The sequence below is a fragment of the Mercenaria mercenaria genome, chromosome 6, assembly GCF_021730395.1.
Source record: "Mercenaria mercenaria strain notata chromosome 6, MADL_Memer_1, whole genome shotgun sequence".
NCBI lineage: Eukaryota > Metazoa > Mollusca > Bivalvia > Venerida > Veneridae > Mercenaria > Mercenaria mercenaria.
Genome location: NC_069366.1, coordinates 51629104 through 51914853, shown reverse-complemented (window position 1 = coordinate 51914853; position 285750 = coordinate 51629104). Strand labels below are relative to the sequence as shown.

The following is a 285750-nucleotide window of genomic DNA, read 5'->3' as shown; positions in this document are numbered from 1 at the left end:
CGGGTTCTGTTGGCTTTTCTGGTCGTGATGTTCACGTGCTTCTGCCAGCTCAGATCTTAAGTAAGTGTGACTCCTAGGTATTTGCTGCTGGCCTGCAGGACTTGGCCGTGTAGAGTGTATGTGGTGTTGATTGGGCCAGTCCTCACCAGTAAGGCACTGGTTCCATCCGGGATACACTCACAAACTGGTCACCGAACGAAATAAAGGTACAAACTAAAACATAAATAATTTTGTCTGTGCCGATGTAAAATGTATAAGAAAAGTTTCCACAGTAAGAAACTGTACAATAGCTAAATGATCTGTTGGCTTTTTATTAATTATTACATACCGAACATTTACAGTTTTGACCATTCAAGAAGATAATATATATAGAATTTTGAACTGGAACAATTTCCTTAGTGCTAAGGCTACGGTTTCCACAACACAGGAAAGCAAATTTTGCAGAGTTCACTTTGGCATCGATGGTTCTTAGTTCAGTGTTATGTATGGCATACGAAATAGCAGGATTTGTTTTCCGAGTCATATACAGTACGTCATTCCAGTCAGGATTTAATTCCATAGACTAATCTTGTTCCCAGTTTTTGAGAGAGGGCATAGATGAGAAGAGAAGAGAAGATTTATTTTGAGCCGGCAAGACAATTACAAGTAACATAAGCATGAGCTTTTTTAACCGACTATATAACAAGTGTAGGTTAACAAAAGTAAATAAGCTACCAATAAGAAATGATAATTTATAACATAAAATCAATGAGAAACATGCTAATCCTACCAACTTTGGTTTAAAACTGCTTAAAAGAAGAATTAGTTACAAGGTGACCAGGAATATTGGCAAAGGTGCCATGGTTAAAAATATCTTAAAAAATCAGAATATCACTCAAATCAGCTTTGAAATGATCTGATTAGCATCTTTTTCATAGAGTAATTCAATAATCATTCATGGAAGGGTAAATAATAATTACAGATTTATATGTTATGGTTAAAAGGTATTTAAGTTATAAACACAGTTTTATAAGCTCTATCAACAGATAGATAAAACAGACTTTTCAACAGATAGGCAGGGTTGCTTAGCATAAAAGTACTTCGCATTCAAAGCAAATAGAAATCATAATGTAGGTGTTTGAAGATATACAATAATATCACCTGTGAAAAGTCTGGTTTTACTTTTTATTGAAGTAAGATCGTTTATACAGAAAAGCAAAATTTAAAGAGACCAAGCACAGAGCCCTGGGGAACCACAGATGGGACGAATATCTGAAACGCAGTAATCTACTTTTAAGTGTGGTCCTTAAAGAATGATCTTATCGGCCGTGATGCCAGAATTGTAAATTGTTTTATTGTGATCAACCTTAACAAATGCCTACTTAAACCTGTAACAATGTCAGAAATGAGATTGTATACCACTTTCAGGATTGAACCACTTATTCCGCCTTTATATCTGAGGATTGTAAATCAAATCAAATCATTGTGATAAACCTTTCCTAATGATTTACTAAAATCTGTAACAGTAACATCAATTTGTTGACTTAAAATTAGTTTAAACCTCCGTTGTTAGACTTTTGTTCTGATGTATCTTCTTTTATTGTATTTTATTGTACTTCTAAGGTTGTTAAGAGTATATTTAGACTGGAAACTATGCCGATACTGACTTAACAGGTCATTTTTTCCATAGTGTGTCATTCCATTTTTGGTTTGTAGGCTATATATAGGTTAGTAAAATAGCTTCTAGGTACTTAATATTGTCTTGTACCTCAGATCTTTGAACGCATGCACCAAGACAGAAAATAGAAGAGTAAAGGATAGAAACTCTGTTTTAGAACTTTATTCAGAAATAACACGAGGAATTTATTTTCTCAAAATCATTGTGCTATATAGATTTTTATGCCCCCGAAGGGAGGCATATTAGTTTTCAACTGGCCGTCCGTTAGTTCGTTACAACGTTAACTTTTTGCATGAAGGCACTTTACTCGCGAACCACTGCACCCAGGACCTTCAAACTTCACATGCTGATAGTATTTATCGAGTACACGACCCCTACTGACTTTGGGGTCACCAGGTCAAAGGTCAAGGTCACCAGGTCAAAGGTCAAGGCGCTGCGGGGGCATTTGTCACCATTAGTGACAGCTTTTGTTGAATTTATAGTTACTTAGTAAGGGAATAGGGGTTAAAATAATACGTATAATAACATTGTGTAAGTCTATTAGATCAACCAAGAAGGTGAACCAAACACTTGGATGCCTTGAAGAAAGTTACATGTGATTATTGAACCTCTGAACCTCTGTGTCGTTATATATAATTGAGCCGTGCCATGAGAAAACCAACATTGTGGCTTTGCGACCAGCATGGATCCAGACTAGCCTGCGCATCCGCGCAGTCTGGTCAGGATCCATGCTGTTCGCTTTCAAAGCCTATTGCAGTTAGAGAAACCGTTAGGGAACACCATGGATCCTGACCAGACTGCGTGGATGCACAGGCTGGTCTGGATCCATGCTGGTCGCAAACCCACTATGTTGGTTTTCTCATGGCGCGGCTCATATTTACTGATGGTGCACATTTCATTACTTCTTACGAACAGATTTCATCCAACTAAGTCTGTTGTTATTTTGCTTGATTTCGGTTTTTGCCTCCCTAAAAATCTCTTACAGATTTATATTAACTTTCTTAACAGTAGTGGGCGGTTGTAAAACGCTCCCCGTACTTGGACTCAGTTCTGTTATATTATCTGGTCCTTTGAGATCATAGGGTTCATTAAAATGTATCTGTATAAAAGTATTCAACTGCATGTGACATATACGGTGGAAAGTATGTTTAAATATGGCTACATAACAAGCATCCTTACTGTAATTTGTTCTCCATTTCTGATTCATGAAGAGAAACTATGTTTTACTTCCGGAGACAGAGTCAGACCTGCTGTTAAATATTTGTACTACGATTATGTACAAAATCGTTACCTTGACAATTCGGATCAATTACGTATGATCTAATCTAATAATCGTAATAATCTCGGGTACTAGTAATAACTCTTTTCTTCTCATATTTAGAAAATAATGTCAAGAATGTTACATACATTTATACAGTGTAAAGTTAGACCCCACCATTGTGGCATACTCGTTGCTTAATCTTTAGCATTTTTCTCGAACACTTTGGAAAACCATGCAAAATAGAGGTAACTACTAGAGAAGGTATATATACGGTGGCACAGAGGTGACATGCACTACTCATTTTTTTTAATTGCACTTATCTTTTTTTATGTCGTTCCAACGAGATACTAACTCGAGGGAACGACTAAGTATGTCGTGATAACGAGTTATTAAGTCGTGGGAACGACATAAAAAAGTGCAATTTAAAGAAAAAAGTATTGCATTGAAAAAAAAGAGTAGCGCAATAAAAAAAGGGTAGTGCAATAAAAAAAAGAATAGTGCAATAAAAATAAGCGTAGTGCATGCTAGCTATGTCGAGGGAACGACTTACTAACTCATGGGAACGAGTTAGCTATGTCATGGGAACGACTTGCAATCTCGTTCCCACGACATAGCTAACTCGTTACCACGACATAGCTATCTCGTTCCCACGAGTTAGTCAGCCAATCAAATTGTTTGTTATATTTATTATACCTGTGATCATCATGGACGACCGAGGAACAAACTTGGACACTGTGTGGTCCCAGATATGGCTGGTCAGTTTCGCCTTCTGAGTCAATCTGCATTAACTCGAGCGGGCTGGACTCCCTATTGAGTGGTAGAAGCGCTTCTGTCGGGGATCCTTTGGTATGCCAATTACACTATATGTGGGCCAGTATCCGGCTGGTTTTTGTCGCCTTCAGATTCAATTTGCCCGAACTTGACCTGGTGGGGGTTGGACCCCAAGTCGGTTGGTATGAACCATTCCGTAAGGGCTTGCTTTGGTATTCCGACGGTAGAGGCCCCATATACCCTCTGACACTGCATGTATGCCAATCTCCGGCTGGTTTGTATCGCCTTTAATGTCAATCCACCCGTACACGACCTAATGTGAGTTGGAGTGGGTTGGGCCCCCAGTCAGTTGGTATGAGTCGTTCCGTCGGGAATACTCTAGTATGGTGACGGAAGAGGCCTGAAATGTCACCTATACGTACGCCCATCTCCGGCTGATTGTTGTCACCTTATATTATATTGTCCAGGTCCATTTTCGGACATCACGTTCTGTCCTCCGCCGCCGGCAATCACGAGTATTTCCGATGGAATGATTAACACCAGCCGGCGAATGGTCCCACCCTCTACAATCGCAGATTGACTGAAGGTGACAAAACAGCCGGACACGAGTCCACATATATTGTCCGGGGCCTTTCGGACCTCTGTTGCCGGTATGCCAGAGCATTCCTGACGGACATTTTATACCACCCGACTGGGGTTCGACCCACTCCAACCCCTACTAGGTCGGGTTCGGGTTGACTGACTCTAAAGGTGACAAAACCAGCCAGGTATGATCAACATACAGAGTTATGAGTCGTTATGTGTCTAAACCGTCGGCATACCAGAGTATTCCTAACGAAAAGACACATACCACGAGTCTTGGGGTGCAACACACACCAACTCAATCTCTATCCGGAGTTGCGTTCCTTTACAATTCACATACACGTACTTGTGGGAGCGTAGCGGGAACGATTCCCATGGATAGAAATTGACTACAACCTCATTAGGTCGAGTTCGGACGGAATGATTCCGAATGCGGCAAAAACCACCCAGATCTTGGTCCACAGACAGTGTCCGTGTTTGGTCCCAAGCAGTCGATATACAAGACTATTACCCAAGGAATGACTGATACCACCAGATGGGGGCGGGGTTTGACCCACTCTAAACATCTCCAGACCGAGTTCGGGCGGATTGACTTTGGATGAGACAAAGACCAACCGGAGATGGGCCAGTATCAGGGTTGACTTACTCGTAGGAACGAGATAGCTATGTCGTGGTAACGAGTTAGCTATGTCGTGGGAACGACTTACTATGTCGTGGGAACGAGAAAGCAAGTCGTTCCCATGACATAGCTAACTCGTTCCCACGAGTTAGTAAGTCGTTCCCTCGACATAGCTAGCATGCACTACCCTTTTTTTTATTGCACTATTCTTTTTTTTATTACACTATTTTTTTATTGCGCTACTTGTTTTTAAATGCAAAACTTTTTTTTAAAATTGCACTCAATGTTTACTTTATCAAAATCATGCTAAATTCTTTTTACGAAATTCTTGTTTTTGAGCAGAATGTCTAAGTAGTGTGTAAAACCTGTTACATAGATTAAAAAACGCAACTAAAATGATCATATACATTTTTAATTAACTGTAAAATGAGCGAAAAATATACTGGGATCTCCGACTTCGTTTTCGCTGTATTGTTTTAAATTTTCCCCTAAATCTTTTTTCACGCGCAGATTTAGTGCATCAAAATTTCACAAAAAAAGAATAAGTCAATCACAAAAAAAAATCAACAACTTAAATTTCATTTGAAGCGTATAGAAATCTTGTAAGCCATTTTCAAATTTCGTACCGAATTTTATACCCATATACATGTTACACACAAAAAAAGAAATGATACTTCTTATTCAAAATTTTACTGCTCGTTGATTTAAAAAAAAAATCTGAAAATGTTCTTGAAATGTTTTGGAATAAAATAAGATTACAAAATTTTTCCGAGGTCATTTTCACGCTACGGTGCTATGAAAATTTGGAAGTATAAGCACAATTAAAACCTAACGTTTTTTTTTCCCGCGTTCTTCAAGCAAGTTCACGTTTACTCTGTTTGTAAGATTTAATTGAAGACTTTATTTAACGGCTTGTTTATTAAACAAACACTGCAAAATTGATAAATAAACACATGAGCCAATATGTTACAAGGCACTGACACTGTTCTCTACATAAAGTACATCTCCTCGGATAAAGCTGTAATAACGGGCCATGCCTCTGACTGGGTTGACATGCACACCATAAGAATAAATAAAATCAGACCAGAAACGTTTGGTCATCCGGGCTCTGTCGTTATAGCACCAGGCAGACTGTCTTGGTAAATTCTCAGAAATCACCACCAACTTACTACCGCTATGCAGAACCCTTTCCACATAAGCAATGTCGTGTCTTACCAGTATTATCGGGTCAAATGAAGGTTCACACAAATCTCCCGCACAGTTATGTCAATGGAAAGCTCTGGAATAAAGTGAGCTGTGCCCCATACAATTTTGGAGTGGTTAGGAAGAGCAATTGCAGCTCCACCTTTGCCATGTCAGAAAACAGAAACTAGTTGGATCTAAATTAAGGTTCAAAAGGTTCCGGGCGAAACACCATGTTTGCATTCTTTTAATAAAAGAGAACGCCCAACAAGGAAAACATTGAGGGACATAATTTTACAGAACTCAACCAAATATAAATACCTTTATGTCGTTACACTATATAAAGTTTTATTTTACGCAAAAAATAATTTCTATACTATTTTTACATTTCATATAATAGAAAAGCACACCAAATGAAAACAACTTTGTACGTTTCAAACCAAGACGGAAGGAATCGACAAAGTTCAAATTTTAAAGAACTTTTAATGCGTTTAACATATTTCACAAAACTTTTGACGTTTCAGGTTTCATTGAAACTCATTATAATTTATAAATAAGTATTAATAATAGACCGTATTTTATGGCTCACTGGTCAGTAAATCTATATGTATGCAGTTCAAAAATGAAGACAACAAGGCAGTCTGAACGACAGCTAAATCCCCCGCCACTGCTATGGATAGTGAAAGGGTAAACCTTTGATTTTAGCTGTGACCTTGACCTTGAACTGACATGGCTGACTCATGAATTCTGCACAACGTCTTGATGAGGTGATCATTTGACCCAAGTTTCATGAAAATCCTTCAAGGGGTTTAGGACATACAGAGCTGAAACCTTTGACCTTCAGTTGTGACCTTGACCTCGAGTTGACATGGCTGACTCATGAGTTCTTCATGAGGTGATCATTTGACCCAAGTTTGATGAAAATCCTTCAAGGGGTTTAGGAGATACAGAGTGGACACCAAAATGGAAGGCTCAAACCTTCTACCCTTAGTTGCGACCTTGACCTTGAGCTGGCATGGTTGACTCATAATTTCTGCACATCGTTCTGATGAGGTAATCATTTGACCCAAGTTTTATAAAATTCCTTCAAGGGGTTTAGGAGATATAGAGCAGACATGAAATGGAAGGCTCAAACCTTTGACCTTCAGTTGTGACCTTGACCTTGAGCCGACATGGCTGACTCATAAGTTCTGTACATCGCCTTGATGAGGTGATCGTTTGACCCAAGTCTGATGAAAATCCTTCAAGGGGTTTAGGAGATATAGAGCGGACACAAAATGGAAGGCTCAAACCTTTGACCCCAAGTTGTGACCTTGACCTTGAGCCGGCATGACTGACTCATGGGTTCTGCACATCGTCTTGATGAGGTGATCATTTGACCCAAGTTTTATAAAATTCCTTCAAGGGGTTTAAGAGATATAGAGCGGACACAAAATGGAAGGCTCAAACATTTGACCCAAAGTTGTGACCTTGACCTTGAGCTGGCATGGCTGACTCATGGGTTCTGCACATCGTCTTGATGAGGTGAGCATTTGACCCAAGTTTTATAAAATTCCTTCAAGGGGTTTAGGAGATATAGAGCGGACACAAAATGGCAGGCTCAAACCTTTGACCTTGAGTTGTGACCTTGACCTTGAACCGACAAGGCTGACTCATGGGTTCTGCACATCGTCTTGATGAGGTGATCATTTGACCCAAGTTTGATGAAAATCCTTCAAGGGGTTTAGGAGATATGGAGCGGACACGAAAGTGTTACGGACGGAAGGACGGACGGACGGAAGGACGGACGGAAGGACGGAAGGACGGACGCAGACCATTCCTATAATCCCTCCGCCACGGCGGGGGATTAACAAAGAGTAACTTTACTGAATTACTTTTTAGCAAATTACATAGAAAAGATTGCAAAAACACTGATAAATGCTTCGAAAAGAAGCATTTTAGCTTTAAAATGACCACAGTCACTCAAAATTAGAAACAAGTCCCATCTTTTAAGCTGGATATTTTTCCAATTTTTAAAAGTGGAAAGATGTCCAACTTTTAAAGCTGGAAAAATTTCCAACTCCTAAAATTGGAAAAAAATCCAATTGGATTTTATTTTTTTTAACCATTTTAAACTGTCTAAAAATATCGTTATTCACTATTTATGTTTTATGGTGTTCATTGATCCTGTTTATAAGCGTTTTCAATAATTCTGAATTTATTCTGAAAATGTCCAATAGGATTTTTGCAGCTTTTAAAATGGGCTTTTTTTTATTTACGATGGAATGGGTTTCAAACCCAGACAACACAAAAGTAACACAGATATGCCTTTGTTATTAAAAATTTATTGTTTTCCGCCCGGAAAAAAATCCAGCACGCCAAAATATGGGGAAAAAGTCCGATTGGACTTTTCAAAAATTCCAATCGGACGCTATATATCCGATTACTGGATACATTGTTTTAATCGTCATTTTTGTACATAAGGAAATTAAAGATAATACAAAACTATATTATTTATTGCTCCTTTGCCCCTAAACTATCTTTCAAGCTAAAACAGAAGTTTCTAAGTCAGTTAGAAATGGAAGTGAAGTTTGCCAAAATCCTGGTTTTGCAAAGATATCCTGGTGGTTGTACACTATTTTCTGAATCGATAGGCATACGAGGCTAATTCAGAGGGGAAAAAAGCAAGAAACCTTCGATAGAAAACCAGTAAACAACCGTACAGAAATACTCCGCTAAATAACTTTCTTACTAGAAACATTAAAAACATTCATTCTTCCCATCGTTCATGCCACAAACATTCTAGAATATTTATCATAATAAAAGTCATTTCAACAGTTACTGGCAAGTTTTCTTGAACACTATTTACCACAGGTCACAGAGTATCTAAACTTCTGTTGAGACAGTTGGACCTTTGGTCTTCGAAGTATGTCCTTAGTTACATTATGTCTTACCACACACACAAAAATGGTAGATGCTAATATGATCCACTCGTTGAACCTACAACTGTCCCTTAATTCCTGTTAAAAATAAAATTTACATCAAGTTCATATGCATGGATTGTCAAAAAGAAATATTATGTGGACTTAAGTGGTTGCAGTTTCATCTGACCACCCAGTCAGCAAACCGCGTACACAGCGAAGTGTCATGTCCTAGTTGTTCTTTTAAACTGACATCCTGCACTGTCCTAAAAGGACTTAACTTCATTAAAAACCCATTTTTTCATTCGTAAATGAATAAAAATTGATAAAAGATGAAAAAGACCCACACAAATGAATGTAGTTATAACATTTTATTAGCTCATCTGATTTTTTGAAAAAAAATGATGAGTTATTGTCATCACTTGAGCGGTTGTCGGCGTCGGCGTCGGCGTCGGCGTTGCCTGGTTAAGTTTTATGTTTAGGTCACCTTTTCTCCTAAACTATCAAAGCTATTGCTTTGAAACTTGGAATACTTGTTCACCATCATAAGCTGACCCTGTATAGCAAGAAACATAACTCCATCTTGCTTTTTGCAAGATTTATGGCCCCTTTTGTACTTAGAAAATATCAGATTTCTTGGTTAAGTTTTATGTTTAGGTCAACTTTTCTCCTAAACTATCAAAGCTATTGCTTTGAAACTTGGAATACTTGTTCACCATCATAAGCAGACCCTGTACATCAAGAAACATAACTCCATCTTGCTTTTTGCAAGATTTATGGCCCCTTTTGGACTTAGAAAATCAGTTTTCTTGGTTAAGTTTTATGTTTAGGTCAGCTTTTATCCTAAACTATCAAAGCTATTGCTTTAAAACTTGCAACACTTGTTCACCATCATAAGTTGACCCTGTACAGCAAGAAACATAACTCCATCCTGCTTTTTGCAAGATTTATGGCCCCTTTTGGACTTAGAAAATATCAGATTTCTTGGTTAAGTTTTATGTTTAGGTCAACTTTTTCTCTTAAACTATCAAAGCTTTTGCTTTGAAACTTGCAACACTTGTTGACCATCATAAGCTGACCCTGTACAGCATGCAACATAACTCCATCCTGCTTTTTGCAATAATTATTGCCCTTTTTGGACTTAGAAAATAATTTTCTTGGTTGAGTATTATGTTTAAGTCAACTTTTCTCATAAACTATCAAAGCTATTGCTTTAAAACTTGCAGCAGTTTTTCACCATCATAAGTGGACACTGAACATCAAGAAACATAACTCTAACCTGCTTTTTGCAAGAATGATGGCCCTTTTTAGACTTAGAAAATCATGGGTAGGACAATATTTCTATTACACAAAAAAAATCAGATGAGCGTCAGCACCCGCAAGGCGGTGCTCTTGTTTTATCGTCATTTACCGATTGTACCAAATATAAATGTATTCAGATCCGTTTTGCACAATGCACATGTAACATGATAGGAAGTTATTTTAAAACGCCATGAAATATTAGGTAGCAGGGTACACTTAGATGCGAAATTTTGGGCACGGACGGTCTTACATGTAGCGAGTCACAATATTGCACTTCCCTTATGAGCAGAATCAGGATGGCCATTTTATAAATTGTGTGCATGTTTTGTGCTTTTAATTAATGGCAAGATCAGGATTCTCATACAAGAATAAGGAAAGTTATCAAAACGAAAGGTTTACACCATCCATGAAAAATAGCATGCCAAAATCATCAATTTTGCACTGTTTGAACAGCCTGCAATGATCCCGCTGCAAAAACAATGCCCAATTTTATTGCATTTCTCAATCTAATAGTCCTTACTGAACGTCAGGATATAAACGGAATGGGGGCCCATCCAGCTCGTTTTTTCACAAAATAGCGAAAATGTGCCTGAGTATCAATCAACAAGCACAGAACCCTTCCGTGATTTGAAATTTTTCGCGAAAAGGTGTCTCATTGATCATACAAAGCTACCAGCAGTTAGTTTTCCAACTGACATCAGAATTTTACATGTATCGGCTGTAAAAATTTTCTAAAGAATTAATAATCATTATCTCTCACTTTAATTTACAGACATCCAAAATCACGAAGTTCTATTTATAACAATATTGACGGGGGCCAAAATTCGAAGTGTACCCTGCTACCTTACGTGGTATGTGGTAAATGGAGCGCATATATTTATTCTCACGTATTATGTGATACTTTTCATACACCTGAAAGGACTATCTTAATTGTTAAGAGAATAAGGAAAATTTAGCATATTAAATAATGTTTTATACTACAAGAAAAGACATATTGTATGCAGCTGTTTTCTTCTTAGTGGTTGGTGGTGGAATGCTTATTTTTTCCTGGAACCAAGAACAGTCAAGATTACTACCAGGTTAGTATTTTTTTGAATTAGTCATAATAAATCATATTGTACAATATATATGACACTCCGCCTTGTTAGCCCAGTACGAAGGGGGAGAAAATGCGACTTTAAGGTAGTTCTATACATTTGAAACAAATGTTATTCTACAATGTTGAATTTCATCAAACCATAGCTATTCAAAACATCATTGTATCCAAAGGAAATTGAGGCAATGTTAAATATATCTAAGGTCGTTTGCGCGATTTTTTTCTTAGATCGATTTGAAAATATTGCAACATGACAATCACCTATTGTAATATATAAACCCAAAGAGACTCTCTGAATTAAAGCTGTTTCCTTGGTCGTAGTTATGCCAATATATGTACTTTTCAGACTTTTCTGTCGTATGTTGAACAATATCATAATAAAGGGACTGCTGATTAACCTTTACACAAAGCTAACACTGTTATGACATTGGCTGGCCAACAGAATCAGATTATCGAGATTTCACATAAAACACAGGGTTTTGTAGATATGACCTAATCATGCTATTGGTTCAGTTCGCTACGTTATGGCTGTTTTACTTTTATTTTTAAAGTTACTATTTAAATTACAGTGGAATTATTGTAACTTTACAATCTAAACATAGAAGGAGATACTGCTATCATACAGATTTCTATACACCGGCGAGTATATTTTTTTCAGATATGGTTGCTGCCAGCAGTATTCTGATTGCCTTAATTCTGATAGACATTTACAGACTGAAACCAGCATGGTCTCATTCATTCAAAAGCTTAATATTGCAGTACATTTTCCTGAGAATCATATTAGTGTGTGGATTTGTACTAAAGAAAAGTTTTTATAAGATGTCCAAGAAGTGTGAGGAGCAACAAGAAAATCTTCTGAAGGAAATCTTAGCACTAAACAAGGATACACTTTTTTCAAGGGATCACGGTCTGGAAAATGTAAACTCTGTGAATACGTTTAGAGAAACTATGCCACTTACGACATACGATGATTACCGGAAATATGCTGAAATGATAAAAGAAGATGGTACAGAAAATATTTTGTTTCCTGGAAAACCGTACTTCCTAGCACTGACTTCCGGCACAACTTCCGGAAAAAGTAAATTATTTCCAAAAAATCCTAAAGCACAAAAGAAGGCGGCACCATGGACGATATTAATGCTTTACAACATGGTATATTTAACTGGAAATAACTTCCTGAAAAAATGGTTGTATGTTACAGTTTTACCAAAGCTAATTGCCACCAAATCCGGGGTAGAATTGGGACCAATTGCAGCCATTACCTACAAAATAAACTTTCCATTTTCAGCAATACCAAATCTGTCCGTACAAACCGAATACGAAGCTATGTACATTCATTTAGCATTTAGTCTTGCAGAAGATGATGTGTCCTGTTTTTCAACAATGGTGTCAACAACAGCATTATCCTTGCTCACAATAATGGAGAAGAAGAGCTCGCTCTGCAATGACATAGAAAAAGGGACACTTTCGGAAAACCTTGACATTCCTGTTGTTGAAAGAAATCGATTAAATAGTCTGTTGAAACCTAATCCAGCGCGAGCTGCATTCTTGAGAAAAGAATTTGCTGAGGGATTTAACGGTATTGTGTCTAGGATATGGCCAACATGTCCGTGTATCTTGGCAATTAAGACCGGAGTGTTTGAAACACCGGTAGGTGGAAAATTAATACATTTTAGTGATGATTCATTGTAGCGATGCTCAGAAACGCAGACAACTTTTTTTGTCATGAAATTTAATTTTCAGACCGTAAATGATATATACATGACACCAGTATGTCATTATTTATATAACACATAATTCAGAAATGTCTGCGCATCATTATTCTCCTCATAAACATTTTGTTGTTCTAGCAATGTCGATGACCCGTTCTATTTTTTGGATCTCATTTGAATGGAATGGAGAGTATCAAATATTTAGAGCTTATATCAACGAGAATAGAGAATACACTAGCAAAACTCTTTTTGTAGATATTGTACGGAATATGACAGCAAATACAATTGAAGTATGTCTATTTTACATCTAATAAGATGTATTTACATCTAATAAGATGTATAACATATTTAAGACTCATGGGACGCAACCAAGCGAAACAGTTGTAGACTCGGTTAAATTGAGTCTATCCGTGAGAGGTAATGAAATATTCTACAACAACATGCCATCCTAGCACGACTTATTAACGGATCTGTATTATACAGACTCCATGACCCAGAAAATCCCGAATACATTATAACACTGAGTCCAAATACTGAGGGTCCTTCCGCCACATGCTATCCATAAGTTGATCCGTAAGAAGCATAGCAACAAGCAAACTAATGGCGAGCCCGGTTTGCTTATTTCAAAACTATTGTGAACTGACTCGATCAAACCGAAGTGTTATTTCCTTTAACACCAGATTTATTTTCCTTATTTGGTTTGCAATGAAATGATCATTGTTGTTAATATTTTTGTTTAAATGTATACGTTTTAGTGTATATGATATGTTAATTCCTGTGCTTTTCAGCCAGAACCTACATGCGTTCTTACCCTTTAATTCAATCAGACACTTGACTGAAATACTGTTGAAAAACGGCGTTAAACCCAAAACAAACAAAAAAAATTACCACAGTATACTCAATCCTCTTGCCGTATCTTTAGAATGAATTTTTCTTACTTGTTAATATTATATGTGAGAGTTCCTGTCTATTTTTCTCCGGCATGCATAGAACTATTTTGAAACTACATGTCTTTATTATCGATAACGATTCAGTTTCTGTGACCTCTATTCGCAGGATTATATTTTGTTTAGTTTTTTTTTCAGGCAAAACTTGTGATGAAGAAATTCTCGGGCGAACTACCCTTTACTACTTTAGTTCATATTGGAACTGAAACGATGTATGGTATGAACATTGACCCTATGAAAGAACCAGATGTCAACTACGTGGCCTTGCTTCCAATTAACTTCTTTGAGTTTCTTCCAGTTGAAGAATATGGAGAGAGATCACCATCAGTTTTGCTCGCACATCAGGTTAGATTCATAGTTTTATAAATGATAAATTCTGTTGTTCTGGAAACATCACTTATATTTCTTGGTAACTAATGTTGACACAGGGTCATCGCAATCTGACTAGAATACTCAAGAAAGAACACAAAATTGCACCTACCACAATCGACAGTCTTCAAATCTGATACATTGTACACTTTACGAGAGCAATCAGACATTTTCTGAGATTTTCAGAGATTTGCATCCATCACCGAAGCCATTCGCTGACATCACAACAATAACAACAATTACAGCTGAAATATAGGGGTAACCACGCCTTTAAGCCAATGAAAATGCAAGAATCTTATGGGAGAGTTCTGTATAAGCTGGTGATAGGGAGCCTCAATGATTTACACTTCCTTTCCTTTTATGACTAGACTGGATCGAACCGAGTCTGCATTTGTTTTCCTTGGCCTTGTTTATACTTCCAAAGGGTTGTGTTGTAAACTTATTTTATTTGTTAACACATGAACATATGTTTCGAACTGTTTTGATTGAAATGGGTGGACAGCAAACATTACAAGAATTACAAAATCATACAGCTTTTAGCAATTTTTCGACGGTCAACATTTGGGACCTTTATAAACTAAGTTAATTATTGAACCTGTGATGTATGAAAGAAAATATATAAATAGTTAACTGGTGGTACATTGTTTTAAAGGTGAGAGTCGGACAAATGTACGAGGTGGTGATTACTACATTTGATGGGTTGTATCGGTATAGAACGGAAGATGTCGTCAAGATAACCGGCTTCTATGGTACAACACCAGTATACCAGTTTATGCACAGGTAAATGTCGCATAGATAACCGGTTTCTCTGGTACATCACCAATATACAACTGTATGTAGTAGATAACAGTGTTCTCTGATACAAAGCCGGATGTGCTAGTACAACACCGGTATACCAAGTGATGCACATGTAAAGATGCCGTCTAAGTAGGTAATTTCTGTGGTAGTGGTACAACACTGGTTTAAAACTTTATATCCTGGTGTAAATGTCGCCTTAGTAACATGCTTTAGTAATATGATTTCACATCGGCTTAAAACACAAGCAAGGTATATGTGTGACCCTGCTAACAAATTTCTTTGACTCCAGAAAATAAGTTATTGTATAGGTAAAGTGTTCAAGCATCTTTTGTCTGTGGTCCGGCTCATGTATAAAAGTTTAATTTTAGTAAAGAAAGACATCGGTAAGGACGCCGGTTTGTGTGGTACAACAACGTTCATCAAATTTTATTGAAGATGCCGGTAACAATTGAATTACAAATACCACTGGAGGGTTTAAGTATAGTCATGTCCAATTTAATTTACCTTTAGGTATTTACTGAAAATGTAGAAAATCCTCAACAAATGTATTTTATTTGACTGCATGTATGAATTAATTGTGTATATAAAGTTACAGTCATTACAAAAGATTTTATAAAATGTCTTGCAGAGACAGTCGTTATTTTTAAAGTAGGTTTTTGTTGCTGTTAGGACATATTTAGATACTGTCTACCTACGAGTGGTATTTAAACGTAATGCATAGTACTGTTAATTCACAAACTTTATAGATTTATGCATAAATAAACCCTGTTTATGTAGGTATTGTTCATATTTTAGATATAAAGTTTTTTAGTTTAGTATGCCTTTAAACCTGTTAATGGTACATCGATCCCTAAAATGTTCCAAAGTTACAAGACAGTGTAAGTAAAAGTAGCCCTTTACACATATTTAATGGTAATAGACGGCATGATATGTAAAACACGAACAAGCTCATGTAAAGTTACTTAAAAAGCAAGTCTAATGAATCACACACGCATATACTAAGTGCCTTTGTAGAAGACAATAAATCAAGAGAAACGCCATTAAGGACCAAAAGGAAATGTGCCAGAAGGCAGATATCAAAACAGCCCAATCTAGCTGTCTATCACTGAACCTTCCATTGTTCCGTCGGATACAACCAGAGGGAAAAGGGTAATGTCAAATTGTAAAAGGGTTAAATTGAAATATGCAATTTGTCTAAACTGTTGGGTCACAATTTCTTCTTATAAAACGTTTTACAAATTTACCAGATACATTAATTTTGGAAAATTGTCATAATCAAAATTCTTACAAATTTATAGATGACATTCCCTTAAAACCTAGTTTAAGACTAAATCTTAATTACGATAGTAAACTCTAGAAAACTGGTAGCTCTGCTGAGATTTAGTTTATCTGAAAATTCATTGGCAAACTAAGAAATATATAACCAGTAAGATGCTACTCGGGTGCATCCCTGTTTATTTTAAACGTATTTATGTATGGTCGATTGTAAAACAAATTTACCTTTTTTTTTTTAATTACTCTTGGTGATATCCATCAGTAAGAGTCTTCTAATGTTGAGCGCTAACAATGGAGCTCTGGTACCATTTTTCATGTCTTAGTGTGGCGCGGCCAGGGAGCGATTCCAAGACTCCCACACTCAAGGCGAGCGTTCTACCAGTAGGCAACCGAAAAGTTGTCCGTGTAGTTATTAAAACGATGGAAAGTACGAGATCAGAACTTATCAAAACTTTTCAATTCTTGAATTGGTATCAGAAAGTACGTAATTCGTGTCATTTATATCTTTCAGAGCTGGTGATATTCTCTCAGCAAACTTAGAAAAGGTTCCTGAATTTCTCCTTCACGACGCAGTTCATGCTGCTACTGCTATATGGAAGAAAAATGTTGTAGCGTTTACCAGCTGTGAAAGTGTGCATGTTCAGCTTGCTGGAGGTAAAACCTGAAAAACAAATCAAAGTATTAAACCTGTTTATACATTACGATTTTTAAAAGGAAAATCGCTCTTTTTCTGTAATTGGGTGTCTTTCGTTATATAACATGTTCACAACATTATTACTGTGGTAGTATAATAGTCTTAAAATTGTTAATTTTGTTTAATTGTGATATGCATTCTAAATCATGTCAATAGAATCCCATCTGTTGCAGTTATCTTTAAGTCTACCTGTATTTACCCGAAAACGTACGCGGGGCAAGAATAGATATTTGGCAAACTGTCCCAGAAATAAATCTAGGCTGTTAAACCGCCGTCTGGATATAAAATAAATTAATGACTCTAATATCTTATTCAGAGCGAAACTAATTCCAAAATTGACGATTCAGTTTTCCCAGTCTGTTTTGTTTTCTCAACTCTAAGTTTAATGTAATATATTTCTGAAACAAGAAAATCGTCAACTGACTTTGGCTGTTGGAATAACCAACATCCTAATGACCGATAAAAGTCAGCATAAATGCACGTTTTTTTCACATAGCGACTTAATCGATGTAAACAACAGCAGTCAATCGAGCGTTGTATTCTCTGTAAAGCTGGCATTTTTGTTAAAAAAGAATTATACATTGTACAGTTTCGTCTAATGAAAGACACTTGCACTGTAAATAAAATCCAACAAAGAAAACTGTAGACATAAAAATCATCTATTTAATGACTGAGTCTGTATATTTTTAGCGTCTGATACCTACCCCAGATACGTTGTGTTTATTGAATTGAAAGATGCAAAGCGATTAGATGAGCATGAGATAGAAGTAGTAAGTATATTTGGCCATTTGTAAGTGTTTTAAAAAAATATTTAAAGTATAGTAATGATTGACACAATCTTTTTCATGATGGGCAGTTCAATGCCATGTCTGCAGAATTTGAATTTCAACCAAAAACTGATATAGAAATATACACCAGGGACCATCATCTATATATACAGAAATGCTAAGACTCTTTTTACATATTACATCTTTTCATGAATGAAATCCTCATGTTTGCAAGTTATTTAAAGTCTATCTTACTCTAAATTCATTTCTGTGTTAGACACAATGCTATCTCTTTATTATGTAATGCCGTTGTCAAAAATCACATTCATAACCATAAAAATATTTGTATCTAAAGCATTTGTTTGTTTTGACAATAGTCCATGTTCTATCAAGCTCAGGAAACAACAAAACATTGTAATAATTAGCACTGAAAACGCTTGAAAGTTCTGTCTTCACTTGCTGAATAGGCTTATATCGGTTTATATCGAGACAAGAGGGATGAAAGATCAAGCGTATGGTTCAATCAAGAATTGGTTATGAACCTATGCTGTCTTTTAAAGTCATCAACGTAATTCTATCCTTGCTGAAAATATGGATATCTACTTTGGTTAAATAGAGTATTGAGAGAAATAAAACGCTGACAAGCAATTTAAAACCAGACTTGATTTGATTCTGTTCATGACATGTTATAGAACGTGCAACCCAGGTTATTGTTGTAGTTTTTCCTAATGTACAGCTCTCAATATGATTTTGCGTAATAAGTTATGACTAAAAACTTAACTTTTACACTGCTAAATTTCTAAAATGAACTGGTTAATCATTCATTTTGGGCAATACCATTTATTAGTCGAAGGGGTGTTCACTGAAAATTTACTGACTGAATAGCACGGATGTGCAGGCTGATCTTGGTCTGCACTGGTCGCATCGGCAGAATCACTTGCCACCAGCAGGCTAAAGGTTAACGCCCAACGAGATTCTAGCATTTTCATTTGTTAAAAGGTGGTCACATGGTGGGTTAGGCTAGAAATAAATGGTTAGTAAAACAAATAAGTTATTTGCTTTGTTAGTGTCCAGTCACGAAACCTCCATTTATTATACTTACTGACCCAACATATTTCTGACGAGAGTCACTAAAAACACAGTAATTATTGATGTTCAATTTATCTTCCTTATAAGAGCTTAACCAAATCATATTACGAAGAAAAGTTGTTATGACCACATTCTAACAGTATGCACCGAAGCTTATAAGTGTAAGTTTTTGAAATATCGTTTTAGGTCGATAAGGAACTGTGTGAAAGACATACTGTATATGCGGCAATGCGCAAGAACAACAAACTGCAGCCAGTTCAAATAATTCAGATGAAAACGGGCGCATTCGACACAGTGAAGGAAATGGTGTTGGCTTCTAACCCTGATGCATTTTGCATGCAATTTAAACTACCAAGAATCATGAGAAGGAATGACATTTTGAAAGCCATGTTGGACATGGAAATATAAAGGACAACGTTATACATTAAGACTGTGAAAATTCGCGTTTTAAAATTTAGTGATTTGAACCAGCAGCAGTATTTACCTTTTTGTCCCCCGCCTTTTTCGAAGAAAACAAGGGGACATAGAAATAGGCTGCGTCCTTCCGTCCGTCCTTCTGTCACACTTCATGGCCGGTCCATAACTCTGCCATTCATCAAGGGATTTTGAAATTACTTGGCACAAATGTTTCCCATAAGAGACGACGTGTCATTTGCAAGACCCAGACCCCTAGCTTTAAGGTCAAGGTCACACTTAGAGGTTAAATGTTAACGTAGTCTGTTTCTCGTCCGGTCAATAACTCTACCATTCAGCAAGGGATTTTAGAATTACTTGGTACAAATGTTCCCTATAATGAGTTGATTTGTCATGAGCAAGACCCAGACCCCTAGCCCTAAGGTCAATGTCATCTTTGAGATAGAACATTTTTGGCATTTTTATTTTTTTTGTCTGGTCTGTAACTGTTTTTTGTATTTGTGTATATTCATAACGTGGCATAAGTATTCACCATTACAAGACATTGTGTCATGTGCTAAGGTCAAGGTCACAGGCACCTGAGTTAGCTTTCTTTTTTGTTTGTATATGAGATTACTTCCCTTTTATATGATAAAGTACAGTGCATGTGTTTTTATATCAGTTTTCCCACTATTTTAAAAATGAAATTATGTTTTAAGTAAGATTATTGATATTGATAGATGTAAAAAGCAGTAAACAATTTGTACACTTGTAGAATGCAAACCCAGGCACACGTTATAAGTTAATGGTATATATAGGTACATCCAGCATTACTATGGTTGCAGCATATTAGGTTGATATGTAGTGCAGCACTGTATCAATTTTCTAGTGTGTAACTGTTATTTTTGTATCATATAAGCCATGCCATGCATTTAATTTGTTTATTAATTACCTCCCTTTAATATGATAAAATATTTCGTTACATTTTTTTCCTTACACATTTAGAAATAGAATAAATCTTTAAAATACAAATATTAGCATTTCAAAGCATTCACCAATTATAGATTTCCAGACACTTTTTCAAACTTCATAATGTCTACATGAATTATATGATATATAGTTATGACTTATGTACATTGTTAGTATGTTGCCCTATTTATTAGAATATGTTGTATTAACATGCAATAATTTGTGTGAAAAATGTCCTTAATCGGGGGACGTTGGTAACTCTGATACAAATTCTTGTTAATACAAAAAGAAGGGTTGATATGAGCCGTGCCATGAGAAAACCAACATAGTGGGTTTCCGACCAGCATGGATCCAGACCAGCCTGCGCATCCGCGCAGTCTGGTCAGGATCCATGCTGTTCGCTTTTAAAGCCTATTGCAATTAGAAAAATCGTTAGCGAACAGCATGGATCCTGACCAGACTGCGCGGATGCGCAGGCTGGTCTGGATCCATACTGGTCGCAAACCCACTATGTTGATTTTCTCACGGCACGGCTCATATGTATCCGGTGTTTAGGTTCTTTTCGCGCCATTTAGAAAAATATCTATTCCAAAAGAGCTTAATATAATGCATATCCTATGTACAAAATACATTATGTTTTTTCTTTTATCATCCACCTTAATATTAAAGCTATTTCTGACTTTAAAACGAATGCAGACAATAACTAATATCCGGACATCTTTATTTTCATTAAAAACATTAAATCATGAATAATGTATTCAAATTGACATGTTTTTACGACGAAAACCGTGTTTTTTACATGTATTAAATTCAAAACATTTAAAGTGATACTTGTCACCTCAGATGGAAATCAAGGACACTTTACAAATCACAGTTCTTTACTGACCGAGATCTACTTTCAGTTTACTTTAAACGGGTCGTCAGATACCCGTATTTGACTATGTCATACAACTATATGAAAAAAATATCATATTAAGTTGCCAAAGAGATTTTGTAAAATGACTGGTTAGCGTAACGCAGTAGGTTAAACAGACAGGTTTCTGGTGGTTATAGAATACTTTAGAATCCTACGCTAAAGTTTGTTGTCCAACATTTAATTTTCTAACAATTTAAACTTGATTAGCTCTCTATTCTATTTTCAAACTCTAATTTATGAGGAGTTTTATCTGCTTCAATTTTGTTAGGACATTCCCTCTTCTCCACTATGCAGAATGCATAGTTCTTTTCAATTACAGCTGTAACTGTACATCACTGAAAACACATTTGTGGTGAGCAAACTGTTTGATTGTTCGGTAAAATTTTCTGCAGAAATCATGTTTTTCTCGAGAAAGATGTGCACACAGAAAAATACTCGTATGTAAAAACAAAAAATATGAGACGGATTCGAAGCATGGACCGACATATGAGCTACGCCATGAGAAAACCAACATAGTGGCTTTACGACCAGCAAGGATCCAGACCAGCCTGCGCATCCCCGCAGTCTGGTCAGGATCCATGCTGTTCGCTAATGGTTTCTCTAACTGCAATATGCTTTGAAAGCGAACAGCTTGGATGCGCAGGCTGGTCTGGATCTATGCTGGTCGCAAAGCCACTATGTTGGTTTTGTCATGGCGCGGCTCATATCTTGTGTGTGTGTTTTATATTTTTTCCCTGCATACTTATCGTCTTAGCATTTACATTAGGCAGTTTTAACTATTGTATTTATATTATACTTCAGTGTGTCATTTATAGTGTAACAAAACCACCCTATCGACAGGAATGGTCTATGTTTTAAATGAAGTCACGGCTCAAAACACAGTGACCTACTATCTTATATAACATGATATATTCAGTTGCAACTCCTCAGGTACTAGTAATATATTTTGAAAAGATGGGATATATATATCGTTATCTTGCCGCAAAAAACTAGATAACTGGGTTTATGAAAAATGTTAATGAAAGACAAAAATGGCCTTCTTTTTGTTTCTGAGTTTAGCTGTAATTAACATTATAGTATATATTTTACTTCTAATTATATCTCAAATATGGTATGATTTTGCCTAAGATTGAATTTGTATTTTTAAAAAGTTATTTAGAAAAATAGCAATATTGAATGTAATACTTTTGCTTCAATACGTTTACTTTAATATCAGTCTAAAATAGATACAGTTCAACTGCATTTTACTCATAATTTGCCCATATAACTCTTTAGAATTTTTTGTTGATATTCATTGTGTGAGGGTAATGTCATTCTAATTTTTAAGCTTCTTCCAAATGTTTTTAATGATTGAAATAGGTGATTCAAACAAGTTTTGCATACAATGAGGTAGTACTTTAGTGAAATTGTCATTTTTATTCATTTTGCCTGATAATATCGCATCCTTTCTTGATGTAACATTCAAGGTAGCATAGACGACAGGGGGAGGTGTGGGGGAGGGGGGAGGGGGCGTAAACCGGTGTATGGTGCGCACCTAGCCTTGCATAATGATTCAAAGTCAAAGGTAAATGTAAAAAAAAAGTTATAGAAGGCTAAGGAATGAGAATGATTTATCCGAATCCACTATTATAATTCAGATATACAGATGAATGTCTTTAGTATTTATGGAAAGCCATAACTGTCTTCTGATATTGATAAGCACTTTATGCTGCACCCATATCAGCATATAAAGTCTTATGCGTGTACATAAATGTGCTTACACTGTATACGGGGTGCTTTCATCAGTAGATGCGGTGTTTTGACTTAATTATATGCAGTCAATTTGTATGTATTTGATTGTATTTCATTTGATTGAGCTGTATATTTATCTGTAGGTGCGGTTGTTTCAACTTTTATGTGGTGCTTTTAACTTTTTATTCGTCACCTTTACTTGTATATGCTGTAATTTTTGACTTTGTGTTAAAGGTTACAAAGAAATGTATATTTATGATGTGGCAGAGGCATACATTTCTGTTGTGTTTCATCGGTAAAACGTACCCACATTAAAAGATTTAGTTATTCAGATATGAATTTCTCATATTTGTTTGATGGTATTATTATCATTATGTAATGGTTTTTATGAAAATATGCATTCTAATTAAAATCATCTACGTATAAAAATAATCTAACTACGATTTTCACATAACCTATTAAGAATGTAAAAGCTCTGTAAGTACTGTTGTCATATTTTTACATTTAACTTTTTTGAAGAATTTATATCTTGTTTTGCAATTTTTACAGAATCATGAAGAACAGAAAGAATTTAATCAGGATAATTTTACAGGGCATGCTCATCAGTATTTTAATCCTATTAATGAAAAGAAGTCAATTTCTGGGAAAAGCTCAGTTATCTGGTGTTTGCACTCATGTTACGATATGTTATACTCTGGTAACAATGTCACAATCTGGTTACTATATAGGTGAATGACCAAAAGGTCAGATACGCTAAATTACTATAGGACTGTTTGTGATAAATTCGAAATATATTTTTCAGAAAGTTTACTTATAAGCTGAAAGCAATATGCAGAAACTCATTCAATCAAAAGTTATTATCTGGCAAATTATGAAGGCGCGAGAATATTTATTTTTCTAAATTAATCTCAATATACGATATAGCCTGTCGAAAAAGTCATATTTGCCAAAATCTCAAAACAAACTTTGATATATCTGAAAAATTGGCTTAAAAGTCTAAATAATTTTGGGACACTTCCAAATACATTGACACAATACCAGTGACAAATAGTTTGAAGCATATGTATATTCTGCTAAATAAAACTCTAGCCAGCATACAAAACACATTTTTTGTCTTTTATACATACATACTGATGGAACATTTATCTGTATATCAGTTAAGGCATTACAGCAAAGTGCTCGATTTGACTGGGGGACTTTGATTTATTTGCTGAGTAGATATTTAGTATTTAGTATTTTAAAGTGGTCCTTGTCTGAGACATATCGGAATGTTTTATTCACTGGTTCCTACTACTAAACCATCGAGAACTATCCAGGTCTTACTGTATATGTATTTCTATACCGAATACAATTCATGAAATGTTTTAATCCTCCTGAGTTAACTTTAAACAAAATTTCATTTATTATCCGGAGTTGTACTAATACTCACTGTTGCATGAAAAAGGACGAAGGTACACGTATAGCCATGTCATATAGTATTTTAAATAGAACGTATGAATGCGCAATGAGATAAACAGATATAATCTGTTGAAACTGTTTGTAAATTGGAAATAAACTCTCACGGTGCTGGATAATTATGTATTTTTGATCAAAATAATATGTTCTAACTTTAGTAAAATATATCCACAATACCTTACCTGGTTTAGAGTGTTAACAAAAATTAAGCTGTAATCATGTTCTATTCAGTGAGAAATAAAGTTTTGTACATAGCTCTTCTCTTCTTAGTTATTAGTGGCGGAAGATTAATTCATTGCTTGAAACAAGAAGAGTCGAGACTACTGTCTGGTAAGTATTTATATGTATGTAAATTATGTTAATAATGACAGCCCGCCTGGTTAGCTTCGTACGGGGGATTCAAAGGCAACTAATATGTGGTTCCCGAGTTTGTTCCCCAGCTCTCAATTTTTGTGGTAGTTTTAATATATAATGAACAGTGCTATGATTAATGGGAAAATAGCAGCTTGTTCGTCAAGACGAAAGTCTTGAACAATATATGAGCCGCGCCATGAGAAAACCAACATAGTGGCTTTGTGCCCAGCATGGATCCAGACCAGCCTGCGCATCCGCCAGGATCCATTCTGTTCGCTTTCACAGCCTATTGCAATTAGAGAAACCGTTAGCGAACAGCATGGATCCTGACAAGAATGCGTGGATGCGCAGGCTGGTCTGGATCCATGCTGGTCGCAAAGCCACTATGTTGGTTTTCCCATGGCACGGCTCATATAGAAATCAAACTAAGAGTGTCTAGTCGCCAGGAAGAGGCGGAAAATAATGTAACTGACTACATTGACAATGATCCATGGTGCCAGTTTGTGTTTCACCATGTTAAAAGTCGCAATTCATTCATGCTAGACTAATACAGATACAGGATAAATTGCTTGGTAGCACGTACTTCGATATATTTTTCCAGAATTGTCGTGACCAAGCTGATGTAACATGTGGTCTATTCGCAATATGGAAAGAAGATGCATGAGTTGTTTCTAAAAATAACTTTATAGGATCTCTTTTTCAGTTATAACTATTCAAGTCATTGACCATGCAATGGTTTTAGTACTTACACTCAGTGCTGTTTTCTGTTTGTTTTGTTGTTGTTTTTTTCTTTCTTTTTCTTTTTTTTATCTTGGAGTCCATTCATGGTATCTGAATAATACAAGTTCAAAGCCGATACTCGGCGGCACAGGGAGTGATGTACATTTCATTACCTCTTATTAACAGACACTACCGGCTAGTCTGCTATCACTTTATTGCTTTATATTCTATGATCGCACAGGAATTTCTTGTAGATTTTGTTTACTATCACAATAGCTCGCGGCGGCAGTAAAATGTCTCTCCGACTCAGTTTTGTACATTTTCTGGTTAATATTGAATTTGGAATTCATTCAATATACTGTAAACCAGCATTTGTTAGGGGACGTAATGGGTGTTGCATTTTCCGCTTAAACACACTTAATCCAGCGGAGTCGGTTGTTATTTTGCTTAGCTGCGTTTAAATTTTCCGAAGGTCTTCGGGGATGTACAATCACAGTTTTTTTACAAGACTCTTTTAACGTTTTGCATTTCTTTAAATGTATTGGTAAAAATTATTTTCCCTTTCTATATAAAAAGTTAATTTTTTAATAACAAAAAGTTTTATTTGTCGGACAAATATGCCCTATAGAAAATTTTTTTGCTTATGGGAATTTTAAAACTTTTCAGACATGGTCGTTGCAGCAGCTTGTTATCGAATGATTCTGTAGACATTTTTAGCTAAAACAGCCCCTCTCAACATTTAAAGTTTAATATTGCTTCATTTACTTAAGGCCACTATTTTGTTTGGGTAGTACTGAAAACAGGTTTGTAAGGTGTGTAAAAAGTGTAAAGACAACAGGAAACATTCTTAAAAAAAATCTTACCAAAAAAAGGGTAAATTTTTCGGGGGACACGGTTAGAAAAATTTTAAACTCTGTCAAAAATTTAGAAAACCCATCCCGCTTACTCATAGGTAATTCCCGGAAATTGTGAAGTGGTAAAAAGAGGAAGGTACAGAAAATATACTTTTTCCCCGGAAAAGCTTACTTTGGCCCTTATTCCCGGGGTACAATTTCCCGGTAAAAGCAAGGTTTTTCCAAAAAACCCTAAACGGGGAAATAAAGAAATGACAGGCTTAAACATTGCTTACATTCTACGTGTGCCAAAAAATAACTTTTTAACAAAATGGTTTTATGTAAAAACTTTTACCAACCTAATTGCCCCCCAATCGGGATAGAATCTGGCCGGTTCAGCTTTTACAAAAAAAATCAAACTTTCCCTTTTTTGCTGCCCCAAATTTTTCCTACAAGGGAAATACGGGGCCCCTTTTTTCATTCTTTTTGCATTTAGTCTTGCGAAGTGAGTGTCCTTTTTTTTAACCATGGTTTCAAAAACGCATTATTTTTACTACAATACGGAGAAGGAGGGGTTTGTTTGAAATGCATTGAAAGGAAGACTTCAAAAAGTTTGGACTTTCCCTGCGTTGAAAAAAAATCGATAAATAATTGTTTAAAAGTAACCCAAAGACGCGCGCTTTTTAAAGGAAAAGATTTTAAGGGATTTAAGAGTTTTGTATCTAGATTGGCCGCTTTGTCCGTTTTCTTCTGGCATTAAAGCAGGGTGTTTGAAACACCGGAGGTACAGGGTTACCGTTATAAAAACTCGTTTTATTAACATTAAAATTTTTTTCCTATATTGCCAAAAACTGATTACATTTTTAAACTTGTTGAAAAAGGAAATAAAAGCTTATATCCTTAAATTGGAACATTGGCCGATTTTTATTGGCTGTGTCGAGGGGGAAATCTTATAGAATTCTCTTTAAACGAAAATCTGTGAAAAATTTTAAGTTTGTTTTTTTATTTATTTTTTAAACACCAACATCTTTGAAATATAAAAAAGAGTAAATAAAAATTTTTATTATTAAAGTTATATTGTAAAGAATTTATATGAATGTAACAAAAATTTCGTACTTTACTTTGATAGTAATTAATGTAACGTTTGTCTCTTACTTGATAAAGTAGGGTAAATGATGAAATTTGTTTTGGATCTTTGTAAATATAAATACTTTCATATTTAAATAATCAATAATGAATTTTTATTTCCCACTTGAATCCTTGTTTTTCTTTCGGGTTTTTCTATTTAATTATGCTTTTTTTTAAAAATTTGGGCCCTTTAAAATTTCTAATTGTTCGTTTTTTTGTTTTTAAATTTATTTTTTTTAAAGAAAAAAAGTTGAAAAAATGAAATAATCTGTAGTTTTTCCCTTTTTTTTTAAAAAGGTTTTTTCTAAAAAGGGAATACTATTATGAGTAAGTTTTAATTTAAATGCAGTTTTGAAAAAAAAATGTTCCGCGCAATTTTTCTCCATAATTGATGTATGTTTCAGGCAAAATTGAAAAGGGAAAAAATATTTGGGGCGATTTCCCCATTGTACTTTACTTCAGTTGGAACTGAACGATTATGGTATGCATTGATCCTATGGCCGAACCCAGATGTCAATTTTGTGGCCCTTTCAACCACAAAAATTTTTGAGTTTTTTCCAGTTAAAAAATTTAAAGAAAATCCCATCAACATTACTCGCCATCGGTCAGCGTACCTTTTATAATTTTGTTATTAAATTTAATAGTTATCCAAAATATATTTTGATACGTAATACCCGCAGCAAATATTCATAACGTAGGATCCTTTTAAAAAGGTGTCAATCACTTTTAAAGCAACATTTAAAGAATTTTTTATTTTTGATCAATTCTCTTAAAAATTTTTAAATGAAAAAAACCCCCATTCAGAGATAGATCCCTTTTTAAATGTTGTTATTTTTTTTTATGAAATTTTATTTTTACCCCCTTTTGTAGAAGTATAAAAAGGTAAAATATTTCTTTAAATATATTTCTAGTTTTACTTTTGGTTTGTTGTATTGGATTTTTCAACAATCAATAAAAAGAAAATTTTTAAAAAATTTTTCGTAGCTTCCAAATTCATTGTTAAATGAGCAAAAAGAAAGTGTAAAATTTCTAACAACCCATTAAACTTGATCAAATTTGATTAACCAAAATTTAAACCCATCTTTTATAGAATTTTAAACATTTCATGGTTGTTTTCACTTTTAGTAGTTATCTAAGCACTGGAAATTTAAGAATTATTTTTTATATACTAAAAAAAAAATACGTTGTGATTATTTCAAGGTGGAAGTGGGACAAAAAGTACGAGATGGTGTTTTCGACATTTGATGGGTTTTTTATGGGATAGAAGGGAAGATGTGTAAAGATAAGGTTTCTGTGGTACAACCCCAGTTCCCAATTATGTACGGTAAAAATGCCCTTGATTCTATAGTACAATATCTATCCAAATTATATACACTGGGAAAATATCATCTGTAAAAATCGCTTCTATGGTAAAATACTAATATCCAATTTTGCTGTGGTAAAGATGTCATCTAGAAAAAATTGCTTTCCATGGAACCCTTGATATCAATTTAAAACTGTTTGTCAGGTGCTGGGCTGTGAAAAAAAAAAACAAGAATAGGTTCATGGCATATAAGGGTATTTATATATTTTTTAAAAGAACTGAGAATTGTCGCCCAGATAATCACTGTAAAAAAGTGTGTAAGGCCCTATGCAAATTGTATAAATGAACTTTTCCTGATCTATAATATTTATATTCACGAGGATTTGTAGATGTTTTTTTTCTGTATGGAATTTTCAGAGCTGGCGATTTTTAACAGCAAACATGGAAAAATACCTGAATTTCTCTTCACGATGCAGTTTTGGCCGCTGCTACGGAAGGAGGCATTAAAGATTTTCCAGCTGTGAAAGCGTGCATGTGCATCTGCTGGGGGTTTTAAAACCTTTGTTTTTTAAATATTAAAATGCAATGAGATGAAAATTAAAAATGCATATAGCCCTTCCGCCTTAGTTTTGCTTTTTTCTTCGGTAAGATTTCATACATTATTATTCTTTTGTATATATTGTGATATTAAAAAAGGTTTTTTTTTTCTTTCAATGCTGATGCCGTTTTTTTTGTGTGTTTTTCTTCTATACCTCTGAAAAATAGTTTACCTTATTAACGGTGGACTAATGGCTCTAGTAAAAGTATTGAATGCTCAAACGGTTTGAATTAAATGTAGTTTTTGTTAGTTTTTTTGAGCCATGACCCCCCAAATTTTTAAATGTCGCTTCGCTCTTCATGAATATTTTCGCGCCCGTACCAGTTCAATATTTTGTGTTCTTAAATTTGAGGATGAAAAAGACATAGATGAACACGGGGAAAAATTTGGGTAAGTACTTTTTTTAGGTTTTTTTAAAACGGTCACGGGCCCAATTGTTTATGTTGGAAGACATGGGGCTTGTGGTTTCACAATAAAATTTTTTAAAGACTTAATAGAAATACAGAAGACCTATGGGGGTTTTAACGCATGTTTTTTGTTTTTTAAACGTCTGCGGTCCCGGGGTTTGGTTTTGGTTCCGAGCCGTGGGATTTAAGTTTTTTATACAGGGGAAATGAACATGCCTAACGCATTCTCCCAAAAAAGCGAAAAAAGCCAAAAAAATAAAATTTCTTTTCCCCAACGTCATTAAAATTTTGGCGCGGGATATTGAGTTTTTTTTTTTACGTTGAGTCTTTTCCCATTTTTTATCCGTTTAGGGGCCTTTAATACGCTTTCGTTTCCACGGAACCTTTTTTAAAAAAGGGTGTTTTTAAACAGACGTAGCGCGAGAATCTCTTGTTAACAACTTTTTCTTCTTGTTAAAACCCCCCAAAAAACCGGCAAGAACAGAAGTTTTTTTTTCTAGAATATGTTTTCAAAAATCGTTTACTTTGACAAACACCACAAAATATATATTTGTCCAATTTTTTAAACGGGGTGTTTTCCTTTGAATTCGTTTTTAAAAAAAGGGGGTGTATGTTTTTTTTAAAAAAACGCCGTTTTCTTAAATTAAAGACCAAACGACAAAACTTTGAAAATCAATAAAGCGGACGTTTCCCCAAATCCTGATGAAATATGGGGTTTCCCAAATTTTTTAAATGGTTAGTGTGTGAGTAGCGGTCTTGTTTTGGAGTTATAAATGTATATAAGTTTTGTAAAATATTACGAATTTTGAATGCTGATTGATAACGGTTAAATAATAGCTAAAATAAGTTTTTTTTTAGTATTTTAATATGATCAAGTAATTTGGCTTTATTTAAACGCGAAGGGGAAACGTGAAAAACTTTCGTTTCCGGATCCTTTTTATTCCCCCTCAAACGTTCTTGAAAAACAAAATTTTGTGGGGTATGCTTTTAAAATTTTTTTAGGTTTATAAGGGAAATGTGTGAAAGCATACTGTATACGCGGCAAGCGCAAAAACAATAAAATTCAAAAAGTTCAAATGATTCAGATGAAAACAGGCGCATTCGACAAAATAAAAGGGAAAAAATGTTTTCTTAAAACCCCGACGCTTTTGCATGCAGTCAAATTTACAAAAATTGAGAAGGAAAGATATTTTTTGGCATGTTAGATAGGAATTATAAAGGACGATATGTAAATTAACGTTACAAAAAAAAAGGTTCAATTTTTGTTGTGTTAAAATTGACCTCAAAGTGTATTAAAAGTAGTGGACCGTAATGGCAATTTGGGAAATTTCCGTTTCAATTTGTATTTTGCTTTGGCGTCGGATTCTTCGGAATACCTGGCTTTCTATCATCGAAGGTCCCAATTCGCATCTACATAGAATGCCTAAAACCCCAACGGAAGTTTTCCCATTTCGTTACGTTAAAAACCACCTTAAATTTGGATGTATTTGGAAGGAGTATTAAAGATTCTTTCATGGTTTTGGTTTCAGATGGGAATATCCGGGCCCCGAGGGTAAAAGTTTTTGGGGGTAAAGAGGTTCCTACCGAGTTTCCCCCTAAACAGTTCCCGAGAGCCGGGGGTATTCCCTCTTTCACCTTAACCGTGCAGAATCTTTTTTTGAACGATTCAAGTAAAAAAATGAAAATTTAAAAAACAGTCGAACGGCTTTCTTTTTAGAACTATTTCTTATAGAGTGTTTTTAAACAAGCGCGGGGGAAAAAACCAAGTCCCTAAAAAGGAAAGACTCAGACGTTTCAAAACAAAATAACAAGTTTAGTTTTCCGGGGTTTTTTTTTAAACAGTTGCGCGAACGTTATGAATTTTTTGCCGGGAGGGGTAAAAAACTTGGAACCAATAGGAAAAACTGTCAAGGTTTGAATTTTTTCCGTTTTTTTTAAAAAAAATTTAAAATTTCTACATAAATCTTTAATATATGTAGTTCGTTGAGTTCATTTACATACGAGAGCATCTTACCCCCGGGGTTTTAAGATGGATTTTTCCAGCACCGGTAAAAATACCCGGGTCCCCCGTCTGGTATGCAAAAATAATGGTGTTTGTTTTGTTTTGCCAAGAAAGAAAAATATTTTAGCGTTATTAGATTAAAAAGTTAATTGTATTACTCACTAGATTTTTTCTTACCCATACGTTAGGGAGACGTTTTTAAATGGTATCAGGACGTCTTCATCTAAAATTCAAATTTAAAAAAATTTTAATGAAAAAGGTTTAAAACTTGTATCGATTACGATGAAATGCGTATACTCTTTACACTCTTTAATTCAAAAATTCAGAAAGGGTTGTTTTCCTTATTTGGATATTTACGCATTAAACCTGAATCGGAAATGTGACATATATAATTTGACACATCTACTTTTTCAGGTATGTACCCAAAAGATGGGGTTTATATGTCATTTTATTACATAATTACATTTACGCTTTTATCGTTACGGAGGGCCGTGACCTTAAAAACCATAGAAAAATACCCTTGCGCATTTTTTGTAGATGTGATAGCGTTTTCCCGTTATGTTTAGAAATTTTCGCCGACTGTTTTAAAAAGTGGAAAAAACCAAAAAACTAACAAAATTTAAAAAGAATCGTTTTTAATGCGTTTGTTTAATTTTCTGCCAGATTGTAAAACATTGTTTCATGTACGAGGGGTTTCTAAATGTTTTCGCTTCTGTAATACATAAAAAAAGCCTTGTAAAAATTTAAAATTTTGGAACCCCGTTTTGACGTTCGCAGCGTATTTGTCAGTACCCGTTTGTTACTCTATAAAAAAAAAAAATATAGCTATTATCATTTTTTAAGTTTAAAAAAAATTTTTTGTACGTGTATCTGTAGCTATGCGGGTCGTTAAAACAAACCTAAGTCGCGGGGTTTAAGACAAGTAAAGTAAAACAAAAGTTTCACAAATGTACTGTTTGCATTCACTTGCCCTGTATAGAAAATTTCCTCTAATTTAGAGCCGGCCGAGAAAACCCAAAATAGTGATTTGCGACCAGCATGGATCCGACCGGTCCGTGTTTGCTAACGGTTTTTCTAGTTGAATAGGCGTTGAAAGCGAAAAAGCATGGTTTGACCCGACTCCGCGGATGCGCAGGCTGGTTTGGGCCATGCTTTCGCAAATGCACTATGTTGGGTTTTTCAAGGGGGTATAGTTGTTTTATGATAATTAATAATTGATAGTTTTTTAAAAAAGCTTAAATCATTTTGTCCAAAATCTTTTTGCAATGAAAGAATATTATTGTATCAAAAAAAATTTTACTATCATTTTTTTCCTATATTTTCATTGCCTAAAAAGGTGGTTTGTGGTTTACCTTAATAAATTTTTGTGAAAGGTCGGTGTTTTTCATGCCCTTTTACGCAAAAATATTGGGCCGAAAAAAATCAGTTATGAGTTTGTTAGTGATCCTCCCCAGAATTTCTGCGTAGTTGATAATATAGGGACCAGGAAAGCCCCGCACCCCAACAACTTTTCAAAGGCGTACATATTTCCGTAAAAAGGGCAGTAAAAAACCCCATTTAAATTTATAGTGATGTGCCGACATTTATATTTTTTTTAACAATGGGGGATAAAAGAAAAAAACTTTAGAGCGCATGTCGTCGATCCCGGAAATTTCCCTTGCAAAGTGTTTGTTCTTTCTTGGAAATACTCCCGCAAAAATTACCTGAAGTCCCCCTGGACGTGTATAAAAGGTACAGGGTTTTAGGCCATTTTTTGAAAAACCTGAAAATGATAAAAAATTTCCATTTTCAACACATTGCCCGTTTCTCGTCGGGGACAGAAGCTAAATGCTAAAAAAATCTGATTTAATCTTTTTTTAAAAACCCCAAAAGATGATCTTTTGTGCCAAATCTGGCCCAAAATGCTCCCGGGGCAGAAAGCAGATAAAAATTACAACTTCCAACTACTGTCTAAATGCTGTAACTTTTAAAAGGTTTGCAGATGTAATACTGCTGTTGCTGCTAAAAATGCCAACATTAAAAGTAGTAAATTGTTTACTGCTATAATATTCCAGCAGAAAAAGCGTACTCTGTCGTTTTGCTTTGACGTTATAGATTTAAGCGTTTTTCTGGTGTTACGCCTACTGAAACTTCAGCCCGTAAAATCTAAGTAATTTCACCGAACTTTTAAGTGTAAAATTTTTTAAATTATCGACACGTGAAGGGAAAAAAATTGGCCCCCTAACCCTCATGCATTTAGCATGCAATATAAATTACCAGGAATTATGGAAGGAAAGAATTTTTTAAAGATATCTTAGACATGGAAAATTTAAAAAACAAAGGGTTTTACATTAGACTGTAAACATTCGAATTGTAAAATTTTAAATGATTTGACCCGCCAGATATCCTATTGGTGGATATGTATCCCGGGGTTTTGGGTCTTTTTTGTGCCCTTTTAATAAATATCCTTTCAACCAATAAAAGCATATACTTTGTACAAAATATATGAATATTTTTCTTTTTTACCAACTAAAATTAAAGTATTCTGATTTTAAACGCAATTACCTAGACGGTTTTATTTTAGAGTTTTATTCCCACACCCGGACATTTTTACACAATGCAAAAAAATTTAACATGAATAATGTAATCATTTACATGTCTTTTGACAAAAAAAAACCTGTTTAACCTTTGCCTGCTGGCGGCAGTGGTTTTGCCCCTTTTCGACCAGGCAGACCAAGATCGCCTGCCATCCGTGCGTTGATCTGGTCTGCACTGTTCGCTATTCGTCAGTAAATTTTTAGGAAAAAACCCCTTTGAGTAAAAAGTGGTACTGTCCAAAATTTAAAGATGGACTGTCCCTTTTGAATATGCGGGTTAAGGGTTTTTTAAAATTGAAATTTACAGTGATATTTGTCGCCCGATACGGATAAAGCTTATGCAAATCATAGTTCGTTAATGACCCGGGTTTACCCTTTTGTTTATTTTAAAAAGTGGTATCCGGATTGACCATGTCTACATTATGAAAAAATATATTTTTTAAGTAGACAAGAGTTTTGTTAAGATGGCCCGCGCAATTTTAGAGCGGACGATTTCTGTTTGAATTACGGTAAAGTTTGTTATTCAACTTTTGTTTTTATAAAATTAAATTTGTTGTATTTTTTTTTAAATCTTCAATTTACAAGCTTTACTACTTTTTTTTTTAAAATGTTAAGCCGGGGCAGAAATTGTGCAAAATGCATGTTCTTTTCAATTACAATTGTTCTTGTAATAAACCCAATACTTCGAGGCGATCTAAGTTTGATTTTTCGGCAATTATCGCGAAAAGCATGTTTTTTTTTTCGAGAATGTTATGCACGGAAAAAATACACGTAACAGAAACCTTCGAGCGGATTCGAACCCCGGCCCACTTTTTTTGTGTTGTGTTTAGTGTTACATGGGTACATATGTCTAACTTTTGACAACTGTTTTATCTTACTTAAATATTGCATTTTTTTAAAAAAGAAACCCCTATCGGCAGGAAAATTTTTTATTTTAAATGCAGTTAGGCTTTAAAACACAATTAACCACTTTATAAACATGTATTTCGTTGAACTCCTAAGGAATCGTTTTTTGCCCAAAAACAAAATAAAATGAATTTTTTTTGGAAAAAAAAAAGTTGCCTAGTTTAATGAATTAACATATGTACATGTAATATTTTACTTTTAATTTTATCTCAAATATGGGGTATTTTGCCCAAGATTTAATTTGTAACAATGTATTTAAAATGTTATTTAGGAAAAATTTCAATATTGATTAAAGTTTTTTCCACCACAACCCCCCCCCCCCCATCCCTCCGACCACCACCACTCTTACAAGCATGTCGAGTTTCTTGATAGTTACTGCTGATGGGCAGTATTCGTATATTAAAGGCAGATTTGCCCCGACTGTGATTTAAACAAGAGTATTCATCTAGATCTAGAGAGATTCTTCAGGCCAGACATTACATCTCCTTTAAGTTCTTACAGAAAAACAAGGTTCACAATTACGTATCTTAAACGTATATCCATATATTTTATGGGTTTGTATGCATGAACAGTATCTTGATAATTATTACTACTGAGTAAATAGTCGAGCATTATTAGAACATTTAAGGCAGACATACATTTAACATTTGGCTTTGCTGAATTCAATATAAGAATATTTGGATTCTTCATGCCAGATTCTATCTACATTTAGAAAAGTACAGACGTAACCAGGGTAAGCATTTATTTTGCTTTGTAGCGTTTTCTTATAGATTTAAGTTTTTGGGCTTTTTAATTACAAATCAAAATGACTTTTTCTATATTGCCTTGACAGCTCACTGGGTTAAACATATATCAAACAACTAGAGATCGAGAGCACTTTGACCTTTAGGTCACTAACCTATTTTGATATATTGCTGTACTGACTAACATTTTATCCCGCCAAGACTGGTTATTAAATATATCGAGGTCACTGACTTTAGTCTAACAGTACAAGTATTTTGAAATTGATAAATGTACCGATAACAGTTTTCATCCTAAAGAAATATAAGCTGACTACTAAACCATATCTCCACCACTAAAACTGTGATGATATGGAAAGGAGCTGTCGGCACTTCCGGATCCGTGGTGTTGCTATCAAATTTTTCAAAAAATTGTAATGATTTACATTTTGTTTTACACTTTAACTGATAGAGCTTATTTCGGAGATCAGAGAATTTAGCGTCAAGTAAAAACATTTCGGTATAGGCTGACCGCAACTTTGTTAATTGTGATGTTGTTAAGACCTTTTCTCTTGACTCGGACGTTTACATATTTTGATATATGTTCACATTCCAACTACATTTCGATGCATATACACATTATATGAACATTATCACGAATGCAGATGGTCTCAGTGTAAGTGATGCTTAATTCACAAGCAAACATCAGAGTTTATAATCAAAACCTCCCTTAAAAGAAATATGCCAGTGTTTTTCATAAACACAGAATATTGTCCACCATTTTCTATAGTTAATTTTTCTTCAAAAAGGGTGTCATTATACATATCTAAACTGCCGAACGTCATGTGCATGGAATCATTTTATTACATAGAGACAGTATGCAGGCAACATTATAAAGAATAATTTTTCGACCACGACTTCACTTAACTCAGATATGACTGAAATTCAGTTTTTATTTATACATGTACTTTCCTTTTCAAATATTTCTTTGGGCTTGTGTATACATATGGTCTTTTTCAACATTAAATAATTTCCATCAATTAAAATGTAAAACAAATGTCAATTTTACTTACCTGTTTCGATGTTTCAAAGTTTATTTATTTAGTCATGGCATATTACATGCATGACCGGTGATAGCTGCACCACGGAAATGCCGATAGCTCCTTTCCTTATCACCACTTTTGGAGCTAGGGTTTAGTAGCGGAGCATATATGCGTTTAAAAATGACATTACGCAGAGAAAATATAGAATAACAATTTTGATGATTTGACCAATATATAAGAGCACGTGAAATCAAATCTACAAGAAGATATTTTAGAGGCATTGAGAACAAAACCATTATTTATCAACTGCTTATTTGGCTGTGCAACGATTTTTAACGGAACTCTGCTATAGAATAAAAGTGATTGAAATTACCAGCACGCACCCTTTTTTGCGCCCCTTAGAATTGTCTGAAGATCGAAAGATCCCTAATGATAGGAATAATAAAAACATTGAGTCTATGTACAGATGACTGTTTACAAATTAGAAAACTGATATTGTGCACTTCAATCAATGGGGTGCACCAAGCAAATTATTAGTAGGCTCTATTTAATTTACAATGTAGTTTTGTTCGTGAGAGGTAATGGTATGTGCCCTTGGCAGTGGCTCGAACGAATCTTTATTATTCAGAATTTATTGAATTGACAACAGCTTAATACATGGAATGGAGAGCGAGACATACCTAAATACCGAGTAATCTATATATTATTCTCTGTGAGTGAAAAAGTGGCAGGAAGCTGGGATTTCGTAATTTTAAGTACGTCCCGGGGACTCATAGATTTCCATATGTATCTATTAAGTTGCAGTTTTATTCTGTAGTGTGGCAGTAATGTACGTGCTTAAAATTGGAAGTATCAATATAGAACTTTGTGGTGACATTTTGTACAAATAGGCATGCTAACGTATCTTAGAATCAAAGTGACATATTTTCCTTATTCTCATTCTCGGCAAATACAATGTCTGTTTAAATACAATGTATGCCACGTATTCATGTTATCAAAACCTAATGATGCAAAAACCTGCAAAACAAAGTGTCGGCAAAATACGATGTTTTAGGAGAACCAAGCAATGGGGTGCACCAAGCAAATTACTAAAATTACAAAATACACCCAATAATGATTTCTGCTCTGTTTTAAGCAACATGCAAAAATAAATTGATTTCTTTTAAAATGTCATTTCAATACACAGAAATGATGTCAATGTTCTTTGAATAAATCGACCGGGGGTGGGGGAATGCTCCTCACCACCAAAGGATACATCGAGGTCACTACTAGTATACAAATCAATTTTATCACAGTTTACAGTGAATAACATTGTCAATTATATTCCATATCTAACATAGCCTTCAAAATGTCACTCCTTCTCATGATTCTTGGTAATTTATATTGCATGCTAAATACATTTGGGTTTGAAGCTAACATCATTTTCTTGACTGAGTCGAATGCGCCCGTTTTCATCTGAATTATTTGAACTGATCGTAGTTTTTTGTTCTTGCGCATTGTCGCATATACAGTATGTCTTTCACACAATTCCTTATCAACCTATAATACAATAATACAATGGTGAAAATATCTAGTTGCCAGAATGTGGTCACAGCAACTAGATATTTCATGCAACATGTCCAGTGTGTTGTCACAGCATATAAAAGAGCTAGTAACATATTTACACTATCCATAGCTTTATCAGATCATGTGGTTTGAGTTGCGAATTTTTACGCAGAACGACTGGACGAAATCACCATGTTAAATAACAGGTAGAGATTGCCTAAATCTAGATATGTGTCATTCCGCCAACTCGCTCTACACTCAAACAGCTTTGGTACAACTTGATCTGATAAAGATTGTTTTGCAACATCGGGATCCCTTATACCAAAATGAATATTACTTAGAATTAGGTAAAATTATTCTAACGAACATGAACTTAAACTTGAACATAACGACTTTACAAGAAGAAACGTTAACATCTGACTTCTGTAAGATAAATCACAACCTGATGGCATCATCAATTCGACCCTGAGTACCTATAAGCATATCTGTAAACACATTTATACAGTTCCATATGTTGTTAATTTCTTATTCAATTTGAAATTATACTTCTTATGCTGCAAACATGGTAACAACATCTGTCTAACACTGAAAATAATTAATATAACGGTATTATTTTAATTTTGATTTTAACTGATAGAAATATACTTACTAGTTCTATCTCTTGTTCATTTAATTTCTTTGCATCTCTCAATTCAATGAACACAACGTATCCAGAGCTAGTATCGGACGCTAAAATGTAAAGATTTGTTCATACAGATCTTAGTTCATCTTTAAACTGATGATAACATAAATTTTTTAATAAAATTCTATAATATTTTAGTATCTACTGTTTTTCCTAAATAACTGCTCCTTTAGATTGTATACTTTGAATTATCTTTACTTCGTGAATATTTCGCGTAAACTTTTCTGATATAAAAGAATGCTGTAAAAGTTGACACTGTTTTACACAAAATAAAGTACAAGTTTTGTAATGTAGATTTTTATGCCCCCGAAGGTGGGCATATTAAAATCGCAGTGTCCGTGCGTGCGTCCGTCCGTCCGTGAGTGCGTGCGTCAGTGTAAATTATTGTCCGGCTTTAACTCTGCCATCTATAAAGGGATTTTGAAATAACTTGGCATAAATGTTCACCATTATGAAACGACGTGTCAAGCACAAGATCCAGAACCCTAGCTCCAAGGTCAAGGTCACAAAGTTTAAAAAAATATCTGTTTCATGTCCGGTCCATAACTCTGCTATCCATGAAGGGGTTTTAAAATAACTTGGCACAAATGTTCCCCATAATGAGACAACGTGTCATGCGCAAGACCCAGAGTCCTAGCTCCAATATCAAGGTCACACTTAGAGGTCAAATGTTAACAGGGTTTGTTTTGTGGCCGGTCCATAACTCTGCCATCCATGAAGGGATTTTAAAATAACTTGACATATATGTTTACAAAATGAGACGATCTGTCATGCGCAACCCCCAGACCCCTAGCTCCAAGGTCAATGTCAGACTTAGAAGTCAAAGGTTAATAGGGTCTTTCGTGTCCGGTTCCTAACTCTGTCATTCATCAATGGATTTTGAAATTACTTGGCATAAATGTTCCCCATGAGACAAACGACGTGTCATGAGCAAGATCCAGACCCCTAGCTCTAAGGCCAGGTCACACTTAGAGGTTAAAGGTTAACATGGTCTGCCAGTTTTTTATCCGGTCCATAACTCTGCCATCGACGAAGGGATTTTAAAATTACTTGGCATAAATGCTCCGGGGCATTGGACTACGGGAGCATTTGTCACTGATAGTGACAACTCATATGTTTATAACAAGTATTGTAACGTTAAAAGCACAACATTTTATAACTTTCCGACAAAAGAAGAACGTTGCTACATTTTCTTCAACAAGTTTACCTCTAGCAAGCTGAACATGCACACTTTCACAGCTGGTAAACTCTACAATACTTTTCTTCCATGTTGCAGCTGCAGCATAAATTGCATCATGGAGGAGAAATTCGGGCACTTTTTCCATGTTGGCTGATAGAATATCACCAGCTCTGAAGAGTTTAGATGCATTATTAAACCCATTCAGGAAAAATAAATATTATTAAACATTTTGTCCAATTAATCAATATGGATATACTTTGGGAGCTTAGATCGCAACAGGCAAAATGTTCCATTGATCCTTTTCGTGGGAGGTGAATCGAAAGTTTCATGTCCACTAGCACCAGCTTAGGCGGAATTCTATTATCAAAGAACATTGATATTTGAATAGCGATTTGAAAGGACGACATCTTACATTAGCATCAACGTATGCATGCATATACACGTACTTGCTTTGTTCATCAGAATGACATTTGTAAACGTGTATACAGTTGTTCTGTTATCTACACTAGTCTACATCTTTATCTTGATGATATTTTCCGTGCACAAATTGATATATACACTTGTGTTGTACCACATAAGCCGTTTACCTTGATGGCATTTACCTGTACATGAACTGGTACTGGTGAGGTACCTGTGCACCCGGTTATCTTGGCGACATTTACCTGTGCATAAACTGGTATACTGGTGTTGTACCATAGAAACCGTTTATCTTGACGACATCTTCCGTTCTATACCGATACAACCCATCAAATGTAGTAATGACTATCTCGTACATTTGTCCAACTTTCACCTTTCAAAAGATATAAAACTAAAGACTTTTGTATGTTTTTAATAATCAAACAACTTACGAAGTTATAAAGTGTTGACCATTGAACAATAATTGAAAGTTGAGCAATTTATGATTCTATATTCCCTTTTCAATGTGCTTTTTATCCATTTAAAAACAAACATGCTTTTAAACGTTCAAAAGATCTTTCGGAAACAGAATTAAAAGGTTGAAGGTCAGTAATTCAAATCCTTCTTTGTTTCATATAAAAAACGACAACTTCAGGTCGTATTTACGTATCTTTATAGAACATCACTTTTTCCTACACCTATTTTGCGTGAAAGTTCTATCATATATTAACGAAAAAATGAAAAGAAAATAGGGGGTTGAATAGTTCCTAGTGAAATGCCAGTCAGTTGTGGTCTGCTACCCTGAGATGTCACATATTTGCCCTTGTCCGCATAATAAACCCCTACTTTCGGTTTCGATTTGCAAAACTTGCCATTTGGGGTGTATAAACATGAAAACCGTCTTGTTTCATGCAGAATGTATTCTAGCAGTGAAAACGTGTGATTAAAACACTCGTTCTACATGAATTTGCGCAAAAAAAGGGAAAATTATGATCTATTTACTTTGGACATTTTCAATACACCACTGAAGTACATTTTCGACCGAATTACTGACCTTATTCCTATAACAAACTTCGGGTGAGTCTGTTCATGAGAGGTGATGAAATGTGCAATACACACCACGACCTAGTAAAAGTAGCATTGAATAGACTGCATGTATTTTACAATATTTTATATGATGCATGGTATACGGTGTTGTCCTGCGCAATAGGTGTACCATATTTAGAGCAAATGAAACACATTGCCAAGAAAACTTAGCTATTTTTTTACAGTTATATAAAAATGTTTTTAATTTAATTTAATTTAACCTGGTGCGCGAGCAATGTTGATGGTAATTTCTCTCCAAATTCCTCAATCGGAAGAAACTCAAAGAAGATTAAGGGTAATATAGGCACGTAGTTGACATCTGGTTCTGCCATGGGATCAATGTTCATACCATAGATCGTTTCAGTTCCATTATGCATTAAAGAAGCAATGTGAAGTTCACCTAGGTATTTTTCCTTAACAATTTTTGCCTGAAATATAAGCATTTAATTTACTAAATCAGTGAATCGGTAGACCTGTGAAAGAGCGTGACATTAATTGTTGTACCAGCTAGTACATGTTATATGTCGTTCCAGAGTTGTCTTTTTAATCCCTTCAGGGGCAATACCTGTCATATAATTAGGGTAAGTGAAAAACAGTGAGAATCAACCTTGCAAAGAATGTTCCTGATGAATATAACATACAGAACAGCATTTTAGCCTAAACTATCACCTGCAAAGTTATGGCTCTTGTTGGAGAAAAACTCGTTTCTAATTAACCAAAGCATTAACACTGGGCTTAATATGTAGACTTTGACTAACATTTTATATCGATTTCTATGTCAGCTGAAACTTATAGACTACGACAGCAACATCAGATACTAAAATACCAAAAACAAAGACAGAATATGGATAACTACATTTCAAACATGTAGCCTTTCAAAAACTTACATCTGAATATGTATAATAGAATACCATATAAAAATACATGAGCCGCGCCATGAGAAAACCAACATAGTGGGTTTGCAACCAGCATGGATCCAGACCAGCCTGCGCATCCGCGCAGTCTGGTCAGGATCCATGCTGTTCGCTTTCAAAGCCTATTGGAATTAGAGAAACTGTTAGCGAACAGCATGGATCCTGACCAGACTGCGCGGATGCGCAGGCTGGTCTGGATCCATGCTGGTCGCAAAGCCACTATGTTGGTTTTCCCATGGCACGGCTCACATACACAATTATAGTAAATAGAAAACAAGGACAAAACAATATAACAAAATTGTGAGACATCGCCTATGGTCTGCAGACAGGACAGTGTGTATAAAGTTATACACGCTAGAACCATCCCTTACACAAGTTATGATAACAGAGTATACTTACCGGTGTTTCAAACACGCCAGTCTTGAGGGCCAGAAGACACGGACAGGTCGGCCATATTCTAGACACAATACCCCTAAATCCTTTAGCAAATTCTTTTCTCAAGAAGGCAGCACGCTTTGGATTAGGTTTCAGCAGCCTATTTAATCGATTTCTTTCAAGAACAGAAACGTCCAAATTTTCTGAAAGTGCCCCATTTTCTATGTCATTGCAGAGCGAGCTCCAATTCTTCTCCATTACTGTGAACAAGGATAATGCTGTTGTTGACACCATTGTTGAAAAACAGCACACGTCATCTTCTGCAAGACTAAATGCTAAGTGAATGTACAAAGCTTCGTACTCAGTTTGTACGGAAAGATTTGGTACTGCTGAAAATGGAAAGTTGAATTTGTATGTAACGGCTGCAATGGGTCCAGATTCTATTCCGGAATTTGTGACAATTAGCTTTGGAACAATTTTAACATACAGCCACTTCTTTAGGAGTTGATTTCCAGTAGCATATACCATGTTGTATATCATTGCAAGAATCCATGGCATCGCCTTATTCCGCGCTTTTTGGCTTTTCGGAAATACTTTGCTTTTACCGGAAGTTGTACCGGAAGTAAGCGCCAGGAAGTAAGCTTTTCCGGGAAAAAGTATGTTTTCTGCACCATCTTCTTTTATCATTTCAGCATATTTCCGGTAGTTATCGTAAGATGTGAGCGTCATAGTTTCCCTAAAATTTTGTACAGAGTTAACATTTTCCAGACTGTGATCCCTTGCAAAAAGTGTATCCTTGTTTTGTGCTAAGATTTCTTTCAGAATACTTTCTTGTTGTTCTTCACATTTCTTGCATTTCTTATCAAAACGTTTCTTCAGTGTATACCCACACACTAATAAGGTTCTCATGAATATGTACTGCAAAATTAAACTGCTTAATGTGTGGGATGGCGCTGGTTTCAGTCTGTAAATGTCTATCAGAATTAAGGCAATCGCAATGCTGCTGGCGACGACTATATCTGAAAAACATATATGGCGGTAATGTATCAAGCTTCTCCAAAGGCCACTGGTGTCCCATTTTACAATTAGATTGTAACATAGCAACAGCTTTACAGCAAACAAACATTTATAAATGAATGGCACATCTTTTCCATTAAAACATATCTTCAGACAAAATGAAAATGATTATGATTAATAGGTCTATAGTACGTATCAATTACATTAGACTTTAGAAAAGTAAATATCTCAGAGATATAATGACATATGTTTGACTATAAGCAAAACTAAGAGATTCAGTGCATTATTATGGAAATGTGACTACAAATGTACTAAGTTTTAACATAAAGTAATATACGGCTGGAAGTAATTAGTAATGATATATTTAAGAAATAATATTTCCAAAATAGTAATTGTAATTTGCTCTTGAATAAAATCATTATTTTGAGTTCAGATGGGAATGAACAATATCACGATGGTGCAGCTTAACGACAATGATTTATTCAAGAGCAAATCACTGTCTGAGATATATTATTTCGATTCTAACACGTTATAAAGGATTATCATATATATCCTTTACGGCATCCTCTAAATAGTTCTGTAAAGTTTTCTTTTCCAGCGTGCTACTGTGACGTTTGACGCTATATGATGTAAAACTTTTGCATAATAACGCACAAGTCTTAGACTTCTTTGTTTAAGAGGACAATAAATCAAACCGTGTTAGAATTATTATTACATCTACTCTTATCTCAAGTAAACTTCTAATTGCTGCTTTTACTTGTAAACAATTTTGCCCTTTAAGGTTCGGTCGATATGGAGATATATCGACTTCACTAATCTGCAATTATTGTATAATACAAGCGATTGTGTCATCAACAGCGTTGTTTATGCGATTACTTCATCTGTTTCTTACGCCTAGTCATTCTTAGGTGCTTCAATAATACACGTTGAAAAGTACGTATAAGTGTGATTAGAAATGACTTTTTTCAATTTGTAATAACTGAATGTAAAAATTAGAAGAAAGATCGGTTCATTCAGTTTTGTGCAGTGTCGATAAATTAAAGCACATCCAGTCTGTAGAAACAAAAAATCATATTTTAATGTTCATAATATGACCAAACTTCAAGATTAAAGAAAGATCATGTGTAGCCGAAATCTGGTGTTCAGTGCCTTCAAATGGCATTTGTCTAGAGGACAATTTTTAAGATTTGTGTAGGTATCAAAAGTAGTGGTTTATTTATCCAAATATCTTATATACATATATTTATCTATAGTTTTAGGATTAAAATCATCTAATTCAGATAATTTAAGTGATAAAGGTTGTATTCAAGTTTTGTTTGTTATGAAATTAATGTTATCATTCAACGTTATTTCAGTTATGTGGTAGGTTAATGAACTTTAGTGTTTCGGGACTCTGCAGCAGTACAAATTCAGTTCACCACAGGTATAGCTACATACTTACACATATGTATCAAAGATCGAATGATTCCATGCATATTGTTTCTGTCAATTCGTCACGTATGGCATTAGCCCTGTTACAGGGAGCAAACTCGCAAGCTATATTGATATTTTTTTTTTACTTTCCCCACGAAGCTAACCGGGCGGACTGCCATCTTATTTGATATATCATCGGTCCATAGTTTGTGTTGTGAGCTCCGTGGTCGAATTGTCATGGTCACAGACGTCTGTCATTGCTGTTGGTTCGAAACCTCACTTATAGTGTAGAATACTTTCATGTGTGGAGGCTATCCAGTTGGTTTACGGATGGTCGGAAGTTCAATCCGTGTGACACCCGTGCATGCAATAATGCTCGAAGTGTCTTCCTCCGCCATCAAAAGTTTCAAAGTCGTCTTATGACCTATAATCGCGTCTGTGTGACGTTAAACCCGACAAAGAATTGAAACATGTCTTACATGCCCAGTCTACAGTTTAATACGTTTGCTTATCTAAAGAAATTTTATTTCTGGTTACCTATCGTATATATATTTCTTATCAATACTAACCTGGCAGAAATCCCGAGTCTTCTTGTTTCCAGCAATAAATAAATCGTCCGCCACCGATTACTAAGAAGAATACAGATGTGTACAGTAGCTTGCTTCTGGTTATATGATACATGATTAAGTACAGCTTAATTACAAGATTTCTTATTTTATATTTCGTATCACATATACTAAAAACGTAATCCTTTTAGCAGGATCAAAGTTAGCACAAAGATACAAAAATATTGTTTAAACTTATTCAGCAACTTTGAGTATATTTATCCAAAACGAACTTTATAGTGTATGTCCCGTTTGTACGAGCTGCGTATTCATCCGCCCAATGTCTCGTAATACATGTACAATAGATTAGATTATACATGTTTTATGACATGATATTATGATCTCTCCTAAGTTCAGTAAGGTTCGTTTTATATGACGTACTCGTTCTTTCGCATGGTAAAGCAACTTTGGCGAACATCGCAAGTGCTACTACGGATTTTCCCCACCCCTTAATTTGTTTCTTTCACGGGACTCACATTCAAGCAAGTATGCGTACAATGCAATCGCGCTTTCAACAGCCAGTTAGTGTTGCTCGGCCATTCGGCACGGTTGACAGTGTTAAACTGCTAACTTGCTGGCGGTGGTAAGCTTTTAAGTAAAATCCAGTCTGAAAGACAGCTATATCGGATGGACGGAGACCATTCATATAACCCCCACCACTCGTGTCGTGGGATTAATAAACATATCCGTGCAAAACTTGGTGTCAAGCTCGATTCAAAATTGATCACAGCGCCATTTATCTTTCCATGTCAACTTATCTCTGTTGTTTCATCTCTGTAATTTTAAAAGGTATTTGTTCAAACTTCTGAAGTTGTGCAGAGATCCGTGCTTGGCTCTCCCTTGCATATGTAAAACGGTTTGTCTATATATTGTATGTTTGCCTATGACGCTGTCAAATAATGTACATGTCACTTTTTCTGTCAAATAATTAAAACTCCTTCAAAATGACTGTAAAACAGTAAAAAAGAAGTGGGATTTGGGCTAGGATTTCAATCCCTCCACCTCTACAAATGACAGGTATCCATGTCTCAAGAAAGAAACATCCTTATTCCCTCAAAATACTTCTTTAAAAATACTCCTGTTGAATAGGTTACGCAGGCAAAATGCTTTGAGCAGATATTTCAAACAATCTCTTTTTGGGACGCACAAATAAATTTATACGTCACCCTTTTTTACCCAAGCAGATCAAATACATGTACCAGTAGAAGCCGTCAAAACAACAAGGGCAAAGATGCAATAAAAACAGCTACACCTTAAAAAACAAAAGCGTATAACAGTGTATATATGTATTTGTAAACGTTGGAGGTGGTTAATCAGAGTTTCGTCAACTAATGGTTTAACCAACTGATCATTTACACTTATTTGTGTTCATCGAGTTCTTAATTAATACATGTCAGATTTTGGCTTGAAGTATTTTTAAACTTTGATTTTCCTATCCTGGTTGCCCAACCAAGATAGCTTTATTTTAGCATGAATATAAAGTTAATTAACACAATTACGGAATGATATGAATATTAGCATTATTGTAATAAAGTTGTCAAAGATTTGCACTAATAATTTTTAAGTATATGTTTTGCAAAAAAAAAATCATTAGAAATGCAAGTTTATAAACTTATTATTATCTCCCTTTGTCTATATTGGTTGCGCAACCAAGATACACCGAAAATAAATTAATTCCAAAGTTGCATGTTGTTTTAAAATCTGCCTTTTGTTTTAGATAGTTGAAATATTCCACTATATATTTTATTATATGCAAATGTAAAACTAGAAACTATATTGAAATCAAAAGAAATAATCCACTTTTTAAACACTTTTGTATTAAACGGAGATAATTGCAAGCTTTCATAAAAAGTAATAAACTAGACATTTCTAATATAAATCTTACTGTATGTACAGTAATGGGTCATTTTTTTTCTTAAATATCACACAGACACTTGGGGTTCGGACCCCCACCCACCCCCACTCTCCTCCGCCCTTGGTTAAGTTTAGCCAATAGTTTTTAACATTTTACCATGTATTGAGCTTAGATGACGATCATAAAACGCATTTTGTAACATTTCAGCGTGTTTTTAAAAAATGTATTTTTTACCATCAATGCTCTCAGTACTACAAGATATGAAACATCGCACAGACAGTATGGAAACAATAGCCAATTAAACTTTTAAATAAATCCCTACCAATGAATAGGTGGTATCATTCGAAGTGTGTGTTACCATTCTGTCAAATGACACCGGTCCTGACAAATATCATTTGTATTCTGACGAGAAATCAATAAATACTATAAATCAATTAATCTAAATTTTATGGAACACTTCCTTGCGAATTGATCCCTGCTTTGTACAGCGCATATCGTTACCGGGTACCAAAATTAATACCGTTACGACTACATTATACCGGATTATCGCTTCATCAAGTGTTACACGAGGTTTGTTTACATAGCGGAAAAACTGGTTTGCTTGCACCTTGGACAGGTATTTCTATCGGAGCACTCCAGAGTAAGTAAAAACGTATTTTTAAAAGTTGTCAATTATGTTAAGTGCTAGCCAAGGTTTATTTTACTCGGCTGCAATAAATGGCCACAATATTATTTTAACTGGACAAGGTGGGACGGGGAAATCATACGTCCTGTCTAAGTTTGCAGAAGATATAGCCAATAAAGAAAAGGTAATTTCCATTACATGCAGTACAGGCATTGCTGCAGCACAAAGTCATAACTGAGAAACACCCATTTTAATTTGAAACCAAGGGAGATAATTTGATATAATCAGTCCATAGTTATCTACCCTGGTAGTCTAAGTCCAACTTATGACAATAATGAAATTTCAAATGAGTCCTATAAATACTTACTGAGATAAATTCATTTTTTTAACCAGGGGAGGTAATCACACAGAGTACATGCCTTTACAACAATATATTAGAAAAGTAAGTAAAATAGAAATTTCTTATCATGGAAGACATAACTAACGTTTCAAACCAATCTCATTAGAAGCTGCTAGGTATATTCATTTACATACAAAAATAAAGGGGGGGGGGGGGGGGGAATTTATCATAAATTCAGTCAATATGCATCTTTACTGATTGTCCAAGTCCATCTGATATCATAAATGAAATTTCAGATCAGTATTTTCATTAGTTACGGAGAAATATACGTTTTAATTTGAAATAAGGGAAGGTAATTTGACATAAAATCAGTCCATAGTTATCTACCCTGATTGTCTGAGTCCAACTAATGACAATAATAATATTTCAAATGAGTCCTATAAGAACTTACTGATATAAATCCGTTTTGATTAAAATCAGAAGAGGTAATCATATACAAAATAACTCCAGAACCTATGATTTGATTTGACAGATTTATCATGGACTCCAAAAATTATTGTTGTTAGAGATATTTTGCAAGTTTATATCAAATAAAACCATTAATGAAGTCTCTATAGAGATAGAAAGGCCAAAATGGCAACTTTTGCACCTTTATAAGGGCCATAACTCTGAAACCCATTGTGGGATCTGGCCAGTTTTCGAAAAGAATCGAGATATTATGCCAATACAAGTTGTGTGCATGTTTGATTAATGTTGATCTCAAAATGTGGTCTCTATCATGTTCACAAGCAAACAATAGCAAATTTTGGCCCATTAAGGGACCATAACTCTGAAACCCATGATGTGATCTGACCAGTTTTCAAAAGGGACCTAGATATTATGCCAATTACAAATTGTGTGCAAGTTTATTAAAGTTTATTGCAAACCGTGGTCTCTATCGTGTTAATAGCCAAAAATTGCAAATTCTGGCACTTTAAGAGGCCATAACCCTTGAACCCATGATGGGATCTGGCCAGTTTTCGAAGGAATCGAGCTATTAAGTCGATACAGATTTTGTACAAGTTTGATTAAAGTTGATTTCAAAATGTTGTCTCGATCGAGTTCTCAAGCAAAAAACAGCTAAGCTTATTCTGGCCCTTTAAGGGGGCATAACTCTGGAACCCATGATAGGATCTGGCCGGTTTTCGAAAGGAATCGAGATACTATATCCATACAAGTTGAGTGCAAGTTTGATAAAAATCAAATACAAAATGTGGTCTCCATCGTGTTCACAAAGAAATTGTGGACGGACGACGGACGGACGGACGGACGAACGACAATCACAAAAGCACTATGTGACAGGTGAGCTAAAAGCGGGATCAGTTTCAGTTATGTTTCTTTCACAATATACACCATCCTCAGGAAGTGTCATAAAAATAGTGGCTTAATATGCTTTGATGACGCAAAGGGGATTTCATACTGATCAGGGTGTTCGGCAAGGTTCATGCTTGGGCCAAAATGTTCAGTGCATATACATCTCTTTATGGAAGATGATACTACAATATACATGTCACTTATATTAAACAATAAAGACACTTAAAAATTAACCGAATTACTTAAAACTTACAACTGCACAATGTATACTTGCATATGCAATATAATCCCTTCAAATGTTTTAAGTTGTAAAGTATACCCTGGCACTACCGTCTAAAATCATATATAATTTTGCTGCCAAACTAACATGTTAACGCCTCTGAAAAGGGTTAAACGGTACGACAGGACAGGTATCTCCATATATACATAAACCTCAAGGCCTGTGTGCAATCCACGTTTTATATTCATGCAACAAAAAAGTACAGCTTAATTGCACAAATATGAAGCAATATATATTTTATAACTAGGAGAACGATTAAGATTTTTAACACATTATAAAGTACTTACCAAGATATGCAATTACCTGCTTTCCACGTTTTCTGCCCGTTTATCGTCGTACACAAAATTGGACTATCGGCGACAGTAAGTAGTGATAATCTGGTTTGACATAGTCGTAAGCGTATTAATTTTGGTACCCGGTTTATGACATGCGCTAAACAAAGCGGGGGTCCAGCGCAAGCAAGTGTTCCCATTGGGCGCTTTTGTTTGTAACAAACTCAGTTCGGTTTCAAACCGGTTTGCCAAACTTTCGATTTGTTTTGTAAAACTGGTTTTGATCTCGAAAAGGTTTGTGTAATTTGTTTTCAAAAACCGCTAACCGGTTTGTCAAACCGACCAAACTGCCCCCGGAGGCGGTTTGTTCGGTTTGTTGTATCCGAAATTTATTGCAGTTCGAGAAAAAATGACGGACCGTGTGGACCAAAATGGAAACGGGTAAAGAAAAAAATTAAGAATTGGTTCATTTCTGGTTCATTACCCGTGGTAATCTTTAGCCGAATTCATTTGTCAATAATTACTTCTAAAAACATTCTCTTTGATTGGCATACATCGTTTTCATCAGTTTCTCTAACCATCGAAATATTCCATTCATTTCGTTCCAAGATTATTCGACCTCCAACAGTCCAAAATCCAATTACTGTTATAGAATAAAGTTTTAATTTATAGATAATGTGTCTGTTTCTGAAGGATAACATACATATGCAATATTTTGTATTTAAATAAATGTCTCTGTTGCTAAGCAAGGGATCACTTCTTGTAGTGTAAAGAAACACACTTACTTTTGTAAGAATTCTAGGTTCAAGTCCTAGCAAGAAGCCCTATGCACATTGACATAACTTTATATGCACATAAACATCATTAGTATATAAATACATATGCAAAGCAGTTCTCTAGCCTGACTAAAAGATGCAGTTTTAAATTTTAAGAGCAAAATGAGTATTTTTTTTATTTTCATGCATACAACTATTCATATCAATGAACATTTCATTTTCCAACTAAATTTTCATTTTTTTTTATCCCTGACAAGATATTAATTGAAAATAAATTGACTGACAGCTCTAGGACCTGTTAACTTATGCAGAAAAATGGCCGAAAAACACTGCAAAGTCATAAATACTTGTGGGAGACTAATTTTCATGGATTTCATAGTTGTGTAATTAATTTCTAACAAGCCGAATAATACCATCGTTTTTATCTTCAAAAGTTGAATTCCATAAATTCGTGTCCCCATGAAATAGCCATTTCAATATAGACAAAGCAGTTATCAACAACAAAAATAAAATGACTATTAAGTCTGTAAAAAGAGCTGATCCTTGTTGTCAAATGTTGTACAATTTATTACAGTGCTAACTTCGGAAACAAGTTTGCACAAGTTTGTTTCAATTGATAATGCATTGTCTCGTTAGTGCCTTGATGATGGTGACTTTCTCCTTGTAACTCACAGGTTCTGTTGGTTGTTCTGACTGAGCTCCTAGCTTAGCCAGTTTGTCTGCCTCTTCATTGCCTGCAAGTCCACAATGGGATGGAATCCACTGAAGTGCTACTTTGTAGGTTATACTCAGGCTCTGCATTCTCCTGGCTAGCTGCGGAGCTTTATTGTTGATCAGAGCTTCCATGACAGACAGTGCATCTGTGAGAAAGACGACTGGAAGCTTTCTTCTGCCGAGTCTTCAATCATTGAGACGGCCTTCACGAGTGTTTCAGTCTCTGCCTTGTAACTGCTGCAGTGTTTTCCTGTGGCTGCGTGTAGTGTAGAGAAATTTCGATTCACCGAAATACATATAATTATATACATAAGTATCAATTATGTTTAATAATGTATATCCATGGTTTCTGGCCCCCCTTAATACAGTGACATAAAAGTTCAAAGTATTAAGTATTATCTGATCAAGTCATGGGTGTCATTGGATGCCATCCAACTCATTGTTGCCAGATTTTGGATGTACAGTGTGTCATCAGAAAAAATGTCAGAGATTAAATATGTCAACCATTTTTTGAAGAATCTTAATTAATATTTAATTTAAACAAGTTTTTGTGAGGTAAGATACACTCGCTGGCCTAAAATACAACTGGTTACTTAAATCAGTCCAGCACCAGAGTCAGAGTATATGTGCTTTGCTTGAACCTTGAGTAGTATAACATCATCTATTTTTGCACATTAACTATATCACAACTGTCAAACTTTGCTGAGTGTGTCTAAAACAAGGAAACAGCAATGATTTCAATTTAGGAGTTATCCCTGTTACAAAACACTTAATCTCTAATTTTCAGCAAATTGAAATAAAAAAAGTCTGCTGGATAGTGGATACAGTTAAATGATTACATCTCAGTCTTAGTCTTTGTGGCCGGATGGTTAGGGTAGTTGATTTTAAATTATTTGTCCTTCACTGCTGTGTGTTCGAAATCTTGCTCAGGGTGTAGAATTCTTTCATGTGTGGATTTTTAAGTAATCCAGCTGACTTAAAGGACAGTGGCTTAACCTAGCTGCCCGCCCATGCCTCAAATAATGCATTGAAAGTTGATATATGACCTATAATTCTGTCAGTCTGACAATAAACTTAACAAAAACAAACATTTGTATTCACTCAATTGGTCTAATGGCTTATGTTGTTGAGTGCAAAAGGCAGTGACTCAACTGTCTAGGCCATAATTAGCCTTGCTATATACACATGTTAAATAGTGTCGGCACATGAGGAGTAGTAATAGTAGTACATGTTATTTAATATGTTTGGCTCTTAGATACAAAATCTGTCTTTTATCTCCATTTAGAATACATTTAATCACCAGTTTTTCTAGATTCGTCATTTTGTTCATACAAACCGCCTGTTTGTTCAAGAACTCATTTTAACATAAACCAGTTTAAGTTTATCATTATTTTTTATCCAAACCAAAACCTAAAACCCAAACCGGATTTTTGCAAACAAAAGCGCCCATTGTTCGTCCTATGTTTCATATCTTGTAGTACTGAGAGCATTGATGGTAAAAAATACATTTTTTAAAAACACGCTGAAATGTTACAAAATGCGTTTTATGATCGTCATATAAGCTCAATACATGGTAAAATGCTAAAAACTATTGGCTAAACTTAACCAAGGGCGGAGGAGAGTGGGGGTGGGTGGGGGTCCGAACCCCAAGTGTCTGTGAAATATCACACTGGTTAGGCAAAACGACAGTCCTCGCGTTGTTACGTCACACCCAGCGTATCTGAGCGCCAAGGCTCGAGAAAAAATGGCGAATTCCGATCACGATATTCAAGTGAGACACAGTTTTTCCTTTGTATTTTCCATCATATGCACAATTTACTTAAATGACTAGTCTTACGGAATATCCAAACCAGCTCTCCTTTCGCAAAAAAATATTTTATTTTACTGGAAACAGAATAGTTCCGGAGTAAAACGCAACAAAGTTTAGCGAGTGATGTTCCAGTGACGATGAAGCATGTAAAATTGTTCACATTTTGTACTCTGATTTTCAATATCAGCGTTATCCAGCCATGTTCTGGTACCTGAGGACACTGTGAACATCTATAATATTGCTATCGAACTTATTTTTGACAAATGCTGTCTTTATGTCGTTTAAACGCACTTTTTAAAATGCAACGTTAGTGGGTACCGATCGCAATACACCGTTTGTGTTCGAGAACCACTACCGTAAATGGAGTTTTACCAACAATAAGCACCAGTACTTACCGTTTAACGCCAAAGTATGGATTTTCTTTTTATCTTACTACTTCTGTAGACAGGTATTTAATTATACTAACTTTACTTACGCTGGAATTATTTGCATCACGTACTCGATATGGAATTCAGGCGTCAGTGTATGGAAAACATATTGACGTTTCCGGTACCAGTGTAACTTAACGGGGAATAGATACGAGTATGTAATAATAATTATGATTTGAGAACCGGGTTTTGAATTTACGACCCGTGGTTTCCTGTTACCACTTGATCATTGCATCTACTCTTTTCTGCTGTGAGTATATAGGCGAGAACGCTATCTAGATATTTTATGGTACGACAGTTGATCAAGATGCAGAGAAATTCACAGATGGGCATATGAAGTGTCCTACCACGTAATACGCTTTAAATAGTTGTATAACTGCAAACTACACAAATAAACATAATTTAAAGCATTCTTAATTATGAAACTATCTATCATAAACACGTTTTATGTGACGGTCTCTTTATATAATTTCAGATGAGGAATTTCCAATGCGATATATGTGCCAAACAGTTTCTGCATCTGTCCTCTCTGGGGAGACACAAGCGCATTCACGCAGGAGAACGAAAGTTATTTATGTGGCAACGTATGATGGAACATATGCACATCGACAGACATTAATTAGATATTTGAATACACTTGAAGAAAAAAATGATTGGATGTGACCAGTGCGAAAAAAATGTTCTCCCGAAAAGACAGACTTGGTTCATAAAAGACAAAGTAGTTCATAAGTCCAAATCAACCTGTAGTAGATGCTCCAAAAAGGTATTTCATATTGGTGAACACTTGAAAATTTGCGTCGAAGGACGTGTTTCTAATCATTAATGCCAAGTGTGTGACAGAAAGTTCTTGGAAAAAAAGATATCTGCAGAACCATTGCAGGTGTGTATATTCATACGAAGAACAGTTTGAGTGTAACGTGTGCAGCAAAACGTTCCGTGAAAGAGGGTCTTTGTCTCGCCATAATCGACAATGTAAGAATTGAGAAAAGTAAACTTAAGTGAAGTGAATGTATGTCAGTAGACTCCAGTGAATAGTGTTGCGTTATGGACACAGGAAATATATTGACTTTATAGTTCCTCTTTTGTTCATTATTTTTGAATAGTGTGGCATGTCAAACGTTGCTAAATTATATATGTATGTTGTTATTAGTGTATGTTTGTTATTGTTATTCAATGTCTTGTCATTCATATTCTAAAAGTCATTATTGTTATTCTATATGTCGTTATTCTAATTGTATCTTTGATATTGTTATTCAATGTCGTGTCATTCATATTCTAAGTCTTACCATTGTTATTCTATATGTCGTTATTCTTATTGTATATTCGATATTCTTATGGTAAAAGTTATTATTGTTGTTATAATAATAACAAACATCCAATAATAATAACATGCATATATAATTTAGCAACGTTTGACGTGCCATAGACATTATTGATTTATAACTCTTTGAAATTGATTATAGCTTTGAAAACGCACAAATAACAAATAAAAACATATTTTAGAATAGTCGGGCTCATTCTAAACAGCCCCGACTTCAGTCAGTCTTATCTTGCAATTAATTCTTATTTTTGTTTAAGTTAAGGTCAGGGTAACATTTTCATTTCTATCACATACACATGCGTCTTTTTTTAATGAATGTAATCAATAAGTTCTGCAAACGTGCCGAATCGGCAAAATTGTACAGTACAAAACACTTCTTAAAGTATTTAACATTATTCAAATTACGCTGATAACGGACAATTTCTGTCAAATTTCTCGTGGAACGAAATTCTTTTTGACGTAAGTGTTTTTTTCTTTCAGTATGTAATAGTCATGTACACTACCGTTGTCTAACTGATTTAAGGTGATTTTAATTAGCCCTGCCACGGAATGATCCGGTCAAGGGTGGAGCATGTATTCGGTTCTAGTCAAGTGCTCAGGGGATATCAATTTCAGATTGATATTAGATAGCTATTTAAGGCAATACTTCTGTGCTTTTTGATGCCAATATGTGATATTCATGTCATAACTGATAACAGTGCTCACATATTTGATAAATGATTCTACTTTACTTTTATGTTTATTTTGATTCATCAGTGATGAATCCGTGATTAACCATTCCAGTGATTTTTTTAATATTTGATTTTGAAATAAAATTTACAAAAATATGATTTGTATTTCATTGTATTTACTGATAAATGAATTGTAATTTCATACGTGTACAGGTACGTATAGGATCAATAAGCGCCAGAAGTTTCTAAATTCGGAAATGTTAAAATTGCTACACAACTTGGTTCAGTATTTCGAATTCTATATGTTTGCAAAGTTTTGGTTATTCTAATTCACGTGAGGAGAGCAGTTCAATTAAAATCTGTCTGATGATGTTAAGCTGACGCTAATTATGTTTGTATGGGGACATACTACACGCACGCGTACAGACAAAATAAAATCTCAGTTCCAGAAGAAAGTGTGCACTTTTTAAGTTTAAATATTTCAAAAAATTCCCCGACGTTTTTGTTTCATTTTTTCATACACTAGTTCTCAGGTATAACTCAAAATCTAAAATGCACACCAATTTGTTTACGAACTGATTAAAATTTTGGTACCAAACATAAGTTTTCATGAGAATAACCGAGAAAAAATAACAGAAAACTAAGTGCACACTTTCTTTTGGAACTGAGTGTATAAGATCCTTAAGAAGCCCAGAATGCAGCAAAGCAAAATAGTAGCAGGCTCGAATCTGTTCACGAGTAATGAAATTAGCAGGCTCTTTTCACTGACCATATTCTACAGACGTCATCTCAAAACAGATTTACCTGGGCGCTGCATGACATTGGTTCAAGCTCTACTTTTTTCATGATAGCGTAGTATGTAATTGCCTGTGTGTTGACACGTGCCACCTGTAACGCTCGGATACGATGGTCGCAAATCTGTGGTTGGTGGGGTTCTGGGTTTGAGCCCCGGGAGTATATTTGCCCATAATTTCAAACAGAAATACTGTTGAAAAACTGTTGAAAAACTGCAAACAAATTGACACTGTATTTTGAGCCGCCCCCATGAACGAAACTAGTGGTTATATAGCTTAAATGATGTGTGTTAGAAAACCATTAAAACAACAAAAATATAAAGCTATTTCGATACTTTACTTCATTGTAAAACAGATACTTATTTTAAATAGTTCTTAAATTTAAAGTGTGAAATATGTGTATTTTCTCTATCATAATTGAAAACGAGAAAAGGGTAGAGGATGGACTTCACAAAAAATAATCAAAGTGTCACTGGTATTCCTGATCTCATCAGTGGATTAATTTTAGACTCGTCACACTCGTCAAAGTCTCTTCTCATGAGCTGGGTTCCTTTCGGAGGTCCATCTAGATCTCTGTTTACTGTCCCTGGCTTCCTGTGAGGCTTTGTCCTTTTTCGTTTCAAGTTTGATATGTTTGAGTTTTTTATATGGTGACGAATAGTTGAAAGTAGGCCTACTAGGTGTTTTAGTTCTTTCATTAACACATTTTCGTGGAGTTCTTACAAGTGCAAATGCCCTCCGGTTGGGCCTATTCAGCCATAGAGATACTTTCTTCTTTTTTTCGTCATAGTTACTGAAAGTAACAAAAAAGATCATAATTATACTTTAAGAGTGGTAGCATTGGGACGGATAGGTGTAAATATTGTGATACATATAGAGAATAATAAATAGAGAATTCATAAGTTAAACGGTAAGTACTTGTGCTTATTGTTGGTAAAACTCCATTTACGATAGTGGTTCTCGAACACAAACGGTGTATTGCGATCGGTACCCACTAACAAAAATAAGTTCGGTAGCAACATAATAGATGTTCACAGTATCTTCAGGTACCAGAACATGGCTGAATAACGTTGATATTGAAAACCAGAGGACAAAATGTAAACAATTTTACATGTTTCATCGTCACTGAAACATCACTTGCTGAACTTTGTTTCGTTTTACTCCGAAACTATTCTGTTTCCAGTAAAATAAAATATTTCCACGAAAGGAGATATGGTTTGGATATTCCGTAAGACTAGTCATATATGTAAATTGTGCATATGATGGAAAATACAAAGGAAAAACTGTGCCTCACCTGAATATCGTGATCTGAATTCGCCATTTTTTCTCGAGCCTTGGCGCTCAGATACGCTCGGTCTGACGTAACAACGCAAGGACTGTCGTTTTGCCTAACCAGTGTGAATATATTCCTTACAGAATATATGAAAACTGAAAAATGTCAGAAAAATGTTGCTCAAATGTGATTGACCACCTTTATGAATATGCACGTAAATAGAAACAAAGTAAACAAATAGACAACACATTAACGAACAGTGCAGATCAACGGCAAAAAACACCACTGGGGAGTTCAATATGGGTGCCTCATTGATTTTTTCCTATTCCAGTCCCATATCTAGTGTCACATAAATTGTGTAAAGTAATAATTCTAGCGAATGCCCCTTTATCTGTGCAATTGCAAATGAACTCGTTGTAAACGCCACGGAAAGTTATCACACCTGCTAACATGAAAATTCTGCCATTATATACCACCTATCTTTTATAAATTCTAGTCTTTCCTTAGGCCTATAGTAGAGAGGAATGATCTCCCGCCTGAGAACCCCTTCCTCCCAACACTTAAGTAGTTCAGTAGTTTAATATTGAACAGGCATTACCGTAACCATGACCCCTTCATGTTTCTCTACTTTGATAACTAAAACTTTAACCTATTCGTTAGCGGTTTAGAGCCTGTCCTATTTTTCCTTTCTGGTACTTTGAAAACTTTGGGTTATTTGATTTGTACATGCGCAGGAAGTTTCCGCGAAAAACAAAAATATGTAACTTTGACATTTACTTTATATTTGATTATCTGTAGTTTTTGACATGGAAAATGAAGACGAGAAAGCATTAGAGTGTAAGTAGTTGAAGAAGATGTAGCATTCGTCAAAGACTGACTTTGAAATAATAAATTATCAAAGTTCACCAACTTCAGTGTCTTTGTTAACCGATTTGTTTTTAGCGGACAAGATCAAAAGTTTATAATAGTTTTTAAAAGAATGCTGAAACATTTCATGAGCTCTGAACAATGTATTGTCTGGAAGTGGAAGCTCTTGAGGTGACAAGTGTGCAGTTATCTTGTGAAGCCGTGCCATTGGCATTGGTCGAGGCTATCTGCATAACCATCTTGCCGATTGTTTATTTACTCGACGGTCATGTCTGGAAAGTCGTGTTAATTACTTTTGTTATTGATACAACTAAAAATACTGTCTTAAGTTTTCCTGCTTATCGTATAAGTATAAGATACTGGTAGTCCAAATAATTGTACTCGAGAGTTGAATATCGTTATATTATTTTGACTTGTCGATATCCGCCTCCGAGTACAAACCAGAAAAGGTTAAGAATGTGGTAGCACTGTCCTCTTCTTTGCGTAAGTAACACCCAATGGAATCCGTTGGGCGGGAATTATGTTATAATAATGCAACGGATAAAAAAAAAGAAATACATACATAGAAAGCCTGTAATTTTTCCTTTTCAATGATGTATATATTACCGAGATTTCTTGAGAAAAATTCAAACTATGGCAGTTAAAAAAATGCCAAGGTTTAACACGAGTGTACTACATATTGCAAAATGGCCGATCACCGGTAAACACATTACTACACGAAGCGTTTCCATTGGTCACGCCTCCGACCGCCATTACATGAAGACGACTGAAACGTTAGAGGTTTAAATTTTTTACAACAGAAATTCTTGATAAATACGTCCTGTTCTTATGTTTTTTATTTACTATTTATGATTTAAAACAACAGGTAAGCAGTTAGGGCTAAAGAAAAATCGTAACTACTGATAAATCGTAATTTCAATTGACCACAGTCTCCACCACAGTTTTGATTGTTTCTGGTTGAGACCTCTAGGTAGACAACGTAAAATATCAAAGTGTAAAATTGGTCTGCCCGAGGTCTCATTATTTAGACTAAAGATACTGGTTACTTGACAATTTTAGCATGCACCCACCCGCATTATGTTAAATCAATTGAATTATAAACATTATAAAAAAGTAATACCACAGCATTAAGGCATGATAACTAACTATTATTAATGTATGTTTTCTGTGCATTCTTTCGATTTATTTGCAGTTGATAATTAATCAATTAATTTTACTGATAGAATAATGGTATTTGTTGCAGTATTGTTTTAATATCTAATTTAAAAGTCTATTGATTTAATATCTTAAACAATGAACATGATGCTATAATAGCTAGTTGTTTTTATGCCCCCAGCATGTACTGATGCGGGAGGCATATAGTGATTGTCCTGTTCATTCGTTCGTCCGTCCGTACGAGGTTAACCAAATGGGACCATTTCGTCTAGCATCAATACCCCTTACTAGAATGACTTGATACTAATGCAGATGTAACCTGTGACATTCCTCAACTTCAGACATCACCTGACCTCAGTTTGACCTTGACCTCATTTTGGACTTAGGTTGCTTTATATGGGCCATCTGGTTAACCAAATGGGACCTTTTCGTCTAGCATCAATACCCCTTACAAGAATGAATTGATACTAATACAGATGTAAACTGTGACCATTCCTCATCTTCAAACATCACCTGACCTCAGTTTGACCTTGACCTCGTTTTGGACTCGGGGTGCAAAATCTATCAACAAGGTTGCCACTGGGGGCATCAAGCGTTTATTGAACGCAGCTCCATGTTTTTGTAGAGCCCACTTGCGGATGCGAAGACATAGTTGTCCAAATGGCTGTTCGGTGTATGTGCGTACGTCCGTCCGGATTTGTTTGTCCAGACCATAACTTTGACATGGAGCAATCTTGTTTATATTTGGCATGAATGTTACGTCAGTGAGACGGAGTGTCATGCGCAAATCAACATGTAGTCAGTATTGCTGCATTTAACAGAAAATAAATAAATTGACCTAAATCTTTAGGCATGATAAGTTACAGATATTTGACTCACAACTGAAATTCATGTTAAAGTTATACTGGAGTCAGCCCTTTTTTTGTAAATTTGGGGAAGGGTACCAGGTCCCCAAATCATTGTTTGGAAGAATATATTTGCTGAAAAGTTGTTAAAATCAGGACTGAAAATCAAAACTAATTTCATTTTTTTTTTTTTTGCATGGGGAATTTTTGGCCAAGGTGGGGAAAAAAGTATACTTTTTAGATTGGGGAATGGGGTCGAATTTCGGCCCTAAAATCAGCATAAAAAAAGGCCTGGGAGTGTCTGTAAGAGGAAATACAATTGAGGAAGAATAAGTTAGGTATATTCAGTAGTGTCAACACAACCGTTAGAAGGCTCCAACAACAGCACAAAAGATATTATGAATAATTTCAGTAACACTGATCTACAAAGGAAGTTGTTTCTTGTTGGTTTATCAAACTTTATGCAAATACATTACAGCGTGTCCATTATCGTAATTTTTCAGCTTACAAGAAGCAGAGATTTAAAGCCGAACGAAAAGGCAATCTGGAAAATGAAGCTAGGATCTCAAACTACATCGGTGACATCTATGAAAAATATGGTAACCATTCTTTATATGACATTAAGAGTTCTTCACTGTTTCTATATTAACTGTGCACTTTTAACCCTTACCCTGCTAAATTTCTATAACGAACTTGTCCATCTTTCGATTTGGACAGCAGTATTAGGTTAGAGACCACCAATTGTTTTCCCATAGATTTACAGTTACTTACATTGTAACATTATGGTGTGTACGGCCTTCCATACATCGAAACATGTATATCTAATTACAAGTTTTTCAAAAACTATCTTAGTTCTACCAAAATATCGGACGAAAAACATGTGAATAGTGATACTTTATTTAATTAATTTTCGTGTGAATAAAATGACCCGCTGTTTACATCATTGACATGGCGGGAGAAAGGGCATGGTTCACTAATGTACGTAAATGGCACCGAATTTAGCCATATTATACATTACTTATTCTACATTGATACATATGCTGTTCGTAACAAGTAAACACAATGCTTCATATATAAGTAATAAACTTTGAAGAATAATGTGTTGTTGTGTTTACATATTACTCCAAACATGCCCCACTTTCCAAAAAAATGTGAATTTTCCATGAAATTTGAGACTTTATTTATGATTTTCGCCTTGGCGGCATCCTTTACCAGTCTTAATATTTTAACCACTACTTCGTACATGAAAAACCAACAAAAAGTGCAAAAATCATCGCTGGTGAGCAATGCCGCCATATTCAAAAACGAAAAAAACGTCCGTCTCAGAGACACATTTTTATCCGAAATTACACAAGCCTCGGTTTCGGTAAAATGACGTTGAAGTTGACGTCACTTAATTATATATTTGTTTTCATTAATTTGTTTTTCAAGCAACAGCCGTTAGAGCTAGTGTTAAAATCAATAATATCGGACGAAGATTTTTAAGTTTACTAAACGTTTCAACATTTAGTGAAATATCACAAACCTAATGAGTGAATTAGCGAATTGTTTCCCTTTGAAATCAACACGCCATTATCGGTGGATACATGTCTGAAACTGGGTCAGAGAATACATGCAGTTATTGCTCTGAATACACGCGGATATTTAAAGTGCATGGCGGATTTAATAATTGTTATGGTAAGTGTTAATTTTCATTATAAATTTATTCGTAATTGGAGGCAAAACAAAATGGACAGACCGCTTCGTTTGTTGACTTATCGAAGACACAACTTTGCAGCGAAAAATGGCAGTGTTGACATTTCGATTCGACTGTCTGCTGTCAAATAGATCTACTTTTAATATCTTTCCTGTGTATTTGTAAGTTTTCATGATGGCAGAATATACTTGTAGCCAAGACAGTCGGGCATCTACTATGTTAAGTAGGCCTACATTCTGTATGAAACTTTCTATCTATAATTTGTAATGAACTGATGAACAGGAATGGGCTATTCCAGAAAATATCCACCCACCACTGTGGAAGCAGTTTTTTCGGAGAAAATTACCACCCTCCTGGAGACATTTTACCCCCCTCTTCCCCTTCTACACCCCAGTTACCTGGGGAAAAAAAACCCTCCCCTTCCTCCCAATAGGATCCCTCCAAATACCCCCTCCCCTCCTCTCGGGTTATTTCAGAAAATATCCCCCCTCCCCCTTCCACACCCCAGTTACCTCAAATACCCCCCTCCCCTTCCTCCCAATAGGATCCTTCCAAATACACACCCCCCTCCCCTCCTCTCAGGTTGTACCAAAAAAACTGCTTCCACAGGGAGGGGGTGGATATTTTCTGGAATAGCCCAATATTACAAGATATTGTACAGATGTGAACAGTTTAAACTGTCACAGATGTGAACAATTTAATAATTACATGGTCATTATGCACAGTGGAGTCTATGAAAATTGAACATTATAGTACATAACACAGGAAAAGTGGTGTTTTAAATTGTCACTTTTTGTTGTAATTATAGCAACTAAAATAGACTTCCTGAAAATTTCTTAAAAATTCTACATGCAAATTACAATAAAAACTACTTTTTTCATTCTCACTACTGCCATTACAGGTAGACAGCATGCTGGTAGGCTACTAAATAAATGAGAAATTCTTTTTTTTATATTTCCAGGATAACCTCCAGCAGTAAGAAATATAAAGGCTCACTGCAGTTTTGAGTGCTCAACAAGTATTGACCCCATACTATGCTCAGCAAGTAGGGCCCTTGTATTTCTGTGAATCCTCATGCAGGTATAAGATTTTGAAGTTAGTGTTTACATTCATATCAGTGTCAGTATCCTCAAATGGACTTTTTCAATATCAGTTTTAACTATGAAATTCCATATATCACTAAATTAAATTCCATAGTCTTCAAACAAATCATGATTCTACACTCTATGAATAAAAGTTTCAGGCCTGCAGTGCACATTTTACATTGGAATTATAGTGACACCTTTGCAGAAATTTTGTCAAGTAAAATTATCTAAAGGAAGTTATGTTTTGTTAAGACTTGATATTATTAATTTCTATGGGTTTTTTTTTTCACTAAACTTTCTGTAAATCCCTGAAATTGGGTTGAAAATACTGCATTGCTTTATAATAAAGATGCTATATCATAAGCACTGTAAATTGGAATTCAATTATATTTTGATAAATACAAGTTAATGTTAAGCAATATCTATAAGAAAGGATGAAATGTTTGGTCAGTGTTTATTCACTCCATTTTTGATAAGAATTTAATACATTTCTTATAAACTGTTCTTGTTTTTGTATGAAAAGTACACTAATGCTGTTGGAAGAGGAGCAAACAGTGTGGTATCTATGGTCCACCATCACTTCAAGCATCATGGCTATGGAGAAAAGAATGTTTCATTACATATGGACAATTATAGTGGACAACATAAGAAAAGTGTTGTAATAAGGTAAGAATTCCCAATAAATAAAGAAATATTTATTAAGCACACAGAATTTGATGTTGAAATATTTAATTTTACAGTGTGTTCATACACTTCAGTTTGGAAAGTCACTAGTTTCCAGTTTATATATATAATGTGCATAATTTTATCTAAATGAAAAATAATATCTCCACTGATAAACATTGAATTACAATTTGAATATTGCATACTTACACAACATACTGTATTAAGACTTAGGTGTGTATGTAAGAAAATAAACTGTGTAGCTGGCATTTATTTGTTTTAATAAAGTGATGCTATGTTATATTCTAAGGACTCACTATTGCTACTTAGAAGTTTTTGTTTAAGAATTCATTGTTTAAATATACCCGTTATTTTAGCTATGGAATGTGGCTTGTTATGATGGGTCGACATGATGACTTGGAGTACAACCTGATTGAGGCACGGCATACAGAATTCAGTCCTGAACATGTTTAGGTATATTTGGCTTGAGCCTCTTTAATCAATTATGTTTTTATTAATAATCAAGTATTGACAAAACTTGCTGCAGAGATCTTCCTGTAAAGAGGCCACTTACATTAAAATACCACAGTTTCTGTTTATTTTTGTGTTGTTAAAGAGTGTCTAGCTCACTGCAGGCAAGTTAATCAGAAATAACATAATTCTAATAAAGTAACTGTTTTTTCTTAACCAGGTTAAAGAACTATTTGTTAAAATGAGATCAAAATCATGGCCCTTACTTGATGTAGAATATGTGCGATGGTTGAATTTTTTCATGAAAAGAAGTTATTACTGTAATAAAATTTTAAAATGTTATTTAATGTAATTATGTGTGGGATGTCGTTTGGAATGCTGTTGTTCAGGATTGATGAAAAGGTTATGTGTTCTTTGTCTTAAATATTTGATACATTTATCATTACAGAATGTCTTCTGCATGACCTGGTATAGATAGTATTCTTGAAGGATTATAACTTCAACACAGAGACGGAGATTAATATTTTTAGGCAGGGGGTTGGCATGACAGGCAAATTCACCAACCGTATTACCATTCCTGAGCTGGATGCCAGTCGACAGTGGTACCTGTATAATGAAATAGCACCCCTTTGCAGCAACAGCAATGTATGCTCAAAACCAGCAGTGTCAGAGCCATTAAAATTGATAATTCAAGTCATTTAAAACGAAGAATGAATGGAAAAAAGTGTTTAACATTTAAAGTAATACAGAGAAAGAGCTCTGAAATTTTGATTAATTTGAAAGTGTTTTTGATTTTTTGAAGATGTACTAGACCCAAATTCCATATATTTGAAAAAGAACAAATGATACATATAGTTTATGTAAACATTGAATTAACAACTTTATGGTGTCAGCAGTACTATGCATTTGTTAAATATTGACTCACTATATACATGTAAGGCTGAACACAGTATAAATGTGAAATTCCTCAAAAATACCGGAAGATTTTTTAACAATAATTGTAACATATATGGTAGTAATGTACATTTTTTTCATTACGACAGTTGGATTATATAGATCTACGAAAATTTTCTGCTGTATTCAAACTGCATGTAATCATTTCTGTAGGCAGTATCATGTTTATTTTCCCTTTTCATGAACAATTAATTTAACCTGTCTTGAAAGCACAATATATGTATAATTTGTAAAACATACATTGGATTATTGTGGAAACAATTTAGTTTTTGTATGCCTAATTATATATTATTGCCGTTAGTATTATCTAACTCTTTTAATATGATCAAGACATTTAATAAGGCATTTTTCTTAAACTATTACTGTGTGTTAAATGAGATTATGTAGTATTATGTTTACGGAATTAACTGCGTAACCATGGAAACATTTTTCTGTTGTTCTATATTATGTCTTGAAAAAAAAACATTGTTTGAAGAACACTTTTCAGTGGTGCATTTTTTTTTATTTTTACATGTAATGGTAAATGCTGAAAGTGTTCTACAATAACTTAGCAAAAACGTCATTGTTGTCTCATAGAAGCATATACTGCAACTCCATTGTAACCATAGCAACAGAAAAATATTGTATTATTTATGAATAATGATCTTCACAAACAAATTACATATGTTATTTTTCTTAAAGAATGACCTAAATTGGTTTTATTCCATAAAAAACAGACATAGCAAATATTCTCATTTTTATCTCCGTTTCCATGGCAACCATATATTTTTTTGCCTCAAATTATAGGCGTTGCTTAGGGTTATATCTTAGCATATCTGAATGTTAATTATACGTTTTGATGTAATTGTTACAAGAGATTTTCGTGTTTCCATAAAGAAAATCAATCGGTTGCCATGGCAACAGCACAATTTCAAATGAATTAAAATATGAGATTTTGCATTCTGAGTTGTTGATCATTCATTATAATAATATTTCAACAACATTTGATGTTGTGCCATTTTAACCTATAAGTGAACCAAGCCCTTTGTAACATTTTTAAATACACATAAAATGTAGCAAATTTTGTCAAAATGTATAATAAAATACTGTAAATGCAGTGAAAAAATGTCAATTTTGAAAAAATAATTACTTCCTGGGTTTGTTTACATGACTGACCAATCAGAACGCACAGACGTTACCTTATTCCCAGTTATACACTTACCTCATTCCTAGTAAGTTCCCTGTGCTTTTTTGAATTGGTGGTCTCTGAAGGGGTGGCTAACAAAAAGATACTGACTGAATGGCAAACAGTGCAGGTCATGATCAGACTGCACAGATGTGCAGGCTGATCATGATCTGCACTATTTGCAAAGGCAGAATCAATCCGATTATTGTGTCTAGTATGATAAGAGTTAAGGTATTTACTCACAGGTTGCTAGTTATTCATAAAATGATTCTCTTTCCCGTCTGCTGAGTCCAGGCTTTATTCAATGTATGTTATCCGGAAAAATGACTTAACCATTTCTTCTGGTTTGTCAGATGGGATGAACTACCTTAATAGAAACTAACTGATATTGGATACTGTAAAATATGCATTTTCACAAATTCGCAGGGAACTTGTTTTTGTTGATTTTGTATTTGAGTTGGTCGGGATCTGATCATCATCCACAGACTTTAATTCCATTCAAGCAGTAAAATGCCCATTCAGTTTTTGTTCAAAGTTCAAATTCTATCAATTTTTATCAGCAGCAAATAACTGTTTTTGCCAAAACTTATGCACAAAACTCCTTGCCTGCAAAATTAAATTAATTTTCTGACAATTATAATGACCTGAAGGCTGCTCAAGTCAAGCAGTAGCATAACCAGTGGTACTGGTAGCCATTGGAATGGATTAAGTTTAACTCCATTCATGCCAGTCAGATGATGGATAGTATTTGTATCTTATCTTTGGTTTAATTTGAAATATTTTGTTTCAGGAGAATTTGAGACAGCTGTCGAGGAGCATGAAAGAGCCCTCAGACTGAGGGAAGTGCTGGGCAGGAAGATTGATATTGCTGTGGCATTCAGAACACTAGGAGAGTGTTACTGCAAGAAGAAAGACTATGAAAAGGCACACAGTTTACATGAGAAATATCTGTCATTGGCAAGGTATCAGAAATGTTGAATTGGTGAACAGTAGAAGGGATAATAAATTTAGTACAGTGAAACTTACCATTTAAGTTCCATAATAATAATGCTTTTAATTTTATGTCAAAAATATTGAGCAGCTACATGAATCTAAAGTATCTCGAGAGTATGAATAATTTTGTGGTTAGAAAGTACTGCTTTCAATATTGCACATGAATTTGCAGTTAGATTCATAAAGGGAGATAATCTAAAACATTGGATTCCATAATACTTCCTACAGAGTTAATCAGTAGACAAACCTTTGACAATACATGAAAAAACAATTATTGAAAACAGTACAAGAAATAGTTACTAATACTCATAACAAAACTTTTGGCAGCCTAACTTTAAACAAAGACATTTTGACCCTTTAAAATATTTTTAAGGGAAATCATTTGTACTGTGTTATTATTAAATTTATAATCAAAATCTTATGTGGTTACCACCAATTAGTTTGTTGCTTTTTTGTGGGACCATGAAATAATGGATTTCAAAAGTTGAAGTAAAATAGTATTTATATCTGTTGTTCATTGCAATTTAAGGTATTGGACCCATAATAGAGTATCTCCTTTTTGAAGAGTATTCAGTTCCTACCATAAACCTACTTTGACTGCAATTTTCAGGGGGGGTGGGGTGTAGGTTCAAACCCCACTGGGACCAAATATTTTTTTCCCATGTTTTCCTTTTCTTCTAGAAAGTTTTTACTTCTTTCAAGACTAATTATGGATGTATTGTACAAAGCGATTTTTTGCTGTTCATTGTGAATTTACCTCTGAATCAGGAGGGGTAGAGTAAGACATCTTTAAAAACACTGAGTTACGTGCGGTAAAAGTTCTCTCTTTTGCCTTCATTCTTTAGATAACATATTGTGGAAGAAATGCAGGTAGGTTTTACTATTGTCCCAAGGTTATTTTTGAATGAAGTGAGCAAAATTCAAAACAGACCCACAGGATTCTACCTTAATTTTTCAATGTTGCAGTTAGCATTCTGTCTCATAAAATCTGTTTACTTGAGGCACCCTAGAAAAAATTATTTTTACAGTTTTATTTTGTGTTTTATAATTGTTTAACAATAGTTTGATGTTTCTTTTATCAAAATTAACGCTGTAATGAATTCTCTGCAAACGTTTTAGATAGTGCCCATCACACTGAATTTTGTCTTTTCTTGAGCGTGTGGAAATACCATAAAATATACAAAATTTACAAAAAACGGCATGGTAAAAGTTGTTTAAAATTTGCAACACAGTGTGAAACATGGTCAACTTTAAGAATATACCAAGCAAATGCCATTTTTAAACATTACTATTAGGGGTCCAATACCTTAATTCTAAACCTAGAAATGTAGAAAATTGGTGCCTAAAAAAAGTTCACAGTTCACAAATATTAGCTAAAATAAAACCATTGCAAGTTTTACCCAACCTACATCAGACACAAACTCATGAGCAACTACTGTTGTTTTACCATATTTTCAGAGAATGTGACGATTTAGTGGAAGAACAGCGTGCCCTGACAACCATTGGTAACACCTTTCTGGAACAGAGTAATGAGAGGTCATTCAGCATGAAGACGAGGAGGGGAGCCAGTAAGAAAGCAGAAAATGTCTATCTGAAAAGTCTCGAGATATGTGATCAGCTAAAAGCCACCATTGATGAGAAAGAATTTATTGATATGAAGGCTAGAAATTTTTATAACTTAGGTGAGTTTATCAAGAGGTTGAACTCATGACAGCAGAAATTTTTGAAGCATTATCTACTGAAATTTGGTATGCATGTCTATTGAGAATTAATCTGACTGAGGTTTGTTAGTTAAACAAGCTAAGTATCAAACTTACAGAGCTTTGTTAAGGAGCTACATAGGATTCCTGATGATAATTTATAAATGTAACTTTCCTTTTATCAAAAGCTGTAATACTTGAATGATCACACAAAACAATACATATCCAAAAATAGGCAAATCAAGTTACAGGATGTTAAATTGATGTGTGAATTGTTTTAAAATTGCAAACTTTTGGCATGTGAAGAGAGTATGTGTTTTTTTTTTGTTTTTTTTTCAGAAAGTAGCAGAAAACAGGAAAAAAAAGTTTAAAATTTGAAATCATTATACAGTTTCAAAGGTTATGTTCAATCATTACAGGTCTGGTGTATGATGGGTTAGAAGATTCAGACACCAGTAGACAGTACCTAAATAAAGCTTTGTCTTTATGTCAGTAAGTAGTTCAGCTAAAGGAAATAACTTTTCTATAAATGTTATGAGATATATAATTTTATTGATTTTATGGCCATTTATTATAGACTATAGACCACAATAAATTATTGGTAATATCTTGTTAAACAACTGACGTGCCTGTAGAACACTTACAGTAAGGTCAATGTTTGGGATTTCATGTTGGGTAAAGGGGGTCATATTGTACGTTGTAGGTTGTTGTTACTAAATTTATATAAAAAGAAATGTCTGCTTGCATTTATGGTTGGAAAACTATGTTGTGTTTATGTGGTATTTTCCTGTCATTTTTAGCTCAGAACCATGCTTACTATATTTGTAATGTTTTATTTCAGGAAACATTACCTAATAGATATGTTATATGTATGTCAGAAGGCTTTAGGAGATATCTACCTTAAATGCAATAAGTTGGAGGATGCTGGGAAATTTCTAGATGAGGCGTACACAACTGCTAAGAAACTGAAAAATAAAGCATTGGAGACAGATGCTCTTTGGCTCAAAACACAGGTAAGCATTTTGTATGCTTAATTGTCTGTAATGTAAATGTCTTCATTGATAGGGCTATTGCATTGACATGTCATTTAACATTTGCTGGTTGTTTAAATGCACAACCTTGTGCAAATTCAATTTGCCATATTTAATCCAATGATGGTTACTTTACTTCTTGATTAAAAATGTAATTATGCAAGTTTACCAATTATAGGTGTTTTAAAGTGTTGCTTATACATCGTATATTCATATACTGTTTTATGGGTGTTAAACTTGTGGTTTTTGGAAAAATAACAGCTTCATGGGGATGTGAATTCATGGATTTTAAATTGCAAAGATAGAATAAATAAAACATTTTATTTGTCAGGATTTGATTTCATGGATTGATGTAACCACAAAGTCTGTTAAAATTATTCCCCCACAAATATTAATGATTTTATATTACTTTCTTCCTGTTGGAAAGATTTTCCTTTTTAGCTCGACTATTCGAAGAATAGTCTAGCTATTCTACTCACCCTGGCGTCAGCGTCGGCGTCGGCGTCACACTTTGGTTAAGTTTTTGCATGCAAGTACATACAGCTATCATTTAAAGGCATATAGCTTTGAAACTTATTTATTCTTTTTCTAGGTCAATTACCAACCTCACTGGGTCAAGTTCCATAACTCTAACATGTATTTTGAGCAAATTATGCCCCCTTTTGGACTTAGAAAATTCTGGTTAAAGTTTTACATGCAAGTTACTATCTCCAAAACTAATGCAGATATTGAATTGAAACTTCACATGTTCTTCGGGGTTATAAAACTAGTTGATAGCACCAAGTCCCATAACTCTGACCTTCATTTTGGGCAAATTATGCCCCCTTTTGGACTTAGATAATTCTGGTTAAAGTTTTGCGTGCAAGTACATACAGCTATTACTAAAAGGCATATAGATTTGAAACTTATTTTTTCTTTTTCTAGATCAATTACCTACCTCACTGGGTCAAGTCCCATAACTCTGACATGTATTTTGGCCAAATTATGCCCCCTTTTGGACTTAGAAAATTCTGGTTAAAGTTTTGCGTGCAAGTACATACAGCTATTACTAGAAGGCATATAGATTTGAAACTTATATTTTCTTTTTCTAGATCAATTACCTACCTCACTGGGTCAAGTCCCATAACTCTGACATGTATTTTTGGCAAATTATGCCCCCTTTTGGACTTAGAAAATCCTGGTTAAAGTTTTACATGCAAGTAACTATCTCAAAACTACTACAGATATTAAATTGAAACTTCACATGTGTCTTCGGGGTTATAGAACTAGTTGATAGCACCAAGTCCCATAACTCTGACATGTATTTTGGGCAAATTATGCCCCCTTATGGACTTAGAAAATCCTGGTTAAAGTTTTGCGTGCAAGTACATACAGCTATTACCAAAAGGCATATAGCTTTGAAACTTATTTATTCTTTTTCTAGGTCAATTACCAGCCTCACTTGGTCAAGTTCCATAGCTCTTAACATGTATTTTGAGCAAATTATGTCCCCTTTTGGACTTAGAAAATTCTGGTTAAAGTTTTACATGCAAGTTACTATCCCCAAAACTAATGCAGATATTGAATTGAAACTTAACATGTTTCTTCGGGGTTATAAAACTAGTTGATAACATCAAGTCCCATAACTCTGATATCTATTTTGTTCAAATTATGTCCCCCTTTCGAACTTAAAACTCTTTTGATATTTAACATTTTGGGTAATAATTTCCTGCTTCTGTGACAATATTTCGAATAGTCGAGCTTGGCTGTCTTACGGACAGCTCTTGTTACTTGAAGCTCTTTTGTGTTCCTACTTGCTTCAGGTCAGAATGACTTACAAATGTATCATGCATGTTTAACATTAAAATCCAAAGTAGTTCAATGTAAACTGTATAACAGCAAAATTAGCCAAATTTTTCAGTTTTCTTAAGTTGAAATGTATGGATTTATGTTTTATATTTCTGTTTAGTTGCTTCAGATCGATTTTTTTGTGTTAAAGTATGGGTTCTCATTGAATTTTTAGGTTTTTATTAAATTGAAGAAATACCCATCTGCTCGTCATTTGTTAAAGAAGACTGGTAAAGTTTACAAGACTAATGAAGAAGAAATGTCCAAAATACTTGCTTATTACAAGTCAGGTAAGAACTGTTTTAAATGTTCGTTTTAAACAGTACTACTGCTGGGAAGTAAGTATCTTTGAAAAGAATTATCTGATTTTACATTCTTTTGAATACGTATAACTTAATATCATGCATTAAACCGATGGCGGAAATTTTTTTATTGTGGACTAATTTTCACTTTGTTGCACATTTAGGTTTCATAGAAAATATCAAAGTATAGAATATGCAACCTTATTAAAGTTATCTGCATCTCTAAATGTTGGCTGAATCAATTCTGTTTTTCAATATAAGAATTTTTTTTTTTTTTTTTTTGTAATTTCAGTTCTATGTATGGAGAAAACTATGGAATCTATGAGGAAGATAAATAAAGAAGACTTGTTAGGGAGGATACCGCTCTATGATAAACTAGGTGATTGTGCTGTAGACCTGAAGATGTATGATCTAGCTATATCATACTACAATAAAGTGGTTAGTATCCTTGGAACTTTTCCTGTTAGCTTGCCTGCTGAGCTCAATAGGGAGAGCACAGATCTACAGATCACAGGGTTGAGAGTTTGATCCACGGGCAAGGCATATATTCTCTTGTTACATTTTGATGAAAAGGCATTTTGCCTCAGGTCATATCATCCTCCACCTCTGATTCATGTGGAGAAGGTGAAAACAGGTTAAGTACTGGTACGGAATCCAGGAACACTGGTTAGGATAACTGTCCAATATTACATAACTACTGTTGAAAAACAGCACTGAATCCAAAACAAACAAACCTGTTAATAAAGTGGAGCAATGTAAGTGCGACATCAGCAGTTTTAGTTTTTGAAATCCCATTTGACTGTTAACTTTTGGCTTGGTAAATGAAAATAGAAATTGACTTAGAAAGCAAGTCTGGCTGGTCTTGCAGTTCTAGCTTTTGAAATTCATTTAGACAGTTGAAGATGAATAGAATTAGAAAAAATAAAAGCTGTAAATGTAGTTGCAGCTGCTGTCATTGCTGTAAAGAGATATTTCAATTTTGGTTTTTAACCTGGTCCTAAAAGGGTAGTATGTATGGTTGAAACACCTTACTGAAATTTTAGCTGTTTCTATTGTAATGAATTTTATAACATGTCAGTGTTTGTTGCCTTAAACGATTGTTCAACAATTTCTTAACATCTATAAGCATGCATGCACACTCTTCATTTTCTGTTGGCTTTAATATGGCAGTTATATTTTGAAAATTTTGAATACAGGTGAACCTGTCTTAGCAGCTGCTAGCCATAAGTAGCCACTTAATAAATATCATAGATTGACTTTTTTCTTATTTCTTTTTGCCATAAGCAGTTGTATTTAGTGATTTCCTTGACAGGCTGCTCAATACAGGTTTGACTGTAGTTTTGTAAAACAGACAGTTTCATAGTCTTGGTAGGTGCACTAAAGGTAAACAATTGATCAGCGTTCCTGAAAGTCAATATTTATAATTAAAACTTTTTCTGGCTGAGGGAATTTGGACATTAATAAAAGTTTTCTGGCTGAGGTAATTTGGACAATAACAGTATTTATAACTAAAATGTTTTCTGGCTTAGGGAATTTGGACATTTACAATATTTATAATCAAAATGTTTTCAGGCTGAGGGAATTTGGACAAGTTACTTGTTGCCTGAATAGTTCAGTTAAAGAAATTGACAGAATGGTTGAAATCTTATTTTCATTTAATTACGTTACAGCTGACAGCAAGTATTGCAGTTAACAAGGAGAGAAAAGAGTTGATACCAACATACATTTCCCTCGCACAGACGTACAGTGACTGCTTCCAGTACGATAAAGCTATAGTGTATTATAAAAAGGAAATAGAATGCTATGGGGATGATAATCATGAACAGGTATAAACATAATGGGTAAAGACAATATTGACATACAAAATAAATCATATTAATATACCATGGTTTGAGAATTTCCATGTCTACCAGTAACAATTTATATTATATACGGCTCTTTTGTGACTGCATAATATTATCATGAATTTCAGCAAAAAGAGGTTTTAATTTATTTCAAGTATAAGGAATTGAGTTGTGCTGTATATATTTTGAAGAAAAATCATATTCATAAAATACTGTGAAATCATTAATAATCGTGGGCAACTAATTTTCGTGGATTTTGTGGTTGTCAATCCACGAAATTTAGTCCCCACGAACAAGTAAAATTCCCATTCATTTTATGTTCAAGAGTTGAAATCAGCGAATTTATATCCCCATGAAATTGCTGTTTTGACCAAATTAAATGATTTTACGGTATCTAGTTTGAGTATTATATTCTAAGGTAGTATGATCTGTGTTTTATAGTGTTCTTGCTATGGCTGGAGAATATCATCATAAATTTCAGCAGAAAGAGGTTTTTGGTCATTTTAGGTTTAAGTTAGGTTGAGCTGTATTTTGAAGAGAAAAGTCAGATTTACAGTTTAAACTTGCAGATATGTAGGAGCTGGTTAAATATAGCAGCGTATGAGGAGAAGAATGATGTGGATTACAAGAAAGTACAGAACTCGTATGTGAATGCACATAATGCAGCCAAAAAGGCAGGGAATAGGAGGCTTCAGGTACTCTAGTATATAACTTTTAGGTATCAATGTTACTATTGATGTTTTATATATTAAAAGTTTAATGACATTGGGAAAAGTAGGGGCAGTTTAAATGTTGGTTTCGTATGAGAAGATAATTTATGGGGATGAAGAAAATACATAGAAGACCAATGGTTTTGTATGCTGATTTAGAGTCATTCAGGAGTCTTGAGGCTTGTTGGCTTGAGTTTCAGTATGACTTGATTTCACTATGGCATTAATTCTTCCATCTAAGGAAACCATTGAGGTTGATGGTTCAACTTAGTTGCTCTGAGGCTAAAATGATGCTGGGATGAAGATTCAGCTTTTTAGGGTCTTCAGTCCTCCCATTTATGCAGGAAAGTTGTTGTTTAAGCTTGGCTGTAAGTATGGTTTAAAACTCAAAATATACAACTTTTCTTTCACTACAGTGTCGAGCATTGAGTTGTCTGGTAGAACTATTCAAAATCCACAAAGATGAGAAGTCACTGAAGAAAGCAAAGGATCAGTTAGACCATATAAAATCAAAATATAACATTGTGGACATGGAATATGAAGAAGAAAGTCAGGTTACAGAAGATGATGATACAGATTTTGGAGACATTGTGAACACTGAAGATGAAGTGGAAATGTCCGATTTGACAGAATCTGGTAATATGATACTTATTATGTCTCCCCCCCTCTGAGGGAGACATATTGTTTTTGCCCTGTCTGTCCATCCGTACGTCACACTTCATTTCCGAGCAATAACTGGAGAACCATTTGACCAAGAACCTTCAAACTTCATAGGGTTGTAGGGCTGCTGGAGTAGACGACCCCTATTGTTTTTGGGGTCACTCTGTCAAAGGTCAAGGTCACAGGGGCCTGAACATTGAAAACCATTTCCGATCAATAACTAGAGAACCACTTGACCCAGTATGTTGAAATTTCATAGGATGATTGGTCATGAAGAGTAGATGACCCCTATTGTTTTGGGGTCACTCCGTCAAAGGTCAAGATCACAGGGGCCTGAACATTGAAAACCATTTCCGATCAATAACTAGAGAACCACTTGACCCAGAATGTTGAAACTTCATAGGATGATTGTACATGCAAAGTAGATGACCCCTATTGATTTTGGAGTCACTCCGTTAAAGGTCAAGGTCACAGGGGCCTGAACATTGAAAACCATTTCCGGTCAGTAACTTGAGAACCACTCGACCCAGAATGTTGAAACTTAATAGGATGATTGTTCATGCAGAATAAATGACCCCTATTGTTTTTGGGGTCACTCCGTTAAAGGTCATGTCACGGGCCTGAACATTGAAAACCATTTCCGATCAATAACTTCAGAACCTCTTGATCTAGAATGTTGAAACTTCTTAGGATGATTGAACATGCAGAGTAGATGACCCCTATCGATTTTGGGGTCACTCTGTTAAAGGTCAAGGTCACAGGAGCCTGAACATGGAAAACAATTTCCAATCATTAACTTGAGAACCACTTGACCCAGAATGTTGAAACTTCATAGGATGATTGAACATGCAGAGTAGATGATCCCTATTGATTTTGGGGTCAGTCTATTAAAAGTCAATGTCACAGGGGCCTGGTCATGTAAAATCATTTCTGGAGAATAAATTGAGAACCAATTGACCTAGAATGTTGAAACTTAATAGGATGATTGGACATGCGGAGTAGATGACCCCTATTTATTTTGAGGTCACTTGATCAAAGGTCAAGGTCACAGGAGCCTGAACAGTGACTTGAGAACCACTAGGCCAATAGTGTTGAAATTTAGCGGGATGACTGGACATGCCAAGTAGATGATCCCTATTGCAGCTTACCATCAGTGTCTATTTGACTTTCGCTCCTGACCCCTATTGACTTCTTGCCTATAGGACTTTACATTGGGGGAGACGTGCTTTTTTACAAAAGCAATTTCTAGTTTTATTTTGGAGTAAGAAGTAGGACAGGGACAATTACTCAGTTAATTGGATTTGATTCGATTACTTGGTAAACCCGGTTTCAATTTTGCAAAACTGCTAATTGCTCTCAAACAATAAAAATCCTACAATTCCAATAAAATGTATATAACTGCATGTATACAGCACATAGACCCGCAGTATATTTCCGCTTAAACACATCAACATAAGAGTCTCTGATTTACCTGTCGTGATATATTTAAAATAGAATACACCAAAATATGACTTATTAATAATCATACTGCTTGCAAACAATCAAGTCCATAAGTTCTAAATGAAGTTAGCTGCTGGAAGTACCTTGATACGGTCGTCAGGAAATCAAATAGCATTTTCAATATGGCAGCCAGTTAACCGGTTCAATTCGATTTCATACAAACGATTAACCAGTTTCAAAATTTTGAAATCGTTCCAGCCCTAGTAAGAAGACCTAGGGCAAGGAATAGCTGTAACTGGTTTGCATCTTTTCTCTTACATATTTAAAACTATTCATTTGCAGAGTTGCCTGGTTTTTGGAACATGGCCTTTATTCATAGCATTTGACTTGATAAATTTTGTGCATTGTGAACTCAAAAAATAAATTTTTGGGTGGTCTGGGGGCACTTAGATTTGCCCTTGTTAGTCCATCTGTCTGCCAATCCATCCATCCAACTTTGTTTTGTGCATATCTCAAAAAGTGTTTGGCCTAGAGTTATGAAACATTACAGGATTGTTATTCAGCATGTGAAGTTGTGCACCTAATGTTTTAATTGGTGTTTCACACAGCCAGACCAGAGTTATGACCCTTGACTAAGTCAAAAATAGGCATACAGTGACGGGAGTGGGGGCATATGTGTCCTATGAACATACATCTAATTTAACTTTATACTTTATTATTCTACCAAGCATAAGTCATACAATGTTAAGATCATCTTTGTATAACTGAAATTATTAGATACAAAATATTCCACTTCTAAATTTTAATAATCTATTGAAAGATTTGTAATAAAACAGATGTATCATTTCAGAAGAAGATGAGGAGATGGTTGTGAAAACAGTGAGAATGGCAAGGAGGAATGGAAAACGAGTAAAGGAGCAAAAAGTAAGGATATTGATAGGTTGTGTGAAAATCATAGCATAGAATTTTGACATGTGTAATGAAATACTTTCACAACAATAAGTATGTTAACTGTGCTTGTATGTGTAATGTTTATGTGTATACGTAACTTATGCATGAATTATTTAGAAATGTCAAAATGTTACCAAAACGTGCATTTTGATGTCTGTGGTTACCGTACACTGAATATAGAAATTAAAGTTAACCTTAAAGTTTATAGTGCATTGTAATTTCATGTTAAATTTGGGAAGCTACAATTTCATTGACTATTCTTTATTGTAATGGCTATAAAGGTGCATATGCAGTTAATGCTAGATTAAATTTCTGTTCTGTTCTGTTTTATTACCTTCAGAGGAATGATTTTGGAGAGACTCCATTACACCGTGCATGTATCAAGGGGGAATTGCAGAAAGTTAAGCAGTTGATTGCAGAGGTAATCATAGTATCTTTACTTTAATATGAGACTTGTTGTTCCATTTTTCCAGAAACAGTAGATATTGTGATACCATTTATTTTGTACAATGATGGACTGGCTACCTTCATTGATTAGTAAACACAGACCTCCTCGGCCAAGTTGTTAAGGTAGTTTACTTCGAATCACTTAACTGTCACCAGTGTGGTTTTGAAACCTCGCTTGAGTTGTAGAATTCTTCATGTGAGGAAGCCATCTAGCTGAATTACAGAAGGTTGATGGTTCTGCCCAGGTGCCAACCCTTGTCTGAAACACTGCCTAAAGGAAAATTCGCCATATGACTACGGTTGTGTGGGTGTGACTCTAGACCTGACATTAAAAAGATTATGAGCTCAGCTGACAAAGATAGTAACTTCATAACTATACACAAAAAGACAGTGAAAAGTAAGACATCAGTAGCTCTGAAGTTTTATCAACAGCCAGTATATGGCATTTAGATCAATAGTATTCTGTTCTAAAATTTAAAGAAAAATGTATTTAGAAGTCTTCCCCAGCTTTGGTATCCTTCATAGAACTAGCAGCATTGGACATGTTCTTGAACAGAGCAATGATTACTATGAAAAAAAGTATTTTCTCTGAAGGAAAAAAATTTGTTGAAACCATTAATACTCTAGGGTGATTAGTTTTTGTGGATGCCCCTACTGGAGAATATAAACTAAGGAACATTTAAAATGCCCATTTATCTAGAATTATAATTATTTTAAATTTGAAGTTTGTGTCCTGATGACATAGTAACTGTTTTGGCAGAAACTACTGAATTTTGTTGCAGTTGAATGAAATAATTTTACTTTAGAATCAATATTTGAAATTTTAGGGTCACCCAGTAAATGTTCAAGATAACAGTGGTTGGATTCCCTTGCATGAGGCTGCAAACAACAACTGGTATGACATCACAGAGTACCTGTTACAACATGGGGCAGACATCAATCATAGAGGCGGACCTAAATGTCAGGGAATGACCCCTCTAATTGATGCAGCCAGTGTTGGATGGCTCGATATTGTGGAACTGTTACTAAAATATGGGGCAAATGCTCTTGCAAAAGATGATCATGTATGTACTTTAATTCACAGTATGTATATACAAGTTGATTAGAGGAATAATCGTTGCTATATTTTATTTAGCAGTTACCATGTTAGTTTCATCTGCTTTTTAGCTCACCTATGCTCAGGTGAGTTATTTTGATCGCTCGATGTCCGGCGTCGGTTGTCTGTATTCCGTCAACATTTAGCTTGTGTATGCAATAGAGGCTGTATTTTCCAGTTGATCTTCATGAAATTTGGTCAGAATGATTGCCTTGATGAAATCTAGGTCGAGTTCCAATATGGGTCATCTGGGGTCAAAAAGTAGGTCACTAGGTCAAATCAAAGAAAAACCTTGTGTATGCGATAGAGGCTGTATTTTTCACTGGATCTTGATGAAATTTGGTCAGAATGATTGCCTTGATGAAATCTAGGTCAAGTTTGAATATGGGTCATTTGGGGTCAAAAACAAGGTCACTAGGTCATATCAAAGAAAATACTTGTTTAAACTCAGGACACCACATTTTTGGTCCAATTCTTATGAATATTTGTTTACATGAAATCACTAGGTCAAACATGTTTACACTGTTATGGTGTGTTTCTCAGGTATGCAACCTAGGGCCATCTTGGCCCTCTTGTTTATTAATTTGAGATGTCACTCTTATTGTCATTATGCAGGAAGGCTGTTGGCACAGTGCTGGTTTCTTAACACATTTCTGAATTCCTTTTGCCCCTCAGTGTCTACCTTGTTTTGGCTTGTTTTTGGATGAAATCTTTGCAAGGTAGCAATTCAAGCTATGCAGAAATGTGTTGAGACAACCCATGTGTTTATGCTCTGAATTCATGCCCAGAGGGGCAGAGGCTGTACCCCTGCACCACTTCTTATCACATTGTTTTTATATTAATAAAACACTATTTTATTTTTACAGGATACAATAATTTATTATTATTGTGTGTTGCTTTATTTCTGTCTGCAGTTGGAAAAATAAATTCTTAGAAGTTCTTGTAAAAAGAACTCTTTATTTTGTTTATTTCATAATGCAATAACTTCATTGGTTGAAGAGATACAACTAAATTAATTGCAGAAATAGATTCAGCATAAGAATTCACATTAAAGTTAAAAATTCATGCAATTATCTGCAATATTACAAAAGTTACAGGCATTTTACTGAATTTTGCTCGATTTTTGGTGCCGTCCGTTCCACGCATATTCTTACATATTTCTTAAGGAAAAATTCTACAAAACGACTAAAATTTGCGAAACTAAAATATTCATAACTTTACTTCTAGTAGAGATATCTTCAAAATTTAAAGTGTTCTGTGCAGCAAATGAAGAGATTTACAGTATGAATTGTTTTTATAGTTATAAAATGAAAGCTAAAAGTCAGCTGTGGTTGCTATATAAACTGAGCCAGTGTAACTTCAGAAGAATGTTATGGCAAATCAGCTTGAAAACTACATACCAGAAATCTTAACAGTCACAATATGAACAAATTCTGGCTATACTGGTCTTTTCTTATTCTTTTCAGCAAATGACAGCTTTAGATCACTTGATGAAGTTACGAGAAGAAAATGGCGAGGTGGATAGAAAAACAGAGATACAGTTTAATAATATTGTAGGAATGTTGAGAGAGAAAAGTCCTGCCTATAGAGGTATGTTATAGCAAATTACTAACAGTACAAAAGCTTAAAAAATACTGTTCGAGTAACATTTAGAAATGCATTATATTGGAACATGAAATTGTTACATTTTTGAAAGTATTTGCTCGATTCCGCACTCTTAAGTCATTGGTGCATACACAGATGCCAGTATCTGCACTCTTTAAGTCCTTGGTGCATACACAGATGCCAGTTTCCGCACTCTTAAGTCATTGGTGCATACACAGATGCCACTATCCGCACTCTTAAGTCATTGGTGCATACACAGATGCCAGTTTCCGCACTCTCAAGTCATTGGTGCATACAAAGATGCCAGTTTTCGCACTCTTAAGTCATTGGTGCATACACAGATGCCAGTTTCCGCACTCTTAAGTCATTGGTGCATACACAGATGCCAGTTTCCGCACTCTTATGTCATTGGTGCATAGTTGACTCAGATACATAACTATTCAGATGATAAGGCAGTTGTGGGAGACATGCGCTTTTCTCAAAAGCAGCTCTAGTTTTCACTTACAAGAGGAGAAAATATTAAGATATCTAGAAACACTAGTAATGTCAACTGATGTCTATAAATGATATACTACAGAAAAATTGCATTAAAGCCCCCATTTTCACCCGGCAAATAGAAACAAACAGGCACAATGCATTCTTATATAATGTGCTTAATTAATACAGGAACTTCAAGGAACAAAGTTTTAACACAGTCCAAACCAGCTGCTCTGGTTCCAGAGTCTGAAAGCTATAGTCAGAATTTGCCAACAATTACACGGAAGCCAAAGGCTGATAAAAAACGACAATCTAGAAATGATGTTATTGTTGATAGTGACTCGGACAGTGATGGCTCCTTGATTAGAAATTCCAGGTATTGATCTGTTTTATTCTCCTTATATGATAACTTTTTGTGGTTGGGTTTAAAGTCATAACAACACAAATACAGGTCATATGGTGACTTCACAGCTTTTAGTGTAGGAGGAAGGTATAAATATCTTGTCTGGGCATCTTTTTGAGTAAGAGTGGGTACCTGGGTAGATCCCTTGACTTGAAAGCCAGCATGATGGCTTTACATGATGTAAATCTTCATCGCTTCTCGGGGGTTTTGTACATGTGGTGTTGAAGGGCAGGTGAAATATGAAGAAAGTGGCCTTAACAACATGTCCAAGGAGGCACCGTCCTCATGCTTATAATCACTTTAACTGCTTATTGCTGAGATGGTTCTGTGGATGTATCAGCAGCTAAGTTTGTTCTAGAAAGCATCAGTAAGCTGCAAGTTTTCTTCACTTGTCCTTGACTTAATTTACACAGGCTTAAGGTAGTTCTGCACGTTTGGATCGAAATTTTTTCTCCAATGTAGAATTTGATTAAACTCTGATTTTTCAAAACTTCAGAATATACCTAGAAAATTCAGCCAATAAAAAAGATAGGATCGTGTGCTCGATTTTTTGCTGGACTGATTTGAAAAAATTAGACCTCACGCAATTTTTCATAATGGAAGTCTATGGGAAAATCATAACTTTCATAACATTTTCGCGAATAGAAATTTTTCTACAATGTAGAATTTAATTAAACTTCCCACAGTTGCTAATAAACATATGGCCTATAATGTGATGAAATAAAATGTATAGGTCCGTGTGCTTAATTTTGAGATATTTGACCATGATTAAAGTGAACCGCACTTTTCACGCTAATTTTAAGACATTATTTCGAATGTTTAACGTGTCAGATGTTTTAATATCATATTTTAACTTTAGAAAGACAGTAACAGTGCCATTGCAATAAATTTACTCATAGGTTGCTATTAATTCATCAAATGATTTTCATTTCGTACGCCGATTCCAGGCTTTATCCCACGTTTTCCGGAAAAATGACGTTACGCCATCACTTCCGGTTTATCAAATGTGCAGAACTACCTTAAACTGAATATTTTATCATTTTAGATTCTTGTTATAAAATACACCAAAATTTCATCATTTTCTGCAGAAGGTGTGAAAATTTAAGATGCAGAAAGAACAAATGTTTCTTTAGCTTGACTATTGAAAAAATATATAGAATATTGCACTCAGCCATGTGTTGGCATCATCAGCTCGATTTGGTTATGTTTTGTATGTAAGCTGGTATCTCAGTATTCGCTGTTTTGCATTTTTAGCTCACCTGAGCACAAAGTGCTCTGGGTGAGGTATTGTGATCGCTCACCGTCCGGCATCCGTCCACACTTCCCTTTAAACAACATCTCCTCCTAAACCGACAGGCCAATTTTGATGAAACTTCACAGGGATGTTCCTTGGATGATCTTTTTTAAAAATTATTCAAAGAATTGAATTCCATGCAGAACTCTGGTTGCCATGGCAACCGAAAGGAAACACTTTAAAAATCTTCTTCTCAAAAACCAGAAGCCCTAGACCTTAGATATTTGGTATGAAGCATTGTCTAGTGGACCTCTACCAAGTTTGTTCAAATCATGACCCTGGGGTCAAAATTGACCCCGCCCCAGGGGTCACTTGATTTAACATAGGAAAATCTTAAAAAATCTTCTCAAAAACCAGAAGCCCTAGAGCTTAGATATTTGACATGTAGCATTGCCTAGTGGACCTCTACTAAAGTTGTTCAAATCATGACCCCGGGGTCAAAATTGACCCCGCTGCAGGGGTCACTTGATTTTACATAGATTTCTACAGGAAAATCTTCAAATTTTTAGCTCACCTGTCACAAAGTGACAAGGTGAGCTTTTGTGATCGCGCTGTGTCCGTCGTCCGTCCGTAAACTTTTGCTTGTGACCACTCTAGAGGTCACATTTTTAATGGGATCTTTATGAAAGTTGGTCAGAATGTTCACCTTGATGATATCTAGGTCAAGTTCGAAACTGGGTCACATGCCGTCAAAAACTAGGTCAGTAGGTCTAAAAATAGAAAAACCTTGTGACCTCTCTAGAGGCCATATTTTTCATAAGATCTTCATGAAAGTTGGTCTGAATGTTCATCTTGATGATATTTAGGTCAAGTTTGAAACTGGGTCACGTGCCATCAAAAACTAGGTCAGTAGGTCAAATAATAGAAAATCCTTGTGACCTCGCTGGAGGTCATATTTTTCATGGGATCTGCATGAAAATTGGTCAGAATGTTCATCTTGATGATATCTAGGTCAAGTTCGAAACTGGGTCACGTCCGGTCCAAAACTAGGTCAGTAGGTCAAATAATAGAAAAACCTTGTGACCTCTGTAGAGGCCGTATTTTTCATTGGATCTGCATGAAAATTGACCAGAATGTTCATCTTGATGATATCTAAGCCAATTTTGAAAACGGGTCAACTGCGGTCAAAAACTAGGTCAGTAGGTCAAATAATAGAAAATCCTTGTGACCTCTCTAGAGGTCATATTTTTCATGGGATCTGCATGAATATTGGTCAGAATGTTCATCTTGATGATATTTAGGTCAGGTTCGAAACTGGGTCATGTCCGATCCAAAACTAGGTCGGTAGGTCAAATAAAAAGAAAAGCCTTGTGACCTCTGTACAGGCCATATTTTTCATGGGATCTGCATGAAAATTCGTCAGAATGTTCATCTTGATGATATCTAAATCGAGTTTGAAACTGGGTCAACTGCGGTCCAAAACTAGGTCAGTAGGTCTAAAAATAGAAAATTCTTTTGACCTCGCTAGAGGCCATATTTTTCATGGGATCTTCATGAAAATTGGTCAGAATGTTTACCTTAATGATATCTAAATCAAGTTTGAAACTAGGTCACGTGCGGTCCAAAACTAGGTCATTAGGTCAAATAATAGAAAAACCTTGTGACCTATCTGGAGGTCATATTTTTCATGGGATCTGCATGAAAATTGGTCAGAATGTTTATCTTGATAATATTTAGGTCAAGTTTGAAACTCGGTCACATGCGGTCAAAAACTAGGTCAGTAGGTCAAATAATAGAAAAACCTTGTGACCACTCTAGAGGCCATAGTTTTCATGGGATCTGTATGAAAGTTGGTCTGAATGTTCATCTTGATGATATCTAGGTCAAGTTTGAAACCGGGTCAACTGCGGTCAAAAACTAGGTCAGTAGGTCTCAACATAGAAAGACCTTTTGACCTCTCTAGAGGCCATATTTTTCAATGGATCTTCATGAAAATTGGTCAGAATTTTTATCTTGATGATGTCTAGGTCAAGTTCAGAAGTAGGTGACATGAGCTCAAAAACTAGGTCACTATGTCAAATAATAGAAAAAAACGACGTCATACTCAGTTCATGTTGGGGCAGGTGAGCGATTCAGGACCATCATGGTCCTCTTGTTTAAAAGAATAAACCAGAAGGCCTAGAGCTTAGATATTTGACCTGTAGCATTGCCTAGTGGACTTCTACAAAAAATTTTCAAACCATGATCCCCTGGGTCAAAATTGACCCTGCCCCAGGGGTCACTTGATTTTACCTAGAGAAAACTTCATAACTTTGCTAAAATAAACCAGAAGGCCTAGATTTTAGATATTTGATATGTAACATTGCCTAGTAGACTTCTACAAACTTTGTTGAAATCATGACCCCCGGGGTAAAATTGGCCCCGCCCCTGGGGTTACTTGATTGTACATCGGAAAATCTTCCAAAAAATTTCTAAAAATCATCAGTTTGACATTTGAAACATGTAGCTCATATTTCTCAGGTGAGCGATCCAGGGTCATCATGACCCTCTTGTTGCAAAGTTTTGTCCCTTTTTATACGCCCGTTTGAAAAACGGGACGTATTATGGGAACGCCCCTGGCGGGCGGGCGGTGTCCACAGACTTTGTCCGGAGCATATCTTCTACATGCATGAAGGGATTTTGATGAAACTTGGCACAGTTGTTCACCATCATGAGACGGAGTGTCGTGCGCAAAAACCAGGTCCCTAGGTCAAAGGTCAAGGTCACACTTAAGAGGTCAAAGGTCAAATTCAAGAATGACTTTGTCAGGAGCATATCTTCTTCATGCATGGAGGGATTTTGATGAAAGTTGGCACAATTGTTCATCATCATGAGACGGAGTGCCATGCGCAAGAACCAGGTCCCTAGGTCTAAGGTCAAGGTCACACTTAGAGGTCAAAGGATACAAGAAAGAAAACTTTGTCCGGAGCATATCTTCTTCATGCGTGGAGGGATTTTGATATAACTTGGCACAAATGTTCACCACCACGAGGTGGAGTGTCTTGCGCAAGAACCAGGTCCCTAGGTCTAAGGTCAAGGTCACACTTAGAGGTCAAAGGATACAAGAATGAAAACCTTGTCCGGAGCATTTCTTCTTCATGCATAGAGGGATTTTGATATAACTTTGCACAAATGTTCACCACCACGAGGTGGAGTGTCATGCGCAAGAACCAGGTCCCTAGGTCAAAGGTCAAGGTCACACTTAGAGGCCAAAGGCCAGATACAAGAATGACTTTGTCTGAAGCATTTCTTCTTCATGCATGGAGGGATTTTGATGTAACTTGGCACAATTATACACCATCATGAGAGGAAGTGTCATGCACAGTTTTCTTTAGAATTACTTCCCTTTGTTGTTACTATAAATAGCTTATATTGTAACTTCTGCATTACTAGTCGTAGGGAAAAATCGAGACCACTTTTCTGTAGTACAACATGCATGCTACATCCAATTTTGAGTTGTATTTTGACCAATCTCTACCTGGTGAAGATTTTTGTGTGGACTTCAATTTTTTTTGGATTTTTTTTTTTTTTTTTTTTTTTTTTTTTTTTTTTTTTTAAGATTAACTTCCCTTAGTTGTTACTATAAATAACTTATATTGTCACTTTTTTATAATTGACCATAGGGAAAAACCAAGACCACTTTTTTGTGGTACAACATAGATGTTACTTTCAAATTTTAGGTGTATTTTAAGGTCTCTCTACCTGGTAAGGAATTTTTTTTGTGGACTTAGGAAAACAAAAGACTTACAATGATTACTAAACAACCACAAAATTAAAATTCATTTGCAATACAGCAGCTAGAGTAAAGAAATTTGCTGTGACGGGCGTATATTGTGACATTCTGGCACTCTTGTTCGACTTGACATTATAACAGGGCATTATTATATTCTGTATATATAGGACACTGTTGAACATATATATGCATCATTGACAGATGTCAGGTCATTGGTTTATGCTGCAGTTAAGATAATTAGTACCCTTCTGGTAGTGGACACAAAAATGCAGCAAATTGCATTGTATTTATCAGAGCTCCCTGTCCAGCGCTTGTTTTAAGTCATTTTCATGAAGATGTCTATCCTCATAATTATGTATTACCAGACTTCTCTTAGCCTGCCCATTTTTACTCCATAGGGAGAGCACATATCTACAGAGGACAGGGTTATGAATAGGACTGCCAGGCAATGCGTTTGTTTTCTGTGACCACTTTGTCAGAGACATTGTGTCTGAAGTCATTTAGTCCTCCACCTCTGATTCATGTGGAGAAGTTGGCAGTTACTTGTGGAGAACAGGTGAGTACTGGTACAGAAACCAGGAACACTGGTTAGGTTAACTGCCCACCATTACATAGTTGAAATACTGTTGGAAAAACTGTGTGAATCCCAAAACAAACTTTTGCAGATGTATGTTATGCATTTCTTGTTTCAGAAACAAAAGTCACAGTCCTGTGCATATGGATACTGAAAATAGTTATCAAAGCTTCTCTGATGATTATGATCAGTGTGCCACAGATGCTTACAAACAGGCAATATCTAAAGTAGGCCGGTCAGCATGCAGGGCTAACCAGTCTTCACAACCAAAGGTAATTGATTGTATACATGGAAACAGTCAGTAAGTAATACAGGTAATTACATAAGGTCATAATGACTGAAAAGTTGATATACAGACACTACACCACACTTACATTTGTTAAATCAGGGAATATTGGCTTCATTGAGACATGTTTGTCATATTTGTTACAAACTAATAAAGATTTTGTTTTAATGCCCCCAGTTGTCAAAGACCTGGCAGGCAAATGGTGTTTGAAGTGCTCATCTGTCCGTCACAGTTTCTTGTGTACTCTACGCCATGTACAGTTTCCATCTAGCTCTTGGTATACATCATCAGCATGAAGTGGTCCTGCACATTTACCATGGACTTTTATGTATGATGTTATTTTAATTATGGCCGGTTTTAGGACTTGGAATTATTACTAATTTATATCAGAACATTGTGTGCTAAACTCATACAGTTTCCATCCATCTGAAATGAAACTTAGTATACATCATCAGATAAGTGGACATGCACTTTTGTGTGCGATATTTATACTGGAGAACGTTTTGGACTTTATTTTTCTGTCAAACATTTTTTGGAGCATTTGTCATCAAACATTTTATGATTTCTATACTGAATTTACTTTCAATGATACAATTTACAGAAATCTTAATTGTTTAGAGAACTGATAAAATTATGATTTTCAGAAAGAAGTTGATCTTCAAGATTTCAGTGTAACAAAATTGATATACTATGAAATAAAAAATAAAGAGGAGACGATGAAAAAAAATTCAACAACTATATATTTTTAAGTCAAAATCCTGTTAAGTTTGAGTTATATACTGATTTTTTACATGTTTTCAGTCTACAAAAAGAACAAGTAATCCAGATGGGCCTGCGCTGATTGCAGAGGAAGAATTTATAGAGAATGACTGGTTAATTGATGATCTTAAACCCACAAAACAGAAAAAGGTTGATGTAAACGGATATCTCTCAACTGGAAATATCCGAAAACGCAGTCGATCAGGTTCACTAAGTCCTTTACCTTACACGGAAAGACTCAAAAGAGATTCTCACAGTAGTCAGAAGAAACGGATAAAAATTGTTGACTCAGACTCGGAGAGTGAATCCAGTGTAGGTCAAGAACTAGGTAGTAATGAAAATCCTAGATTGACAGATATTACAAATACTGTTAGTGATGATGAATTAGAGAACACTGTGATAGGAAATAATGATGTTGATGTTTTATTTAATGATTATGATTCAGATGTGGAAAAAGTTTCTCCAAAACAGCAGGTCAGTGCAACAATACGTGCTAATAATAATTTTTTCGTTAAGAAAAATTCTCAAAAACAACTGAAATTGACAGATTTTGGTGGTTCTATCACTACAGCAACCACCAGAACACATTTAAATGATAGAATAGGTACACAATATGAGCAAAATAGTGCAATAATTATAAACCAGTCTATGGGAGAATCTAATAGTGCTAAAAACAGGGAGAAACCATTAAATAATGTAATTAGAGTAAAAGTGAATGTTGAAGGCGTTTTATTACTGATCCCTGTGGTTGACAACGATGGAACAAAAACATTTTCCTGGCTAGCTGAGGAAGCTGCCACAAGATACTATAAAATGCGAGGAGTGAAATTGAAACTAACGCTTGGCAAAGATGGAGCTCATTTTTCACCTGATGACCTGGTTAATCTTTTACTAGTGGATAATGATTTGGTAAGTTGCATGAATTAATCATTTAAATTATGGTTTGGTTGTGATTTGTTAATCTTATTATTTAAACAGAATTTCTTCTTTTTTTGATATCCACATGACTGGTTATTTATTTGTTACACAACATAATTTACATAATTGCTTTAAGGCTTTGGCAAGATTTTCAGAAATTAGATTACAGTCAAACCTGTCCATAAAGACCACCTTTGAGAGAGCGAAAATGTGGTCTTTATTGGGAGATGGTCTTTATTCCACAGGTTAAAATACACTGTAAATGTTAAAATGGGAAACAAAACATGTGGTCTTTAGAGCCAGGTGGTCTTTAACACAGGTTTGACCGTATACAGAAATATTTGTTGTTGATTTTATACACACAAGAAAGGAGTTTAAATGAAAATTGTTTTATTTCTTGGCACAATTGTATATTCTACAAGTAAATATTTCTCTGTTCCATTGTACAGCTACATATATATAGTACTAGTAAAAAGGTAATAATTAGCTATTGAATTTATAAAGATTTATGAATGTTTGAACAAAAGATTATATTCCTAAATTTTGTTTGTTCCATTTAATTCTCTCTTTTCAGTTCCTTGACCTTGTTAAATAAAATGCTTAACCAAATGGATATACATTAAAATACTCCACACAGGTAGATTCATATTTTATATATAAAATTCACTTCATGATTTTAGATTTATTCACAACTGTCTTGAAAATGTATTTGTTATGTTTCAGGTAGAAAGTTTTGTTGACAGTAAAGATGAACAACCGCCTATGGTTGAAAGTTACAAAAATGCCTGCAGTACCCTTAAAACAGGTATTTGCATTGCTCTTGATCTTTATTTCAGCTTGGAAGTAAGCCATCGGGATACAGATCTGTTGTAACTCGTGAGATTGAATTAATATTTAATACACATTCTGCTGTTGAAAGGTTACTGTAAAAACAGAAATTTTCGTGAGGGTTTAATTTTCGCTGTATTCGCAAGGCCCTACATCTCGCAAAAATTAATCCTCGCAGAATTATTCATTAGTATTTTCTAATTCAAGTTTGATATTATTTTTACAATTTCGCAAATATTAAATCTCGTGAACATACTCAAAATTTCAAATTAGCGAAATTTTGACCCAGCAAAAATCTGTGCTTTTACAGTACTTAATATGTTTCACAATTTGTTTGAAACATTGTTTTTGCCTTTGTCGTCTGTCATTTAGCTTGTGTACACGTCTTCTCAAAAACCATTTGGCCAGATCCAATTGAAGGAGTGATTGGTATTAAGAATAGTGGTGCATATCATCAGCACTTCTGCTAGGTGGATCATTAGCTTGACTACAATGTTTTGATAGATAATATGAAAAATGTTGCTATTAGATTAAAAATTGTAACAAATTTGCTGATATGTGACAAAATTCAGTATAATATCATAAAATTAGTATGTTATTTACAGATCTCCATACTCTAAATATCTCAAAAATAAGCACACAGACCTATTCATTTTACTTGACAGCTAAGTGAGGGTATTTGAATTTACAACTGTCTGATGTTTCTTTAAAATCGTTTTGTAGAAGTGTTTCTTATGCAGATATGCCATCAAATTGATGTATTCCCCGTAGACTCCCGTTACGAAAACTTTCTTGGAACCCAGATTTTTATATTAGTCTGACAGAAAATCAAGCACACAATTCTTCCTATTTTACTGACTGAATTTTTATAATGTAAAATGACACTTTGGAAATTCTGGGTTAAATCAAATTCTATATTGTAGACAAAGTTTTACCTAAACTGCACCACTACCTTAACCTAATCTTTTACTGCCTGAATTGAGATTTAATTCATTTAATGAATTACATTGACTACATTTAGATGTAATTGATTTGATACACTACTTAAATTTTTATTTGAGGTTATCAAATTTAGATAAAAATATGTAAAAGTCGAACTAAAAATATTTTCAGTATGCTACAAGAATGTGTCAATGTTACTACAGTCTTGTGAGGTATCAGGCAAGCTGTGTTTGGGAGACCTTGCACTGAGGCCTACAAGATTTCAGCCTGTAGTAAGGGCTATACAGCATCAGACATGTCTCAGGGAACTGGATTTGAAAGGTAAGAGAATGAGGAGTGCTTAGAAAATGTAAGTAAAAAAAAAATCAAATTAGATGTTTTGTTTGGTTTTATGTAATGTTGACACAATTTAGGCAAAGACAACAGGACATTGAGGCCTCCTGGCATTACTTGACTCTGGTGGGCACCTTGGTAGAACCACAGATCTTTGGCCAACAGAGTGAATATATTTTTTAATTAAAGGAATTGCAGATATCATTGTTTTAACTTTACAGTGGTCATGGACAAGTGATTAAAGGTAGGCGGAATTAGTTAGTCACTCAGCAACTGAGGGCTGACTACATTTTGTAGCTGGCCTGACATGCTATCAGTTTTATAGACGACATGAATTTTACCAATTTCTTGTGTAGGAAAGGATGTATTTAGAGCTGATCGTTTTTTGGAATGATTATTAAATTCTATGACATAGAACTTCTTCTGTTTTCTTTTTCTCCTGGTACGGAAGAGTCATAAATAAAGTTGCTTGTGTAGTGCCAGATTGGTGTCTAGCTGTCCTCAGTCTTTATGTCTTCATAACATTAAAATATTTCCTGATACAAGCTTGTTACCATTGACTTATGCATAATTTCTAGAGTAGGAAAAGATGTGAGAAAACAATTATTCAAGAAATTATGAAACATCCGATGATTGGTTATTTCTAGGTAACAGAATATGTGATACAGGACTAGAGAATCTGTGTAAAGTGTTAAATACTGTACCAAATCTTGTCTACCTCGGACTGGCGTGTAATGATTTGACTGTAGAAGGTCTCAGGTCCCTATGTGCTGCTGTTTCAGCGGAAAATAATAAAACACTGCAGGTAATATATCGGTTGACAACAATTCTGATTTATGATCTTTTAGTAAGGCTCCTACATTTACACGCTTAAATGAGTCTGTGTTGTGTTTGACTGGTAAACGTTTACAAAATTTCTACCCAGTGAAACGAAACGATCACCCTTCCAAACATCAAAGTCTTTCTGTGCTCATAAAACTGAACGAAGCAAGTGTTTTCTACCTGTTATAAGATGTCTCTTTTTGTACACACGTTTTGAAAAAAAACGGGACGTTTTATGATGGTGCATGCATCTGTCTGTCCGTCTGTCATAATTCATGTCCGGAGCACTGTTATAACCATTAAAGGTATTGACTTTAAACTTGGCATATAGGTAGATGGCGATTAGACGATATGCAGAGCCCTTGAACGGGTGCTGTAGGTCAAAGATCAAGGTCACAAATTGAGCTAAAAGGTCAAAACTGTCCATCATATTTTGTGTCCGGAGCATATCTAAATAAACACGCAAGGTATTGACTTCAAACTTGGCTTTTTTGGTAAACAAGAAGTCACCATTTTTGCGCACTTGTTCAATAAATGTAAATTACGTTATCAGGAAATAACTGTACCATGATACAGTGCTAAATTTGATTCGATTAAAATAGATTGTTCCATCTTGCAATGGAATTGCATCAAACAGTGCCAAATGTAGTGCGGAAGCATAAAAAAAAAACTGCCTGAACATGCAAAAATGTTATGGTAAATACTTTGAAATTGATGTATTTTCCTGTTTATTTTGAGAAAATAATGCATTTATGATTGTTGGCCCCTCTTATAGAAGGGAATATACCTGCCAGAGTTATGACTGAAGACATTATTGATTGCCCTTTAAATAGTATCATTTCTTGTTGGAAAGGTTGTGTAAATGTTTATAAAATTTTGTAAATGCGGAGCCTTATTTTTTAATTTTAAGATTTTAAATTCACATTAGCACAAAATAGACTTTGTTTTCATTGAATCACCTTGTCATCCTCGAGGGCATTGTTGCAGAAGTTGGTGAGAGCAGAATTAAACCTGCAGTCTGTTGCTAGAGACAGAGACAAATAGAGAGATTGATTGTTTGAATTCCAGAAAAAGCATTCCAAAGCATATTAAAGTAACACAAGTTATAGAAGTAAGATTTTTTTTTTTTTAATGTTAAACTGTCTTACAGGTAACCATTTCTGTCATTTTTCAAGTTTTTGTACAATTACATGATTTTTATTTACAGAATTTGACGACGTTAGATCTCGGTCACAACCCACTATATGATGGATGTCTAGTCTGTTTGGCCTCACTGATACGAGGACTACCTCAGCTGACAAGACTGTCAGTGTCATCGTGTAAACTTTCTGTGAAGTTCTTCCAGAATGATCGACTACAGCTTACTGAAGCTTTACATAGTAAGTTACTGTTGTAGATAGTATGAATTTACCCTGCTTGTTATCTTGAATGCTTTCATATTCAACAGACCATTCAGCTGGCCTGCAAATGCTCAGCGGATTTACCCAGATGCTTGACTGTGCCCAAAGTAAACGCAGGAAGGATATCTGAGATATTCTTCTACCAAAGCAGAAAGAACATTTTGGATATTCCTCCACGGCAATATGGACATTTTAGATATTTTTCCACCAAGGCAAGTGGGACATTTTAGATATTCATCGTCCAATGCAAGAGGGACATCTGGGATATTCCTCCAACAAAGCAGGAGGGCATCTGGTATATTCCTCAGCCAAAGCAGGAGGGACATCTGGGATATTCCTCTACCAAGGCAGGAGAGACATCTGAGATATTCCTCTATCAAAGCAGGAGGGACATCTGAGATATTCCTCTACCAAAGCAGGAGGGACATCTGAGATATTCCTCTATCAAAGCAGGAGGGACATCTGAGATATTCCTCTATCAAAGCAGGAGGGACATCTGAGATATTCCTCTATCAAAGCAGGAGGGACATCTGAGATATTCCTCCCCCAAAACAGGAGAGACATCTGAGATATTCCTCTACCAAAGCAGGAGGACATCTGAGATATTCCTCTATCAAAGCAGGAGGGACATCTGAGATCTTCCTCTATCAAAGCAGGAGGGACATCTGAGATCTTCCTCTATCAAAGCAGGAGGGACATCTGAGATCTTCCTCTATCAAAGCAGGAGGGACATCTGAGATATTCCTCTATCAAAGCAGGAGGGACATCTGAGATCTTCCTCTATCAAAGCAGGAGGCACATCTGAGATATTCCTCTATCAAAGCAGGAGGGACATCTGAGATATTCCTCTACCAAAGCAGGAGAGACATCTGGGACATTCCTCTATGAAGGCAGGAGGGACATCTGGGATATTCCTCTACCAAGGCAGGAGGGACATCTGGGATATTACTCCACCAGTGCAGGAGGGACATCTGGGATATTCCTCCACCAAAGCAGGAGGGACATCTGGGACATTCCTCTATGAAGGCAGGAGGGACATCTGGGATATTCCTCCATCAAAGCAGGAGGGACATCTGGGATATTCCTCCACCAAGGCAGGAGGGACATCTGGGATATTCCTCTACCAAGGCAGGAGGGACATCTGGGATATTACTCCACCAGTGCAGGAGGGACATCTGGGATATTCCTCCACCAGTGCAGGAGGGACATCTGGGATATTCCTCTACCAAGGCAGGAGGGACATCTGGGATATTACTCCACCAGTGCAGGAGGGACATCTGGGATATTACTCTGCCAAGGCAGGAGGGACATCAGGGATATTCCTCCACCAGTGCAGGAGGGACATTTAGGATATTCTTCCACCACTGACACCTGAAAGTTGCTATAAGATTGATTTGCCAACGTCAAAAATTTAAAACACTGTTTTCCCACTGTCAGATTTTGAGGGGTACATGATTATTTTCGCCAAAGTTTTCATACTATTTAGATTTCGTTATGTTACTTCAGGTTCCAGTTTACAACATTTTGATGTCTCATATAACCAGTTAGGATGTGTTGGTGTAGAGCTGTTCCTGAAATGTCAGAACCCAACACAGATACTCTCCCTGGATTTGACCTCAACCATCTCAGACCATAGGTCATCCCAGGTGTACAGACATATCTACAATTTTGCTTCACAGGTAGGTAATACATTGTGACCTCAGGTATGTGATACAGTGCCACCTCAAATACATTGTACAGTGCAGCCTCAGGTACGTTATACTGTGCCACCCCGGGTAAGTGGTACATTGCCAGCTCAGGTATGTGATATGGTGCCACCTTGAGTATATAACATTTTTTATTTGACTGATATTTGTTGTACCAAGGTAGTTGCTCTGGAGAGGTTATATTCCAAGTTGGTAACATTTAGCCTTAGACCTAACTGTTAAAATTTATTTTCCACAAACTGTTAAACTTTAGATTTCTGCAGGAGCCACCTTAGTGCTGAGTTTTATTAAACAGTTTTAAGAAGACTAGGACAGAGAAAATTTTGTTACATTTTGAAATCGAATCCTGAACGTTGATGAAAACGCAGACAGTTTATACATGAAAAAGTGGAATATGGTTTATGTTTTCTAAATGCAGGCTGTCTAGCGTCCCTAAAATTCCTACTTTTTCCTATTTTTTTTTTCAATTTGGCTAAAATTCCTATTTCTTTTTAAAAAATCAAAGGAAATTCCTAAAAAGGCCCTATTTTTTCACAAAAATTCCTAATTTTTTAACTTTTTTGCAATTATCAAAAAGAGAAAATGTTTTAAATGTTGTTTAAAAGTTCTTCTAATTCAGAAAAAAACCGTTTAGCACAGTTCAAAGCAGTTTACCAGTGGTAGACGTCTTTTCTGTAAATAAAGCACTATTTGTGAGTTACTTTTATGTCAATCACATAAAGGTAAGCACATTACATGGTCTTTAAAGTCCATATTTTAATTTGAAAATTCCTAAATTTAGCCCTAAAATTTCCTTAAAATTGTACCAAATTCCTAATTTTAGCCCTATTTTTTTTGTACAAATTGCCCTAAAATTAGCCCTAATTTTTGGTCAGGGTATGCTAGACAGCCTGTAAATGGTTAGCTACTTCAGAACCTGCTGATGGAACTGATTATCTGAAACCGAGTAGTTATATTATCATACTCTGCTCAACTGAATTCTTACCAGAAATAATATAATTGTATATAGCAAGCTTGTATGATAATTATATTTGAACAGGATGGCTGTACATTACAAGACATGAAGCTATGTCAGTGTAACCTTGGTACAGAAGATGTTGATTTTCTTGTAAGGTGAGATCATTCAGTCTGCTATTTATGTTGTTATGTGCCAACACGAAGGTCTAGATCATGTAGGAGAGACTTTGCAGTCCAGCTATAAAATTACTTGAAATTACTAACTTGCCCCACACCATAGAGGTTTGAAACCTTGCTTGGTATTCAGAATTCTTAGGCCAGCATTTTTTAATTTTCTGGTTTACGGGAGCGCCGACCCTGCTTTTTGACAAAACAAAATAAAAATAAGTCATTTTCAGTATTTTTATTTTCATTTTACCCGCCGACCGTCAATAATTGCTGCTGCCAAAAATAAAAGTTTAACTGTATGGTAGAGGTTTTTAATCTAGATCAGTAGACGCATGAAAAATGGCGGCCTACATGAATGTACATTGTGTGAAATTAAATAGGAAAAATATACAAGTTTACAGACAATAATCTTTGGAATAAGTTGGCAGAGATAACAAGTATTGTAAACAAATTGGATCTGAGTAGAAAATACAACATCTAAAGCTCGACATTAGGAGTAATCACCTACGAAAAAAGACCTTCACCTGTCAACTCTGTCCAGATGTTGAAAAATCTGGCGTATCACATGTACGAGATTTGTTGTCTGTATATTATAATTGGACAACGATCAAATTCAGGTGGGACTGTCAGAAAAATACCACAATTCATAAAAAAGGAAAGAAACCAAAGAAATGGCAAGACGGAAGAGCAAAAGTGAGTCAACTTGCTAAACACATTTTTTAGCTCATCTGATTTTTTGAAAAAAAATGATGACAGATGAGTTAATGTCATCACTTGAGTGGTTGTCGGCGTCGGCGTTGCCTGGTTAAGTTTTATGTTTAGGTCAGCTTTTCTCCAAAACTATCAAAGCTATTGCTTTGAAACTTGGAATACTTTTTCACCATCATAAGCTGACCCTGTATAGCAAGAAACATAACTCCATCTTGCTTTTTGCAAGATTTATGGCCCCATTTGTACTTTGAAAATATCAGATTTCTTGGTTAAGTTTTATGTTTAGGTCAACTTTTCTCCTAAACTATCAAAGCTTTTGCTTTGAAACTTGGAATACTTGTTCACCATCATAAGCAGACCCTGTACATCAAGAAACATAACTCCATCTTGCTTTTTGCAAGAATTATTGCCCCTTTTGGACTTAGAAAATCAGTTTTCTTGGTTAAGTTTTATGTTTAGGTCAGCTTTTATCCTAAACTATCAAAGCTATTCCTTTAAAACTTGCAACACTTGTTCACCATCATAAGCTGACCCTGTACAGCAAGAAACATAACTCCATCCTGCTTTTTGCAAGATTTATGGCCCCTTTTGGACTTAGATAATATCAGATTTCTTGGTTAAGTTTTATGTTTAGGTCAACTTTTTCTCTTAAACTATCAAAGCTATTGCTTTAAAACTTGCAACTCTTGTTCACCATCATAAGCTGACCCTGTACAACAAGCGACATAACTCCATCCTGCTTTTTGCAATAATTATTGCCCCTTTTGGACTTAGAAAAATCATTTTCTTGGTTGAATATTATGTTTAAGTCAACTTTTCTCATAAACTATCAAAGCTATTGCTTTAAAACTTGCAACAGTTTTTCACCATCATAAGTGGACACTGTACATCAAGAAACATAACTCTGTCCTGCTTTTTGCAAGAGTGATGGCCCTTTTTAGACTTAGAAAATCATGGGTAGGACAATATTTCTATTAATAGTATTATACAAAAAAAATCAGATGAGCGTCAGCACCCGCAAGGCGGTGCTCTTGTTTTTACTTTGAAGTCTTGAGGGGTAGAGAAGAAAAAAAATAACTAATGTCACAATTTTCAGTAGTTCTGTTCTATATAAAGTGCAATTTCAATGTAAAATGACACATGTACCTGCAATTGCTTGACAATGATAAATGTAATAAAAGATTCAAACTAGTCAAAATAATTGGACAGTCTGAGTGGAACTAATGGCCATATGAAAAAGATTCTCTCAATATTTCCTAGAACTGCGTAAAATTAGTTTGACTAAAGTTCTAGCCAGCTACTGTAACTCAAAAGATAATTATCAGACATGAAACTCCCAGCAATATTCTCATGTTCACTTAAGTATATCGATAAAATCTGTAAGAAGACCTTTTGAAAGTAAGTATGGGATGAACATTCAGACACTATATGCCACATGTGCTTTTGACACTGAGGAACACATAATGACATATCAAGTAATAAATGTTTTTTTCGGACTCATAACTTAATAATTCCAAGTCCCATCTCAGTGAAGGGAAACTGGCTGATTCAGACCATGGCTGATTCGGCCCAGGCTTATTCGGACCAAATATTTTGGCTGATTCGGACCAAATTCTTTGAACAAAAGTACAAAATAACCATATATTTTGGCTGATTTGGACCACAAGCTTTGATTTAAGAGTCAATAAGGACCAGGATATATTTTGAATTTTTCAGCAATGTTCAGGAAATAGTCTTGATTATAGGGATTTAACTTGAAGTAAGGACATTTATATGATAAAATATACACCGTACAAGCAGGTAAGACGTTTTGACAAGCTAAAATGCATCAGTTATGCATTTAAATAAGCATTGTAATAATTCTTTGCATCAGAAATTAAACTTAATACTCACAAATGTTATTTTTACTCATGATATTAGTGTCAGGAACAATTTGGGCCAAATAAGTCAAGTGAATTTGGGCCGAATCAGCCATGGTCCGAGTCAGCCTGTATTCCAGTGAAGAGTCTTATAAATCTCAGATAATGTTGTTTGAACATCAGTCGAGTGGTTGTTATTTTGTACACATTTTAACAGAATCAAAATTCAGATTGTTTTGGCTTGTCGTACAATATAGGTGGCACTGATAGTCGGTAAAATATAAAACAATATTCAAGCCACTGAAACTTTACCAAAGCAATTTAATTTTAAAGTCAGTGTGCATAATATTTATCAGTTCATAGCTTTTCATTTCTAGTATGACAGTGCCTGTCTTTTAAGACTGCATCTCCAGCGAAGTAATATGCATGTATGCAGGATGCAGACCTAAAGTAGTCATTGTATATCCCCATTTTAATAGCAGTTTTTATTCATGTTTATATAATAAACATTATGCAGTATTCTTATGATATGACAATGTCAACTGTGGTATATGTATATTTTATTATGAAAAATGTTTCCATATGTCTATTTTTACTACAAAATAGATGCATACAAAAACACAAATAGTGGTAGAAAACAACAGTATACTGAGATGATGAGATATAAACCAGTTCAGAATAGTTCATTAATGAGCGTGTATGCAATTTAAACTTGCAAGCTTGTTTTCTGTGGTTTACAAAAAATAAAAAAATTGTATCCTTTTGGACGTTTTATTTTTATTTATTTGGTCGACTGCTCAAAATTGGGACTTTTATTGTACCCCCCGACAACAAAGTTGTAAGGGGGGGTATACTGGTTTCAGGTTGTCTGTCTGTCTGTCTGTCTGTCTGTCTGTCTGTCTGTCCGTCTGGTCGTCTGTCCGTAGACGCAATCTTGTGCGCACCATCTCTCCTTATCCCCTTGACAGAATTTAATGAAACTTCACACAAATGATCAGTACCAACAGTAGTTGTGCATGGGGCATGTTAGGTTCTTTTAGAAAAAAAATTTGCAGAGTTATGGGACTTTGTTTTTTTGTTACTATACTATATACATAGACACAATCTTGTGCGCACCATCTCTCCTCATCCCTTTGACACAATTTAATGAAACTTCACACAAGTGATCAGTAACAACAGTAGTTGTGCATGGGGCATGTTAGGTTCTTTTAGAAAAAAAATTGGCAGAGTTATGGAACTTTGTTTTTTTGTTACTATACTATATACATAGACAGAATCTTGTGCGCACCATCTCTCCTCATCCCCTTGACACAATTTAATGAAACTTCACACAAGTGATCAGTACCAACAGTAGTTGTGCATGGGGCATGTTAGGTTCTTTTAGAAAAAAAATTGGCAGAGTTATGGGACTTTGTTTTTTTGTTACTATACTATATACATAGACACAATCTTGTGCGCACCATCTCTCCTCATCCCCTTGACACAATTTAATGAACTTCACACAAGTGATCAGTAACAACAGTAGTTGTGCATGGGGCATGTTAGGTTTTTTCAGAAAAAAAATTTGCAGAGTTATGGGACTTTGTTTTTTTGTTACTATACTGTATACATAGACACAATCTTGTACGCACCTTCTCTCTTCATCCACTTGACACAATTTAATGAAACTTCACACAAGTGATCAGTAACAACAGTAGTTGTGCATGGGGCATGTTAGGTTCTTTCAGCCACAAAAATTGCAGAGTTATGGGACTTTGTTTCTTGTTAACATACTATGTACATACAGTCTGCATATGCAATCTTGTGCGTGCCTGATCTACCAAACCCTTACACACAATTTAATGAAACTTCACACAAGTGATCAGTACCAACCCTAGTTGTGCATGGTGCATGTTACATTCTTTTAGATAAATATTCTGCATAGTTATGGGACTTTGTTTTTTGTTACTATACTGTAGATTCTATTAAAAGTTGACAAAAAGAGATTTTTTGAAATTTTAAGCTAAGCATTCATGTTTAATTAAGGCAGTGATATTTATGGTTTGTTTTGGCTTGGGTATATTGCAGGTTACCAGCTGTTACCAAGCATTTACAGAAACTGGACTTATCTGAGAACCCAAAATTGGCCAATCACATTTTACAGCAACTTTTCCAGTCATCGGCTTGTGACACCTCCAATCTGGAAGAGATTGTAGCCAATGACTGTGGCATTCAGTCACCATTATCTGTAGAATTTCTGGATGCATTGACAGAGAAACTATCTGCCAGTGTACCGATAAGACTGCTGGAATTTACCTGCTTTAAACTGGAGAAACTTGACATTGAAAGTTTGACTCAGGTTTGGAAAGACAGATTTGAGGAGTTCGGGACAGTAACCTGCAATGAATATCGCGTTAAATTGTCAGTGTCTGATAGATGATAGTGGAAGTCCTTCCTGTTGGCTCAGTAGGCAAAGCGCAACACAACCAGTCAAGAGATCTCGAGGTGGTTTCTGAGTGAGACGAATGTTCTGCCGGATGATTGACATTATGTCTTAAAGTCATTTATCCCCCATCTCTGATTTTTAGCTCGACTATACGAAGTATAAGGAGAGCTATCCTACTCGCCCCGGCGTCGGCGTCTTTCCGCGTCCCCACCTTGGTTAAAGTTTTGGTGCACTTTCTCTTTTTTCAACTTATCTCTGTAATTACTTGATGGATTTGATTCAAACTTCCTCATCATCATCCACAGGTTAATTTCAGGTTAAAGTTTTGATGCACTGTCACTCTATCTCTGTTATTACTGAATGGATTTGATTCAAACTTAAAATAGTTGTTTAGCATCATCACCCACATCATATGGCACAAGGTGCATAACTCTGGCACCATTTTTTCATGAATTATTCCCCCTTTTTACTTAGAATTTCAGGTTAAAGTTTTGGTGCACTTTCACTCTACCTCTGTTATTACTGAATCGATTTGATTCAGATTAAAAATAGTTGTTCAGCATCATCACCCACCTCATATGACACAAGATGCATAACTCTGGCACAATTTTTCATGAATTATTCCCCTTTTTACTTAGAATTTCAGGTTAAAGTTTTATGCACTTTCACTCTATCTCTGTTATTACTGAATGGATCTGATTCAAACTTAAACAATTGTTCAACATCATTACCCTTATCATATGACACAAGGTGCATAACTCTGGGACCAATTTTTCATGAATTATTTCCCCTTTTTACTTAGAATTTTAGGTTAAAGTTTTGATGCACTTTCACTCTGTCTCTGTTATTACTGAATGGATTTGATTTCAACATCATCACTCACACCATGACGCAAGGCGCATAACCCTGGCACCAATTTTTCATTAATTATTCCCCCTTTTTAGCTCACCTGTCACAAAGTGACAAGGTGAGCTTTTGTGATCGCGCAGCATCCGTCGTCTGTGCGTCCCTCCGTCCGTAAACTTTTGCTTGTGACCACTCTAGAGGTCACATTTTTCATGGGGTCTTTATGACAATTGGTTAGAATGTTCACCTTGATGATATCTAGGTCAAGTTCGAAACTGGATCACGTGCCGTCAAAAACTAGGTCAGTAGGTGTAAAAATAGAAAAAAAATGGGACCTCTCTAGAGGCCACATTTTTCACAAGATCTTCATGAAAATTGGTCAGAATGTTCAACTTGATGATATCTAGGTCAAGTTCGAAACTGGGTCATGTGCCGTCAAAAACTAGGTCAGTAGGTCAAATAATAGAAAAACCTTGTGACCTCTCTAGAGGTCATATTTTTCATGATATCTGTATGAAAGTTGGTCTGGATGTTCACCTTGATGATATCTAGGTCAAGTTTGAAACTGGGTCACGTGCGGTCAAAAACTAGGTCAGTAGGTCTAAAAATAGAAAAACCTTGTGACCTCTCTAGAGGCCATACTTTTGAATGGATCTTCATGAAAATTGGTCTATGTTCACCTTGATGATATCTAGATCAGGTTCGAAACTGGGACATGTGCAGTCAATAACTAGGTCAGTAGGTCAAATAATAAAATTAACCTTGTGACCTCTCTAGAGGCTGTATTTTTCATGGGATCTGTATGAATATTGGTCTGAATGTTCATCTTGATGATATCTAGGTCAGGTTCGAAACTGGGTCAACTGTGGTCAAAATCTAGGTAAGTAGGTCTAAAAATAGAAAAACCTAGTGACCTCTCTAGAGGCCATACTTTCAAATGGATCTTCATGAAAATTGTTCAGAATGTTCACCTTGATGATATCTAGGTCATGTTCGAAACTGGGTCACATGCAGTTAATAACTAGGTCAGTAGGTCAAATAATAAAAAAACCTTGTGACCTCTCTAGAGGCCATATTTTTCATGGGATCTGTATGAAAGTTGGTCTGATAGTTTAAATTGATGATATCTAGTTCAAGTTTGAAACTGGGTCAACTGCGGTCAAAAACTAGGTCAGTAGGTCTAAAAATAGAAAATCCTTGCGACCTCTCTAGAGGCCATACTTTCAAATGGATCTTCATAAAATTGGTCAGAATGTTCACCTTGATGATATCTAGGTCAAGTTCGAAACTGGGTCACGTGCGGTCAATAACTAGATCAGTAGATCAAATAATAAAAAAACCTTGTGACCTCTCTAGAGGCCATATTTTTCAATGGATCTTCATGAAAATTGGTCAGAATTTTTATCTTGATGATATCTAGGTCAGGTTCAAAACTGGGTCACATGAGCTCAAAAACTAGGTCACTGTGTCAAATAATAGAAAAAACAACGTCATACTCAGTTCAAAACTGGGTCATGTGGGAACAGGTGAGCGATTCAGGACCATCATGGTCCTCTTGTTACTTAGAATTTTGGCACCAATATTTAATGAATTATGCCCCTTTTTGCTTAGGATATACTTATATAGTGTTTTGATACATTTTATCTTTACCTCTCTTATTACTTTAAGTTGATATTTTTAACATAGACTCAGGCTATTGTGCAATATCTTCATCCACAATTGGAGTCATTAAACACTCCAGTGACAGCTCTAGTTTCCTCAGATGTGCCCAGTTTCACTATCCAGCATCGAAATAGTCGAGTGCGCTGTCTCCTGTGACAGCTCTTGTTTATGGGGAAGTTGCCATGACTTATGGAGAACTGGTCAGTAATGGTACAAAGTCTGGGATCAGTGGTTAGTTTAACTGACCACCATTTAGTTACTGAAAACCCGTTAAGAAGGCATAATGGTACTAGGCAACTAGATATGCTAGTTAAAGGATTTAGTAAAAGACATTTTACTAAATTTTGTTGCAATATACCAGATTGTACATATCACTTTTATACAGTCATTTTAAAAAGACATATGATAAATGGAATGGTGTCTTGTGTCTGTCAGCATTTTCTATTTCCAAATTTTAAATCAAAGTAAGTATGCTAGCTACTGCTTACATCTTCACAGGATTACCTAGTAATAGTACATGAAGATCCCTATTATTTTGAATGTCAGCGGCTGAAAGGTCAATGTCATAAGGACCCAACTTAATTTCTGTTTTTTCTCTTTAGATTCCGTTTACAGTTTAATGTAATAGAACATGTATCTTTATGGTTTGTGTAGGTATATACATTTATATCTTTGCAGAAATTATGTTTTTGAAACAATTCCCGATTATTTGAAATTTGTCTTCTGTCACATTCAAGTATAGTTACATATCAGTGTAAAATAAAAATTATATGTTCAGCTCTTTGAAACAGCGAAAAACCAATCTAATTTTGCTGTTATATACCAGTATTTCTTTGGAAAACATAAAATGAATTATGATTTATCATGATAGTTGTTCTTCTTTCAGTTTTGCATGAAATTGTAAATAATATCAATTGTAAAAATACTGTTACAGCATACTGTGTTAACTTCAAGATTGACATTGCTTCACAGTAAAAAGTAACATTTATATATTAAAGTTGCTTGTGGTTTTTAGCTCACCGGTCACAAAGTGACAAGGTGAGCTTTTGTGATCACGCGTCGTCCGGGCGTGCGTGCGTGCGTAAACTTTTGCTTGTGACCACTCTAGAGGTCACATTTTTCATGGGATCTTTATGAAAATTGGTCAGAATGTTCACCTTGATGATATCTAGGTCAAATTCGAAACTGGGTCACGTGCGGTCAAAAACTAGGTCAGTAGGTCTAAAAATAGAAAAACCTTGTGACATCTCTAGAGGCCATATATTTCACAAGATCTTCATGAAAATTGGTCAGAATGTTCACCTTGATGATATTTTTAGGTCAAGTTTGAAACTGGGTCACGTGCCATCAAAAACTAGGTCAGTAGGTCAAATAATAGAAAAACCTTGTGACCTCTCTAAAGGCCATAATTTTCATGGGATCTGTATGAAAGTTGGTCTGAATGTTCATCTTGATGATATCTAGGTCAGGTTCGAAGCTGGGTCACATGCGGTCAAAAACTAGGTCAGTAGGTCTAAAAATAGAAAAACCTTGTGACCTCTCTAGAGGCCATACTTGTGAATGGATCTTCATGAAAATTGGTCAGAATGTTCACCTTGGTGATATTTAGGTCAAGTTCGAAAGTGGGTCACATGTCATCAAAAAGTAGGTCAGTAGGTCAAATAATGAAAAAACCTTGTGACCTCTCTAGAGGCCATATTTTTCATAGGATCTGCATGTCATAATGTTCAACTTGATGATATCTAGATTAAGTTTGAAACTGGGTCACGTGCGGTCCAAAACTAGGTCATTAGGTCAAATAATAGAAAAACCTTGTGACCTATCTAGAGATCATATTTTTCATGGGATCTGCATGAAAATTGGTCAGAATGTTCATCTTGATGATATCTAGGTCAAGTTCAAAACTGGGTCACGTGTTGTCAAAAACTAGGTAACTAGGTCAAATAATAGAAAAGCCTTGTGACCTCTGTAGAGGCCATATTTTTCATGGGATCTGCATGAAAATTGATCAGAATGTTCACCTTGATGATATCTAGGTCAAGTTCAAAACTGGGTCACATGTGGTCAAAAACTAGGTCAGTAGGTCAAATAATAGAAAAACCTTGTGACCATTCTAGAGGCCATATTTTTCATGGGATCTGTATGAAAGTTGGTCTGAATGTTCATCTTGATGATATCTAGGTCAAGTTTGAAACCGGGTCAGCTGCGTTCAAAAACTAGGTCACTAGGTCTAAACATAGATAAACCTTTTGTGAGAATGTTCACTTTGATGATATCTAGGTCAAGTTCAAAACTGGGTCACGTGCAGTCAAAAAGTAGGTCAGTAGGTCTAAAAATAGAAAAACCTTGTGACCTCTCTGGAGGCCATATTTTTCATGAGATCTTCATGAAAATTTGTGAGAATGTTCACCTTGATGATATCTAGGTCAAGTACAAAACTGGGTCATATGCCTTCAAAAACTAGGTCATTGTGTCAAATAATAGAAATACCTTGTGACCTTTCTAGAGGCCATATTTTTCAATGGATCTTCATGAAAATTGGCCAGAATAAACGACGTCATACTCAGTTCATGTGGGGACAGGTGAGCGATTCAGGACCATCATGGTCCTCATGTCAGAAATGTAACTCCCATTCTGTTACCAAATTAGAAATTATATTCATGAAAGTTATGAATTAATGCATTGCATTATCTTTCTTTTGATTTTACATTTACATTAAAGGTATCATGACATTTTTTCCTATTCTTGGGTTTTCTCTGACAATTAATTAAGAAGCAAAAAGACTCATTACATAAGGTTAGAAGATTAAGAAGCAAAAAGACTCATTACTTAGGATTTGAAGATTAAGAAGCAAAAAGACTCATTACATAGGATTTGAAGATTAAGAAGCAAAAAGACTCATTACATAGGGTTTAAAGATTAAGAAGCAAAAAGACTCATTACATAGGATTTGAAGATTAAGAAGTAAAAAGACTCATTACATAGGGTTTGAAGATTAAGAAGTAAAAAGACTCATTACATAGGGTTTGAAGATTAAGAAGCAAAAAGACTCATTACATAGGGTTTGAAGATTAAGAAGCAAAAAGACTTTTGTAATTATCCTCCTTGAATATGAAATTATTTAGGAAGCTGAGTATTTCTTTTCTGTCAGTATAATTTCTAGTTTTACATTTGATAGATGTTGGGACATTTCAACAATCTGAAGGAAAATGCAAGTGTTTAAATTGTGTCTAGCTTCTGAATTCATTTATTGTTTTTCCAATTTGTTTTTGTAAGGCAATCAAAGTAGCCAAAGGGAGATAATAAATATTTTGCACTCCTACATTTCTATTGAATTTAGCTAAATACATAGCTGTTAATGCAAGGTTTAATCACTAAAATACAATAGATCATGTAATTTATATTGTTCCTTAGCCAAAGTAAGTTTATCTAACACTGTCATCGATCGTTTTATTTTTCAAAAATTGGGGGTCATCTGCCTATATAAATCCTACCTACACCTTTATACTTTAGATAGAATTATTCTGTTTTGGTTGAGCAACTTGAATAAGAAAATCAAATTTTAAAAGCACCACCTGTATAAACCCAATTTGTATTAGGTGCTGAGTGAACACAGATAAGTGTAAACCAACAAATTGTTGCTTAATCAAAATCTGATTAATCACCTTTAATGTCATAGATATGTGATTTAAGCTCTGACATTTGTTATATTCAATTGCACCTTATTATTTAAAATAACAATGAATAAATTATATGAAAGGTAAAATGCTTTTTTTTTTAAAGCTATATTTTGCCACATATTCCTTACATTAGACACATATATATTAATATGTCATTCTTGTATTTATTGGCACTTATTAACTTTTTGAGTCGAACAAGAGCAAAAAAAAATACGCTAGTAATACAAGAAATATTTAGGAACTGCATCTGAGACTTTAAGCAGAGTTCGGGTAATATGCCAGCTTTCTCACGTTTTAATATAACCCTCGACTTATCAGCGAAGTCGACTAATGGTTGAAAATTTACAGGTACGAATGAAGTCGTCTCAAAACTTGATATTTAAAAGTATCTAGTACACACCTGTTATGATACCAGTTTTATTGAGTGAACAACGCAACAATATTTCAAACAGAAATGTATTTGAAAATGTTTGGAGAATTTAGTAATTTTTTGTAGCAAGCTCTTTGTAAAAAAAAAATGGGGCAGTGAATAGTGAGCCCGTGTGACAGGCAGTAATAAACCGTTTTGTTTGTTCCAAATGGTATTGGCTATGGAGTATAGGAAAGAATTACTTTTATTTTCGGACGGACGAAGTGAGGGAGAAATTAAAGAGGCAATTTACGTGAAATTAAGTATCCTCGTAGGTCAGGTTATTTCGGCATCTTTCTGAAATAGCACATTTTTTTTTTGTAACCAGAGAACGGTGAAATCGTATATGTAAAATACCAGTCCACTGCCTTAAGGCATTATCATAAGGTAACCAGGTGAAATTCTGTTTTGAAGGAACTTTGAAAATAGATATCTTCGTAATGTTCAACAGTAGGATTATTGTCTAATTACTAAGGTAAAGTAGTTGTCAACTGAAAAAATATACTTGCCAAAATCACAATAGCAATGATACACTGAAATTTGATTTTCTATCGCGCTGTTAAAAGTGGTGACTGCAGTAATACTTCCGTAATGGGAATGTATAATACATTGTATATTAATTACTTATGAACGCACACTTAAAACTATGTACAATTTCAAATACCAAAACGTAAGAAAAACCGATCGTTTTGTGTGATTCTTAAAACATCATTAACTTTTTTATAAAGAAAATCCATGTTATTCAAACAAACTGTTTCATGCATAATTATTGCAACGCCATATATAGACTTTTGTTTCAACAAGAAAAATCCAAATAAACCTTGAACTAACCCTTTACTTTGATGAAATTATCAGAAATAGCATAATAAATACTGAAATTAGTTTAGTAAGTTGTAAATTGAAAAACGTTAGTTGATTTAATAAACTCGGCTTGAAAATGACATCGTGCCTTAATTAAGGATCTATATTCTACTGGTTGCGATAAATATCATGACGTAGTGTTTAGAGAATCGGTAGTTCTGCAGAACCGTTTCCAGTTCTCTAGACAGTTCTTCAACAGAACCCGTACCGGTTCTCTATCAACTTTTCTTAATCAAAAGAATTGAAGTTCTTCAATTAACTGCCATACATATCTGCCTTTGTCTTCTAACATATCTACAACTTCCTCAGCCATTTTGTGCTGTTTCGCATTCTCAATCTCGAACGACGAAATCTGTTCCATTGTCATTGATAAATACTCTCCCCAGCGGCGCACGAGTAACTCCGCGGTATACTGTATCAAAGTATTCATTTCCCTTTCTATCTCAGCACATCGGTTTGCTGTTCTCCATTCGTTTCCGCTCACTGATTTGCAAATCGTAGCTTCTTCAGTTTTAGTTTTGCGTTTTTCTCTGCCTCTGTTTGCTTGTTTCCTAAGGCAAGTTCTCGGGCTAGGAGTACTTTCGTTGTTAAGTTTGTCATCTTTAAAAACATTAGATGCCGCAGTCCTGTGGGTATATGACCCCTTTTTGTAAGCTCTCGTGACCACCCTGCCACTTTTCTTTACAGAATCTCGATTTTCTGTTTTGTTGTCTGCATGTGGCGTCGAAGTCAAGGACGTTCCAGACGGTCCAGGCAATTCATCAACGAATTTCACTTTCCTGATAATCGATGTTTTAGTTTTAGATTGTTCATCGTTAGAATCTCTCTTTGTATCTTGGTTTTCGTCTTTCGATTGGTCGGTCATTATATCTAAAGAAGTCATGTTTATCATTCGCTGAAATACTTGCTGTATGGAATCAGCGTTCAGTGAAAGTATGTCATCTTCAAGGTGGGAGTTGTCGTCTGAAGAGACATCTAGTTCTTGCGAGCTAAAATATAAACAGTACGACTTTTACAATATCATTAAAGTGATATTTAAAAAAAAAGATCAATGAATACGAAAAAAAATCATTAAGTTTTCATAGTAAAATTTAGTGTGTAAACATCACTGGAAGTAAAAGTTTAAAATGCCGAAATTACCTAGGCCAGGGATAGCCAAATTCGGAGCTCAATATGTAAAGATCTAGCCAAAAATTAACAAAGAGACTTGTATTTAGAGACTTCAGATATCGTCAAGGTCAAAAGTCTAAACAACAAACTACCCGATTTGGAGGTGTTTATCGTAAAGAAATTGTGGCTAGAATGCACTTTACTGGTAAGCACTTCTTGCTAGGATTGTAAAAGGCAGGGTGTGCTCGATACAATAATTTAAATAAATTGTAACAAAAATCATTAAAGAAAAAAGAAAAATCGGGGTGTGGGGCGGTAGCCCCCATAAGAATAAATGTGGAGTATTTATTGAATGTGCGTACCGGTAAAATGCAGGTGTCCCGAAATTGTAAATATTAGAGTGATGTACGCTTACTTACTTGTCTATAAGCTCTTTGTAATCTTTTGAAGTATACACGTGGTCGGTGTGGATTTTGTGTAACAGTTCTGTAGCAGGAAACAACGAAGCTATTTCTGTTTTAGTGAATTCTTCAAACCCCAACTCGGCTTTTTTCGATGGACTGTCTTTCACACTGTTATTCACCACTCGCATTTTGATAATCTTTAGTATTTAGTCTTTGAAAAATCGGGTTTTGCGCAGTTTATGTTGAGACAAAACAAATAAGACGAAACTGACGTCAGATGAACGTTATCTTAACGCATTTACGTACATCTGGCGCCGCATTTAAACTAGCCACTTCAGTATCAGGACAATTTGATTTGTAGCATATAAGGGGGACTGGGACTAGTTGGAACAATGGGCATGTAGGAACATTAGAAATATTGGTTTACCCCCAACTGATGCACATCACGTTTAAAAAGATACCACAGAAACACTTTGAATGTTGGTAATGCGTTTAATTAAATACTATTCGTGTAAAATATGACTTCTATTGACATGTGCAACAATTATCTTGTTCCATCTAGCACCGGTCCCTCCGCTGTTTTGAGAGTAGCCTAGCTGTAGTTCTAGTTGATGCAAAATATTTTAGTAATCTTAACTCAAAAAGCATAATCCTTGTCGCTTAGTGGGGGGGGGGGGGGGGGGGGGGGGGGGGGGGTAGGCCCCTTTGTGAACATCATTCATTTCTGTTAAAATTGTCGGCTCGCTTTGTTCGCAAAACTACTTTCTATCTGTAGTAGGCCCCTATTTGTAATTGCTGAAATGGAGTGACCAACTTGAAATGTTATCAGTTTGGTCAAATTGCATATTTTGTGGAATATTTACAAATAGGTCTATAAAAGATGACATTTTATCAAATACAAAATGTATATTAAATTAAAACTCTATCAAATGTGCGTCAAATTGCACCATTTAAAAGTAGGCCTAGATCTATATTAACTTGCTAGAGGCATTTTCTGCACCCCATCCCTAGAAATGCCCACTCTCCCCATAAAAAGAATGAAATCCTGGGGGATCCGTCTCGAAGAGCCACTTTCTTTTCAGAGTAAGAACATTTTTATCATATTTTATCATAGTCGTTTTCACCGTTTCCACAAAATGTTGGAAGGAGTAAAACAAGACCATAGGCGTTGGTTGCAGCATGGGGTCGGAGGGCCGCCCCCTACAACTTTGAGGGTGTGGATAGGAACAGCATCATATGTTTTTGATTGCACCATTATTCCGAAGAAGCATGCATCCGAGCCCCTGGCCTCAATTCTAGAAGCCCTTGCTACGCCTCTGAAAGCCAGTTTTGAGAAGTGCACTTAAAATATGTAGAGCGGGTGTGGGTATTTCCGAACAGTTAAGCAATAATGTTGAATGTTCGGAAATACCCACTTATATTGCCATTTAAAAACAACTTGTTTATAGAGTGATTCCAGCTGATTTAGTGTGTATAATTCCGAACTATATAAGTATACAGATATTGTCAGTATAGTGTATTGAAGATATTACCTATTGGACGTGTATTTCCGAACAGAGGGGGTAATTCCGAACAACAGTGGGGCTAATACCAAACAGTTCCAACTTCTTAAAAACAGAACGTTTGTTTGTTTACAATGATAAACAGAGACATTCTTTACGGTATTACTTGCATTTTTAACAAAGAAACTTCATAAAACAAAACATATAACTGGAATTTACAGAGCATCTGTATCTAAACCTAAATTTGCAGAAGCACAGCACAACATCTGTGGCAACTTTCTACATGATTAATGTCCGAAAACTGAATATGGTATTAACACCCTTATACATGATGCAGTGTGCAGTGTTAAAAATGTCTTAGAATCTGTGTTTAAATCAACAGTATTTGCATTCAAACGGAAGTTCGTCTGTATAGCCCAGTAATTCATCTACCACACATTTAGGGTGAAATCTGCATCCACAATTGGTGCATGTAGGATTTTTCACATGCATAGCAGTAACGTGGACCTTGTCGTGCAGGGTTGTCTTGGCATCCAAAATCTGCTTGCAACTCTTGTCAAGCTCATGCTATTGCTACACCAGTCGCCGCATCCTCTACCACAGACGGATCATATTTCACATGTTTAAAACGAGCTAATATAAATGAAAGAAAGTTGAACTCATTTTACTAAGTAGTAGATTTATTTATTTGTTACTGTATCTTTTATATATATATATTTATTTATCTACTTATTTATTAATTTATAGCCTAGCTCTAGTTATTTGCTTCAAATGTAGTATATTATTAAGTCTTTAATTATACTTATTTTGGATAAACTGTTTCTCATACATTGATTGTTTGGAATTAGCCACACATTAATTAACAAGTGTGTCTAATTCCGAACGGCTTCTTTGATCTTTCAACGTTTTCCTTAATGAGAAATGCAGTTAACTCCCTTCCCACGGGACACTTGTGATGTAAGAATTCCATCAAAACATTGTCAGCGGTAAAAACCAATACTTTTAGATCCTTACATACTACTTACATCAAAATACGAAAACAGGTAAGAACGACATGCATGCAAGCTGTCTTATAAATTCTAGTCTATTATTTTGAAAAGGTGTGCGACAAAACTTTGCATTCATTGCAATATGATATGGAATTCTTTGTTATCCTGTATGTGACGCCGTAGATTAGACTGGTGCCTTTCAAGAATACAAAAATGTCATTGGAAAAATGTGTTCGGAATTACCCCCCTGTTCGGGATTACCCACACCCGCTCTAGAGCTACTGTTGTTGATGTCTGCTAGATCTATACAGTAGACTAAGAGTGAAATTTTTTTGTCAGTAAGGAGGACGGCCCCTTGACCCCCACTAACTTTTAGACTACGCCAGTGTAAGACTTGTGGTACCCGACATTTCCCTGGTCCGTAGATCTAGTCTACATAATTCGTTAGAAATACGACCATGAACATGTTACATGACCTAGTTGAACAGCTACGCATCTGATGACGTCATATTATTATGACGAAGATTGCCGCGAGAATACAAATGTCAAAACAAGTGCTACAGTTAGCGTAAAATGAACTGAAACAATTTGAAAAGATGGTGTTTCTTTAAAGATAAGAGAGACTGACATAATATTCCAGAAATGCCGAAAAGCTTTATTTACACTGTGAGAGATTACAGAGAAGGGAATTATAACGGAGGGGACGGTAAATATTAAAAATATTGTTATTTATCCACTTCCGGTTTAGATTTGAACAAGTGCCCGTTATAAAATTTAAATTAATAGAACTCTGGCTAGCTAGCCTACAGTCCGCTTGTAGGAAACAAATGAACAAGTTGCAAAAGTACATGCACCACTCGCTATAACAAAAGGATGAATGCCAAGACCATTTTTAATAAACCACGAAAAACTGTATTTTACATTATTCCTGTTTATGTTAACAAATGTAGGCTACTTGACATTTCACTTACATATTACTAATGTCAATAACGGTCTTTCGTACCATCGTGCCTCCACTTCATCATCACCTCGAAGTAATATCGAAACAATTATTTACCTGTCCATTTTAGGAGAAGAACTATTAGACTTGTCTTTCGTTCTTATCCTTTCTATCAGCTGTAGGCCTACTTGTAATGTTAATATATTTTTTATAATTATGTATATTGTTGGGAATAAATATGTTTAAACCAAGTAATATCCGTCTGCATCATTCCTTCGTTCCACTGCCATCGTGTCTTCGGTCCATCGCAATCGTGCTATCGTGCATGCATAAACACATTAAATAGCTGAATTTATTTATCACCCACCCGCCGAAGGTGGAGAGATACAGATTTTTTAGCGTTGTCCGTCCGGCTTTTCGTCCGTCCGTGCGCCTGTCCGAAACAGAAAATGCTTAAATTTCAAAAAAGTATTTTAGCAGAAACTAGAACCACCAAACCTCATATAAATATAACTTAGCATGCCGCCACAAAAATGTAAACTCTGGTCTACTTTGATGAAACTATTGGAGGTGCAGACAGTAAACTGCAAGTTATGCAACAAAAACGTTATTAGCAAGGGCGGAAACACTAGAAATCTCGCGGTACACTTGCGAAGAGCGCACAAGAATGAATGCACGCCGCATCCATCTGTTGCGGGTGATTCATCACACAAATTTTTTATTTACAAACTAGTCTAACAAAACAACCTACGTATACATTCCTTTTTAAGGTATGACCCACCTAATGGTGAATATTTCAGATGTTCAAAACAATGTTACAGCAATCCAGTGAGAGACTTGTATGCAAAATTTAAACAACTTTTAACGTGCCATTTTGTTTTTTATAAATTTTGTATAATTTTTGATATTTCCTTAAGCTCAAGTAGAGACAAAGTTTCAAAGTGATGGCCACTGTCCAAACGTTTGCAGATAATTTATTATACCAAGAAACATCATGCTATTGGTAAACAATTATAAAACACAAAATAAAACTGTGGTTATCATTTTTTTCTAGGATGCCTCAAGTAAAATGATTTAATGAGACAGAATTTTAACTCCAACATTGAGAAATTAAGGTCAAGTCCTGTGGGACTGTTTTAAATTTTGCTCACTTCATTCAAAAATAGCCTTGGGGCAGAAGTAAAAACTACCTACATTTCTTCCACAATATGTAATCTAAAGAGTAAAGGCCAAATATAGAACTTTTACCGCATGTAACTCAGTATTATTAAAGATGTCTAACTCTGCCCCTTTCTGTTTCAGAGGTACACTCACTTTGAACAGCAAGAAATCACTTCTCAAATGATTTTTTTTCACTTTTGTACAATAAACCAATAATAAGTCTTGAAAAAAGTAAAAACTTACTAGAAAAAAAGGAATATAAAGGGGGGGGGGGGGGGAATTGGTCACCGTGGGGCTTGAACCTATGCCCTATGAAAAATTTAAGTCAAAGTAGGTCTTTTGTAGGAATTGAAAACTCTTCAAAAGGAGGTACACTATTACATGGCTCATTCCTTAATTAGTCCCCTACTGGTTGAAAACCAGTTTCGGGGACTATAGGAATGCGCTTTTCTGTCATTCCGTGCGTCCGCAATTTCGTGTCCGGTCCATAACTCTTTCATCCATGAAGGGATTTTAATATTACTTGGTATAAATGTTCCCCATGATAAGACGACGTGTCGTGCGCAAAACCCGCACCCCTTGTTTAAAGGTCAAGTTCACAATTTGAGGTCAAAGGTCAACAGGGCTTTTTTCCTGTCCGGTCCATAACTCTCCCATCTATGAAGGGATTTTAATATCAATTGGCACAATTGTACCCCATAATAAGACGATGTGTCATGTACATCTTTCAGACCCCTAGCTTAAAGGTCAAGGTCACACTTAGCAGTCAGATGTAAACATGGCATGAACAGGGTCTGTTTCCTGTCCGGTCCATAACTCTGTCATTCATTAAGGGATTTCAATATTACTTAGCACAGATGTTCCCCATGATGAGACAACATGTCATGCGTAAATCCCGGAGCCCTTGCTCAAAGGTCAAGGTCACCATTGGGGGTCAAATGTCAATAGTGTTTTTTTCCTGTCTGGTCCATAACTCTGCCATCCATGAAGGGATTTTGATATTACTTGGCACAAATGTTCCCCATGATGAGGCAACATGTCAAGCGCAAAACCTGGACCCCTAGCTCAAATGTCAAGGTCACAATTGGAGGCCAAAGGTCAATAGGGTTTTTTTCTTGCCCGGTCCAGAACTTTGTCATCCATCAAGGGATTACAATATTACTTGGCATAAATGTTCCCCATGATGAGACAACATGTCCTGCGCAACACCCAGAACCCTAGCTTAAAGGTCAAGGCACACTTTGAGATCAAAGGTCAATAGGATTTTTTTCCTGTTCGGTCTATAACTTTGTCATGCAAAACAGGATTTAAATATCAGTTGGCACAAACATTTCCCTGGATGAGACAACATGTTGTGCGCAAAGCCCCGGCTCTAGGTCTAAGGTCAAGGTCATACTTAGAGGTCAAAGGTCAAATTCAAGAATGACTTTGTCCAGAGCATTTCTTCTTCATGCATGGAGGGATTTTGATGTCACTTGGCAGAAATGTTCATCACTATGAGGCACACTTTTTTTTAGAATTATGTCCCTTTGTTGTTACTATAAATAGATTGTATTGTAACTTTTTTATTACTGGCCGTAGGGAAAAATTGATACCACTTTTCTGTGGTACAACATGCACAGTGCATCCAAATTTTAGGTGTATTTTGATCTATCTCTACCTGGTAAAGAGTTTCTTGTGGACTTATATTTTATAGATGACGAAAGTCGGAGAGATATAGTTTTGGCGTTGTCCGTCCGGAGCCATATCTAGGAAATGGTTGGGAATATTTATTTAAAACTTCATATACTTGTTCACCACTATGAGTTCTTGCGGCCCGTCAAGTTTCAGTCAGATTGCCCAAGTAACACCAGAGTTATGGCCCTTAGAAGCTTCTAGTGTTAACTATATAGAGTACTTTAAATATGGCAATTTTTGCATCATAACTTTTGATATATTTGACCTAGAACTATGAAACTTAAACAGAATTTACATCACCATAATGTGGTTGTGTACACACAATTTCGTTCGGATTTATTTGTAAATTAAGAGTTATTGCCCACACAAATCCACATATTTGTACAATGTACATAACAAACTTACCATTTGGTAGAATTTCATTAAATTTCTTTCATTCTTTTCCATGACCATTTATTGTAAACATGTGAAGTTGTGTACCCACACTGGTCACCCCCTTACCTTGATCACACCCGACCCCTCCCGCCCCCCCCCCCCCCCCCCCCCCCCCCCCCCCCCAAAAAAAAAAAAATAAAATAAAAATTCATTCCTTATTTTAGATTTTTTTCAAACAAACTTTATATACATGTTCACCACTGACGAAAGTCGGAGGGATATAGTTTTGGCGTTGTCCGTCCGTCCTTCATCCGTCTTTCCGTCCGTCCGTCCGGAGCCATATCTAGGAAATGGTTGGGAATATTTATTTAAAACTTCATTACATGTTTACCACTATGAGTTCTTGCGGTCCGTCAAGTTTCAGTCAGATTGCCCAAGTAACACCAGAGTTATGGCCCTTAGAAATTTCTAGTGTTAACTATATAGGGTACTATAAATATAGCAATTTCTGCATCATAACTTTTGATATATTTGACCTAGAACTATGAAACTTAAACAGAATTTAGATCACCATAATGTGGTTGTGTACACACAATTTCGTTCGGATTTATTTATAAATTAAGAGCTATTGCCCTTTAATTGTATAAAAATCCACATATTTGTACATAACAAACTTACCATTTGGTAGAATTTCATTAAATTTCTTTCGTTCGTTTCCATGACCATTTATTGTAAACATCTGAAGTTGTGTACCTACACAGGTCACCCCCTAACCTTGATCATACCCCTCCCCTTCCCGATCCCCCGACCCCGCCCGCCCCCCCCCCCCCCCCCCCCCCCCCCCCCAAAAAAAAAAAGGTAAAAACATTAATTCCTTATTTTAGATTATTTTCAAACAAACTTCATATACATGTTCACCACTATGAGGTTATGGGGCCCATCAAGTTTCAGACAGATTGCCCAAGTAACACCAGAGTTATGGCCCTTAAAAGTTTCTAGTGTTATCTATATAGGGTACTGTAGATATGGTAATTTCTGCATCATAACATTTGATATATTTGACCTTGAACTATGAAACATTAATAGAATTTAGAGCACTATAATGTGGTTGTGCACACACAATTTCGTATGGATTTCTTTTGTAACTTCAGAATTATTGCCCTCTAATTGTCTAAAAATCCACATATTTGTACAAACTTACCATTTGGCAGAATTTCATTAAATTTCTTTCATTCTTTTCTGTGAACATTTATTATAAACATGTGAAGTTGCGCACCCACACCTGGTTACCCACTTGCCTTGGTCACCCCCCACCCCCCTCCCTCTCACACCCCCTCCAACCCCCCCCCCCCCCACCAAAAAAAAATAAAAAAAAAATTTTTTTTTCATTTCTTATTTTAGATTTTTTTCAAACCTTTCATGATTATTTATCAACATACAAGTTGTACCATTCCCCCACCTCACTCCTCCACCCAGGCATGCCCACCACCCCACCTCACTCCTCCACCCAGGCATGTCCACCACTGATCATGCATCCTCTGCACCCCCCCCCCCCCCCCCCCCCCCTAAACTTCACCCTTTTACCCCTTTTTTTCTTTTTTAATTTTTCATTAATATTTATAATCAACATGGGAAATTTTGTTTCCTCTCCCGCACCCCCACCCCCTAAAAAAATAAATATATATACATATATATATTTCCATTCCCTTTTTTTTTTTTTCTTTTTTTTTTAAATGTTCAAACCTTCAACATGTTAAGTTGTGACTGCACAAACCTTGCCCTCAGCCATGTTCAAGATATCTTACCTCTGTTCTCTTAAGGACATCTGTTCTTTTAAGTTCAAATGTACATGTTAAACAGCAACACCTGGTGCCAAACCACTCAAAGACAATATTTCGTTCCAGTTAAACTTCAAGCTCATATTTCAATTAACTGCATTTAATTTGAAAAGGTAAGCTTATTACAGTAAGCATATCCCATTCAAAATATATTCTGTAGTCAGGATCAAAGTATCATACATTTATTATGTACTCTAATTAAACATTTGTTTTCTGTTAAATTGATTTTGACTAATGAAATTATTTGCTTCTTATTAACATCCTTAACTTTTTGCCTGATATATTTTTTTTGGATTTCCTCACCACAAACCCTTTCAGCGGGGGATACCAATTAATCGAATTTGCTTGTTTTTTTTTTTTTTCTTTTTTCTTTTTTTTTTTTTTTTTTTTTTGGTTAATTTCACTTTGTTGTTACTATAAATAACTTTTATGATAACTTTTTGTATAGTCGGCCAAAAAAAAATTCAAAATGAAATCAACTACTTTTTATATATGCAAATTTTAATCCAAGTGCTTTGTTATATTATATTGTATACATAGTACAATATTGTTTATACATCATTGACAGATATCAGTTCATTATGTTATACTGCAGTTGAGAAAATTACGTGCCTTCCAGTAGGGGACTTTGTATTGCATGGCAATACTTCATTCACTTGTTTTAATTATTAATACACAGCTGCACACCAGTATAGTAGTCTACTGTATGGTCTTGTACTCTGTTATTATTCCGTTAGAATATATCATATGATATATCGAATATCGATCATTTTGTATCGATACAAATATCGTATCGATCATTTTGACCGATACGCACCCGTAGTTAGCACATGACCCGTGCTGAATAAAGATCAAAAGAAAAGCGTAGGTCATTTTTGATGCAAGAAAAATATTTTCTGTCAAACAAACACATGATAAAATGAGCTAAAATATAATACCCTTAATTTTAGTGCTGGTGTAGGATCTAAGTTTCTATGACAATAATATTTCATAATGAAAATACTACCTAAATTTTAAGCATCGATCTGTCTGGTGATTTCAGCAACAAAAATGTAACGAAATTAAGGAAAAAGAGCTCGACAAAACAAAAACAAACCAAAAAACTGTGACATATTTAAGTCCACCGTTGTGCGCATCCGCGCAGTCTGGTCAGAATCCATTCTGTTCGCTAACGGTTTCTCTAATTACAATAGGCTTTGAAACGAACAGCATGGATCCTGACCAGACTGCGCGGATGGTCTGGATCCATGCTGGTCAGGATCCATGCTGTTCGCAAACGCACTATGTTGGTTTTCTCATGGCGCGGCTCATATATTTATCCGGCCGTCAATAGGAGTGGTTGTAGCGGTGAATGGATGCAAAAATTCCGAAATTAGTTCATGAAAAATAATGACTTTCTTTACCTTTTAAAATTTTATTGATTAACCGTATTTGCAACATCAAATCAGAAGATCATGTCTTAAGGTGATGTCACTTTTTGAATTTCCGGTGAATAACAAAAAACCAAAGAATATTCAGTTCTTTCCAAAAACCGTTATATCATGATTCAACCAAATAGTTTCCTTTGTCTACCAGAAAGGAACAATTCTTATATCTTAATATTGAGATCTGATACCTTTATAACAGACAATAAACTAAAACAATAGACATTCATATGTGACGTCGGTGAGCTCAACAAAGCACTTTCAAGCACAAATATTAATGTGGAATATAAAGTAAGTTGCACATTACAATATCCGTCCAAGATACTTTCAAAAACAATGCATTTGCAGAATAGAGAGATAAATATAAGTTTGACAGCTCGCGAAAACTAATGACAAATTTTGACAGGTATATGATGACTCATGACCTAATTAATTTTTTTCTGTTATTTCTAACTTCCAGTTTGATTTTCATAAAATGGGTATTCTTTATTGTAGCTTACAACTCATACATTTAAACAATAAAAGAATATATTGTTACCTCACTGTTGTTTTGTCTATCCATCTCTCGTACGAATTCCTATTGTTTCAGTCATTTGTCAGTAATTAGAGCAACTCACAGTGTTGCAATCATACAAAACACATCCCTTATTTTCACATAGATATTGAGGATTTATCTAATTAGCACATGTATTGGAAACACAATTTCAATACCGACTGTATATTGTAATAATGCTAAACTATCTCAGTCGTGACGTCTCCTTAAAGACACTATCATTTTGCATTATGTAAAAGGGTTTATCTATGTAAAATAATGGGAAAATGGTTTTATATCTGGTAATTTGTTGGAACCATGTGAAAAGAAACAGACGAAATTTTCTGTTACGGTATAAGTGGATATTATGCAGTAGGTCATCAAAATGAAGACGGAGACTGTTGAGTTAATCGGAGACTGGGGAATATTATTTCATGTTGTCCGTCAGTCTGCCCGACTCCAGTTCATATCTTCCAAACGCTTAAATTATTGTATATTTGTATTCAATGTTAGACAGGTCGTTCATCTTCTTATGCTGAACCCATAACTGCACCGGCCCAAGTTCAGGATCGCTAAACAAGGCCTCGTTTCAAAATAATTATGTAAAATAATTTTATTTTATCATTTCAGGATACGACAAAAATGTAATGACCACCCGATCTGGTTTATCCATAAAGAAAATAACTTCAGACACAAAACCTAGCTCGAACTCAGCACCTCAGGCGCCGCAAAAAGAAGACCGTGCAGGAACGAAAAAGCACCACCGGAAACACAGATCATTGAACTATATGTCATTTGTCACAAGATTTCACCTATGTCGGAAGGTTCCCGGCCTTGAGCTCCCGGGCATAAATCACAGAGAATCACTTTACCACACAGAGATATGTTCATTTTCTGAAACAATAGAATTCGAGGAGGATTATGATGATGACGATGATGGTGATGGCACTGACGAAGAAGAGACCGGTTTAGATGACTTTATCTTAACAATGGCTGAAAACATGAACAACAACAAAAGTTTAAACGTGTCAGATATATTAGAAAAGAAAGAAGAATGGCTGATAACCCGGAAAGACGCAGGTTTGGATTCTAACACAGGTGACAGTTGTCCTCTTTCGAAGTATTTTGCGAATAATCGACTATCGGAAACAGTTGATAATTATAGTTCCATTAGAAATGATGTCAATGACAAAAAAGGTAGGTATGAAAAGCGGACCAGACTCGATGGTGCAGAAGCACTGTATTACACAGCCGGAAGCGACGATATCAATAGTGATATTGACAGTGAGGATACCTCATCCTCTATTTGTAGTGATACTATTTACGACATTGATAACGCCCCTTTACTGCAGGTGTCTCAAGATGGCGCAGGTCTGGCGTCGCAGACGAAAATTTTGAAATTACGCGACGCTCAACTGAAGATTCAGTTCGTTGATGATGCAAATGGGCAAAAGGTCATAAAATGCGGAGAGTGTGAAAAATGTTTTACATTAATGTCTGCATATATGACGCACTTGAGATCTCATATGAAAGCAAAGAGCACGTGCTTCTTGTGCGGCAAGGTTTTCAGTAGGTCATGGCTTCTGAAAGGTCATCTTCGCACACACACCGGGGAGAAGCCGTTTTCTTGTGATCAGAAAGGTTGTAACAAGAGTTTTGCAGACAAATCTAATCTACGCTCCCATATGATGATTCACAACGTGACAAAAAAAGACCACAGGTGTGAAAAGTGTGGCCGCACGTTCGCACAGAAACGATACCTTCATAAACACATGCAAGAAGTTTGCCGCGTGTTTTCGTAATTCCTCATCGCGCCAAATGGTATACATCGTTTAACGTGCACAAAACTCCTTGGATTTCAGAAAACGACTGCATATAGTTTACGCGTTTATTGATAGGCTAAAGAAATATTGATGAAAAGGAACTAGAAAATTACTCAGCCAACATTTTTCAACAAGTCATAACAAGAATCGTTTACTAGCTACGTAAAATTCTATGTTCCACAATTCCTAGATATTTTAACTGGACAAAATATCTGATTTAGTTTATTTTATTTCAATATGTTATGGCAACGTAGTGCAGGTGATACTAAGTGTATTTTTTGGGCATTTATAACATTTGCTGACGTCATTTGAAAGAAGCCTAATATGCAGCCAACATGTGATTATCAAGTTTTGATCATTTACACATGTCATATGTATAATTCTGTATGGAACTTAAACCTGAAATCAACAACATGGAATTCTCCTTAAGCTTCTGTCTCGTTTGTGTGTGTGTGTGTGTGTGTGTGTGTGTTTTGTTTGTTTGTTTTGGGGTGGGGGGGGGGGGGTAATATATTTCATTGAAAATTAACACTACGTTATGTTCCTTTTTGTTACATTGCAAAATGTGTGAAGACATCGGCAGCTGTCAATTTTAAGGGAGTCAACTCCTGCTGGCATATTTTGTTTTTGTATCAGATGTAGATTCGAATATTTTTTTGATAGTGTTTTGATGTAAAACACTATTTATATTATATACTTGTTGATTTATCAGTATGTAATATATCTACTCTAAATTGATTTTAAATGATTTTTGAAACATTAAAGTTTTTCTGACACGACAGCGGTTTTCTTTTGATCAACAAGATAAGAAAATGACGCAAATGAGCGAAGTCACTTTAAGAGGGATCACCTAGCAGAACAGCTGATGTTTCGCAAGTTACTTAAATTTTAATGAGGGACATCCCATGGCCAAACTGTTGCGGTCGCCGACTTCGAATCGCTTATAGACAGAAACGTTGTTTGTGCTTTAGAATTAGTTCTTGTGAGGAAGCCATCCAGCTGGCTTATGGAGAGTCGGTGGGTCTAACCAAGTATTCGCTCGTACCAAAAACATATAACTCGCGGACGGACACCTTAAGTCTTCCTCCACCATTAAAAGCTGGAACCTTAATTGTATAGGTGTGATTGAAACCCAACAGAACAAACAAAACTTAATCAGCAGTTTAAAACAAAGATTGGAATTTCAATATATTCACGTGACGGCCCTCGAAGAATAATTGAGAGAGAATCGAATGCAAGAAATGTGCACGATCTATTTTGATTTCAAAATGTTTCTATAACTGCTGTACTTATTCTACAATATTCTGCTTTCTGACATTTTTGTACTTCGAATGTTTTATTCCATTTTATCTACAGATAATGTCTTAAAATACATTATGTCTTGGTTATAGTTTGCAGTCACAGAAATTCCAAAGTTTACGAGTCGGGATATTGTCATAGAAAACTAACCGGCTCTATACCCGTGGTAATAATTTGCGAGCATATTAATATCATTCCCTGCTACCTGAAGACTATGATGAACATTGAGCGCAATATTAATTCAAGCCGTTCGGGTAAGCCTTTACAGATACAGTATTTATGCATCAAATCTTTCGGAATATTCTGTTCCTGATTAATCCCAGGACGTGGGTCGTTAATGGAACAATATACGTAATGTATTACGTGTCTTCATACCTCTGTAATACTTTTTTTCCATTCATTAACAGTAATTGTTATGTAGCGCTGGGATCAAACGTTAAATAAGATTTTTTTGCCACGAACCAATAAAATCGATAATGCTGACAATTTTGATGATGATCTTTAAATACAAGGATTAATTGGTGCCACATTGTATTAAAAAATCTATGAATACATATCGGAAAATTATTTCATTAGTGCTATAAATGATCTGCTGACAAATATCGCAAACTCCTCTGTCGGACGTAAATTAAACGCATTTTGTTAAGGTCGACGTTTAGCACTAATTGTACCCTAGGGATGTCATTAAATACGCCTGACTTTAGCTTTACAATCCGTTAAAATAAACATAATATTTCATATTGTCTCCATCATGGTAAAAAGGTTAAACATCAGTATTTTTTTTTAATTTTCTGATTGTCCGAATATTGTCCATAGAATTTCCAAAAGTGGATTAGAATTTCTTTATGCGTTGCCATTTACCTGCTATGTTGTGTGAGCTGTAAACTGCCGATTTTGTTGTCTATGTGCGTTTTAATATGTCATTAACGTTATCTTTATGTGTAGTAAACTGCCGATAACGTTGTGTTGTCGATTGCCAATTACAGCTCGTTTAAATGGGTCAAACGTGTTGTTGTACTTATAAAATAGACTGACCCGGTTTATAGGTTGGTCAGGGCTACGATATGTTTTGTATTTTGCCATCGAAATATTTCTATAAAATGCTTGTTCCCCTTCCGTTTGGATCCGTCCATGTTTACAAACACATTTGTTTATTTTATGGACAGTAAGTTATCATTGAGTGAAGTAAATTGTCGGTTACGTTTTCATCGTGTGTTGTCAACTGCCGATTAAATTGTCTTTATGGGTAGAAAACTACCGATAACGTTGCTTTTGTGTGTTTGAACTGGCAGTAATGTTGTCTTTGTATGTAGTACACTATGGATTAAGCTGTGTTGTCAATTGCTGATAAGTTGTCTTTGTAAGCAGTAGACTGCCAGTTACATTTCATCGTGTGTTGCCAGATGTCTTTTTGTTTAGTAAACTGTCGGTTACGTTTTCATTGTGTTGTCAACTGCTTATTACATTGTCTTTGTATGTTGTAAACTGCCGATTACGTTGTGTTATCATCTGCCAATTAAGTTGTCTTTGATTGCAGTAAACTGTTACGTTTTTATTGTGTGTTGTCAGCTGCCGATTACATTGTTTTTATGTATTTTAAACTGCCTATAACGTTGTGTGTTGTCAGCTGTCGATTTCATTGCCTTTGTATGAAGTAAATTGCCCATTAAGTTTTCTTTGTGTGTTTTAAACTGCCTATAACGTTGTGTGTTGTCAGCTGTCAATTTCATTGCCTTTGTGTGTAGCAAATTGACCATTAAGTTTTCTTTGTGTGTTACCAACAGCCTATTAACTTGTCTTCGTATGTTGTCAACTATTGATAACATTACCTTTGTGTTGTTACGTTGTTTTTATATATTGTTAAATCCCAGTTACATTTTCCTTTGATGATGTCATTTAACATTTTCTTTATGTGTATTTACACATGCGTTGTCTTTGCATGTTGTAAACTGCTGATTACATTGTAACTGTGAGTTTTCAACGATTGACTATGTTGTCTTTGTGTCTTGATAACTAACAATTCCATTATTTTTGTGTGTTGTCAAGCAATACAAGAATACGTACTTACCTACTTTAGGATCTGTATAAGTTGTCTTTGTATGTTCTTAACAATACTGATTACATTGTGTGTTCTCAAGGGTAAGGGTAGAAGATCCATAATATGTTGTCTTTGTGTGTTGGTTAGAAATCATGATAGGGTCATACTCATAAAGCAACGTGTACTTTGTCTTAGTTTTTTATTTCTGTTTTTGTGTGTTGTCAATTTCGGCATAAATTGTCGTTATGTGATGTTAACTACCGATTACATTGTTTCTGTGTGTTGTTAAACAATGTAAGATTGGAGTTTTCACACTGAGGCGTCCATAGATTTTGAAATTGAATGACAATCGTACAAAACAATAAGGTAAACTGAAGTTTATTTTGGGACAGACTGGTGATCTGAATCTAAATGTGGATTCGTCTTAAAATGGTAACAATTTACACTTTGAAATCATAGTTCTTGTTGTCAAGTATGGACATTCTTTCACACGCATTCGGCTTTATGGACTCGTTCACACTTTCAGTATTTTTTTAGCTTCGGCAAGTTATTTATAGTAAATTTATTTGTCATAATTTTATTGTGCGGTGTAAACAGCTGGCGTAGAAAAAAACGTCGACAACTAAGATAACCTTCACGAAATGTGACGTTGACGCTTGCACGCAACTATTGCGCATCATTTCATTAAATTATCATAAATATGACTTTATTAATGTATGTTTTATAAGAAGTTATTTTCTAGACCCAGCTTTTTCGTTTAATATAGTATAACAAAAACAATGTTTTTAGTTAAGAATCGTTAACGTTACAATTACAAATTTTATCCGTACAGCCAATTAAAAAGTACTATATGTCTAGTAAAGGTGTTTCTCTATATGAAAAATCCGCGGTGATGTAATGGGAAAGAAACCCCAAGCCATCCGAATATTAAGGGGCTAATCACCCATGCTGTGCTATGACTCGTCATTTCAAGTAAATATTATCATTTCTTAATATAGTATTTTAAGCACGTACTAAAGTATTATTGCTGATCAAGTCCTCATTGATCTGACCAGATTAATATTTTTTCCATATTTTCAAGTTCTTTCACTTTTTATTTTATGACAGTTTTTAACATATTATATCAGCAATGATATTTGTAGCGTTTTAGAAAAGTTTCAGCTTCGTGTTTTATCATATGTTTCAATACTATTATTTATTCAGGAGTGGCAATGTACTTAGGTTGAATGGATATATTTGTATATGCTTTGTATGACTTTATGCACACTTTAAAGTCTAATAAAAAATACTGCTAGCTTGTTGGTATATGATGGACAGATTGTTGGTCACACAGAGTGGCACTATTTCAATTAGTAATCAATTATTCATCTATACATGCGGAACAAATGTGCTATCTGGTGTAGAATCAATGCAAATGAAATCTAGAACGTCGTCTGATTAACGCGATATTTTCCCATGTGCCAGGGCTTAATTTTCCGATCGACTCGCAGTAAACTCGCTGATATTGAACTATTCTCTACATAATATCCGCGAGAATTGATGGAGATTTCAATACGATCAAGCGAGTGTAGTTTTTTTTACATAAAGCGTTAACCGTCAAGTTATAGTTATTACTGTGAGCTAATACAAAGGATTATAATGACCTTAGTAATATCAATACACTCTGTGCTCATCACTTGATGTATTCTACTTTCTAGTTCTGCTACATTATTCACTGATCTAGCGCTGGATACCCAATAGAAACCGCCAGCCTTATATGGAAGGCAGGCGCCTATGCAACTCAAGAACGGAGTAGCATAGACGCATGGCTGAGACTTTCGCATAATTTATTCGTTCTGAAGGGAACTTTTCGTAGCGGTGTGTTGTCATTTTTCACGTGGAATATGTACTCTGTCGCCAAACCCTACCGATGTATTGATTTAGCAGTCTCACCCCTACCCAGGGGCCGAAAAATCCTCGGATAAAGGGCCGCTAGGTGGATATCGGCGCCGTGTTAGTGAGCAGTCTCGCTTACTGAGGATATGAATTGGAAATGTAGTGTTTCGCTCAAATATACCTCGGTGATATATATGAAAGTTAATGGTTTATGCCGCTCTTCGTCAGTTTTAATGGATTACACCACTAACTGATGACAACAATATTTTTCGGAAGTAAATAGAGCTCTGTATTATTAAAGGATACTCCACGGATAAAACATTTAAATCAAAATACCGGATTATTTACGATGATATAATCGTGGATGATTAAAAATTGTTTTCATACGACGGATTATATATTTGGTATTTTTATACTGTTGTTGTTTTCTTATTTTTGTTTTTCTTGTCCCCACGTTCCGATGTGTCGTATTGCATTTAGAGTAAGGAAGGCTTGGGTTTCGAGTTTGATGTTTATTCTAGAGTGACCTTGACCTTGACCAGATGACGCAGGGCGGTGGTCGCTTCGATTTTGACGACGGTGGGACGTACTGCGGTGGATGGGAAGACGGAAAGGCCCATGGGCATGGAGTATGCACGGGTCCTAAGGGTCAAGGGGAATACTCTGGGGCGTGGCAGTATGGATTCGAAATCTCAGGCGTTTACACATGGCCTAGCGGTAATACCTATCGGGGCCAGTGGTTCCAAGGAAAACGGCACGGGTTAGGGGTAGAGACTAAAGGTCGGTGGGTTTATAAAGGTGAATGGACACAGGGATTTAAGGGCCGTTATGGTGTGCGACAGAGTACTTCGTCAGGGGCACGGTACGAGGGCACCTGGACAACCGGCCTTCAGGACGGGTACGGATGCGAAACCTATGCTGACGGAGGTATGTCTTTTTGTCCGTGTTAAGATGTGCTGTTTTTAAACACCTTTATATTTGTGCGGAAGTTTTCACATCTTATTTTACTTACTTATCCTCTTATCCCACTATTACATGTTGTCGCATAACTGTGTAATATCTCATGCACGAAAGAATCTGTCAGAATTCAGTGTCTTGTTAACACAATCTACGTTACGTTTGTCAAAAATTTACATTTCAACCCATTTGTCAACTTGCGTTGATTTTTGTCGTTTTTACGTGTTTCTCCAGTTGTCGTGTATAAAGATTTAAGATAAAACGTCTTTTTTGGGCTGATAAGATCAGCAGATTACTGATGGGGGAATACAGAAGTTTAGCTTTTTTTTCCTCTGTATAATAACTGACATGGCTGTTCTCTTTCTCTTGTGTATATAATGACATAGCTGAGGAGATATTGATTTGATGCACCAAACGACAATTTTCTAGGTACACAAATCAATACCTAGAATCCACGTGATTATTCTAAGCGTTTCCATGTCACAGACTTGTTGACAAGATGCCTGTTTGATGTCACGTTAGGCATAAAATTTACATGGGGAAATTCGGAAAATTATACATGAAAAAGTTCCTTATTTCTACGATCTCGCGTTCACATAACACTGCGTAAAAGTAGAATGTATTTAGTAACAATGTATTTTTATCTAATGTAAACTGTTCAGATAGGTCCATGATGTATTAAAATAACAAATATGGGACATCATATTGATCAAGCTGCTAGCTTGTGGTGATAATTAAGAGATATCGCGCAACTAAACAACATTAAAGGGGCATGCATCCAGATGTCACATTATCATTTTTAATCATGACATTGTACAGCTTGAGTGAAACACCAAAAGCTCAAAGATCAATATTATGTGAGCTGTATTTCATGAGAATATATTATATAGAATCTAGTATACAGCTAATTTTCTCTAATCTTGATCACCATTCTACTCTGTGACGAACGCATTATAAACATTTCTGCGTTCCTTTTTTATTAATGTTTACGGTCTTAAAACGCTGACTCCATTTTTTTTTATTATTTACAGTTACAAAATATATGTTACAGCAACCGACTCCCTATTTATCTATATTATACAATGGCTATATACATGTATGTTGTATAACGTTGGAACAAGACTTTTTGCCAAACTTGGCTACTGAAATATTTCGAAAGAAAGTTAACCTATGAATTGTTTAGCAAATATTGCTGATATGAAATATTGACGGCATGTACATTTTGGTTCCAGGCAGTGTGCAATATGGTTGTCGTAAAATACTCTTCAGTTCTAGTGCGCATTAATGAGTAAATGGTTGTCGTAAAGTCAAAATGATTACCTCAATGATCAACATGAATAAATAAACAAAATCAGAACCAGAACAGAACAACAAAACTGAGTAAACAAGATATGTGCGGCTGATAACGATTGCAGAGTTAGATCATTTATATAGATATAGATGCTGAAGGAGATAATCGATTATAGCATAATGATCAAAAGAACAACACGTGTTCCATTATTCGACTGACCCAGTTTGTTCATTTTCTCAGCGTATTTTAAACTTTTGCATTTTTCCATGAAACTTTATTGTTCGTCTATTGAATGAAGACTGATAATAGCATACTGCCTTATCTCTTGTAATAGTCGTTAATTAATACATTTAAAACCATAATGATGAACGTTCGTTATACAATACATGTACAAAATATTAATATTATATATATCCTGTTTCTGAAATGGCTGAAACGTTACAATGATATAGATAGATGAAAGCTTTACAGTACCATAAAGTTTCAAAGAATAATATATTAATTATATCTAAGGTGATATGATCGAACGGCGTACACAGGGACCTGTTTCGCAGAAGTTCATAAGTTTTTATTTTAAGTTCGCTCCTAAGTATGGAGTTATAAAACACCTTTATTTTATAGAATATAAATGGTAACTTTTTAAAAGGGTGTTGTATATTCAGTTTTTTATGGCATGTCTAACTCATTTTTTCTTTGGTTCATATTGTAAGAATAGCCGAATTGTTGACATGGATATACTGATCTGAACAAGGCTTTGTAATTAATTTGTTCTGGTACTTGTAACATGTGTAAATGTCGAGTTTTGCTCAACCCGGGGCTAGAGGGCGTGGACGGTAGCATGCATTTCCACTATCATCCATGAACAGGCTCAGTCAAACCGAGCCGGCAACATTTTCATTTTTATCGTGTTGAGCGACCTGTGGAGCTTCAGCTTTTTCTCTTCATAACTTAGAATAAAATAATGTTCGTGAAACACCTTATTCCTAAGCTTCAACTTTGTCCTAAGTAGGCATCTTGAAACGCACCACAGGTCTATAGAAAATCTACTCCAGCATTCGTATGACCAGCTAAATACATGGTCTACAACAGACATATAAATCAAAATTGTTATTAAGTAAAACAGAGAGAAAACATCAGTGCACGTGTTGTTTACAATATAACGTTTTGCCTGATAATGCTCCATAAAACCGCTCTGGTCACATGAATAATTGATGCGAGACACTGAACGAGGTCGCGATTATTGCTTGAGACCGTGGCTATTGAGTAAGTACTAACCCGGACATTATTCATTACTGTTGGGTAGAAAAAAACTGTATTTACAAAATATGTAGGCCATGTTCTACGATTGGTCATTTCTTTACTACTTATTTATTCCTTTCTCTCTCGTTTCATCTTGTATTGATGTTTGTTTTGATGTTACAGAAGCCAGAAATCTTTATAGTATAAATACTCTGAAGAGATGTTACTTTAAAATGACGTCAACAGCATTTTTTTATTAGGTTTTTTGCTTTTTAACAGCGTTGTTAATTGAGGTATGGTATTTAAATATTGATATCTCATATTTTCAAAGGCTTTAATTTGGTATCTTTCCAAATATTTTTGTAATTATTAGCTTGTGCATCACCAAACAAAATGAAGATCGCGCTGTCTGAAAATTGACAAAAAAACAACAACATGTTTCAATGAATGTAAACGAGGCGTTCATGATGGGAAAATCACGACTGAATAAGGGAATAAATTGCTGACATTTCACGAAGTCAGGTTTTTGTCTTTGAACTGGAGGTTGGGTATCGAATGGCAAATAAAACTGGCTTTGAAATGACATAAAGTCTTGCGATATCAAATGTAATAACTTTAAGATATTGCCTGATACTTTCAATTAATTGTTACATAAAGGTTCCCTCACAACGCGAGATGCCATATAAGGTATGGGATTATGGCGAGCCGCGAAGTATTTAACACACCGAGGACTGAGCGAAACTATTGTATCTCGTTCTTTATTTACATACAGATACAATAGTTTCGCGCTCAGCCAGGCATCGACATTGCTCCAGTTGAAGTACATCGTTATTATGGGATTTTGTCTGGGGTTGTGTCTTTGGTTTGTGTCATTGTCTTTCATTTGTCCGTGTTCATGATCTTACATATACATACTTAATAACTGGCCTTCTATTTTCTTTATAAAACTGACCCTTGACAAATAAAATTCCAAGGACTGCGGCACACGCCTGGACAGTGGACAATTTTCTAGATCACCAGAACGTACACTAGTTTCGTTGAATGTCATTGTCAATGCTAAAAAAAGATGGGCGGGAGTCATGATTGATGCAAGAAAAATTGTTCAGTCAAACAAACACAAAAAATGAGACTCCAAATTGTGGTTGTGGTGTATGACCTATGTTTCCATGACAATTTCAAGACAGTAATGCCTAAAGTGTAAAGCCTAGACTTGCCATGTGATTTCAGCATGATATTACAATAAAAGTTAGGGAAAAAATGCTCTACAGAACAAAATCAAATGAGAACTATTTGAATCAGCTATTAAACCATTTTTTCGTGTCATTTCGTCATTTAGTGTCAGTTAACCTGTTGTGTATCAACGCATATACCTCTATAAACGAAGATGTAACATTTATAATCATTAATTAATATGAATATTTGCAATTCAAGTTGTTGTGTAATTGAAATTTCTTTCTATGCATCTGTATGTATATCACAATTATGTCACGAAAGCAGGTGTCATCTTGTCCCTTTTAATTAATAAAACGAAGTAAACAACCATTTTGTTTCAGTTGTTTGTAGAAAATTTAATAGGATATTGTCTTTCAAACAGTTTATTTTTATTTCTTTGTCAAGTACCTCGTTTTGTTTCATTAAAGAAACTCGCATCCATTTTAACGTCATAATAGCATGGTTTTCCCTTGAGATACTTCGTCATATTTTATTAATGGGACTCGCTTCCTTTTTAACGTCATAATAGCATGGTTTTCACGTGAGGTACCTCGTCATATTTTATTAAAGGGACTCGCCTCCATTTTAACGTCATAATACCATGGTTTTCTCGTGAGGCATCTCGTCATATTTTCATTACAGGGATTCGCCTCCAGGTTAACGTCATAATATTGTGATCTTCTCTTGCGATCCCTCGTTATTTTTCATTAAAAGGGCTCGCCTGCAGTTTAACGTAAAATCATGATGAGTTTCAAATTATATGAACACGTCTATAGAGAATAATTGATTAAAGATGACTGATAGTTTTCCCGAATCTGTGTGTGCTCAGTGTGTGTTTCGGGGTGGTGGTGGGGGGGGGGGGTGGGGGGAGAGGTCGGGAAGGTAGGAACGAACAGTAACACATTTATATTGTTATGGGGTTCGTGTAACTCCCTAAAGAAACTTAAAATTCTGAATATCAAATGGTGCATTTTCAGCCACTTAATTCACGAAAAGTGGAGGAAGGGGCAACTCTGCAAAAAAATCATAGGAAAATCACCTACTAAATCTGAACGTTGCAGTTCTAATGCCTCCTGTTTTTGCGTAATAAATTTAACCTCATGACGATATATTAAATACAGTTTTCTGTGTTTGAGTTATTGTTTTTTAGAATATTTCTTGTCCACGTTTTAATTTCTCAGTTTTCAAAAATATTGACAGAAATATGGATATGTGTTTCTTTTATAAGTCCGAGAATATGTAATACCAAGTGCCCTTGCCTGCGGATGTAGAACATTATCTTGTGTTATATTGTATATGTAGATGTTCACAGATAACTGTTGGATAGATCTTCTAGTATAGATGCTTGAAGAGATATACTGGGATAGTGCCAACATGATCTGGAGTAAAGTATTTAAAAAACCAGACCTCCCGCGATTTTTATGTTCTTTTACCAATAGTCAAAGCGTTGAAAACCTATGTTCCAAAATGCGAAATCAATTTTCCAGTCTACTAGACTGTGCCCCGTAGTCTATCCGGATCCAGTCTATCCGATTTGGTTACTCAAGCATCTCCATCGTATTTCTAAGATGCTTCTCATCTGTTTTAGTCATTTGTTGTTAAATTCGTGAAGTACGTACATGTCCAGAGGTCTATATTTAACACAGTGACTCTTCCATCCGACAAAATTCTGTATACAGTTGAACCTGCCTGAACAGCCACCTGCATTAAGCACCCACTTTCCTAAAGCAGCCAATCAGCTTGCGTCCCAAATTGACCATTTGATCTGATATTAACTTTTGTTAAGCAGCCATTTGCATTAGGCAGTCAGATTGTGTCGTTTCCTTTACTGCATATGGCTGCTTATTACAAGTTTCACTGTATTCTTACAGTGTTCGGACAAAATCCACTCGCTCACTTTCAGAACACTTGTTTCTCAACTTAAACTGCTTTAAAGTTTGTAATCTTTAATATATTTTTCAAACCATTTAGTTCAAAAATAGGTATTTATATTTAGGCTAAACATGTAACATTTCAGCTGAACGAAAAATAAATTTTTGCTCATGTTATTGAAACTTGATTCGACAACCGCCTATAATGAATCTGGAAGGATTATTTCTATATGTCGAAGCTCTGATGTACGGAGTTTCGTCCTAAAATGTATCTGTATTAGAAATATGTTAAGGCACAGATAAGCCGAAATAATTCAAATGGTTTCAAATGTATGGGCATATTATCAATATATGCCTTTGGTCATTTTCTGTCCTTCCACATGTACACAAAAGGCCATTCAATGTTGCCTAAATATTTTCGTTTTATTTACATGTATATCTGTTACAGTAAAACGTAAAATGCTGCTCATAATTATTCAACAATATTTTGTTAACGTAATGTGCACAGTCTATTTTCTCTTTCTGTACCAAACATTTCTCCGCGTCCAATCACCAGAAGTATATACTGTAAACTTCGTCCGAAGTAGTGCAACCGGTACAAAATCTCTGTAACTAAGTCAATATTTGATTACGACAGACAAGACAGCTATTTCGGACAGGATATTATTTCATCTGTAAAACTGGTTCTTTAAGAAACATATTACAGAAGATTGTTATTCGTGACAAAAAGTAATGAAAAAATAATCAATGGACACTTGCCATATTTTAGAGAAATTAACCATTTTCCAACGGTTATATACGGTGTTCCGTTAAGACCATCATATAAGTTATACACCGAGTCATAATTCTGTGTGGAACCTCTGGTGAATGAGCGGTAATTTGTTCATTAGACTGCATGCATGATGACGAGATAAAATCTCAATTCTCGTTAGCTCTTATTGTAACTTTGTGACTATCAGAGCACTTTAATACACTTAACTATTAAATGTAAAAAAAAAATGTCAGATAAGCAGTTATCCGAAGGTCAAACACTGTGAGAATCTCTAGGCTATAAACGATATAATCGTGTATTCCCACGTTACAATGTTGAAGTAGCTGAGTTTTTTTTTTCTTTCATCGCCATTTTCATATCAAAATGTATTTACCTTTTTTTTTCAATGTATAAAAGCATGGTATTTTTCCATAGAAAGCCAAAACATGCATGGCATTTTATTATTCAGACCCTGTCGGTCTATGATAATGAGATTTAATTCTATTAAGAAATTGGGTGTGAGGTGAACGCAGGACAGTATTGTGTATCAATATTACTGAAAAAAAATTGAAATAGTTCTGTAAGTAAAAATTTCAGATCTAATGTAAAAATGATGTAACAGGTCAAGTGCAAAGATACCGTATATACAGAGCTGCGGCGGCCTTATGGGTTTACAGTTTGAAGATAGACGGTTCGAGTCCTGTCAGAGCGGGCCCTGTTATTGAAGAGAGACCGGTTGGTGAGCCGCCAGTTAGATGAATAATGGTTACCGATTTCCTACTTGCCTAGTGCCTGGCATTAAAAGTAGGAATCGAGAAACAACTTGCTGTTAATTATTTTTTTCTACCGTATGTATTCACGCGTGGATTGCTTTTAGTGTACGGATCAAGCTAGTAAAACACCGACTGTCATTCGAGAAGTAGCCCGTTTGATCATTTGTGCGTGATAATTTGACAGAAGTTTAATATGGCAAAGTTCATTTGACCTCAGTTTCAGCTTCATGCGGTGAAGTTGTCAGTTACTTGAGTACAATAAGCCTTGTACGGACGACGGTAAACTGACTGCCGGTTGTCGGTGAACTGAGTTCCGGTACTGATTTTCAGTCGCTGGTTAATTGACTAAAAATGCCGGTTTACTAACAGCCGGTCGCTGGTTAACTAACTGTCATAATATATCTTGTCGAAGAACTGCGTTAACCAGTATCATACAAAATCTGTATAACATTAAGATATATGTACTTAATTTATTCCATTCGTGTCTGGCACATACATGCGAAGTGTATGCATTTTTGCAAAATAAGACGGCTTTCTCAGCTATATACATGCGTGCATATGCCCATCATTCCCATCATTACATCTTGGATGTTCATGAACACACGGTCGACATACAGTCAATTATAAGATTACCAACAAATAAACAAAAACAGCTGTCGCGGAATTAAGAAACTCTGTTTTGACGTTCGTGTCCAAACATCGTTAGTTGTTCTAATGACTTTGAACAGAAAGGAGGAATATTGGTCCAAGGTCATAAAACAGAATTAGGAGACCAGTCTCAGAACGCTGTTTTACCATTGGTCGAATAAAAGACTTTGCTATGAAAGATCCAATCAGGTACTCGAATTTCGAGAGGAATTGGCTCCAAACCTTTGAACTAGTCTGGTAACTAAAATGCGCGCCTTTAAAGAACAGATTTCACCTATAATACAAGGTCAGTCGAAAACTATCGAGTAGAGTTGTTGCTTGAAGAGCCATTCTCCTGTTTTTGGCACAACTCCGACAGATGTTTTACTCAAAACTCGAGTTTACGTTCACACTGACTTCTTGTTCTGATTGACCTTCTATTAAAAATATAACATTTAACAGATGTTAACGTTTCATAGCGAAATAAACCTGGAAATAAGCTATTTTCATATCTGAAAATCTCGTAAAAAAGTTAACTCAGTTTATATCATAGCGACGATAAGCCTTATCAATTCGTGTTAAAAATTTAAGATTTAAAACCAACTTTTATAGCCTACTGACATGCATAGTAACATTTAATCAAAAGCACTTTGAACAATACATTAAAACATTTATATAGATATCGAATAAATGGGAATCGAACCCAGAGTCTTCGCGTAAGAAGCAAGTAAACTATCCACTGCACCATAGAAGTTGAACTAATTTATAGGCCGTTTCTGCAACCGTGTCATTATGATTGAAATAATACATGTGACACGGTTGTCTCGTACTTCACTTTAATGTCATAAGTCACAGAGCGTCCAAAAGTTCAGGCTTTTTAGTATCAACATAATGATTCTGTAATTTATAAATGAAAAACCAAGTTACCGCCGACCACCGGAATTCTGTTGATATTAGCCAACGGCGAATACATTGTACATTTGTTCATCGATCGTTATCATCTCCAAGTCTCGTCTGCTGTAATGCATTATCTTTTTTTTTTCGCGATGCAACAAAAACCGATCAATGGTTAATAATTACAAAATAAATACAAACGTATGTTGGCAGCCATAATTATTGCACGGCACTTGATATGAGATAAGACTGCTAAAACTGACGGTATCACGATAGTTTTTAGCCACGGTTCAATACATCACTGGTCATTTTCTACGATAACTTTTCTAGATCTAAATGCGACGTTTCTCAACAGCAATGAAATAAAGTGAGGAAAGTTGCTTTTCAGGAGCCTGTACTTTTATTAACATTTCACCTGGCAGTAATATTTGGATGTTTTTGTTGCTTCGCAGCAAATCAGATAAAGTAAAAATCAGTATTTAAAGTCATTTTTTTAGATCAAAAGGGGAGGGGCGGGGATGGGGGTGCCAAATCGTTCTGATATTCCCCATGATTGTTTACAGAATTCGGTTCAAACTGGGATTGTTTACAAAATTCGTTTTAAACTGGAAATAGCACCTTGAAAATTGATGATTTGTGATGAAAATACAAGAAAATCGCCCATGCATATCAAAGCAAAGTCGCCTTTGATATTAAAAGAATAAGCAACATTTCCATTCTCGTAAACAAAAACTCATAAACCTGTATTACAAAAAATACTGAGATGATATATCATCTACAATTCTAATGTATTCATACTTGTATTTAAGCGCGCAGGTTGCCACTAAAAATGATGTTGAATTTCCAGTTTTTCAAGTTGTCAGATTTAAATCTTCTAAGATCTTCTCAGATTTTGCCTTATCTTATAGCGTTTAATCACTTGTAAACTGAGTTTTTATTTGAAGTTTTTATAATAACACTTTAGTAGATTTTCATTTTAATACGGGCATTACCTGTTTGAATTGAAAGTACGGGTAGCTAGGCAAAAAACTGGTTCGTCCTGTATACAGTACTCTGTAAAACAAATGTGTTTCAGTACAAAAAGGCGGTAAAAGATAAAAACCTGGGGGTAAAATTGAATACTATGGTTTATAATAGAAAGAATAACACTGCAATAAACGTTCCAGTCGAATTGATGTTCCTAATGTTGCTGCCGCTGCCTTTATTACTGTTTTTGAAGCTGTTGTTGCTACATCTACTGCTGCTGCTAGCTGCCGCCTTTGTTGTTACGGATGATGATGATGATGATTATGATGGTGATTATGATGGTGATGATGATTACGATGGTGATGATGATTATGATGGTGATGATGATAATGATAATGATGATGATGATGATGTTGATGATTATGATGGTGATGATGATTATGATGGTGAAAATCTTACTAGATCTTCGTATAAGGACATTCAAATTAGGTCTTCTTGTTTGGCTGCTGGTAGTTCATAGTATTAAGCCTCTATGGTCCGAAACTAGTCCACACACAATATATTTGTGTGCTGTCTTCTTGTAATGCTAGACAATTTTCATGCTAGAAAATTTGATATACATACAGTATTCCGCCGCATTTTACATATTTTCCGCTTGCCGCGATACACATGGGGACAAATCTTCAGGACAAGAGATCGAAAAAATGCTGATAAAATGTTTTAAGAATAAAACGATTTACATCCATCCATCTTCCCGCATTTTTGATGCTATTGTATCATTAGGCACCGATTTCTCGTGCAACGGTTCAACTTATATTCTTCTATTCTGGAGGAGATTGTGACATTCTGCATTCTGGACCAATGTTCACTGTAACATTCTGTCAAGCCTATTTTAATACTGATCGATATAAGAGGCAGTAAAGTTGCGCAATTTCAGTTTGTTTATTACATCTTAATAAAGGTAGTTTTCTTATTTCATCCGTCTTAAATCCTATCAAATGAAACGAGATATACTATTATGCACCTGTCAATAGTTTGCCCGCCCGGGGGAGCGGCGGGCATACACGGGACTTTAGACAGAAGACCATTCCCGACAGACGGGAATTTGACAAACATTTGATGTACCAACCAGGCTCTAGGGTGGGATTTAGACAAAAAAGGTTGTCTCTAGGGTGGGGATTTAGACAACAAAATTTTTGAAATGTCAAATTCCCCTGGGTCAGCCCGCCGCCCCCCTGGGCGGGCAAAATATTGACAGGTGCATTACTATTCAGTTAAAACAATTACTTGAATCTGTACACAGCATCTCTAGGAAGATGTTAGCAATAGGCTTTAAATATTTCCTTATTTCTTCCAAAGATATAAATAGATAGTATTCTTTCTTTTCCCTTGTCCATGTGCTGATCGGGCTCCTAATAATTGGTTGAGAAATATGAAATATATAACGGGTTAATATATATACATAGGCTAAATGGCTTCTTTTTTTTTTAAATATCCACATTTTTTTTTTTTTTTGCAAATTCTGAAAAAAACTTCCTTTCTCTTTGATGTTTACTATCATCAAAATGATACTAGTTTTGCATTCATCTAACCGAAGTTGTGAACTGGTCCTGTTTGACGTGGCGTTGCTCGTTTTATATAATGATTTATATATGCTGTACATATCGTCCTTCACGTTGTACGGGAACGATTATCACTCCAAACTACCACTTAACCGCCAGATAGCTGGAAATACATTTACCAGAACATTGTTATAAGTACGCAGATTTACCTGAAAATTCCGCAGTATTGCACGAAAAAACACCTAAGTCTGATAAATTGCTAATCAAGATAAGTTCCTCTGGCTGTGTGTTTTGAAAGGAATGCTATACATGAGGTGCGCGTGCTACTGTTTAGATTATATTGAAGCTCGTGCCGGTGATATTGTTTATAATAAATACCACAAGCCGTTTTCATCGCGTCATGATTTGTCATATGCAATAATTCGCTTTTCTGTTAATCCAAGGGTTGATCATTAAGTCTCGGACTGGTCGGGATCTGTGTATCATCGCTTTTTAATTAGTTATCGTACAGATTTTATGATGGGCGGAAAACTCGTGCTTAATTTTTCTAATGCCTCACTTATAATTTAACTGGCATCTGGGTTTAATGGAATTCTTATTACACAAGATGGAATGAGTTTTGAAGAAAACAGTGGTTGCCGACTGCTAAAACAAAATTTCGCAGGTTCAGTCCCCTGTTAGTCGAGATCGTCTCTGTCCCTGGAGGCACATGTACTGCCAGGTTTTACTATAGGAGATCAATTGGGTTCGAAAGCTTTCTCCACAACCGACATAAAGTAACGACAGCGCAAAATTCACGGCATTTCGTGGAATATTTTATGTTTTAAGCACTCAAAAATTGCACTATATTGGAAAATACTAGTCTTGAAAGCGTTCAGGAACGAAAAAAATGAATAATCATGTACACAATTCATAGAAAGAGTTTCGAAGAAATGATACGCCATTTTAACTAGTATTACTTTTTGCATTTATGGTTTTAATTTACACTAAAGCTTTGATCAAACTTTTCATACTTTGCGCGCAAACCCAGCCAGTCTTACAAAAGTAGTTTAGAAGACAAAAATGGCAAAAAGAATGATGCCTTTTGCATGAAAAAAAAACACCATTAATTTTTACTATTTAAGAACAATTATTGTCACGTAAATCTATTGAAGTATTCCAATGCTAGATTTCTTCGCGTGAAAATCGCGCTTTCAAACCATTTTTCTTATTTTCTCCAGAAACCAGCAGTTTCATATGGCTGGTGTAATTTAAATAAATGACTTCACAAATCGTTCGCAACACGCTAAGAAAATTAAATCTTTTGATAATAAAAAATCGAAACAAGATGATATATTTATACCACGTGCGCCGCTCTTCCCAAAGAAGATTTTACGCAATAAAATCCAGGATAGAACTTGTCTTGAGAAATACACGTTTAACCTCTGACAATTCACAACGCCTTGAGAGAGGAAGTACCTCCCCATAAAGAGATATGTTTTCCTACCAACGACAATAATCTCTTTGTGTATTTCAGTAATTTCTAAACAACAAACAGTGATTGCACGGTAGGGGCTCGACCTTAACCGTTTCAATATTGGCTTTATTAACGTTTAAAGAACAAACAGTATCAGTATAACAGGCACATTTACATCTTTCAACTGTAAATCATTTGTGCTGTTGCCTTATTAATCTTTTTTTTCTAAACAACCTCAGTCTTTGTAGCAATGAGTGCTCGATATAGGCTTGAATGTAACGATTTCACAGTTTGGCTTAAGCCGCCTTTAAAGTTTACAGTACAACCTCTGTACACGATGACTGCTTAACAGAGGTTGGACTATAACAGTTTGACCTTTTGGATAGGTATTACTCTGCACAAATTTATAGCGAGTCTGTTGGTTAATGATGACAAGTCTTCTGGTTAATTATGGCAAGTCTTCTTGCTAATGATGGCGAGTCTTCTGGTTAATTATGGCAAGTCTTCTGGTTAATAATGGAAAGTCTTCTGGCTAATGATGGCAAGTCTTCTGGTTAATTATGGCAAGTCTTCTGGTTAATAATGGCAAGTCTTCTAGCTAATGATGGTTAATGATGGCGAGTCTTCTGGTTAAAGGCGCAGAGTCTTCTTGCGAGTGATGGCGCGTCTTTTTGTTTATGTTGACTAGTCTGGTGGTTAATGATGGCGAGTGCTGATTAATGATGGCGAGTCTGCTGGTTAGTGTTGGCGAGTCTGGTGGTTAGTGACGGGAAGTCTGATGGTTAAAGATTGCGAGTCCGCTGGTGAATAATGGTGAGTCTGCTGGTAAATAGCAGCCAAGAACTAGGGCATCATCATAGTAATTTATACATTTTATCAATTTGATTTCGATAATTAGGTCACTGGTGCAATTAAGAATCATCCATAATACACGACCCATTAATTTGGGTCAAAGAAATAAATCCGTTATAAATTTACTTTCAGAATACACTTAGACCAGTCTTTTTTCTATACGACCATTTTCGGGATACCCATGAATGAAATTCTTTCAAGTTTAAAATTCCTGTGGTTCCACGTGACTGGAAGAATTACTTGTGAGCCAATCATACTTTGGATTTAATGGTTCCTGGTAATTGAAATTAAAGAATAAAGACCAATTTATCGCGTTCAGAAGAGAGCCCTACAGACATAAGACGCAGCCAGGAAACTATCCCGTGAATGAAATAAATAGAGAATGCATTTCGAGAAAAAATACAGCGTTATTAGAACATAACATCTTTTACGTATACTCGATAAATCATATCCGTTCTAGAAATAGATATGCAGTTAAGTAATTGTGTATTTATAACCCTTAATACGTCTGTTTATAAAACATAAATGAATATTTTGATGCTTACGGGAGTTATTTATAAGATATATATAGTTTTCCAAAATGTGCTGAAGAACAAACTTAAAATAACTTTCCTATATTTGCTTTTGTTATTGCGTACGAGAAACTATAGTTCACCATTTCTTCCCATTCCATGACTTCAGTATATAACTGAGATATATATAATTTATGGAGAAAACACATTCCCCATGTTGCAAAGCAAAAGTTCTAAATACAGAATACCTCGTATCAACCAAATGGTCTTGTTTTTCATAAATAGAAACCAACTAAAAACTAAGTATGTTTCTTTTATATGTTAACATGATTATGCTCTAATATATGTGTGCATAGTCATCAGTTTGTTTAATGTAGTTTCTGATCATGAGACGGTGGGGTATACTACTTTTTGCCAACAGAGTCCTTTAGATTTTTACAAATACTGTAGAGCTACTGTAAACATTATTTTAGACAGAATCTCATGGATCTGCACACACCCTCACTTAACTACCCACACGCACACAACGCATCGCCCCTTATCTTTTAGTTCGAAGGTACGTTTTCATATAATAAACAATCTTTTTATAGTGTGGAATTTTCATCTTCTCTCTCCAACATAGAGATAATTAAGATAATGTGAGATCATAAGAATTTATCTTTTATAAATGATATCAGAAATGGTATCTGTAATTCTAATATCTGTAAGGATAAATGAATCCAATGCCTGCAGCACATCATCTAATCACTGCGGCATATTCCCAGCGATTGATCTTTGCTTGCATGCATTTGCTTCAAATGTTCGACCAGGTAAAAATACAAGGCCATAATCTATCTTGTACTCATTATCTCTTATCATTAATTGGAATTGCAGATATTAAACTCCAGAGAGTCGCCTCAAAATGATGTTTAAGATCAGGCTAAATCCCGTACGACCCGTTAGCATTCCTTACTCGTACGTCACTTTCTTGTTCGATGAATTCCCCATATGCAAAGGTATTTTAGTTTTTATGTTCCCCATGAGCCTATAGGTCGTAATTATATAAATTATCACTGACATATTTTTAAATTATTCAATGTTCATGATTATTGAAATTCCAGGCGATTCATACTGATTAATAAGCATGACATTTGTTTATATTTTCGCGATGATATAAACAATGCCTTTTGTTAGAAATATTCAGATTATTCATCCATGACCACAGAACATCTGACCGCAATTATTCAAACGCTTTTAACATTCAATAATTATCTTTCAAAAGAAATTTACGCGCATGTATTTTGCGTGCTTATCCAGGTACATGAATCAGTTTGCAAGAGGAAGTGGTTTTGATTCATCTTTAGGATTATTTCATGCTATTTATGAATCACATGTATGCATGAATGCTTGTTCGAAATAATTTCATTAATGGGTGCTTGCCAAATAGCTTAAATAGTCTATTTTCACTTTCTGAAGTATTGCTCGAATTAACTGAAGCAAGATGTCCTACATTTTTGACGAATAGAAAAGTCTAAAAATCTTTGTCGGCACAGAGACATTCCCTATTTTACGGAGCTTTTCCATTTCGTAGCTGGGGTCCCAGACAGTGTATTCTACGTTAAAGAAGATAATAAAGTACTACTAGCTAGGCGGAAGTAAAACTATATCTGAAGGTACACTCACCCCTATATGGAAGCGTTTTCAGGCCATGTTTTATTATAATTACATTTTTCACACATGTGAAGGATAGTATCGTATTCTTCACACAGACCAAGTATATTCCTCACACTTTTTGTGAAAATTGTGGAAAAAAAAAAGAATTGATATTATCATAAATTGATAAATGATATCACGAAATGATTTCGAGATATCACACTGTAGTGAATAAATATTAAAACAGCATCCCATATGATACATATATTTTTATCAAAACAAAAAAAAAAAAATGACATACAAAGTCACTGCACTGGCCGTCTAATCTATGACAGACTGGGATAGAATCGTGTGACACATGTGAGTACAAGTCCCTCCTTTGGCCGCTCGCATTCTTTACTTGTCCGAACCGTGAAGAATGGCCGTTATTCTTCATGGGGGTGTGAACACGATCTGTGAAAAATATTAATTGCCCAACAACGCTTTGCTACAGTTGTCTGAACTCATCATAGTGCTATACTTCAAAGATATTATTATAAATGCTTTCATCGTAGCAGTTCTGTATTTTTTTTTATTTTGACAAAGGTCAATGTACTTGGATTGATAAAAGACGTTTCTACGCGCCCGTATGAAAAACAACATTATGTGTTCACTCCACTAGAATGCACAAGTCCCGCGCATTATTTGTTGGAGTATAATCAAACTTTGATTAAGGTTTAATCAGAATGTGTATCACTAGAATAATTAGGTCAGGTTCCGTAATCAGTTCGGAACAGTATCACATGCGTTATGACTCTTGATTTTTCTCAAAATTGCTAAGTAGGAAAAAATGTGCGCACAATTACTTGTGTAAATTTAACTGGGTTGTCAAAATGTAGTTCAGTTTTATATCTTCGCCAAGTTTCATTAACCAACAAGTAGTTATTGTTTATGTCGCTTCATTTTTCATTCTGTCTTGATGTAGGAAAACATACAAGCTTTTCCAAATATAAATAGATCATATGCTTATTTCAAGGTATCAGAGCTTAATATACTGTCTGTCTGTCTGTTATCACTTTTCTTTTATGATAAAGGTACTTAGGAATATTTGTTTTTCTTGTGTTTGTGTGTGTCACAACTGATTTGCAAAGTGTGAATCTATTCAGTACATAATACAACGGGGTAGGGGAGGGGATGTCGCAAAAATAGTACTTTGGACACACCCTTTTCTTAATGGGTATTCGTAATTGAGTTCTTTGTGAAATCGTTTAAGCAATTTGGAAAGCTGAGGAGCTGCTCATCTTAAAATCATCATAGAAAATCATCACAAAATGACAGAAAAAAAGATGCTTAAAGATACAATATATTAATCATAATAAGAAGATGCTTTGAAGTACAGCTATGCACGAGAGGTTTTATTCTTCCGTCATAATCATTTTATTCACCTTGCCTCCCCATGTATAAACTATTCTCAGTTACCATGGTTACTCTATACAATATTGCCTACAGATCTCTCTTATTGTTGTGCATAACTTTTAGCAAACAATATCTCAAACAGACATAAGCATGTGATATATGTATATTCCAGAAAACCTGTGTGTTTTTGCTGATGCATATGCTTCTTTTGTATTGATACTGTTTCCTGTAAATTGTGTACTTTTTGCGCTGAGAAAATTTCAATAGTACAATTGTTTTGTTAGTCTGGTTTTTGTTACTACAACATCAATTCACTTGGGTGTTGCTTGCACTTTGAAAATTTCATTGAAGCAAATAAAAAAATCGCTGGATCGCTTTGCGCTTTTAAGTGTCGATGAAACAGATGGCAGGTTACTAATTTGCTTTTGAACTGTGACATAATTTCATGCAACATTTTCCAGTACGTTCGCACCGCCGTGTTTCACTGAAGCAATTTTTGTGTTGTAAAGATTTCATTCATGATTTCCTCTACACATCGTAATATTGTTTTGTTGTAACTCTTTACTACAGTAATTTCTATTGATATGCTATGTCGCATTTCCAATCTTCATGTAGGCGCTGCCATGCTATCCTGTAAAGTTGTTATTGAAACGGTTTCCGTTAAACAGTGTAGATATCATTGACACGGTTTCGAGTAAAATTGTGTAGATATATCATTGAAACGGTTTCCAGTAAACTGTGTATATCATTGAAACGGTTTCGAGTAAATTGTTTAAATATCATTGAAACGCTTTCGGATAAAGTGTGTAGATATATCATTGAAACGGTTTCCAGTGAACAGTTTCTGTAGGTATCTTGAAACGGTTTTGAGTAAATTGTATAGATATCTTTGAAACGGTTTCCAGTAAATGTGTAGATATCATTCAAACGGTTTCGAGTAAATTGTGTAGATATCATTGAAACGGTTTCAAGTTAATTGTGTAGATATATCATTGAAACGGTTTCCATTAAACTGTGTAGATATCAGTGAAACAGTTTCGAGTAAATTATATAAATGTCATTGAAACGGTTTCCAGAAAAATGTAAAGATATGATGCTATAAAGATTTCATTAAAACGATTTCAAGAAAGCTGTAGATATGATGCTATAATTATTTCGATGAAACTGTTTCAGAAAAATGTGTAGATGATATACTGAAAAGGTTTTATTGAAACAATTTCCGATGCATTATAGATGCAGGTATTACATTATGAATATTTCCAGAACTCATGGTATAGGTTTTATGCAATAACGATTCATTAAAACAGTTTTCAGTACAAAGTGAGTGTGTTATGCTGTATAACGATTTCATTAATGAAATTTCCATTTATATTGTTTATATTGATTGTGAAGCCATAGCCTAAAGAAAAGTCAGAGACATACCTTCTAGTATGATGTATGGGGTTAGAAAATATGGGTCTTGTATCTTTGTGCAGTAGCTACTTTTGTTTAACCCTTAACCTGCTAAATTTCTATAATGAACTTGTCCATCTTTCAATTTGGACAGTACCATTAACTGTTAAAAGGGGTGCTTACCAAAATGATACTGACTGAATGGCGAACAGTGCAGATCATGATCAGACTGCATGGATATGCAGGCTGATCATGATCTACACTGATCGCAAAGGCAGAACAAATCCTGTCCAGCATGATAAGGGTTAATGTGTAATAGTTTTCTACTGAGACATATCTTTTTCTTGTTACATACACATATATTTCATACCGTTGTTAAATGTTTCATTACGCTTAATTTAAGTTTATAATCTAATCCGTAAATAATATACATGCTACAATATGCTATCATGAAAGTATACGAATTTACCATACTTTACATTATCTGCACAAACAGTAAAAAAAACATGCCAACATATTTTCAGTAATTACTAGTGTTGTTTCAGCCTTGTATGCATTATTGAATTAATTGTTCCGATCATAGTCCAAATTTCTCATAAGACTGTCTCAGTGGTGAACATGATTTGCTTAATCAACGTGACTTCTCGTATTTCTTTCAATCAAGTTCATGACTGGGTTGGGTGTGGGCGAGCGGCTGTGGGTATTTAGCAGTAGAATTCTGAACGAGTCTCCGGGTTGCTTACCTAAAACACTTGATCCCTCACCGCTGTTGCGTTTGTTGGAGAATTCTTCGGTCTGCTATTTGGTTGATGGTTAACCAAGGTGCTGGCACGTGTCTGAATAATGCTCACGAGAGAGACTTGGGGATTTTCCACTCCACTAAAGTTTGATAGCCGCCATGTCACTAAAAGATATTTAAAAATTGCCACCCCTCAACAGAGACCAGTATGTATCATAATGCTGACCTGACTCTTCTTTGTATGCTCTGACAGAAAATAAAGCTGAAGCTAAAAATAATAGTTTAATTAGTTCTAGTAAGACTAAGAAAATATCCTTTCTATTCTATACGCCGTTGTATGATACTTTCGCTTTTGTATTTTTATTTATCAATGTCATAAAACAAGTAAACGGTTGACGTAACGTTTTTAAACACCATCTTACAACAGTATCTCGGGAAACTATAGCTTTATTAAGTTGCTGTAAACTATTTCGGTTTCTGTCTAATAATTCGTACCATCTCTTCTTAATTCAATGCAAATGTACAAATAAAATTGGCGGCCAACGAAAAGTCAAGGCACGTCGTATAAAACTTGCGTAAACTGACGAATAGATAAACACATTAGCATCTCATTTTAGTAAATACCTTGATAATTATTTTTGATAAAGAAACAAACTTGTTCGACAAGTTCGGTTATATTAATGATGTGTGTTGCTGTATTAAGTACGGTTAAGAAAACAAAAATACAGGACAAAATCTACGGAGTACCTGTGAAACCACGACGCCCACAGCATTTTCGTATATTAAATTTTATCGAAGCACATTTCTACGACCGGAGTAAAATAACTATTCTTCCTGTAAAGTGCACTAATTGTGTTTCCAAAACTTGCTTTTGTATTTTACAAAGATCAGATTTAGTATAAATTAAACGAACTGTTTGTATATCAGTCAAAAGAGTAGGAACTTTTTACAGTTTGAATACATCTTTCATAGCTCTAGTTCGTGGTCAAAAAGTATTTTATAGGAAACGTTTTGCTAACTACAACCAATATCCTGAAAGTTTTATAAGAATCCATTTATAAATCGAGTCGAAATGGTAACTTAAAGCGATGTTTATTATACATTGTAATTGAATTCAAAAATCGGATAAGACATAAGGATGTAACTTAAATCCAAAGTGCATGTACTTTATTTTTTTCTGTTTATGATATGATACTCATTGCATTCAAAGAGCATGTAATACTTTGAATGCAAGGAGTATCAAAATCACATTATCATATCATAAACAGAAAAAATAAAGTCATTGAGTGGAAATATAATTAAGAATGGTCGGTTTTCGTATAAGAAAGCTAGACATTCGGAATACAAGACCATGATATTATTTAGCTATGGGGACCGCCATTTCGGTGCCAGGGTGACATTGAGGGGCCCTGGATCTTCCTTCCTTGATCTATTTCATTATCACTCAAACCAGATAAGGAGTATGTAACGTTGGTGTTCATCCAAAATAAGGTAAATATGCCCGTCCCCCCCCCCCCCCCCCCCCCCCCCTCCCCCACATTCACTTAAACAAACTAGTTTTAAAGCATGGAATATTCTTCATAATTCCCCAAATAATAGTTCAGTTTTATGACCAATATTCTGTGTCTGAAGGACGATATTCTCCCGCTCACGAAGCCATGAAAGCGATACTAGTGATGCCTCTTTATGACAGACTGTATTGATCGATCTCCCTACTTACTCCAGAAAATCTCCTGGCTTGTGTGAAATATGTCACAGTGATAGCGGTTTTCTTTCATTAATTATACATCATCTGCAAACAAGAAATGACTTGGTTTAGTTATAAACTGTATTTTCCTTTTGCTTGGAGAATGCTTTGAATCACCATTTTCAGCGTCTGCATATATAATTGGTTTGACTGGCGTAGCGGAAATGGACGTCATTAATTTTGATTCTAAATATACAATCGGCTAGAATATTCCGGATAAGACAAATTGACGTTGCCGTCTTAATACAACTAAATCATACATTCTTTCCTAGCTGTGTGATTGATTGACCAACTTTATCAGAATATGTTCTTCATTTATCACTTTCTGTCGTTTTATGTCGATGTAAAAATGTTAAAAAACAGGTCATTGTTATACCTGGATCCAAACACCCCTTACAAGTGACATGGATTTTAAGTTATACCCGAAAGATTGTAAGCAATTTTAGTTGAGGAGCGGGGGTCGCACTTCATCGTCCGGCGTCTTAAATTAAAAGGTGCCACCTACCGCACTTGGAGAACATGGATTGCTTAATTTTTTTTTAAAGAAAACCCGTAGCAACCTTGTAATCAAACAGGAAGCGCCGATATTATCTAAGAATGTTGATCGTTTTAATAACTTGTAAATTAACGGTTAAATGACAACACTCCAGAAATGTTGATAAACGGTAGGTTTTTAATAGGACATGAAAGACTTTGTAAGAATTTTGATTTTTCTTAACCAGCTTATCAGCCAAACACAAAATGAAAAGTTACATTTTGCTTGAATATCAGTCAGTCAAGAGTTGTCAAGAGCTATGCTCTTAGTCTTGAATTAGACATGGTGTGTTTTTGTAAGTTTATCGCTTTGCTCAAGAGAATGAGAGAGGCTCCGAGGTTATAAAGCTGAATTTTTTCTCAGAAAGCAACCTTTGGTCATGCAGTTTTATAAGTGTTGGCCAAGAAACAAACAATCAGGTGTTGAGTTTTTAGAATGGACCTTTAACAGATTTTCTTGCGTTCTTTCACTACCTGTAGGCGCAGATAGGAATATCCAGCTCGAGGATAACTGTTTAGGCAGTAACGAGGTTTTGCCTGAACGGTTGCTCAAGAGCCGGATATTGCCATCTGAAGCTACAGTCAGTAACAGAATAGTTATCTTACAATTCACATTTATTTTTGAGACGTCCTTATTTTCATGACCTGCTTTATGAAGTTTGACTTAGAAATACCGTGAGTAAAGTACGCTGACGGCTGTTATAGTCAGTTTACATTTCTCTTGAACGACGCCAGGTCTTTTCCTTTCTGATTCGTCTAAAACATTATATAGGGAATATGTTTTGACTTTAATGCTTTATGGAGCCCGGCTTTACTAAATGAAAATGCAGTGATATCATTCGCCATTTGAACATGTCGGAGCCCACGACATTTGGATTCCCTCGCTCATTTCCGTTATCGTGCGAACCTACTCAGGTCAAGTGTGTTGGTACAGTTCTATGGTGGTCTTTTTCATGAGAAGAAATTATGAAGCAATTATTAAATCTAACTAGCCTTTGGCCAAACAATATAGACCAATGACGTATGGATTATGAAAAAAAGAGAGTCCAGCCTCTGGTTGGGTTCGAACTTACGACATTTTCTTGCGAAGCGAGTGTACTAACTAGGGTACAGAGGACTCATGCTAAAATATGACCTATACGCAACAGTCAGACATGTCCTTCATGCCTCATTTTTAACATATCGCTGTCATTATAGTACATCTAGATATTGTAATTTTAATATTTCTCTCTTTTTTAATAAAAGACAGCTTGAATATGTTTCCATAGAGACGGATACCATATTGTTGGCTCCAGCTGTTATTGATCTTTCATATTGCTTAGGCGCTCGCATATTGATGTTTAGGCGCTTGCATATTGAGAGAATATATTTCTCGCATCGTTTAGTAGATAATTTGTCGTCGCAATTTACAATCCTGTTAGAATTGATTGACCCTTGTTGTACAGTTTTCAGTTAATATGCATCTGATTGACTTGAGTGTCAGAGTCAGACTTTTCAATATAGGCCGTATTATTTGGGTCGCAAACATTCCTGCCCATCGATTATCGGCTGCAGCTTTTATAATTGGAAGAATATCTCTTAGACGACAGTTCCTGGTCATTGGAGGGTTGGTTTGAGTGTTAGATGACTATTTAGATCAACATCAAAGTGAAATGATATCATTATTTTGAGGTTTCTCATCTTTTTGAGTTGTCCGCCATTGAACATTTATGAGAGAGAAGTTGAGGTCCATATTTTGAAGAAAAATCAAATAACACCAAATTATAGAAAGAAAAAGTTGTTTTAAATGAAAATTGAACAACATATAAAACATATATATATCTCTACAGATATATTGTCAATTTACAGATATTTGCATCGAATTCCGGAAAAGGGCTGCATAAAGGGGCGAAACTTTCGGAGACTTCAACGCCTTAAAACTCTTCATTTTCAAAGAACAATTACATATCTTCGTTCTGATGCATTTGCAATAATGTTCCATTTCTGAAATTTCACATAACTCGGTTTATCGTAGTTTCGGCAATTGTTCATTTTCATTTTTTTACAAATAACATTCATTTTTAAAGGGGAACAACTTTTAGAGATTATTGTAAGGATCCAGTCGTACGGGACAGTACGGTAAAACATGTATTGGACAAGAAAATTGCTGATAAAACAAGTTATTCGTTTACCAAATATTTCTTTGTTTTTGGTGATATTCTGCTAAACACATACTTGTATTAAAGTGTATAAGTACATCTAGTTGCCATGTACGAACTACATCTCTATCTTTCTTAGTACATGTTCCCATGGTTCCTATCGGTGAATAAACAAGCAGAAGAAGATTTCCTCTAGCAATTACCAAAACAGGGTCGATAAAATAAACTCTTGTTAGAGCAAAAGTTAACCTCAATTATTTTTTATAGCATTGGCAAAGACATGAATACTTGTAAGTTGTATGATACTAATTCTTTTACTTATTTATTTCGTATTTATGTAGATTTATAACATGTTTCCTTACCTAGAAATGTTATGTTACCTACAAATTTGAAAAACAACCAAACATAAAAAATATTGAGGTGTTATGTTACCTACATATTCGACAAACAACACCATTTGAAAATACTCCCAAGAAAATGACTGTCTAACAAGTATCCGTGTGTAGACACTTATTCAATGGAAAAACATGAAACATGGAAATGAACAATGTTCGTGTTCTAGATCCATATTATGAGTTTTATCGGTCTTATGTCTGTTCGGCAACAATTTTTTCAGTTCAAGCAGAGATAGAACTGAACCGAATATTTGACCAAATTTGTAACAGGCACACCATATTTGAATCATTTGTTTAATATTTGATCAACAATATGGAACTATATTTTGAACTACTTTACATGTACTAATGCGCAGACAGTTCCTTTTTGGTGTAAGACAACACGCATGCGCGATAAATTTTGGTATTTGGTAGTTTCGGTTTAGATATTTGATTTATTCTATTTTGCCCCTGTAAGCACCCTGATAAAAAAAACTCATGCAATTCCTGAATATGTTCTTGTGCTAAAGATGCAGTTTAGTACCACAAATTTCCCAGTCGCTCTTAAGATCATGTTTTGATTTATTGGTTACATGATCAGAAATGAAATATCTGTAAAATTTTGGCGCACGCTGCAAAATGATTTCGGACCTTTTCTGTGTATCTATGGGAAACTATTATTGTTATTTATTTGTGAATCATTTAGACAGCTACTGATAACGTCTGGTAAATTGAGAATGAAGATAAACTTGATAGAACTCTAGTTCGAGTTGAGTGAACTATAAATCATTTTCTCACCATTTTGCATTTTTACGGCTGCCATAGTTAAAGAAGAAGAGGAAGAGACGTTAGTTTCAGACTGTATTTTCTGTCGCATGTTTTGTTATGAACATAAAATGGACTAATTTCTTGTTAAATCTTATTTTCGCTAATTGTTTTCTCGCATTTTCGACAAAAGTTTGTCTGTTGATTAGCATTTAAGGAAGTATTTTGAATCCATTGATTTTTTCATTACATCCCTTTATGACTCTTAACTATTCAGGTTTATGTGCAATGTTGAAAGTAGTACATTTAAAATCATGAATGAATGTAATTATGCATACTCTATTTGGACAGCTGCTCTGTCTATTTTTAACATAAAATTAAAAGCATCATGGGACTTTAACCTTTACCCTGCTAAATTTCTATAATGGATTGGTCCATTATTCAATTTGGGCAGGGTCATTTATTATTCAAAGGGGTGTTCACTGAAAATTAACTGACTGAATAGCGAACAGTGCAGACCATGATCAGACTGCACGGATGTGCAGACTGATCCTGGTCTGCACTGGTCGCAAACGCAGAATCACTTGCCGCCAGGTTAAACTCGAAAATAACATGTATTCGCGCCATTTTTAGATATGATAACATTTTGTGTATATTTTTCTGTCACGAACCCAATGTGGACGTCATTTTGAATTTGAACGGCCAAAAAATTAGTAAGAAATGAAATTTGGAAATCAACAATTTTTTTACCTTAGGAACCGGTCTCAAACCTTGTTTTCCGGAAAGAATTAAATAAAAGTGTGTGAACCCTGGGATTACAGTGGCACTTACCAAAATCAAATCACAGACAAAATGTCTATGCTAACTGTTATGGACGCATACATATTGATTGTATGCTTATACAGTCTAATAGTACTTTAATCTGTTCTGCTCTCTATAAAAAATTTGAGATTGTTGAATTGCATGCTAGGCTCGTTGAGCTGCATGCGAGACGGTAATAAAATCAGTTTGTGTGACACTTATCTTGCAACTCTATCGCTGAATGAATTAACATCACCACAGACTAAGTAGAAATTTGTGATAGATAATATAGATAAATAAATTTAGAAGTGAACTAGGTCGACGGGAGCTTGATTTTTAATTAAGGAAGTTCTATTATATATAGAACGATAGATTTAAGTTTGATTATCACGTCTTATCGAGGCAGTCAAAGTCAGAGGCGCAGTGGTTGGTAGGTTTATCTACGATGTAAGCTATGATCGATTCTCGGTTAGAATAGTATTCACTTCTGGGTATTTATAAATCGGTACTGGTTCCAGCAAGTATCAGCCTAGACTGGGTGCTGGAGAGGTAAATTTGACATCTGCAACGGGATCCTCAGGAAATAGTCGAGATGTGAACTTTCGTCGGCTACCCAGGTTTAAAAAGAAACATTTACATTTACCAGTTTGCGTATTTTTTTCTTAAATATTTCTCAAAGACGTACGAAACGATTGTCAAAAATGTCAATAACTATTTCAAAGAACATGAAAATGAATTCAAAGTAATTATTTCTAGCGTTTGTTTACTACATCTTCTGCGGGCCTGTCTTATCTTCAGATCCTACCTATTACCATTGTCGTCTGCTTAAGCCGTGTTGATATAGGGGGCTAAAGAGCCAATAATCTACTGATGCCAAACGACAGATAATTTGCTGTATTGGGCTTTTTGAGATTGTTTTGTCGGCAAAGTATTGACAGAATACAGAACGTGACCGAATTTACGAAGATATCGCCATGGAAAGTATTCAGGAATTCCGGACAATAATCTAGATGGCGTTATGATAGTCTCGGGCAAACAAATCTGTAATTAAAATCTTGAGGATTTTTTGGACATACATGTATTTGGTAAATAAAAAAAGAACACCAAGAAAAAAATCACAAACTACTGGTTCTTTCGAGGTGGTTATTCAAATTAACATCGCAATTGTGTTTATCATACATGCAGGTACTGTTTGCTAGTAATTGATTTAGAATCGTTAAAAGGTAGGTTGATGGATTATGTAGACCACCTTGATACATCGGAACGAGGATTGTAACTACTACTTACAATTCACCATAATTCAAAATTGTAATCGAGTTAGTAGAACTTCTTGAGTAGCTCAGTTATAATAAACGTGAGCCATATGCTTATTGTCCATACCATACAGCGAAGTAATGAACTCATTTTGGTGAGTTTTAGCGAAATTTACTGTTTTTTTTTGTTGTTGTTTTTTTTGTGTGTTTTTTTTATTTTGTATCAAAATTTTATCGAGTTTTCGGTAGTAAATAACCACCTGCAGCAGAAGTGTTCCTTTCATGGATAAACGATTTATAACTGATATGATATATTGTAGAATTATACTATCTGCTATCTATATTCATGCATGGAAAACCAAACGTACTCAAAGGCTGTTATTTGTAAGCAAACAAATAAGCAACTTGTATAATAAAAATTGGAATTACAAATACTCAGTTGGTGTTTAAAGGAACTCGATTGCAGTACTTTTTACGTAACTTAGTGGTAATGAGAACAAAGATGCAAGATTTCATAGTGTAAGGTTTCCTTATAAAACCACACTGGAAAGAAAAGTAGATGTGTTTTTTTTTTCATTTCATGTTTCTTTTTTTTTTTTTTTTGCGTTTTCTTTCTAAACAGACTATTTTAAAATTCACATCAAAAGTATGTATTACCACTTAGATTTAGAACCCAGCTTTTCTTCGTAATTTTGTGTATATTTCATCTGGATTTGCATATTGCCAGCTTTTATAATTCTGTTGAATTTTGAATTTAATTAACTTTGTTTTTTTTATATTGATTAATAATTGAGTGTAACTTGAAATATATATAATGGACTTAAGTCTTAAGGTTATTTAGCTTAGTGTGTCATGCCTACAGTTAAAAGAAAAAGAAACGTCCATAAAATGAGCCGCACCATGAGAATACCAACATAGTGCATTTGCGACCAGCATGGATCCAGACCAGCCTACGCATCCGCGCAGTCTGGTCAGGATCCATGCTGTTCGCTAACGGTTTCTCTAATTGCAATAGGGTTTGAAAGCGAACAGCATGGATGCGCAGGCTGGTCTGGATCCATGCTGGTCGCAAATGCACTATGTTGGTTTTCTCATGGTGCGGTTCATTAATGTGTTCGACTCGTTAAATTGACTGTGTTTTCATGTTTGCGTTTTCTTTTTACGCCACATTCCTGCAGGAACCTCGCCTTATATCCGGGGTGTTGGTGGTGAGTGCGCCTTAATTATTGCTTATATACTGCAATGTGCTTCTTTTATCTTTTCTGTTTTTAGGTTTTGTCCATTTTGTACTGAATTTCTTTCTTTCTCTACATTGGTCTTTTCAAAACATGCTCGGTCATTTTGGATTATGACGATTAGCCATATTGGAATTACTGGCTGTCTTTTTACAGAAATATTTTCAGGCTTGGGCTTAAAAAAACAGTGAGTCAAAGATCTGTAATCAATTAACTTCCGGAATAAATCCATTTTTCTTTTAAGAGTGTGTATTTTCAAATATTGAAAATTGGCGGCTTTAACAGTTTTCATTACGCACATTGCAGTTATTTACGATCATTTTTATATTCTTAACTTTCTCACTCTTATATTATCATTTAGCACTGCTCCCTCCCTATTTATGTACATTTGTGCTTGTCTTGTCCATTGTATGGTCTTTTTACGCCATTTCTCTACATATTTTCATTTCTGTTAAGTCACGTGACTGAAATATTAAAGGGAGATAACTGTGACAATATTTAATACACGTGGATTTCATAAATTTAAAATATCAGTAACTTTTACCTTTTATAATGACAGATTCTTAAGAAGAGAACGAAAATTTAGCTACAGAGCTAAAATGAATGTAGACAATCATGAAAAGAATGAAGTTTTAGATAAGAGCAACATGTTGTATACCAGAAATGAAATTGAAGTCTTTAATTTTGTATTTCTTCAAAATTCATAGGGGTCATATGCCATGCTTGAAATAATCATTCGTTCTATTTCTTTTTCTTTTTTTGTGTTAAAGGAAGTAGTTCAGTAAACTGTATGTCTTTTTTCTTATTTAAAAAATATTGCGGATATGCGATATATTTTGGCAGTGACGTTTTTTAAAACTTGAGCAGTAAGGAAAGCATTGCGATACATTTTTACTTTGAAATTAGATTACAAAATTACAATTGGGAAACGATATTCCGGAAATAGAAAACCTGTCTAGAAACTCACATTTTTTGACACTTGTTTTTGTTTTCAGTTAATACACCCATATCACGCCATTTTGATAACACTTACTAGTATATATATATGCCTACACATTTCTATGTACTGATAATCATGCATATCAGTATTAAATGCATGCACACAATGATAAAACAAATAAAATTTGGAAACAATGAATTCATTGTTTTGAATAGTCAAATCTGATTGGCTAACATTTACAAAGGAATATTTATGAAGCGCCACACCTTATGAACTTGCACAAAATAAGTTAGTGTATGCAATATTTGTGATCTTCTTCAAAATAAATGCTGCATTTACGAAAATAATGTACCATTTAAACTATATCATGCTAATGATGTATGTTATTACATTATTTTTTGACATGTTAACTTGTTTAGATGATATAACGTTTTTTTTTATGGAAATGCTATATTACATATATCTCATTACATTTATTTTAAGTGATATATATATATATGTCAAACGGTTGCACTATCTCGTTAATTGACATATTATGTTCTTCAGATGGCATACTGTCTGTCTAATTTAAATGATGTGTTCTTGAAATGATATCATGTCAGATTTTTACACTATTTTGTCAATTCCTTTTGTATGGTGGTGAGTTGTACTTTAATTAAAATAGTACTTTGACTATTTGTGCACTTTAAATGAATTACATTATGTCAGATAGATGCACCGTGTTGTAAATCTTTTTTTAATCTGACAGGATACTATTTACTTAATAAAAAAGCTGTTATGTGCAACTGAAGCGATATCATGTCAAATCTTAGCACTGTCTTGTTATCTGATTCACTGTCTTCTTCGTATAGTGGGGGCCTCCGTGGCCGAGTGGTTAAGGTCGCTGATTTCAAATCACTTGCCTCTCATCGATGTGGGTTCGAGCCTCACTCGGGGCGTTGAATTCTTCATGTGAGGAAGCCATCCAGCTGGCTTACGGAAGGTCGGTGGTTCTACCCAGGTGCCCGCTCGCGATGGAATAATGCACGGAGGGGCACCTGGGGTCTTCCTCCACCATCAAAGCTGGAAAGTCGCCATATGACCTAAAATTGTGTCGGTGCGACGTTAAACCCAACAAAATAAATAAATAAATATCTTCGTATAATACACTGTCGTTTTGTTAAATTAAGATGTTATTGTGATTTTAAGTAAAATCGTTCGCTACACTGTTACTGCTTGATATACATTTATATTACAATTTCCTTTTTGATTAAAATTTGTAATCGATGGTAAATCAGTTAACAAGACGGAACATCTGTTTGACACGGTTACCACTTCAAAATTGATCGCAGCAGCATCTTAATGCTTTAAGAACAAATCAGGACACAAACTAATAGAACAGTCCTACAGATTTCGAGTGCAAAAATACTATTTTGATTATCTCTAATGAAGGGTAGTGCCACCTCCATTAGTAAAATTATATACCTATTGACATTATACAACTTTGAGTGCAAATAAAACATGTTAATTAAGACGGACCTATCATATATGAGTTTGACATGCCATCATGTAAAAAGAACACAGTTAATCTGGAAATAACAAGACAGTGTATCAGAAGAACAAAATAGCACATTAATTAATTAACATGAAAAATAATGGGATCTCTCGGGTGCAAATAATTCCATGTCAGTAACGAAAATGGGAAATTATATCAGTTTGCAAGGTCATAGTAATCGATTTGGAATGCTACTGTTTTTCTGCACATAATTTACTTTTGAGAACAATGTTTTCTAGGATGAAGAAGTTAACATGTCGACGAACTTTTTTAAAAACTATTTGACATGATATCATTTTAATTCAACATGTTAAAAGAAAACTGTTTTGAAAATAGGACATCCGTTTAATTACATGATAATATTTCTATTTGAAACAAGTTCATTATGCTCTTGTTCGGCATTCTGTTTTGAGCAGTAAGTATGGTACAAATGTATATGAAGATATCACTTAAACTAAATTATTCTATATTCTCAAGCTGCTTCAGACAGCTGTGGCGTTCCATATATCAAAAATAATCTCTTGAAATGGTGTGGAAACTGTATGATTACAATGCTATATTCTCGTCACTGAAATTCTGATCTGTCTGCGTTCCACATAAAAGGAGGACGTTCAATACAAGCAGACACATTAAGTCGACACGACTGTATTTATATTAATATGGAGCAGAAACATTTGATTACTACTGTAAGCATGCTTATTGTCACGGCAAACAACTAAATGGATCTTAACAGATAATGAATAAGGAATCATAAACACACTGTAGAGAAATACAAATATGAAACAAATTTGGTTATACAATGATTTTTCCAAGTTCCTTACTTAAATGATCCATTTTAGAAAACAAGCGAAAAATTGTTTCAAAAGTGGTTGCCATCGTCATGGCGTCCCTATATTGATGACCAAGAAAAGGTAACCAACGTCATTTGTCTGAATAAGAAAATCAGCTGCTATAGTTCGTATTTATATAGAAAGGTTTCGTGTATCACATTTACTACAAAAGTATCATGTGTAAGTACAATGATCAGTAGGCCCAAGCACAATTTGGTTAAAAGGATAATTTGGTAACATTTTGCCATCTACCTCATTTTATCATGTCAGATGGGGCATCGATATTTCTCTAATTTGACATACATTTCCCACGTCGTATTTCTTTCTAGATAAAACGCAAAATGCAAGTTAATGAGTTATACTCATCTTCTTGCATCACGCATAGAAGTCCAATTACTCAACGTCTGCCGTATAAAGGTATTGCCAAAAATATGCTTCCGTTGAAAAAAATCAATAAATACATTCTACTTTTTAGCTCACCTGGGCAATGCTAATGAGCTAATGGTCGTCTGTCGTCTGTTCACACTTAGCTTGTGTATGCAGTAGAGGCTGTATTTTTTACTTGATCTTCATGAAATTTGATCAGAATGATTGCCTTGATAAAATCTAGGTCAAGTTTGAATATTTATCATCTGAGGTCAAAAACTAGTTCACTAGGTCAAATCAAAGAAAAAAACTTGTGTATGCAATCGAGGCTGCATTTTACACCGGATCTTCATGAAATGTGATCAGATTGTTTGCCTTTATGAGATCTAGGTCAAGTTCGAATATGGGTCATCAGGGGTTAAAAACTAGGTCACCTGGTCAAATCAAAGAAAAACGTTGTGTATGCAGTATGAGCTGCATTTTTCACTGGATCGTCATGAAATTTGATCGGAATGTTTGTCTTGATGAAATCTTGGTCAAATTCGAATATGGATTATCTGGGGTCAAAAACTAGGTCACCTGGTCGAATCAAAGAAAAACATTGTGTGTGCAATAGTGACTGCATTTTTCACTGAATAGTCGTGGAATTTGATCAGAATGTTTGTCTTGATAAAGTCTAGGATAAGTTCGAATATGGGTCATCTGTATCAAAAATTAGGTCACCCGGTCAAATCAAAGAAAAACTCTTGTGTGTGCAGTAGGGGCTGCATTTTTCATTGTATATTCGTGAAATTTGATCAGAATGATCTTCTTGATAAAATCAAGGTCAAGTTCGAATATGGATTATCTGGGGTCAAAATCTAGGTCACCTTGGTCGAAGAAATACCTTTGTATGCATAGGGGCTGTATTTTTCACTGGATATTCGTGGAATTGGATCAGATTGTTTATCTTGATCAAATCTAGGTCAAGTTTGAATATAGGTCATCTGGGGTCAAAAACTAGGTCACTCGGTCAAATCAAAGAAAAACTTAGTGTGTGCAATAGGGGCTGCATTTTCACTGGATATTCATGAAATGAAGGAATCGGGATAATTGCCACGGTAGAAAAAATTAGAGAACAATTTCTTCAGTCACACTTTCAGCAAGATTATTCCAGATGTTCCTAAGGTGAGCGACCTAGGACCATTTAGTCCTCTTGTTTCCATTTTGAGCATACTTGCACATAAATCGGGTCCAAGAGGACATTATTTTACCCGTGGAATGTATTTTACGGGAAATAAGACATTTCTAAATCGAAAAAGTTACCAGTATGGACTTAAAGGGACTGAATTTTATATGAAACAAAGAACACTTTCTTTTATTGGCCTAGAGTAAGAATATCTTTATGTTCTCTATAGCTATACTAGATGCGTAATAATACGGCGAAATACGCAAAATAAATATTGAATGCGTAAATAGCGTTATGTTAAGGTTTGCAAACTTTATTAGCAAAACACTTACTTACGTAGACTAACCACTAGACTTATAAAAAAGAATTTGTCAAAGTTTCATATTATTGTACTTTTACTTTATGTAATAGTGACAAAGCCAGTCTATTGCAGTGATTTTCTCAGAGAACTGAGAGTAAAAATATGATATCGGGTTATATTCACAACTTTAAAAAAAAAAGATCAAAAAGATATATCGTAGTCTATGAGCTTGTCTAATATTTACATCAAGTTAAAATTATTTTACATGATAATTTTAGGTGGCGTGTTTTCAGAAGTTAAACATTGTTGAAACTCTAGCAAACCGCTGGAAATTAAATGTTGTCGGTCTAGAAACGCTAGGAGTTCCGTCAGCATACCTACTACTTACATATAGGCAGTAAAAAAAGATCATTATCAGCTATAAGACAGCTCAACGTCAGTTGAGGAATCTGGCTGTTGAACAATTATTCAAAGTGTATCTGACATTTATCTCCTGAAAGTGATTATAACACGTGCAAATACCTGTTTTATTCATGGCAGAACACACGCTTTTCCATCTAAAACACATTCTAACATGGCACACTTTTTGCCAGCAAAGAAGGAAGTTAAGCGTTGTATATTCTGCGACGTGAGGACCAGTGAATAACATTATGGCGTCATAATATTTTTCATCATGTTTTAATGAGCATGTTTAAAATAAATTTAACATTTACCATTTTATGGTTTATTGTCTGATATACCATAGTTCATCGTTGTTGTGTCTCGTAGTTCAAATTTTGCGCATCCGAATTCCGAACTGTTGTAATCGGTGACAAACAACACGAAGACATTGCTTGTTCGTCTCCCACCTTGTAATCTCCTGACAAAGGGGCGGAGGGATACAATTTTGGCTTTATCCGTCAAAGCCATATCTAAGACATAGTCTGGAGTATTGAAATTTGGTAGAAATATAAACTACTACATATACATAATTATATACTGCGGTCGTGTAAGGGTGCATCATATTTTCCTGAGGTACATGAGAGTCATAAACTATGTTTTAGGTTGTTTGTGCCCATGTCTAAGTAAGATATTATTAAGATAGAAAAAGAAATGTTTTGATCAGTAACTTCAGTTGGAAACGAAACTTTGCACAAGTAAGTGGCTTACAAGAGAGTTTGGTTGCATTTGGGGTCGATTGGGTCAATTGTTTGGGTTATTGTTTCCAAAATAAGAAAATGTTTTTTCGCTCTATAACATTTTATGAAAGGGGTATTGCGACTAAACTTGGTAGCATGCGTCGAGACCAATGTTAATTTGAATTTTGATAGCGTGGGTCAAGGTCAAGGTCAAGTTAACCGTTATTGAAAATATGAATAAATGGTTTTCGCTCTATAACTTCATTCAAAAATGAGATACTTTTACTCGTACTGTCATTAGGTAAACTGTTTCAGTTTCTTTCAGGAATGAGTAAACCGACATCCATTATGTTAAAATCATTTCTTTTTTTGTAGAGCTAGTCAGTAAAGGCGTTTTTCAGTGTATGATAGTCGTGTTTTTTTTTTCGTTTTTTTTTGTGGTGAATCATGGGAGATACAAATTAAATTGTTAAATTGTATGGGTAGCTTTCTTTCCTACTTTTCAATACATCTAGGGCTTTGACATTTTGCACACCAACATCGTAGGTTTCAAAATAAAAAGGTTTTTCTCTTCATAAATTATACAAAAAATAACATAGTCCCGAAAATTCTGGATATGTGCGACAGTATTTATCATTAAGAAGGTTATATTTGGTTTTAGACGTAATGTTGTTAATACAGTCCTATATGCGCATATATTTTGTCCCTTTTGTCAGTATTAACTTCCAGGCAGGGATTTTAACAAGGCTCAAGTTCTAAACTATCAGAATTAATACAGTATCATATATTAGCTGTAGTCGAGTCTCAAGTTGTGTTTGAATAACAAGAAAAACTGGACTTTTTTTTATACATTTTTATAATTTATATTTATAATTATACTTGCTTTAATTAAGAGGGTATTTTTGATATATCTACTTAATTAATTCGTGCCACATTTAAGTATCAGAAAGATGCATCGATTTCAACGGTCAGGGTCATATAATTAAGAAATTAAATCATATGAACTTCTTGCAAGGAATCCCACTGTGGTTTATACCCGTATAAATGTAGAAAAATAGCATTCATGTCTTATATTTACTGTTTTCATTACCAACTTTAAGTAACATCGATCTATCGGAAAATCGATAAATTTGCCTATATAAACAAAGAAGGGAAAAAATACTTAAACTTAAATAGAAAAAGTTCTATTTGGAAATCAAAAATTCGATACCCCACAAATTAAAGTTTTATTTATTCCGGATATTATGAATATTTTTTTAAAAAAATATTTTAATATTTGGTTGGTCCTTTTTGACTTTAAACAGACCCACCTCAGTTCATATAGACTCTGTAGGAAACGGGTAAAAAAAACTGACTTTTTCAAATATAACAGATAAAATGAGATATTTTCCGCAAATAATCAAAAAATCGATACCCCTAAAAATGTAGAAAAATTATTAAATTTTCGTTATGTGTAATTTGTTTTAAATTTTATAATGGTTTGTTTAGTCCTTTTTGCATTTTAGTGTGTACAGTGAACATTTCTTAAAAAATTCCGGCTTCTTCCGCCGTTATCCGTAAGTACTCGGAAGCTGTTACGGAAAATATTGTCGTCTGCTAGTCTGACTTTGTCGGTACAAATTGTTATAGCTCAAAGCCTATGAATTGTAGGCAACTTCGCATTGAAAAAAACAAAAACAAAACAAAAAACAAAAAACAACAATCTGAGATTGTAATTAGACAAATTAAAACAAATTAATTGTTGAACTCAGAAACGCCGAAACCTAGATCCGCTGTCGTTTAAAATAACGCTATCGCTATGGAGGATTTAGTGTTCAATTCACATTTAATATACAAATGCTTTTAATTTTCATCGCAAAAAAATACTTAAAGCAATTAATTCTCACGTGTTTCCATAAAATATAGTCGGACGTTTTGGCCTAGGATCTTTCGGCCTAGGATGTTTTGGCCAGGCATTTTTTGGGGGTAGGACGTTTTGGCCAAAAATAAATTGTGGTTCCATATCATGCAATATATGGTCTGGAGATTATTCTAAAGAATATGTTATAGTCAAAGAAGTATAAAAAACATTTATTTTTAAAGCTCGTTGTTATAGTGTTAGTGAATAAATTAAACTGATAACAAAACATACTCATGGTATTTTATTTTTATTTCTTTATAATCTTTTTATATGTATAAATATATATATACATTGTGTATGTGTGTGTGTGTATGTGAAAATTTTTGCCATTTACAACAAATCAAAAGAGTTATGAAAATGAATTTTATTCACAATTATTTTTCTTAAAAAATGATCAATTATACTGTAACATATGATAACATATTAATATCCAGATCATATTTTGCATATTATGAAAATGAATTTTTTTGGGGCCAAAACATCCTACCTCAAAAAATTTCTTGGCCAAAACATCCTAGGCCAAAAGATCCTAGGCCAAAACGTCCGGGCCAAAACGTCCGTGGCCAAAACGTCCGTCCTCCGTCAGTAATTGAGTTTCAAAGTATTCTTAAGAAATATAGCGATGATTAATTTCCAGATACCTATATTATTTTTTGCCGATCGATCTGGAGACTTTTTTATTGCCGCGGCGGTCCGGGTCCGATCTCCGACGCGGTCATCTTTTTTTCTTCATACGGGATTTTTTAATAATTTAAGAACAAAAAAAAATTCATTTTCTATTATTCATGATATGACCAAACTTTAATTTGAAAGATAGCCTTGAAGAACCGATGATTCTGCTTCTTTCCGAACCTACTTACATATTTTTCTGTATTCTTAAATTAATGCGTGTTTTTGGTACATTCTTTAATCATTCGTTTTAAAAAAATGCGATATCTATTATTTGTTTTAGTCTCAAGATTGCACACAATCATTTTATGATTTTATTGTAACAAATATCTTAAAATTACCCTTTGACCTTTATTGTGTATTACAATATTGCCTAGGGGTAAACAATATCCGGTCAGTGTTGTTTCAAGGCGGGTCATAAAAGATATGTTACCCCACTTACTATAAGTGATAGGTATTTTTATGGTTTTTGTGTTGTAATATATGTCTTTCACTTTCTTCTGTCTTTATATAGTCTTTTCCCTTTCTTTCAGGATTTTTTTTACGATTTTTACCCTTATTTCATGAATCGTATGACAGTAGGAAGAATCAGTACAAATTTAGAATTCACATCGTTAATAGAGTTGTTCCGTACATGTTTACTGAGTAAAGATCCTGGCCCAAATTTCACGAAAAATCTTAAGTTATTACTTAGTTAAGTCTGCTTTTCTAAAATTGAGATATTGATGAAGTTATTGTTATTTTTTTTTCCTGTAACATTATATTTATATTTAAAGTATACTATGGTAGTAGTATTTGTCAGCAGTACTTATTCAAGTCACGCAAATATGATATTTCTATTTAGGCACGATATAAGAAACTTAATCCTTACCATGCTAAACTACAATAATGAACTTGTCTATCTTTCAATTTGGACAGTACTATTAATTATGAAAAGGGGTGCATACCAAAAAAATACTGGCTGAATGGCAGACAGTGCAGATCATGATCAGTCTGCATGATCTACACTGATTGCAAAGGAAGAACCAATCGTGTCCAGCATGGTATTTCCTTTTAAAAGTATAAGTCTAATTTCTATACTTCTTTTCCTTTAAAGCGACCGGCCTCCAGATCGTTCGACAACAAAAATACTTTTTAGATATCTTGAAAAAAGCTGTATTTCTTATGAAGGCTTCAAAACTAATTACTGACAAACTTTATGTTATGGAAATACATGAGAATTTGCTGTTTTTACTACCTTTTACGATTAAAATCGAAAAACGTTAGTGATTCAGAATTTTGAAAATATTTTAGAAACAAAAGCTCTTATTCTAATGTTCATAAATCATGTGAAAGAAAGCGCGTATAGAGGAAGTATATACGCTTTCTAAATACTTTAGATAAAACATTCATATTCTTGAATATTTATTTTATTTACAGACAGTTTCTTGTGCGTAAATATTTTTTTTCTGTACATAGATATACGTAATAGCATGATGTTTCGTGTATTAATAATGTATTATATAAATTTTCGACTTGTTCCGATTTTCACTTTAATAATTATCTAAACTTCATTCAATTCGTTTAGTAAACCTCCCGCCTGGTAAATGCATCAGATAATGACTAAAGCTGTTAATTATCGATTTTCCCCCGTGTTACTACAACAACAACAGTTAGTACGGAAATCAACGAATTCGTCCGGTAGCGATGATATCGGATTATTGGTTTTATTGATTTTATGATAGGTAGATCTGTACCGCTTTATCGGTTTCGAGATGTTACTAAAAGTTGGTAATGTAAAAGTAGCTTGCTACAAAAATAAACAGTTTGCTTTTCATGAGTACCAGAAAATCAAAATAAATGTCAGGATATCGATTTTTTCAACATATAAATAGAAGAGCCAAAAAGATACGCTCACGATCCGACAATTGACAATTGTAATTCGCCGTCCAATAAAAATACAGTTCCTGGTTTTAATTTAAAATATCTTTTAATCCAGTGAAAATCATGTAGTCGTGTCTATTCAATTTTGATCTTTACAGTCAGAAAAACATATAGTTTTAAATATAATTTACCGTTCATTTTGAAATTTTGGCTTCGAATTTTGAAAGAATTTTTCAAACGACGCCATTGTGTTCATGCTATTTTTTTGCGTGTGCAATGTCGCGGAAGGGGCCACCCTTGATATCGTTACGCCAATGTTGTTTATACGAAAATAAATGCTGTTTTCTTCAGATACAAGATATATTGTAAATGTAAATATCAGAAATTAGATCCTAACTGTTTAATTTTAGCGATTGTTTACTTGAAAACGAAAGTAGGATGTTTATTCTTCGGACCGGTTTCTTAAATGCGGCAACTTATAGGATGTGGGTACCCTGACTACAGCTGACTTGCATTTCGCTGCATAATATTCAGCACCCCTTTTTCTTTTCGTTTTTGGGAAAGATACTGAAAGTATAAAGTAAGGGTCAGAGAGAAGGAATTCTTAATAGTTACGAAATAATGACAAAAACTCACATGATTGCAAAAACTTATGCGAAGACGAGCTAATGACTGTCGGTTAAAATGTATATATCATTCTAAAGAACAGCGTGTGCCATACACGACGCAAGCGGAACTAATTTTTTTCTGAGCATTTTTCATACCTTTTCCGACTGCAGGCAGCCACTCCTGGTAATAATAGATCTAAATATGAATCTCTTGAAAATACTACAGAGCTTCTGTGCTCACTTGTTTCAAGTTTTATACAGGAAACATATATTTCTCAAACACGTCTTTCACTGACAAGTCTGTGAATTATTGACTTATTCTAACCGAAGCGTGCCAGAGATGTGCAGTTTTACGATCGATTGCTTTGTATACGCATACATTTCCGGGATGAAAATAAGTTGGAACATGCTTTTTTGATACAATTAAGTTGATCTTTATGCACAAATAGACTTCGTTGATTGAATTAGATCGTTGTTCAGAATATATTCTGGGTACTGAAAATTTACACAACTCAGCGAATCGCACCAAAAAGGGCTACCGGAATGAAATCTACATAGAATTCTTTATTTGAAAGTCGTTAGTTGTTGTGGCTATGTTGTTTTTTCTAAAGCTTACTATTTTGTAAGAGACTTTGCTGGAGCAATTTAAGCAATCCCTTGTCGATATTTCCACAGAAATATGCACAACTGGCAAATCCATTATTCGCGCATTCTTATATTATAACATACATGTCTAATGCCATGTGTTTTCTTTCTATTTTAAGATACATTTACAGAAGAATGCCGAGGTATGTTTATTACAAAAATATCAGCATGAAGAGTGCATCTTAACACAATTATACTGTAAATCAGCACTTATTCGCGAGCAGTTTTTTTTCGCCATATAAGCTTCTTCGCTTGTCCTTTATTACGTTTCGCAAGATTTTATTGAATGAGTTTTTTTTTCAAAGTTGCATATGCTTCTGAATCATATTTACGCAATATTTGCTTTCTATCTTTTTTCTATGATTTCTTTGCTCTTTTGCTCGACCGGCATTCTTCTGCATTCTCCGCTATCTTCCGGCAAATATGAGCCGCACCATGAGAAAACCAACATAGTGCGTTTGCGACCAGCATGGATTCAGACCAGCCTGCGCATCCGCGCAGTCTGGTCAGGATCCATGCTGTTCGCTAACGGTTTCTCTACTTGCAATAGGCTTTGAAAGCGAACAGTATGGATCCTGACCAGACTGCGCGGAAGCGCAGGCTGGTCTGGATCCATGCTGGTCGTAAACGCACTATGTTGGTTTTCTCATGGCGCGGCTCACATGTTTCTCGGCACAATTTTGCAGCATACATTTTCCCGTACATCTTTCAAAGTTAACAATGCTATATTGTCAAGGCACATTGATCTATTCTATGTTTTTCATATCTTATTTTACATTTTTAGATGATCTTTAGGGAAAAGTGACTGAACGTTGAACTCTTTCAATACGTGAACAAGTCTGATTTACAGTAGTTCACTTGTTACCAAAATAAGCATTTTCATTTCATTTTTGTCTGGCGCAAAATTTTGGTTTCTTTGCGTATACTGTCACTATTAAAAGAATTAATCAGTTCTTACTAAAGTTTTTATGGCATGGCATTAGATTGATCAGCAAGTTCAAATGTATAAATCACGATGTCGCCTACATAGGAAATAAATAATACTTTGGTATCACAGCTTCGTGTCACACGTATTACAGAAAGCAGACTTTCCTGTATCACATTTTAATTTATATCGCTGCAACCTTTTTAGTAGATGCTTTTAAGAATAATGTTTATTTATGTATGTTTTCTACTTCATAAAACAGAATGTTTTATATTATTCATTGCACGAGTGGCTATGTTTTTAATGCTATTTTTGCTCATACACAAGCTATAATCTATACTGAACTTGAAAGTGCCATTTAGCTCAAAAGCTTACGTTTCTAAGGTATTCTAAAAGCCTGAAGGTTACATGTGAAAATATGTTTCTAAGCCGTGTGCAAGAAGTACTATTTCATATGTATGACATGCATTAAGTACTAGTAACTTAGGTGATTTATTTTAGACCCCATTTGAAGGGATAGTATGCCATATGTCGCGCTTATGTGCTAGTATGCAATGCGCACGACTTGGGGAAAAAAATCACGTGTCACCTATTGGCTTCTAAACATTTTCCTTATCTGTCCGGTAATTTTATAAAAATACAGGATAGATAAATGATTTAAAAATACTATGCTAATGAAGCGAGTCTTGAGTAAGTGTTTTATGTTCAAAGCATACAAAGATTTAAAGATAAGCGTTGTAAATAAATATGTCGACATAAATAATTTTGTTATAAAGAAAGGAAAACAGGTAAATAACAGAACCATTGTTGAAAAACGCCATAAAACAAAACAAAAAACAAACAAAAAACAAACAAAAAACAACAACAACAAATAATTAAACGTTTATTGAATGTAGCAACAACGGGGATGTGTTGCAGCCAAAATTTGCCCATAAAGTCATTACATCCAATTAATTCAGCGGCGAGATTCTTGGCTGAAATTTACCTGGAATGCATTTTGTTACGGATCTAAAGTTTTTGTCTTTCTCTGCGCATTCACAGGAAATGACCGAATTGATATTGCATCCAAAAGCTTTCTTTTGTTCTCTACACGGGAAGTTACATAATTTGTGGGGTTTTTTTTGAAAGCTATATGTTTTAGTTATATACTTGCTACTAACATGTTTGTCCCTTAACCTGTTTGTTGCAGTTTGGACATAATTTTTTCTTGAACGTTTTACGTCAATATATAGACGTAACGTATACACCCTTATGTATACACTTCACACTGGTAATAGAAGAAATACGTAATTATAAATGTCTTCTTTGGATTTAATATTCATATACATAAAAATTTTGCCACAGGAAAATGTCAATTTTAAATTCATATAGAATAATAGCTACAAGAAAACAACAACAAAAACGCAACATCATTGTTTACAACACTTAAATAGCATTTCTCAGATATCCAGATCTTTAAAAAAGGCTTCATTCCCCACACTCTTCCAGGGTACAAATTTATTTTTCATTCTCAAATAGCAGACCGGCTCGTGCAGATATATTCTCAACAGACCAATCAGCAGTTCTTCATTACACAAAACAATGCAATTTGCATAACTTCCGGTCAAGACATCGTTCAGCTGTCTAAATCATAGTCAACGTTTACTGAACCGGAAGTTCATCACGTTTATTTAGACAATATTAGGCAAAACCTGTTCATCATGTTGGTTATTATATTACCCAGATGGTAATTTGCGAAAGATATTTTTCAGCAGGAAACTACATGGAGCCAAAACATGCGTTTACCTTTGCAAAAAGCCAATTTTTTCCAGTCTTAACTTACAGTTCAATGCCCGCGCATGAATTTTTGTTGAGTAGCTTCTGGTAGTTAAACGCTGCTTTATTGCAAGTTGTTTAGAGAGTATTTATCGCGTGTTAATTTGGCAGTTTCAGCAGTTTTCACGATATCTTTTTTTCTTAATCCTCTGCATACACTTTAGCCCAGTTTTATTTTAAGAAACTTCCAGTTTTATTCTTGAGTATTCTTTGATTTTTTTTCTAGCTGTTATTTTACGTTCTCAAAAATACACATGCGTGTCTTTCTAAAACGGAGGAATATCACCGAGTTGTGAGTCCAATTCTCTTACGTGGCTCAACTAATCCTGTTTTTAAAAACCGCCTTTGGGAAACAAAAAATGTATTTTAACAGGTTTTTCTCATTAACAGGTAGGCTTGCACTGTTTCTATATATAAGTAAACTTGAAGAAAAAGTGAGGATGTTCATTTAGTTGCGTTTTTTTTTATTTAGAGGTTGTCATCTGTGACAATTTTTATCAAAAGTGTCGTGTTAAAATGTCCTTTGACCGTAAACCCTACAGTAATCTGAGAAGGACTAACTATTAATTATGCCCCCTTCGAAGAAGTTTTGCGGATGTCGGTCGGTCTGTAGGTCTATCTGTCGGTCGGTCGGTCTGTATGTAGACCAATTTGTTTCCAGATAATAACTCAAGAACGCTTGGGCCTAGGATCATGAAAGTTCAAAGGAAGGTTGGTCATCGCCTGCAGATGACCACTATTGATTTTGAGATCTGTATGTCAAAGGTCAAGGTCACAGTGACCCTGAACAGTTAACGGTTTCTGGAAGATAACTCAAGAACGCTTGGGCCTAGGATCATGAAAGTTGATAGGAAAGTTGGTCATGACCAGCAGATGACTCCTATTGATTTTGAGGTCAGTAGGTCAAAGTTCAAGGTCACAATGACCCGGAACAGTTAAACGGTTTTCGGATGATAACTCAAGATTGCTTGGGCCTAAGATCGTGAAAGTTAATGAGGTTGGTCATGACCAGCAGATGACCCCTATTGATTTTGAGATTAGTAGGTCAAAGGTCAAGGTCACAGTGTCCAGGAACAGTAAAACGGTTTCCGGGCGATAACTCAAGAATGCTTGGGCCTAGGATGAGGAAAAATGATAGGCAGATTGATCATGACCAGCAGATGACCCCTATTGATTTTGAGGTCATTTGGTCAAAGTTCAAGGTCAGATAGGCCAGGAACAGTTAAACGGTTTCTGGACGTTAACTCGAGAACGCTTGGGCCAAGGGTCATGAAAGATGATAGAGGGGTTCAACATGACCAGCAGATGACCCCTATTGATTTTAAGGTCAGTAGGTTAAAGGTCAAGGTTACAGTGACCCGGAACATTTAAACCGTTTCCAGACAATAACTTGAGAACGCTGGGGCCTAGGATCATGAAATTTGATAGAGAGGTTGGCCATGACCTGTAGATGACCCCTATAATTTTGAGGTCTGTAGGCTATAGGTCAAGGTCACATTGACCCGGAACAGTTAAACCCTTTCCGGACGATACCTTGAGAACGCTTGGGCCTATGATCACTAAACTTAATAGGGAGGATGATCATGACCAGCAGATGACCCATGTTAATTTTGAGGTCAATAGGTCAAAGGTCAGTGTCACATTGAACCAGAACAGTAGAACTTTTGTTTACAGTGAGCAAATAATTTCTCTTCCTTGTGCAATTACTGAATGCATCAAGTGGGGCATCTCGTGTTCGACAAGCTCTTGTTCAATACTTGTAAAGTCGTTCGAAGGCGATACATCGGCAAACAGATAACTTACGTTTAAGCTACTAACAATTAGTATTAATCATATATTAGTTTGCAGCTGTATACAGTTGAATCTGCCTTAAAGGTCAACCGTCTTAAGCAGCCGCTTGTCTTAATCAGCCAGTAAGCTAACTTCTTAAATAGACATTTTTTTGCCTTAATTTCAACTTGCCTTAAGCACTCACCAGCCTTAAGCAGCCGGACTGAGTTGCTCCTTCGGCCTACTGCTTTGCACACCATTTTTATATCCTCGCTGACTTGGATTCAGGTGCCAAAGTACACATGATCTACTCATGTGTCAGTAATATTTCAAATTCATTACATACTCGATATTTATGACCAAATTATTTTATGCTTTCTAAAAGAAACATATTAAATTAAACATCATTTATTTCTGTTGACAACGGTTTGATTTGTATCTGATTTTAAATATGTATCAAATGTACAAGTACTTCTATTTTTATTACTTTACATAATTTCAGAGGAGCAATTTCTCGGCTGATAACCCTGAACAATTTACTGCATGCCACTCGACAATAATTTGGATTGGTAATAGTAATAAGCAATAATAACGTGCACCACGAGGTTTGGCGAGATGCCACGTGACCTCGCCACATGTTTAGTGCAGTCACGAAATCTGACTGCGCGCCAAAATTCCAATGTTAGATATGAGAGGAAGATGTATCGTGTATGATAATATCTGGAATTTACTGTCTGCCTATAAGAATGGAAATAATTATCGCCAAGCTGCATAGAACAGGCTTTTGTACAAAGTCCCAATCAGCCGACAGCCGGTCGAGCATCGCGTGCTCATAGCATGACCTGAATTTCACAAACGCTATACACCGCATTGTCCAGTTTTGTCTTATACCTGGTCGAAGTTTGTTATATACACTCCGTAATATTTAACTTTAAAAATACGTAGCACGAACCCGTACGCATGTGTACTATGTAGTCTGGAAAAGGTCGACATTTTCTCGTTTATAAATAGCCAGGTTGGACTGATTGATAAGATCTTTGTCCAATGAATAAGCTCAAAATTTCCCGTTTGAAACTAAACAAATTTTGATTGGATGATAAGATCTTTGTCCAACGAATTTTTCCAAAGATTTCTCTTGTATAAATAGACAGATTTTGATTGGCTGATAAGATCTTTGTCCAACGAATGAAGAAAGGAGCTCAAATTTTCTCGTTTGAAAATAGACAGACATTGTAATGCCTTCATTATTATGCTAAAACCAACTTAACCAGTTATTCAAGTGAATAAAAAATTAAGAAGTCAGAATAATATGTGTTTTAAATTAACTGATGTTTATAAATATGATAGTTATGTTATTTTGCGTAAGTGTAAGCGCTTCAGCGCATGCTTATATGTATGTTTTATGTGTACATATCAGCGAATGCGACTGACTAGACTAACGATATTCTTTCTTAACTAAAATCTTACCTCAAAATATTTTGTGCACATATATCTTATGTAGTCTCATTATGGCTACACTGTTTTCTATTTCACGCCTTTCTCAGTTTTAAGGTTTATTTATGTAAATGAAATACACTCACAAGAATACAAATAAAGTCAAACCAGAGATAAAGACCGCCTATGAGCACTGACCACCTTGATCTGAAGTATGCGTTTCCAGTTTAAACATTCATTATTTATTTTTACCTGTAAATAAAAAACAAAATATTTTTACAAACACTAATTTCCCATTAGGTTTTCTCGGTTAGGAAAAAAAGCTTTATTTGACGGTTTTACACGAAATACCCATACTTAAAGATATTCAATGGCCATCTTTCACTAAAATACTTTATCAATAGATATTTACTTCAGCTGTATAAAACTCTCATCCGTGAAATGTATTTAACTTTACTAAATATATAAATTAAGTTTGCATACAGAGCTACATTCATAATTATATGTCAGTTGAGTGTTAAAAGATACAGTCAGTTTTTAGTGTAGTACACATTTATACTGTGTTTATCTATACATGTATACAGTGTGTACTATTTTAAACCTAATGCACAGTACAGTCAATACACAGAAACTTGTAACTATATGAAGTAATTATTCATGTTTCTAGATATGAAATTTGGATCAAATATACCTTTGAGCAGTACTTTAGCAGTATGACTGTTGTTCTTAAATGCCATCGGATTTCGCGATAAAATTTTGACGCCATTACATCGCGAAATTAAATGACATTCAAAATTACATCCTTCCTGTTAAAACTTGTGTACGGTTGCCATCAATAACATCATCAGTTGGGCATATTTCTTTTAAGTAGAACATTTATAGACACAAAAATAACAGGAAGTAATGGTTTGAACTAAGTGGCTTATAACAGGTTTTTCCAGATTCTTGTAAACACCGCATATAAACATATGTCTAGAAAACCTGCACGTCATCAGTGTTGTAACATCCATATAACCGCCAAGTTTAGAACTATTTTCTTGGCAGCAAATCTGCTAGTTCACATTTAAGATGAAATCAAAGTAAATAATACAACATAAAATGCGTATTCAGCTAGGACAAAGTTGCGCATTGATTTTTTAACATAATGAAATACGTACTTAGCCGGAACTGTCTTGGGAATACTATATAACGAGACACTAAGCTTATATTACACCATTTAGTGTAGATGAACTTAGCTTAATTTCAGCAGTAATGTATTTCTTACCAGTTACCTTTATACCTTTCTTTCTGTAATATACTTAACTACGAAACAAGCTATATGGAATGTGCAAGCTGGCAAAAAATACTTTCTAGTGAATTAGGATAAACCTTACAGACTTATCTGCCAGCTGACTGAGAAATGCATTGCAAAATTACAGACCCCTCACTAACAGCATCACGAGGAATGACAGCTAAAAAGATCTAAGTGTGTATAAAAACAAAGAGGTGATATCACTATTTTGCTTTCACTCCTGGAATGATCTTCATTTATTAAGATACAGCTGTCACGATATTACAAGCGTATATCGATAGCTAATTGAACACCAATGACGTCATGATGTCTTTGAGATACAAGATAACGCGAAATTATCGTGCACTTTTATTGATATTATTTCCTATATTCATGGCAATTGCAAAATAACAGTTTGGTGATAGTAAAAAAACTGACACAGGTGCTAGTAAGACCTTGACTGCGGTCGCTTGGCCAGATATTAAATGGATATCAATACAATATGATTATGTCATCATGGTCGCTAGAAGCATTCTGTTTTTCATTAATGCTTTTTATGTCTGGTAAATAAGGAGATGCGTCTTTAAAGCAAGCCAAATTCCTGTGACAACTGTCCTATCCCGTCTAAAAGGAAGTTATACTAGTTTAAGATGATGTTTTGGTGCGTTGAATATACTAGTATTACCTTGCAGTTTTGTAGAACACAAAAATCTTAGCAACGTATATGCAAATTATGTTAGGATATGCCCGATTTTCTAATATTTTAAATACTGCGACCTGTTATATAATTCTTAAGCAGTTTTCATTTGACATATGCCTATCCCGTTTTCTAGTTTCCCTTCCTTCGTTGCATGTTACATTACTGCGTAAATGTATTCCTTCCGTTCTACACAGACGTGTCCAGACAGTTTTTATAAGCCGAGAGAATATACTTCATCAAAGCTATTTATAAATGTATCATGTTCTTAAATAGCTTGTGCATTTGTATCGGTCAGAATCAATTTGGCAAACATTTTCCACTGGAAACTCGTATCATCTGCATTTTATTTCATAGACAGCTCGTCTTAATTTGTACGGCGACAGAGGTGCAATTTAATGAGTGCTGGTTTTCATCATTGGGACGTTACAGAAGGCATTTTGTATTAAAAGTAAAGAATATTTCAATGTTGAAAGGAAATTTTAAAGAATAGAAGCAGTTTGATAGTCTCAAACGTCAAAGTCGTCTAAGCTAATAGTTTACTTTGCAGGACTAATGATATAGATATGGATTTAGAGTTTTACCCTTGCAGAAGTCCTTACCATCCCTTCTGTAGGCTGTAGGAGTTAGGGTAGATGTTTATTTCGCTGCGCTCTCCTGATGAATTCTTTTCTATATGAACCCCAAATAATGATTTTATTCAACGACAAAAAAAAAATCACTGTTTGGGTTATATTATTTCTTACATACATGTAACAATACATACGGTTTAGTGTTTCTTTGATGACGTCCGTGAATTATCGTGAAAATAGCCGCCAGTGCATGCGAACTTAAGTGTAAAAAGTCTGCTTTTTTAGCGAAGTTTCAAAAACAGCATGTTAAACTGTTTAGAAAAACATAACATAGAGCATATTTCTTCTGTCTTATACCGCTGTCTTTTTGCACGATTTTGCATTTCTAAGAAAAAATGTGGTTCTTATAGAATGCTCCCCAACCGTCTTCTTGTGTAACGTTTGAATTGTATTTTAACATAAAAACGTCGAATAATATGTTCTAAACAAGGTCTACTGGTAATGTTTTGTCAATGTAAAACACGAAAACACACCGCACAATCTTTATTACAAACTAGTAAAGTGATAACTCACAACAAAATCGTTCTATATGAAAATAAGTTGAAACCTACAAATGTCATATTATTCCTTTTCTGATGAAAGCTCATCCGAGAAACATGTGTTTCTGTTTTAAATCAAGCCCGGCTTGTCTCTAGAGACGTTTTAAATGGGTTTTGTAAATTTCCCATTTCTTTGCACATGATTTATTTTTCAATTTTTACAAGTGATAGCGTTTAACGAATTATTCGTCGTTTTAGACAGGTTAATTAGTTATTTAATTCTCATTCAACACTTATTCTGAATACGCATATTAAATGCCACCTTTTTGAAAAAAGCATTTACTCCAAAGAAAAAATTGATAAGACAAGTGAGCTTATAAGTCATAATTAGAATAAATTTACATTTCAAATATTATGTTTTACAGGCTCCTACCAGGGACAGTGGCTGAGGGGTATGCGACACGGTTATGGCGTCCGCAAGAGTGTGCCTTATGGCTTGGCTTCACATTACCGACCAAAGGCTCTCCGTGCGTCCTTGACCTCCTTAAGGAGCGAAAACGAGGACGAACAAGTTGTCAAAAATAGGGACAAAAAGCTCGATGAATCTAGGGGTGGGTTCGTTTTGAAAGCCCGGAGCGACGAAACACCACCCACACGTCGTAGATCGTTTTTCGACAAACAGGGAAGATCTAGTTTGCGTAAGACGTTAATGTCAGGATTACGTTTAAAGAAACAAAAAAGCACTGGTGATATAAATGATTCCCCAAAACGTCAGACAGGATCAGTTAGAAGCACAATCAGTAGTTTAAGCCATGTAAGTGCCGAATCTACACAGAGTGGTATGACAAACGCGTCAATGTACACCGATAGTAATTTAAGTTTTGTGAGTCAAGATGACATCACTGACGTTAACGTGACGGAAACGTATATGGGCGAATGGAAAAACGACAAAAGATCCGGATTTGGTGTAAGTGAACGTTCCGATGGATTAAAATACGAAGGTGAATGGTTTAACAATAAAAAGTATGGCTATGGTGTAACTACTTTTAAAGAAGGTACTAAAGAGGAAGGGAAATATAAAAATAATGTGCTTATTTCATCAGGAAAGAAAACTAAATTGTTTTTGATACGGACTTCCAAATTAAGAGAACGAATAGACAATGCGGTGTTGTCAGCTCAAAGAGGTGCGCAAATTGCCCTGCAAAAAGCGGATATAGCCATAACTAGGTAAGAAATATTTGCTATTTTCTCAGAAACTTGGTATGAATTCATTTAATAAATTATCGCATGATCATCTATGTAAGTTTATAAGTAGATAAACAAAAGCTGAATGGAAACGTTGTTATTTTGACTATCTAGGGGAGTAATCTGCGTTTGTAAGTCAATAAGTGTCAACCAGAACTTACGAAGCAGTTAAAATATAAAAGGATCTCAAAATACCCTTGACTTTCACAGAGTTGTCGTCCATAAGTTTGAAGTGGAATTGGAAGACCGACAACTCTGTAAATGGGAGATAAGTACGCATAAGTTTTCAGGTCGTATCGTACACGTACAGCATTCTTCTCTGTCAAGAACTTAAATATTGTAAGAATACGGAAATAAGTATACACTTTCTAAATACGTACACAGCCTAGAGTTTTAGAAGAACATCTTCATGATCGTGTCTCATTTATTAATTTTTTTCTTTCTCTATCAGACTTCTATAAACCCAGAAATCCTTTTACTCATGGGAGAGAAATTGACCACTAATCAGTCTAGTCGGAACTTTAACATCTTCAAGGTACATATCAAATGTCAATCTGACCACTGATCTGAACAAAATAATTTGACTGATGATATTGCCAATTAATGTTACTGATCATTTGACAAATGATCTAACCAATGATTTGATCAAGGAATCAATGATCTTATCAAAATATCTGACAAATGATATAGCTAATGATCCAATTCAGAATTTGACAATATGACAAATGATATAGTCAATGACCCAATTAAGAATCTGACAAATGGTATAGCCAATGATCTTATTAAGAATCTGACAAATGTTTAAGCCAATAATCAAATTAAAATTCTGACAATTGATATAGCCAATGATCTTATCAAGAACCTGACAAATGATATAGCCAATGGTCCAATTAAGAATCTAACCAATGATTCTTGTCAAGGATCTGACAGATGATGTAACCAATAATCCGATTAAGGATCTGACAAATGATATAAGAATGATCTGATCAAGGATCGGACAACTGATATAAACAATGATCTGATCAAGTAACTGACAAATGATCTAACTAGTGATCTGATCAAGGAACTGGCAAGTGATCCATGGCTTCAGGCGTTCCTGCTTTTTCCTACTTTTTCCTACTTTTTGATGAAAACCGCCTACTTCTCCTACGTTCTTGCTTGACATAAAAATATAAATAAACAGCCTTTTCAGTAGTTATATTTGTAGATGATGGACTCTTGGTGTGTTGCTGGCAGTTTCTGGAGCCATTTCAAGATGAAATACTCTGTATAGATACACTCCTACAAGAACCTCAAAAAATGATTTGTATGGCTCTGAAATTACTAGAATTTCACAGCTTCCGAGGACCTTCAGCCCCCTGGACCCCTGGCTAGGGTTCTGCCCTGGTTCTACCGGGGGCCCTTGCGGCCCCTGGCCCCCAGCAATATTTTCAGGTTTTTCAAAATTTTCTACATTCACCCATGCATTTGGTGCTTTCTGCGATACATTGCCTCATATCAACCTACCTATAATCCTACCAAACCATATCTTAACCTTTGGAAACTCCATAAGCTTAGTTGTTTTACACTGTGATGCTCTGCTGAGGGTGCTTGGTTGCATTTGAGTGCTTCAGTAGTACATCTTATTAGTGTTTTGGTTTGGGTTTGGAATACATTTTATGTTAATAACCTCCTACTTTTCCTACATTTATTTGTCCGCAAACCTGTTTTTTTCCCTACTTTTTTATGTAGGGACCTCCTACTTTTCTCCTACTTTTTGGCAAGGCCATGCTGGAAGGCCTGGTGATCTTATCAATTGTCTGATCAAAGATCTGAAAAATGATATAACCAATGTTCTGATCAAGGATCTGACAAATGATATAACCGATGATCTGATCAAGGAACTGACAAATGATTTAACCAATGATCCAATCAAGAATCTGACAAATGATATAGCCAATGAGTTAATTATTAATCTGACAAGTGATATAGCCAATGATTCAATTATTAATCTGACAAATGATATAGCCAATGATCTTATCAAGAATCTGACAAATGATATAACCAGTGCTCCAAATAAGGACATTGCCAATTAATCTGACTGATGGTCTGACGAACGATTTGTTCACTAATCTGGCAAATGGTCCGTCAAATGATCTGACCAGGATTTTTGCCAGTCATCTGAAAACTGAACTGATTAATAATAGTCAGTGATCTGACATAAGATCTGACAAAGACTGTGTCCAAGCATCTGACAAGTGATCTCACCAATGAACTGACCAACACTCTTATAAAGACTCTGGCCAGTCGTCTGACCACTGATGTGATAAATGATCTGAAAACTGATCTGAAAAAAGACCAGGCCATTGAACTGACCGATACGCTGATCAATCATATTACAAACGATCTGGATATGATCTCGCCAATGCTCTGACAAATGATCTTAAAAAAATACAAGACCAATGACATTGATTTGACGGTATGACTGATCTGACTAAGGGATTTAACATTATCTATCTATATTTCGCACATTTTTTGCAGAATGCGATGGTAAATTTCATACATATGCAATGTGTCACAGGTGCCCGTCCAGTCTTGGTGCCCATATGGGTGCCGTCCCCTCAAAAAAAAAATTAAAAACACTGTTTTAAGCCTAAAACGAAAAAAAAAAGATGTTTTTCAAAAAATATTTTTCCCTATATATACTCATGGAAGTATATATAGGAAAAAAAAATAATTTTTCAAAAAAAATTTTTTTTTTTCGTTTTAGGCTTAAAACAGTGTTTTTAATTTTTAAATTTTTTTTTTTTTGAGGGGACGGCACCCATTTGGGCACCAAGACTGGACGGGCACCTGTGCAATGTGTATGACAAAAATACGGCTGAATTTACCTTAAATGTTACACTATAATGACACAAGCCTCTGGATTATCAAGAATGTAGATAGTACAGTCTGAACATAATCTACATGTAGAACATGTGTTATGCATACCCTAACCCTTATAAATAGAAACCATACTTCTCCTAAGTTAATTTGCTATCGGGTATATGCCAGTTCGTTACCTTTGAAGTGAGTACACGCGTACTGGCGTTTATATGTAATAGCGCTGTTAGTGTAGTTTTGGTGTCGGAATTTGCGCGCATTACTTTAGTGTAATGTCATAGAAACACTACTTGGAAAACAAGAAAGTATTTGTCGCACAAAGATTGTTTGTCAGAAGGGGTTAAATTGCTATGAAACTGAGCTACTAGGGGAAAATCTGACTTTGTATTGAAGTACTTTTTTTTTAGAGGTAGAGCTATTATGAACAAAGTTTATTTCGATAGTTGGTTCAACAGTCAACTTTTTGTTGTAATAGGGTCGCGAAAAAAGATCAGAATTGTGTGTTTTTAGCTCACCTGTCATGACAGGGTGAGCTTTTGTGACCACATTTTGTCCGTCGTCCGTCCGGTCACAATTTCTTGTCACGATAGAGACCACATTTTGCAATCAATTTCAATCAAACTTGCACACAACTTGTATTGGCATAATATCTCGGTTTCTTTCGAAAACTGGCTAGATCCCATCATGGGTTTTAGAGTTATGGCCCCATAAAGGGCCAAAATTTACTATTTTTGGCTTTTGCAGCAATATAGAGACTTCATTTATAGTTTGATTTGATACAAACTTGCAAAATATCTTTAGCAACAAAATATTTTGAATTCCATGACGAATCCGTCAGATCCAATAATAGGTTCCGGAGTTACGGCCCCTGATTGACCCCTGAAAGAGCCAAAATTTGTTCATTTTTACCTTGTGAAAACGACAGAATTGACATTTTACATTCGATTTTAACTATACTTAAACACAACCTAAGTCACAATAAGATCTCAGTTCCTTTCGAAAACTGGCTAGATTCCATCATAGGTTCTAGAGTTACTGCCCCTGAATGGGGCAAAATTTTCTGTTTTGGCCCTTTCAGCCATATAGAGGTTTCATTTATGCTTTGATTTGATACAAACTTGCACAGAATGTTTATATTAATGATCTCTAGGTCAAGTTTGAAACATTGTCATGTGGGATCAAAAACTAGGTCACCAGGTTAAATCAAAGGAAAAGCTTGTTAACATCCTAGATGCCACATTTATGATCCTATCTTCATGATACTTAGTCAGAATGTTTATCTTGATGATTCCTAGGCCAAGTTCGAAACTGAGACATACGGGGTCAAAAACAAGGTCACCTGGTCAAATCAAAGGAAAAGCTTGTTAACACTCTTGAGGCCACATTTATGACCCTGTCTTCATGAAACTTTGTCAGAATGTTTATCTTGATGATTCCTAGGCCAAGTCTGAAATTGGGTCATGTGGTGTCAAAAACTAGGTCACCCGCTTAAATCAAAGAAAAAACCTGTTAACACTCTGTGGGCCATATTTATGACTCTATCTTCATGAAACTTGGTAAGAATGTTTTTCTTGATGATTCCCATGCCAAGTTCGAAACTGGGTCATGTGGGGTCAAAAACTAGGTCACCACTCAAATCAAAGGAAAAGCTTGTTAACACTGTAGAGGCCACATTTATGACCCTATCTTCTTGAAACTTTGTCAGAATGTTGATCTTGATGCTTCAAAGGCCAAGTTTAACAGGTGAGCGATATAGGGTCATCATGACCCTCTTGTTTATTTTAAATAATAGATTTCGCTGTACAAATACATGTCAAAAATTAATTTAACTCATACCTATAAAATACCTATGACCATCCCTGGAGACCCGGAGACTGATGTTAAATAGAATATGATGTTGTCTTTTGCTTGTTACAGACAAGGTGGATCAGAAAAAATGTTAACCTGTACACCATGTTTCAAATGAAACACGCCTCTTAAGTCACTTTATGAGTCTCTTTATTCATCGGAATCTTTAAAGTTGTTTTGTGTGTTGTATACATTAATAATAAGTAACGCCAACGCATTGGCTTTTAAGGGTAGAGATCGAATCACAGGATTTAATAAAGAAGATCGTTTTTACGTGAAGTTTCTTGTGAATGAAAGTAAACACAAGCCAAGCAAAGTTTAGGTGTTTTGATCTGAAAATTCCTTTATGGATGTGAATTCTGGTTTTAGCACTAAGTAGTGACTTTTTAACCTTTGACCCCAACGTTAGACGTTCACCGTTTGAACGTATTTGTCCTAAAATACCTAACATTAAATGTGATTTTTTATTTCCAGTGGTAATAGTTTACTACTACACATAGGAATAGGTAAAACATGAGAAATGAGCACATTGCTATGGTAAAACACCAGATAGCTTTGTCCAGAATGTTCTGTCGTGAAATAAATTCACGATTGACGTAATGTCAAAAGTTGCGACCCATTAGGTTAACATTAAAATGACGTCAAAATCCTGAAAAATCAGTAGTTTTACACATGATAAAAACATGACGTGGAAATGCTATTATATAATCTTTGTTTTAGCAACGCAGAACGTGAAATTTTGTCATTTAACGTGATAGACATACTCGTTTGGATTTCTACACAAAGCCTTCGGTTTTACTGGCCATTTAAAGTAATATCTGTGACGGCTTTATCATAAATCATTATTTTTGATGCCGTCTCCCATTTACTTCTCCTTTTTGTAATTAAATGTACTACGTGCTAAGACTTATAGTTGATGAGTTCTTGGTTGCTAAGGAAGAACTTTCATGTTTTTGTTTTGTACACGCACTGAAAAATAACCAAGCAATTAGCACCTTCCTCGTGCACGTTCACAAATATGTCACGAGACCTTGGATCTATTTGCATCCGAAGGAACGTATGATTGTATGTTTTTAACAAAACCACTATTGACGTCATTCGGCATACCAAGCTCTTGTAACATGCAGTAATTCCGAGTTATTCTATGAATGAAAAAAATACCAAGATGAAGAGAGGTTAAATGAAACGTAAAGGGAAGATATACCGACTTTGATGAAGTATTTATGATACAGTTTCCTGGAGGTTTTCAGACATGATCATCAGTATCTGTAATAGAGGATATAGAGGTTTCATGGCTGAAGATCTTTTATTCAAGTGGAAGGGAATTGGATTCATACACATTTATTTAGGATCAAATTAAATTGAATAAAAAACCTTGTAGAAAAAGTTGCAATGTGTCTTTGTTAACTTTATTAAAGGCTTACACGAGAAAACCTCTTTAAAGAAAGGATTCGAACCATGATCATTTTAGGAAAGGTCCGATAACAGAATAGGGTAATAGTTTAGCCTAATCAACCTGTTAGGTTTATACGTTTACATTTTTAATAAAACTGAGTTTAAAGATCAGACTCTAAACTGCAGCATCTGACTGGTTAATTCTGAGCTCAGTATTAAAACTAACCAATGAAAATGCTGCATTATAAGTTTTCTCTCCGAGCTTGGTTCCTTTGCATCTGACTGCAAAGAAAAAATGTCTGTTTATTGATATATATGTTGGAAATAGCTCAATACTTATCAAAACTCGTTCACTTTTTGCTTCGACACAGAAATGTGAACATATGATGCACGTGGGAAAATACTAAATAGATTAAATTCTCCGATCCATATCTAATTTAGTTTTAATAAACTTATATCGGAGTCACTAGACAAACTAATCTGATCAATTCACAAATGTAGCACATGAATTCTACATTAGGCTATTAGATCTAGAAATGTTAAGTCTACCAGGGCAGACAAAATTGCAAGAGATGCTCTCGCCCATAAACCCCCTACCCCCAGTCCCCATTTACTTTTATGTTGCTGTTCTAGGGGCATTCGCTTGTTTACTGCCGCAGGACCTGCACAATAGAAACATATGTTTGTTTACTACACAAACAAGTAATTTATGTTATCAGTACTTCTATGGAGCAAATGCCTTTTTAGCTCACCTGTTACGTAGTGACAAGGTGAACTTCTGTGGTCGTCCGTCGTCCGTCCGTCCACAATTTCTCTTGAACACGATAGAGACCACATTTTGCAAGCAATTTCAATCAAACTTGCACACGACTCGCATTGCCATATAATATCTCGGTTCTTTTCGAAAACTAGCCAGATCCCATTATGGGTTCCAGAGTTATGGCCCTTTAAAGGGCCGAAGTTTTGCTATTTTGACTTGTGAACACGATAGAGACCACATTTTGCAACCACTTTTATTCAAACTTGCACACAACTTGTATTGCATAATATCTCGGTCCCTTTCGAAAACTGGCCAGATCTCATCATGGGTTCCAGAGTTATGGCCCATGAAAGGGCCAAACGTACTATTTTGGCCTTTGCAGCCATATAGAGACTTCATTTATGGTTTGATTTGATACAAACTCTTGGATTCCGTGATGAATCCGGCAGATCCAATAATAGGTTCCGGGGCTATAGCCCCTCGCTGACACCTGAAAGAGCCAAAATTTGTTAATTTTTACCTTGTGAACACGATAGAAGTGACATTTTATATTTGATTTTAACCACACTTACACACAACTAAAGTCACAATAAATCTCAGTTCCTTTCGAAAACCGGTTAGATTTCATCATGGGTTCTAGAGTTACTGCCCCTGAAAGGGGCAAAATTTTCTATTTTGGCACTTTCAGCCATATAGAGGTTTCATTTATGCTTTGATTTGATACAAACTTGCACAGAATGTTTATCTTGATGATCTCTAGGCCAATTTCGAAACTGGGTCATGTGGGTCAAAACTAGGTCACCAGGTCAAATCAAAGGAAAAGCTTGTCAACACCCTAGATGCCACATTTATGGCCCTATCTTCGTAAAACTTGGTTAGAATGTTTATCTTGATGATTCCTATGCTAAGTTTTAAACTGGGTCATATGGGTTCAAAAAAACTAGGTCATCCGGTCAAATCAAAGGAAAAGCTTGTTAACACTATTGAGGCCACATTTATGAACCTATCTTCATGAAACTTTGTCAGAATGTTTATCTTGATGATTCCGAGGCCAAGTTCGAAACTGGGTCATGTGGGGTCAAAAACAAGGTCACCCGCTCAATTCAAAGGAAAAGCTTGTTAACACTCTGTGGGCCATATTTATGATCCTATCTTCATGAAACTTGGTAAGAATGTTTATCTTGATGATTCCTAGGCCAAGTTTGAAAATAGGTCATTTGGGGTCAAAAACTAGGTCACCACTCAAATCAAAGAAAAAGCTTGTTAACACTGTAAAGGCCAGATTTATGACCATATCTTCATGAAACTAGGTCAGAATGTTTATCTTGATGATTCCAAGTTTAACAGTTGAGCGATATAGGGTCATCATGACCCTCTTGTTATAAAAGCTAATATTTTCTTACGAACGAAATCAGTTTCCAAGTTAATTAAGTCTCCAGAGCAACAGCCTCTGAACAACAAACTGATCTTGCGGACTTCCGGAAGTGACGTTGCTGTAATGGGGCAGCAGTATTATTGTATACAAACAAGTAGAGATAGTGTGTGAAGAAAACACGAAAACACGAAAACACGTACTTGACAGCATTCAGAGCCACAGCTGATTGACAAAGCTCATAAAAATGAATAATTCATTTCTTTCTTTTTACCATGCTTGACAAAGCAACAGACAGATATTGTCGCCTGCATTGGCAGAAAAGTGATATAGCGTTCGTCGATAATTCATAATCGTGTTTAGATGCATTCAGCATTACTTAAACTGTCATACATTTCCTTGGATTAGACGGAGCCACTGTCTGTGATGTAGCTTATCAACACCCCAACAGTCCACACCAAGTTAAAGGAAAATCTTTTCTGTCGTCGTAAAAAAATGACGTCTACGTCAATTGCGTCTACGACTTCAAACGTTCTCCACTTTTAATACATGTATGATAACTGTCACTTACATATGGAGAAAAAAGCTTATATCCAGTTTAACTGACCACATTTTTCGATGAAATTTTCCGGCATAAATTCTTAATTAGGTTGATATAAGAACTTTTTCGGGTGAATTCATTTGTTTACATAATCGAAGAATACAATCTTACGTAAAATGAAATCATATCTGTTTTTGAAATGATACCAGTTTACTAGTATATACACAAGATTCAGCAGAATTTTTGCAAAGGCGAATTTGATATATATAGAATATAACACAGAAGTAATTAAAGTAAATTCTAGGGTTATCAAAAATGTGTCAGACTTTGCAAATTGTGTATGGTATGTTGAATATTGTTTACTTTACATCAGCACCCATGTTATATCAATATTTAAAAGGTAAGGATTTCTTTGGTACAATCAAAGTGGAAATATTTGTAATTATGTACGTTAAACTTAAAAATAAGCAGACAGATAAATTTCTGTAATGAACTTGTCCATCTTTCAAATTGGATAGTACCATTAACTGTTAAAATGGGTGCTTACCAAAATGAATGGCGAACAGTGCAGATCATGATAAAAACTGTACGAATGTGCAGGCTGATCATGATCTACACTGGTCGCAAAGGCAGACTCAATCGGGTCAAGCATTATAAGGGCTAGACACCGACTAGCTAATTCTCTGTTTTAATTTTCTTTAATAAGTTCTCTATATTCCGACCGATCTTTTTTTACTCTGATTATCTATGTTTTGAGAAGAAAAGGGACATAAGTATACAAAATGCAAATAGCCTCACTAGTTATCGCCTGTGAACAAAACATAGGGTCTGGTCTAATATATGTCCCTCTTGTGCCAACTTGCTCCGGTGCTGATGCAAAGAAAGGCTCGGCTTACAGACCGGAAATTGAATGAAAGCATAAATTTTATGTATATCTGGGACAAATGAGTAAAATACTTACGAGAAAAAATCTAAATTATTCTATTACAGTTAATGAAGTAGTTTTGTTCTACTTTTCCAGCAAATTCGGTTAATACATTGCAGCTGACGTCCACCTGTTTCTAATCAGCTTTAAAAAGAATGCAATTTTGTATTTTTTCTTCTTCTAAATGGTGAATGAAGTGCAAGTTTATTGATTGTGCAGTTTATAACTTACCGTTCAACACAGTCACATATTACAGTCTAACCGCCCCTGTTAGACTATAACAGTCAGGTATAAAGCGTACACCTACAGAAATTCATATCGTTTCTATGGCAACATATTGTTGACATATGAGAAATATATTTTTTCTATGTCTAGAATATGTTCAACCAATTACTTCCACGTGTGAACGTATATTTAGCTATAGCAACTTGTTTTCCGAAGATTGCCTTGTTGTTTAGCAATAACTGTTCAATACTGTGAAGGTGTAGACAATTTTCAGGTCGCAGAGAATATCCCAGAATTTGATTTATTAGCCATTTTAACCGCATTCTCTCTAAGCCATTGAACTATGTATGTTTTTTTTTTGCTATATGTGCTAGTAAAGTTTGTCTGTTGTTGATAAAAAAGACATTATTCCTTTAAGTCAGGCCGATATAATCACTCTGTTCATGAGATAGGGTTGTGAATATATCAATATTCAATGAAGAGATTTAGTGAATTTATTTCAATATGTACAGTCAAATTAGCTTGTACGGTAGTTTTATGGAAGTCCGTCGCCGCTGATACAAATGTCCTTGTTCATACCTAAATATATGGAGCTTAAGAAGCCGGCTGGTTTTGTCATTAGAAAGATGGCACAAGACTTATAACCTGGAGATCAAGAGTTTGTTCGGCGTCAGACAATATGCCTGAAGTAATATGTCCTCAACTTGTGTTTCATGTTGAAAAAAAAATGTGAGCTACTTGTAGAAAACGATTTGGTGCTGATACAAAGTACATGAAAAAAAAAAAGGGACATAGGGTTTGTTTACTAGATCTAGCAGCCACATAACTAATACTGTTTTAAAAAGGAGCTAAATGCATTACAATAGACATGGTGTTATAAATAAATTGTGAAACCATGGGTAGAGGCATTGTCATAAATGTTCCATAAGTGTATATAGCAGCATAACTCATTGTCTAGGCAAGGCATTACTCCTTTCTGACAATATAGAAAAACAGAGTATAAGTATCCTATTTAATCTGTTAAACAAACGTTTACTTGTTGCATAAAAATGCATTTTGTCTTTGTACTATTCATAACATTACATTATACAAATGTATAGACGTATAAAATATTGATAGCTTGATGTTTAAAGGGAAGTAATGTTTTGAAGACAGTGATTTTTCCGTCTTGTGTTATGTCCCCTTTTCTTCTTCGTGATGTATTGTTCAAACATTCGTAGACGTCTATATGTTAAGCTTATAGTTTACATAGATGTTCGATGCATAATAAACAGTATCTAAGTTAGACCTTTCCTCAATATCTACACATTAACATACAGTACAACTTCTTTAGAGCGAACACCTTTAGAAAGACTAAAAAAATCACAGAGGTTCATCTGTTTAAAATTTTATCTATAACTTGAAAGGAAAGACCTGGTTGTATATACGAAGAGATTCTTAATTTTATCACTTTTCGGTGGTACCATTTATCGAGGTTACACTATATTTCTGCTTGAGATATTTGTTTATGTACCTATGGTGTAATGATCGTCATAAAATACCGTTGCAGGCGACATGTAATTATTTCAAAACCTAATATGTTTGTGTGTAAAAGCAGACAAAAATAAAGTAGAAATTAATATGGAACATGGCATTAAATCAAATCTACAAGAGAAATGAATATGTTGGCACCATAATGGTTAAATTCACTTTCTTTAAAAGCTGAATAGATAAACATTAAATGCAAATGTAGAAATGTTTAGAACCACAACCGACAATTCAAGTTTTGAGAAATGATTGTGACGATTCCCTTCAGATTGTCTATAGATGAATAAAAATGAAAATGGAAACTGAGGAACTACAATTAATCGCTCAGACATGTTATACTGTATATTTAATAACATTATAAAGAGTTATCGTTCTTTCGTCCTTTTCAGAATGGCGAACGCTCGGGCAAAGGCGGAACAGGCAGATCAGGCGGCCATGAAAGCCGAGCAAGACTCGGACACAGCTAGGTTAAAAGCTAAACAATATGCACCAGAATTTCACCAACCAGGTATCGTAGATTTTGCATTTTTATTGCCCCCGCCAGTAAAAAAAAATAGGAGGGCACATAGTGTTACACATGTGTTTGCGTATGTGCGCGAGTTGTCTTGTGTGCGTGAATCCATGCGTTTCTACGTTTGTGTGTGCACAAAGTCTTGTTCGACCGACAACTTTTTTTGCGAATTCTCGAAATATGAAGTAACTTTGAACAAATAACCATCACAACAAACGCCTAGCCAAGGTCTCATTTAGAGGTCAACAATTAATGTCATTTTTCTTGTCCGCTCTATAACTTTTTTTTACGCATGTGTGGATATACCAAATAACCAAGCATAAGAATTCACAATTACAAGATAATGAGTCACGTTTAGAACCTATATATATACCTTAAAGGTCGAGGTCACAGTTAGAGGTCAAAGATACTTAAGGTCAGTTTTCTTGTCGGCTCTACAACTTTTAAATGCATGCGCGGATATTTTTATTGTGTAAAATACTTAACATAACATGACGGTGTGTCCCGTATCCCTTCCTTAAAGTCCAAGGTCACATTTAGTGGTCAAAGATTTATGGTCGATTTTCTTGTCCGTTCTATAACTTTATGGATGCATGTATATTCACTATAATAAGACAGCGTGTCGCGTTCAGGACCCTAAAGGTCAAGGTCAAGGTAGAAAGGACATACTAGTACATCATTTTTCGTGTCTTGTCTTTCGCTTTTTAAGAAGGGCTATTTAAGGAAATAAGCACTAACATTGATCTCACTATAGACACTGTGTTGAGTGCAAGCTGAAATGGCAAGGTTACTCTTATAGGCAGTCTGACTCAAGTACATCTCCAGTTAACGCTACGCACATTGGATCTGAAGACGTGCTATTGGTAGCCTCGTTCTGACGATCCTTCCGCTAGCCAGTCAGAGCCTTACTTACAACATTTTGTATGTGAAAGTGGGCTTTTCATGTTTATTCTGACGGTCGCATCATGACTGCGCCGTCCGTGTTTTGAGAGGTATCATATGTCACAGTACGGACTTGGTCACCACGTAAGAGAATATGTGTCAGGCAGCCAGTTAGCTCAGTCGGTAGAGCACTCGCCCTATAAGCGATGGATCCCGGGTCCGAGCCCCGGACTAAATGCACATCCCACCCTGTGACATTCTACGCTATTTTGACGGTTCAGCCAAATGCTTGTTGAAACGAGTCGTTTGATTGGTTCAAATAAAAATAGATTTGCGAAAATCATTCTCAGATCTTCTAAACTAGAAGATCAAGTACTCTAGTCAGATTGCCCTTATATGTCAAATATTACGTCTATAACTTCTGTATGAATGGAGGAATATTCATACAAGTTTGGACAAACATTCGCTATTACTAGATGATGTTTCGCGTGAAAGAATCAGACCCCTTGCTCAAAGATCAAGGTCACACTTAGAGATCAAAGTCTTTATATACTTTTTCTTGTTAGATCTATTACTCTTTTTGTACACATAGGTAACTATTTAAATAACTAACATTCACCAGTTTAAGAGGATGTGCCAAGTGCAAGACTTTGGCCCCTAAATCAAAGGTCAAGATACAAACTTTCACCATAACAAAGCGATGAAATATTTAATAATTTAAAGGTGAAATATATTTGTGTGTAGTTACTTTCCTTTTATAGTCCAGTGTGCATGCATGTTCTGTTATCAAAATGCCTTTACTCACAGGGCTCGCATTTCTGGGGGGTTGGGGTCGAGAGTATTCGAAGCCACACCATTAATTTGCATACTATCATTTAAAGGTGGGAATGCTCGTATTAAATATTTGTGTCTAGAAGTGCAGACCTGTTATTCCGGCATTTGCTTTTATTCTAGTTTGGGTTTTGTTTGTCCCTCTTTTTGAGTGTGGCATATTTCTAACTTTAACATCACTCTGCGAAAAGACAATCTCGTGCATATTATAAGGTCTGTACCGCGAGGGACACGTTTAATTTTCATCTTTGATCTTATTTCACTTTAAACAAACGAAAATAATCCGTAGGTTATACAATTTGAAATGAGCCGCGCCATGAGAAAACCAACATAGTGGCTTTGCGACCAGCATGGATCCAGACCAGCCTGCGCATCCGCGCAGTCTGGTCAGGATCCATGCTGTTCGCTTTCAAAACCTTTTGGATTTAGAGAAACTGTTAGCGAACAGCTAACGGATGCGCAGGCTGGTCTGGATCCATGCTGGTCGCAAAGCCACTATGTTGGTTTTCTCATGGCGCGGCTCAAATAATGTATAATGAAGCTGTGTAAGATGTTTGAATTAAGAGTATAATTATAATGGAAGTATATAATGTTCGCGATCCATGTTCGGTATGTTTTAAAATGCTGACAGCTATTGGTTGACAGTCGACAGGGGGCGGAAGAGGAGAAAGGTGTGGGAGTAGGGGGTCCTGATCCAAAGTATCTGTGTTTGGTTTACGATTTTCCATATTTCATAGAGGTTTCTCTCCCTTTAAAGTTTGATAATGCGATGTCACATCTTGAAACGTGCCTCTTTAAGTGAAATATCTGACAAGTAAACCAGAGGGATTCGCAGCAATATTTGCGGAATATATGCTGCGACATATCAGGAATATGTTTGACACAAGTGTCAACTAAGCAGTATCACAGGGGTTGTAGGGGAAAAAGCTTTTATTTTTATTTTTGCCAATTCTTTTTCGGATAACAAATAAAAAAGAACGAGATTAAAAGCTATTCCTTTGGAATGCTATTTCATCAAGGTTACAGTTTTATCCATATGTTCTTTCCAATAAGGTTTTAGTATTAAGCATATCCTAGAATATAAATATTAACTATTTATTTATTATATATTTAAGTATATTTAAGGCACAGATATAATCCAGAAAATTTTACATTTTAGGCACAGACATAATCAAGAAAAAACTTCTGGAACAGAACCATAACGGCCAACCACTGGACGACCACTATGACTTCAGCCATATGGAACTGCAGCAGAACCATAATCCGCATCAGCGCTCAAAATCTATGATGATGCGGAATGAGGACGGCCAACGAGGCCTATCGCCCTCTATGGGCATGGACCAAGGTTTTGGTCCGACTAGAAAAACTAGTGCACAAGCGGATTTTAATTATCTAAGTGTAAACAATCCTTTGCTACAAACGACGCCAAATTCCCTCAACCCTTCTCAAGAAACTGTGATTTCCAATCATTCTTCGCATAACCGGAGTCCTTCATTAAAAATAAGACGTTACAGCTTTTTAGCTGGCTCAAGAAGAGGGCGTGGCTTTAGTGAGTTATTCAATTCCACAATTCTAAATGACCATTTTGATCAGTATTCGGCTCAACATGACGACAGTGGCCTAGGAAGGGATTTTCTTACTACGGAGGACCGAATTTCCAAACGTGTGCACCCCAGTGATACTTCTCCCGATTCCGGTGTCTCAGAGGGCGTGGACGATGGGACACGCCCATTCACTCGCCGTAGAACTCTTCCTTGTATAGTCAAAGAGGATGAAAATGTAAACAGCGCCAAAGCAGCAGTTAAGGAACAGGCTCATAGCAGTGAAAATTTAGCACGAAAGAATCCAGACACTTACATCATAGAAAACGGTATCAGAAAAAGGGTAAAAGGAGTTACAAGAAATCCTCAACCGTCAAATCGGGCGTCGTCCAAGGGCGATTTACCAAATGAGTATAGAATTGAAAGCCAAAACCGAATTGCAAGATCGGGAAAGCACGGTAGTCTTCCAGATATTACTGCCATTCAAAAGACGGAGAAGCCTTCTATGTCAAGAGAGGAGGCGTACAAATTAAGTTCCGCCCGTAGGGAGGAACTTAGAAGACTACAAGATCTAGCAGAGAGGCGCCGACAGGGAGATGTGACTGTTATCCTTGGAGATTTAAGGGTAAGGGTCTGGGTTTTTTTAAAACAAAGTTGATATAAGCAACATATTACTATACATGTAATTGAATACATTAAAGTATTCATTTTCTTTAAAATTAATTTGAAATGAAGTTGACGGGGGTGGGGGGGGGGGGGCTTATTTCTAGCTTTTGTTTACTTTTCTAAAACTAAATAAAACACTCGCAAAGTAAATAAACTATTCGTTTAACAACAATATACATTTAGCTGTTGATAATCAAGGTGCATAGTTTCACTTTGTAATATATTTTGTTTCCTTTTTTCTTGCAGGATTTTGTGCAGCAAAGACAGCTTTTAGTTTTGGTTATAGCATTGAATTTGAGTTTAGCTACAATGTTCTTCAACCTGCTGTCCTGAGCAGACGAGTAGTTTGGTCATTCCTACCCATAATTCCCTGGTTTTGACGGATTTCCTGTCATGTCATGTGACATGGCGTAACGATGGAGGTTCCAATATGGCGTCTTGCCTTTGGAAGGAAATCGGAAGAGAGGAGAGAGTTTGATGAATACGGTATCCAATTTCTCGTTTGAGTTGGTGACAGAACGACGCTGTGAGAATTATTCATAACAGAAATGTTCCAGATTGTTTAACAATGTAAGGAAAGAAGGAAACTTTGTCTTGATGAATTCCCCGAGGAAATTTTGAGATTCAGTTGGACATGTAAAGGAAAAGTTTGATGGAACTAGGGAAATTTGATATTACATGAAATACCAAGGGAGAGTGGTAAACGTGTTCTTTGAAAACTTTTGTTAGAATTTTCCAGTGTATAAGAAAATCATAAAGACTGGTATAACTGGTCAGTCATGCATAATTAATGTGGACGATTGTCATTTTAGACCAAAGATGGAGTATGTGTTTGCATGATAACTTGTTATTCGTTCAAAGCACAGCGAACCTTTCTGCTTCATTAGCTGAAGAGACAGAACTTCACAACTGCAAACACTGACATTTTAAGCCAGTTTACATACCTCCAGTTTGCTTTATATTGTTTTAAAGCGGTATAATTTGGTTATTTTCCAGTTGACCACGTGATTTCATTACTTCATCACATCAACACCAATTACCATTTTGTAGAATTCATGTTGTTTTCTTACCAAGTTTGTTGGAGAAATGTTATAATCAGTTAACTTATGATATTATGCAAATATTTTGTAGAGCCCCATTACTCGGAAGTCAAAATTTTTACCCCTTGCCTGATATAGAATGAAAATATATATAGTATTTTGAAATTTTGAAAAAAAAAATGTTTGTAGATGTTAGATTGTTTTACAAAAATGAGATTTTACGCATATATAGGCTAACTGAAATACAATTACATAATTATGTTTAGATAAAATGATAACAAGTTTAGTGTTTGAATATCATATAGATAATCAATGACACACACTCCACGTAGTATTTTATTGAAGTTTTGCATAATTATGTCAGTTTTAAAGGAAATAATTACCAACTCTGTATATTTCACTGCTGTCGGACAATCAATTTGAAACAAAAATTATATCAAAATTTGTTAAAATATCTTGTCTCTCTTCACTGTGACGCACTTATTTGATTGGTTAAACACAGCTGTCATGTCACACGTGTTGTCACCAGAATTTCAAGATGACTAAGTAACCAATGCAACACTCGTTTTTTGTTTTAAAAAAATATTCAAGTATTTTCGCACGGCTGTTTGTCAAACTCTTTTTTATTTCATTGTTTACTGAATTAAGATATTTATATGACCATGATATTTTCGTTCTCGTGTTTCTTGTGAGATTTCGTGTGTGTTTGTCTCTCTTAAAAGCTGTGCTTCTTGTAAAATGTTTTAAAACCAGGCATCATTTGTGTAAATATAATTTGTTTCTGGATGTGTTAAAACAAAGTTTGTGTACATGAAAACAAAAAGGATTTATATACATGTTAAAGTTACCTTCACTTTACTGAGTTATTTAACGTCTTTCAAGATACGTGATTTTCACACCCCTCGACTTCATGTTAGGGAATGTTGTTAGTATAGATGTATTGTTTCATATAATTTATTACGTTTTCATCAATTTAGAGTCCTTTTTTTATTTATTTTGTTGCCGTTTTGATGTTATAATATATCTGTTAATGCATTATTGTCCAGTTTTCCCATATGTTTATATTTGGACGTGTAAATATAGGATATAATCACTTTACTATCAAAGCACGTGAAGGTAGATTTTAGATTTTAAGAAAATGACCTGTTTTGCCTTACAGTTTAGATAGTTAATCGGTGATACTGGAAAGTGAATGACAAATTGACTGGTTCCCTGTATTTTAATTGCGTTAAGAATATTTTTGTCTTCAAATCTGATAAGCAGTCGGCATAAAATCTGTATTATAAAACTTCCATGTTTTAGTCAATAGGATGAAGTGAATAAAATCCAAGATCTCAAGGCGAAATGGTTCCAAACGAATATGTTAGAACTGCTCTGTTTTTTTAAACTGCAGGGGCATGTTTTACCTCAAATCATCTTGTATTATAATGTCATCATTGTTTTCATAGAACCATTTTGAAAGACATACGTGCGTATGTTAGGAAAAGAAAACATTTTACCAAAGTTACTGTTCACTTTTTAGTATCCAGTATTGACGTCATAATTGAAGGCCCCTCTTACTTACAACCAGAAATACAGAATAAATTTAGATTCTTCTAACAAGGTGTTCCTCTTTAATTAGCCATTCGGATACTATATAAGTTACAGAATTGTTTCAGGGGCCTCCGTGGCCGTGTGGTTAAGGTCGCTGACTTTGAATCACTTGCCCCTCACCAATGTGGGTTCGAACCTCACTCGGGGCGTTCAATTCTTCATGTGAGGAAGCCATCCAGCTAGCTTACGGAAGGTCGGTGGTTCTACCCAGTTGTCCGTCCGTGATGAAATAATGCACGGAGGGGCACCTGGGGTATTCCTTTACCATCAAAGCTGGAACGTCGCCATATGACCTATAATTGTGTCGCTGCGACGTTAAACCCAACAAAAACAAAACAAAACATGATTGCTTCTGCAAGCTCAGTTTGTCTGTCTAGTTAGAACCTTTGACAGCAGATTTCTGATATTATTTCAATACTTTGAAAACACGGTCCTTCATTTTGAAGTGTTGACAGCGGATTCCACATTGTAATCCAATTTTTTTCAGTCAAGTGAATGAAAAACTTTGACTGCCAAATCAGTCATATGTACTATTTCAATACAATGAAGACATAACACATTGACCTTTCTTTATAAAACCCGCTATATAAAAGGTCATTATATAGGGAATTCTAACAGTCAGACCAGAAGGTGGCCGTTCTAATTAGGGTCACGCTATATACAGATGACCGCTAACGCAGGCTGGACAGTATATGCAAGTTTAACGAGCTATTCTAATACGATATAAAAATCACTACGAACGTTTATGATATATCACAATTAACAGCAGTTTCATCTGCTTAAATAAGATAACTTTATAATCTATGAATGTTAACAATTGAATTCGAAGCTCTGACGGCAAATTCCTTACACTATCATGCATGGCTCTAAGTAAGTGAATTAGACAGTAGATTCCCTTGACTATTTCAATACAAAGCAGACATGGGAATTTTTATAATCTATACAAGTTTCTTAGAATTCACCGTGTTTTGATTCATTACACTATTTCAATACACCGCGGACTTTATAATCTATGAAAATTAAAGATGTCACCGTTATGTGAACTAGAAATTGATCCTTACACTTTTCCAGTACAATACCCGCATTGACCTTTCTTAATAGTCTATGAAAGTTGACAGGTTGACATCATATTCCTTACCTTCCTTTATTATCTGTTAAGAAACAATAGAGTTAAAAGAATGAGAAGCTTTGAGGCAGATTTCTTATGCCTTTCCAGTACTTTGCAGAAGTGGACATTTCGTTATATACCAGCGTTAAGCGAAATAGAAGCTTTGAGACAGATTCCTTATGCCTTTCCAGTACTTTGCAGAAGTGGACCTTTCATTATACCACCGTTAAGCGAAATAGAAGCTTTGAGACGGATTCCTTATGCCCTTCCAGTACTTCTTTCCAGTACTTTATAGGGTACAGAATACATGAACACTGGTTAGGTTAACAGCCCGCCGTTACATGACTGAAATACTGTTGAAAAACGGCGTTAAACCCAACACAAACAAACAGAGTGGACCTTTCATTATACCACCGTTAAGCGAAATAGAAGCTTTGAGACGGATTCCTTATGCCTTTCCAGTACTTTGTAGAAGTGGACCTTTCTTTATACCACCGTTAAGCGAAATAGAAGCTTTGAGACGGATTCCTTATGCCTTTCCAGTACTTTGTAGAAGTGGACCTTTCATTATACCACCGTTAAGCGAAATAGAAGCTTTGAGACGGATTCCTTATGCCTTTCCAGTACTTTGTAGAAATGGACCTTTCTTTATACCACCGTTAAGCAAAATAGAAGCTTTGAGACAGATTCCTTATGCCTTTCCAGTACTTTGCAGAAGTGGGCCTTTCATTATTCCGCCGTTAAGCGAAATAGAAGCTTTGAGACGGATTCCTTATGCCCTTCCAGTACTTTACAGAAGTGGACCTATCTTTATACCACCGTTAAGCAAAATAGAAGCTTTGTGACGGATTCCTTATGCCTTTCCAGTACTTTACAGAAGTGGGCCTTTCATTATTATTATTATTATTATTATATCAGATTTATATAGCGCCCTTTTCATGATTAATTTCACGTTCAAAGGCGCTTTACATAGTTCAAATGCAGCCACACAGGGCGCATAATTCATTCTCTACTAGTACAGACACAGAGCGATCTGACCAGAGGGACAGAGTGAGACAAAGCCCCAACGACAGAGAGATCAGAAATCAGATACAGGCTTGTCCGGCTAACTTAGCCTAGCTCGTTGCGAATAGACAACCTGGTTCTTTAACGTGCCCAGTGTATAGCACTGATACACGCAAGGATTGCCTGGGTTCCTGACCAGTACACCTCTAGTTGGGTGGGAAACACTGAAAAGCGTTTCTGAAAATTCTCTAGTAGCTGCCGGAGATCGAACCCCGACCTCAGGATTGGAAGGCCAGTGTGCAAACCACTGAGCTATCAGTCCACCTTATGCCAACGTTAAGGGAAATAGAAGCTTTAAGACAGATTTCTTACGTTTATGCAGAACCTGACAGAAACGGACCTTGCCTTGTACCACAATGAAGTGAAATATAAGCTTTGTGACAGATTCCTTATGCTATTATAGTACTGTGCAGAAATGAACTTTCTAGCAGTAGGGGAAATTTTCCGTTCGGGAAATCAGTTTATGTTTTTTTCCTAACTTCCCGACTGTGTGCAAGTTACTATATCTAGTATCAACTTTCCCTTTCGGAAAGTAGGGAAAACCCAGTGGTTGACTTCCCAAACGGGAGGTTTCCTCTACTGCCTAGTACTTTGGATAAATGGATCTTTCGTTATACCATCGTTAAGCGAAATATAAGCTTTGAGATCAGTTCCTTATACTTTTCCAGTACTTTGCAGAGACGGACCCGTGAAGTGAAAGAGAAGTTTTGATAGCTGATTCTATTTAATTACAGTGCAGATAGCATTCATTTATAATACATGAAAATTTAAGAGAACAGTATACTTAAATAGAAGATCAAATTTTAAAGGACATCACCCATAAGTGAATTAGAAGCCTTAACAACAGATTCCTTACCCTTTTCCAATAATCTGTGTCAGAGTAATCAAGTAAATGAATCAGAGGGTAACATCAACTGCAGTGTAACCTAGTGATCGGATATCTAACATTAATTTTTACTGTATAAACAATATGTTATAAAGTTAAGTTTGCAAGGAAGAAGGTTAAATTTTATCCGCTCTTCTTAAATCATCTGATGTTTTCTATTTAAGAATAGTTTTCCGAAGAAGTTTGTCTGCAGGTCATTGGAATTACCGTGGTTTCCCCGAACTTCCTTCTGACATATACACCTACTTTTTAAGATTCCACACAAGTTATATCATCTAATATTAAATATTGCCGTCCGGCTTTTCCCCGAGTGCAAAGAAATATATATTACTAGACATGTAAAGGAGTAGCAGGGTGGATAACCTGAACACATTTCTTTTGTCAAATCATCATAGTTTTTACACAAGTGAAATATATTAGTAAATAAATGAACTTAAGTAGATTTATGTGATCCAAATGCAGTGGTAATGGACCCATAATGAAAATTGACTAAGTTTTCTCTATGTGCAATTTCGGGATGGAAAGCCAGGCACATTATCGTCCAAGCGTTGTCATTACGGATGCATTATCTTAAACATGACTGTTGACCAATAAAATTACTTCTATTGAACAAGTTAACTTTTTTCCCATTGCTTTTTCACTTACATAAATAAGCAGGAACAAAACAACATTGACAAGAATGATCAAAGTCAATGGCACAGGTAAGAACTGGATAATAAAGACTAGTATAGAACATTTGACCTTTGGCTGTGACCTTGACATTAGAGTCAGGGCCTTTTGCAAATAAATTGCCATGCAGCTTTTGTTGATTTTAAGCACACCAAATGAAGTTAACGATTCTTGAAATGAAAGATCGAATTCCTTGTGAGATAGCCAGGTTTACTGTATGTCATTTTTTGCCAATTTCAATACCGCTGCTTAGCCTACAGCGAAAGCGTCTCGACTTAATGTCGCGATCCCTACGTGTCTTGTAACTGTGAAATCTAACAAACTAGATGATGTTTATTATCATGATAATGATACCTAGATCTATAATCTTGTGTAAGTTGCACCAGGCATGAAAGACCGCTAAATACATATCACACGAGATGACATATAACTTCTGTAAAAAAATTGGCCTGTATTTCAAATATGAGCAGGCAGAAAAAAATCCGTATTGTACCTTTTAAATTCCGTATTGAACCTTCCGTATTGTATGCTGCCGGACTACTTTCATTAATATGCATGACCTGACACAGTTCTATAAATAGCGCACATAAAAACTTCACTTAGTTCCATTTTAATATTGATAAACATTGACGATTTCGTTCAAAAACAAAACAACAAACAAAAAAGTAGAGGTATATAATAAAAGGGTCATTATAACAGTAGCTAGATCCGGCTCTCGTGGATTTTGCAAGGTCGGATCACACTTGGCGCGTGCGCGCCTCGTGAGATCCGATCTGGTAAAAATCCACTCGAGTCGAATATAGCATCCCAGATCGAGCTTCTGCTATAATAACCCTATTATATTTAACCCAATTGTCACCTTGACATTTGAGGTAGAGACCTAGGTCTTGTGCGCCACATGTCACCTCAGTGAGGTACTAAGTATGTCATCATCTGTCTGCCAAATAGAAATGTGTCAAAGTCACGGCCTCTGAACAAAATAGTGCATGACCTTTGACCCCAAGTATGAGCTTGACCTTTAAGATTGGGTCCCAGGTTTTGAGTACCAAACACCATCTCATTCAGACAAACATTTCTGTCATTAAAAAGCTGCTCCTCGAATACCAAAATTATAGTTCGGATAGAAGGAGGTACTCTCTGAGCAGGCCAGTTATAAAAGTTTTGTTTCTACAATACATGTAATTAAAAGTGTTTAAATCAAATGTAGTTTAAAGCGTTTAATTTTAAGGCGTATACATGTTTATACAATACACTAGATTTGATATTTGACAAATATTGCTTTAGCGAAGGTAGTATGCAAGGTGACCAACCCACGTGACATTTGGATACCGTACACTTGGAGAACGTCTCGATTTAGGTAACATTTTCCCCATATTTTCCTAAATATTTGACAGATTTTCATAAAATAAAGTGCGTCGAAGACAGCAAAGTGAGTGCTTTCCTCTGCACAAAGCGACTGTCGTCATTTCGCAGTACTTTTCTCAAACACTTCGTCCGACTGCTTTTCGTTGACTAACTGTGTCGATAACGTACACACAACTTCCAAGTTGGGCGGAGTGTTTGAGAAAAGTACTGAGAACTGATTGGAGAGGTTTTGTGCGAAGGAAAGCACTCATTTGTCTGTCTTCGGTGCTCTTTATCCTACGAAAATCCGTCATTTAATAAGGAAAATATAGGCAAACGAGACATTTTCTCCGTGAGTACGATATCCAAAAGTCACGTGGGTTGTCCACCCTGGATGGAGTTTCTCTGATATGCACTGGTTAATCGTAGCAAGACAATCTAAATGCCAAGTCTGCCGTACTGTCTCATCCGTATATCCTGGATAAACTTTATTTCATATTTCGTATAGAGACTACAATCATGGCTTGTGATGTTGTAGGCACTGTTCCACTTGCTTTTAGGAAATGATAATATTCCTGTCTCCTTATTACTACAAAAACTGTGTACTTTTTCCTTGTCTTCTTTAAATTTTTTCACCTCTTCTCTAAAGTCCTCTCCCAACTCTTTCACTTTCGCATCAAATTCAGTCTTTGCTGCCTGGTATAAAGCAAAATCTAAATATAGATGAGACTTTAATTTTTTTATATCTGTTTCCGAGAAACGCCGCGTCTCTTGCTTCGCCACAAGTTGTTTCATGTACATTATGTCTTTTATGTTCCAGTTCAGAATCCGTTTCATCAACACCAACGACTCGTCCATGTTTTCATTAATCATAATTAGATCAAACTCATTCTTCAATTTCTCTATATACTGATCAACAGCTTCTTGCAAGTTTTCTGGCTTTTCTTTGCTGTTTGGAAACAGATTCAGCGGAAAGCCAAATTCAAATGACATTCTGTTGTTTGACATCGAGTGCAATCCTTTGTCATAATGGAGTGGATTCGCAGCAAACTCTGAAAGACTCACATTCGGATACATGTTGAAGTACCTTAAAGATGATTCTAATCTAGAAATTGGTTCTCGGACAAGACCGATATAAGCAGTATCCTTGGGAAGATATTTTTCAAATTGCGTTCGATTATATATCACGTGGCAGCATAAAATTTCAAAATGGCGTCCTTCCGGTGGCGGAACAACATTATCGTCAGTAAGCGTGTTGCTGTAACTTATCATATTTGGAAACTTCGTTTCAGCTAAATGTTTGTTGTCATGGGCAAGTACAAAGGTAAGATTTCTTGAGTCTCCGAATCTTAAAAATATGTTTTGAACGGTAGAACTGCCAGTCTTGTGCACCTTAAGATATGCTACATGACGTTTTTCCGTAGACAGTCTCTCCAGCTCTTGAATATTTGTTTCTGTCACAGAGTTTTCCTTAGTTGTTGATGTTGCTGTAGTTAAAGATGGCGTCTTCGTCTGTGACATTTTTGTTGTTGTGTCTGTTGTTGCTGTTATCGTTGTTAGTAAAGTAGTCGAGGTGTCTAACTTCCTATGGTCGTCCTGCGAATCAACTTCTGTAGTAAGAGAGTCTTTTACAGTAACATCTGGTTGAGATCTAGTCGTCGTTGAAACAGTAGTGTCCTCCTTTTCAACTTCTGTTGTTTCTTCTGTGATGGACATATCACTTCTATACTGCGCATTCTGTTGCATTTCTTGCACCGCCCCTGCATTTGACTTGGCTTTATTTTGCTTTCCTTTTAGACCTTGCCCTTGCCCTTCAGCTATTTGTGTCTGGAAGTCGACGACTTCACGGATTACTTCTGTCGCTTTGTGCCAGGTAAACAAAACCAAGACAGCCATAACAAAAACCGCCAACAAACTCCTGCAATAATAGTATGGCTGATAAAAAATGAATATTTATATAATCTGCTTCAGTCTGTTTTGTTTGGAATTTTAAGAAATAGAATTTTAGAAAAAGTAGATCGCCTATATATATATATTCTAATAACTGTTTCGACGCTAAAAAAATTTTATTCAACTGATTCTGAAATTTATACATCTGACAATACCAGTATTTAGCTGGTCTACTTTGATGACTTTATTTTTGCAACTGAAAAATATCTTTGAAACATAATTTTGCTATTCTATTCTTTGATTTTACAGCATCTTTCCTAATTTCGGTCACATATAAGTCTACTAGTCTAAGTATATTTTATCCAAACATTTACATGTTAGGAAAAACGTAAGTTTAGAGTATACTCAGACAAAGCATTACTTCCCCTTATTAGTACTTTAGATGGGATGATTAATAATATTCTAGCGCGAAGGTGGACAAGAGAGTGGAGGTAGAACTATTTTCAATATTTGGAGAAAACATTCCCTTTCTCAATATTTTGCGTTTTCAAACTGTATCCAGAAACAAACAGTTTTATGGTGATAATTACGGATTTTTTGACAAGCATGCGTATATAACATGAATAGTCATTTTCGTATACCAGAGGTTTACCATATGGTTCCCTAGTTTGTCTCGGGATTCTGACGAACGTCTAATGAATGAGAATAATACACAGTAAGCTTTCAGTCATGCAGTCAGAACTGTATACAATGTCATTAAAGCAGCATGCCTCCAGATTTGGCTAAAAAAAATCTTTCTTTCAAATTGAAGTTTTGGTCATATTATGAACATTAGAATATGAATTTTTGTTTCCGAAATATTTTAAAAATTCCAAATCAAGAAAAAAAGATGACCGCGTCGGGAATCGAACCCCGGACCGGCGCGGCAATAAAGACACTTTTTCCGTCGTCGTAACCAACAGCGTTATAGCTGAAGTAGTGAATGATGAGTTCAAAATATAGATATTTATAATCGAGACAGTTTACCTGGAGTAAAAGCGTGACAAACGCTTTTCGATTTTCATCGTAAAAAGCAGTAAAAACAGCAAATTCTCATGTGTTTCCGTAACATAAAGTTTGTAAGTAATTAAGTTTTAAAGCCTTCTTAAGAAATATAGCATTTATTTCAAGATATCTAAAAAAAGAGTTTTTGTTGTTGTCGAACGATCTGGAGGCATGCCGCTTTAACAACTGAAGATGTACTTACTTGAGGTAAAAATGCAGACCCATCTGAAAATTTAAAAAAAAAAACTACAAGGTTAAAATAAAGAGCTGTTCACACAAAAAAACACGCTTTAAACAATTCCAATTTATTTGTAAATGAACTATTGATATAGATTTGTCTACCTTCATGTAGCAAATTCTTTATAAACCGACTATAATCGTAGTAGAAAAGGATTACCTGATGTAACACATGGACAGGCTTAATTGTCCGTTCGTTTGAAATAATCTTAAATCAATTCTAGCATCTGCCTCTTCTTATTCACCACGACAACGTTCCAAAATGCCCAGTATAATCCGATTCGATTTCGTGCTGTGCTCATGATTTGGCGCGTTGGTAACGTCATTTTTCTTTATATTAAAGTTAGCCAATATTTGGAAAGGGTTGGTAAGTACCTTTTCTCAGTGTGATCGACTTGAAATCTTGTTCATTTACTTTGGTTTTAAAACTTGCAACCCTGGTATTAGCTAGTTTCAGGGTTCTGTGCAATTTCTGATATAAAATTCACACTTTAGTAGGATCTTACACTTGGACCTGTGGTACAAAAGACCATAATTTTCATTTCACGTTTTAAATTGCCAAGTTGAAACCATTGTGTGTGTAAGTGACGAAGAAAGAGGAATTATAAATGTCATGTCCTGTGTCTCAAATATTGTCGACGTCCAGTATTGGCATCAAATTCAGGCTCGGATCCAGAAATATTTGTTTGGGGAGGGGATGGGGTACTTCCCCCATTTGCCGATTGTGCATTTTTTGGTCTAAACGTTGATGTATGGAAGGGGTTGGAAGGGGTATCCCGCTCATTTTAGGAGGTTCAGCTCTCTCCCTGAAAATTTTGAAATACAGATATGAAATGGTGGCCTCTGGTGCTTTTTTGATCTCAATTTTGAGGTACTGGAGGGGTACTCCCATCATTTGGCGATTGTGCTTTTTTTTGTCTAAACGTTGATGTATGGGAGGGGGTATCACTGTCATTTTAGCGGGGTCAGGGCCTGCATATTCGGCAGGATTGTGGGCGTTGGTTTACAGAAAGGAGAAGTAATCTGCTACAAGGACCATTTGTGCTGTATATTTGGGCAAGACAGTAGAGAAAAAAAAGTTTATAAGCAATTGACGAACTACAAAAGGCTTGGATGGAGTAGTTAAAAAAGTACTTTGATGATAAAAATTCCACGAATTTAACGAAGGTATGTAAGTGGGCAATTGAAAAATTAACTAGATTTGATCCATACAATCTCAAAGCACAATATCTATTTCCAAAAATAGGCCTCAGATATCGTTCAGTTTGCCGTTTGCCAGGCGGAAGATATAGTTCGTGCCATAAGAGAAAACCCTAAAGTTGATATTCATATTTCCTGTTCTGGTGAACTGGTACAGAATGACAAAAATTGCATTTTCGCCAACACTAGGAACTGTTACAATCAAGGTACAGAGTAAACCCAGAGTTGTCACCCTATTCCCAGAAAAAAATTGTTAATGTAAAAAAGTGTTACCACATTATCATATTATGGCAGTTAAAAAATCACTGTGAAGTTGGCATGGAAATAACCCCCCCCCCCCCCCCCCCCCCCCCCCCCCCCCCAAAAAAAAAAAAAAAAAAAGCTCCAAACTTGACAAGAAAAAAAATTCAAGACAGTAAAAGAAAGGCTGGCAGAAAACGTCCAAGACCTGGCGAATTCGATTATGTTTCGGAAAAAGCCGTAGAAAAGGTAGATGAAAAAATCCCGTGACAACTGAATATGTGAAAGACGAAAATCCCGTCACGGGTTTTGAGACACAGAATATCTCAAAATAAATGCAAGGCTTATTGCAATATCACCTTGGTGTTTCTTTTACTGTTGAAGCTGTTGAAGCTGTTACGGACGAAGAGAGACACGCGAATCAATTCTCTTTTCATATACTGTGGAATCATTAATACTCGTGGGGGGCTAATTTTCGTGGATTTCGTGGTTGAGTCAATCCACGAAATTTAATCCCAACGAACAAGTAAAATTCCCATTCATTTTATGTTCAAAAGTTGAAATCCACGAATTCATATCCCCATGAAATTGCCGTTTTGACCAAAACCACGAAATTTCATGCCCACGAAATTAAATGATTTTACAGTATTTATCTTACATCAGACATCATGCGATTACATCTTCGTATAATCTGTAGTCGGTACGTTATTCAAATAACATCAAATGCTCTAAATATCATGACTGGTCTGCAGAAAATTATTTACAAGATTATACCCTTTTCAAACCGAGTTTAAACCCTTTTCTCATATACTATAGTACACCTACTAAAATTATTTCAATTTCATTCAAATTAAAGTCAGAAAACAATATGTCACTGAAATCAGTCTTTTTTACTTTTAGTCTTTTTATATGTAGAAATATTTTTCGTATCATTGAAATGCTCTAAAGTACTGAATATGAGGTCTCAAGATTTCACTGTCTACATTTGTATATGAAATAATGAAGGAACTGAATTGGTATAATGTAACCTAAAACACGGTTTTGAGTTCAAATGCGTCGTAATCTAAACACGAAGGCCGAAGGCCTGGGTGATTATTACGACGCATCTGAACGGGAAAAAACGTTTTATTTGCTAACAAAGCACGCAGAACTAAAATCTACATGTATTTCCATTCTAACACGTTCGAATTACACCAGGAAGAGATACTGACCTGGAATCCTTTTTAGGAGTAAACCGGAATAGCAAAAAGTAGGTCATTTTGCGAGACAAGACAGTATACACGGTAAAATCCTTTTATATAAAAGAAAAGTGTTAGAATTGCGCATGTCGGTGTAAGTGGATATACACGATGAATATTCATTATTTTAATAATATAATCGTTAAAAGCTGTTCAATTTGATCAAAGCGGGCTAGTATGCATGATAAAAGATATGTTGGTCCGTTGTTCAAATCCCACTACTATTGTTCAAAATTTGTTTTAAGAAATGAATTACACGTACACATAACCCTTGCCCAAAGTGTATCTTTTACAAAAAAATCCTGCCGTCACAATCGAGTATAGTTGCATTGGAAGAGAAATGAAATCTGTCTATGTGTTTGTATAAGGGAGAGAAAAAAAATAGTAGATTTAAGATTGATTTAGGTCAAACTCCTCATAAATTAAGGAAATCTGAAAACAAATACGAAAACTACGTAAAATAAAATTGTTAAAAATGAAGCACATGACTCGAATATATTCTGTTAAGATTAGATAGGTGACTGCCCTACCTACTGTACTACACAGTCATACGACTACTCCTTAAAAAATCTCTTCTGAAGGTCAGGCACAGAAGTCAGTGTTGAACTGTAAAGACCAAATATGGCGAAGATTCGTCAAGGAGTTCACCAGTAGCTGTTCAAGCTTTTTTTTCTCATTTACAGCTCTGACAGCCCAGGAGTCATTTGAACAGACTTGAGAGACGTCAATGCGAGGGTGCTAGGGGCAGCTTTTGTAATGCTTCGTCAAATGTTACAGACCAGATTAGGTGACCATTTATAAGGCAGTGCTTGACAAGTTGCTCAAACGTATAGCTGTGACAGCCCGTTGAAGGGACCAAGTGGAACCATTCGAATAAATTTGAGAGGTTCGTCAAAGGACTTTGATGGAGGCCCATCAGGCGACTCATGGGAAGAAGTTTTTTTCTATTATTTAGCTCTGGCGGCCGCTAAAAGGAGCAAACCCATTTGCAAAAAAAAAAAGTCAATAAATAAATAAAGGTCCGTATAAGGCCATCCATCAAGCTCATGAGGTTGTTTCATTTTTTCTGTTTTTAACTTTGGCGACCCCTAAAAGGGACCAATCAATATCATTTGCAGCATCTTCAGAGATCAGTATAAGGATGCTATAGAACACGTTTAGTGAAGATCCATCAAGTTATCCTTTGTAAAAAGTTCCTCAATTTTTAGCTCTGCCGGCCCCTTTGTGGGGGTTAAGCAAACTTAAAAGGTCTGCACAAGGATGCTGTAGAACAAACTTTGTGAACATCCATCAAGTTGCTCACGAGAACTCGTTTGAAGGTTTTTCTGTTTCAGCTCTGGTGGCCGCTAAAAGGGACCAGGCGAAAACAACTGAACAAAATTGCCAGAGGATCAGCAATACAGTACAATAAAGACCAAGTTTGGTGAAGATCTGTAAAGTTGTTCATGAGATGTCATTTTAAGTTTTTTTTTTCAGCGTTGGCGGCCCCTAATAGAAGCTAAGTAGAACCATCTGAATAAACTTTAAAGTCCATACAAGGATGCAATCTGATTAAAATTATCTCCTATTAATCTGAGGACAGGCAGAGACTCGCGTTCTTGCAAGTGAAAGTAGAAGTTTACAAGAAATATCTTTAAACATGATGGTCGGCGAATTGTAATAAGGAAAGAAGTTTATGAATTTTCAAATTTTCATCTGACATTCATCTTATATCTAACATTTTTCAAATTGCAAAACTAAATATCGCACTTTAACAATTTTAATGGTTCGCTTTTAATTTTTCGCAAAGGTTTCGTAGGGTTGCAATTTTGTTTCGTTTATCCTTAGACGAATAATTACAGCAGTAGTTTGATGAAGATTCATGAAGCGGTTCATGAGAAGAGGTCATTAAACGTGTTTATATTTTTAGCTAAATTGGTCCCTATCCCCATTTGTAACAAAATAGCAGGAGACCTTACGATATTGTTACACATCGAGTTTGATAAAAATCCATTACATTTTAGTGGTTAATGCGAAGAAAGTCATATCTACTTTTAGCTATAGTGGTCCCTAATAGGGCCCAAGTTCCTATATAAATAAATTTGGAAGAGGACCTTATAATGATGCTCCAGACCAAGTATGACAAAGATCCACCAAGCTGTTCATGAGACGCTGTATAAAGGCATTTCTAGTTTTAGCTCTATCAGCCCCTAAAATGTCCCAGCTGAACAATGTTTGCTGCGGGCCTAATAAAGATGCTACAAATCAAGTTTGATTAGAATACATGAGAAAAAAACAATTAAAGGATTTTTTTAATTAATTATTTTCATTTATTTCTAAAATAGGCCAACTGATCCTGCTTTAACAAATGCATATCCGCTATTCATGAATCTTTGGACAATGACGTCACACCTATAAAAAAGTGAAGGTCAAGCAAAACATACAAGTGTAATTATTTCAATATTTCTGTTTCATAAGCAATGTTTGACCGTAGACATATCACATAGATAAACTGTATACAGCGTACCTTCATTTCAGAGTAGTTCAGTTATTTGTGTTTAATAAGGGTCCATCCGCCCGTTAGGGCACAGTATAGCATTTAAGCTATGTAGAGTATAGACCCCCGGCATGTCACCAGGCATGCCATTAAAGATAAATTTTTGAAGCCAAAGTGGTGAAAATTTACCTCTACGCAATTTCCGTAGAGTATATGCCAAAGAAAAATAATTTTGATGCCAAAAGTGAATCACTGTCACGGCCAATGAGACCTAAACGACAGAGACCCGTAAAGAGACGTGGTTACTCGAAGGCGCCCTTAAAAGGGCGGTAAGTGCTGCAAGCCGCTGTCGCTGGAATCCTCCGCTGCTCCTCCGCTGTGGGTGATGTGCCCTTCCCCGCTCGCGCCCCCCCCCCCCCCCCCACATTGAGCGTGGAGTTTGAGCAGCTCGGGGGCTTCTCTGCATGCCGTCAATGTTCTGCAGGCCGTCTGAACAGCAAGCCGTCAGCCAAGTACGTAGCTCCTTGTCACAAACAGTCCCCTTTAGGGCCACTCCCGCCAGCTTCTGACAGAAAAATGCCAATGACCTAGTTCTGTCAATGCCCTGTGCATTCTCGAGACGTGCACTCACTGGCGGGCTGGAGAAGTTAATTTCAGAGTAATGAGATTTAGTCATTCCCTTAAACCTCCCATACCGTCTCCTTGGAATACTGAGAAAAGAACAACAAAACTCACTATCATTTCAAAAATTCATATTGAAATTTCGGAAAGCACTTGGGTCGCATACTGACCAAACTACATGTATATATATAACATATCATCATCAAATCATACATATAGCATCAACATCATAAACTCAGTAAACTTAAGTCCCATGTTTATCTTAATGTTCATAAACATTTCCATTTGTGTTTATCATAAGGTTCATAAACACTTCCATTTATGTTTATCATAATGTTCATAAACACTTCCATTTGTGTTTATCTTAATGTTCATAAACATTTCCATTTGTGTTTATCATAATGTTCATAAACACTTCCATTTATGTTTATCATAATGTTCATAAACACTTCCATTTGTGTTTATCTTAATGTTCATAAACACTTCCATTTATAGATAGATAGATTTATTTCAACATAAAATGTACAATTTACAAGGCAACTTATAATTAAAACATACAATCAAACAATAAACAAACATGTATGAATTAATATAGCCATGTCAATCAACATTATATGTTAAGGATTACACAAAAAAGAGTTAAAATAAACTCTTATTTCCATTGTGGTCCTTAAGATATAGTATTGTATGACATAGGAAGAATAATTTATCACAGTAAAAAAATAATCACAGAAAAATGCCCGAAGATAAGTTTGTATAAAAATCCTATGCTTAAAAATGATTGACTAGTATAAAAAATGATTGACTAGTAAAAAAAAAACACAATGCAAAAATCTATCTATAATGCAATCTAACTAAAAGTCATATTAAGCTTAAAAAATGTTCCTTAACCTTACGTTTAAATGAATACATGGTTGTGGCATCCCTAACATTTTGTGGCAGACTGTTCCATAAACAACAACCATTATAAGCAAATGTTTTTTTCCCAAAACCTTTGACCACTGGGAGAGCATATCTCTTACTATCTGACATTGAAAAACCTGTACCATCAAGGGAGGCATTTGCCTTTGCTCTGAACCTTGTGGGATAATCATGAACAGTATTGATAGGGGTAAAGTGTTCACTTAAATATGAAGGAGCAATATTAGAATTTATTTTATAAACATGACAGAGAGTTATTTGATTAACTCTACTTGAAACTGGTAACCAGTTAAGACGTGAAAAATGCTCAATTCCAATGTGTGACATGGGATTTGAATTCAACACAAAACGTATAAGTTTATTTTGTGTGACCTGTAACTTGTGTTTTAATTCCTGTGTTAAACTATTAAACCAAGTAGAAGAGGCATAGTCGAAATGACATTGTACAAGTGATGTAACTAAGAGCTTTTTTGTGTGCAAAGTGAGGAATTCACTTTTACGGTAGAGGAATTTTAACCGAGCATTGGATTTCTTAATAACAGACCTAGCCACTGACTCAAATGACAAACTTTGATCAATGGTTGCACCAAGATATTTAACTGAAGATTTGGATTCAATAGTTTGACCATTGCAATTTATATCAAGATTACCATGTTTTTTTAACCTTTGTACTGACCCAAATAAAATAGATTCTGTATTACCAAGGTGAAGAGATAGTTTATTACATACAAGCCATTGACTGACAATATTCAGATCCTGACTTAAGAGATTTTCAATATCACACTTGTTTTTGGCAGACACAAGAATTGCTGAGTCATCAGCATAGAGAAGCAGCTTGTTTTTTACAACAGCTGACATGTCATTCACATAAATAAGAAAAAGCAGAGGCCCTAATATAGATCCCTGGGGCACACCACATGTTATATTGGCAGAAGAAGACAAAGTACATGATATTTCAACCAATTGGCGTCTATCAGACAAATACGAAGAAAACCATCTGATTGAGGACTCTGTGAGACCCAATGCTCTTAGTTTCATTAAAAGAATTGAGTGGTTTACGGTATCAAACGCCTTTTGTAGATCTAAAAGAGCCATACCCACAAGATGACCTTTATCCATCTGAAAACGAATATAATCTGTGAGGTGAATAAGGCATGTATCAGTTGAAAACCCATGTCTAAAACCTGACTGATATTCATACAAAAGACTATTTTGCACAAGGTACTGTTCTAACTGATCATAAATGACTCGCTCAAAGATCTTAGATACAATACTAAGGATAGAAACTGGACGATAATTCCCAACATCCGTCTTATCATTCTTTTTGTACAAAGGCACTACACGAGCAGACTTAAGTTCATCAGGGACAGTACCTTGTATAATTGACAAGTTTATAACATGTGAAAGTGGACCAGCAATAATAGAGGCCGAGTCTTTAACAAAACGTGAGGGAATCCCGTCTAAACCTGTCGCCTTATTTGGACAAAGATTGTTTAGGTATTTCAAAACCTTATTTTCAGAAACAACTGAAAATGAAAAACTATCAGGCTTTACACCTTTCGAAGAATAAAAATTAAAAACAAAATTCATACCAAAATTATTAACACAGTTTGGTAATTTGCTCACAAGTTTATCTGCAACAGAGGTGTAAAATGAGTTAAATTTTTCTGCCACCTTAAGTTTATCAAAACAAATGTTACCATCAATGGTCAGACCAATATTACTTGAGCACTGATTATTCTTACTTGGTAAACCTAGATCTTTTAGGCTTTTCCATAAAGACTTAGAGTCATTTTTATTGTTTTCAAGAGAAGATTTAAAGAAGTTCTTTTTTGCATTCATAATAACAGTATTAGCCTTGTTTCTCGAGGACTTGAAAAGATTAAAGTTTTCTTCAGATTTGACATTTTTGAAATTATAAAAAGCCTTATCCCTAGCCTTAATACATTCTAGAACTTCAGAGTCAACCCATTCTTCAGTTCTTTGTTTTATGCGAACAGATTTTAGAGGAGCAATGGTATCTAAAGTAGAGACAAAAATTGATTTAAAATTATTCCAAGCACTGTTTACATTATCACAATATAAAACTGATGACCAGTCAGAACCCAAAAGAGACTGTTGAAAACTTTCTTTATTATAATGCTTTAGAGAACGAACAGTAGCAGTATTATGTTTTCCAATAAATTCACGTATGTTTATCATAATGTTCATAAACACTTCAGTTTTCACAATATCTTGCTCATGAACTTGAAAGATTAAATTCACATTTCCTATAACTCATTTAAGGAATCACATTTCACTGAAACACAAATTACAGTCTACACAAATTATTGTTTCCATATATCTTTAAAATACACACACTACATTCTGGAGTTATAGCTTAATCTATCATATAGAAATCAGAGCAACAAAGCATGCTATAACTAATATACCTTAAACACATGTTCATAGTGAAATTATCATATTCGTAAAAATAATCATACGCTATGACGATTATGATGTATACTAATAAACTTTGATAATGTGGCAGTTGACCTCAATACAATCGACACAGTTCATTTTCCAATACAGGTAAATGCAATGATTGCTTTACAATAGATCTATGACAGATTATCTTTGAACACCCCTGGACTTATTGGACTCAACTGCCACATTATCAAAGCTTATTAGTACCCTAAACATTACTTGTCACAAGATTTGTTTCGCCAATTTTAGTTCTTTGTATTCTAAAATAAATATATATATATATGTATAGGATAGACAACGAGTGCCGTTGTCTACGGGATATATACAACGAGCAAAGCGAGTTGTATATATCCCGTAGACAACGGCACGAGTTGTCTATCTGACTTAGACCACGTGACATAAAAACTGCAATTATTGAAAATTCTCCCACGCGTTCTATAGAAATTAGGATTAACGTGTTTTTATAAGAGTAATATCATCTTTGTACCGTTAGCGCTTAATTGTCAGTAGGGCATATGAAAGAATGCAGGTTATTTATATAAATTCAGTTTTACTCAAATACCGGATTTACTAAGATTTAACGTTCATTAACACATTGAGTCATTTGCAATCACAAAATTAATGCTAAACAGTTAAATATGGATTTCTCAAAAATACTCAAAATTGGACTGCATGCTGAACAATTAGTTTTTGTGAGGAGTTTGCATGTTGGCGAAACACGATGACAGATACGTTGATTCGTTGATTCAAGAAGATAGCCAGGTTATTTATTTATTTAGTTAGTTATTTTTTTATTTGTTTACTTTGTTTATCAGGATATAGTTAGTGCGTAGATGCTCGTAGGACTACGAATACCTTTCACTATATCGTGCCCTTCTTGTAAGAATGATGTAGTTGTTTTACTTTTTAACTGGGCCAAGTTGTTCGAAACTTTAACGGACTGTAATTTAGTTTAGTTTAGTTTATACTAATTTGTTTTAGCTCGATTGTGATGAAAACTTTAACTGTTTAAGCTTATTGTAACCACTCTCGAGTCCGTTTCCTATGAAAACTAGTCCTGGGGTCATATGAGAAGTCATGGTCGTGACCCCAATGATGCTGGAACCCAAGACCACTGCATTAAGCTGTTAAACTAACCGCCTGTTAAATTTCTATTTATGATACTAGTCTTGGTGGGTGGGAAACACTAGTATAATGTTTTAATTTTACTGTAAAGATGGTTTAGTGTTTATAATCATTAACAAGTGCATTTGATTTTCTAAGTTTTCTAAACTGTCGAAATCTACTGATAAAGTCAATCGACCGTTAACTCAATCGCCTGTTAAAGTTTCGAACAACTGGATCCAGTTGATTGCAAATGTAAGGATCGTGCTGACATGACTTTTTTATAACAAGTGAACATAAAAAGTTACAACTGATGGAAACGTTTCAGTGAATGTGTAAATTACGTTTTTACCTAGTTGGTTCTACACTACTAATATGTAGTTTATTGTAATTCATTTTTATTGATATCTAATAACATTGGGTCATTTTTACAATATTAATATTTAGACGTTGTCAACTGAATTTACCTCCAAGTCAGTCTTATTTTTTATCCCATTGATAACTGGTGAGAATATTGCAAGGTCATTTAACTCCGGCTTTAGCCTGTATTGTTAGATGGTAAATTGACACGAAATTCACGCGTTTTTTTGCCCAAGTTTCCCCCGATATATATACAACGCTACTGTTGTATATGAAATATAGACGGGTACAAGTCTGCTTTGCGATTGGCTATTTACGGATTATCGTGGTCTAAACAAAAATTTAACGTGTAGAATGGTCAGTGTCCCAAAGCTGAACTGACAACTACATTAATTACCGTTACGCACGAAAACTTCGTGCGATAGAACGCCACCTGGCGGAGACTACATACGATTGAAAGGAAAATAATTTCTTTCTACTTCGTCTGCTCAAACGAAAGAAATTATATTTCCCTTAAACCTTATACCGTCTCCTTGGAATACTGAGAAAAGAACAAAAAGCTCACTATCATTTCAAAAATTCATATTGAAATTGCGGAAAGCACTTGGGTCGCATACTGAAAAATTAAAAGAACGGGAAACGGCAGATAATCAAATGCCTAAATAAATAAATTGGCGAAACAAACATGGCGGTTGCTCTAAAATAAGATAAACAAAAGCAGCAAACTCCTAATCAATAAAAACCTTCACAAACCTAAAGCACTAGAAACAGACAATCTTTCTTCTAGATTATCTTTGATATAGCCATCCTTGGCACTTTCACTAACCTAACGCCCAGGACGCTTGAACATCCTATCTTTTACCCCGTTATTTGCTGCTGCAGACGCCCCACCAGATCTTAATGAATGCAAACAATATTGTGAAATATCACTGACATGTGGTAAGAAAGCCGCTTTAAACTGATCACGTAAAGTTGTATAAGACATAACTTTATGTTTTTTCCTGACTTTGTAACCTTTATCGGTACCAGTTATGTTACAAAAAAGAAAATCATCATCGATTAATCCTGCCCATTGAATATATAACTTAGTGTTGTACACAGGACATAAACAAGTGCCAGTCTTGGCAATCATTATCCATGAACCATCTCTTATATTTATCTGTTTTACTTCCCTCAACAAAAATAGCTCAATATGCATTTTCAAAAATTAAATCTGATAACCTTATATTCAGTAATTCAGAACTGCGCATAAAACCTGCAAAAGCTAACAGTGATGCACAAATAATTCTTTGGCTTTTTAAGTTACCAGCTTCGAACAATCTACTGTACATAGCTAATAATAAATCAACGGTCATAGGTAGCTTTTTATTCGTAGGTTTTGCCAAAATTCTCTTGGCTGCTTCGAGAACATCATTGGTGACTGTCTTTGAATCTGTTGGAGACTTAAAATCACAAATGTCATGATACCACTTTAAAGCATAAAAAGCTGTAATTATCGGACTTGGTGTGTTCGGAGTTTGAATTAAAGATGTAAGATATATGGCCACAGGCAAAGCCTTGGCGGGCAAGATGTCCCCATTCCCAAGCCCCCTACACAAAGCCCACTTTTTCCAACGAAAGAATGCGTTCCCTTACTTTTTACACGTATTATCTGCTCTTGATCTACGTAAAACGCCAGGGAGTAGGTCCTCCTTGTCCGCCAACACTTCCGGAAGCTCTTCAATTTCCTTTTTATGACACTGCAAAAATAAATGCATAAAATAAGATTTAAATTATCATGCCAATAATCAACAGCGGAGACGGAAACAAATCTTACAGGTCACATACATGTTATTAGGAGGTGAAACAAACACGTGGCAGAATAGTATCGCATTTACACGACAGAATTATACTGACTATTTTCTATCATTTCTGAACTTCTGTGACAAAGCTGCTCTGGTAACTGCCTTCAAAACTTATCATGATTCTTTTCATGGCAAATCTGCCTTCAAAACATTTCATAGCAAAGCTACCTTCAATACTGCTCATGACACTTTTCATGGCAAATCTGCCTTCATAAAACTTCGTGGCAAAGCTGCCTTCATAACATTTCATGGCAAAGCTGCCTTCATAACATATCATGGCAAAGCTGCCTTCATAAAATTTCATGACAATGCTGCCTTCATAACATTTCATGGCAAAGCTGCCTTCATAACATTTCATGGCAAGGTTGCCTTCAACACCATCCGTGGCAAAGGAGCCACGATGACGTCTCGCACGCCATCTACCTTAATCAATGCAGACTTGGAGCGCCGGTATAAATTACAGACTCCGGTACAGACCGGATTAACTAAATTTGAACGAAAATATCATAAATGTATATATTTTGTAACCATGGTGATACTAACCCTAACCTTTAGTCAGTATTTTATGCATATTGTACACTAAATGCATGCGGACATGCAAAAATATGCATATTTTTGCCGTGCGCTACAATTGCCAATCACTTTCGGGCATGCGCAGAAGACCGCTCCAAGTCTGCAATGAGTTACATCGAATATGAATATCGTTAGCAATACTGCTGAAGCAAATTTACATCCAACCGGCTCTTAAGCAAACATATACCTTACAACTTTGCATTAAATCATTCTAAGGTTAAACTAGCCAAATCTAACCATTAGTAATATAAAAATGAATAATTTAAAAAACACATAATATAACCTTGTGCTCAAGGGAGGTAAATCCATTTTATTTAAGTTTGTTACTAAATTGACTAGTCTCCCTTGCATTGAAAATTTAGTTTCAAAGCCAACATTCGGAATTTCAGGTCTGTATTACCAAACATTTCTTTTCCGTTACTGCACCTTGTATAGAAGGACTTGTTAGTAGGTAAATCAAACCAATCTATCACATTGGGAATAATATTTCCGTTTGGACACAGATCAGGCCAAAAAATAGCCGATGGCCAACATGGGGCGACAAGAACACCGACTGCTCTGTCTGATTTCATTTTAGGCCTACTTATAACTTTCCCAATAAGTTAAACGGGGGGTACAAGCAACCCAAAATCGTGGGCTACTCCATTAAAGTTCTGACCTCGTAACCGGCAAAACCGGAAGCGCTTGCGTTTAGAAAAATTGACCGAATCAAACAAGCGTCTGCCATTCAAAGATTCTAAGTTATGTTTCCAGAAGTTTAACTGGTCCAAACTCTCTTCGGAAAGTTGTATATACGAATCCCAATAATGGGCATTCAAAATGTCTATACTGAGCGAACGAGTCATTATTTGGCTTATTTGGCCAATGACTACAGACATACAAATCAATTGACCAACCAGACTAGCAACTTTCCTAACGGGTACCCTTCTATGAACTGTATAGGCTTTTAAAATGTGAGAAATAGTCAGAAAAGCTTTGTTTATTTTCTCTTCGGGAATGTACAGGATTCCTTCCAAGGAATTTAGAATAACTCCCAAAAATTGAAGGATCTGAACAGGAACCCAAATCAACTTTCCAACGTTCGGAATGAAACCCGACAAAAGTAAATCTTTCTTGATTCGAGTGCTTAACTGCAAAGTTTTATTGAAATCTTGAGCACACCCAAAACCATCATCGAGGAACATTATCAATGACTTTCCCTCTCCGCGCCATTTTTTAACCAGTGGCCTAGTAACCTTTGTAAAAATGTAGCACGCGCTGCTTAAACCAAAGGGGAGCACAAGGAACTTGTAAAAAACGACATTGTTTTCCTTACCCACCCATGAAAAACCCAAATAATCAGTATGTGGTGGATAAATCTCTATGAAATGATACGCACTAGTAATATCGAATTTTATCATGTAAAAATCTTTCTTCAGAAAGGACAAAGCTATTCTTAAGTCCTCAAATTTGACGGACTGCTTCCAGATATGATTATTTACAGCTCTCAAATCTAAAATAAGCCTTTTCTTGCTGGAATTATCTGAGACTGTTAAAGGATTAACAATGTAAGGTGGATCTGCACACTTTTCAATGAGATACCGGTCTAATAAATCTTGAATTGCCTCAGAAACAAACTGAAATTCGGAAGTGGCAGATCTGTTATTGTTCAAAAAGGTTCTGGGAGGCAAAGAATAAAATGGAATTTTATAACCATTTTCTAACACATCCAAAATATATGGATTCGTTCCAATAGAACGCCAGAATTGAATATTTTGTCTTAAACGACCCTTAACAATAATGCTCTTTTGACCTTGTTCGTACTCAAAATAGTCACTAGTAAATCTCTGATAATCGAAATTATACTCATCTTTCAAAGAGTCGGTCTCATTTGAATCATTTGCCTGTCGTCTGCTGTTTCCATGTCGCCCCGCTGCCTATGCTTGGACAATCACGTTGGAAATGCCCGAAGTTTCCACACGAGTAGCATGGTCCTGGCGATGCGATGTACTTTGAACCGGAAATGTTTTTTCCCGCTGCGTAGTGGCCACGAAAGAGCCGACCTCCGAGAAATATAGACTGCACTGGCTGAAATGTGTGTGCGGGAATTCCCCATGGTTTAACAGATGAAAGATAACCAGAAGAGCCAGAGGGAATATCGTACGATTTGCGTCCTTTGCCGCCCCTGGAGCTCGGACGTTTCCGTTTAAGCGCACGATTCTCCGCCTTGTTGATTTTTGCTTCGTCATCCGAGTCGCTTGCTATTGGGTTTGTCTCGTAAGATTTGACTGTATCCCAGCCGCCGGGACTGCCGTCGGCAATTCGAATTAATTTGTTGCGTTTCCTCAGCTTTTCTAACAACTCAGCTAAAAGTTCTTTTGAGTATTCAAATTTCGAATGTTCATTAGCCCAAGAAATTTGCTTGGCTATCTCTTCAAGTTCTGTATTGAATTGAAATTGAATTCGGTTACCTTGGAATTTCCAGACGACTTCTTTTTCCGTCCTCAACTTTTTTACTTCACAAGCGACGTTGAGCGAGTTACCCTGGATTTCCTGTTTCAACGACTGAACTTCTTCCCGCTGGGAACGTAATTCTTCCAAAACCCGCTGTAGCTGACTCTCGACCATAGAAGTCTGGCTAGCCCCTTGTCTGGCGTCACGCTGAGATAAACCGCCATGTGTATTTACTTGTTCCGAATCCACGTTGTCATTTTCCATTTTACAAAAAATTAACGTGTAGAATGGTCAGTGTCCAAAAGCTGAACTGACAACTACATTAATTACCGTTACGCACGAAAACTTCGTGCGATAGAACGCCACCTGGCGGAGACTACATACGATTGAAAGGAAAATAATTTCTTTCTAATTCGTCTGCTTAAACGAAAGAAATTATATTTATATAGCATATATATAATAAAACAGATTTCAACTGAGTTCAATATTTGCATACCATACTAAAGAAAAATATTCATATATAATAAATCAGTTAAATAATTTATAACAAATATATCAAAGCAAACAAGTACTCATTTTAATATGCAATCTGAATAAGTCACAAAAGCAAGAAACCTTTTCATATACAGACGACAACTGTAACAAGGAAAATCTTTTAAAAAGCACTTCTCTACATAAAAGACTCTTATCACACCGTTATTCATGTGATACGCAGACCGTATTCAGCTCTTTCTTTAATTTGATATATGTTGGTATTTGAACAGGTTTTTATCATATTTATTAAACTTACTTATCATTTTGAGATATATCAGTATTCTTGCTAAATATACTGAGCCAAAGTTAGCTTTAAAACTGTGAACAGCGTCGTTTAGGATAAACGCTTTGTCTACATTTCACTCAGCGTAGCACAATCAACAGAGTGAAAGAAATTGACACTCTCGTCCAATCAGGCAGAGTGTTGCATAAATCTTCCATTTTGATAAATTATCTATAATGCGTTATCAAGTAGTTTGATTTGCAAACTGAAGTCACGTGGCATAGGTAACGAAAACGATTTAGACGGCGTCGCCGAAAAAAATCTATATTTTCGATATGCGATTACTATGTACGGGTTTATAGCTTATAGAAATACACGAGAATCAGTCGTCTTTCCTATTATTTTTTTTTCAATTCAAAATTGAAAAGCGTTTGTAAGGGGTATCGGAGTTTAACTGCCTTAATTATAAAGCTTTATATTTAACCGTTCCTCCGTGGCTGTCTTAATAATGATCCTACAAACCAAGTCTGATGAAAATCCATCAAGTTGTTTAGAGGTATTTCTAGTTTTAGCTCTAGCAGCCTCTAAAAGGGACCAGGTGTCCCAAATTAAAAAACGTTTGGTAGAGTCTTATAATAATGCTACAAATAAAATTTGATGAAGATCCATAGAAGAAATCTTTTGAAGGCATTTACATTTTTGTTCTAGTGGCCCCTAATTTATTTGGGTTTTACGGCGCACCAACACAGTATATATATGGCGCCAAACAGGACTACAAATTTTGGTTCCACCTCATTTACATCGAAATAAAAACACGAGGTATGGAATGAAAATTGCATACCTTCTGGAATCACAGAGTTACTGCAAAACCAAGTGTTAAGACCCTATAAGTCGCCTCTTACGATCATGCAAGGGTAAGGCAGTGGTTCCAATTCTTTTCATACACAGATCGTCTCAGAACCACATGGGGCCTAGTGGCCCCTAAAAGCGGGACCAACTGCCCCCCATTTGTACAAATTTGGGCGAGGACCTTATGATGCTACAGACGAAGTTTAATGGAATCCATTTCGCGGTTAATGAATAGAAGTCTTTTAAACAGTCGTTTCCTTTTTAGTTCGTAGTGCCCCCATTTGATCAAAATTTGGAGACGACCTTATAATAATGCCACAAACCAACTTCAGTGAAGATCCTTCTAGCTGTTCATGAGAAGAAGTTGTTTAATGGTATTTCTAATTTTGGCTCAAGCAGCCCCTAAAAGGGGCAAAGTGCCCCAATTTGAATAAAATTGGGAGAGGACCTTATAATGATGCCAGATAAAAATTTTTGAAGATCCAGTAAGTGGTTCATGAGAAGAAGCCTTTTAAAGGCATTTTTATTTTTGGTTGCGGAATTACCCCGCTACCAAGGTTACAAGTGTATTTCTGACAATCATATAGCATCTTTATTTTATTCCCAACACATCCAAAGGATGTTCATGTGCTACACAAAATAGTCCCATTCATGAACAATGTGGATGAATTATCAATGATCAAGCAGTTCTAATTCAACCTGTATCCATTCACACTGGCCATTTAGATTATTTAAGATCCATCAATGATAAGCTATTCCAGCCCATGGTTACACTGGCAATTTAGATAAGTTCATTAAGGTCAGGCAGAGTTCATCTTGGATATGAGGCACATTTATATTTGTTTCTCATACATGTATATTTATAGATTGGCATTTAAACAGAAAATAAATCTACCAAAACCTGCAACCACTAGACGTCTCAAGGCTTTGCTTGGTTCTAGTGGCCAACTACCTCCATTTGAACAAAATTGGGAGAGGTCCTTATAATGATGCTAAAGACCAACTTGGTGATCCTTTTAGCGGTTCATGAGAAGTCGTTTAAAGGTATTTCTAATTTTTGGCTCTAGCGGTCCCTAATAAGAGAGGCTCCCATTTGAATAAACTTGGGACAGGACCTTACAATGATGCTACAAACCAAGGTTGATGAAAATCCTTCAAGCGGTTCACGAGATGTTCAAAGGTATTTCTAATTTTGGCTCTAGCGGTGCCCCCATTTGAACAAGCAAATTCGATGAATTGGTATCCCCCGCCAAAAGGGTGTGGTGAGGAATGGCAAAAAAATATATCCGGCAAAAAGTTAAGGATGTTATTTAATAAGAAGCAAATAATTTCATTAGTCAAAATCAATTTAACAGAAAACAAATGTTTAATTAAAAGAGTACATAATAAATGTATGATACTTTGATCCTGACTAAAGAATTTATTTTGAATGGGATATGCTTACTGTGATAAGCTTAGCTTTTAAAATTAAATGCAGTTAATTGAAATGTGAGCTTGAAGTTTAACTGGAACGAAATATTGTCTTTGAGTGGTTTGGCACCAGGTGTTGCTGTTTAACATGTACATTTAAGGACAGATGTCCTTAAGAGAACACAGGTAAGATATCTTGAACATGGCTGAGGGCAAGGTTTGTGCAGTCACAACTTAACATGTTGAAGGTTTGAACATTTAAAAAAAAAAAAAGGAAGGGAATTTATATATGTATATATTTATTTTTTTAGAGGGTGGGGGTGCAGGGGAATGGGAGAGGAAACAAAATTTCACATGTTGATTATAAATATTGATGGAAAATTAAAAATGAAAAAAACAAAAGCTGTCGGAGGACAGCAACGCTCGACTATTCAACAGCCTTGTCAATTGAATGAATACGAAAGTCGAAAAAGGGGCATAATTTTGTAAAAATGGGAAAAAGGGTTATGGAACCTTCACAGTGGTTATCAGCTCATAAAGTGAACAAGTGCGTGAAGTTTCCATCCTTTCCCATAAGTGGATAATGAAATATCAGCTTACATACAAAAACTTAACCAAAAACTTCTAAGTCGAAAAAGGGGCATAATTTTGAAAAAATTGCAAAGTAGAGTTATGGGACCTATACAGTGCATGTCAGATCATGACAGTGAACAAGTGTGTGAACTTTCAATCCTTTCCCATTAGTGTGTACTGAGATAACAGCTTACATACAAAACTTTAACCAAGAATTTCTAAGTGGAAAAGGGGGCATAATTTCATAAAAAAGCAAAACAGAGTTATGGAACCTGTGCAGTGTAGGTCAGTTTATCACAGTGAGTAAGTGTGTGAAGTTTCAATCCATTCCCACAAGTCGTTGCTGAGATACCAGCTTACATACAAAACCTTAACCAAGAATTCCTAAGTCGAAAAAGGGACATAATTTTGTAAAAAAGCAAAACAGAGTTACGGTCCTGTGCAATGTAGGTCAGTTTATCACATGGTTCATACAGAATATCAGAGACAAAATTCAAGTACTTTTCAAGGACTTTTTACAATTTTTCAAGCACTATTTTTTTTCAAAACCACGACCTAATCTGAAAAACTTTTATTATGTAATGCAAAAATAAAACAACCATCACTTGTCACACCTCACCTTTGAAAATGACGTTATTCGATTATTAGATTGATGTAATTCACTATTTTGCTGAGGTTTATCACTATTCTTGTGATTTTTAGCGCACTCCTACTAATGATACCTCAAAATTTTGTCACACGACGTACAAATACACTTCGTTCTGTCTGCTCTAAAGGGCTTCAGCCACTGTTTATATTCGTCTTTTGTCTCCCGCTTACTTGATTAAACATGTTTATTTTTCTTACTCATTTTAATTCACTGGAAACACTCGCAAATAGCTAAAAATTGCGAGTTATTATTCCCCGTACTTTTTTAAACGGAAACATGCAAACGGTGATATAGTAGAAATAGCACTCTGTAAATATCGATAAAGTGAGGCCGTAGACCACTATAACAGCATACGAGTGACCCGATCCTGCAATTTCACGAATTTATTTTCATTTTCTCCGATTTATTTTAAGCCTTAAATTCTTTTTGCAAAGCAAAGTTACGGAAAGAATATTTTCAAGGAGTGAAAGGTCAAATTCAAGGAGTTTTTTTCAAAATTCAAGTACTTTTCCAGGTTTTTTAGGGGTTTTGTCATTTTCAGGGAGTTTTCAAGGACTACCATCGAATTCAAGGACTTTTCAAGGCCTGTGCGAACCCTGTATCACAGTGAATAAGTGTGTGAAGTTTCAATCCGTTCCTGCTAGTGGTTACTCAGATACCAGCTTACATACAAAACCTTAACCAAAAATTTCTAAGTCGAAAAAGGGGCATAATTTTGTAAAAAAGCAAAATAGAGTCATGGAACCTGTGCAGTGTAGGTCAGTTTATCACAGTGAATAAGTGTGTGAAGTTTCAATCCATTCCCACAAGTGGTTACTGAGATACCAGCTTACATACAAAACCTTAACAAAATCGGGACACAGACGCATGGGCGAGTCCAATAGCTCTACTATTCTATGAATAGTCAAGCTAAAAAGGGTACAAGAGTGGTTGGTGTGTGTGTGGGGGGAGGGGGGCAGAGGATGCATGATCAGTGGTGGGCATGACTGGGTGGAGAATGGTACAACTTGTATGTTGATAAATAATCATGGAAGTTTGAAAAAAATCTAAAATAAGAAATGAAAAAAAAAAGATTTTTTTTGTGGGGGGTGGGGGGGGGGGGGGGGGGGTGACCAGGTGTGGGTGTGTGCAACTTCACATTTTTATAATAAATGTTCACAGAAATGAAAGAAATTTAATGAAATTCTGTCAAATAATAAGTTTTTTATGTACAAATATGTGGATTTTTAGACAATTAAAGGGCAATAACTCTGAAGTTACAAAAGAAATCCATACAACATTGTGTGTGCACAACCACATTATAGTGCTCTAAATTCTGTTAAAGTTTCATAGTTCAAGGTCAAATATATCAAAAGTTGTGATGCAGAAATTGCCATATCTGTAGTACCCTATTATAGTCAACACTAGAAACTTCCAAGGGCCATAACTCTGGCGTTACTTGAGCAATCTGTCTGAAACTTGATGGGCCCCATGACCTCATAGTGGTGAACATGTATATGAAGTTTGTTTGAAAAAAATCTAAAATAAGGAATGATTTTTTTGTGTGGGGGTGGTGGGGTCGGGAATGATCAAGGTAAGGGGGTGACCAGGTGTGGGTACACAACTTCACTGTTTACAATAAATTTTCATGGAAAAGAATGAAAGAAATTTCATAAAATTCTACCAAATGGTATGTTATGTACAAATATGTGGATTTTTATACAATTAAAGGGCAATAACTCTTAATTTACAAATAAATCCAAACGAAATTGTGTGTACACAACCACATTATGGTGATCTAAATTCTGTTTAAGTTTCATAGTTCTAGGTCAAATATATCCAGTTATGATGCAGAAATTGCAATATTTATAGTACCCTATATAGTTAACACTAGAAACTTCTAAGGGCCATAACTCTGGTGTTACTTGGGCAATCTGACTGAAACTTGACGGGCCACAAGAACTCATAGTGGTGAACAGGTATATGAAGTTTTAAATAAATATTCCCAACCATTTCCTAGATATGGCTCCAGAGGGACAATGCCAAAACTATATCCCTCCTACTTTCGTCGGGGGATAACAAACTTGTGAGAGGACCTTAGAATGATGCTACAGACCAAGTTTTATGAACATCCTTCAAGCAGTTCATAAGATCAAGTCACGTAAAGGTATTTCTAATTTTGGCTCTAGCGTTAAGGGCTAATGCCCCCATTTGATAAAACTTGTGACAGGACCTTATAATGATGCTACAGATCAAGTTTGATGAAGATCCATCAAGCGATTCATGATATGTTTTTGTTTTTAAAAGATTTTTCTTTTTTTAGCTCTGGCAGCCCCTAAAAGGTGCCAAGGTGAACCATTCGAACAAACTTGATAGAAGGCCATGCCAGGATGCTACTGACCAAGTTTGGTGTAATTCTGACCAGTAGTTTCAGAGATGTTTAAATGAATATGTGGATGGAGGACGCCAGACCATCCACCTATACTAATATCTAACCCTTTGGTTCAGGTGAGCTAAAAAGCTAAGCTATGAATCTCTGGTTGTTAGTGGAGAAGAAACACACAAAACAAGCTTGTCATAATTTTTCTCTTTATTGACTGTACAAGTAACATCAAGATCACTTTTTGCCTTTAGCGGAGGGGATATCTTCTTGTGCCTTTTCTTTTGCCTTCTTTTCTCTGTAACCTGAAATCAAAGTAGTTACATGAGGCATACATTCAAATTTTACAAAAATGAAACTAAGTCACTTGCAATTTGAAAATACAAATATTTGATAAATTATACATGTAGCCAGAAAAATAATGTGATCCGACAAATAATTCTAGGCTTCTTTCTAAATGAAAATTGTGAAGAATAACAAACAAGGCACATAATATATGACAGTATGCAAAACCACTTGCCTGTTTACATAAAGCCTTTGTTCATGACCCAAATACCATTTTACCTCAATATGTATATTTGCAAAACACATATGCCCCTGAGAATGAGTTTTTGGAGGAAAGTGTGTAATTGTCATAAGTCTAAGCTTTCTCCATTTACTGATCAGAAACTATTTTCAGTCTCAATTTGACCTTGACCTGTAACCGGCCATCTACTGAGACTATGCAATCATATTAAGCTTGACAACTGTGTCAAGTATTTTCCAGTTAATGATCAGAATCTGCCGTCAGTCTCCGTGACCTTTCACCTACTAACCCCTCCTCCCACACTATCACCACCACAACTAGAGCTGTCACAGGAGTGATGAGTTATACCCCTACTATACGGCCTTGTCACGGAAGTAGGCCAATGTCAAAGTCGAACCTCAAAATCAATAGGGGTCATCTCTAGTCATGATCAACCTCCCCATTAAGTTTCGTGATCCTGGGCCCAAGCATTCTCAAGTTATCATCCTGAAACGTTTTAACTGTTCCGGGTCACTGTGACCTTGACCTCTGACCTACTGACCTCAAAATCAATAGATGTCATCTGCTGTCATGACCAACCTTCCTATCAACTTTCATGATCCTAGGCCCAAGCGTTCTCAAGTTTTTGTCCAGAAATGGTTTAACTGTTCTGGGTCACCTGACCTTTGACCTCAATATAAATCAGGGTCATATGCTGGTCATGACCAACCTCTGTTCAACTTTTGTGATCCTAGGCCCAAGCGTTCTCAAGTTATTATCCGGAAACCATTTAACCGCTCCGGTTCATTGTGACCATGACCTACTGATCTCAAAGTTGAACATGAAGTTACACCTGTGTACCAAAATTTATGATCATAGGCCCATGCATTCTCCAGTTATCATCCGGAAACCGTTCAACTGTTCCTGGTCATTGAGACCTTGACCTTTGATCTACTGACCTCAGTCGAACGTGACCTGTACTTTATATGATGTAACACCCGTGTATCATAATTTATGATCCTTGGCCCAAGCGTTCTCAAGTTATCATTTGGAAAACCGTTCAACCTTTGACCTACTGACCTCTATTTTATAATGTTATACTTGTGTACCAAAATTTATTTAAATCTGTCAAGCCTTTCAGGAGTTATTGTCCGGAAACAATGAAAACCGATAAAGCTTACTTCGTTTTTGGGGGTATAAAGAGTCATCTTGTGACTAAAGCCTCAAGTTTTATCTCTATCGTTGCAAGCCTTATTCAGTTATTGAGCAGAAAACGTGTTTTTTTTCTTGTCTGAAGGTCAAGATGACCCTGACCATTAACCTACTGATCCCTTAATATAGTTTGGATCATTTACTGATCACAGACAATCACGTTATGGAGTTTGACCATTGTCTGCCCAAGCCTTCTCCATTTTCTGATCAGGAAGTACGGACTTTGTGAACTTTACCTTTGACATAATGACCACATAATCAAGGGGGTCATCCAATGACCATGACCAATCATCCAATGGAGTTTGACCAATGTAGGTCCAAACCTCCTCCAGTAACAAGGCAGAAACATTTCAGCTTTAAGATCAATGTGACTTTTGACCTTTGACCCTAAAAACTTTAAGGTTCATGTACAGTCCATAAGTATAAATCTTCCAATGATATTTAACCTCTCAAGATCTACAGACAGACAGACATGATCAAAATGTTATACATTGTACCTACTCCTTTAAAGGGTGGCATAAAATGTTAATAAATATCTTTAATTACTGCTTCAGAAAAACTGTTATCAGCCAACATTTTCACCACTAAGAGGAGTAATAAAACGTTTTATCTGTATCCAACTGCAGACTGGCAACGTAAAAGGTATAAATATATTGTACTTCAAATCTATGATTCCTTACCTTGAAGTCTCTTGTTGGCTCTGGCAGTTCTGAGAGCAACATATGGGTTGTAACGTTTCTCATCGGCAGTGATAGCACGGGCCTTTTCTCTACGGATAGACTGTCTGATCGGCATAACTGTGCCAGGTAACTGTGTGGCCATCTTGATTTCTTCAGCCTGAAATAAAGATGTTGAATGTGATGTTTATAGTAAAAACACATTATTAGTAAATGTTGTGATTTTAATGTCATTTACAGTATTTCAACAACATTTTTGCAACAGCAGCCAGTTTATTCAGTTGCAGTTCCTGGATTATGAACCATGACTACACAACTCCTCCACATGAATTGTTCACCCAAAGCTTGGAAAAAATCCATCATGTTCATCATCACTATGAACAATTTCAAACATCTATCTTTAGATCTTCATCTCTCATTATATAGCAACATGTGAGCCGCAATGGTCTAGGAAGAATCCAGATGTACTTTATTCCTGACAAACTTGAGTGGGAAAAGCAAACTATCTAAATTATCTACCCACTCAAAACAGAGTATACCCATCTGCAAACTGAAAATGCCCGTGAGAAATCGTACAAGTGTCACTGTACAATATGATCAAAAAGTACTTCTTAGTGAAATGAATTTTAACCCTAAAGATGCTTACACCCACAGTTAAGTGATCTGTTCAATTAGCCACTGAGGTCTTCCTAATTAAATACAATAGAAACCAAATTTGGCTACTTTAATACTGAAAGATTAAAACTTACAGTGGCATCACCCTTGGCTGGTTTGCTTGCTTTCTTGGGGAACAGAATCAATTTAGACTTGTATTCTTTCAATCTTTGAACATTTTGTTGGAGGGACTCCATAGATCTGTTTCTACGACGATAATCTACAGCAATACCAATGGCCAAGGCCTGCCTCTTGTACACACCAGCTGCCTGAAAATACAAAGTACTATAACACTTGAGCCGAGATACACATTTGCAAAGTAAATAACTTTTTTAAACAAGTATGTCCACGGGCAGAATGCCGAGCCTGTCAGCTGTCAAGTGTGACCTTGACCTTAGATCTAGGGACCTGGTTCTTGTACATGACACTCTATCTCAAAATGGCGCATTCAGGCCAAGTTACATCAAAATCCCACCATACATGAAGAAATGTTCCGGACAAACTTCAATCTGACCTCCAACTGTCAAAAGTGGCGACTAAGTCGTGCTCACCGCAAGCGTGCTTGACAAAAATCTAAATATCCAAGGTAATGAAAATGGGCAATTTTTTGCTTTAAATTGGGAAAAATGGAGCCTAATTGGCTTTGGGAATGGGGACGAATATCTGCCCTGTGGGACAGGAAGCATCAGCTACTGATCACAGGGAATTATTCTATGAAGTCTGACTACTGTAAGACCATGCGTTCTCTCGCTATTGATCTAAATACAGATCAACTGAAAGACATCAACCAACGATGTGCAAAACAATATACACCCTCTTCTTAAAAAGTGATTTTTTTTGCGCCGATTTGACTCCGAAATTCGGCATCTTCCCAACTGATAAAAATGGTCAAATTCCCAAAAAATGCTTAAAAATTCCCAAAACGAGATGATTTTCCCCAATTACAGTCGAGTCCACTTAATACGAACTCGCTTGATACGAATTTTCGGATTAAACGAAGAAAGTCCGAATTCCCCAGCCGAGTCCTTCTATTTTCTTTGTAAAAGTATTTCGGTAATAGCGAACTCGCTTGATACAAATAATCGGTAGATACGAACACATTTTGGAAGTCCCAATAAGCTTAAATATTATACTTTTCCATCTTTGATACGAATTAATTTTAGAAGTCAGGGCCGTTATAAAATGTGTTGAAAATAATAATATGGTCAAGCTTGTGCCGCTTGGTAATTGGACAATGGAGTAGTTCACACCTATTCACAAACAAACACCTCGGTCCTTTGTGTATCATGTCAATACAAAATAATTTAATCAATTAACAGGTCAAGATTTAAAGAGGTGTAAATAATTTTAAACACATTATTGACGTTCTAGTGTCGATACAGGTAGGCTGTGTCTTCCAAAATATACAAACTTTTATACCTCTTAGAATGCTTGTTATATAGTACAAGCTACAATGTTGGCGGTGGATATAATTTGGCACTCTTGACCTCGACTGCACATTAAAATTTAAATTATTACAGTTTTACCTGTTTAAGTATGACTTTTCTTGAGTAATTTCAATGTTATCTGAATGAATTAACTTAATCAGTTTAAAACTATTAACTACTTTCATGTATCATAATATTGGAATCTGTTCACCGACGATACCGGTGATACTGCCCAAATTGCTCGGACAAATTATCTGGTCATACATTCATTAATACGAATTTCGTTTGATACGAACATATTTCTTAGGTCCGGATGAGTTCGTATAAAGCGAGTTTGACTGTAGATTGATTTCTTGTGAAAGTTGAACTAAAACGATGCAAATAATCATTAAAATGCTGACTAATTATGGTTTATGCGCAGAATTTTGTTGCCAATTCGAAGCGTGTTGTTTACATAAAACGGGTCACGGCATAGTAGGGCATTTAGTATGACTTTCATCACGGTCGCTAAACGCTTTTTCATGCGTCAAAATGAGTCGGAAAAAAATGTTAGAAAATTACCTAAATGATCGGAAAATGTCGCATAATTCCAAATATTATAAGAAAATAAAACTTAAACACGCCATCGGTACTCCGGACATCGAACATCTTTTGGTAAAGTTAAAGAGAAATCAAATTCAAATCAAACGTCAGAAAAGCAAAGTGATCTGTCCAAGAAATCTGAGTCCCCACAAAATGACCCTCAGAAATCAACTGAAGCTCATGGTGACCCTAAGCTATCTGAGCCATCAGAAAATAACCTGTCTGTCCTGTCTATTCAACCTCAGTGCATATTTGAATGAAATAAATTTACCTTAAAATAAAACTTTTCAAAATGATTTCTTTATTAAGTTTTGTTAATTTTCTCCAATTTTGAAGTTTATCGCACTAAAAATTCCCAATTTAAAAGGTATGGCAAAAAAAGTAAAACAAGAGGACCATGATGGTCCTGAATCGCTCACCTCTTCCCACATGACCCAGTTTTGAGTATGACGTCGTTTTTTTTTATTATTAGACATAGTGACCTAGTTTTTGAGCTCATGTGACCCAGTTTTGAACTTGACCTAGATATTATCAAGATAAAAATTCTGACCAATTTTCATGAAGATCCATTGAAAAATATGGTCTCTAGAGAGGTCACAAGGTTTTTCTATTATTTGACCTATTGACCTAGTTTTCGAAGGTACGTGACCCTGTTTTGAACTTTACATAGATATCATCAAGGTGAACATTCTCACTAATTTTCATGAAGATCTCATGAAAAATATGGCCTTTAGAGAGGTCACAAGGTTTTTCTATTTTTATACCTACTGGCCTAGTTTTTGACCGCACGTGACCCAGTTTTGAAACTGACCTAGATATCATCAAGGTGAATATTCAGATCAATTTTCATGAAGATCCATTGAAAAATATGGCCTCTAGAGAGGTCAAAAGATTTTAATAATTTTAGACCTACTGACCTAGTTTTTGATAGCAGTTGACCCAGTTTCAAACTTGACCTAGATATCATCAAGATGAACATTCAGACCAACTTTCATACAGATCCCATGAAAAGTATGGCCTCTAGAGAGGTCACAAGGTTTTTTTATTATTTGACCTACTGACCTAGTTTTTTAAGGCACATGACCCAGTTTCAAACTTGACCTAGATATCATCAAGGTGAACATTCTGACCAATTTTTATGGAGATCCATTCACAAGTATGGCCTCTAGAGAGGTCACAAGGTTTTTCTATTTTTAGACCTACTGACCTAGTTTTTGACCGCACATGACCCTGTTTCAATCTTGACCTAGATATCATCAAGATGAACATTCAGACCAATTTTCATACAGATCCCATGAAAAATATGGCCTTTAGAGAGGTCAGAAGGTTTTTCTATTATTTGACCTACTGACCTAGTTTTTGATGGCACGTGACCCACTTTCGAACTTGACCTAGATATCATCAAGATGAACATTCTGACCAACTTTCATACAGATCCCATGAAAAATATGGCCTCTAGAGAGGTCACAAGGTTTTTCTATTATTTGACCTACTGACCTAGTTTTTGATGGCACGTGACCCACTTTCGAACTTGACCTAGATATCATCAAGATGAACATTCTGACCAATTTTCATGAAGATCTCATGGAATATATGGCCTCTAGAGAGGTCACAAGGTTTTTCTATTTTTAGCCCTACTGACCTAGTTTTTGATGGAACGTGACCCAGTTTCGAACTTGACCTAGATATCATCAAGATGAACATTCAGACCAACTTTCATACAGATCCCATGAAAAATATGGCCTTTAGAGAGGTCACAAGGTTTTTCTATTATTTGACCTACTGACCTAGTTTTTGATGGCACGTGACACAGTTTCGAACTTGACCTAGATATTATCAAGGTGAACATTCTGACCAATTTTCATGAAGATTTTGTGAAATATATGGCCTCTAGAGAGGTCACGAGGTTTTTCTATTTTTAGACCTACTGACCTAGTTTTTGATGGAACGTGACCCAGTTTCGAACCTGACCTAGATATCATCAAGGTGAACATTCTGACCAATTTTCATGAAGATCTTGTGAAATATATGGCCTCTAGAGAGGTCACAAGGTTTTTCTATTTTTAGACCTACTGACCTAGTTTTTGACGGCACGTGACCCAGTTTCGAACTTGACCTAGATATCATCAAGATGAACATTCTGACCAACTTTCATAAAGATCCCATGAAAAATGTGACCTCTAGAGTGGTCACAAGCAAAAGTTTACGGACGGACGCACGGACGGACGACGGACACCGCACGATCACAAAAGCTCACCTTGTCACTTTGTGACAGGTGAGCTAAAAATCACTGAAAGAGCCCCAAAAATATTCACGAAGTTGTAACTTGCCCAAAATAAAGTTTAATAACTAAAGTTCTAATACGCATGTATCTGTTAAAATACGCTTACACTTAAATGACGTCACGTTAACATGCGATGACGACAATGTCTTTGTTGCGACCAAGAAAGAGCACTACTGTATTTTTACTACTGTTTTAGATAAAGGGTAGATTAGAATCGAAATAATGTATAGAAAAATCGTGTTTTACAAAATTAATACACTCAAAATCGGGACATACATAAAACCTCTTTTCATGTATTAATAATGTTAAAACACGGTTTTTCTATACATTATTTCTTCACTAAACAATGGAAGTAAATAATTGATTTGTGAAAAAGGGTGGAATTTTGGAATGTGAAGGGCCCAAACATAAGCCTCCATTAAAACAAGAGGACCATGATGGTCCTGCAATGGTTTCGTCCCCACATGACCCAGTTTTGAACTGAGTATGACGTCGTTTTTTCTATCATTTGACATAGTGACCTAGTTTTTGAGCTCATGTGACCCAGTTTTGAACTTTACCTAGATATCATCAAAATAAAAAAAATCTGACCAATTTTCTTGAAGATCCATTGAAAAATATGGCCTCTAGAGGTCACAAGGTTTTTTTATTTGACCTACTGACCTAGTTTTTAATGGCACGTGACCCAGTCTTGAACTTGACCTAGATATCATCAAGATGAACATTCTGACTAACTTTCATGAAGATCCATTGAAAAGTATGGCCTCTAGAGAGGTCACAAGGTTTTTCTATTTTTAGACCTACTGACCTAGTTTTGGACTGCATGTGACCCAGTTTCGAACTTGATCTAGATATCATCAAGATGAACATTCAGACCAACTTTCATACAGATCCCATGAAAAATATGGCCTCTAGAGAGGTCACAAGGTTTTTTTTATTATTTGACCCACTGACCTAGTTTTTTACCGCATGTGACCCAGTTTCAAACTTTACCTAAATATCATCAAGATGAACATTCTAACTTTCATGAAGATCCGTTGAAAAGTATGGCCTCTAGAGGTCACAAGGTTTTTCTATTTTTAGACCTACTGACCTAGTTTTGGACTGCAGTTGACCCAGTTTCGAACTTGACCTAGATATCATCAAGATGAACATTCAGACCAACTTTCATACAGATCCCATAAAAAATATGGCCTCTAGAGAGGTCACAAGGTTTTTTTATTATTTGACCTACTGACCTAGTTTTTGAAGGCACGTGACCCAGTTTCGAACCTGACCTAGATATCATCAATGTGAACAATCTGACCAACTTTCATGAAGATCCCATGAAAAATATGGCCTCTAGAGAGGACACAAGGTTTTTCTATTTTTAGACCTACTGACCTAGTTTTGGACAGTGCTTGACCCAGTTTCGAACTTGACCTAGATATCATCAAGATGAACATTCTGACCAACTTTAACAAGAGATCACAGAGTGATCTTGGCGCCCACCAATGTGCCATTTTTGAGTGTTCCAAATTTCAAGACTTACTGACTAGCTCAAGGTCAAATTTCATTTCCATACACAACAGTGTGCATGTGGTCCAAATTCGAAAGCTGTAGCTTGAGAAATATCAAGTAGGTCACTAGGTCAATGTCAAGGTCAAAGTTTGTTTCGGTACACAATTCTATGCATGTGGTCTAAATTTGAAGCCTGTAGCTACAGAAATGTGAAAGTAGGTCACCAGGTCAATCTTAAGGTCAAAGTTCATTTCGGTACACAAAACTATGCAAGTGGTCCAAATTTGAAGGCTGTAGCTTGAGAAATGCAAAAGTAGGTCACTAGGTCAAAATCAAGGTCAAATTTTATTTCGGAATACAAAACTATGCATGTGGTCCAAATTTGAAGCCTGTACCTTCAAAAATGTGAAAATAGGTCACTAGGTCAATGTAAAGGTCAAAGTTCATTTCGGTATACAAAACTATGCAAGTGGTCCAAATTTGAAGGCTATAGCTCGAGAAATGTAAAAGTAGGTCACTAGGTCAAAATCAAGGTCAAATTTTATTTCGGAATACAAAACTATGCATGTGGTCCAAATTTGAAGCCTGTACCTTCAAAAAGGTGAAAGTAGGTCACTAGGTCAATGTGAAGGTCAAAGTTTTTTTTGGTACACAAAACTATGCATGTGGTCCAAATTTGAAGGCTGTAGCTTGAGAAATGTGAAAGTAGGTCACTAGGTCAAAATCAATGTCAAATTTAATTCTGAAACATGGAACTATGCATATGGTCCAAATTTGACGCCTGTACCTTCAAAAATGTGAAAGTATGTCACTAGGTCAAAAACAAAGTCAAAGTTTTTTCCAGTGCACAAAACTATGCATGTGGTCCAAATTTGAAGGCTGTAGCTACAGAAATGTGAAAGTAGGTCACTAGGTCAAAATCAAGGTCAACTCATGCCAAGGTTCATCTTGCCACTCAAAAATATACATGTGGTCCAAATTTGAAGGCTGTAGCTACAGAAATGTGAAAGTAGGTCAATAGGTCAAAATCAAGGTCAACTCATGTCAAGGTTCATCTTGCCACTCAAAAATATACATGTGGTCCAAATCTGAATGTTGTAGTTATTGACCAAGAACATTTTAAAAGCTTTTCCCTTTATAAGTCTATATGAACCATGTGACCACTGGGGCGGGGCCATTTTTGACCCTAGGGGGATAATTTGAACAAACTTGGTAGAAAACCACTAGATTATGCTACATTACAAGTATCAAAGCCCTAGGCTTTGTGGTTTGGACAAGAAGATTTTCCAAGTTTTTCCTTATACAAGTCTATGTAAACCATAAGACCCCCAGGGCGGGGCCATATTTGACCCTAGGGGTATAATTTGAACAATCTTAGTTGAAGACCACTAGATGATGTCACATACAAAATATCAAAGCCCTAGGCCCTGTGGTTTTGGACAAGAGGTTATTCAAAGTTTTTCCCTATATAAGTCTATATAAACCACGTGACCCCCAGGGCGGGGCCATATTTCACCCTAGAGAAATAATTTGAATCATCTTGGTAGAGGACCACTAGATGATGCTTCAAACCAATATCAAAGCCCTAGGCTCTGTGGTTTTGGACAAGAAGGTTTTCAAAGCTTTTCCCTATATAAATCTATGTAAAATATAGAAATAAACAAAGGGCCATAACTCAGTCATAAATTGTTGAACCAGTCTGATTTTCAGGGGGACACAACTAGGGTACCAATACATCATTCTGACAAAGTTTGGTCAAAATCCCCCTAGTAGTTTCTGAGGAGATGCGATAACGAGAAATTGTTAATGGACGGACGGACGGAATGACGGACGGACCATCTGATGATGGTGGGCTAATAAAGATCCCATGAAAAATGTGACCTCTAGAGTGGTCACAAGCAAAAGTTTAAGGTTGCATGGACGCACAGACGATGTGCAATCACAAAAGCTCACCTTGTCACTTTGTGACAGGTGAGCTAAAAACAAACAAAAACAAAACAGCGCTCAAACATATCATTTTGCGATTTAATTTGTTATATAAACTCTATTTCTTTTTGTGAAGTTTTCATACCTTCAGTTCCTCCAGTGTGAAACCTCTACCAGCTCGAACCTTGGTGTTGTATTTGACAGTTTGGCAGCGAACCACAGGTCTCAGAGGTCCAGCAACTGGTCTTGGTGCTATTGTTCTTGCTTTCTTGACCCTTGTTGCCCTACGCCTCTTCTTTCGCATGGGCTGATTGAACCAGGTCCTGACACGGTTCTGCCAATCTTTGTGGAAATGCCCATTGGGCACAACATTATTCCTTTTAGGGGCCATGGTTGCTGCAAGTAGACATCAAAATGTACTATTTACCGATTTTAATTAATATTGCTTTCATCATTACTACAAGACATTTAAACATACCTACAGGCCATAAAAATAGCCTCGTTCTGGGATACTTGACCAAAATGGAGTAGGCCACAGGTACAACTAATTCCACATGATCTAGGAAAAATAGTTTTTTTTTTAATTAAAGGGCAATATCTCCACTGGCGTCAAACACTCGAAGGACCAAAATGGTGCGCCAGAGGAAATTTCCTATGAAATTATTGGTTTTGTTGCGAATATGAAATAAATTCAATTCTAATATGCTCGTTTATTTTAAAACATGCTTACGCTAAAATGACGTCACGTTAACGTGCGATGACATCAATGTTTATGTTGCGACCAAGAAAGAGTGCTCCTATATTTTATCTACTGTTTTAGATTAAGGGCATATTAGAATTGAATTAATCTATAGCAAAATCGTGTTTTACCTAAATTAATACACTCCAAATCGGTTATACGTCACCAGAGTAATTCACTCGGGCTAAGCCCTCTTGAAATTATTCCAGGCACATATAACCTCTTTCTGTGTATTAGTAACGTTAAAACATGGTTTTTCTGTGTATCATTTCTTAAATGAAACTTACATGTATAAAAAGGGGATTCAAATCCTCATTGATTTATGTAAATCTTATCAAATATTTTCCAAAATGACGATACTACCATGTCTACACAGCAATATGTACAAGCGATAAAATCAGTAACTTTACACGACGGTGTGCTGTGATTTATCCTCCATTACTTTGGTCCTTTAAGTTTTGAAGGTAAGATTGCTCATCACAAATATAAAGAATTTGACCGTAAAATTATTTTGACACAAGTCGGGGAACTGTGTTTCAAGTAATTTCATAAATGGAATGGGTATAAATTTTCCTTTTCATGAGCGTTCTTGCAGTCTACTAAGTGGTAGACTATAACATATGTAAAGTGGCTTTTTCTTTCTGGTCCGAAGCCGTTGGGCCTGGATCCGGCACAGAGAAGCCAAGGTATTAGAGTGGTGGAACCTATGCTCGCGATATTTTGTACATATATAATCTTTTTAAGAAGCAAGAAAAAATTATTATTTCGACTTGCCTATGCAAAAACATAAAGTTGTCCTTCTATCGAAACATATTGTTGATGTGTGTCATCACTTGACCAGCATGCCCACTCATTTTTAAAGTTAAGGGTACATGTACCCCCTGCTTTTGCAAAATAGGGGTACACTTCAAAATCTGGGGGTACACTACATGGTAGATCTGAAATTTTTCTATTTAACTACTGAAATTTGTATATACATGCTTTTTTTTCATGCAGAACTCTCGTGGGTGGGGTATAACAGATGAGATTTTAGAAAATTTAAAATGTTTTTTCCAAAGTTAAGATAGGAAATTTTGAATCATAGGACCCCTCCCAATATTATACTAAATATAAATAAGTTTTCAGCACGGTTCATGTATTCCCGATTTCGTGGACGGAACATGATTTGTCCGAAATAACGTACAGTCAACTGAAGACTGATAAAAATCGCCAATCAATAATAAATGCCCAAACTATTACAGATATGCAATGTGTATCAAAATTGCAGTTAAATATCCAAAAATAAAATACTGTTAACCTTTTGTTGAGTTTATAAAAGCTAAAATGCCTTTTTGCATTTTGTATCCATACTTTTTTTGCACACGACCCATGTGACGTCTGACTAAAACACTTACGAAACCCCTCTATGCGGCTGACAATTACGCCGAGAATTCGGTGATGGAAACGAAATTATCACGTCCCTGGACCGGATCTGCGTTTAAGACTGTACCAAACAATTGGCAAGTGCATGATGAAATAAACAGCGATTTGCCAGCTGATTCAGGAGTTCCGAATCTCTGCGTGCATGTACCCCCAACAAGTGATTTTTATGCGTGCATTTGATATTTTGTGCGTGATTCACGTACTGCAGTGCGTGAATGGGCATGCTGCTTGACATGGTCGTCTTGTGAGCTATCGACACGGCATATGTGAAAAGGTGAAAATTCGCCCTGAAGGGAACCTATGCTGGCGGTATGTTATATCGATTAAACTAAGGGCGAAAAAAAAAATTCAGCAGGCTAAAAAGGAACAAACAAGCATATGCGAATATAATATTTAGAACATTACTCATTTATTATGTGAAAAACAAAAGAAATGAGGATAAAATTTAGTATGTGCCTCTATGTGTATATTTCCCTTACAGAAATGGAGTCACTATTAGAACAAAGCTTAAAAACGTATGATAATGTTATTTAAAAACAGAATGTTCAAGTATTTAAAGATTCAAACAACAAAGTGATTAACTCACTAATGTTTTCTACACTTCTTTTGTGTGTAGGAAATTAACTCCTCCCTACATCTCAGAAAGAACCATTTGGACTTTGTCAAAATACTAAGATCAACGTCGATCTTTTCATGGTTCGAAAGGCACTCGTAGTGTAGCCAGGCGTCACATTCATCACATCTTGCTCTTAAATGTATCTTATATCTGAACGTAATGCATGATTTCTAAAAAACTAACTTTAGTTGAGTGATTTTGACATATTTGTGTGAGATTTGTGCGACGGATACAGATTGCGTAAAATGTATCGGTTGCTGTATACGTCACGTGAGCGGCACGCGTGGCTATCGCTACGTTTGTTGTAAATGCATTTCACCACTGGTCGGTGTTGAACATAGAATGATGAAATATTTTTATCAGTGCTTCTGCAGAGAGCGTAATTATCGAAATACCGCGAGCATAGGAATACCGCGAGCATAGGTTCCACCACTCTAGAACCAACTGAACTCGGCAATGTCATCTTTCAGGTCGAACAATTTTGAAACATTTACATCATACTTATACGGGAAGGTATTGTATGCAGTTAATTTACCACATCTGCGTTTAGTATAGACCACTGCATGTCCAGAGAAGTGTTACAACTGTCCACATTTGCAGCACTCGTCAAAGAGTATAAATTATGGCTTTTTTCTACCTCACTGAGGTATACTGATTTCCCCAGCTAGGCTACAACTAAATTTTGTATAAATAAGAGTGTCAAGATTTACAGAACACAGCAAGATTTTGGCTTAGGTTACGGATATTGTATGACAAATTTATTCAGTCAGTACCTTTCGTACAACAACCAACCGGAAAAGGAAGTCTAGAGGAAGTTTTGACTGGTATCTATTTTCATGTCTAAACTCTAGAATCCGAGCCCGGCAAATTCTAGTTGAGAAAGACAAATGTTGAAAGATGAAAAATACTATATTTTAGATATCGTATTCCTTTGGCATAAGGAAATCAAAACTACGTTAAGATGCATTTTAATGTCCGACAGAATATGTTTCAAATGTCTAGATTATCCTAAATTACATTGGGATGTTATGAATACCATCTTTATTTAATTAACCTAGTCAAAACGAGCTTTGAATAGGTCGGCTGTACATGTTATCTTTCACATAGTTTTATCATTGTTGACACCTGCCTGAGGATACAGTGTTATTAGATGTTCTAAAGCAGACCTGCATATTAAAGGCTTTTTCTTTTTGCTATAATATTCGCCTTTGTACTTCGCATAAGGTGTATTATACGGAGGATACGGAGATACCCGATGTTTCACGATTGTACTTTCATATTACTTTTCGTGGAAGATTTTACTCAAAGCAATATGATTTTTATCAAATAGTACTCAAACAGTGGAGTTTTTTAGAAAATCTTTGAGTTGCAAAAGTATTTAGGATTTAGCGTGCAAAATACAAAATGTTAGGGGGCGTGAGGGGCGTTCCACTTATCATTACCTCTCATTAACAGACTCAATCTGAAGTGGCCTCCGTGGCCGAGTGGTTAAGGTCACTGATTTCAAATCACCTGCCCCTCATCGATGTGGGTTCGAGCCTCACTCGGGGCGTGGGGAAGCCATGTTCGAGACAAGTTTGAGTAGGTTCATCTCAATCTAGCTGGGTTTCAGTAAAGAGTGGAATTCCCCAGGGCAGTGTCTTAGGACCGAATTTGTTTTTAGGTTATATAAACGATTTACCTGAGGTAGTAAACAACGTGGTGAAATTATTCGCCGATGACACAAAAATTTACAGATCGACATCCAGTTCTGATGATATTTTAAGTCTACAAAGATAGTTTACACTGGTCGGACAAGTGGTTGCTACGTTTTAACGCTGAAAAATGTAAATGTATGCACTTTGGAAAAGAAAATCCGGGACACCAATATATTATGTGTGAAACTAACATTGAATCTATTCACATGGAAAAAGATCTGGAGGTCGTGTTTGACGATAAACTTAGAATTTAATAGACATATAGCTATGAAAGTTAAAAAAGCAAATCAAGCAGTTGATATGATTCGTAACACATTTACCTAAATGGATATAAACATCTTTCTTCTGCTTTATAAAAGTTTTGTTACACCACATTCAGAATACGCTAGTGTGAACTGGTCGCCAACTTATAAAAAGGACATTATCTCTGTGGAAAATGTACAGCGTAGGGCTACCAAAATGATCACGGGGCTGAAAAACATGACCTACGAACAAAGACTTAAAATTCTAGACCTTCCGACACTTGCTTACAGAAGAGATCGCGCTGATACGTTACAAATATTCAAAATCATGAGAGGGCTACGAGAATGCTACAGTTGAAAACATTAACAGTGCTTCAAATTCAAATCGGGATCATATCTACAAACGTAGGAAAAATCATACCAGTTCTCGGTTTGGACAAAATACGTTTTCTAACAGAATAGTTAACCACTGGAACTCATTGCCAGCTGAGACGGTGAAAGCTAAGGAAGTTAATTCATTTAAAATTTCGCCGAACCTGGTTTAGAAGCAAAGAGACAATAAATTTGGTACCTTTCAGTAGATTGATACATCCATCAAGTGTATGGCACATGTATAACAACTTTTATTACAAGTTTATGGGCGCACCTAATCTCTCTGTAGTGCACTAGCAGAAAACATGAAACGTAACATTCAAAACTTCACTTGTAAATTTATATAAAAAAAACCAAATGTGTATTCAATGCCGTTGCAGGAGACAGAGCATCAAGTTAAACACATTTAAAGCTCTATTTTAAATATTATTAAGTCTATAAGTTACAAGACATAACTAGACCACGTTGAACAATCCCCTAATAGCTAACGATAGCATAGTATACTTCCTTCATATTTCAACATTACATAGAAAAGAATGAAACTCGAAGTATCTTACTAAGTAAGATCAGGGCTTTCCGTCTTATCTATTTACTTTGTTCCACGTGCTATTACAAAAATGTAGGAGGCGATAGTGGTATGTTACAGAGGATGTGTTACAATTAAATGATGAATTTTTAAGATCATTAATCAGCCATAACTGAAAGGCTAGTTTCGGTTTGAAGATAAACAGTGAAATCCGCTACTTTCGATTTTAATTATCGGTAGTGTAGGTACGTGGTTGGTTTATTGTGTTTATACATTAATTTCTAGTGCAAACAATATTGTGTCTAGATTTTAAATGTAGATAAACTATAATCTCTTTGTACATTGAACTTTAAAGGCCTGGAGAAACAGACTGATATCAAAACAGCTCAGTCCCCTGGGACTTTAAGAATTGCCTGTTATGGAGTTATTCAAACATTCGTCAGAAAAGCGTAGCGTCCAACTGCAAAAGGAATAAACATCAAATATGCGGTGTCTTAAAATAGTCGGATCATAGCTTCTTTCCTTTTTTAAAAAGAAAACCTAAACATTTCATTACCTCTCATGAACAGACTCAATCACACCGAACCTGCTATCATTTTTGTTTGATACGTTCTATGCTTGAAAATGCTCTTCTCATAAATTATATATTTTGTTTGTGTGTTGGCTTGATTTGGGTTTAACGCCGTTTTTCAACAGTATTTCAGTTATGTAACGGTAGACAGTTAACCTAACCAGTGTTCCTGGAATCTGTACCAGTACAAACCTGTTCTTGGTAAGTAACTGCCAACTTCCCAACATGTATGAACCAGTGCTGGAGGACGAATGATATCAGACACAATGTTTTTTATCAAATCGTCACAGAGAATATACGCCCTGCCCGGGGATCGAACTCGCGACCCCGCGATCCGTAGATCTGCGCTCTCCCTATTGAGCTAAGTGAGCGGGCTACCATAGATCTTATTGACTAAATATTATAAACTAACTGTGTTCACAATAAAATATCAAAAATAACAACGTAACAACTAGATATTTGTCAAAAACTTTCAGTTTTTTTTTGTGAAAGTACACATTTATACTGGGCTTAGACATACATGTTATTGGTGTGTACTATTTTAAACCTAGCACACTCTACTGTGTATGCACATAGACATGTTAAATTTCTGGTTACTTTGATATTATGAAGGCATTGTTCATATCTAAATATGAATTTGGGTCTAATATCACTCAAAGATTTTATGAGATTACCAGAGAATTAAAGTAGTTGGGTTTCACAAGAACGTTTGTCTCGGAATACATGCTGAAAATCAGAAAGGATGTTATAATTGATAAAGTGAGAAGAGAAACTAGATGAAACAATATACTCAAGAAGCTTGCATAGAATACAAGTCAGAGAAATGTGCCTATAACTTACCGGGTCGCTGGTGCCACCCTTCTTAAACAGTAGTGCCACATTTGCTTTGGTCCAATTCAATGGAAGAGAACAAGTAGATAGGGAATTTTGGAAAATAATACAGCTTTTCAGAGCTTGTAATATTTGTATATGTCTTAAAATAAATCTAATCTCATCTCATATCACCTTATCTCATCTCATCCTCATCCTCATCCTCATTCTAACCCTCACCTCACCCCACCTCATCTCATCTCATCTCATCTAAGAAACTCAGAGGAACCACAACTAGACAGCTAAATTAAAAGGAAACTTAGGTTAATTCTCTGCCTGCTAGGATTTCTTAAATCATTTAAAGAAGTAAAAGGATATTCAAAATCGGCTTAAAAATGAGAAATTTATGAGCATTTAAATATTTTATTAAAACGGCGGCCATTTTGTTTCCATGGCAACAAAAATAAAATGGAGGATTTATTAAATTTCTAGATACATATTTGAACTTTGTTTTCTTATTCCTGTAAAATAATTTCTCTACTTTTTCCAGCTATAATAAAAATGTTATGTTTTACACATCTTACACTCAAGAGACATGAAATTAATCTATTGGCTAAATAAAGAATTCCGCAGTGTGTAAATGACGTCATATACACACAAATGGCTGCCTCCATGATCAGCCGTTTTCTTAAATTTCAAACTGCCATATCTGTTTCAATAGTGGTCTGATTTTGAAATTACTTTTCAGTGTTATGAAAGGCTTGAGAATGGCTTTCATATAAAACAAACTTTTAGTCAGACATTCCTTGACCTTTAAAGTTATTCCCACAAAGTTATCCATCACACGTGCTATTGTTACAAATGACACAATATGTGAAGTACAGAATTGCTCATGTAGAAATATATAAAAGAAAACCTTATGTACCACATACACTGCATATAAGCCGGAATTTAGCAGGAAACTAGAATGTGTCTGTAGGACACAGGGTGTGCCCACACTGGTACATTTGTCACAAATAAGGGGAAATAATTCAAATGTTTGCAGTCTTAATGGGGTATAGCCTAGACAAACATTTTATGAAAAGAATTAATTATTCTAGGCCATATACTTTTTGAGCTATGAGCATCACAAACAAAAAATCCACTATTTTGGCTATTTCAAGGGCCATAACTCTGTAATAAGCGCTAAGATTCTCAAGAAGAATGCCAAGTGTGCAATGTAACATTATGATAAAGACTCTAGCAAGGTTTCATGGATTTACATCAAATACTTTTTCAGATAGGCACATAATTAGGTGAAAATGTTCATTTTTTGACTATTTAAGGGGTCATAACTTTAAAAATAGGGAAAGGAGCCAGCCAAAAAATATGAGGTGTGCAAGTTTATATCATGATAAAGACTCATGCAAGCTTTCATCCATTTATATCATATACTTTTTGAGCTAGGTGCATCACAGGGTGAAAATGTGCATTTTTTACTATTTCAGGGGCCGTAACTCTGAAAATAGGGGGGCGGAGAAAAAATATGTTTACGGAGTGAAAGTAATTTCTATAGGACAGATTACACCAAACCGGAAGTGACTACTCAGTGAAGTAGTCCAAAATGTAGTTCCATGCTATGGACGAAATCTGGTATAATGAGTGACTTGAGGAGGTGACAGTTAAATTTTTGGCTTATGTTTATTGCTTATTGTATTGAGAATAGATCTAGACTATTTTCATTGTAAATTGTATGTATGTATGTATGTATACTGCTTGACGCCCCTTTCGGGTATAACTAGCAGGTGCGCGTCTGTGCCAGAATAAAGTTAAAAGAATGACAGTAAGATGTCAAAAGGAAGATAGTGCAAGATAAAACTGTATTAACAAGAGTAAAATCAGGATAAAACAGGGTGTAGTCACTTAATAGTAGTGGGATGCGTTAACAGCATGTCTGAAATGTTCAGGATCAGGCTGATTAACGATCAGGGGTGGCAGCTGATTCCATAGGGTAACGGTGTATGGAAAGAAAGAGAACTTAAAAACATTAATGTTTGTATGGATCTGCCTAAGGGAGTGTTCGTGCATATGACGTGTTCGTCTCAATGGCTGTACTAGATACGGAGGGACTGGAATAGCTACGTAACCATGAACGATTTTGTAAAACATGAAAAGTCTAGCAATTGTCCGTCTGTCCTCGAGTGTCTGCCAACTGAGATCATTTAACATGTTAGTTACACTATCATAATATGAATATTGACCCTTTACCCACCTGGCAGCTCTTCTTTGCACCATTTCTATTTTATGTATGTTTCTTTGTGTGTGTGGTGACCATACCGTAGAGGCATATACTCTAGTTGTGGCCTAACTAGAGTCTTGTAGGAGGTTTCTTTAATATTTTGGTTTTTGACCGGGAGGTTTCTGCGTAGAAAACCCAGTGATTTGTTTGCATTGTTTGTGATTCTATCTACATGTGTGTTCCAGGAGAGATCATTTGCTATATCTACCCCTAGATACTTTGCACTGGAGACCACTTCCAGGATTTGACCGTGTAAAATGTAGTTATGTGTAAATTTCTTTCTGTTTTTTGTTATGTTCATGACCTGACATTTGCTGGGATTGAACTCCATCTCCCAGACGTGCTCCCAAGTTTCTAGTTTCTGGAGGTCCTGCTGTAGTGTGACGCAGTCTTGTTCTTTAGAGATTGTGAGGTAAACTGCCGTGTCATCTGCAAATAACCTGACTTGTGATTGTAAGGACTGAGGTAGATCATTTATGTATAATAGGAATAAGAGAGGGCCAAGGACTGAGCCTTGAGGGACACCTGATGTGACAGGTACTTCATCGGATTTCATTCCGTCCACGAGTACTGACTGCGTTCTGCCAATCAGGAAGGACCTTATCCATGTGATAACCTGTTTGTTAACGCCGCACTCTTGTAGTTTATAAAGTAACTTTAGGTGACTGACCTTGTCAAATGCTTTACTGAAATCAAGTAAAATGAGATCTGTTTGTTTACCTCGACTTAAATTTTGTGCTAGGTCATCAATTAGTTGTATTAATTGTGTTTCACATGACCTTTTTTCTCTGAATCCATGTTGCAGATCATACAAGATGTCATTCTTGTTAAAGTGGATTGAGAGATTTGATGCTATGATGTGTTCCAGTGATTTACATAGAATGCATGTTAGTGAGATAGGTCTGTAGTTGGCAGGGTCACTTTTCAGTCCTTTCTTGTACAGTGGAGTCACGTTCGCCGTCGTCCAGTCCTTCGGTAAAGTTCCAGTGTCAAGGGATTTTTGGAAAAGGAGTTGTATCAGTGGCGCTAATTCAGGATGCAGTTTATTTAAGACAAGTGGTTTGATATTATCAGGACCTGCAGCCTTGTGGGGGTTTAAATTACACAGGAGCTTTTTGACGCCATTTACAGTTATCGTTATATCAGTCATATTTGGGTATTTACTCTCTGAGGTTTGAGGGAATGAAAAGGGAGACACTTTAGATTTCACTTTAAATTTCCTAGAATAAGTTTTATTCTTTGCGAAAAATGTCTACCTACGCGTAATTGCTAAACGGTTGTTTTCATGGGGGCATTTTTAGAGGGTGATGTTTCTCAGAACAGATTATTTTTCTTATATACAACGTAACATGTCAATATTTTTCTAATTTTGATAAGAAGACATGTTATACTAAATGACCATATATGGTTTTCATATCATTGAAATGCTCTAAAGTGCTGAAAATGAGGTCTGAATGTTTTGTTACTAAAATGAAATAAATAAAGAATTGAATTGGTAGAATGTAACCTATACCGGGAACTGGATTTTAGCCAAATTTATTGGTACCAGACTAAAAAATCAGAGTTCACGGGACGCTCTGGAAAAGCGTCTGCAGCCTCTGGGTGAGATTAAATTTATTTATTAGCAATTTCAACCCTATGTAAATAATTTTAGGTATAATTGATAAAGATCTATGTTCTTTGTTCGAAGAATACAACTTTTAACCGTTTGACAGATAGCTAGGTCACACTTCATAACAGGTGACAGGGCTCAATTTTAACATTTTTGACCACTTTGACATTTTTTTCTACTTGCTAAATCTGAAAATCTACTTGCAAATTTAGACTTTCAGTTAAATATGTTACAATATCCTTAAAAATCTTGTTACACATTAATATTGTTTGCAGGGTTTTCCTTGACACACAATTTTGTGCATTTTAGCACAACTGATTTTAAAAATGACCCTCAAAATAATTCTGAACGCATCTTTGATGGCGCAGCTTAACTACCGGCCGAAATTACGGCGATGCAAATTTTTGTACACAATATTATAAGTAAGTACAGATTCGCGCCTAGGTACAAAGTAGTAAGGTAGACTATGTTCTAGATTTAATTATCGGATAGACCTCTACGTCTCTTTATACGGTAAAACAATCAACATAAATGGCTCACCAACAAAAGATGAAGTGTTTTCTGTCTTCTGCACGCGAAGAAAACCTGTCACTGCCTCGTCCTCAAACGAAACTGATACAGAATCTGCAAACATTAACAAAAACCATAGCAATTTCGACTATTATTTGTTATTTAATTGAAAAATCAGATAGGTTTTTAGTCCCCTACTTGACTTTCAGAACCTCACACAAAAGTATAAATAATATAAAATTGGCCGCTGTCTATTTGTATTACAATATGTATTACAATGGTTTTAACAACAAGTTGCACATTTCATCTGCGTAACATCACATGTTGGGGCACTAGACAACTTTTGGGGACAGGTACCCGTACCCTTAGGAAGAGGAATTTTTCTACGTTTTAAGACGAAAAGGGGAACTTTAAGCCATGTATATGTAACTACTTTTCACACTTACATTGATACGGTTTTCAATCATTCCTAAATGATGTAACTATATTGCAACAGTAATCTTCCTTAGAGGCACTATAATATTACAAGAAAGAGAGTTCATATCTAATTGTGTCAAACAACCTATCATCAGGGGAATTTTCTTCTGAGAAAGGTGAAAAAAACATATTATTTTAGGAGGGGAATGGTGCTCATTTTCAACCCCAAAAATGGCCAAACAAGTGCCCTGCATGTAACATAATGACGTCAGCGCATTAGGCGTGACATTGTTTGATTCCAGCCCCAGCGAATAAAGGTAATTTCATTCCATTTCCTTTCAAAAGTGTATCTGTAAAATACTTTGATAATCATTTTATCAATTAAATGGAAGCCAGTCTCGAAGGATTTTTGTCCAATAAATATAATAAAGCTTATTGATCAATTGAATGGTGCTTGATCTTTACTGTGAAGCAGTGTCAGTGCCTGTAGTGACGTCACAAACAACAACAACAAAACGGTAACAACAACAACAGAATGGTGTTTGAGTAGAAAATATTCTCAGGTCTATTGGTATATAGGTTTTACTTTGACATATATACACATAGACTGAAAACCCTTCTGGTTCCCCATATTAACATGACTGTAGGTGTATCATTACAAACCATCTGCAATACATGTCTTATATCTAAATTTCTGTTTACAAGATCTGAAATTGTGCTCTCCCAGTTGTGAAATCTGATGACGAAAAAAGCTAAATTTGTCAATTTACAAAAATTGCAAAAAAATCCCTGCAAATGATAGCACCAACTGCACACGGTTTCTTATTCTGATAACACTGTAAAATATGAAAATAAACTCAAATAATTATTATAATGTGCCAACCATACCATTTTTTCACTGTTCCAATTTTCCTGAGGCCACTGCTAGAATGACAGCTTCACTTTAAGCTGGCTCAATGAAGGCATGTATTCACATCTGCAAGTCATTACATCATAATTTCAAGAACAAGGCTTCTCAACTAATTTTCACTTAAATAACTGAAACTCAGTTCTTGCTGCAGAAACTTCTAGAAATTATTATTATCTTAAAGTACAAATATGCGATTCAGTCCATAAATTGCCTCTTATTTGTAAATTCGATCCTGGGCAATTCAATACTAACAGCTGAAAACTGTTTACTGCCTCCCAAGAATCAGATCCAACAATTCACAGGTAGAAAAAAAACAACAAGAATCCCATTACAAGGACAATACAGACACAACACTTCTAGCTACACATAATTTATGTTCTGTTTACACTTCTGGTTACAAGTATTTTGGATAGCAGCACATTACTTTAAAGTTTATAAAGCTTTCTTGTATGGGAATTAATTAATATAACACTTCACAAAGATCGCGATTCAGTACACTTAGTAAAACTTACTTTTATATCTTTTCAGAAAACCTGTGAAAGGACAAATCTCTCTGTATGTTTAGCTAGAAGTCTAGCACCATGTCGGAACAAACAATTACCATTCTACATTTCAACGATGTTTACAACATTGAGCCACAGAAAATTGAACCGTCAGGCGGTGCTGCAAGAATGGCACATTACGTCAAAACACTCAAGGATGAAAATCCCCTTGTCTTGTTTAGTGGAGATGCCTTGAATCCCTCTTTGAGTAAGTTAATTTTAACTTTTAATTTTTATGCTCCTGTTCTCCGGGTATATTATTTAGCTCATTGTTGGTCAGTCAGTAGACAAATTGTTTTCTGGTTAATAACTAGAGAATGCTTTGGCTAACAGTGGTCAAGCTTCTTAGGATGATCTCCTTTGGTCAGCAGATAATTCTTACTGTTTTAGGGGTCAGCATGTCAAAGCTCAGGGGCAAAATCACCTTCAGACTGATATAGCTCCCTCAGTAAATAACAAATGCTTCGGCCCCTTCAAATCCGGCTCTCAATAAGTTAATTTTGATTCTTTTATGCCACTGTTCTTCAAGAGAGTGAATATTGTTTTGCGCATTGTTGGTCAGTCAGTAGACCAATTGTTTTCTGAATGTTTGGGCTTACAGTGGTCAGACTTCGTAGGGTGATTGCCTGTTCTCAGTAGATAACCCTATTGACCTCGAGACAAATTCTGCTTAATGACTAATAAACACATTTCATAAGATGATTGTCTATGGTCAGTAGTTGACTCCTATTATCTTATAGGTCAAGGTCAAATTTACTTCAAGAATGATCCTGCATATTGAGAAATGAATGCTTTTTTAACTTCATAAAGTTATTTCCTAAGGTCGAAAGAAGACTCCTTATAGTTATACTTTCTGGATCTGTAGGATAAGGGTCAAGGTCATAATAACTTTGAAATTGAAATTGGTTTCTGATCAGTATTCAGAATGCTATTGGTTTTACGTCTTCAGATTTCACAGGATGATGGCCTGTTCCTAATATTTTTGGGGCCAGTACAATGTACCTCAAGGGTCAAGGTCGTGGTGACCTTGAGATTGAAAACAGTTTCTTGAGAATCCTGGGGCCAGTATATTTAGTAAAAAGGGTTAAAAGTCAAGGTCACAGCATACAGTTTATGTACCTAGTTCACCCCAACAGGCCATCATAGGAGGCATAAATATGTTTTACTAACATCTGTTGCTCATTATTATCTTATACTACTCGCTAGCAGTGACGATGTGTGAACCTACAAACTGGAGCAACCAAGAAATAATGGTTACATTTTGCAAAAGGGTGGCATTTATGTATTTATCTTTTCATTCCATTAGTAAATGTATAAACTATAAATCTGACTTTACCTTAATAAATTTTAACAATTTAAAGACTATCATAGTGCTGGTGTTCACATATGACCTAAAGAAAGTTAAACTATGAGTAGTGGGGTGGGTATTAAGGGGAGGGCATTAATTAGGGAATATACTGTGTACAAAATTAATAAGAAGGTTTTAATTACTCCATATAGTTAAAATATTGCATGAAAACAATCATTTTTAAGCCATATTGAAGTAATATACATTTTAAAATGTATACCACAGTAATTAAAACAAATGTAAAATTGCTGTATCATCTAACGACAACTCATACATGCGGTGTTGATTTTTCAATATATATATATCTAACAGTAGTTTCAATTTTCCTCAGTTATATTTGCCTAGTAAAGTTTAAAGCACAGAGAAAACACTTATAAATAAGAAGTCCATTTTGTCTTAAATATGTGTTGTCAAATATCCTTTGTATAACTTCTTTTTCAGTGAGCATATTTTTGAAGGGAAACCAGATGATTCCAATTCTCAATGCCATACCTGTTCATTGTGCAGTTTATGGGAACCATGACTTTGGTAAGATTTTATTTTGCAGTCTATGGGTGCAGTAATTTTGGTAAGATTATTTGTGTTGTTTTTGGGAACCATGATTTTGGTAAGATTTACTGTGTTCTTTATGGGAACCATGACTTTGGTAAGATTTACTGTGTTCTTTATGGGAACCATGACTTTTGTAAGATTTACTGTGTTCTTTATGGGAACCATGACTTTGGTAAGATTTACTGTGTTCTTTATGGTAACTATGACTTTGGTTAGAATCACTGTGATGTTTATGGGAACATGACTTTGGTTAGATTCACTGTGTTGTTTATGGGAACCATGACTTTGGTTAGATTCACTGTGTTGTTTATGGGAACCATGACTTTGGTAAGATTCACTGTGTTGTTTATGGGAACCATGACTTTGGTTAGATTCACTGTGTTGTTTATGGGAACCATGACTTTGGTTAGATTCACTGTGTTGTTTATGGGAACCATGACTTTGGTTAGATTCATTGTGTTGTTTTTAGCTGCTCCCAGAACCATGACTTTGGTAAGATTCAATATGTTGTTTATGGGAACCATGATTTTGGTTAGATTAACTGTGTTGTTTGTGGGAACCATGACTTTGGTAAGATTTACTGTGTTGTTTATGGTAACTATGACTTTGGTTAGAATCACTGTGATGTTTATGGGAACATGACTTTGGTTAGATTCACTGTGTTGTTTATGGGAACCATGACTTTGGTTAGATTTACTGTGTTCTTTATGGGAACCATGACTTTGGTAAGATTCACTGTGTTCTTTATGGGAACCATGACTTTGGTTAGATTTACTGTGTTGTTTATGGGAACCATGACTTTGGTTAGATTCACTGTGTTGTTTATGGGAACCATGACTTTGGTTAGATTCATTGTGTTGTTTATAGCTGCTCCCAGAACCATGACTTTGGTAAGATTCAATATGTTGTTTATGGGAACCATGACTTTGGTAAGTTTCACTGTGTTGTTTATTGGAACCATGACTTTGGTTAGATTTACTGTGTTGTTTATGGGATCCATGACAAAAAGTGCTCGGAGTAAACTGTTCTGAGCATTCACTGTTTGCTACATGTCAGTCTGTCCATCCATCAGTCTATTTTGAAAGGACATTGCCTCTGGAACCATTTGGTGGAAGTTAATGAGTCAAGATTGTTCAGATAATTCCAATTTGTTGAAAAACCGGTCCCCATGTTCACTTTTCCCTATATGTATGTATAATGTGGAAACTTTAAAAGTCTTTTGTCAGAAACCCCTGACCCGATTTTGAAATGATTTCATGAAAGTGATCCTTGGGTAACCCTCGTCCAAGTTTGTTCATTGTGAAATTCAGATTAATTGTCACCAATATTCAAAAACTAAAAGAGACGAAAATGGCAGAATAAAACCACATGTTACAGATTAATAGATTTGCTTCTTTTTGTAGATTTTGGTGTTGACCATCTAGAAGATTTTGCAGAACAGACAACATTTCCATGGTTACTTAGCAACATAACAGACAAACTGACCTTTCAGCCCCTAGCTGATGGCAAAATTAAACACATGATTGACTGGCATGGAGTAAAGGTAAGTAACTCTGTTTTGCAAAATTAAACATAATGATAAAAGATACTAAATACTCTTTTAGACTTTCAGAGTGAAAGGGTGATGCATTAAACTAAATTCAACTAATTAGTAAAATTTTCAAGAGTTGAAAGGAAAACTGTCAAAACTACCCGTTTATTAGCTCGTCTGATTTAAAAAAAAATCTACGAGGTATTGTCATCACTTGTTTGTCGGCGTTGGCGTTGGTTTAAATTTTTCTTTAGGTCCACCTTTTCTAAAAAAAAACATAAGAGCTACAGCTCTGAAACTTTGCACACTTGTTTGTCATCATTAACTGACTTAGTAGGCCAAGAACCATAACTCTGTTATGCGTTTTGTCAAAATTATGGCCCTTTTTGTACTTAGAGAATTTGAGTTTCTTGGTTAGATTTTTTGATTAGGTCCACCTTTTCTCAAAAACTATGGGCTACACATTTGAAACTTTGCAGACTTGTTTATCATCATTAGGTGACAGTGTAGGCCAAGAATCATAACTCTGATATGCATTTTGTAAGAATTATGGCCCTTTTTGTACTTAGAAAATTTGAGTTTCTTTGTTAAATTTTTTGTAGGACCACCTTTTCTCAAAAACTATATGAGCTACAGCTTTGAAACTTTGCACACTTGTTTATCATCATTAGTTGATTATGTAGGCCAAGAACCATAACTTTAACCTGTATTTTATAAGAATTATTGCCCTTTCTGTTCTTAGAAATTCTGAAAAAAATATAACACTTTCCTTACATACTGACCAGCACTTGCAGATGAGCTATGGCACCCGTAGGTGATGCTCTTGTTTAATGAGTTATGACAGTTTCCAGTCATCCCTCTATTTAAAACTTCTCATTGGTAGTTGTTATAAAAAGATGAACATCTTCGTGTTATACACTGTTCAATATAGACTTGTGTTATGAATTCATTTCCTTTGCTTGGCATAAATTTTCATGGTTAGAGCAAAAAAAAAGGGGTATTTCATTGGGACATGGATTTAAAATTCTGTTTTATTGTTTGTTGAGATATAATTTTATGGATTGACGAGTGCTGAGTCTCAAATGAATAATAATTACTTAACACTGACCTATACATTTTATTTCACCATATTGTAGGCATTATGTTTATTTATGACTCTGAGAAGTTTCATTAAAATCTACATTGTAGAAAAAATTATAACTGCGAAAGTGTTATGAAAATTGTGATTTTCCCATAGACTCCCATTATGAAAACTTGCATGATGTCCTATTTTTTAGCAAAAAATCAAGCACAAGACCCTATCTTTTTTATTTGCTGAATTTTCTAGATATATTCTGAAGTTTTGAAAAATCAGGGTTTAATCAAATTCTAATTTGATCTGAATGTGCAGAACTACCATAATGTATGGATTTGCCTGGTAGCAGAAAAGTGTTATAGATATACTGTCTTATTTCCTGCTTTTTAGGTAGGAGTGATGGGCCTTGTTGAGGAAGAATGGATTGATACGTTATCTACCATAGACCCTGAAGATATAATCTTTGAAGATTTTGTAGATGTTGGGAATAAACTTGCAGCTGAACTCAGAGAAGAGGTATAGTAGATGCTCATACTCCCAGCAGTGATTATCTTCCCTACCTCTATTTTATTCACTGCCTTCACCATGTGACCATGAAAATCACCTGATCATTGAAAACAAATTCAAATGATATTTTCATATTTTCAATTTCGTTTTTGCATTTTGTCACCTACATTAGACTTAAATCCCTGAAATATACTCAAAACAAAATCAGTAAGTAAAATCTAATATCAGATTATGAACAAAAAGATTTTTCAAAATCTTAATAAAAATATTTGTGATGGCAGATGTCTCTGTGCTGTGAGGGGAGACATCTGCATTAGAGATTGAGTAAATGCTAGGTGTAACTCCATGCTTTACAGTTTGTTTTATCTCTACCAAACTAGTATGTGAATGAGGCAATATAGTTACAAATTTGTCCTGTTTAACCACACTAAATGATTCTTACATGATAGGAGAACAGTCCATAAAAGTAAAATTATTTTGCTGGAATTGCCTGACTAATATTGGCTTTGTGTTACAAATAGTACAATGGAGGGACATTACTTAACAGAAATTTTAAAGCAATATTGCTGTATTTTGCTGAGATATTTACATGCATACAAATCATATATTTTATAAAATATGATATACTAGGAAAGAAAAAATAAGTTAAAATTCAGAAAGTTAAATCAGTTTGTACTAACAAATGGGAAATCTTGTAAGTAACAGCCTTTATATTTAAATAACACTTGTATAAAGTTTCATTTGAATCTCTTCAATCATTTTAAAGGTATACATAATAGCCATACATTATAGCATGTTTAGATTAACTAACAAACTAATGTACAAACTGACCATACAAATATTACATGCCGCCCTTTGGGGGCATAATAATAAATTGAGCCGTGCCATGGGAAAACCAACATAGTGGGTTTGCGACCAGCATGGATCCAGACCAGCCTGCGCATCCGCGCAGTCTGGTCAGGCTCCATGCTGTTCGCTTTTAAAGCCTATTGGAGTTGGAGAAACTGTTAGCGAACAGCATGGATCCTGACCAGACTGCGCGGATGCGCAGGCTGGTCTGGATCCATGCTGGTCGCACACCCACTATGTTGGTTTTCCCATGGCACGGCTCAATTCAAATAGAGACATTTCTACTGACTAAAGAACAGATTAGTTAGAAATTGTATCAAATTCTTGTTCCTGAATTATAGTTCAACATTTTTCGTTGACAGCTTTTCCATTTATACTTCAGTCATTATGCCATTTGTGGACAGACCATCAGGGGAGATAAACAGGGTCATGGATTGGGTCTACCTTATTTATAGCAAAGCTGAAGAAAAATCTTTACTAAACACAGTAAAAATGTTGATGTACATGTATTTATCTTAACAGGGTGCAGATATTGTGATAGCTTTAACACATATGAGATGGCCAAATGACAGAAAGGTGGCCCAGTGTGTTGATGGCGTGGATATTGTGCTTGGAGGACATGATCATGACTACAATGTAGAAAAAGTAAGACAAATTTGTTTGTTTTTAGTCTTAGAATCATTCTTTAACTAAAATCAAGTCCTCTATCATTAACTATGTAGAAATAATGCATGTTTTTTTCATGTTATAACATCTGATGAATCCTGACAGATTGTATTGTGCTATAACAGGAAACAAACGTGTATCAATGCAATTTTAGCTTAAAAAGTATTTGTAAAAAATTATTACATTGAACTGGAGGTCTATCCCTTTAAGGTATACCTAATCAATAATCAAACCTGTCATTTTGAGCCATACCTTAGGAATGTACTGAATTGGAGGCCTGTCATTTTGAGACATACCTTAGCAATATATTGAGCTGGAGGTCTGTCACCTTGATGACATAAAATGTACTGTAGCAGTATACTGAGCTGGAGGCCTGTCATTTTGGGACTATACCTTAGCATTATACTGAACTAGAGGCCTGTCATTTTGAGACAACCTTAGCAGTATACTGAACTGGAGGCTTGTGACCTTGAGACATACCTTAGCAGTATACTGAACTGGAGGCCTGTCACCTTGAGACATACCTTAACAAGTTAACAGTATACTGAACTGGAGGCCTGTGACCTTGAGACATACCTTAGCAGTATACTGAACTGGAGGCCTGTGACCTTGAGACATACCTTAGCAGTATACTGAACTGGAGGCCTGTCACTTTGAGACATACCTTAACAGTATACTGAACTGGAGGCCTGTCATTTTGAGACAACCTTAGCAGTATACTGAACTGGAGGCCTGTGACCTTGAGACATACCTTAGCAGTATACTGAACTGGAGGCCTGTCACCTCGAGACATACCTTAGCAGTATACTTATCTAGAGGCCTGTCACTTTGAGAATACCTTAGCAGTATACTGAACTGGAGGCCTGTCACTTTGAGACATATCTTAACAGTATACTGAACTGGAGGCCTGTCACCTTGAGACATACCTTAGCAGTATACTGAACTGGAGGCCTGTCACCTCGAGACATATGAACTGGAGGCCTGTCACCTCGAGACTTACCTTAGCAGTATGCTGAACTGGAGGCCTGTCACCTCGAGACATACCTTAGCAGTATGCTGAACTGGAGGCCTGTCACTTCGAGACATACCTTAGCAGTATGCTGAACTGGAGGCCTGTCTCCTCGAGACATAATTAGCAGTATGCTGAACTTGAGGCCTGTCACTTTGAGACATACATTAGCAGTATGCTGAACTAGAGGCCTGTCACCTTGAGACATACCTTAGCAGTATACTGAACTGGAGGCCTGTCACCTCGAGACATACCTTAGCAGTATACTGAACTGGAGGCCTGTCACCTGGAGACATACATTAGCAGTATACTGAACTGGAGGCCTGTCACCCTTGAGACATACCTTAGCAGTTATACTGAACTGGAGGCCTGTCACCTTGAGACAAACCTTAGCAGTATGCTGAACTTGAGGCCTGCCACTTAAGCATATACTGAACTGGATGCCTGTCATTTTTAGACAACCTTATTAGTATACTGAACTTGAGGCCTGTCACTTTAAGACATACCTTAGCAGTGTACTGAACTGGAGGCCTGTCACTTTGAGATATACCTTAGGAGTATACTGAACTGGAGACCTGTCACCTCGAGACATACTTTAGCAATATACTGAACTGGAGGCCTGTCACCTTGAGACATACCTTAACAGTATACTTAACTGGAGGCCTGTCACTTTGAGAATACCTTAGCAGTATACTGAACTTGAGGCCTGTCACCTTGAGACATACCTTAGCAGTATACTTAACTGGAGGCCTGTCTCTTTGAGAATACCTTAGCAGTATACTGAACTGGAGGCCTGTCACCTTGTGACAACCATAGCAGTATACTGAACTTGAGGCCTGTCACTTTGAGACATACCTTAGCAGTATTCTGAACTGGAGGCCTGTCACCTTGAGACATACCTAAGGAGTATACTGAACTGGAGGCCTGTCACCTTGAGACATACCTTAGCAGTATACTGAACTGGAGGCCTGTCACCTTGAGACATACCTTAGGAGTATACTGAACTGAAGGCCTGTCACCTTGAGACATACCTAAGGAGTATACTGAACTGGAGGCCTGTCACCTTGAGACATACCTTAGCAGTATACTTAACTGGAGGCCTGTGACCTTGAGACATACCTTAGCAGTATACTGAACTGGAGGCCTGTCCCCTTGAGACATACCTTAGCAGTATACTTAACTGGAGGCCTGTCACTTTGAGAATACCTTAGCAGTATACTGAAATGGAGGCCTGTCACTTTGAGAAATATCTTAACAGTATACTGAACTGGAGGCCTGTCACTTTGAGACATACCTTAGCAGTATGCTGAACTGGAGGCCTGTCACCTCGAGACATACCTTAGCAGTATACTGAACTGGAGGCCTGTCTCCTCGAGACATACCTTAGCAGTATGCTAAACTGGAGGCCTGTCACCTAGAGATATATGAACTGGAGGCCTGTCACCTCGAGACTTACCTTAGCAGTATGCTGAACTGGAGGCCTGTCACCTCGAGACATATCTTAGCAGTATGCTGAACTTGAGGCCTGTCACTTTGAGACATACATTAGCAGTATGCTGAACTGGAGGCCTGTCACCTTGAGACATACCTTAGCAGTATACTGAACTGGAGGCCTGTCACCTCGAGACATACCTTAGCAGTATAATGAACTGGAGGCCTGTCACCTTGAGACAAACCTTAGCAGTATGCTGAACTTGAGGCCTGCCACTTAAGCATATACTGAACTGGATGCCTGTCATTTTTAGACAACCTTAGCAGTATACTGAACTGGAGGCCTGTCACTTTGAGACATACCTTAGCAGTATACTGAACTGGAGGCCTGTCACTTTGAGACATACCTTAACAGTATACTGAACTGAAGGCCTGTCACCTAGAGACATACCTTAGCAGTATACTGAACTGGAGGCCTGTCACCTTGAGACATACCTTAGCAGTATGCTGAACTGGAGGCCTGTCACCTCGAGACATATGAACTGGAGGCCTGTCACCTCGAGACTTACCTTAGCAGTATGCTGAACTGGAGGCCTGTCACCTCGAGACATACCTTAGCAGTATGCTAAACTGGAGACCTGTCACTTTGAGACATACCTTAGCAGTATACTGACCTGGAGGCCTGTCACCTTGAGACATACCTTAGCAGTATACTTAACTGGAGGCCTGTCTCTTTGAGAATACCTTAGCAGTATACTGAACTGGAGGCCTGTCACCTTGTGACAACCATAGCAGTATACTGAACTTGAGGCCTGTCACTTTGAGACATACCTTAGCAGTATTCTGAACTGGAGGCCTGTCACCTTGAGACATACCTAAGGAGTATACTGAACTGGAGGCCTGACACCTTGAGACATACCTTAGCAGTATACTGAACTGGAGGCCTGTCACCTTGAGACATACCTTAGGAGTATACTGAACTGAAGGCCTGTCACCTTGAGACATACCTAAGGAGTATACTGAACTGGAGGCCTGTCACCTTGAGACATACCTTAGCAGTATACTTAACTGGAGGCCTGTGACCTTGAGACATACCTTAGCAGTATACTGAACTGGAGGCCTGTCCCCTTGAGACATACCTTAGCAGTATACTTAACTGGAGGCCTGTCACTTTGAGAATACCTTAGCAGTATACTGAAATGGAGGCCTGTCACTTTGAGAAATATCTTAACAGTATACTGAACTGGAGGCCTGTCACTTTGAGACATACCTTAGCAGTATGCTGAACTGGAGGCCTGTCACCTCGAGACATACCTTAGCAGTATGCTGAACTGGAGGCCTGTCTCCTCGAGACATACCTTAGCAGTATGCTAAACTGGAGGCCTGTCACCTAGAGATATATGAACTGGAGGCCTGTCACCTCGAGACTTACCTTAGCAGTATGCTGAACTGGAGGCCTGTCACCTCGAGACATATCTTAGCAGTATGCTGAACTTGAGGCCTGTCACTTTGAGACATACATTAGCAGTATGCTGAACTGGAGGCCTGTCACCTTGAGACATACCTTAGCAGTATACTGAACTGGAGGCCTGTCACCTCGAGACATACCTTAGCAGTATAATGAACTGGAGGCCTGTCACCTTGAGACAAACCTTAGCAGTATGCTGAACTTGAGGCCTGCCACTTAAGCATATACTGAACTGGATGCCTGTCATTTTTAGACAACCTTAGCAGTATACTGAACTGGAGGCCTGTCACTTTGAGACATACCTTAGCAGTATACTGAACTGGAGGCCTGTCACTTTGAGACATACCTTAACAGTATACTGAACTGAAGGCCTGTCACCTAGAGACATACCTTAGCAGTATACTGAACTGGAGGCCTGTCACCTTGAGACATACCTTAGCAGTAGCTGAACTGGAGGCCTGTCACCTCGAGACATATGAACATGGAGGCCTGTCACCTCGAGACTACCTTAGCAGTATGCTGAACTGGAGGCCTGTCACCTCGAGACATACCTTAGCAGTATGCTAAACTGGAGACCTGTCACTTTGAGACATACCTTAGCAGTATACTGACCTGGAGGCCTGTCACCTTGAGACATACCTTAGCAGTATACTGAACTGGAGGCCTGTCACCTTGAGACATACCTTAGCAGTATACTGAAATGGAGGCCTGTTGCCTTGTGACAACCTTAGCAGTATACTGAACTGGAGGCCTGTCACCTTGAGACATACCTTAGCAGTATTCTGAACTTGAGGCCTGCCACTTAAGCATATACTGAACTGGATGCCTGTCATTTTGAGACAACCTTAGCAGTATACTGAACTGGAGGCCTGTCACTTTGAGACATACTTTAGCAGTATACTGAACTGAAGGCCTGTCACCTTGAGACATACCTAAGGAGTATACTGAACTGGAGGCCTGTCACCTCGAGACATACCTTAGCAGTATACTTATCTAGAGGCCTGTCACTTTGAGAATACCTTAGCAGTATACTGAACTGGAGGCCTGTCACTTTGAGACATATCTTAACAGTATACTGAACTGGAGGCCTGTCACCTTGAGACATACCTTAGCAGTATGCTGAACTGGAGGCCTGTCACCTCGAGACATATGAACTGGAGGCCTGTCACCTCGAGACTTACCTTAGCAGTATGCTGAACTGGAGGCCTGTCACCTCGAGACATACCTTAGCAGTATGCTGAACTGGAGGCCTGTCACCTCGAGACATACCTTAGCAGTATGCTGAACTGGAGGCCTGTCTCCTCGAGACATAATTAGCAGTATGCTGAACTTGAGGCCTGTCACTTTGAGACATACATTAGCAGTATGCTGAACTGGAGGCCTGTCACCTTGAGACATACCTTAGCAGTATACTGAACTGGAGGCCTGTCACCTCGAGACATACCTTAGCAGTATACTGAACTGGAGGCCTGTCACCTCGAGACATACCTTAGCAGTATACTGAACTGGAGGCCTGTCACCTGGAGACATACATTAGCAGTATACTGAACTGGAGGCCTGTCACCTCTTGAGACATACCTTAGCAGTATACTGAACTGGAGGCCTGTCACCTTGAGACAAACCTTAGCAGTATGCTGAACGTTAGGCCTGCCACTTAAGCATATACTGAACTGGATGCCTGACATTTTTAGACAACCTTATTAGTATACTGAACTTGAGGCCTGTCACTTTAAGACATACCTTAGCAGTGTACTGAACTGGAGGCCTGTCACTTTGAGATATACCTTAGGAGTATACTGAACTGGAGACCTGTCACCTCGAGACATACTTTAGCAATATACTGAACTGGAGGCCTGTCACCTTGAGACATACCTTAACAGTATACTTAACTGGAGGCCTGTCACTTTGAGAATACCTTAGCAGTATACTGAACTGGAGGCCTGTCACCTTGTGACAACCATAGCAGTATATTGAACTTGAGGCCTGTCACTTTGAGACATACCTTAGCAGTTTTCTGAACTGGAGGCCTGTCACCTTGAGACATACCTAAGGAGTATACTGAACTGGAGGCCTGTCACCTTGAGACATACCTTAGCAGTATACTTAGCTGGAGGCCTGTCACTTTGAGAATACCTTAGCAGTATACTGAAATGGAGGCCTGTCACTTTGAGACATATCTTAACAGTATACTGAACTGGAGGCCTGTCACTTTGAGACATACCTTAGCAGTATGCTGAACTGGAGGCCTGTCACCTCGAGACATACCTTAGCAGTATGCTGAACTGGAGGTCTGTCTCCTCGAGACATACCTTAGCAGTATGCTGAACTGGAGGCCTGTCACCTAGAGACATATGAACTGGAGGCCTGTCACCTCGAGACTTACCTTAGCAGTATGCTGAACTGGAGGCCTGTCACCTCGAGACATATCTTAACAGTATGCTGAACTTGAGGCCTGTCACTTTGAGACATACATTAGCAGTATGCTGAACTGGAGGCCTGTCACCTTGAGACATACCTTAGCAGTATACTGAACTGGAGGCCTGTCACCTCGAGACATACCTTAGCAGTATAATGAACTGGAGGCCTGTCACCTTGAGACAAACCTTAGCAGTATGCTGAACTTGAGGCCTGCCACTTAAGCATATACTGAACTGGATGCCTGTCATTTTTATACAACCTTAGAAGTATACTGAACTGGAGGCCTGTCACTTTGAGACATACCTTAGCAGTATACTGAACTGGAGGCCTGTCACTTTGAGACATACCTTAACAGTATACTGAACTGAAGGCCTGTCACCTAGAGACATACCTTAGCAGTATACTGAACTGGAGGCCTGTCACCTTGAGACATACTTTAGCAGTATGCTGAACTGGAGGCCTGTCACCTCGAGACATATGAACTGGAGGCCTGTCACCTCGAGACTTACCTTAGCAGTATGCTGAACTGGAGGCCTGTCACCTCGAGACATACCTTAGCAGTATGCTAAACTGGAGGCCTGTCACCTCAATACATACCTTAGCAGTATGCTGAACTTGAGGCCTGTCTCCTCGAGACATACATTAGCAGTATGCTGAACTTGAGGCCTGTTACTTTGAGACATACATTAGCAGTATGCTGAACGTGAGGCCTGTCACCTTGAGACATACCTTAGCAGTATACTGAACTGGAGGCCTGTCACCTCGAGACATACATTAGCAGTATACTGAACTGGAGGCCTGTCACCTCGAGACATACATTAGCAGTATACTGAACTGGAGGCCTGTCACCTCTTGAGACATACCTTAACAGTATACTGAACTGGAGGCCTGTCACCTTGAGACAAACCTTAGCAGTATGCTGAACTTGAGGCCTGTCACTTAAGCATATACTGAACTGGATGCCTGTCATTTTTAGACAACCTTAGCAGTATACTGAACTGGAGGCCTGTCACTTTAAGACATACCTTAGCAGTGTACCGAACTGGAGGCCTGTCACTTTGAGATATACCTTAGGAGTATACTGAACTGGAGACCTTTCACCTCGAGACATACTTCAGCAATATACTGAACTGGAGGCCTGTCACCTTGAGACAACCATAGCAGTATACTGAACTTGAGGCCTGTCACTTTGAGACATACCTTAGCAGTATTCTGAACTGGAAGCCTGTCTCTTTGAGAATACCTTAGCAGTATACTGAACTGGAGGCCTGTCACCTTGTGACAACCATAGCAGTATACTGAACTTGAGGCCTGTCACTTTGAGACATACCTTAGCAGTATTCTGAACTGGAAGCCTCTCACCTTGAGACATACCTAAGGAGTATACTGAACATGAGGCCTGTCACCTTGAGACATACCTTAGCAGTATACTGAACTGGAAGCCTGTCACCTTGAGACATACCTAAGGAGTATACTGAACTGGAGGCCTGTCACTTTGAGACATACCTTAGCAGTATTCTGAACTGGAAGCCTGTCACCTTGAGACATACCTAAGGAGTATACTGAACTTGAGGCCTGTCACTTTGAGACATACCTTAGCAGTATTCTGAACTGGAAGCCTGTCACCTTGAGACATACCTAAGGAGTATACTGAACTGGAAGCCTGTCACCTTGAGACATACCTAAGGAGTATACTGAACTGGAAGCCTGTCACCTTGAGACATACCTAAGGAGTATACTGAACTGGAAGCCTGTCACCTTGAGACATACCTAAGGAGTATACTGAACTGGAGGCCTGTCACTTTGAGACATACCTTAACAGTATACTTAACTGGAGGCCTGTCACTTTGAGAATACCTTAGCAGTATACTGAACTGGAGGCCTGTCACTTTGAGACATATCTTAACAGTATACTGAACTGGAGGCCTGTCACTTTGAGACATACCATAGCAGTATGCTGAACTGGAGGCCTGTCACCTCGAGACATACCTTAGCAGTATGCTGAACTGGAGGCCTGTCTCCTCGAGACATACCTTAGCAGTATACTGAACTGGAGGCCTGTCACCTCGAGACATATGAACTGGAGGCCTGTCACCTTGAGACATACATTAAAAGTATACTGAACTTGAGGCCTGTCACCTCTTGAGACATACCTTAGCAGTATAATGAACTGGAGGCCTGTCACCTTGAGACAAACCTTAGCAGTATGCTGAACTTGAGGCCTGCCACTTAAGCATATACTGAACTGGATGCCTGTCATTTTTAGACAACCTTAGCAGTATACTGAACTTGAGGCCTGTCAATTTGAGACATACCTTAGCAGTATACTGAACTGGAGGCCTGTCACTTTGAGATATACCTTAGAAGTATACTGAACTGGAGGCCTGTCACCTTGAGACATACCTTGGCAATATACTGAACTGGAGGCCTGTCACCTTGAGACATACCTTAACAGTATACTGAGCTGGAGGCCTGTCACCTTATGACAACCATAGCAGTATACTGAACTTGAGGCCTGTCACTTTGAGACATACCTTAACAGTATTCTGAACTGGAGGCCTGTCACCTTGAGACATACCTTAGGAGTATACTGAACTGGAGGCCTGTCACCTCGAGACGTACCTTAGCAATATACTGAACTGGAGGCCTGTCACCTTGAGACATACCTTAACAGTATACTTAACTGGAGGCCTGTCACCTTGTGACAACCTTAGCAGTATACTGAACTTGAGGCCTGTCACTTTGAGACATACCTTAGCAGTATACTGAACTTGAGGCCCGTCACTTTGAGATATACCTTAGCAGTATACTGAACCGGAGGCCTGCCACCTTGAGACATACCTTAGGAGTATACTAAACTGGAGGCCTGTCACCTTGAAACATACCTTAGCAGTATACTGAACTGGAGGCCTGTCACTTTGAGAATACTTTAGCAGTATACTGAACTGGAGGCCTGTCACTTTGAGACATACCTTAGCAGTATACTGAACTGGAGGCATGTCACCTTGAGACATACCTTAGCAGTATACTGAACTGGAGGCCTGTCACCTTGAGACATACCTTAGCAGTATACTGAACTGGAGGCCTGTCACCTTGAGACATACCTTAGCAGTATACTGAACTGGAGGCCTGTCACCTTGAGACATACCTTAGCAGTATACTGAACTGGAGGCCTGTCACCTTGAGACATACCTTAGCAGTATATTGAACTGGAGGCCTGTCACCTTGAGACATACCTTAGCAGTATACTGACCTGGAGGCCTGTCACCTTGAGACATACCTTAGCAGTATACTGAACTGGAGGCCTGTCACCTTGAGACATACCTTAGCAGTATACTGAACTGGAGGCCTGTCACCTTGAGAATACTTTAGCAGTATACTGAACCGGAGGCCTGTCACTTTGAGACATACCTTAGCAGTATACTGAACTGGAGGCCTGTCACCTTGAGACATACCTTAGCAGTATACTGAACTGGAGGCCTGTCACCTTGAGACATACCTTAGCAGTATACTGAACTGGAGGCCTGTCACCTTGAGACATACCTTAGCAGTATACTGAACTTGAGGCCTGTCACCTTGAGACATGTCACCTTGAGACATACCTTAGCAGTATACTGAACTTGAGGCCTGTCACTTAAGCATATACTGAACTGGAGGCCTGTCCCATTAATACATACTTAAGCATATACAATTTACTGAATCTGAACAGGTAGTATATTGCTAAAACTGTTATAGATATTTGTTTACATTGACCTCAGGTGAATGGGAAGTATGTTGTTAAGAGTGGTACAGACTTCCGAAACATGAGCAAGATTATAATGAAAAAGACAGGTGACACAGTGGATGTTAAAATTGAATGTATAGAACTAGACTCCAGCATTCCAGAAGATGAAGATTTGAAAAAGGAGGTCTATAGACTAACAGGTAAAACAATTGAAATAATATTGCAAACAGCCAAAAGACAAATAAATATTGATCACTCGAAGTCACAAGGTTAAGCAAAATTCTCCAACTGCCAAGGATTTCTTGTGGTACAAACATGGAAAATAGAAGGAAAATGACGATGGACCACTGAACTACTTGAATGAGCCCTGGTACTCGAGTTGTCAATGCTCGAGCTAGTGGAGTTTCCCTGTACTTTGAGTACTGTTAAAGCATTATTATCTGTAAGGGAGTAATTTTAATGGAATTTTGTTGATGATCTTATCTACAAATTTAAATTCAAACAAACTTTTCATTCATTTTGTCTTTAAAATTTGAAATCCATGAATTATTCATGTCTGCACAAATAAGCTATTCCTGCAAGTACTTAGAAAAAACTTTGCCTTAGATATTAAATGATTTCACAGTATTAAATGGAAAACCAGTACTGAATTTGGGCCAAGAGATACTTGCACATAATACATTGATGCATGCGATATGCAGTTATTTATGTAACATTAAACTGGAAATGTAGAAAAAATTAGGTTCATTATACAGCTGTGTCAAAGAAGAAAGATAGCTGTAAGATAGTCTAACAAGTTTGTTTTTTTTTAATGGAAAAGTTTTCCAAACAGCTAGTAGAAGCGTTAGTGCATGGTTCTATCAGTATGTTTTAGGAAAACCAGCTGATCACATAAAGACAGATGGTCACATTATAAAGGAGGAAGGTGTACATTTCTTATAGTTTTCAGTGTTAATGCCTCACCTTATTGTAATGAATCACTTAATTTAGTGGGCACGAAATTCTGAGGTTTTGTTCAACACTGGAATTACTTGGGGATTTACATGTGTGGATTTCAGGCTATTTTCAGCTTCTGAAGAATGAATGGGAACTTTAAGCCCTCTACAGACGGTAGGTTTTTGTTGTACAACACTAATTATCTCAAAGATGTACAATTTTGAAATTGTACATTTTTCACATACAGACAGTATTCCATTCTAATATAAATCACAGAGATTTACCTAGCAAACATACAGTGCATCAGGTACTGAAAAGAATGTAACCAATGATAATTAAAATGATATTCACCTTTTTATGACTCATGAATTTGATTACGCATCACACAAATAAGCCATGCCATGAGAAAACCAACATAGTGGCTTTGCGACCAGCATGGATGCAGACCAGCCTGTGCATCTGCGCAGTCTGGTCAGGATCAGTGATGTTTGATTTCAAAGTCTATTGCAATTAGAGAAACCGTTAGCAAACAGCATGGACCAGACTGCGCGGATGCTGGTCGGAAATGCACTATGTTGGTTTTCTCATGGCGCGGCTCAAATCATTTAACTTTTCAGTGTCATCCTTTTTCCATTATGCATTAGAAGCCATTTTATATTCAGATTTGTGTTTATTTTTGGGCAATTGTTTCTGGAATTTCATTCACTTGCCTCTTGTCAACTAATTATTTATCAATTTGTTGATTGTCAACGTGGGTGGTAGGTACGTAAGGCAAAACTTATGAAATAGAACATGTCCTAATCTCTAAGTCAAGAGTTAAGATTTACGAAATCAAGGAATAGCATCATACACACGATACTATTTGGCGGTACATCTTAAATTTAATTGGTGTTGTACAACAAAAACCTACCGTCTGTAGTGGGCTTTACTTGTACATTGGGAAATCTGTGAAAATTTGCCCCACATGAAAATTTATGATTTCACAGTAATTTCAAACTGGATGGTCAAAAGTATTTGCAGACTTCTAATTATTGTAGCTGTTTCCATTAAAATAGTTTTTCAAACCTAGATAGTAGGGAGAATCCATGGCTTCCTAGTTTTATTGAGCACCAGTACTTAAAGTCTATATATCTATTTACTTTTTCTTATTTACTAAATATTTCAGCTGACATAGACAAAAAGATGGATGAATATTTAGGAAACATGGGTGTGGCCATGGATGGCAGATTCGCTTGTATACGGACAATGGAAACTAATTTAGGTATATATAATGTGAAACTTGCAGTCTTTCCAGTGTTTTCCTAATTTGTAACATATTGCAATTACATTTGATTTAATTGGAAGTACAGTCGACATCTTACTTGGGACCACCTCTATTAAGCGATTTTTGTATTAAATGACCAGTCAAAATCCCTCCCGAACGTTTTCAGTATATAAATTCATTCCATTAAACGACTTTTTTATTTTACGACTAGCGACCACATTAATGTAGTCCCGACAGGTAAAATATTCGACAAAAGTATCTATTAAGCGACCGGGTACCAAAATTCTGCCGGGCATTTCTTCATCTGTGTAATTAGCGAGAACGTTTTGCACCTGACTGACTCTTTTTTGTGTTAACAAGGCATACAATATCAACATTATTACTTTTATGATACGTAACTGAATATTTAGACGGGGCTATTTTGTGACAGTCTGGCACTCTTGTTAACCTTGTCAAAACGAGATGCAGATGGTTATTGGTCCAAAGTGAAAGGTAAAGGTCAAACTTTCTTGGAGCTAAAAGCTGATCAGTCCTTTGGCTGGTCATTTCTTGTGTCTGGGAGCTTTAATCAGCATGAGTGATAGCTCTAGTATGAATTTTATAACACACTTGACACTAGAAGAAATATCAGAAGATCTTGAAGAGGCAGTTGTCATAGATACATGTTTGACTTTTCAGGAAATTTTGTTACTGACATTATACTGGAGGCAGTACCAGCAGATATATGTCTGATTAACTCTGGGACATTTAGATCAGATAGAATACATCAGAAAGGCGAGTTTAGACTACGGGACCTTCTAACAATTTTACCGTTGATGGATCCTCTAGTTGTCATAGAAATCTCAGGTAAACATGTTAAAATAATTATTTTTCTTTTTTTGGTTTAACATCACACAGACACAATTATATGTCATATAGCAACTTTCCAGCTTTTAATGGTAGAGGAAGACCACAGGTGCCCTTCCATGCATTATTTCATCATGGGTGGGCAACTGGGTAGAACCACCTACCTTCCGTAAGCCAGCTGGATGGCGTCCTCACATGAAGAATTGAAAATATGTTGTTTTTTTCAACTTTTTAGAAAATGTGCATGCAAGTTGTCATTGCAATAACCAAATTAAAATTCAACTCTTGCCAAGTTATGGCCCTTGCTTGATTAAGAAGCTATCAAACAGTTTAGCTTGCTGTCTTTTTCAGGGAAAGATGTTATAAAAGCATTAGAAAATGGTGTTTCTCAGTATCCAAAACTGGAGGGCAGATTTCCTCAGGCAGCTGGGGTGAAGTTTGTTTTTGATCCCAGTAAACCCCCAGGGAAAAGAGTTGAAGCAGGGCTTGTCAAGGTTCAAGACCAGTTCATCAGTCTAGATAAGGTTTGTGAATTATGACGTTGACTTTTGTACTGTCATTATGGCCAACATTGGGGTAAAGTATTCAAGAATTGTTGATCTACAAATAAGAAAGCTGTCAGATATAATTATGAATACAACAGATCTATTATACACAGACAGCTTAATATGAGCTGCGCCATGAGAAAACCAACGTAGTGGCTTTGCGACCAGCATGGATCCAGACCAGCCTGCGCATCCGCGCAGTCTGGTCAGGATCCATGCTGTTCACTAACGGTTTTTCTAATTGTAAAAGGCTTTGAAAGCGAACAGCATGGATCCTGACCAGACTGCGCGGATGCGTAGGCTGGTCTGGATCCATGCTGGTCGCAAAGCCACTACGTTGGTTTTCTCATGGCGCGGCTCATATTAAGCTGTCTGTGTATAATAGATCTGTTGTTCGCTTTCAAAGCCTTTTACAATTAGAAAAACCGTTTGTGAACAGCATGGATCCTGACCAGACTGCGCGGATGGGCAGGCTGGTCTGGATCCATGCTGGTCACAAAGCCACTATGTTGGTTTTCTCATGGTGTGGCTCATATGTAAATTCATCTCCTTTGAGTGTATTTTGGAGCATATGCTCAACATTATGCTATATACTCTGATTTTAATGTAAAGCTGACAAGACTTATCACTGCTGATGATCTGAGCCTCTCCAGAAGAAGGCAGCTGGTTTGCAAAAGGTTGATGGTTTTACCCGGCTCCTTTATTATCCAAAAACAATGGGAACATCAAATCTTCAGGCACTTTAACTTGAAATCTATTATATATTTTTAGTTTAGAATATATCACTAAAATTCCTTTTATGCCAAAGTTTAGAAGTAATAATTGGTAAAAAAATGATATTGATATCTGAGTTCTAGATTTTGACACTTTTAAGGAATAATTTCAAATAAAGAAGTTTATCTGTTATTTCAGAAATACCGGTTATGTACAAAGGAGTATATAGCAAGTGGTAAGGATGGATATGATGTGTTCAAAGATTGTCCTGTTGTGGTATGTTTGTAATTATTTGTTTGTTATTTATTTGTGGGTTTGCTAGTTATTGTTAGAACCATAAAATAATAATACCTAATAGTCTCAAGTGTATTGTAGTAGTCATTTATGATCCCTCTGTGACAATGGTGGAAGGGCATTTCATGTTATTCCTGTGCTTCTGTATACATGTATGTGATTGGAAAATTGTGTCTGGCCATGAACTTGATGTTTCTCATGGGATTTCAAAATAACTTGGTACAAATGACCACTGTAAGAATACAATGCTGCACGCAAAGCCCAGGTCTGTAGCTAAGGTCACATTTCAAGATCAAAGATTTTATGTTATGTAATCTTGTGTGGTCTATAACTTTTGTATGGAGTTTAGAATAATTTGGCACAAACAAACACCTTAATAAGGAGATGTGTTCCTTACAAGACCGAGACCCCTAGCTTAAAGGTCAAAGTTACACTTAGAGGTAAAAGATTATAAAGGCTTTTCTTCTCTGGTCTATAACTTTTAATGTATGAATGGATAGATATTTATTTTTTTATCAACTCGCAAACTTTCACAATAGCAAGACTCAGTGTAGCTCAAAGGTCAAGATCACACGTAAAGGTTATAGATTTTATGTCATTTTTTCTTGTTTGGCCAGTAACTTTTTTATGCATGCATGGATTTTTGAAAAAAATGGCAAGGACAATCCCCATGTCCCTTGCAGGACATAAACTCATAGCTCAAATGTCAAGGTCATAATTAGGGCTCAAATAGTTTACATAAGTTTTTTTTGGAAAACCATAACAAAATGATGTGTTGCAGCAAGAGCCATGTCTCCAGGTCAAAAGTCAAGGTAAATGTTTGCTGCTTAACTATTTGTTGTGCGTGATGGTATTTTGAAAAAGTAGTTATTATGTCTCCCCAAAATATCATATTGGGTAGATATAATATTGATTTTTGCCTTGTCTGTCCTTCTGCCACAAAAGTTTCTCCTGACTACTCCTCTGAAACTGAAAGTAGGATTTCAACTTTACTTTGAATTTTTTGTTGAAGTTTTGCATATAACTTCTCAAAAATACTACTATTTGGGTTACATTACAAATTAAATCCAGCTTTTATTATGCCCTCCTTCAAAGAAGGAGTGGTATATTGTTTTGCAGATGTCGGTAGGTCTGTCTGCCGGTCAGTTGGTATGTAGACCAATCTGTTTCCGGATGATAACTCAAGAACGCTTGGGCCTAGGATCATGTAAGTTGATAGGGAGATTGGTCATAACCAGCAGATGACCCCTATTGATTTTGAGGTCAGTAAAACCCAGAACAGTTAAATCGTTTCCGGATGATAACTCAAATACGCTTAAGTCTAGGATCATGAAAAGATGATTTTGATTTTGAGGTCTAAAGGTCAAAGGTCACAGTGACAGGGAACAGTTAAACGGTTGCCGGATGATAACTCAAGAATGTTTTGGCCTAGACTCATGAAAGTTGACAGGGAGATTGGTCATGACCAGCAGATGACCCCTATTGATCTTAAGGTCAGTAGGTCAAAGGTCAAGGTCACAGTGACTCTGAACAGTTAAACGGTTTCTGAATGATAACTCAAGAATGCTTGGGCATAGGATCATGAAAATAGATAGTGAGGTTGGTCATGACCAGCAGATGACCCATATTGATTTTAAGATCAGTAGGTCAAATGTCAAGGTCATATTGTATTGGGGATCAGTGATCATGGTCAAGGTGATCTTGAGAGTAAAATTGTTTTTGTTCCATAACTGAATTAGCATTTGGCCTACAACAGTCAAACTTTATTGGATGATTGCTTGGATTAGTAGTTAACCCCTGTTGCTTTAGGGAACTGTTGGTCCAAGGTCAAGGTCATGTTGACCTTGAGAGTGACAAGTATTTCAGATCATTTCCCTTTCTATTTGCAAATTGTTTGTATCACAAACATGGTATGTTTTAACTTTTCTTTTTGTCTGTATCCAGACACATGTTTTTATGCTAAAAACAGAAATTGCATATCAGGTCACTTTTACATTTAAGCAGAGTGGTACGCTAAGACATTTGATTTTACTAAAATAATCTAAATTTCTTAAAAAATTCTGTTCTATCCTAAATATAGATATACAGATCTATTAATTTATTTTAAAAGCTACCTAAGGCAATGGAAGGGCAACCAGGGGTATAGAGATAAGGGAACCTAAGGGTAACAGGCAAACAACTAAGAGTGAAAGAGGTAAGGGCATCCAGGAGTAACTGAGATAAGGGAAAGCAAGGGTAAATAGAAATATATTGCTGTAGCTACTTGTGTATTTGTAGGAAGATGCTGAGAGATGTCCAACCATGAGCACGGCTGTGAGAAATCATTTTGAATCTGTGCAAATTGTGTTAAATCAGAAACCATGCCGATCTGGCCATAGGCAGAGTCTGGTTAGCATAGCAAGGTAAATAAATTGTTATCTGCATAAAATTTAATTAATTTGCTGATTTTATATTTGTAGGAAGATTCAGAGAGATGTCCAACCATTAGCACTGCTGTGAGAAACCATTTTGAATCTGTCCAGATTGTACGCCATGAAAAACCGTGTAGATCTGGGCACAGACAAAGTCTGTGTAGTATTGTCAGGTATACGATAATGTGCATAAAAAATTTGTCATAGAATATGGATGTCCTATACACCATTTAACCCTATCTTAACCTCACAACAGCCACATTCACATTACATTTACATAAACCTAAACATAAAGGTAGTGTTTAAAGGGAAAGGAAACTTTAATCATACCATTTATCTAAAACATTAATATTAAATGTTGTTCAAATTTTTGAGATAGGATCATATGAGGAAATGATGCAATAGTTTGAGATTTTAGAAAAAACTTTAAAGTTTCTTTTAATTTTTTAATAACTGAATACATTTGGATGAAGTTAACCCATAATTTTGTTTAGGTAGCCTTAAAAGAAATGGTTGCCATTTATTGTCATGATAATTGTGTAAAATTTTCATAATTTAAAAAAAAAATTTAACCTTATTTTGTAAAAAAAAAAAAAAGAAGCTCTCACAGCATTGATTAAAACCATCTTGGACACTTGGACACATTTAATGCCTTTCCCTTTAAAACTCATTTGTGATCCTAAACTTATCCATGTACCGCAGACCCTAGCCTGGTTCCCGTCGTACATTTATACATAGTGATGGTGGGGTGGGGGAGGAGGGGTGGTAGGGGCACACAATTCACATCATTTTTTTCACATTTCCATATGTTTGATTGCTTGTGTATAGATTAATCGGAATTGGTTTTATTCAGATATAAGTTATCAATCATGTATATTTATATATCCAGAAGCTGTGATTAAACACCTTAAATATGATAAAGCCAAGAATAAAACATATATCTTGAACATGGTAACGTCCGTGACTCTTGATAAAAGCAACAACTGTACTGTTTTCCTGAAAATGAATCACAAGGATCAAAATGTGTTTAAAGTTAAAGGTTTTATTTTATCTCGGAGATGAGGACAAAAGTCTGTAATGATCTTATTCAGGAAAATAGTAGAAATCAGTGAAAAATAATTATCTACTTTAATAAAGCGGACATATCAAATTCAATTTCACAATCAATTCTTACCATTTAGTTGCCAGTATTATGATAAAAACAAATTTAAATTTATTTTTTTTTATATTCTCAATATGGAGAAATCACTGTATTTAGGTAAGATCATTAAATACCTCAATCCCTGGCTTTCTTTATAACAAAATCTTTATTTTTCTGCTACTGTCAATTTACTTAACCCTTATCATGCTGGACACGATTGATTATGCCTTTGCAGCCAGTTTAGATCTTGATCAGCCTGCACAGCTGTGCAGTCTGATCAAGATCTGCACTGTTCACCATTCAGTTAGTATCTTTTTTTAACAGTCAATGGTACTGTCCAAATTGAAAGATGGATAAGTTCATTATAGAAATTTAGCAGGGTAAGGGTTAATTTCTCGGTGTATAAAACAATCATTTGTAAAACTTTTTTTCACACTAAGAAACAAGTGTGTTGGACATCAATTTCTTTGACATATTACATTGCACGGCAGTTAACCTTGACCACAAGCATGTTGTTTATCTGTATATATACTTACATTTTCCAGATCAGTTCGAGCTTACAGTTTCAGGCACTGCAATAGACTGATTCCCTTAGCACTACTGTAAAATCAGTTAATTTCTAGTATTACCGGTACTGTAAAATCATTTAATATCATGGAAATAAAAATTTTGAGGATATGGCCAAAAATGGCTGTTTCATCAGAACAGAAATTCATGGATTTCAAATTTTAAGGAATTTTATTTGTTTATTGGGATTTGATTTAACTGTTAGCCAGCTGGTGGCAAATGATCCTGCCTTAGCAACCAGTGCAGACCAAGACCAGCCTGCACTACTCTGCAGCTGATCATGGTCTGCACTGATCACTATTCAGTCAGTAAATTTACAGTGAACACCCCTTCAAATAATAAGAGGTACTCCCAAAATTGAATGAACAGTCCATTTTAGCAGGGTAAAGGTTAAGCATGAAATCAATGAAAAGTATTTCCCAAGGAAAACAAATGATTTTACAGTATTGTATATATTTAGTATGATAATGTTGGTAGTTCCTTTTTGCACTCTTCTTTTGAATTATAGATTTTTTAAGTTTTAGTTGATCTTGATAGAAAAATTGCATGATTCTAGTAGACCGGTATTGTTCATTGATTGGTTGTTAGTGCAGTCGCTGTTCAGTGTACTTGTTCTTGGCATTTTGAACATAATTTTCTGACATTATTAATTCTTTGCTGCGTTACAGTTAATATTCATCCATGAGGAAAAATAATTTTGCAGTAGTATGTTGCGAAGTTAGTTTGACAGAATGACTAGGTTTTGTTTAAAAGTAATGTCAAGTTACTGAAACAGTGTAAAATAGTAAAAATGCGTTTGTAGACCAGTCTTCATAATGAAGCTTTATCATTGGTCAATTTTAAGAATGACCTCAGAATCAACCAATAATACGCTAAAGTTTTTAGACTGGTTTTCAAGCTCAGTTTTATAACCTTTGACACTGGTATCAGAGCTTTGAGAACATAGCAACTTCTGAATTCAGATTTGTAAAAAGTAGAATGTATGATATGTTTTCAATTACTGGTGAAATCTAGAGAAAGAAGTCATTGATAGTGCTGTGTTCCCCTATCTGTAACAACATATTGCAAACAATGAGTGATTTACATACATTATGCCTGCTAACTAAAAGTTAGATGTCACATTTTCAAATTTTTCCCTAAGAAAAAAAAGCTAAGTTAGATCTATTTTTGGATTTTAAAATATCAATTGAAAAATTTTAAGTTTAAAAAAAAGAAAGAAAGAAAATCAACAGCATCTATGCTCTAATGGTAATTTCTTGCAATTATATTTCTGTAAAAGGGTAGGTAGTTATTCAACAGATATACATTCTCAGTTGTTCTCAAATATTAGCTTAACCTTTAGCCTGCTGGCGGCAAGTGATTTTGCCTTTGTGACCAGTGCAGATCAAGATCAGCCTGCACGTTCGTGCAGGCTGATCATGGTCTGCACTGTTCGCTATTCAGTCAGTAAATTTTCAGTGAACATCCCTTTGAATAATAAGTGGAATTGCCCTAACTGAATGATTGACCAGTCCATTTTAGAAATATAGCAGGGTAAAAGTTAAAAAAAGAGCGTATAAGTCAGACTTTTGCTGAGTGCAAACAAAAGGTTTTAATTGGGTGAATGCATCATTAAGTGTTTGTGGGGAGAAGGGACCAGGCTTGATCTAATATTTGCAGTATACATAAATAATTCTGCTTGAAAAATATAAAATGTTAATAATTTATGTTGGAAGGCATATATATGTAAATAAAAATGATACATTGATTGTAATGAATGCCGATATTTCAAGTGAAATAAAGTGTTCATTAGCTTGGTCTAAATAATGCAAGATAAATCTTACTAGCTGTAAATTTATGGGAAAGTGCTGTCCATATTTCTATCCCTTTCTTACTTGTTTGTTTTTGATAAGTTTTATTCACCTTATTCAAGCCAACTTGATAATTTCCAAAGGTAAAAAGATTTCATGAGCAAGTCCCAATTTGTTTTCAAGTTATCCTGATCTGGTGGCAAACAGCACACAGATGATTCTGCATGAAAAAACATATTTTACTGTATATAATCCTTTGTCTAAATATAAGTCAGTCTAGGATATCAGAACATGTTCCCTTTAAAGAGACTTACCCACACATTTTAGCTGAAAAATAAAACAAAAGTCCATAAAAAGTGAGTACTCTGGAAGTGACTAGTGGTACAAACTTTTGAAATAATGCAGAAAATTTACATTCTTCTTGCATTTTTACCAATATTTAACTTTTATTTTCCTGGGACCCCACTTTATCATTTTTCAGTGTCATATTATACTGGTGGAAATGAACATGTTGAAAAATTTCACCTAAACTGTGGGCGAGTAGCTTTAAATAGTAGGAATATTATCTAAGCTGATCAGCTGTCTTTATTATGGATTGTATTCTTTAAAAAATTTAAAATCTTTTTGTTATATGAAATGTATTAACCAAATTTATGAAATATTGATTACTGGTAACTGTAGCTGAAATAAGGAAATTGGCCATTGAAGTTTGAAATAATGTAATAATGATGTAGTAAATTAAATGACATAGCTAATAGATTATCAGTATATTTGCTTTAGAACACTTATAAAATATTATCTTCATTGAAATATCAGCATTTACTTTTTTATACTTAATACCACAATATTAACATGTTTTCAGAATTTTTGCATTTTAGTGTGTTCCATTTATACTAATTAGTGTGTTTTTGTTTGTTCTTCTAACACAGACGCACGCTTTTAATCAAGAAAACCGCTGCAAAGTTCTTGTCAATGAGAAAGTCATCGCGATCATCATCGCCATCACCACCACCATCCCCTAGCCCACTAACAAACAACATCAAATCAGACACGCCAAAATCATCTGAAAGTAGTCCAAAGAAAATAGTTCAACCAGAACAGCCTGAAAGTAGTCCCAAGAAAACAGCTCGACCAGAACCGCCTGAAGGTAGTCCGAAAAAGAAACAAAGGACCGATGTCACTGACGGGGGTGTTACAAATGCAGTTCTTGATGAAATTATTCAGAAAAGCTCTGCTCAGATTCTTACAACTGAAAGTAGTAGCAAAGCAGCCACTAAAGAAAGTGTTGAACGTAAGGCCAAAACTACTGTAACAACGGTCAGTGACGGGAAACGAGATTCCAAGGATACCAACAAGAACACGGAAGACTCTTCTGTTTTCAGGCGGGATAGTTTAATGACAGATGCGGAACATATTGCACGCCTTGCCAAAATGACGGAGACGTTCCGACAACCGGGGCAGGGCAAGAAACTGTCACATGCCTTCATTCGACAGATGAGTATCCAGAAAGAGGAAGAGGAACAGACTCACCTTTGTCCTAAAGTTGAAGGACGCATTGTTCAAGTAGATGATAAGGTAATGAATCATCATTGAAATTTTAATAATGCCTTTTAAATTTTAAGATAAAACTTCTAAATAGATGTAAATACAGATCCTTCAGGCTTTCAATTAGTCCTACTTTTTCCTACTTTTCCTACTTTTTAGGTCTGTTCCTACTTTTTTCCTACTTTTTTTGAAAAAACTACTATTCCTACTTTTTTATCTAAAGAAGAAAAAATATGTTAACAAATGTTGTTTGTCTATTTGTATAATGAATTTTGTTACATAATGTAAGGACTGATGGTGTACTGGTGAGGCTCTAGAGATATTTTTGATATGCTGCTGGTGACCTCTTCATTATATGAGTTGAATACTGACATTGATATTGGAGCATAAGAGGTTGCAGGTAGCTATGTACAATGGGGACCACAAAGCATTCAGAGGCCCCCTCCCGTACCTACCCCCTCTTGGTGCTATGCACTTGCCGGTGAGGCGCGCCGGTGATGCTTTTATTCTAAATCTGGCGAGCTTGTTCTCATAAGTTCCTACTATTTGTCATCAGATTCCTACTTTTTTCCTACTTTTCTCCTACTTTTTGTACCCCCCGACAACAAAGTTGTAAGGGGTGGTATACTGGTTTCAGGTTGTCTGTCTGTCTGTCTGTCTGTCTGTCTGTCCGTCTGTCTGTCTGTCCGTCTGGTCGTCTGTCCGTCTGTCCGTAGACGCAATCTTGTGTGCACCATCTCTCCTTATCCCCTTGACAGAATTTAATGAAACTTCACACAAGTGATCAGTACCAACAGTAGTTGTGCATGGGGCATGTTAGGTTCTTTTAGAAAAAGAATTTGCAGAGTTATGGGACTTTGTTTTTTTGTTACTATACTATATACATAGACACAATCTTGTGCGCACCATCTCTCCTCATTCCCTGGACACAATTTAATGAAACTTCACACAAGTGATCAGTACCAACAGTAGTTGTGCATGGGGCATGTTAGGTTCTTTTAGAAAAAAATTTGCAGAGTTATGGGACTTTGTCTTTTTGTTACTATAATATATACATAGACACAATCTTGTGCGCACCATCTCTCCTCATCCCCTTGACACAATTCAATGAAACTTCACACAAGTGATCAGTAACAACAGTAGTTGTGCATGGGGCATGTTAGGTTCTTTCAGAAAAAAAAATTCCAGAGTTATGGGACTTTGTTTTTTTGTTATTATACTATAGACATAGACACAATCTTGTGCGCACCATCTCTCCTCGTCCCCTTGACACAATTTAATGAAACTTCACACAACTGATCAGTAACAACAGTAGTTGTGCATGGGGCATGTTAGGTTCTTTCAGCGACAAAAATTGCAGAGTTATGGGACTTTGTTTCTTGTTAACATACTATGTACATACAGTCTTCATATGCAATCTTGTGCGTGCCTAATCTACCAAACCCTTGCACACAATTTAATGAAACTTCACACAAGTGATCAGTACCAACCCTAGTTGTGCATGGGGCATGTTACATTCTTTTAGATAAATATTCTGCATAGTTATGGGACTTTGTTTTTTGTTACTATACTGTATACATACAGTCTATATACATACAGTCCACATAATTATGCAGTCTTGTGTGTGTCAAATTGCAATGTACTGTGTCAGTGCATGCGGGGGGTACATTCATCACCTTTAGTGATAGCTCTAGTTTATATCAGAGGCTCCTACTTTTCTCCTACTTTTTCATCAAAGGTCACTTGAAAGCCTGATCCTTTCTTCACCATCCAGTATGTAATTGTGATAAATATACCATAATACCATTTATGAGAAAAAATGTTTTTCATTTTATAGTACTTTGCATGCTCTCATCCAACCAGTTTTGACTTATACTTCATATGTTACTTTTTCACTTACAGAAACGCTTAGCTATGCTGGCTGAGAAGATTACAATGTTTGGTCACAGCGTACAAAGTGACGCCATTCCAGAAAGTGCCAGCGGGGAAGACTTAGCCACGTTAGGCAGTGCCAATGATCAGTTTCAATCAGATAAATAAAAAAATCTTTTTTTTTTTCTCAAGAACTAGATTTTTTGTAATTAGCCTTTATGCATGAAACAAATTTCTTGCAATGGATAGTTGGTCTATGCATATCAGGGACAAAGAGAAAAGATATTACATTCCTTACAGATGAAGTAGATTTTCAGATTAACATTTGGGCAACTGAAAAAAACACGACTTTGTGCCAAGTAGTTTAAAGCTTGCTGTGATGGACTTGTTTAAGTTTGGTTTTTTCAGTCAAACCTGTATTAAAGGCCATTGGTGAAACAGAGACCACTTGATTATGAAAATCGCTATTTCGTTTCAAAACTATACTGCATTTCTAACCAGTGAATGAAGAAAGAAATGGTGCAAATTTAGACAACTTATTGACATTCTTAAGCATGGTCTATATGTTACAGGTTTGGCAGTATATTGTTACATTTTTACTTAGAATGATGAGATTTAGCATTCCTTTAACATTTTTGTACCCTTATCAAAAAAAAAAAAAAAAAAAAAAAAATACACAAAAAAAAAAACAAAAAAAAAAAAAAACACTTAAAATAATGGTGTGAAGCATTTGTACTCCATGAGATTTGACTTCTTTGTCAATAACTTGTAATTTTTTCAGCATTATTTTACTCACTACCTGTTATGTTGAAGTTATTGTTTTTGATCATAGTATCTCTGTGATGAAACTGTGTGCTGAAAGTGTACTTGTGGCAGATACCATTGTTGATTTGGCTTTTTTTTGTCTGAAATTGCTTCTAACTTAAAACAGTTGTAAGCTTAATGTGTGTTTGTAAAGTTTGTAGCATTTTGGGCATTATTTCCTACAAAGCAAAGATAATTATTAAGAGTTATCTCCCTTTCAGTTCATTACTGGTATATTATTTATAGATATTTACATGTATTCATATTATTTAGTTATCAGATATATTCATTTTTTTCTGTATGTCTCACATACCAGCAATGACATATCATGCCTCTGTTCAACCAGTTTGAATCAGAAATATTTTATATGCTGTGCCCCCAAAAAAAAATGTAAAAAGCATATCTTCATACATGGTATCAAGTCCAATTATAAAAAATATATATATTGTATCAATGAAAGTTATGTATTAACTATCCAGTTTCTTACTGTTAAAACACTGAACTGTATGTTAACAGATATGTAATGTTCAAACTTCAGTTTAACTTCTAAATGACAACTGTAGTGCTAAATGATATTATTTGAATTACATTCTTAATTACATTTTTAATGTGACATGACATATTTAATGTGACATGACATTCTTAATGTGACAAAAAATCCAAATTACATATGATGTTGTTATGCAAACAGATCTCATTTAGAAGTTAAATATTGAAGCTAGAAATGTAAATGAAAATGTTGGAAAGCAATATGCATATACTGGCAGATAAACCCTTTCATATTGTTTGAATATGACAAAATGCCTTGTAACAGTATAAGAAAAATATTTTAGTGTAAAATTGTTATTTGTACATGACAACAGTGTGGGGGCACTAAGAGTTGCCCTTGTCTGTACGTCCGTCCCAGTTTGTGTCGTTCATATCTCAAAAAGTATTTTGAGTCATCAAACTTCACAGGATTGTTATTCAGGATGGGAAACAGTGCACCAGGGGTTTTAATTGGATCTCACACAGTCAGACTAGAGTTAATGGCCCATGGTTTTGTCAAAAATAGGCATAAAAAGAGCCTAAGTTT

General features: G+C 35.8%; 9 protein-coding genes and 1 long non-coding RNA gene across 14 annotated transcripts; 6 read left to right on the top strand and 4 right to left on the bottom strand.

Annotated features, from left to right (window-relative positions):
- The first annotated feature begins 10545 nt into the window (after positions 1-10545).
- Positions 10546-21869, top strand: LOC128557738 (uncharacterized). The gene is made up of 7 exons (XM_053545889.1): positions 10546-11353; positions 12029-13020; positions 14168-14374; positions 15051-15178; positions 16983-17125; positions 17856-17935; positions 19208-21869. Exons 1-7 carry the CDS (start codon positions 11242-11244, stop codon positions 19427-19429), a joined length of 1884 nt encoding a protein of 627 aa, XP_053401864.1. The 5' UTR covers positions 10546-11241; the 3' UTR covers positions 19430-21869.
- Positions 21870-38185: 16316 nt separating this feature from the next.
- LOC123548903 (uncharacterized) lies at positions 38186-48634 on the bottom strand. 3 transcript variants are annotated; one of them, XM_053545886.1, is made up of 8 exons: positions 48465-48634; positions 46252-47235; positions 43277-44271; positions 42185-42391; positions 41144-41271; positions 40509-40651; positions 39269-39348; positions 38186-38613 (listed from the first exon to the last, which is right to left on the bottom strand). In XM_053545886.1, the coding sequence occupies exons 2-8, from the start codon at positions 46361-46363 to the stop codon at positions 38389-38391; spliced, it is 1890 nt and encodes a 629-aa protein (XP_053401861.1). In that variant the 5' UTR covers positions 46364-47235; positions 48465-48634; the 3' UTR covers positions 38186-38388. The 3 variants fall into 3 exon arrangements, with proteins under 3 accessions (XP_053401861.1, XP_053401863.1, XP_053401862.1); XM_053545888.1 differs by having other exon boundaries at positions 46252-46311; positions 48465-48633; XM_053545887.1 differs by lacking the exon at positions 46252-47235 and having other exon boundaries at positions 48465-48633.
- Positions 48635-59516: 10882 nt separating this feature from the next.
- Positions 59517-108120, top strand: LOC123550495 (tonsoku-like protein). Its single transcript, XM_053545885.1, has 25 exons — positions 59517-59636; positions 62170-62265; positions 68491-68662; positions 70152-70375; positions 70813-70885; positions 71235-71406; positions 73427-73541; positions 73846-73991; positions 75224-75379; positions 75967-76092; positions 76524-76743; positions 79058-79131; positions 79499-79579; positions 80433-80669; positions 82168-82291; positions 82973-83159; positions 88885-89038; positions 89854-90720; positions 91453-91534; positions 92671-92820; positions 93480-93637; positions 94862-95033; positions 96561-96733; positions 97800-97873; positions 102523-108120. The coding sequence occupies exons 1-25, from the start codon at positions 59606-59608 to the stop codon at positions 102872-102874; spliced, it is 4416 nt and encodes a 1471-aa protein (XP_053401860.1). The 5' UTR covers positions 59517-59605; the 3' UTR covers positions 102875-108120.
- On the top strand, positions 63170-67192 carry LOC128557737 (uncharacterized). Of its 2 annotated transcripts, none has more exons than XR_008371361.1 (5): positions 63170-63343; positions 64324-64442; positions 64991-65113; positions 65488-65584; positions 66030-67192. It is a non-coding gene; the product is annotated as an uncharacterized LOC128557737 (long non-coding RNA). The 2 variants fall into 2 exon arrangements; XR_008371360.1 differs by having other exon boundaries at positions 64971-65113.
- Positions 108121-110292: 2172 nt separating the features above from the next.
- On the bottom strand, positions 110293-112123 carry LOC123550134 (uncharacterized). The gene is made up of 2 exons (XM_045338573.2): positions 111868-112123; positions 110293-111327 (listed from the first exon to the last, which is right to left on the bottom strand). Exons 1-2 carry the CDS (start codon positions 112038-112040, stop codon positions 110571-110573), a joined length of 930 nt encoding a protein of 309 aa, XP_045194508.2. The 5' UTR covers positions 112041-112123; the 3' UTR covers positions 110293-110570.
- A 2757-nt stretch (positions 112124-114880) lies between these two features.
- Positions 114881-124574, top strand: LOC123548906 (zinc finger protein 583-like). The gene is made up of 2 exons (XM_045336541.2): positions 114881-115049; positions 122921-124574. Exons 1-2 carry the CDS (start codon positions 114986-114988, stop codon positions 124090-124092), a joined length of 1236 nt encoding a protein of 411 aa, XP_045192476.2. The 5' UTR covers positions 114881-114985; the 3' UTR covers positions 124093-124574.
- Positions 124575-129028: 4454 nt separating this feature from the next.
- On the top strand, positions 129029-199030 carry LOC123548905 (junctophilin-1-like). Of its 2 annotated transcripts, XM_045336538.2 has the most exons (6): positions 129031-130252; positions 170355-170378; positions 179683-180484; positions 192347-192465; positions 195341-196347; positions 196635-199030. In XM_045336538.2, the coding sequence occupies exons 1-6, from the start codon at positions 129868-129870 to the stop codon at positions 196719-196721; spliced, it is 2424 nt and encodes an 807-aa protein (XP_045192473.2). In that variant the 5' UTR covers positions 129031-129867; the 3' UTR covers positions 196722-199030. The 2 variants fall into 2 exon arrangements, with proteins under 2 accessions (XP_045192475.2, XP_045192473.2); XM_045336540.2 differs by lacking the exon at positions 170355-170378 and having other exon boundaries at positions 129029-130252.
- A 5190-nt stretch (positions 199031-204220) lies between these two features.
- Positions 204221-207385, bottom strand: LOC128558130 (galactose-3-O-sulfotransferase 2-like). The gene is made up of 2 exons (XM_053546986.1): positions 207230-207385; positions 204221-206011 (listed from the first exon to the last, which is right to left on the bottom strand). Exons 1-2 carry the CDS (start codon positions 207250-207252, stop codon positions 204532-204534), a joined length of 1503 nt encoding a protein of 500 aa, XP_053402961.1. The 5' UTR covers positions 207253-207385; the 3' UTR covers positions 204221-204531.
- Positions 207386-229529: 22144 nt separating this feature from the next.
- On the bottom strand, positions 229530-240536 carry LOC123548907 (60S ribosomal protein L13-like). The gene is made up of 4 exons (XM_045336542.2): positions 240250-240536; positions 232481-232654; positions 231735-231891; positions 229530-229642 (listed from the first exon to the last, which is right to left on the bottom strand). Exons 1-4 carry the CDS (start codon positions 240493-240495, stop codon positions 229575-229577), a joined length of 645 nt encoding a protein of 214 aa, XP_045192477.2. The 5' UTR covers positions 240496-240536; the 3' UTR covers positions 229530-229574.
- Positions 240537-251778: 11242 nt separating this feature from the next.
- Positions 251779-285037, top strand: LOC123550497 (snake venom 5'-nucleotidase-like). The gene is made up of 14 exons (XM_053545884.1): positions 251779-251924; positions 253355-253576; positions 255158-255244; positions 256672-256811; positions 258265-258390; positions 259753-259875; positions 269981-270146; positions 272048-272143; positions 272825-272992; positions 273344-273516; positions 274450-274527; positions 277005-277129; positions 281384-282029; positions 283902-285037. The coding sequence occupies exons 2-14, from the start codon at positions 253408-253410 to the stop codon at positions 284037-284039; spliced, it is 2235 nt and encodes a 744-aa protein (XP_053401859.1). The 5' UTR covers positions 251779-251924; positions 253355-253407; the 3' UTR covers positions 284040-285037.
- The last annotated feature ends 713 nt before the right edge of the window (positions 285038-285750 follow it).

What these genes read in the sequence shown, in the direction of transcription:
- LOC123548907 (XM_045336542.2), bottom strand. Translation starts at nt 240,495, where the DNA reads ATGGCCCCTAAAAGGAATAATGTTGTGCCCAATGGGCATTTCCACAAA. An exon ending in TCACACTGGAGGAACTGAAG is followed by an intron (nt 232,655 to 240,249) that starts GTATGAAAACTT and finishes TTGTATTTTCAG; the next exon opens with GCAGCTGGTGTGTACAAGAG. An exon ending in CAGCCAAGGGTGATGCCACT is followed by an intron (nt 231,892 to 232,480) that starts GTAAGTTTTAAT and finishes TCTTTATTTCAG; the next exon opens with GCTGAAGAAATCAAGATGGC.
- LOC123550134 (XM_045338573.2), bottom strand. Translation starts at nt 112,040, where the DNA reads ATGCGAGTGGTGAATAACAGTGTGAAAGACAGTCCATCGAAAAAAGCC. An exon ending in TACAAAGAGCTTATAGACAA is followed by an intron (nt 111,328 to 111,867) that starts GTAAGTAAGCGT and finishes TTTATATTTTAG; the next exon opens with CTCGCAAGAACTAGATGTCT.
- LOC123548903 (XM_053545886.1), bottom strand. Translation starts at nt 46,363, where the DNA reads ATGTATCATATAACCAGAAGCAAGCTACTGTACACATCTGTATTCTTC. An exon ending in CAACATTGCTCGCGCACCAG is followed by an intron (nt 41,272 to 42,184) that starts GTTAAATTAAAT and finishes ATCTTTTGAAAG; the next exon opens with GTGAAAGTTGGACAAATGTA. An exon ending in ATGAACAAGAGATAGAACTA is followed by an intron (nt 38,614 to 39,268) that starts GTAAGTATATTT and finishes ATTGTATTATAG; the next exon opens with GTTGATAAGGAATTGTGTGA.
- LOC123548905 (XM_045336538.2), top strand. Translation starts at nt 129,868, where the DNA reads ATGACGCAGGGCGGTGGTCGCTTCGATTTTGACGACGGTGGGACGTAC. An exon ending in CGAAACCTATGCTGACGGAG is followed by an intron (nt 130,253 to 170,354) that starts GTATGTCTTTTT and finishes TTCTATTTTAAG; the next exon opens with ATACATTTACAGAAGAATGC. An exon ending in TTATCCTTGGAGATTTAAGG is followed by an intron (nt 196,348 to 196,634) that starts GTAAGGGTCTGG and finishes TTTTTCTTGCAG; the next exon opens with GATTTTGTGCAGCAAAGACA.
- LOC128558130 (XM_053546986.1), bottom strand. Translation starts at nt 207,252, where the DNA reads ATGGGTCTGCATTTTTACCTCAA. An exon ending in GGTCTGCATTTTTACCTCAA is followed by an intron (nt 206,012 to 207,229) that starts GTAAGTACATCT and finishes CTATTATTGCAG; the next exon opens with GAGTTTGTTGGCGGTTTTTG.
- LOC123550497 (XM_053545884.1), top strand. Translation starts at nt 253,408, where the DNA reads ATGTCGGAACAAACAATTACCATTCTACATTTCAACGATGTTTACAAC. An exon ending in TTATGGGAACCATGACTTTG is followed by an intron (nt 255,245 to 256,671) that starts GTAAGATTTTAT and finishes TTCTTTTTGTAG; the next exon opens with ATTTTGGTGTTGACCATCTA. An exon ending in TTGACTGGCATGGAGTAAAG is followed by an intron (nt 256,812 to 258,264) that starts GTAAGTAACTCT and finishes CCTGCTTTTTAG; the next exon opens with GTAGGAGTGATGGGCCTTGT.
- LOC128557738 (XM_053545889.1), top strand. Translation starts at nt 11,242, where the DNA reads ATGTTTTATACTACAAGAAAAGACATATTGTATGCAGCTGTTTTCTTC. An exon ending in ACAGTCAAGATTACTACCAG is followed by an intron (nt 11,354 to 12,028) that starts GTTAGTATTTTT and finishes TATTTTTTTCAG; the next exon opens with ATATGGTTGCTGCCAGCAGT. An exon ending in CCGGAGTGTTTGAAACACCG is followed by an intron (nt 13,021 to 14,167) that starts GTAGGTGGAAAA and finishes TTTTTTTTTCAG; the next exon opens with GCAAAACTTGTGATGAAGAA.
- LOC123548906 (XM_045336541.2), top strand. Translation starts at nt 114,986, where the DNA reads ATGCCGAAAAGCTTTATTTACACTGTGAGAGATTACAGAGAAGGGAAT. An exon ending in GAATTATAACGGAGGGGACG is followed by an intron (nt 115,050 to 122,920) that starts GTAAATATTAAA and finishes TTATCATTTCAG; the next exon opens with GATACGACAAAAATGTAATG.
- LOC123550495 (XM_053545885.1), top strand. Translation starts at nt 59,606, where the DNA reads ATGGAAAATGAAGACGAGAAAGCATTAGAGT. An exon ending in ACTTGCTTATTACAAGTCAG is followed by an intron (nt 73,542 to 73,845) that starts GTAAGAACTGTT and finishes TTGTAATTTCAG; the next exon opens with TTCTATGTATGGAGAAAACT. An exon ending in TTAAGCAGTTGATTGCAGAG is followed by an intron (nt 79,580 to 80,432) that starts GTAATCATAGTA and finishes TTGAAATTTTAG; the next exon opens with GGTCACCCAGTAAATGTTCA.